Raw genomic sequence first — 215,591 nt, forward strand, 5'->3', positions numbered from 1 at the left:
GTTAGCTCCGTGATGCTACAGCGGCTCAGCGCATGAGGAGAACACTACTTGAACTCGGCCGTGTTTGTTGTGTTGGTTCCTGGTGGACTATTCGTCCTGCAAATATAGGATTTATCTGCGGTTGAAACAGACCGTCCATGAATGCAGTTTCTTCGGTAAGTCAACCCTGCGTACTTTATGTTATGTTACTGGTGTTTTTATTAAGCTAACGTTAATGAATGTTTAGAGTTGGGTTAGCATTTGAGCAATCGTAGCTCCATCTGTGCTAACGATGCTATGCGTAGCATCCAAGAGTGTAAAACATTAAGTGGGATGCTACTGTATACCAAAAGGCTTCTGTGCGAGGTTGCTAAAATAAGGTCATCCTTGTACGTTAGATAGTTAGTTTGCTATTTAGGTTACTGTATGCATTGTTAAGGTTCATTTAAATTCGCTATGCTCTACTATAGCATACTAGCTAACTTCAACGTATTGTTGAAGAGAGGCTTAGTGTATATTAAATCAACCTCACAATGAAATGTGTGTATCTTTAAAATATGAACGTCACATTTCAAGATGGTCCAGAAATAACGCTCCCTTAGATATTGTAATATGGTTTGTTGAACTGGAGTTATTTATTGCAGCTAACCGCCTATCCGACGAACGACCCAAACATTGTTGTTTTTAATATTATTACCAATGCTTCTTTTAATTGTATTATCATCACACTTGAGAAATAGCCTCATCGTGGCTGTAGAACAGAACATGTAACTTAATTCCTGCATTTAAGGACGATGAATAGCGGAGTCAATGCTTTAGTGACAAGGAAATGATTTGTTTAAATATGATATATGACGTTATCTGTGACTTCAGTGGAAATGAAGCTTATCCATTGCATTGCATTTGTTCAATAGGTTTGTGTCTTACCCATACGTGTGTGATACATATGAATATGGCATGAAAACAAATTAATTTGACTGACTCATGAAAACCTCATCCAAAGTAACAGTAAAATAAAAAGGACCTACACAATAATACTCAATCAAACTGATACAGTATAAGGACTGTGATATCCAGCCATTTCTTAAGTATAACAATAAGATTATGACCTGTTTTTAAAAGAAGATAACAAGTAGTTTGCATGTAAAGAAGTCTAACCCACGCATGTAACTTTACATCTGTTTGTTCAAAGTCTCCTTAAGGTGATCCAGACAGGCTGGACCAGAGGAGGAGAGACAGATCTGGAGTCCTAGCAGCAGAGAACTTCAGCACGGATTCCAAGGTACACCTTTTTCATGCTTTACAAAGAATGCATAAAGTAATGACTCCAACACACTGATATACATGCCATTAAACATGACTGAGTGAATACTAGATCACCTACACATCAGTGATGTTGAGTGGACTTTCTTAGCAAAAGGTTACATTTACATTTTACCAAGCAACATCACTTTTTTGTTCAACTTTCACATTTCAATGTATTTAAGGCAAATATTATTGAACATAGTGAGAGCTGCGACCCTTTGTCTTTCAGTGAGACAACCGGACAGAGCAAGCTTCTACAGTTGCACTAAGTTTTGATAACAGTTAAATATTATTTTAATAATACATTTATTTCAATGTTGATGAATTTAGAACGGTTTATTCATAATCTGATTATCTTTGTAGTACACTGTTGGATTTAAAAAACACATTCAAATAAAAAAATCATTATATTTATGAATATATTTAACAAACACACCTCTTTCTTAAATAACACACTTGCCCTGCAATAATATGTTTTTTGATATTTCTGTTAGGAAAGGACACGCCTGAGAGACAGGACTGCTTCACCATGTTCTCTTTCTCTGAGGGTCCAGAAGAACATCCAAGAGGGAAAGGAGAAGCTGATGTTATGAGATTTAAGAGCAGTACTGGACATTCACTAAGAGACACTTGTATTGTAACACAAAGACCTGCACACTGAATAGTTTTGTAGTCTAACAAGAACTTCATTTGTGTTGTTTTGTGTTTTACGTTGCACCTCAGAAACAGTGTGATTATTGTCAGGCCTATAAAGTTTGGCAAAAAAAAAAAGTCAGCTGATCAAATGCATTTGCCTCACTTTGAGCTTCACATCACTTGTGCCTTGTGCCGCCGAGTTTGCAACGTCATAAATAAATGGTGCCAATCTTCATTCAGATGTGAATGTGTAATCTAACATTTTCAGCAAGAATAACGGACAAAAGGAGTGCAAATACAATTTATTGAAATGTGAACTAAAAGTTATCAAGCATGAACCATCACCATTTTTTTTAAATAAAAACGAAATAATATACATAAGTTACACTAAATGTTAATCTATTAATTGACAGGCTAGGCCTGTGCAGGTGGTAACAGCTATGCCCAGCATGGGCTAAGTTCTGTAGGTGCAGGTCCTCCTCCATCAGGTCTGGTCCTCCTCCCTCAGGCCTGCAGGGTCTTTCCCTGCGAGGAGGGAAAGACCCTCAGCCCTCTCCGGCCAAAGCAACAGACAGGACGTTCATGAAGCTGAGGTTTCCCCCAAAGTCTCTAATCATCCATCCTGTGAATATGAGAGGGGAACAAATAGTGTAATAGATGCTTTGGACAATAAGAAATATAAAGTTAACCGTTGAGTTGCTCAGTTTTTTAGATTGACAGGGTTTAATAACACAAACAAAAGGAGAGAAATAAAGATTGGTCTTTCAATACATTGTGTTGATTTTGTCTTTTGAATTGTTTGTCTGAAGTCAAGTAGCTAGAACTGTTACTTATAGTTTGAATGATACAGTCTGGTTATAATGTTTGGAGGAGGCATCACAGGTAAGAGCACCATTTGTTGTGTTCCATCCACAACAAATTGATGTGTGTGTATTTATTTATCTACTATTTCTTGAATTATTACTGTCAGTCCAAAACAAGAGATTTTGTTTTGGTAACATTTAAAAAAAAAAACATTATCTCTTTTCCACTACACTATCTTGAATACTTTAGTTTTTACGTCACTACATTTATCCAACAGCTTTAACATTGTAAAGGTGTCACTTCGGACTAATTATGACAGCATGTCCTACTCAGAGCCCTAGAGTCTCTAGGGCTCTGGTCCTACTATTTTGAGAGTTTGAACAAACCAGACCTTCATCTATTAATGTAGAAAATAGTTGGCACATTACACCATTATGAAAGTAATAATTAGTTAGCTCATTGTTCAAATGAGCTCCAACTACAACAGTTAAGTCAACTCGTGCATCGGTAATAACAATACATCAAATGATATAATATAATAGTATAACTTGTGTCTACTTTAACAACACTTTCCTAATTATACTAGCATACTTTTACTAAAGTAACATTAACATGTTAAAATGCAGGGCTTTTGTAAGAGAGTATTTCGTATAGTGTAGCATGGTCTACTTGACTTATCTAACCGAAGTGATCGTTACGTTACTTTGCAAACCGTCACCCCCAACCAACCAACCAACCCACATACACACACACACGTTGTGATTCACTTCAATTAATGGTAACGGAGCTTGCTAACAGCAAGGCACAAGGCTACTTCACTCATTTAGCTAGCTAATGTAAGATACAAATGCTGTCGAGCCCTCACTGCTTGTAAAATAAAGAGCACAAACTGACTACTTACCCGAGCGGCGAGCCCCGCTGTTCTCCGTCATTTTTCTCCCGGGTTGTTGTGATCACATGACTGACAAAGCCGTGCTCTGATAGGCCAGAAGTCGGAGTTGCATTAGGGCTCGATTGCTTATCCTGTCTGCGTAGCCCGGATGATGCTGCATCGAATTTTATACATCGATTTTTTTTTACGTCGAATTTTTGGGATCTGAATTTGAACATTCGAATTTTTTTCACTTGAATTTTTACATTTTTATTTCACATAGGTAAATTCGGAGCAAAAACATTTAGATACATGATTTTCAAAGTAATTATTTTCAATGTTATAAATTCGGTGTCTAATACAATTCAAATACTTCTGTCTCTTGTTTGCTTCCATACTCCTTGCAGTATCAACACTAATTCGGCTGACTTTTATATTTGATCCAATTGGTAGATAGGCTGTATTTACACCATAAAGGTGCACAGCTGATATAAAGGGACACCTAGTGGTTAAAGCATGTTATTGAATTTCATTATTTTTATTATTAGATATGAATAGGATCCCTATAAAGTATATTCATTACTCGTTATTCTCTACTAATAGTTAATTAAAGACTGTATATAATGACTATTTTGCACATCCCTTTCAAGATTTCAAGATTTTCTAAGGTTTATTGACCTATCATATACACACGGTGTAGTTATGCAATGAATGAAAAACTTTGTGTATACCTCTAGCAATGTTAACTATGTTGAAGCACTTATTTTAACTGATATTATACATATGTATTATACTCTTATATAAGATGTATGTAGATAGTATAAGAAATGTGCAGAATACGACAATTTAATGGTGGAGGTACACACATATTGATAGATGTCTTGTAATGCACTGTTGAGGAACCTGCGACCAAAGTTTTTCATCTCCGGCCTTGTCAGGTATTGAACAATCAATAAATAAAGAACACAGAATTATTAAATATAAAACACAGAATTTGTGTGATTATACTAAATGATTTACAAATAAACACCACTGCATATTTACAACTGTTACACATGCTGATGTAACGCAAATGTTTCCAACTTGGGATCAATAAAGTATATCTTATCTTAAGATGATCGATGGCTACTGCCATATTTGCTAAATGTGCCTCTGAACCTTGACAAGTGCATGTTTCAGGCTTATCAATTAACAACAGGAGGGGTCACAGACATAAGACCAGCTGTTAAATAAAGCTCTTCTGACCTTAGCTGGCATGTGGGTATATATTAATGCTGCCCATTATGGGCACAAGCAATTTTCACCCATTTATTAATTATATGTTTTACATTTGAGTGTTTCCTATCCCCTAAACCTCCAGGGATGTACACAGTTTAATACTGGCCACTTCTTATTATGGGAAATACGAAAACGTCTTTTAAAACTACAACTCCCAGTAGAGACATGCCATAGAACATGTTGCGAACATGGTTGCGAAACACAATAGCCAGCATGTGTAGTTCTGGGGACGGGGTGGGGGAGGGGGGGACGGGGCGGACTCGTTCAAATCCAGTTTTGGACAGTCTGCCGTGGTTCCATCCCATTTCAAGTGCTGTTCGACGCTCGGCGTAACCCTCGGAGCACACTCTCCAATCACAGAGCTTGAGGACTATCACGGGGTTTGTCAAGCGAAGCGGAGAGAATACTTACTTCCGGGTGTAATATTCTGTAAAGCAAATGAGCTGCTCCGACCCTCGGTCCTGACGGACTCCAACTTGTGTTTATTAATCAAACAAATAAATAAACACAAGGATAATTATGTGTTATTGTTGAGTAAATGAAGAATTGCACAGGGGAAAATAACGTATCTATGCCACAATTTTAGATGCGGATTTTGTTAAACTAATACGTTTGCGCTGTGGACCAACACTATACATTGACGGGGAAGGGGGTAGCAATAAAGATAACACCATTAAACAGTTACACAACATAACAGAAATAATATCGATAGCAGCATCCCTAGCAACCACCTTGGTGACAATGAAAACGTTGTATACACACAATTTCCTGAAGTAATCTTCGTAATAACTAGCAAACTAAAGATCATGTGCATCCACTGCACAAATGATCTGAAATAACAACTCGTATTTCTCGCATCAAATGACATCAAAACGCATTTTAATGGCCAAACTAACTTTAAAATAGGCATTTTACACCGAGAATAAAACGAAGTTCGGCCATGTTTTTTTTTTCTGCAGAGAGAAATTTGAAGATCACGTGACATAGACGCCAGCAGCCATTGGAATGAATGGTGAAAAAAAATGTAGGGATCTTACAATTTCAGAGGCGTTTTTGTAGAAATACTACGTCCTACGTTGTGGACCAACGTAGTTATTACACGTTTTTTTGTGAGACTGGGTTGGAATCACCAGGCTCCCCACGATACGATACGATACTATGGCGATACTTAATCCACGATGCGATAGTATTGCGATTCTACGCTATGCTAAGTATTGCGATACGATGAATTGCGATATTGCAAATCACATGGGTCATATCCATGTCCGTCTTCCCTTCCTGGTTAAAAATGTATTTGCAATTTGAATAGTTTATGTAAATAACCCATTGTGTGTTCTTTGAACCTGAAAAGGAGATGGCATTATTTGTGTTACTTTCATTGCAATTGTATACATGTCTTAACGTAACTTCCTGTTTTATATACGACCATCTTTCGGAGGGATATGCTACAGTTTATATACAAAAAAGAATAACACGCAAAGTATCGCGATACTATGCTGTATCGATTATGTCCCCCACCCCTAATTTTCAGCAACCGGTAATCCATGGAGCACTTTCAAGATCTGTGTTTCTACAAATCCATGCTGAAATGAATCTGGAGCAGAAGTATTATTGTAACATTGCATGTCAACAGGAGAACATTTAGAGTACAAGTGTGGGTCAGCTATTTGAAAAAGAAATAAGCATAACATAGAGACAGGTTCAAAGGGAATTGTTCAATGTTAGATGCAATATCGTTTGAAAGACTTTTTCTTACCAATCTTTTAACAATGTATCACATAATAAAGAGACCAGGGAGGGAAATATTATTGAATAAAATAAACTGCTGAAAACAAATGGGGTTTTAGATAAAACTATTATTACAATTTTAAATTTTAAATTATTAAAAAAAGGTTTAGATTTGATTCTTTATTTGAAATGCATTTCTTTTTTGAATGCAGTAGGTGAACACCTTATTTATGAAACACAAATACAGTCTATGCTTTTGATGAATGTATTCATCTTAAACAGCGTTTGGAAACTAAACTGTTCCAACATTTTGTTCATGATACTATAAAATATAAAGACCAGCAGAGGGCGCCGCTGCTGAAGAATATAAACTGTTGCTGATTAGTCTCCAATTTCAAGTTCAGTCATTTAGTGAAAATAACCCTTTTTTGATATAATATAGTTTATTTATAGTAATACATAATAGCCAGTCTGTAATCTTGTAGGATTGGCTCTCTGGAAACTGGAATTTTCTCATTATTACTATAATAAACACTTTACACTTTTAATTGACTGTTTTACAATCTGTTCATATCTTTTTGTACGCATGAATATAACTGTTGACTGCATTCCTCTTTACACTTCTGTATGAAGATAACTTTATTCTATAAATGTATTTCTGTTGATATTTTAGGACAATGTTTGCACCGATTCATTTCTGAGATTCTCACTTTTACTTTGGTGGTTTTCTTTGTTTTCACATCGGCTATCTGATGAGCATTGTTGGAGCTTAGGATTCATTATAAGACAGATTCAGAATCAGAATGCCTTCATTCGTCCCACAGAGGGGAAATGTACATGTGTTACAGCGGAGCCAAAGACAGCTTAACATCAACTAAGAAGCAACATTACAATATTTAGTAAATACACATCCTGTAACAGTTCTGAGATATAGCAGCCAGGTTTACATTGAACAGTTATTAACGGCATATATATATATATATATATATATATATATATATATATATATATATATATATATATTGCACATCATTTGTATTTCACAAGAAAGGGTTTTATAGCATATGTGTTGTTATATGTGTAGGGGTCTACCAGGGACCATCATGGTTATATAGTCTGTGTAGAGGTCTACCAGGGACCATGATGGTTATAGAGTCTGTGTAGGGGTCTACCAGGGACCATGATGGTTATAGAGTCTGTGTAGGGGTCTACCAGGGACCATGATGGTTATAGAGTCTGTGTAGGGGTCTACCAGGGACCATGATGGTTATATAGTCTGTGTAGGGTCTACCAGGGACCATGATGGTTATATAGTCTGTGTAGGGGTCTACCAGGGACCATGACGGTTATGTAGTGTGTGTAGGGGTCTACCAGGGACCATGACGGTTATGTAGTCTGTGTAGGGGTCTATCAGGGACCATGATGGTTATGTAGTCTGTGTAGGGGTCTATCAGGGACCATGATGGTTATGTAGTCTGTGTAGGGGTCTACCAGGGACCATGATGGTTATATAGTCTGTGTAGGGGTCTACCAGGGACCATGACGGTTATGTAGTGTGTGTAGGGGTCTACCAGGGACCATGACGGTTATGTAGACTGTGTAGGGGCCTACCAGGGACCATGATGGTTATATAGTCTGTGTAGGGGTCTACCAGGGACCATCATGGTTATATAGTCTGTGTAGAGGTCTACCAGGGACCATGATGGTTATAGAGTCTGTGTAGGGGTCTACCAGGGACCATGATGGTTATAGAGTCTGTGTAGGGGTCTACCAGGGACCATGATGGTTATAGAGTCTGTGTAGGGGTCTACCAGGGACCATGATGGTTATATAGTCTGTGTAGGGGTCTACCAGGGACCATGATGGTTATATAGTCTGTGTAGGGGTCTACCAGGGACCATGACGGTTATGTAGTGTGTGTAGGGGTCTACCAGGGACCATGACGGTTATGTAGTCTGTGTAGGGGTCTATCAGGGACCATGATGGTTATGTAGTCTGTGTAGGGGTCTATCAGGGACCATGATGGTTATGTAGTCTGTGTAGGGGTCTACCAGGGACCATGATGGTTATATAGTCTGTGTAGGGGTCTACCAGGGACCATGACGGTTATGTAGTGTGTGTAGGGGTCTACCAGGGACCATGACGGTTATGTAGACTGTGTAGGGGCCTACCAGGGACCATGATGGTTATATAGTCTGTGTAGGGGTCTACCAGGGACCATGATGGTTATATAGTCTGTGTAGGGGTCTATCAGGGACCATCATGGTTATATAGTCTGTGTAGGGGTCTATCAGGGACTATGATGGTTATATAGTCTGTGTAGGGGTCTACCAGGGACCATGATGGTTATATAGTCTGTGTAGGGGTCTACCAGGGACCATGATGGTTATATAGTCTGTGTAGGGGTCTACCAGGGACCATGATGGTTATGTAGTCTGTGTAGGGGTCTACCAGGGACCATGATGGTTATATAGTCTGTGTAGGGGTCTACCAGGGACCATGATGGTTATATAGTCTGTGTAGGGGTCTACCAGGGACCATGATGGTTATATAGTCTGTGTAGGGGTCTACCAGGGACCATGATGGTTATATAGTCTGTGTAGGGTCTACCAGGGACCATGATGGTTATATAGTCTGTGTAGGGGTCTACCAGGGACCATGATGGTTATGTAGTCTGTGTAGGGGTCTACCAGGGACCATGATGGTTATATAGTCTGTGTAGGGGTCTACCAGGGACCATGATGGTTATATAGTCTGTGTAGGGTCTACCAGGGACCATGATGGTTATATAGTCTGTGTAGGGGTCTACCAGGGACCATGATGGTTATATAGTCTGTGTAGGGGTCTACCAGGGACCATGATGGTTATATAGTCTGTGTAGGGTCTACCAGGGACCATGATGGTTATATAGTCTGTGTAGGGGTCTACCAGGGACCATGATGGTTATATAGTCTGTGTAGGGGTCTACCAGGGACCATGATGGTTATAGAGTCTGTGTAGGTGTCTACCAGGGACCATGATGGTTATGTAGTCTGTGTAGGGGTCTACCAGGGACCATGATGGTTATATAGTCTGTGTAGGGGTCTACCAGGGACCATGATGGTTATAGAGTCTGTGTAGGGGTCTACCAGGGACCATGATGGTTATATAGTCTGTGTAGAGGTCTACCAGGGACCATGATGGTTATAGAGTCTGTGTAGGTGTCTACCAGGGACCATGATGGTTATGTAGTCTGTGTAGGTGTCTACCAGGGACCATGATGGTTATATAGTCTGTGTAGGGGTCTACCAGGGACCATGATGGTTATAGAGTCTGTGTAGGGGTCTACCAGGGACCATGATGGTTATATAGTCTGTGTAGGGGTCTACCAGGGACCATGATGGTTATATAGTCTGTGTAGGGGTCTACCAGGGACCATGATGGTTATATAGTCTGTGTAGGTGTCTACCAGGGACCATGATGGTTATGTAGTCTGTGTAGGGGTCTACCAGGGACCATGATGGTTATATAGTCTGTGTAGGGGTCTACCAGGGACCATGATGGTTATATAGTCTGTGTAGGTGTCTACCAGGGACCATGATGGTTATGTAGTCTGTGTAGGGGTCTACCAGGGACCATGATGGTTATATAGTCTGTGTAGGGGTCTACCAGGGACCATGATGGTTATATAGTCTGTGTAGGTGTCTACCAGGGACCATGATGGTTATGTAGTCTGTGTAGGGGTCTACCAGGGACCATGATGGTTATATAGTCTGTGTAGGTGTCTACCAGGGACCATGATGGTTATGTAGTCTGTGTAGGTGTCTACCAGGGACCATGATGGTTATGTAGTCTGTGTAGGTGTCTACCAGGGACCATGATGGTTATGTAGTCTGTGTAGGGGTCTACCAGGGACCATGATGGTTATATTGTCTGTGTAGGGGTCTACCAGGGACCATGATGGTTATATAGTCTGTGTAGGTGTCTACCAGGGACCATGATGGTTATATAGTCTGTGTAGGGGTCTACCAGGGACCATGATGGTTATAGAGTCTGTGTAGGGGTCTACCAGGGACCATGATGGTTATATAGTCTGTGTAGGGGTCTACCAGGGACCATGATGGTTATATAGTCTGTGTAGGGGTCTACCAGGGACCATGATGGTTATGTAGTCTGTGTAGGGGTCTACCAGGGACCATGATGGTTATATAGTCTGTGTAGGGGTCTACCAGGGACCATGATGGTTATGTAGTCTGTGTAGGTGTCTACCAGGGACCATGATGGTTATATAGTCTGTGTAGGGGTCTACCAGGGACCATGATGGTTATATAGTCTGTGTAGGGGTCTACCAGGGACCATGATGGTTATATAGTCTGTGTAGGGGCTACCAGGGACCATGATGGTTATATTGTCTGTGTAGGGGCTACCAGGGACCATGATGGTTATATAGTCTGTGTAGGGGTCTACCAGGGACCATGATGGTTATATTGTCTGTGTAGGGGTCTACCAGGGACCATGATGGTTATATTGTCTGTGTAGGGGTCTACCAGGGACCATGATGGTTATATAGTCTGTGTAGGGGTCTACCAGGGACCATGACGGTTATATAGTCTGTGTATGGGTCTACCAGGGACCATGATGGTTATATAGTCTGTGTATGGGTCTACCAGGGACCATGATGGTTATATTGTCTGTGTAGGGGTCTACCAGGGACCATGATGGTTATATAGTCTGTGTAGGGGTCTACCAGGGACCATGACGGTTATATAGTCTGTGTATGGGTCTACCAGGGACCATGATGGTTATATAGTCTGTGTATGGGTCTACCAGGGACCATGATGGTTATATTGTCTGTGTAGGGGCTACCAGGGACCATGATGGTTATATAGTCTGTGTAGGGGTCTACCAGGGACCATGATGGTTATGTAGTCTGTGTAGGGGTCTACCAGGGACCATGATGGTTATATTGTCTGTGTAGGGGTCTACCAGGGACCATGATGGTTATGTAGTCTGTGTAGGGGTCTACCAGGGACCATGATGGTTATATAGTCTGAACGCTGCTCAGTATTTATTGGCTAAATGATAAGAAAGTCCTTGAAACATATCCGTAGTATTTCTTTCTGCCATGTAAATCAGTTCCCCAATGTGCAACAATATTCATAACCATGACAGCTACAGATGAAATATGTCAACAGAAAAACAAGCATTGTATATGATTCAAAGACTCTAAAGATCAACTGATCAAATATCATATACATAATATAAAGGATACGGTGTAATGTCATCAACCCTTTGTACGGACATTCTTCTGAAGGGATGTCCTCTATCTGTGATGTCATCCTGAGCTCAGTCAGCTCTCCTCTGCTCAGTGACTCTCTGACTCTGTTGTGAAACACATGCCTCAAGGATTACTCCAAAGGAAGTCTTGGAAACAGCTATTCTTTCCCTGCCAAGGTAAACTGCGACTCAAGGAACAATCTTCAAGAAGTGGAAAAAGTAGCTCCTGTGAAGGTACGCTTGTAACAGTTTCTCAGCATGTAGACTGTGATAGCTGTTGGAACACTCTTATGGTACCCAGAAAGGGGAAGTGTTCATTTGTGAATGTCTTTTTGAACTGTTTATGCTTATGTGGACATAAGTCCTTGATATATATTTGTATCTGACAGGTTGATCTGAAAAAGAGATCGATGATCTCAATGGGACCACCTGGTTAAATAAAGGTTTAATAAAGAAATCTCTAAAACACATTAACAAGTATAACATTCTAATAATATATACCCTTTCAAACATATGAAACAACCAGGTACAGTACAACTGAAAGCTTCCATGTACTCACTTGCTCACAGAGTATCATGGTATATTGCTTTTTGATGTATTTAATGCTAATAAAGCTACAGCAAATCCACATGGCAGCTCCCCTCTTAATAAAAGTGTTTGGCAAGGTGCAGCTCATAATGAAAACATTCCACAATACACCCATAGATTGTGATTGAGAGGGACTTCTATTTCTTAAGTAATTCAATATAATAACATTCAAACCATACCTCTGTCGATTGTTACTGCTTTGAATGCTTTTGGTTATTATTGTGATCTTTTTTTACCACCATTAGAACTGTTCCATCGACTGTCAACACATCAATCGCTTAACATTTGTATTATCATTTAGATAGATGTTCTACTTCTCATGGGGCATGCTTTTACTGCATTTGCCACGGTAATGTCTTTTGGCTAAACCTTGGTTCAACTTGCTCAACGTGCTTAATAAGCATGCAGGAAGGAAGCTGTGGGGAACAGAGGAAGCTAAAGGTCACATCTGTAACCCCTAATTTCCAAAAAGGGGTGACCTGCCTTTAAAAATGAAAGACCCGGGTTTGGATACATAGTTTTACTGACAGTTTTGTTTACATGACTTATGAATTTAAAATAAATGCAACATGTGAAGTTTTGTTTTCTTGTACAGCTCAAGTTATAATATGTTTTGTTTTCTCAGTGACAAACTTTCCTCAGAAAATCCACGATGGAACGAAACTACGTCATGTCTCTCCTGGTCTTTTGCACCCTCAATAAGGTATCTTAACTGCGCCATATGTCACCTGTGCATGCTTGTTTTGCATTCTTTGCAGCTTTACCATTGACTTTTATATAATTCATTCAGTTTTAAAGGTTGAATTAGGAGTGTATTTGATGTATTTGGGCAATGCATTGTTGACATTAGAGGATAGATGATCCCCTGTGGATCCACACCAAGTCAACTGCTTCCATACATTCCATACTTGTCATTTGAAATGCATTATTTGTATTGATTAATATTTAAACCCCCCCTGATGCAGTCATTGATTTTGTATTGCCCTTCCATAAAGTTGAGTAACTTGTGAGAGAAGGATTAAAAGAAAAACGAGCTAAATCACAGCAGTAGAAGCTCAGATATACACACGTTATACTAATAGTAAAAGGTTAACTTTGACCCTACACTTCCCATGATGCAACTCGGGATAGATGTTAGTTTCCCAAGTGGCCTGAAGACATTTTCTCCTACTTGAGAATCTGGACTTGCAATGGAATGATCTTGGGGGTGAGATTAAATAAATTATAATTCTTCTCACTCCTTTTCGAACACTATGTGGGACTGTTGATGTTGCTAATGCTGTTGTTGTTGTTGTTGTTGTTGTAAATGTCACTTTGTTTTGTTTTCTCTTACATGACTATGCACTGCAAAAATGATAGTAATTATTTATTTTACTTAAAAATAAAATGTATCAATCAATACATCTAAATTGTGTATTTTATCCACATAAATCCTCATGTGTTGGTGCTGGCTGGAGCGTTGCACACTAATCTCTACAAGTGTGCATCTGTGTGTGTTTCCAATTGTGTCGACAGCTGCTTGTGATGGCAACCCCTGAAGATGACCTGCTGGAGCATCTGAACCAAATCGCCACGGCCCAGTACGAGTGTTTCCAGAGGATGGTACAAGATTCCCACCGCAGAACCAAATCAATAGGTGAGAGATCAGATCCTAGGACTGATTTAGATCTCCCATATTTATTCACTCTAACTGACATATCAGTGTGTGTCTTTTGTGAGCAGGGCCAGTGTGCAACACCACGTGGGATGGGTGGCTGTGCTGGGATGAAACTGAAGCCGGACCAACAGAGCAGAGCTGTCCGGACTACTATAAAGATTTTGATCCTCATGGTACAGTTATATGACTAACTTAAAAACCTTTTTTTTTGTATAGTTAAAGGTCACCTATTGTGCAAAATGCACTTTTCGATGTCTATTATACATAAATATGTGTCCCCGCCGGTGTGTAAGGAGAGTCCCAAAGTGTCAGAAAATACAATCCTCTCTCACCGCTTGCATGCAGATGCTCCAAAGGGGCGTGGCCAGCAGCAGATTGGTTACATTTAAAGGGCCAGACCCAGAATCAGCACTTTTGTAACAGGGCTGAAATAGAGGGGTATGAGGCATGGCTACAATGGGTGATCTGTTTGGTATTCTGAGCAAAAATACTTCAAAAATATGTTTTTTATATATCTGAGACCTATAATATATCCCTACATTATTATAATAGAAGACCTTTAAGTTGAGGCTGTCGAAAAAGGACGTTTACCTATTAATGGAAAAACAATAAACGTATTCCCATTTTTTAAAAGTGCATTCCCACTGTTTTTAAGAATAATTTCTAGTCTTTAGATGGTGAAGCTCTTCGGCTATCCTTCTGATTTTGGTTGAGAAAATGTGACCTTTACTCCTTTTCTTAGATGAATATCAATGCCACTTTAGCTTATCATAAAACAGACAGGATGGCAGGGGGAAACAGCCAATCTTTACATCTCATCTAATTTCCTATTATATTTAATTTGCTTAATCCGAACACAAACATAAATGTAATTTTGTTGTTGCAAATGTGTTCACAGCAATGGCCTCCAAAGTGTGCTCAGAAACGGGCGAGTGGGGACGCCACCCCGAGAGCAACAGGACGTGGACCAACTTCACAAACTGCCAAGCCAACACCACGCATCACGGGAGAGTAAGGAGGAATAAAGACATTATACTTATTATATAAAGCAGCTTTTACTTTTAAGATGTATTTATTCTTTGTTTTCTTGCAGGCGGCAATGACTCACTTCTACCTTGTTATGATTGGTCACGGCCTGTCGATGGTATCACTGCTCATATCGTTAGGAATATTCTTCAATTTTAAGTAAGTATTATATTGTGCTAATGTTTTAAATTTCACCTATTATGCAAAATCCAATTTGTCATGTCTTTCATTCATAAATATGTGTCCCCTCTGTGTAAAGAGATTCTGAAAGTTTCAGGAAAAACGATTCTCTCTCTTTTTGTCCTGATCCATTTATATATACCTTATCACCTGAATCTCCTCCGAGAGCACCATTAGGCGCTTTCACACAGGAGTACTTTTCCCAGGAATAGTTCCGATAGTTCCTGGGATTTTGCGTTCACACCAAAAAGATCTGGAACTAGAACTTTTTTTTGCGAACCTTTTCACCCCTTTTTAGTCCCTGCTAGAGAGGTGGTACTTTCCTGGGGAGGAAAAGGTTCCAATTTCTGATTGGCTGGGCGAATTGCAAACCACGGCCCGTAAAACAAATGTTTTGTGAAGCCGCCATTTTATTTGCTGGCATTAGCATTATTAGCATTAGCATTAGCCCAGCGCACCAACGCAGAGAGACTAACTTATGGCAACACAAAATAAAACATGGGAGCGGTGGAGATGAGGAGGTGTCGGCGTTCTGGCGATTTACTCGGAAGGCTTCAGTAGAAGCTGCTGGGAGTCCCAGCATCTTCTACTGAAGCCAGTCCCCAACTCCGGGGACTTCCGGCCGGGGACTTTGGGCGGCAGTATACGCCGTGAAGTTGTTTGCGGCCTGCCAGTAAACCCAAAGCAGAAGAAGTGACGTCAGCGGCTTCATTTGCCTAATCCTCGCCCAGGGACTTATTCCGGTGTGAACGCGATCTGCTCTTTAGTTCATCAGAACTCTTTAGTTCATCAGAACTAAAGAGTTCTGATGAACTAAGTACGGCAAAGTACTTGATGTGAAAGCGCCTATTGTGTTATTTTTTACCAAATATCTCCCAGAGGGGCATTGCCAGCAGCAGCTCATTAGCATTTAAAGCTACAGACACAGAATCAGCACTTTTGAAACAGGGCTGAAACAGAGGGGATTATGAGATGCTAAAATGTACAATCTGTTTGGTATTTCGAACCAAACACTTCAGAGACATGTTTTGTGTATAACTGATAACTATAATATATTGATGAGAAAGAGTATAATAGGGGGCCTTTAATGAGATAAATACTGTAACTTATCAAAAGGCAGCCAGGTTTGATTGGACACGATTGCCAGAAAGCATAAAATGTGTAGTCAGCTTTTAGATTCTCCTAAATGTAAGTATCTCTTAACATTTCTTATGGATAATTTATCAACATTTACATCGGCTGCCCTCAGGAGTCTGAGCTGCCAGAGGATAACGCTCCACAAAAACCTCTTCCTCTCATTCGTGCTGAACTCCATCATCACTGTTGTCTGGCTTACAACTGTGGTAAAGAAACAGGGACACACGTACAACGATTCTGTGAGTGATTCCACCTTTCTAAATCCTACCAAAATTGTTTTAAATCATTGAAAACATGAAGACTGATTTTTATTTTCCCTTCTAGGTATGCTGCAAGCTGCTCATGTTCATCCACCTGTACCTGCTGAGCTGTAACTACTTCTGGATGCTGTGTGAGGGCATCTACCTCCACACCCTGATCGTGGTTGCGGTGTTTGCAGAAAAACAACACCTCGTGTGGTACTACCTGCTAGGCTGGGGTATGTAAAAGACACAGAGAGATTTACTCAACCACTCAACTTAAGTACAATTTTGTACTTTGATTCATGATGTGAAATGTAATCAACTCTTAAATCAGACTTTACTTCCACCTGGAGAAATTCACAAGCTGCAGTATACACAGTCATTCAAACTTGCTGCACCATCTTTACCAACTTTGATGCTTTTTAATGCATCAATAATTATAAAAAATATCATATATATTATTCTGGAATGGACCAATCTGCACAATGACTATTTTTGCTTTTGGTACTTTAACTATATTTTGATGATAATACTTTTCTACATTTACTTGAGTAACATTTTGAATGCAGGACCTTTACTTGTAACAGAGTACTCTGTGGTACTTCTACTTTGACTTAAGTTACAGATCTGAATACTTCTACTTTGACTTAAGTACAAGATCTTAGTACTCCTCCCACCTCTGCGTAAAGACATATTTATGCACTGTTACTGTCAAATGGCTCCCTGAACATCTGGTGTTGTGTGCTCATTGAAACTCCCAACCCAGAAGCCTTTTAGCGTTTTTTGGAGCTTACAGGCCTGAGGGGCGGAGCTTTATAGGCTTTAGTGAGGGGAGTGGTCTGTACTTGATTTACAGTCCAGGTGGTGATGCAGGTCAGGAGAATTGCCATAAATGTTCTCGTTGCATTCTGCAGGTTTTCCACTCGTGCCGACATTGATACATTCGATAGCGCGCTACTCCTTCTACAACGACAAGTGAGTCTTTTAAATTATGATGACCATTTCGAAATAAATCATGTGTGTTTTATGATAATGTGATGTATGCTTTTGCAGATGTTGGGTCAGCTCAGATACCTCCTTGCTGTACATTATCCATGGCCCCATCTGTGCAGCATTGGTGGTAAGAAATCCTGATTCACTGACCCACTAAAGACTTACTTCTGCCAAGACTGTTTCACAGGCATTTGGGTTGTAACGACTTTTGGTTTCCAGGTGAATCTTTTCTTCCTGCTGAACATCGTTCGGGTTCTTATCACAAAGCTGAGAGTGACGCATCAGGCCGAGTCCAGCCTCTACATGAGGGCGGTGAGAGCAACGCTCATCCTCATCCCCCTCCTCGGCATCCAGTTCGTGCTGGTCCCCTACAAGCCCCAAGAGCACTGGGTCTCTGAGATCTACCTGTACGTCATGGAGATCCTCATGCACTACCAGGTAATTGTGCCAATAAAAATCACTGGTGCATTATATAACAATCCATGCTCTTGTTGCATAACTGTCCAACGGCAATATCCTCAATAATACTGTTGTTAAAAGTGACCTTTCTAGAATAAGAGCATGAATATGTGGCTTAAGGGATCTTGTGTATCTTTGCAGGGTCTCTTGGTTTCTACAATTTTCTGCTTCTTTAACGGAGAGGTGAGTATTGAGCTTGATTCAGTATTACATTTGTCCGATGCTGTGTAACATTTGTTGTGTTTATATCACATACACAAGCATGAAATGGAATATAAAAGAGGAGATGAGCTCCGTGACCTTCAAGGTCACCTATTATGCTATATTTGAACAATATATTATAGGGCCATATCTTTACAAAACATGTATTTTAAGTGTTTTGCTCAAAATACCAAACAGATCACCCATTGTAGCCATGCGTCATACCCCTCTATTTCAGCCATGTTACTAAAGTGCTGGTTCTGCGTCTGGCCCTTTAAATGTAACCGAGCTGCTGCTGGCCACGCCCCTTTAGAGCATCCAAGCAGTGAGCTCTGTGAAGAGAAGGCTGTCTACTCAGCAGAAACTCAGCTAAACGCTGCCGTGGTTAAACGCCATATTATGTTCCAAACCACATCAAGGATTATTTCTGAATACAGTATGGAGCTCAAACTCTTTCTCTCTCGCGGGTTTACCACAACCTTTTATATCCGGCTTCTTTACACATATTCTCTCCAGTACAGGTTAGCTCTGAGTGTTAGCGATGCTTGCTAATGTAAACGCAGACCATATTACTTCCAAAACACGTTGCACATTGTTTCTGATACAGCGACGTTTCTGATAGGGGACGATAAGGCCGTGGGCGGAACGTTGCCAGGAGTTCAACGTAAAGCCAGCCCACATTTTTTGTAATGTCGTCATGACCGCAGCAAATCTGGATCAGCTCCGTTGTACCCCCGTTTTTAGAGATGTGGGTAAGGAGGAAAAGAGAGAGGGCTGTATTTTCAGACACCTTGTGAGTCTCCTTACACACCGGGGACACATATTTATTTAAAAAGACATCAAAAAGTGCATTTTGCACAATAGGTGACCTTTAATACTGGCTACATGTCTAGATGGACGCTTCAATTATGGATATGAATGCACCAAAAGTGTATTATATATGGTCTTTGCTTAAAGTTTTCCTAAAGATAAAATAGAATATGAATAGTGCAATCTTTGACCACCTTCTTCTCTGCCTCTTCCTGCAGGTTCAGAGCGTTCTGCGGAGGAATTGGAACCAGCAGCGGATGCAGTTTTCTGGCACGTTTGCCAACGCCGACTTCTTCCGCTCGGCCTCCTACGTGGCGTCGTCGCTCACAGAGGTCCACCGCTGCTACAGCATTGAGAGCCACACCGAGCACATGAACGGCAAGAGCTACTCAGACATCTTCAGATCGGACAGCCCTTTCGTGTGAAGGAGACACGTGAGACACCGTTTCTTTGACCTCTACCACGATGTTACCAAGATTGACGTCTTCTTGGAGTGTTACTACTGTTCATGGGAGATGAATACAAACTTTGTGATTATTTTTAAATCTCTCATCCAAAAAAACTAAAAACTAAATTACCCTTTTTCACAAATATTACCAAAACAAAAGGACACCCTACAAATATTCAAAGGACCCATTGCCGGACAAAAGGAAGACCCCCTGAATCTAACGGTGTCACTGTAAAGCATTAACTTAAGGATTTCATGCTTTTTTCCATCGTGTGGATTAACTTGAAGATACCATTTTAAAATGGGTGGTTGGTGCTGTGGAAAGGTGATGCACGAAAACCCTGTTTTCACAACTCATCTCTTGATAGCAAGAGCCAGAGTTAGCAGGAGCTAGCATAATGGCGCACTTGAAATAGCAACAAATAAGTTGGAAAGAAAAACTTAATGCCAATCAGTCAAGAAAAGTAAAATAAGTAGCATGCTTTTTTTTGTTAGACTATACAGAACTACACCAAAAAGTACAAACGTAAAAATAGAGCAAATAATTAGCTTGCTAGCTAAATGTCATTCCTGCTTTTTAACTACTTTTAATTAAATGCATGCAACTCAGAGTTTTCTATTTATGTATGAGGTCTTAGAAGATAAGTCAGGCTCACTGTTCCTGCCTAATATCTGATATTCCAAAATGCTGGGGAGACTAAGATTCACAGAAGAAAATGTCTTGTGTTCTGTATGAATATGACATATGGAGGCACAACATATGAAGCCTTTAGTGAACTATTTATACTTAGTCAGCTAAGAACACATCCTTGTACAGTACTTATGTTACGTTTGTCCACAGACTGCAACTGGTTAATCACTGTAGTAGTATCAACCTTCTAGAGGAATACAAAAAAAAGAATTCAGCAGGAACTGACATGTTGATTGACTGATAAGATAAAGTTAGTCACCTTCAGTAAAATACAATGTTACTTTCCTGTCGAGTGAAGAGCTGCTGGTTTCAGCCTTTCCAAACAGGAAATACACTTTTTCACTTCCTTGACGAGGTTTGGGTGAGAAGATCAAAACCACTCGGTCTGTTCAGTAAGAATGTGCTTAGCTTAGCTTAGCATAAAGAGCGGAAACTAAACCTTTAAATCTGAAGCACTGAATATTTTATAATGCTAAAAAAATAGTTACTATAATGTACTATAATGATTTAGAACAATTTCAAAGCATTGAGGGGTCCGAAAGACTGGAAAAGCACTGTATAAATGACGTCCATTTCACATTTCCCATTGAGTATGCTATGTTAGCTTAGCATAGCATAAAGAGACCGCGATTTCTTCAAAAAAACACACGTAAAAAGAATATAGCTTGGGTTTTCTGCACACAGAATCTCAATAATAATAGGGCTTTGTATTAACACAGGCAACTTTGAAAGGAGAAGGATATATATTATCTAAAATATTCAAAATAAATGGTTTGAATCACAGAAGTGTGTTTTCCCATGCTTTTACACTAGGGTGACCAGACGTCCCCGTTTTCCGGGGACAGTCCCCGTTTGTATTGGCCTGTCCCCGGTTGAAACTGTCCCCGGAAATGTCCCCGTTTTTTAATATACGTTAAAAACACATAGCAAGGTGAAATAAAACGTTTCATGTCAGGAAACACTGGGTAAACAGACTGTGGTCAAGCCAGCCCCCACTTCGGAAAACACAGTCAAGCCAGCCCGCACGTTATATTGCGGTGCGCGAATATCCTATGCATTACGGTAGAGGCCTGTAAAAACTGCCTTCAAAATAAAAGCGTTTACTCGGTCAATAACAAATATACCTAAAAAACACACCAAACATATTCATATATACTGGAGTTTAAATTAAGAAATATGTACTATATAATGTGATCAATACTCATTTAAAACAAAGTATGTATAACTACCACATCATAACTGAGTGAATGTAAAATGTAAGTATACAGTTATGAAGACATATCTGACATTTCCACTGGGTGACTAATTTCAATTGATGTTGACACCATCTCACAACACTCCTAAAATAACATTACTTTCTGAAGCACAATTTAAAATGTATGCTGTTTAAAATCTCAAATTAGATCTATTGTCCATCTATATTTTGATTATTATTTAATGGAAACCGTCCATAAACAAAGAGTCATTCGAAGTCAATCAAATACTTATTTCACTTCAGGGTGATAGCAGGAGACTCCATCTAGTCAATCAGAGAAAATCAGGACAATCTGATGTAGAATTTCAAAATAAAATACTTTTGAAATCTCATATATGGGCTATCGTCCTTCTGTTTTTAGATAAGAATAAAACAAAAACTATCCAGTATTAAGTACTTGTTTCACTTCAGGGTGATAGCAGGACACCCCATCTAATCACTCAGAGAGAATCTGGACAATCTGATGTACAGTTTAAAAATAAAATACCTTTGAAGTCTCATTACATTACATTACATGTCACTTGTTAGACGCTTTTATCCAAAGCGACTTACATACTCAATACTGTGGGCAATCTCCACAGGAGCAATTTGGGGTGAAGTGTCTCAGGGACACAACGACATGCTGACTGCAGTGGGGTTTGAACCTGATCCGAACACCAACGCACTAAACTACTGCGCCACACGCCTCCCAGTCTCATATATGAGCTATCCAACAGTTAACATTTTCAAATTACATTAGAATTGTCCCCCTTTTTTCTTTAACAGTGAAGAAAATTAGATATGTTAATGATATATTGACCGCAAAACTCAAAATGTCCCCGGTTTTAATTTAGAAAATGTGGTCACCTTATGTTACACACAATCATTCTACTCATTTTCATGTTGTATAGTTCTGTCAATAAATGCTTGTTAATACTGGAGAAATAATGCTGTAAATAAAAACAAGCTGTTTTAAACTGAGATTCAGAAACAAAGAGTCACTGCCTTTGTTTTTCCTCCCTTAATGTCTTCGTAGACAAATGAAATAAAAGATCTAACTGTTTTCTCTCCCACATCATTTAATTGAGGGCGGGATTTCCTTGTGTGACCTTAGAAAACATTACCCACTAAAATGAATATTATTTCCAGACAAAGCAGGGCGTGCTGCTGTCTGTTCCTCGTCCAGCATCCTTAATGGACCATGGTGCAATTAGGAAGTCCCAGAGGAAAAGGGCTATATGTATTCTTTCACTGCACCGTTTATCAAATGCAAAAGAGACACTGCAAAAGCACTAAGCGTGCCACTTTCATTGTGTCTGTCTGCGGAGCCACGATGATCAAAAGCATGTGTGTGAGGGTTTGTCACTGTAGGGGATATTTACAAACTATATTGCATGCTTTTCATGATCTCAGTCCCAAAGGATCCCGTGTGCAGAACACTAACATGTGTCATTTTTACAATACAACTTTTAACATGCATCCTGTAACACCATATATGAAAGATGGTGACCTGAGTGGTTTCTAAAGGCACACTCTTCCTTTAGAATGATAGAAATCCACATGTAACAGATCTCAAGATGTTTCTGTTGTTTACCTATCACAACACCACAATCAGAGCAGTGGATGTATTGCAGGCTTCCTGTTTCTAAGAATAAATTGCCATTGAACTGTTGGTCTGTCGGCTCTTGCGTGCTGGTAGCAAACACTTCCTCAGTCTCATGACTAACTTGTTTACTGCTTTCACTTCCGCATGCATCCACTGAATCCTAAAGCCTATAGCCGATGTTTTGGATGTATTTCCATCATGCAGAATTCGAGGTATTTCTCAGGAACATTTCCACAGGAAAGGACTGAATGGAGCCACATGAACATGTAGACAAACCCACACCAAAGCTGCACAAGAAATTGTAGAAAACAACCGCGTAAATCAATTTGCTTTAAGAGTAATCTTCCCTTGAGTATCCAACAAAAAGTGACACAATGTTACATGTACCATTCCTGAGGAGCTCAGTCTGTCCCAAAAGCAGAAATATACACAAGGATTTAGTTTTTGTGTGACAGTGTTAAACATTTCAATTTCACACTTTCTTCTTGGGTTGCAGAACAGAAGGTACAAATCAGTGTGTATTTATAGGGACTTCATTAAAGACTATATTAAAACAAATTATACAGCATAAATATGGGGTTAAGAGCAGATTTTGGGACATTCAAAGGTCCTTTCCACGTTATAATAAAGTATCTTACCAAACACCTTTTAATGATCCTTTTAAGATGTGATTCATTTCACCTTTCCAGCAACAGCAAAAGTGGTATTCTAGGAATGCAAAGAGCCAAAGAACAACCAGTAAACCCTTCAGAAACAGATCATACGTGAGAGAAGGTCAATACATCATGACTTTGATTAAATGGAGATTTATGGGAAGTGCTGCACATCGCTTACAAAAAAAATAAGATTAGCATTAAAGCTTTATTAGTTAATTACAAAGTTAGCTGAGGAAACACAGATCCCTTTCGAAGGAAAAATGACTACACTTTCCAGTAAATCCCTTTAATTCAAACATTTACATTTCAGAAAACAATGCTCTGCCACACACAAGCGCGATGAGGCCACTTGAGCGTGGGGATGTCTCACTCTGGAGAACAATGGAAGGAGTTCTTGGCCGTGGTGGAGGGTGTGGAGGGCGTACAGTACAGGGGTTAGGGTGAGCAATGTGGCCCGGCTGTGTGATGTGACCCGGGTCTGGGTGGGACCGCAGGAAGTCTGCCGCTCGCTGCACGGCCCCTTCAGAGCACCGCGGCGGGGTCAGGACTGATCCGAGTGATGTCAACACTTGGACGTCTGGTAGCTTCACTGCTGTGGTGTTTCTGGAGGGGCGTCATGATCAGAAGAATTCATCGGGTGGATGGTTCAATTCCATAGACCTGGCCATGGGTTTAGTGTTCTTTCATTTTCTTTCTGGCAGCTGTGGGCCAGATGTCACCACCTTTCAAGATGCATTCATATTGAAAGAAACAGAAAGAAGCCTCAGTTTGATGTCATCAGAGATTTGTCTTCTATTTTAGCATCATTTTGATTGTTTGGGCTGCATAACCCTTCCAGATCTCACTTGTTTGCAACATTATTATTGATGAACCAATGAGAAATAGTTTAAATAAATTATTAACATTTAAAGTGTCTCATATTACAGGATCATTTCTGGTGTGCACTGTCTCAGCAATTGACTTTTTTGCAGCTTTTATCGTAGTGCCGGTGGGAAAAAAGTCGGCAAACACATATCAATTTAAGTTTTAATAAAGTATTTTAAAATGTATTCCTTTGTTTGATGTGGGTGTATTAGGTATAATACATACTTATTATCCACAAGGCTAGGTGTGAAAGTGACCAGATAGCCATAGGGAACTGTAAGTATTCTCCTTTCTTTTCTTTTTCCAGGACATCTAAGACATCCCGCCCTTCCACCCTTCTCAAACAATAAACTTATAACAGTGTTAAATAGCCCAGTTCCTACCGCGCAGGGGGGGGGGCTCTGCTCTCGTCTTCAGCAGCCTGATGCCAACAGGAACTCTCGCTCCTCTCCCAGTTTCCTGCCATTGTTCTGCCCCCCCCCCCAGCCACCAGGCACATGCTCCTCCCAGGATCTGGGAAAGGTGGGATGTTAAAGCGGCCCACTTCCCTTATGAGGAGGGGTGTGTGTAAGAATGTGTGTATGTGAATGTGTTCACCCATGTGAAGTGCAAATTAGTGTGTGGGAATCTGATTTAATTTAACTTTTGGATATGGACATTTGTAGAAAAAATACAATCATTTCACATGCAAGTGGCTATGCATTCTTGAGAATTTGACAACACACTCCCACAATGCACTACTTTAATAAAAGATGAACAATCTTAATACTTTTCATTAATTCCATGCTTTCAGCCATTGTAGGCCTCTAGTGCAGTGTTTCTCAAACTTGTTCATACCAAGGACCACTTAACCAATAAAAAAACACTCGCGGACCACCTAACTCCACAAATATCCAAAAACACATCGTTTTTTATAAATCCCCTGAAAATGGTACAAACAAGTGGCAACATGTGTGATGAAGGTGTTTATCTGGGCTATATCATGCAATCGAAAGTGAAACTTAAGCTCGTTCCATTGCGGAGATATTCCCGCGAGAGTGCGGAAAAAACTTAAAATGTATTTATTTCAAATGTGAAATGTTACCAATATACTCACGGACCACTAGAGGGCGCTCACGGACCACCAGTGGTCCGCGGACCACACTTTGAGAAGCACTGCTCTAGTGGGATCCTTTCTCATGATTCTTTAAGTGTTTGGAGGGGCGTCAGGGAGGTGGGGTTGGAGGGGGCACAGGAAGGAAAGGAGTAGCTGGGAAATCTCATGGAGGCTCCTCGGCGAACAAGAGACACCCAGCCAGGATCTGGGCGTCACTGCCAAATCGTATCGGGGTCGTAGACTCCAACGGTCAACGTTTGTGTGAAGCAGAATCACATCACGTTGACTAACGCCGAATCAAACTCCATCAGGCTTTCAAACAGATTTCACGTTTGACATGTTAGAAAGTGAGGGGAGATAGAGGAGTGAGGGGTTCTGGTCTTATCTAACTGGTCACGTCCCTAGAAAATGTGTGCATTCTTCGTCTTGTGACAAATCATTTGCAAAACCAGTGACCGCTTCGCTGCCAAACTAAGATGGCTGCAGTCTCTTATGTATATTGTTTGATGTAAAAAAGCAACATAAATCACACGGTGGCATTATTAATAGGCGAATACAAATTAAGGATGACAAAATCATTAAAGATAAAGATTGTGTGTGTTGGTAGTCTGACCATAAAAGTGACACGAATGCATGAATTACCCTTAAATTATGAATAGTATAAAATAACAGCAGTATGGTTAATCTCAGCCGTGACATTCTGCAGTCACCTGAGACATATTGAAATCATTTAAATGGACTTCCAGTGAAAAGGGTGGTTAAGGTCTGAATTTCAAACAGTTTTCTGTGTGTGTTCATAATGTGCTGAGGGGTTTATTGAAAAGCGCTGTTCAGATTCCTTCAACCTGCTCCACTTCAATCTTTCCTAATGTTCCAGGCTAAAAATGAAAATAGCAGGCCCTGGCTAAAAATGAGCGGCTCACAGAAGTGGAGCGAGGCTGCAGGAAACGGTGAGAGTGTCACGTCTTTCAGCGAGCGCAGAGAGGAGAGGTCGACCCAGGAACATGTGCTGCCTGAACTTTGACTTTCATTCTTCCTGTAAGAACGCCTTCTCTCTCTTTGGCTCTTTTTACCCCTTCTCATTTCACCACACACCCATCTGCATTCCGCCAAGACACCTTTTTAAGCGCCTAGTATGTATTTGTTTTAAATGAGGGTGGATGCAGTTTAAATGTTATCAAAATGTAAGTCAATTTGTTTGAATGTTTCATGAGACAAATGTACTAGTTTCCTTCTTGATGGTTGTTATTTCTCTCCTGGGATGGCCGATCACTGTAAAGAAAAGCTTTGTCGCCCTCTTGTGGTCAAAAGGTTATATTTCTGTCATTTCTGAGTTCATTTAAAGCTAAATGTTCTTCTTCTTTACGGGGAAACAAATGTTTATTCAACTTTTCTGGCTTTGGTTGTGCTGGGAATGTCTTCCAGTCATTCCAAATACATACATTTATTCCACATCCATAGTCAACAACAAACAAATTATTTGTCATTTACAGTCATATGTTGCATTTACAGTTGAAATGTTATAATGAAATATGAAGGTTTAAAGTGTAATAGGTTCCTGCACAGAACTTAATAAATTAGGTTCAAACATGTTGTTCATTGTTTATACTATTAAAATTAATAACTACAGTCACTTCTTTGTTAACTCTTTCCCTTTTCAGACCTCCGGTGTGCACTTACTGGAAAAAAGCCAAGTGAATAAGGTTTTGAACGCTTTTATTTTTGCTATAAACACTTATGCATTCTGCTTTAAACATGTCTTTAATATTGTTGGCTGTTTTTTCCAGTTTATGCACAATTCAATAAAATCTTGTTTTGTTAGCTCCTTTAGACTTCACCTTTCATCTCACATGCATTTCCCTGTAGTACTGGTGCTCTATAGTACATGTATTGACAAGGTGAATAAATTACGTCAGCTTCCTGTCGGTCATAGAGTGAGTACACTGACCTTTAATGGCTTTTGGGAAACGCAGCCATGTGTACAAGAAGCTACCCTTCATCGACGTGTTCGCTCACAGAAAGACAAGTCCTTATTCTTTCATTTTCTGGTGACGTTACTCCTCTAGAAAAAGCCTATTTCTGTCCATCTTGTGTTGTTTTATGAGAAACACACAGGGCCGATGTCCAGGCCGAACTCCTGATCAGGCTTTCCTATGTCCATGGGGGCCACGTCCACAACGGGCAGGTGGGCAGCAGTTAGAGTCCTGAACTCAATCACTGTCTTCCCCCACTGCCCATTTGATTTCTAAGGGAAAAGAAAGACAGGTGATATCAGTGGAAGGCTTCTTGTAATCAGAATACATTGCATCTAGTAATTCTACGTTATTACAAGGCTTAGCAAATGTGTTGTCCCTATCTCCACTTAACATCAATTCAGACATCATGACACAATTCCATCAGATTAATGATAAAAACCTAGAGGACATTATTCAACTTCTGAAATCCTCCTCCTGCTGCCTTGATATTATTCCAACAGGATTTTTCAAAGATGTTTTGCCTTGCATGGCCTCAGATCTACTTCATATAGTAAACAAATCTCTTCACTCAGGTATTTTTCCACAGGCCCTGAAAACTGCAGTCATTAAACCGCTCTTAAAAAAGAATAATCTAGATGCTTCAGTAATGAACAATTACAGGCCCATATCAAACCTGCCATTTCTAGGTAAAATCATTGAAAAAGTTGTTTTTCAACAGTTGAGTCATTTCTTGCATTTAAATAACTGTTTCGATGTGTTCCAGTCAGGCTTTCGTCCAAACCATAGCACTGAGACTGCTCTTGTAAAGGTCTTTAATGACATCCACTTAAACACAGACAGTGGCAGAACTTCAGTGTTAGTATTATTAGATCTCAGTGCTGCGTTTGACACTGTTGACCACAGCATATTACTAGACCGACTGGAAAACTGGGTGGGACTTTCGGAAACAGTTCTGAATTGGTTTGAATCCTACTTAAAGGACAGAAACAACTTTGTTTCTATCGGTAAATACACATCTGAGTTGACAAATATGACATGTGGGGTTCCTCAAGGCTCCATCTTGGGGCCTCTTCTCTTTAACGTCTACATGCTACTGGCTCAGATAATGAAGAACAACAAAATAAGTTACCATAGCTATGCAGATGACACACAAATGTACGTAACAATTTCACCAGGAGACTATGCTCCAATTCAAACACTGAGTAAGTGCATTGAACAAATCAATGACTGGATGTGTCAGAACTTTCTCCAATTAAACAAAGATAAAACTGAGGTAATGGTTTTTGGAGCCAAGGCAGAACGTTTAAAAGTTAGCACTGAGCTTCAGTGTGCAATGTTCAAAACAACAGATAAAGCCAGAAATCTAGGTGTAGTCATGGACTCTGACCTGAGTTTCAACAGTCACATTAAAACTGTTACTAAATCAGCCTACTATCACCTAAAGAATATATCTAGGATTAAAAGACTAATGTCACAGCAGGATTTGGAAAAACGTGTCCATGCTTTTATCTTCAGTAGACTCGACTACTGCAATGGTGTCTTCACAGGTCTCACTAAAAAATCTATTAAGAAGCTGCAGCTAATTCAGAACGCTGCTGCTCGAGTCCTCACTAACACTAAGAAAGTGGATCACATCACTCCAGTTCTGAAGTCTTTACACTGGCTTCCTGTGTGTCAAAGAATAGATTTCTAAATACTGCTGCTGGTTTATAAAGCACTGAATGGTTTAGGCCCAAAATACATTTCTGACCTCCTGCTAAATTATGAACCATCCAGATCTCTCAGGTCTTCAGGGACTGGTCAGCTTTCTGTCCCCAGAGTCAGAACTAAACATGGTAAAGCAGCGTTCAGTTATTATGCTCCAAATATCTGGAACAAACTCCCAGAAACCTGCAGGTCCGCTGCAACTCTGACTACTTTTAAATCCAGGCTGAAGACTTTTCTTTTTGTCGCTGCTTTTAATTGAACTATTCATATCTTAGACTGCACTGTAACTTTTATCCATGTACTTTTTTCTTTTAATGTTTAATTGACTGCCATGTATTTTTTTCTTTTAATGTTTATTTTATTAGCTTTTCTTTTTAATGACTGATTTTAAATGCCATTTTCTTAATCTCTTTCATTTTTTGGAAAGCACTTTGAATTGCCTTGTGTTGAAAAGTGCTATATAAATAAACTTGCCTTGCCTTGCCTTGCCTTAGTTCAATACATTCTGATTGGTCGATTTGGATATTCAGCAGTCTTCTGTTTTTCAATAGACCACGTGCAGGTATATCAATCTGCAGTAAAAAAGTCTGTTCATTTCAACGTTAGCTAGCTTTCTCCATTTGGGAACACCACGGCGTGTTTTGTGAATATTCATTTTTATATCTGTGGGGAGCTTCAAACTTTGGATTCATGATGGCTGAACTGTTCCAAGAAGTGAAAAGAGAAGAGAACAAGAAAGCCTGAGAAGGAAAGAGGTTCAAAGAAGACAGGAAGTAAACACTAAAGGGAACACGGTATGGGCTCTGGCAGTGTGGTAAAGACAGACTTGGACAGATGATCTCAATCCGTGCTGCCATCATTTCAGGCTATCGCCGCATTTCCAATCGTATACCGGGTAATGTCCGCTGGATGTCTTACCGAGCAGCCGTCCTCGGTGACGGTGTATCGGAGGCGGATGTTTCCCTGCGCCCTCAGCTCCTGGCCGTTGGAGCCTCGGAGGACCAGAGCTTTCTTCAGGTTGGTGGTCTTCTCGTCTTTGTACGCCACGCTGTTCCTGCAGTGGTAGGTGATGCTCTGGTGAGACTCTTTGGACAAAAGCTGCAGCAGCTTCAGCTGAACGGCCACGGCGTTGGGCTTCTCCTCGTTATTTCCGTAGCGGAACTGAAATCAGATGTACATTTGATGATTACAACCAGGGCAACTTAAGGTTTGTATAGTTGATAAGGTTTGGTATGAAACCAACGAACCACATCTCTTAATGTCTTACTCTGGTTCCACTGATGTCAGCTCCAAACCAGACGGGTTTGTTGGTGCTGGGACTGGATTTGGTCCACCAGGCTTTGCGGGGAATCTCAGCAGGATTTGCAGAGATGCAGGTTTCCCCAGTTTCCATATTACAGAAGACCTTGATGGCATCCTTTGTGCTTCCTTGATTTGGATCAATCCAGTACTCACCTGTAGGACACACGAGGTCACAGATATAGGTTTTAGTACATATATGGCATCAATAAAAGAAATAGAAATAGGTAGGAAAAGATTGGAGAGTAAATCGATTTCATGCATGCGTTTATATTGAACACATAGTGAAGCATAGGAACACACGTGCTTTACTCAAAAAGATAAATATACTATTATTTATATTTTTTGTCTTAATCCTGATTGATTCTCTATTTAGGAAACAAAACTCACCCTGGGTGTCCATTTTAAAGCCCAGTGAATATTATGGGCGTAATGTTTTGTATAACACAACTACAGGTCAACACTGAAAATAAGAATGCAAAATGATGTAAGCAGTAAACGGGACCCTCACCGCTGGGCTTCTGGGGGTAGCACTGCTTGATGTCCTGGCAGGTTTTGGCAGGGTTCCCCTCGCTGCCGTCAGGACTACGGAGGTTTTGCAGATGTCCGCTGAGGGTCTTCAGCGAGGCCTGGACCCCGGTGTCTGCGCGCAGGAGGGCTGACTTCTTATTGGGGAGGGCTTCATCTCTATTGATCTCTGGGAGGAGAGGGGCAAAGGCAGCCACGTCGTCCTCCACGAATTCCAGAGCTTCTGGAACACCACCCTTCCCGTCGTAGTCGTAGTGAGCAGCGAAGAGGTCTTCCATAGCTGAGGTGGGGGGCCCTGGTGGTCCTGGGAGGCCAGAAGGTCCACTATCACCAGGAGGACCCTGACAGATAAATATGAAGTTAAGATATTAAGTCAAATGCACTATATTGTCCGCTGTCTTTACTGTTGTAACCTATTGCTGTTTAATCACATTTACTTTTATTATGATCTTACATGTTGCAAGTTTTTTCCCCACAATATTCTAACAAAACAAAGTCTTTTATATTCTTAATATTTTTGGGCCATATCTTCTCTATCTATCCAGTGAATAAGATAGAAGTAATCTGAAAATGTTAAATGTCAAAACACTCCAATAAATGTTCATCTTTGACTAACACCATAACGTTCTCCTCACTGTACCTCTCTAAAGATAATACCAATAGGCTGATATATGGAATATGAAAATGTGTCACCTGGGCCCCGAGTTCTCCACTGGAGCCTCTGCTTCCAGGAGCCCCCATTGGTCCAGGCTGTCCGATGTTTCCTTCTTTTCCTGGAGGCCCTGACACTCCTGGAGGCCCCTAGAGAGAGAATTGAACACTTTCAAATAAGACCTGCACTTGCTCTTGATTGCAAATGTAACTGCATGGTGCCATTAAACACCCACCCTGGGCCCCGTGGGTCCAACAACACCCGTGGATCCAGGCTCCCCTGTAGCGCCCTGAAACAAAAAAGTGAAATGTAATCAACTGAAATCTTTAGTTTGAACTGAAGAGATTCAAAGCTCATCTGGAAACATGTTTGAAGTATCCTGACTGTAACTTTGGTTAATTATAGACCAATTGCTCTAGCCAGTGTGTTATCCAAAGTCCTGGAAATCATTTTGTTAGATAGACTATGTTCTCATTTATGTACCTCAGATAACCAGTTTGGCTTCAAGGCTAAGCATGGTACTGAGCTATGCATCTATGCTTTGAAGGAAATGGTAGAAACATATAGAAGACAGAGTTCCACTGTTCTGATTGGTTTCATTGATGCCTCCAAGGCTTTTGACCGAGTTAACCACCATAAACTGTTTTTCAAATTGAGACAAAGGGGTGTGCCTAACAGCATAATTAGGATCCTGGCTTATTGGTATGCCAACCAGAGCATGCGGATCAAATGGGGGAATGCAGTCTCTGTGCCATTTGGTGTTGGTAATGGAGTCCGCCAGGGGGGGCTCCTCTCACCGTGCCTTTTTAATATCTATATGAATGATCTATCAGATGATTTACGTGTCTCTAAAACAGGGTGTGTGATTGGTAATGTGATTGTAAACCATCTTATGTATGCCGATGATCTGGCAATTGTTTCTCCTAGCAGTGCTGGTTTTCAACAGTTGCTAAATGTTTGTTCTGATTATGGTGTTAAATCTGATGTTAAATACAATGCTAAGAAGAGTGCTGTAATGATCTGCAGAGCAAAAGGGGATAAGAACCTTGGTTTTCCAACATGCTACCTGTCAGGACAGGTGCTGTCTGTTTGCTGTAACACTAAGTATCTGGGACACATCATCACAGATGAAATGGCTGATGATGATGACATGTAGACAGCGGCGTGTCTTATATACACAAGCTAACATGTTGGCTAGAACATTCTCTTGGTGTTCAGATAAGGTTAAGGTGAACCTCGTTAGAGCTTATTGCACTCCTCTCTATACTGCCCCCTTGTGGCTCGAGTTTAAGAAGGCTCCAGAAGAACATGATCTGAGGTTGCCTTCATGATAAACAGGTTGCTTACAGTTGTTCCTGGCAAACCATCGAGCCCGGTGAAGCCTCTGTGTCCTTTCTGTCCCCTCTCTCCATGAAGTCCGGTAACTCCTTTCTCCCCCTGTGGTCCTTGAGGGCCCTTAACCCAGACACATGATCACAATTGTCAATAGAAGGTTTAACACAGGGTTTAAAATGTATGTTTTCTTGGTAGATTCTCATTTCTTACTTACCACTTTTCCCCGTATTCCAGCTGCTCCTTGGGATCCAGGGGGTCCTCTGCCACCCTGAACTCAAAACAAACAAACCAACATGACAGAGCCCACTTTGCAAATGTGATCGGAACACCAGCGCTTTTTATATGTATTTTACACACGTAGCATTGGGGCTGCCACCCTATCAGAGTTTCACTACACCATATTTGTACGATAAGGATATGTATAGCAAAAACGAATTAATCAGACAAATGTTTAACTTTCTGTACTTTGTTCCTTTTTTTGGTAACCTATTCTTTTCTAGGGACATGAAGAGAGAGTCTCCAACTGTTCTAAAACATTTATTAACGCTGGATTATTTAAACAATATTATCATACAGTATGCGTTTTATTAACATGTTTTAAAATATTGTGGTTGTTATCAGTACGTGTATATCGCAACACCCCTGAGTGGCATATTAGATTCTAAGTAGTTCACTTGTGTTTTTGAAACTCACGTTGTTGCCTCTTTGTCCAGGACCGCCCGTCATTCCCACAGGACCCTCGGTTCCTGGAGACCCACCGACTCCTGCCAGACCCTCTTGACCAAGATTACCCCGATCTCCCTGAAAACACACACACACACACACACACACACACACACACACACACACACACACACACACACACACACACACACACACACACACACACACACACACACACACACACACACACACACACACACACACACACACACACACACACACACACACACACACACACACACACACACACACACACACACACACACACACACACACACACACACACCAGTGGTTAGTACACGCAGCTGTATGGTACCATACGCTCCTCTAGTCCAAAAACACAAAAACACAGACACTGAATGTCATCTTACCCTCTCCCCTAAAAGACCGTCCTTCCCTGGAGGCCCCTCTGCTCCAGAGATACCCTGAAGAACACATATAATGACATGATAAACTCTCTGGAACATTTCAAGTGAAGAAGTTTGATATAAAAGCTAAATTGTCAGCAAAAAACCGAATATATTGGGGCATTACAAAACTGAATCAATCCAGCCATTGAAACATGTCTTAGTTTAGCTATTATCAAAATAATCAGTTTTTTCACTATTATTTGCTGGTTTTGGTTGCTGCCATTTTAGACATTGGCTTACGTTATTAACAATCTGATATGTGTTACAGTTATTGAGATTCTTTGGCTTGGATTTTTGGAGAAATATAAATACCAAATAATCAAAAGGTCATTATTAGTGCTAACATTGAGAAACTTTAAAAAGAGGACAGATGGATGGACCAACCTCGGGGCCAGCGTCTCCTTGCGCCCCGTTGGCTCCTCGCAAACCGACTCCACCTGAGGGCCCCTTGCCGCCCTGAACTCCAGAAGCTCCAGCTTTTCCAGGTGGACCCTGAGCAGAACATAATAATGAATCAAAAACACCAAGCGCACCAGACTCCTGTGTATTTCATTTATCATGATCTCCTTTTCCTTGCATTTGAACTCACACCAACTCACATTGCATTATCTTGCATATTACAATAAAGCCATCGAATCTCAAATTGGAACATGTCATGGACACATTTCAAAGCCAGACATACTTTATTTGTGTAAAACTCTGTCAGAAGCAACACTTACAGCAGGACCGGGGAGTCCCAGCATGCCTGCCTCTCCTCTCAGTCCGGGCTGACCCACAATGCCTCGCTGTCCTGAGGCCCCAGCAGGTCCTGGAGGCCCATCCGGCCCCTGAGAGATAATCATAAGAACAGACAAGCAGTTGAAACATCTCAGGATTTATTTCTGTACAGCGCAGCCTGAACTATGAGCTGAAAGATCCTCTCACCCCAGGGCCGTCCTCTCCGGAGTCTCCTTTCTCTCCTGCACTGCCGGGGGCCCCTGTAGTCCCCCTCTCCCCTTGACGTCCTTTTGCTCCGTTATCCCCGATGATCCCAGAAGGACCCTGCTTTCCTGTAGCACCTATAGGCCCGTCTGCCCCGACAGCACCCTGAAACACACGTGTTCTTTGCTCAATGCACATTTGGATTTAAAGGCCCTTAGTTTGAATGTATTCATTCTTTCTACATCTGTCATTTATAATACTGGCAGCATGATTTAACACAAATATTGATTTGAAGTGATAATTGTTTATATCATTATCACTTATTAACTCACAGCAGAGCCAGCTGTTCCAATTCCTCCGGCCAGTCCAGGAAAACCAGAAGAGCCCTGCGGGAAGAAAACACTTGAAATAAGATCTACTTCAATGATCATAACAGAATGTTGGCATATCGGAACATTCTCTGAAACAAAGACATCTTGAAGGTGTTGTTCCACTGAAGGCTGTGAATGGATGAAAACAAGGAGAGGCTCACTTACAGTTTGACCTTGCGTTCCTCGGCCACCTTTCAGTCCAGTCACACCAACAGGTCCCTGAAACACGCGTAGCAGTGTGAAGGGAGTGGTTCAATCTTTATTTCTATTTTATTTACACAGTTAAATGTGTGTACCTGTCCTCCAGATTTCCCAGCCATCCCCTGTGGTCCAGGTGAACCTCCCTCTCCCTTCAGACCAGGCTCTCCTGTCTCACCTTTGACCCCTGGCTGACCATCAACGCCCTGGGACAGAAACAGGAAATGTATCTTTATGGGTTTCTTTTTGTATCGGTATATTTTGGAGGAAACTGCCGTCTTTTAGCGGCCACTTACGGAAGTACCGGGGAAGCCAACAGCACCAGCTGGACCATGATCACCAGTAGAACCCTGTTAGTATAACAACACACACATATTGTCAAGAAGAAGAAAAAACACACCTTTCAATAAATGTTTCATTGATTTAATCAAAAAGTGTTCCACTGACAGGGATTCCTCTGGTGCCTCTGCGCCCTCCGGGTCCTGGGGGGCCGGTTTCACCCTGACATTAAAGAAATATACATTTAGTGAAATAGAAAAAACAAAGTTATTAAAACCTGAGGATAATTTTCCTACATTTACTTTTCTTTAATGTATGTTTTACAGATTGGAGCTTTTAAGGAGATATCTTTAAGTTCATATTCAGGCCACACACATGTACCTGTGTGGATTAGCCTGTCTTTAAATGGGCATTTGAATTACAGAACCGATGCATGGATGCTCACAGAACTGGAATTTAAATACTAGTTTGATTTTTTACCCTCATACTGATTTGATTCCTAATCAGTTCTCTACAAACTATGAGTTATAAAGGAGAACATACAAAATATGAACAATATTTTGTAATCACTTTTGGGATTTTGTAGTTTATTTTTAACACAACCAAATGTTTGAGTTTAAATAATACGAGAATGTAGGATTCGGAGCTCACCTTCTCTCCGTTGGGTCCGCCGGAACCAGGAGGTCCAACAGGACCAGGAAGCCCCTTTTGATCAAATGAAAACATACATTACCCAAACTACAACTCAACTGATGATGGTGCATGGTCTGATGTTCTTAGTTTCATCAGGTTCAATATTTGGCCACAAAGTAGTGGCTTCTTATGGTTTTCATCCTGACATCATGCAGAGACGACTCACCCGTCCACCGTCAGCTCCGGCTTTACCTTCCAGTCCTGCCTCTCCATTAGAGCCCTGTAAGGAGAGCCTCATCAGTGCCTCAGATTCTAAATGCTTTTAGGAGACGCTTCCTCTCCTTAGTCCCACATTTCCCAAACAACATTTGACCACCCCACCACGAACTTGTTCAGACTCAGAGAAATGGTGACATTAGAAGCCGATATGTGTACTCCACTTCAGTAGTCTACTTACTGCATCTCCCTTCGGGCCTGAAGGTCCGTTTAAGCCTCTCTCTCCGGGCATGCCCTGAAGTCCTGGTCCTCCTGCCTCTCCAACAGCGCCCTTTGAACCAATGCTACCCTAAAATGTGACACTTATTAAAAACACCATTCACAAACACAGAACATATAGATGTAGAGTTTCAGTCCGTGGTTTTCACCTTTGGCCCATCTGATCCCGGTCCACCTGGACCTCCTTTGGGTCCGTTCAGCCCGTTGGGCCCGACTTCACCTCTCTCTCCTGGAGAGCCTCTTTCTCCCTGCATGGGCAAACAGGGGATTACAGTATGCAACACTTGTTTGACTCAACCTGTAATCAGTGGGAGCAGAAATGGACTTACCCTTGTACCTGTAGGTCCACTAGCACCAACCTCTCCAGTCATACCCTGGAACAAACACGAAATGTTTAGAGTGATACGGAACTACATATATGTTTACAGAGGACACATCAATGTTGATCAGATCATTTTAGGGGTCAATGAACATTTTTTGAAAAGTTAGCACTGAAAAGCTGTTTAGTTTTGTCGTACCTCAGCGCCTGGTTTCCCAGACTCTCCAGGTGATCCTGGCCCTCCAGGCAAACCCTAAAAAACATCCAACCAAATCATTATGTAATGCATCATAAAAAACTGTTACAAACTCAAAAATACATTTATTTTTTGGGAATGCAGTGTACCTGGAAACCGTGCAGTCCCTGTGAGCCATGCTCTCCTCTCGTTCCTGTGACACCCTGGAGAAAAGCAAGTATGATGTAAAATAAGTAAAACCTCATGTTATCAAATCACTGATGATGGGTTGTTAGACGCTTACAGCAGGGCCAGCTGGACCAGCAGCGCCTTCCTCTCCGTCTTTCCCATTCACCCCCTAGAAGAAAGATGATAATTAGTATATTTCTTCAGATTTAATATAAATGGTATTATATGAAGTGAAGGTAACTTGCCCTTTGACCTGGAGCCCCGGCGCTGCCAGCCTCGCCAATCTTTCCAGCATCACCCTAAAATCAGGATTAACAGAAATCAGAAACCGTCTCATCAACCTATCGGATTACATACAGTATATTAAAGTGGAGCATAAACCAACACTGACAGCAAAGCCTTTGGGTCCGGGCAGGCCCATTGGTCCAGATCCACCTCGGTTTCCAACAGAACCAGTTGGGCCCGGTTTACCATCATCTCCTACTAAGCCCTGGGGAAAACAGAAGACATTTTAGTACTTGGCATAGTTTTGGTCATTGGTTCGGTTTGTAGTGAATCTTTAATACGATTAAAATAAAAACACTTGCATACCATTGGTCCTTGTTTTCCCTCTGAACCCTGGGCGCCAATAAGTCCTGTCAGACCCTGTGAAATCAGACACACAGTTACAGATGAACCTAAAAAACAGCATTTTATTCTCAGGAATACATTTTCTATAAATACACAGTCATATCTAGACAGAGAACAGGGTTCCTGGGATTTATTATTACATTTGATGTACATTTATTTTGCGGTTTAAGATCTGTTTTCTCCATTTTCGAAATATACATTTTAGGGGACAAAAACATAAGAAAAAACCCCATTTCAGACCGTCGCTTCCTCTTCACTGTAGCAAGGTGAAAAGTAAAACTACTCAAGGCCAGCAAACAGAAAGTGCTCCGACTGCTAGTCTGTACAAATATCTATACAATAACTAAATATTTCTGCTTTACCCGAGCTCCTGTTAAACCTGGCTCTCCATTACGTCCGACATCTCCGTCTGAACCTTTGGCTCCGAGCGACCCTGGCAGTCCTCTCTCGCCCGTTGCTCCCTGTTTGGTTCAAATTCACGGTTATTAAATAGTAGAAGTAAATCCGGCCATTATTTGCATTTTGATCTAAAATAAAACTCACCTTTTGGCCAGCTAAACCATCTGACCCTGGGAAACCTCGACTTCCTGGAGTTCCCTAGAACAAATTGTTTCAAGATTGAACCTTCAAATATATTTCACACCTTGAGATCATGAAACTTGATCTTAAATAAAAGATCTCTAAATAAAGTAAAGGTTAACTCACTGCTTCTCCTGTAGGTCCGATAGGCCCGAGGCCTCCAGCATCACCTCGGGATCCACGCTTTCCTTCATCTCCCATCGGGCCGATTGGACCTGGAATACCATGGTAACCCTAACCCAGAAAATCAATAATCAGTCAGTACCATCAACTGTTATGCTCTTTTTTTTAAGGTCGGTATAGTGTCTTTCAGGTTACCCTTTCTCCCTTGGCTCCAAAGTCTCCTTTGAATCCCGGAAGTCCACCTTCGCCCTTTAAAAGAGGATCAAAAAACATTCAGACTCCCTGTGTGTTTACTTGAAGCTACAAAGTTACAAACAGACATGGACATGGATAGAGAAGAAGGCTTCCAAGATACCAATTGGCCCTTTGGTCCTTCTGCTCCTGTAGTTCCCTGGGGGCCGGGGGGGCCAGGCTGCCCATTCAGCCCTGGTGGACCCTGCACACCTCCCAGACCCTGAGGGGGAGAAGGATCAGATACAGATTTAATGAAGAAACAGCAGATTCACAGACTGCCCTCATTGGCTAAAGTTGGTATCTAGTGTTAAAAATGGCCCCTCTAGAACTTGTGCACTTACTGCTTGGCCGCGGCTACCTTCACCTCCATCAGTTCCTGCGGCACCCTGTTAAAACAAGAACTCAGAATGAATGACCTCATCATTCGGGTTTTAAAGAGGAGAAACACGGGTTGTTATTCTTTGACTTGTAGATATCACCATGAAACTTCTCCAGTTGATTACTTACATTTATAAAGACAATTATTCTTATACTATGTTTTCTAAATCGTCTTGATAAAATGTGTGAATGAGATATTATCTTGGTCATTTGGTTAAAGCTCAGTTACACACCTGTTCTCCTGAAGGCCCGGTAGGTCCGACGTGGCCGGATTCCCCTCTGGGACCCTGCTGCCCCGAGGTTCCTCTGACGCCCGTCGGCCCCTGCTTCGCCCTGCAGCAATAGACAGATTCAGATCAAATTGATGAACTATTTAAATGAAATTCAAAGCTCTTTTTGAAATGCAGAGCTCAGATTTTCGCCCGATTGAGGTTTAACGGGATAAAACAGAACATTCATTCTGTACTTCTTATACTGTCAAGTGCAGCAGCCGCATATCAGCGGATCCTTTGAACAGAATTTATGGTAAATGTGTTTTTGTAATATATAACAGTGAGTCCAATTTTGCCAACTTAACAGTGTAATATTTTCCAACAAGCCAAAAACTATTTCAAATACAAATGGATTTATCTAATAGAAAACTTTCCAAATCCTAAAAGACAATATTTGACAATCTTACCTTCATTCCTGGATTTCCGGGAAATCCTAGAACACCAACGATACCCAGTGGACCCTGTATTAATAGAACATGTTATTAAATATTCAAAACAGGTTTGTTCACAGTCTTCGCATTATCTTGCTTTATTTTGTCCAAAGAACTAACAAAGCATTAAAGTTGCTTCAGTGCGGGAGAATTGGAAATAACTTTTTTTTCTTCTGGCAGAGACAGCGCCAATAACTTTGTTACACAAATATTAGGCTTTACAAAACATGTATACCGTAGATATAACTGCTTACCAGAGGACCAGGTTTGCCAACATGGCCGGCGGCACCACGTTTTCCCTAAAAGAGAAAGAAAATGTCTCAACCTTGCAAAACAAATGTTTGCTAATTTCCCCAAAAAATCCAGATGCTGTGCTTTTCTTACCAGAGGTCCAGATGGCCCGGCCCGGCCTCTCTCTCCCTGCAGGCCTGCTGGTCCCTGAAACAGAACAGTGGCTCAGCATCTGGATGACTTACACCTCACTCTGTATACAATGCTCTGCTGAGGAGTTGTCGTATGTGTTGCCTACCTGCGGGCCTAGAGCACCCATTCCACCAGGAGTGCCAGATTTACCCTGCGAAACACAAAGAAACAGATATAAGAAAGGTTTGAAATGTGCACGTTTTTATTTGATATTATAAAAGATGTTTTCAAACCAGTAGTGTAAATGTAACATATGTTCTTCATTTTTGTAATAGTCCACCTTGAGAAGCACAATATTAGATAGGATCAAAATATCAGATTCACACCTTTGTTCCAACCGAACCAGTCTCGCCTTTTGACCCAAGAAGACCGAGGTGTCCCTGTTGGAGACGTTTGAATTCACAGGAATGTCATGAGTTCTGGATGTTTCTGACATATACAGTAAGCAGGTCAAATGACCATGAAAAGTGAACACTCATGGCTCGGTGATGAGGGAGGTATAAGAGACACGGCCTGTGGACCTTACCTTCAGCCCTTTCAGTCCTGGATGACCTGGAAGTCCTGCGAATCCTCTTCCACCCTGCGTTGAAACAAAAAGGTAACACACACACACACACACACACACACACACACACACACACACACACACACACACACACACACACACAGGTTAAGAAGTCTATCGAGCATAATCAGTGCTTGTTTTATATTAAACTTCGCAAATAAAGATGCAGACTGAAATACATCTCCCCTGTTTTGATCACAGAAGAATGATATTATAATGCATGCATTTAGTCAGAATTGAGGGAGACTGGGTTACCACGGATCCTGGATATCCTGGTTCTCCTGTAGCACCTGAAGGTCCACTTTCACCCTAAAAAAAGCGGAAATAGTTCTTAAAAAACGGACTAATACGAACAGTATATTCTTGATTTACAAGAGGATGCGTGTAGGTTCCACTCACATCAGGTCCAGATTTTCCCAGAGGCCCGTCTTGTCCTCGCTGACCCAGCTCACCCTGTGAACACACACATAAGTTGATTTAGATCTGGTCAGAAACACGTTTCAAATGGCTCCTCATAGACATATGAGCATCAAATAGAAGATATCATGTAGATAATGGCCCTACCATCGGTCCTGGATCTCCACCATCTCCTGGCATTCCCTGACCTCCAGTTGGGCCCTGAACAGAGGAGGTGATACAAGTCACTTCAAATGTTCCTACATCATTTCTTATCATTATAATAACATAGAAAATGTAATTTAAGCGCCAAGAAGCCAGAACGTACTAGGTGTCCAGGCATCCCAGAAGGTCCTCGAGGTCCGGCTTCTCCCTGAAATGGCAACATTTTAACTAACTGTGGTTTAAATGCTACATCATAGCATACTTTGTAACAGTGTGTAAAATACATCTCCTTCACTACTGTGCACCACTCACCCTGGATCCTGATACCATCCCAGCGTGACTTGACTTCTCTCCGAAACCTGAAGCCATCTGTGACAATAGGTTGCCCTTCAGAGAACAAAGTGAAAGGCAGAATGTTTAGAAAACGACTTTGATGTATTTTTCCACCCACAAAAGTGATTTAAATTCAACGTGATCAAAGAAATGATCTCACCATACAGCACATGTAAACCAATGTAGAAGACAGTTGTTCTTTTTCTATGAAACATGCACATTCGTTAAAGAGAAATAAACTCACCCCAGGGTGGGAGGTCTGGCCTGGGGGTCCGGACCCTCCTGGATTTCCTGGCACACCAGGCTCTCCATCAAATCCTTGCGGCCCTTCAAATCCCTGCAGGGTGAAATATCATTAATGAAGTTCTTAAAGTAACATCTGACAGCCATACGGGAAGGAGCTATGTGAAAGGGCACTGTAGTGGTGTACACAATACAGGTGTTCATTCAGACTTACTTTTCTGCCGTTAAAGCCTCTGGGTCCAGTTCGTCCCTGACTTCCTGGAGGACCCTGAACACAAGAGAGAGATACAAATATTTAACACATGATTTATAAACCATAAAAGCCATAAAATGTAAACATTACAGTGTTGATAACTACCATTCATCTATTGACTGAAAAGTGTATATATATATATAAGTGTGTTCCTTTTTTCTGGCCTTCCTAGAAAGCAGGTAAACAAACCCTCATGGAGTCATTGAACTATAACATCATTCAGTCTTGAGTTTGTCCAATCATAAGCACTATAATGACACTCTGGTGCCCTCTAGTGTCGCAATGACTGTATGGCTAATTTTGTATCATATCAATCAATTCCAATACATTTATATAACCCTACACATTATACATATATTGTACAGTTATATAAACTGTATGGTTTAGTGGAGAGTAAAAACAGGAAAAACCCACCGAGGGTCCTGAAGGTCCAGGAAGCCCTACCACCTGTTAGTACAAAAACATAAGAAAATGTTAAGAGCAACACACACAAATAAAACCTTATTTCATCTGAAAAAAGCTTTTATATGTATTAAAAAAACACTTAATGAGGAACTTTTTCAAATTGCATGCAGTGACTCACATATGGGATATCACCAGGTTCTCCTTTTTGTCCCTATAAAGAAATCATTAACATCATTTCATCAACTGCAATATCTATTTTAATCATTTGCATTAATCATTTTTAGAATGAATGATGACTTACCTTGTAGCCCATCAGTTCTAGGGACGGAACATACAAAGAGAAAGTTAATTGAATGTACATTTCAACCTAATCTTAACAGTCTCAATTATTTATGCAGTTGACTCATGGTCTACGGCTTTTAACTACTGCAATCATTATTTTGAATAAAAGATTAAATCAATGATTGTCAACATTTTAAGAGTTATTTCACACCCAGTTAGAATCTGGTTTTTCCTGACCTTTATGAGCATTACACAAAAAATGTGAAAGGCTAGTTATAATAAACTGAACTTGTACATCCCTTGTAAGGAGAATCATTTGCACATTGCACAACATTATAAAACAGATATTATTATGTATTGTATATCTTATTGTAAATGCCCTGATTATTGTTATACAAAAGGTCTTTATACTTCCACACTGTTTATGTTATGCACCAACTTGTGCAAAACTAAGACCAAATTGTTTCTGCCTCAGCTCACCTATCCTCCGGCCGGCACTGGCGAAGTTTTCACACAGGGGGCAGCACTCCCCCTCAGGCGTGACCACCTTCTCACAGTTGGCGAGCAGCTCACACTGCACCTCGTCGCAGATGGCCACCCCGTTGTCACAAACACACACACGACAAGGCGCTGGTTTCCAGATCTCGTTGTGCCTGTAGACGTCCTCTTTGAACGTGCAGCTATCTCCTTCCTTCTCATCTGCAACTGAAGAGAAAACAGATGATTTGGGAAGGATCACTGACTAATCCCTCATTATCATGACAGGAGATTCTGTTTACCTGTTGAGGGGTCCGCACTTGGAGACGATGCCGACGTTGCAGGCACACACACGGGGCAACACTCGCCCTCGACGGTCATAGCTTTCTGACAGTCGCTGAGGTCCTCACACACCACGGCTTCACACACAGCGGTCCCCATGTCGCACACACAGATCCGACACGGCTCCGGGTTCCACATGTCATTGTGGGCGTAGACTTTTCCATTTTCTGTGCAGGTATCTTTAGGAATCAAAAACATGCATTAAGTGTCTGCTGGGATGGTGTAAAACTGACCAATGCACCTTCGAGACATTCAAAAGAAGTTCAACATTTGACTCTTTCTTGCTTTCTTGCCAAGAGTTAAGAAGTGTACTCATGTTTGTATGATACATATGAAGTCACCAGGAAGGCTGCAGGAGCTCAGATGACCTCCTGCTGGCTGTTGCTTCATATTGAGCATACTGACGTTCAAATGGGTATTTCTTCATCTAATTCTTAACAAATAAGTCTTGGAGCTTCATTTACAATATGTTGAACTGTTTTCTTTCAATCTTAAATTGTACCAGCAATGCTTACTTTCATGCCAACCATTTTGAAAGGGTAAACATAGTTTTTTAAAGCCCCTATTGTTAGAGAAATATTTCTGTCTTACTCCTAAGTGTCAAAGAATAATTCTCCCTTTCCCCTAAGATATTTAACCTTTCGGCCTGTTGACATTTACGAGGAACCCTAAGTCTGTTATCTGTCTTAAGGAATGGGAAGTCTTAGCTATTGCTGACATTACCAGTTTTATGACCGGTAAACTCTCAGTCACAGAGCCATAGAGTCAGATAAGTGATTCAGTGTCTCCAGGTGTTCACGGATACCTTCCCCCAATATGTGGATTTGACTCTCTGTAAACTAGTTAAAACTAAAAGGTCTACTAAGATGCGAGGCTGATCAGAATTGACATGGCAACCCACCCGTGCAGTCAGAACCTTTGACTGTGTGACTTGTGATGTGAATTTCTCCTGCCGATGCTTGTATTAAATCTCAGTGTTTGACATCAGAACTCCTGCTCGTCCCGTGTCTCCTTCATGAGTCGGTGACTCCCACTGCATTGCTACACAGAAGTTTCCTCCACACCTATGGCCTATGTGTTCATTTTTGTGTGACTATCAAACTCCAAATTATTTTGATAGCAAAAAGGGACAGTCCTGTTGCGCACCACTAATCTCAGTAAGTTTTCATGGAGTCTCCAAAGTCACAAAAAAACGAAACTTAAGGACTTTAAACATTGCATCTCTTAAAGATACGTACAATTTTCTTTATTAAATTGTATCCAAATACTTAAAGCCTTATTTAAAGCATCTTACAACAAGCACAAAGACCAAAATGTGTGACAATACAAATGATCAAAAGTGCATTTAAAGTAAAACAATATGTGAACAACATGGCGAAGGAGGTGATCATTTCCCAGAGGAATACACCTTATTTGGTAAAGAAGTTCCTTGCTCAACTTCATTTTGTGCAGCAATACATCTCTGGATGCATATGCTGCACATAAGTAGGTTGAGAAGGGATCTTATCGGTCAACAAGTCAATGTATACCTTTTGCAATTGCAAAGGGAAACTCCAAAACAGAGTTGTAGATTTAAAAAAAGCATAATTCAGGATGGAGCCTGAAGAGCAATGCTTCAGTGGGAGGCTGCTGAAGAGAGCAACCAGGATGCATCAGCAGAACGTAGTTTGGCAGGCAGCTGTGCAGTTGACCAGTTCCAGTGTGTGCTGAGGGCGAGCACACGGGGCAGCACTCGCCCTCAGGGGTCTCTGTGGCGTCACAGTCACCTAGATCCTCCTCACACACCAGCTCCTCACAAAACACAGACCCCATTTCACATATGCACACATGACACAGGTCTGAGTTCCAGATCTGATTGTTGGAGTAGACTCTGCCATCCTCTGGACAGGAATCTTTGTGAAAAAAACAGCAACTGCCATCAGTAACATGTAGGCCTATGCAGTGGACTTTTTCCTTCCTCTTCAGCAAAACCCAAAGGTAAAATCACACACTACCCATCACTAAACTTGTCTCATGTGACTGTGCGTGAGGGCTTTAAAGGATTAGACGCAATACTCTAAACTTCAGATGTATTGCTAGCTTAGCTTGTTGTGAGTTCGGTGCCATTGTTATGTGATTGAAGCATTGTGGGTATCACTTTTATGAGCATCTGTGAAGAAAACATGGTTGACACATTGGTTGAAATGTCCAGCCAAAGGTTCTAAATGAGTCCATGTCATGTTCGGACTAAAGGGACAGCAGATAACAAGCAAGTCTTTTAAATGAACAATGGGTTTAGCCTGATTTCAGAACCTACAAATGTGTGCAAAACACACTAAACTTGTATCATCTTTGTTATTTAAACACCAAGACCTAAATAAAGGAATGTAAGAAACAAATGCAACTTTTAATCATGAAGACATTGGTGGACTTTTGGCTGAGAAGTGATGGCAAGCTGAAAGACAAGCAATGAATCCCCCAATAAAAGATGTCATTGTGATTCATCCTCATTTCAAAGTAAAAAGAAGCAGAAGATCAACTCTTACTCAGATCATTTGAGAAAATGTTATTTTCTATTTTTAAAAACACATACAATTCCACGTGAATACACCCAGTACACATGGATATTTATGGAACATGCCGACCCACATTTATATCAAAATGGTTTTAAATATGTATGAGCACTTGTATTGTCCACGATAGAAGGATGTGGGGCTGCAGTGGAGCTCAAAGGACTCGCCCACTAGGACAGTGATTCAGCTCTTCACACACGGCCAACTCACACACACACATTAGCAGTTTCACACACACAGATCCAACACGGCTGCTGTGGGCTTCGTTTCTGAAAGTGGGAGTACACCTTCACATTTGCTTTGCAGGAATCTTCATGAGAGACCAGCAATAAGTATGGCAGATGATTCCTGTTCACATTGTGCACATCATTATGATGTCAATCATGTGTGCACATTTCCTAAACAAGAACAATCTCTTTGAAACTCCCAAAGATAAACTCTTCTTGCTCTTTCATCACTATTATATACAGAGGTGGAAGAGACTCAGATAGTGTACTGTAAAGTACCAGAGTGTAGGAATACTCTGTTTGAGTTAAAGTCCTGCATTCAAAATGTTCCTCAACTAAAAGTAGAAAAGTATTCTCATCAAAATATAGTGAAAGTAGCAAAAGTAGTCGTTGTGCAGATTGGTCCGTTTCAGAATAATATATATGATATGTTTTAGAATGATTGATCATTAAAGTGTTCTCAAAGCTGGTAAAGGTGGAAATACTGGTTAGCTTGTGAATTGACTCCATGTGCTGATCATAATGTTTTATATCATTAATCCATATCAGCAAAGTCACTTTGTTAATGTAGCGGAGTAAGAATACAATATTTAACTCTAAATATAGTGGAGTAAAAGTAAAATGTAGCATACAATGGAAATACTCAAGTACAAGTACCTCAAAATTCGACTTAGTACCTGAGTAAATGTGCTTCTCACCACTGCTTATATATTTAAAGTCCCAGTAATAGCTGGTCTATTTGAGCTCTGTCTAAACGCCTGCTTCAGTGGAGCTCATCCAGACTCCTCCCGAGGTTTAAAGCAGAAACACTCAGGATTCCTGTGGCTTTGTAATTGCTCAAACCAGTAAATACAATGAGAGGAAAACTGGTTTTCTCAGCTTGACTTTTGGAGCTTGTGGTGACAACCAGTGTCACCTTGCCCGAACTGGACCACAAGACACAGGCTACATGTGGAGGCCTGCAGCATGGCACGGTCTGTTGATAACACCAACTGTCTAGAGCAGTGGTGGAATTTAACTACATTTACTCAAGTACAATTGTGAGCTACTTTAAACTCTTACTTTACTACATATTTTTACTTTTTACTCCGCTACATTAATTTAACAAAATTAGCTACTTTGCAAGTATGGATTTAATATACGTAATAAAAGGTGCTGTTTACACGAGAACGCAAACGGTTGTATCCGCTACTTTTCTTATTCGTATAGCCCGTTCGTTCACACGAGGCCGTAACGGAAACGCGGAAACGGACCCCGCAAATGATAACGGGTCCCAAGGTGGACAGATCTGCAAACGGACCGCTCTGGGGGGCCAAACGGCTCAGTGTGTACGTCCTATACGATAATTTCCTGATAACGATGAAGCCATAGCCCCACCTCTCCCCACCTCTGCTGCTCACTGCTGTAGCATGGTCAGTAGCTACTGCTACTGCTACTGACCATGCTACAGATGTTAGTGCAAAATCTACAGCTCCTCTACCACAACCATCAGCAACAAGTGGACATGGAGAACAACATGAACTACATGTTGCTAAATCTACCGTGGAGAATAAACAGAAGGGCAACCAGGCAACAATGGCAACCATGCTTGGGGGTCTTCTTTGCTGCTTTTGTATTTTGTGGCAGAAGTACAGCGCCACTTACAGGCCCGGCATATGTACTATAGAGTCTCCAGCGCTCACGAGCGGTCTCGTGTGAACGGAAGACTTTTTTGATATCGAATTCGGTTCGTTTGCGTTTCATTTGCGTGTAGATGGGGTCTAAATCACCGAATGAATCACTATTAGCTTAAACTACCCAGAAGAAGAGCAAGCCATTTCAATAATCCCCACCTTAACCGAGTGAACATTGACATTATTGCATTATTAATAACTATAAAACTAAAATGTTATATGTGTCAATCTGATATGGGCCATACTGGAAAATAAGTACTTTTACTTTTTGTACTTTAAGTTATTTCGATGCTAATACTTGTGTACTTTTACTTGAGTACAATTTTGAATGCAGGACTTTTACTTATAACAGAGTATGTTTACAATGTAAAAGTAAAAGATGCAGAAAGTATCTTTATAGGTCAGGTAAAGTTCAGAAGAAAAGAACATTGTTTTTATAAGTATGTGAACTACAATGACACGAGGCGGGACATTTGAACTGCCAGGTGTTTCCACTTGGCTGCTAATGAGCTCGTCTGAGCTGTAATGGAGCTGAACCTCTCCAACCTAATACAGCCTGTTCCAAAGAACACACTTCAACAAAAACTGATAAATAAATGTCACATGTTTTCACTTTCTGTCAACACTTAAAAGATGAGGAGATTCAATTAAAGTTTATCTCCACCGCACGCGCCGCTGCTGATTGAACGTGTAACTGCAGTCTGAACACTGACCAATCAGATCGAGTGATCGTTTCTACAGGATCCGGACGGGGACAAAAGAGTTGCAAATAATAAAGGGCAGTATATATTTGTAATAGTTTTTATTTAAAGATAATATTTCTACCCTTTTGCAATTGCCGTAAAAGAAATATTGGTCTTCTTGGTAAAAAGGGATTCATTTTATTGAGCTTTTCAGATAGAAGACTATAAGTCATAACTATTTCTTTAAGCAATTGAAATGTGATTATTTTAAGTGGTAACTGCCAATGCAGCTCTCTGTAATTGTAGTTTGCAAACTTATTTTGTATGCTCTCATTCCATCACTGCAGTTTAGAATTACATTAGGCGACATTGTGATGATACTTGAAATGAAAGCTACACTCTTTTAAAAGAAAATGATTTTTGTGATTGTCAAAACTCTCAAATGATGTGTTGCGCCAACTGAAAGGAAAGTGAAGGTGGTGAGTAGAAATGTTCCCTGTAGAAGGGAACTTGGACTAAAGCAAGGTCTATACCAATATTGTTAAAAATGATACATTAAAAAACATAGGGTGCTCTTGACGGAAACATAGCAGTTGGGCACATGTTAGCAAAGTGTTCCCAATGAAGACAACCTTAATCTCGTCTTTGACGGTCTTGTATTGTTTCCCATTGTAAAATGAATCACAACAATCTTAAAGAACAACAATTCATCAGTGCAAACCGACCAAGAAATCATTGCGTTACCACAAACCACAGTAACTGTACTTTCCACCCTTGTCCAGCAGGTTGCACCCATTACTAAGCAATGCAATGACAATCTGATCACATGCATTGATTGATTCATGACACAGGCATAGAAAGAGACATCAACTACACTGTAGTCCAATTAACTACAGTATATAACGTTCAAACATAATTATGCCCATCTAACCTCAAAGGGAAATTCCACTGATTATAGCAGTCAGTTTATAGGCATGCAATAGTTCTACTTTCTAAAGAAAGCTTTTTTCCCCAAGCAACAAGTCAATTGCAAATCAATCACGTGCAACTGTCTCAAAAAGGATGTTTTCATTTCTCACGTACACCCTAATAATAAATAGTTTTGATATGAAGTAAATGAGTTAAGTCAGACCTTTTTAAATATGAAGTTTGACATCAGGGGAAGGAATACAGTTTATGAATTTGTATGGAAACTAAAAATAGATAACAGACACTTTTGGGCAAATTGCCGCTGATTGCCACTTTGACTAGACTGTGGTGGGATGTGACAGCTCCTGGCTGTAAATGTGTCCGTATGCAAGTATGTAATCATCTTTGCACCAACAGCAATGTTTTCAACTGTAAACACAAAACAAGATGAGACCTATAGATGTGTGCAGGCAAGGTAAGGTAGGTTGTGAAATGTGACTTTAATTGTTTGCGTAGGAATACAATTATATAGAAGAAAATGTAAAACATAAATGAAATGGCACCAGTTTCAGCTGATCAACACACTTCCAAAGTGTTTAAGGAATTTTCTACAAAAAAAATCTATATCAATCAATAACTCAAACTTAAAATACACTTTTCTTGTCACTATCATTTTTCAACACATCCAGAAAAACGGACAGAAAGGGGTTTATAATTAAATGTATTTTTGGACAGTTTGTGTACATTGCTGGTTATGGGCCAAAATCCTGATCCCTCTTCTGTGCAGCTGTTTTTTTTTAAAGTTAAAAGAAGAGGGGGAAAAGGGGAATATGGCCACCTGCTACGAGCTCAGTGAGCATATTTTAATCCTGCCAGTTTAGGGACGTCCTAAGTACTAATTATGTGGTGGAGCCTCTCCCCGCGAGAGACGCAGCTTTTCAAAAGCTGGAGTTATTTCAGGGAAACCACAGCGGCTGTATTATACGTTGGGTTTGGGTAGAACTTGTGGCTTTCACTATTTGGGAGAGCAGAGCGGTGCCACACCCGGAGGACCCTCCTGCAGAGCAGCATGCACCAGACAGCAGCTACAAAGTTGATGAGTTGGGGATTTGAGTCTACAGAGGGCTTCAACGAAAAAGTCCTTGTGCAAAAGAAAGGCGTTCATTTAATTGAGCTTTGCAATAAAATATAACATTTCTGCTGATGCTTTAGAAAGAGTTTGTAAAAGTGAGCGAAATCTATGTTTTTAAGCCATATAAAAGTGATTATAGTGGCTATACAGCATGAGAGCAATTATGATGACTAAGTGTTGGTTTCTTCCCTAAGAGGAAACTCTCTGACATAGTGGTTTGCCTAAACCTCCTCAACTCAGGTTTATTATTAAACCGTATTCAGTCCACATACGGCACCTTAAGCCAGTGGCTCCAAAGCTGGGGGTTGGGACTCCTCAAGGGTTCACGTAATGAAGTAAAAGGGTCACAAGATTAATATCAGTATTTTTTGGGTCTTAATTGTTTGTGTCTTTAAGAGTTTTCAACCAAGGGAAGACAGTGACGCTCCTGTTTAAACCAACCATGTTTAAATCAAGAATAAAAACTGTCACACACGTTGCTTCAATACAAAACATCTCTAAATGATTTAGCCAGAAAATGGACGAGAACCACTGCCTTAGGTGTACACTGCAGTTAGTGCCCAATGAATAGCCAATTCAATCTAACAACTGAAGTCTTCAAATGTACATTGAAACCAGTGAAGGAATATGTGACCACAAGCATGCACACACACACACACACACACACACACACACACACACACACACACACACACACACACACACACACACACACACACACACACACACCGTTCACACCCACTGGGCCAAGAACAGCACTCTAAAATGTTAAATACTCAGTAGACATTTTAACATGCCAGTATCATAAATCTCAGACTGTTTAACTATTTTCTCAGAACAACAACAACAACAACAACAACAGCTGCTAAACCTGTCTGTAACACAACCAGAGCATCTGAATACAGCTACACTTGGTTTCTAAATTCCTTAAATGTGTATCGTGCTGAAGAGGAATCAGTATTAACGTCACTCCCATTCCCATGGTGTTGCAAGGTGGGTATACAGGACCCCCACATAAAGTGGAAAAAAAGCTTTTTTCCTATTCCTCTGAAATGTTGGAAAACATTTCTCTTTCTAGAAGTATTCAAATAAAACATTGCTTAATTAACTATTATGTTAAACCGGTTATACAGTATACATGTTACATGTAATGATAGATGCATTTTCAGTGGCAACAAAAATCATATTTTAAACATATATAATATGGCTATCATATTAAAGGAATGGACCTGGATCCTCTCTCATTCCATCATAAATAATATTATACTTTTTTCAAACTTCATGGTATGTTAAATAGTTATATTGTAATTGTTCTATATATATATACATATTTCTTGCAGTACTCCCTGCTTCAAACACTAGGATAGTAGGCTTTGGTTAGCCTTATTCTAATTCGAGTTTTCAGATGCTAATTGACTTCAGAGAGCTGAATAGGTAGATCATTCATGTTTGTACTGTCAATATAAAGCCAGCAGCCTAACATAAAGAAAGGAAACAGCTAGCAAGTACAAAAAGGGCCTGATAACAGCCTGTAACTGTAATTAAACACAACAACTAAACTTTTGTAGTGGATCACCCTAAATCAGGTTTTGTCCACCTGTCAGTCCTTAGCTGGAGAAAATGCTGGAATTGCTCTGAAAGACCCCAACAGAGCTTATCTTTGAAGCATAAACTCAGATGTACAATTACTTTCAACTTTCTCAGCTTCAGCTGAGGTGAACTTGGATGGAAGTGAGCGAGGCATATTTCAGATCCAGCATCCTCTCACTCTGGGTGTGTCCTGTCTGCCTCTGGCTCGGAGTCTGACCAAAATGAGTGGCCTGCTTTTGTCCATCCCATCTGCAAGGCCACATCATTATAGCTGTGGTGCAGAGAACCCCATCATTCAGCCTCCTCCTCGCACTGAAATAGCCCAGTGCTGCAGCCTGTAGGCGGTGGGAGATATTTCGGACCCAGGATCAACATCCACTGGGACATTTTATTCTAGATTTATAATTGTTTAAAGGAGTTTATTTGCCTAGCAGTGTAAAGCTGATTCAGCCTCACTTTGATGCCACTTCACCAAAGAGATCTCTTTCACTTTCTCCATTTCTAATGAATTCCTGAAAGGTTAACAATATATTTTCATCTTAATCATCAATAAGTGGTTTAACAGGAAAAAGGTGTCTGATTAGGGTATTAAAAGACATTCTGGTTTGGGTTTTGGGTGTTCCGTTTCTGAACCACCAGGCCAGTGTGGTCCGGTTTCTGGGAGGCAGAGCAGCCCTATGTTTAAGACTTCAACAGATGAGAAAACTTCCCATCCCACTTCCTTAACTCTGAAAAATAAACCAAGAGCATCATGGGAAAGACAAACAGTACTGTCACTTGCATTAGAAAAACAGAGGTAAATGTTTTCACAGGGCTCGGTTAGACGATCATGAATCACTGAAGACAGCAAAGCAGAAGGAAATATATATTCGTTGACAAGTTAGACCAAAAGTGATTTTATGACCTTACCCTTCTTATATTTGCATGGAAACAATGTTTGTTGTCAACACAAATGCAATTTCAGGACCTTTTTGTTTGATTCTGCATCATCCTGTCAGTAACTTACACATGTCATTGAGGAAAACTAATTTAGGAAGAGGTGGCTGTCACTCACCGTTCTTGGTATCTTCTTGGCAGGTGACGGTGATCACCTGAGCCAAGGTGAAGATGAGGCAGAGAGTAATCCCAGAGCGAAAATAGGGGCCCATGTCTGGATACCAGACATGCAACGATCCTCACACACAGCCGCTGAGACACACACAAGGAAGTCTGAGAGAAGAGAGAGAGTCTGATCCCGAGCTACAGCATCCAGACTGAGAAAATCCAAATATCCCTGAGTGGAGCGGCTCCTGGATGAGCGATTACTGCAAACTGAAACAAGCTCCCTCTTCACCCCCTCCTCTCACTCTCACTCTCCTCCTCCTCCTGCTTCTCCTCTATCATCATCTTTCCGTGCTTAATTTCAAGGCCAACCTCCTCGGGCTCTTACAAGTTGCCTTGAAAAGATGCAGCTAATTAAAGGCTGCATGAAATGTGTCCATGATGAAAAGAGATGGGCTGAATGATGATGCATCTAAAATACTTTTGGAATCTCACATTGAGTCTTTGCAGTTTTGCCAACCTGCATTGTGGTTCAAAAATAATGATTGAAGGACTTTATTTTGCCAATTGACATAGATTAAAGCTGTATTAATTAACATTTTACGATTAAAAGTGGAACAAATAAGTCATTTGTGCTTCTGCAGCATTTAGTCTTTCGTTTATACTATTTGTTGCGTCCTTAATGACCCTTTTCATTCATCCCCCCATGCCCCATGCATGTTTCATAGATCTTGCTTAAAAAAGCAGAAAAACTATTCAGACAAACTTATGTGGGTAGTTTGTGGGAAATAAAGTCAAAAGGTGTATAAAATTACACATTATGCCGTTTTGGTCATGACTTATATTCGAACATGATTGAAGCATGTGTTGTTTGTTTCCAGAAGAACCAAGGTAGAATACATGTATTTATACTCTATCAATGAAATAAAAGCAACCTTAAAACTATAAATAAATAACCTTTTCCGTATGTGTTGCAATCTACCTGACATTTTTGCTGAACTAAATCTGTGCGCACCACTTTAAGCGGTTTACAATGTGCATGTAACATCCATCTGATGTGTTTTCCAGGGCAACGCTCTGCCAAGTCGGTGCTTCGCGCAGACTGTCCGTCCCGGTGGTGGAGAACCAAGCAAACATCATGGCTTATTTACCTTGGTAACCACTAGTGACCCGGACACAGTATTTCTAAATTAGAGTTATCAACGCCTTCCTAAAGTCACATTTCTGTCAGTGTATGAGGAGGATTTCACTTGTTTACTTTGCCTCTGCTACAACTGAGTCAGGAAGAGTTTGAGGTGCTGTGAGGACAGACTGCTTTCCCATTAAAGAGTCACGGGGGACAGAAAGTGAGGCAGATGGGAAGACAGTTCCTCTGTCAGATGAGACGTACATCCAGAGGTTTATTCTTGTGGTGTGATGAAGTGGTGCTGAGAGGAGATTTCCTTTTGTCATGTTGGAGGGCAGCCCCTGAAATAGCTACTTTTTAAAAGGGCTGGTGCTCTAAAGCTGTACGTGCTGTTTGGATTTGACCTTGTTTGACAGTATTTTGCACCTGGTTTAACTCTTCTTATTATCCAACTGCAGACACAATCAGTGATTGACCTTTACCTTGTCTCTGTACAAACTGCACACATATTAGCTGTCAAAATGTATTTCACATAACTCTGTGCCCTCTCCACACTTCTAAATACACTTTTTTATCACCTGCACTTGATACTGATAATTCCCTTAATCTCCCAAGGTTTGGAGAAACTGAAATTCAATCCTGAAATTCCTGGCTGCACGCCTGAATGTAAATTACACTGTGATGATTTTTTTTTATAGCTTCCAAGAAAGACCTCTTTTGGCCAAGACATAAAAAATTACAGGGAGTGCAATGTATAGAAACTAATACTAACCTTGTGGAAGAAGAAAGCCTTTTACATGTGGTGTTTAAAACCTAAAAAAAAACATGGATATTTCGGGCTGTCTAAACTATAGCAGTGTAACCACAGGGTAGATCGGCCCATGATCATGCATGCAGGACACACACACAATGAGAGGCCAGCAGTCTGAAAAGATGGACATTATCCAAACTAAAAAAAGGCAAAGGGGTCAAATGTTCTGTTTAAGATCAGAATTTAAAGGGCTCCTATCATGCAAAATGCACTTTCTGATGTCTTTTATACGTAAACATGTGTTCCCGGTGTGTCAGGGAACCCTCAAAGTGTCTGAAAATACAACCCTCTCTCTTTTCCTCCATACCCACATCTCTAAAAACGGGGGTACAACGGAGTTGATCCAGATTTGCTCCCGATATGACGTTATATCGGAAATGTGGGCGGGCTTTGCGCCCTATCAGAAACGTTGCTATCAGAAACGTTGCTATGTATATTATGCATTTATTTCAAAGAGGACCATGCGTACAAATACATTAATCTCAGAAAAAAGAAAATATGAATTATGCCAGATTATAGCTAATTTTCATCTGCAGTCCTCAATCTATCAGAAACGATGCGTAACGTTTTGGAAGTAATATGGTCTGTGTTTACATTAGCAAGCATCGCTAACACTCAGAGCTAACGCTGTACCGGTGAGAGTATGTATAAAGAAGCAGGATATAAAAAGTTTTTTTTTATATATCTGAGACCTATAATATATGCCTAAAAATAGTACAATAGGTGACCTTTAAAAAAGCTTTAGAATGCAATTCCTAGCCGACAAGAGTCAAATGTGAAAAATGCTCTTATGATGTGCTGTTTCCAACCTTTATTTGTCCCATGACAGGAAGCTGCAGTGACCTATCAAGTTAACACGCTTATTGTCCCGTGTTCCCTTACACACTACCTGCATTATTTAACACCTCACGGGTCTGAAAGAACATTCCCCAGTGAATGGACCCAGCAGTGTGTGCGCCACAGTAGTCTTCGAGGAACAATATTTTTCTGTACCCTGGTTTGATCGTCGACATGTTTGCGGCAGCCACTAAGAACTTTGTGAAGCAGGTGGGAGACACAGGGAGGCTGATCCCCGTCCCCAGCCTGAGCGAGGCCGACCGCTACCAGCCGCTCAGCCTGGTGTCCAGGAAGAGGAAGAGGCATTTCTGGAAGAAGAACAAGCACGCCTCCACCGCTTTCTCACTGAAAGACATCCTGGTCGGGGAGAAAGAGATCACAGCAGGTACAGTGATGAAACACAAGGATACTTTTTGGGGTATTTGTTGGGACCAATGATAAATGTGTCTTCTAACATAAAAAAATCCATATATTTTACCCCGTAAGCAATTTACAGTGCCATAATCTGTATTATCTTATTCCATCTCTACATTGAATTGTATGATTACACTGAGGGTACTTTTTAAATACTCTATACAAATGTATATGGTTGCCTCATTCTTTAAAATGGAAGTAAGATGTCTTCAGCATCCTTTTATGCTAATCTTCCAAGAATTCAATCTGATGTTCGCAGTATCTTTGGAAATCTTGAAATATCAACTGCATTTTAATAAATAACTGTGGGTTTAAACAAGTTTTTTTACCCAGGTTTATTCAACTCAATATTGCACATTTTCTTTGATTGTTTTAAGATGTTGAAGCCCTAACATACGTTTATAATGTTGTCACCTTTTAAATGATTGTCGTGTAGTAAAAAGCAAAATCATTTCCTAATGAGTGGGAAGGAAGTACATCGAAGCAGAAACAATTGCAATATATCCCAGCATAATATGATCACATCCCTTTGATTTATTCTCAAACAGGAGTATCTTCTTATCAGCTCCTCAACTACGAGGATAAATCTGACGTCGCCCTCAACGGTCGGTTAGGAAACCACCTCCTCAACGATGTTGGGTTCAACATCAGCGGGTCGGACTCTGTGGCCGTCAAAGCCTCGTTCGGCATCGTCACCAAACACGAGCTGGAGGTGCCCACGCTACTGCGAGAGCTCAACTCCAGGTAACACAACATATCATCAGCATAGAGTCAGGCTGATTGGATGCAATGCCATCTCTGTAATGTTTTATTAATAAGTGAGGTCAATTATTATTTGTTACCATTCATTATGTATATTTTTCAAAAAAGAGCTGAGGTAGAAGTATCTTAAGAGTCATGCAAATGTTATACAGTAATATCCTTCTTGATACCTTGCATAGACTGCATCATTTTAGACAACTGAATGAGTTTCATTTGATTTCAAACTGAAATTGTTTACATTTCCATATAACCTAAATGAAGTGGGGCCACAATATATAGATTGATCAACCAGCAATGGGCCAAATACCACATCACATCAAACGTGTACAACTCAGTTGATTATATAATGAATATCCAAATGAGAAATATCTGGGCTCATGTTGATCTCTCAAATGTAAACAATGGAGGACACATTCATTGTCCACTATATCTAGATTGAGGTTTTTTCCCCTAACAAAAGCTTTAAGTCAACAGCTGACCTCTGACCTCTTGTGACAGAAGGAATATGAGAGGACGGGTTTCCCAGTAAGGATGAATAAATGATCATGTTATTCTACACTGGCACGCATGGCTGTCTCTACATACAAGAAGACAACACAAGAGTGTTGTTCGATATTAACTGGTGTCAAACTTGTGTTGGAGATATTGGTTTTAGCCAAATGAATACCCGACCAAACGTCAGATGTTTTATTCTCCTGTGTCAGGAAAGTGGACCTGGATCACTGCCTGGTCCGGCAGTCTAAGGAGAGCGGACGCACGGCTCTCTGCGTCGTTGTGGAGAGCATCCGGACCACCCGTCAGTGCTCTTTGACCGTGCACGCCGGCATGAGAGGGACCACCATGAGGGTAAACACAAATACATTTAGACACACTTTGGGAATGCACCACCACCAACTTGTAGTGAATAAAACTGTATAAGAAAATTCAGACACTAATTCATCCCAAGTTGTTCAAATGTCCTGCATTGAAGTCAGGTACTATACCAATGGCGGGATATTTCAACTCTTAATCTTATATTTAACAATGTCAAATGTATTGGAAAGTTTCCAATTATGCAAAATGCACTTTTTGATGTCTTTTATACATACATATGTGTCCTCTGTGTGTAAGGAGACTCACAAAGTGTCAGAAAATACAGCCCTCTCTCTTTTACTCCTTTTTCACATCTCTGAAAACGGTGGTTCAACGGAGCTGATCCAGATTTGCTGCGGTCATGACGCGTTAATAAAAATGTGGGCTGGCTTTACGTTGATCTCCTGGCAACGTTCCGCCCACGGCCTTATCGTCCGCTATCAGAAACAATGCGCAACGTTTTGGAAGTAATATGGTCTGTGTTTACATTAGCAAGCATCGCTAACATTCAGAGCTAACGCTGTACTGGTGAGAATATGTGTAAAAAAGCTGGATATAAAAGGTACTCACCTTGTGGTAAACCTGCGAGAGAGAAAGCGTTTCAGCTCCATACTGTTTTAGAAATAATCCTTGTTTGGAACATAATATGGCGTTTAACCACGACAGCGTTTAGCTGAGTTTCTGCTGAGTAGATACTCTTCTCTCTGCAGCTCACTGCTTGCATGGTCCAAAGGGGCGTGGCCAGCAGCAGCTCGGTTACATTTAAAGGGCCAGACCCGGAATCAGCACTTTTGTAACAGGGCTGAAATAGAGGGGCATGAGGCATGGCGACAATGGGTGATCTGTTTGGTATTTTGAGCAAAACGCTTCATAGACATGTTTTTTTATAGATCTGAGACCTATAATATATGCCTACAAATTGTATAATAGGAGACCTTTAAATAAACGTTAATAAAATGGCTAGTAAAAGACACGAAACATTTCAATTTTTGAAAGAAAAAAACTACAAGATCTTCAAAACCTTTTTGTCTTTTTCTTCCCAAAAAGTCACCTGGCTGATAAACAGGTGTGCCACTCAGCTTTCTGTTGTGATGTAGTTTCAGATCGACGACGGCAGGAATCCTAAAGGTCGAGACAAGGCCATCGTCATCCCGGCTCACACTACCATCGCCTTCAGCATCTGCGAGCTGTTTGTCCGACTGGACGGGCGACTGGGTAAAATAAACACCTACTCTAACTCAACACTAAACACACACAAAATGCTCCTTATCTTTATGAAAATGATTGTTGAAACAACTTCTTGGGTACAGTGTAGAATATTGAATAAAACATTGAAAAAAGTTTGAAAACCAAACATATTCTTCAGTTCTGTTACAGTGCTGAAATTAGTAACCACTCCCTTGAATGAAATAGTTTTTCTTTCCAGTGTTTTTCTATCACCGGCTCTAATCTACTAATGACATTGACATGAAAGTCAACAGAGCATTTAAAGGATAAGGAGTAGTTTGTGCGTAAATTGAAGGTTTGCATCCCTTCATGGGAGCATCAGCACCTGAGGCTCCTCTACAGTCTTCATGCTTCACATTCTTATAAAACTATAACAATGTCTTCACTTAGAAACATGAAAAGGATCTGTTCCGCCTCTAGAGTTACGGTGTCATTATGACTTATGACCAAGCAATAGTGGCACCTGAAATTACACCCTTTACACAACGTAATACTGCAGATAGTGTATTGAGTTTTAAAGGATAATGGGCCTAATGGGTAAGGTGTCTGACTTCTAATCAGGAGATTGAGGGTTTAAGTCCAAATTTCCCTTTGTGGTTAAAGGTTCCAACCTTATTTGAATCAAAAGCAACGAAAAACGGTTGCTTCCATGTTGAGCACAGCTGCTAAAACAGCTGCTATTAAAACACTCACAAGCTAAAGCAATGATCAAACATTCGAACAAAACCTAAAAGGAGTTAACATATTCGAATAAATATTCGAAATGGATCCAAGGTTTTTGTTCTTGACCCCAATCTATATTCATTTTTTTCTTCTTGGTCAGATATTTGTGTAGCCCCGGAGTCTCAGGGTGGGTTTGAGCGGGAGCAGATCCGGGAGCAGCTCGGTGGTTACATTGGTCACTTCTCGATGGGTCGTCTTCGCCGCTTCCTGTCTGGAATAATCTATGGAAGCCCTTTTAGAGCAGGTATATTTATTGCCTTTTTACAAAATAAAACAAAAGTATTTTACTGCATGTTTGCCATTTTGCTTTATCCATCCATTGTGTAGATAACCAAACGTTTGAGGAGCTAACCCACTCTGACACATACATGGATGACATGGTTACAGACTACTATGAGAAATCTGCCAGCATGACGGACGTGTCCACTGCCTACCTGAGAGAAAGCAACCACACACGGGTCAACCTCCTCAAACACAACATCCCCAAGGGGCCCTGCGCGCTCTGCGGCATGGGACCCCAGCGGCGGGAAACTGTGTACGGCTGTCTGGAGTGCACGACCGGTGGACAGAAATACGTCCGGCTGCACGTGGTGCCCTGTTTCGATCTGTGGCACAAAACGCTGAGGTGAAGAAGAGATTGTTCATCCTCTGGGGGTGCAAGATGAGTGCAACTGTTTACAGTTTTGAAATGTTTGTTCTTGTAAACTTTAAAATAAAAGTCACGGAAACTTTCCTTGGGCTTGACTCTTTCTTTAACAACAACATATTTACTACGAGGACCACGCCACGACAGTATGGTGTTTGTAGGTTTAATGGAAGAAGTAACAATTCATTAATATGGAGGGGGTGATGAGATGAGACACTTCAAATACGCACAAGTTAAATACGAAGGTAGAAGAGATGTAGTGATGAAGGGATGGAGGGTTGTAGGGATGGAGGGATGGAAGGATGAAGGGATGGAGGGTTGTAGGGATGGAGGGATGGAAGGATGAAGGGATGGAGGGATGAAGGGATGAACAGATGTAGGGATAAGCTATATAGGGCTGAAGGGATAAGGGATGAGGGAAAGGAGGGATGAAGGGATAAGGGATCAGGGAAAGGAGGGGTGAAGGGATAAGGGATGTCAGCATGAAGGGATAGAGGGCTGTACGGATGGAGAGATGTAGGGATGAAGGGATGTAGGGATGAACGGATGTAGGGATGTAGGGATGAAGGGATGAAGGGATGTAGGGATGAAGGGATGAACGGATGTAGGGATGAAGGGATGTAGGGATGAAGGGATGAAGGGATGTAGGGATGAAGGGATGAAGGGATGTAGGGATGAAGGGATGAACGGATGTAGGGATGAAGGGATGAAGGGATGTAGGGATGAAGGGATGTAGGGATGTAGGGATGAAGGGATGGAGGGATGGAGGGATGGAGGGATGAAGGGATGTAGGGATGAAGGGATGAAGGGATGAAGGGATGTAGGGATGTAGGGATGAAGGGATGTAGGGATGAACGGATGAAGGGATGAAGGGATGGAGGGATGAAGGGATGTAGGGATGTAGGGATGAACGGATGAAGGGATGTAGGGATGAAGGGATGAACGGATGTAGGGATAAGCTATATAGGACTGAAGGGATAAGGGATGTCAGCATGAAGGGATAGAGGGTTGTACGGATGAAGGGATGTAGGGCTGAAGGGATAAGGGATGTCAGCATGAAGGGATGAGGGAAAGGAGGGATGAAGGGATACGCTATATAGGGCTGAAGGGATGAAGGGATGTAGGGATATAGGGATGGAGGGTTGTAGGGATGGAGGGATGGAAGGATGAAGGGATGGAGGGTTGTAGGGATGGAGGGATGGAAGGATGAAGGGATGGAGGGATGAAGGGATGAACAGATGTAGGGATAAGCTATATAGGGCTGAAGGGATAAGGGATGAGGGAAAGGAGGGATGAAGGGATCAGGGAAAGGAGGGGTGAAGGGATAAGGGATGTCAGCATGAAGGGATAGAGGGCTGTACGGATGGAGAGATGTAGGGATGAAGGGATGTAGGGATGAAGGGATGTAGGGATGAACGGATGTAGGGATGTAGGGATGAAGGGATGAAGGGATGTAGGGATGAAGGGATGAACGGATGTAGGGATGAAGGGATGTAGGGATGAAGGGATGAAGGGATGTAGGGATGAAGAGATGAAGGGATGTAGGGATGAACGGATGTAGAGATGAAGGGATGTAGGGATGAAGGGATGAAGGGATGTAGGGATGTAGGGATGAAGGGATGAAGGGATGAAGGGATGGAGGGATGGAGGGATGAAGGGATGTAGGGATGAAGGGATGGAGGGATGAAGGGGATGGGGGGATGAAGGGATGTAGGGATGAAGGGATGAAGGGATGGAGGGATGAAGGGATGTAGGGATGTAGGGATGAACGGATGAAGGGATGTAGGGATGAAGGGATGAACGGATGTAGGGATAAGCTATATAGGACTGAAGGGATAAGGGATGTCAGCATGAAGGGATAGAGGGTTGTACGGATGAAGGGATGTAGGGCTGAAGGGATAAGGGATGTCAGCATGAAGGGATGAGGGAAAGGAGGGATGAAGGGATGAAGGGATACGCTATATAGGGCTGAAGGGATAAGGGATGTAGGGATGTAGGGATGTAGGGATGAAGGGATGAAGCGATGGAGGGATGAAGGGATGTAGGGATGAAGGGATGAAGCGATGGAGGGATGAAGGGATGGAGGGATGAAGGGATATAGGGATGAAGGGATGAAGGGATGAAGGGATGTAGGGATGTAGGGATGAAGGGATGTATGGATGAACGGATAAGCTATATAGGGCTGAAGGGATAAGGGATGTCAGCATGAAGGGATAGAGGGTTGTACGGATGAAGGGATGTAGGGCTGAAGGGATAAGGGATGTCAGCATGAAGGGATGAGGGAAAGGGGGGATGAAGGGATGAAGGGATATGCTATATAGGGCTGAAGGGATAAGGGATGTCAGCATGAAGGGATGAGGGAAAGGAGGGATGAAGGGATTAAGGGATAAGCTATATAGGGCTGAAGGGATAAGGGATGTCAGCATGAAGGGATGAGGAAAAGGAGGGATGAAGGGATGAAGGGATAAGCTATATAGGGCTGAAGGGATAAGGGATGTCAACATGAAGGGATGAGGGAAAGCAGGGATGAAGGGATTAGTGGATGATGGGATGTAAGGCTTGAGGGCTGTATGGATGTGGGGATGAATCGATGAAGGGGCGTCGATGGGTGGAGGGAGGAAGGGGTTTGGCTAAGTATGAGGTAGGAAGGGAAATGTATGAGTAGAAGGGAGAGGGAGGGCTGGTTGAGAGAATGGAGACAAGCGATGGCTGGATGTTTGGGTATAGACTAAGCCATGATTAGAGATGGGGTTGAGGCCTGCTCCTGAAGCTAAGTTAACAAATTAGCTTAATTCAAGTTGTTACTTCAGTATCATTTTGCATTGTAAAATGCACAGTATGGATGTTGTTGTATCATTGACATCAACCAATTTCTACCTGTGCTGTGTGTTTACTGTTGCTGCCAGATGCTAAATTATTTAGTGGGAGTTTCAGGTTGAACTGGACAGGAGGGATCGTGTGAAGAGCACCTGCCTGGTATTGTACTGTTCCAAGTGTTTCATTTCTTTTGAGCAGGACTTTGTGCTTCCACTGTGTCTAATAATGTTTTATGTTGTACATCAAAACTAATGGTTATTTCCACTGAAGTGAAGTTACTTGCAGTGGGGTAAATAACAGTACAATTCTGAGATACTTGTACTTTACTTGAGTATTTCCATTTGATGCTACTTTGTTCTTTTACTCCACTACGTTTATTTATTTTAGTTACTTTAGTTACTTTACAGATGTGGATAAATGACGTGAAATATAATCAATACTTAAATCAGACTTTAGATCCACCTGGAGTACAAGCTACCCTGCAGTATACAAAGTCATTCAAACTAGCCGCACCTTTACCAGCTTTGAGAACACTTTAAAGCATCACTAATTATATTAAAAACATATCATAGATATCATTCTGAAATTGATCAATCTGCTTAATGAGTACTTTTTAGAATATTTCCATGTTAATACTTTTGTACTTTTATTCGAGAAACATTTTGGTTGCAGGACTTTTACTTGTAAGAGTATTCCTAAGTCTGGTATAGGTACACGATCTGAGTACTTCTCCCACCTCTGGTTATTTGCAAAGGAAACATTTATAATATCTCTTCTTCAAATGGAAATGTGCAATTGTTTCCTTAGGGTACTGTGGTTCATTTTAAATGACTTTTATATGTTAATATGCGTTAGTTCATTAAATATACTTAACAACGTTTTTGAGACAAGCATTGTTGACACTACACAACTTGTTAGGCAAGACACTATAATTAGGGTCTATCTCAATGTATTGTAATACTGTACTAAACAATACATAGATATACCCTATAACCTGTTAAGCACTGAGCCTGTTTTTCAGGTCTCAGGCTCGAAAATGACATTCCCAGAACAAATGACCATATCTTCCCTTCTAAAAGTTACATTAATAATCTTTTTTCTCAAAGTAATGATAATGTCACGGTAGAGCGAAGGAAGCAGGACCCAAATGCAGATAAACTGATAATACCTTTATTTCAAGGATAGTGAAATAGAACTTTGGACAGACAGAACACTCACCGGTGAACACAGTCAACAACAAAAGACGAACCGACAAAGACAGACAGAAAAACCAGAACTTAAATACACACAAGACTAATCACACAAACAAGACACAGGTGAGGAGGTAGGAGAAAACACAGAGGCACCAGGTGAACACAATCGGGTAATCAGGGAGGGAAAACAGACAGAAAGCAACAGGCAGGAAACGGGGGTGAACAATTTACAAAATAAAACAGGAAACCCAAAGATAGAAAAAGACAAGACAAAACAACAACACAGACAGATCGTGACAGTACCCCCCCCTCAAGGGACGGATCCCAGACGTCCCAAAACAAAACTAAAAAAGTCCAAAACCTTAAGCAGGGTGGGTGGAGGGGGTCCGGAGGAGGGACGCATCACTAAGCCACCAGGGTGGGTGGAGGGGGTCTGGAGGACGGGCTTGGGCTGACAGCCCAGGGGCACGGCAGAGGACCAGGAAGGGGTCTCGGGCGGACGGCCCGGGAGCAAGACAGAGGACCAGGAAGGGGTCTCGGGCGGACGGCCCGGGGGCAAGGCAGAGTCCAAAATGGGGACCATGGAGGGGTGAAGGCAGCGGCAGGAAGAGTCAGGGGGCCGGGCCCGAGGGCGAAGGCAACGGCAGGAAGAGTCAGGGGGCCGGGCTAGAGGACGAGGGCAGCGGCAGGAAGAGTCAGGGGGCCGGGCTAGAGGACGAGGGCAGCGGCAGGAAGAGTCAGGGGGCCGGGCTAGAGGACGAGGGCAGCGGCAGGAAGAGTCAGGGGGCCGGGCTCGAGGGCGAAGACCACGGCTCACAGAGGGCTGGGCCCGTGGGCGAAGACCGCGGCTCTCAGGGGGCCGGGCTCGAGGGCGAAGACTGCGGCAGGAAGAGTCAGGGGGCCGGGATCGCGGGCGAAGACCGCGGCTCTCAGGGGCCCGGGCTCGAGGGCGAAGACCAGAGAGCTCCGGAGGCCAGGCAGGAAGGCGCTGACGGGACAGTGCCGGGGACCGGGCAGGACCCGGTGTCGGAGCTGATGGGACAGGCCTCTGCAGGATCCCCCACGGAAGAGGACCAGGACACGGGATTTGCAGGACCCCCGGCAGGAGAGCAGTCGGCGGGGCCTCCAACGGCACAGGACATAGGATTGGCAGGACCCCCGGCAGGAGAGTAGACGGCGGGACCTCCAACGAGACAGGACAAAGGGTTGGCAGGACCCCCGGCAGGAGAGTAGTCGGTGGGGCCTCCAACAGCACAGGACAAAGGGTTGGCAGGACCCCCGGCAGGAGAGTAGTCGGTGGGACCTCCAACGAGACAGGACAAGGAGCTGGCAGGACCCCCGGCAGGAGAGTAGTCGGCGGGGCCTCCAACGGCACAGGACAAAGGGTTGGCAGGACCCCCGGCAGGAGAGTAGACGGCGGGACCTCCAACGGGACAGGACAAGGGGTTGGCAGGACCCCCGGCAGGAGAGTAGACGGCGGGCCCTCCAACGGGACAGGACAAAGGGTTGGCAGGACCCCCGGCAGGAGAGTAGTCGGCGGGGCCTCCAACGAGACAGGACAAAGGGTTGGCAGGACCCCCGGCAGGAGAGTAGTCGGCGGGGCCTCCAACGGCACAGGACTTAGGATTGGCAGGACCCCCGGCAGGAGAGTAGTCGGCGGGGCCTCCAACGGCACAGGACAAAGGGTTGGCAGGACCCCCGGCAGGAGAGTAGTCGGCGGGGCCTCCAACGGTACAGGACAAAGGGTTGGCAGGACCCCCGGCAGGAGAGTAGTCGGCGGGGCCTCCAACGGCACAGGACAAAGGATTGGCAGGACCCCCGGCAGGAGAGTAGTCGGCGGGGCCTCCAACAGCACAGGACAAAGGGTTGGCAGGACCCCCGGCAGGAGAGTAGTCGGCGGGGCCTCCAACGGCACAGGACAAAGGATTGGCAGGACCCCCGGCAGGAGAGTAGACGGCGGGACCTCCAACGGGACAGGACAAGGAGCTGGCGTCGTCTGGGGAGCCAGCAGGAGACGAGGTGCTGGAGTCGGCCGGTACGCCGACAAGACTCGGGGAGCTGGCTTCGGCTGGGGAGCCAGCAGAAGACGAGGTGCTGGAGTCGGCCGGTACGCCGACAAGACTCGGGGAGCTGGCGTCGGCTGAGGAGCCAGCCCTGTAGCCGAAACTGGAGTCGAGCCCATGGCTTCCGGGGACGGTACTGTAGCCGGAACCATGGCTGCTGGGGCCGGAACCATGGCTGCGGGGGTCGGAATTGAAGCCAGAATCATGGCTGTAAGGTCCGGTTCTGGAGCCGGAAACATGGCTGTAAGGTTCAGTTCTGGAGCCGGAAACATGGCTGTAAGGTCCAGTTCTGGAGCCGGAAACATGGCTGTAAGGTCCGGTTCTGGAGCCGGAACCATGGCTGCTGGGGCCGGAACCATGGCTGCGGGGGTCGGAATTGAAGCCAGAATCATGGCTGTAAGGTCCGGTTCTGGAGCCGGAAACATGGCTGTAAGGTCCGGTTCTGGAGCCGGAAACATGGCTGTAAGGTCCGGTTCTGGAGCCGGAATCATGGCTGTAAAGTCCGGAGCTGAAGCCTGGATCATTGCTGTGTGGGCCGGTACTGAAGCCGGAACCTCCAACGGCACTTCAGTAGGGACTGGAGAGGGAACTCGAGAGGGGACTCGAGAGGGAACTTGAGATGGGACTAGAGTTGGGATTTGAGAAGGGACTAGGGAAGGGACTAAAGGAGGGACTGGAGATGGGACTAGAGATGGGACTAGAGGAGAGACTTGAGAAAGGACTTGAGAAAGGACTAGAGAAGGGACTAGAGAAGTGATCTGAGGAGGGACTTGGGAAGGGACTAGAGAAGTGATCTGAGGAGGGACTTGGGAAGGGACTAGAGAAGGGACTATGGCAGCTGGGCAAGAGCTGGGTCTGGAACCATGGCCGCTGGGGCCAGAACCATGGCCGCTGGGGCCAGAACCATGGCCGCTGGGGCCAGAACTGGGACCGGAATCATGGCTCTTGGGGCTCGGGCTGCTAGCCTGGACTTGCGACTCCTTCTCCTAGAAGCCGCCTGAAGGCTCCGTGGACCTCCAAAAGCCAAACGAGTTCCAGAAAACGACTCCTGGACAGGAGCAGGAACTGGGGCAGAAGCACTGGTTGACTCCAGACGGAACACACAGAGACGGTTGTATTCAGCAGGCTGGAAATCACACACCCAGAGGAAGTCCAAAATCCAGCCAGGTAAGAACTTCACCAAGTCTGGTTTCTCCATAGCCAACCGGTGCGCCTCTACCAGAGCGGCCTCCCTCTGCCGAACACTGGACGCTCCCTTCCACCAATCATAGCAGCAAGCCAAATAAAAGGAAAAATGTTGTAGTTCCACCTCAAATGGATCATCTGCTGGGTCCATTTCTTGGTCGGTTCGTTCTGTCACGGTAGAGCGAAGGAAGCAGGACCCAAATGCAGATAAACTGATAATACCTTTATTTCAAGGATAGTGAAATAGAACTTTGGACAGACAGAACACTCACCGGTGAACACAGTCAACAACAAAAGACGAACCGACAAAGACAGACAGAAAAACCAGAACTTAAATACACACAAGACTAATCACACAAACAAGACACAGGTGAGGAGGTAGGAGAAAACACAGAGGCACCAGGTGAACACAATCGGGTAATCAGGGAGGGAAAACAGACAGAAAGCAACAGGCAGGAAACGGGGGTGAACAATTTACAAAATAAAACAGGAAACCCAAAGATAGAAAAAGACAAGACAAAACAACAACACAGACAGATCGTGACAGATAAACCTGTGAGTTGGATGTAGAAAAATCAGAATCAATATAGATGCTTTTTATTTTAAAGAAAATTGTTTCCTTATGGTACTGTGGTTCATTTGAAATGACTTGTATATGTTAATATGCGTTAGTTCATTAAATATACTTAACAACGTTTTTGAGACAAGCATTTTTGACACTACACAACTTGTTAGACCCTACATATAGTGTCTTGCCTATCTCAATGTATTGTAATACTGTACTAAACAATACATAGATATACCCTATAATGTATGTTTATTTAATGAAATATATCTATAATACATCGGAGGAGTATTATTACTGATATAGTTTATTTCCACTCGTTTCCCCTCCCTGCCGCTAGAGGGCGCAGTGGTTGAAATGTAACTCGCCTCAGACCGGATGTGTCAAGTGTCAACAAAATGCTCACACGTGTGGAGTGGTAGAGGAAGAAGCATGTGTAACATTAGCCCTACATTTACCATAATACGGAGAAATACAAAGAATTAAACATAAGTGCGTGAACAGTTACCAAAATGAAGTTTGCTTATAGGGTAAGTACGCGACTGCTTGCTTGTAGCATCTTTCTGCAGCTAACCTTACTTTCCGGGAGAAAACGTCACACCAGACTTCACTCAAAATGTGTGCAATTGAATATGTTATTGTATATATGTTAAGGAAAAGAGTGAGAACTACATAAACAAATGTAGGATATATTGTGTTAGTATTCACACTTATATTCGGCTGACGGATATTATAGAAAACCGCATTTTATTGTTTTTAAAAACACTTTTCTCTAACCGTTTTCACTAATAGACGTTGCTAACTTCCCACATGTGTGAATTGAGTTCGGGATGAAGTTCAATTCATACCAGCGAATGTGAATTTTAAGTGATTTCTAAAAGAAAAACACTGTTTTTATTGTAGTTTTCCAATCTGCTCGGAGCGGTCTATCGTCAGGGAAATTTGAGTTTCTCTAAAGATGGCAACGCTGTGATCAGTCCGGTTGGAAACAGAATCTCTGTCTTCGACTTGAAAAAGTAAGTAATGGTTAAAAACAGACGTGGTTCTGTGAAGCCCTGCCTGCAAATCTATGTTCAAGACGAGACACATTTAAATGATGCATGAACTAACTGGTGTCACAATTTCTCCTTTAGCAACACATCTGAGACATTACCCATCTCCACTGTCAAAAACATCACATGTGTGGGTCTCTCCCCTGATGGGAACATAGCAATCGTTGTGGATGAAGGTATGACTTTCTGTCTCTTTCTTATGTTTGAACTCCAGTCGATGTGCTGTTGCAGGGGGAAACATGTCTCTATGTTTGTGTCACACAGATGGAGCAGCAGTGTTGGTCAGTCTCATCACCCGAGCCATCCTTCATCATTTCCACTTCCACAAGCGCGTCAGCAGCATCCGCTTCTCGCCTGATGGCAGGTCAGGATGAACTTCATTCATGAAATATATTTTAAAATGTTTCTTCCCAGGTCCTAAAGAGAAATCTTCACGTTACTTTTCCTTGACCACCAGTGCAAAATCTAAAAGATATTTAATGTACTGTAAGATAACATTTAATGTCAGCTATTATTGGTGAGAGAATCACAAAAATAGTAATTCAAGTTTTTATAATATTAATTGTTGCACCAAACACGTGAATGGACTTAAAATGTCTCATTTGTTGCACTGTTATCAGTAAATGTTGGAATCAGATATGTGATCAGTGCCAGAATCGGTAGAAATGTTCCAAAAGATACCGGATATGTTTAAAGCTTTTTTACATTATGGACTATCTAGTTCCTAAGTTACTGGTTACTTAAAATGTATTTCTGCAATATTGTTTTGATACAGTCACCTAAAGTCAAACATAAATAATGCTGAGTTTGAATGTGTTTGTTCCCTTGCAGGAAGTTTGTTGTCACAAAGGAAAACGTAGCTCTGATGTACCACGCTCCTGGAAAGCAGCGTGAGTTTAATGCCTTTGTGTTGGACAAGAGTTACTACGGTCCCTACGATGAAACCACCTGCATCGACTGGACGGACGACTCCAAGTGAGTCAACGTTTATTGGCCTTAAAGTATTCAAAAAGCTGCGAAAAACAAAATGTCTCATTGTTGTAACATTTCCCTTTAGGTGTTTTGTAGTGGGCAGCAAAGACATGTCCACGTGGGTGTTCGGTGCAGAGCGCTGGGCCAACCTCATCTACTACTCCCTCGGGGGACATAAGGACGTCATCGTGGGATGTTTCTTTGAGAAGGACAGCCTGGATGTGAGTTTATGTTCACTCTTGTCCTTTGTGACTTCAGCTGTAAGGACATGTTGTTTTGCATGATGAAAAGACCTTAAAAGTGTCCCTTTGTTGTCAGCTGTACACGGTGAGCCAGGACGGGACACTGTGTGTGTGGGAGAGTGACACGGAGCTGGACGGCCTTGTCCTCACAAAGAAACAGGACAAACCCAAGCCTCCAAAGGAAGGGGAGGAAGAGGAGGACGAGGAGGAGGACAGGGTGGAGGGACAGGAAGGAGAGGTCATCAGAGGGAAAGCTGAGGCTCGAAAAGACAAGGGGGAGACCAAAAACGTTCGATTCAGGCAGATGAGCAAGTAAGACGCTTCTTGTTTTCCTTTTATTATTTTGATGGGAAATAGCCTACAAAAACACTGTAAGGTTCATACTGTGCCAACCATCCTGCTCTCCATTAGGCGTCTGGCTCTGTGCAAAGAGCCGGTTCATCTGCTCTAAGCTATAGTAGCAGCATCACCCATTTACATGAACATGTGCTGTAGCTTAGAGCTAATGTATTCGAGTCCTTTTTTCTCCTCGTTAAATGCTTTTCAAAGTTCTCAAACTGCACTTTTTCCTCTTGTAGGCACTTTTTCAACAAGGAGGGGGATTTTAACAACTTGACGGCTGCCACCTATCACAAGCAGACCCACATCCTGGTCACAGGTTTCGCCTCCGGGATTTTCCACCTGCACGAGCTTCCAGAGTTCAACCTTATCCACTCCCTGAGGTGAGAGACAAGTTGTTTTTGTATGTCTGCAGCAACGACAAATCCCAGAAAAAAGATGTCTACATTCATGTGATATATTTTGTTTAGTGGTCCGATATTAGGAATTATGATGTCATCCCATAAACCCGATAAAAGTATTAATAGCCCCGATAATATACAATATATTTTTTGGGTAAAAAAAAAGAAAACAATACTGCGGTGTGGGTGGATTGGGATGAGGGGCGCTTGTTTTTCACTCGGCTCCTTCCGTTTTGCCAGTACTGTGGTATTAGTGGTTTAGGAAGAGGGGAGTTCTTCACAAATCCAGCGCTCCCTAACTCGTGCCTGGCTGTGACGTAAATGGTGTGCGGCCGTGAAGCCAGGACAGTAAACAAACATGTCGCCGGTAGTATGGGACTATTTCAAATTTCAGAGTTAGATAGTTCGCTTGCTATTTGTATTAACAAATGCAGAAGTTCCACGAGGAGGGAAAAAGGCAACGAGCTATAATACTTCCAACCTGATTTGTCACCTGAAACATCGCCATCACTACGATGGTGTGTTAAAAGCGTACGAAAACGCCTGCGCTGCTAAACTAGCGGCGAATCCAAAGCCAGCTGCACAGTCAAAACTGTTCTTGGCTTTGTTTTGTTCATAGTAGTAATGCTCATGTCATTTGCTCACTACTAGTCTTTTTTTTACCACCAGGTGTGCAAAAACTACAGGTACATTTAATATATATATATTAGGGCCGGGACTTTAACGCGTTAATTAAGATTAATTAATTACACAAAAATTAACGCGTTAAAAAAATTAACGCATTTTAATCGCACTTATTTTTGCACCGCGGAACGTTTCTCACTGGATGAGTTTCAGGCGTACCGATTATACTGGAGCACCAACTAACGTTCATGACTTCAGACAACAACAAACCACAGTGAACAACAGTGGGAAATGTTGTTTTAAAAAACGGACGGATGGAAGCGTCGATAAGAGCACGGTTGTGTGCAAATTATGCAAAAAGGAATTCGCATATCACCGCAGCACATCAAGCCTCAAGTATCACCTCAATGCAAAACATATAGCAGCTAGCGTGGAAGCTAGCGTGGACGTTAGCCTCTTTTATCGCGTTCACACCAAAAAGAGCCGGTACTAAAATTAGTTCATGAGAACCTTTTTACCCCCACGAAAGTCCCTGCTAGAGAGCAGAGAGCTGCTAGAGAGCAGGGACTTTCGTACGGCTCTCTTGTGAGAAAAGAGCTATATTTCTGATTGGCTGGGCGGATTGCAAACCACGCCCCGTAAAACTCCCAAAAAGTTTTGTGAAGCTGCCATTTTATTATCCTCGCAATAGCATTATTAGCATTAGCCCAGCGCAGAAACGCAGAGACACTAACTTATGGCAACACAAAATAAAACATGGGAGCGGTGGAGATGAGGAGGTGTCGGCGTTCTGGCGATTTACTCGGAAGGCTTCAGTAGAAGCTGCTGGGACTCCCAGCAGCTTCTACTGAAGCCAGTCCCCAACTCCGGGGACTTCCGGCCGGGGACTTTGGGCGGCAGTATACGCCGTGAAGTGGTTTGCGGCCTGCCAGTAAACCCAAAGCAGAAGAAGAAGAAGTGACGTCAGCGGCTTCATTTGCCTAATCCTCCCCCAGGTTCAAAGAGTTCTCATGAACTAAATTCTCATGAACCTTTGTGGGAAAAGTACTGCGGTGTGAATGCGCCTAATGGTATACTAAAATCCATGTGAAAAAAATTGCTTCTCACTGTTCTAAGGTCAAATATGTATATGTGATTAAAAATGCCATTAATTTCGATTAATTAATTACAAAGCCTCTAATTAATTAGATTAATTTTTTTAATCGAGTCCCGGCCCTAATATATATATATTATATTATTATCGGTTATCGGTCTTGAGAAGCAGGAAGGTATCGGTTTAAAAAAACCAATATCGTGCATCCCTAATTTTGTTACGCTTCTTCTTGCAGTATTTCCGACCAGAGAATCGCCTCAGTGTCTATAAACAGCTCTGGAGACTGGATCGGCTTCGGTTGCTCGGGTAAGAACCTCTTTCTTTGAATATTTTCTTAACTCAAAAAGTACCTGACTTCTAAAAAGACAAGGTTTGTTGTTTCAGGGATGGGTCAGCTGCTGGTGTGGGAGTGGCAGAGCGAGTCGTACGTCTTCAAGCAGCAGGGACACTTCAACAACATGTCCTCGCTGGCCTACTCTCCAGACGGACAGTACATCGCTACAGGAGGAGACGACGGAAAAGTGAGTCCTTCTTACTTTAAAGGTCTCCTATCATGCAAAGTACACTTTTTCATGTCTTTTATACATAAATATGTGTCCCCGGTGTGTCAGGGAACTCACAAAGTGTCAGAAAACACAACCCTCTCTTTTCCTCCGTACCCAAATCTCTAAAAACGGGGGAACAACGGATCTGATCCAGATTTTCTGCCGATATGACGTAATATCTGAAATGTGGGCTGGCTTTATGCCCACAGCCCTATCAGAAACAATGCACAATGTGTTTTGGACTTAATATGGTCTGTGTTTACATTAGCAAGCATCGCTAACTCAGAGCTAACCTGTACTGGAGAGAGTATGTATACAAAAGCAGGAAATAATAAAAGGAACTCACCTTGTGGTAAACCCGCAAGAGAAGAAGCATTTGAGCTCCATACTGTTTCAGAAATAATCCTTGATGTGGTTTGGAACATGATATGGCGTTTAAGCTGCATTTAGCATTTAGCTGTATCTGGGTAGAATTCATCTGCATGTGTTTTTTTTTTGTTTTTTTTTGAAGCTACGGACCCAGAATCAGCACTTTAATAACAGGGCTGAAATAGAGGGGTATGAGGCATGGCTACAATGGGTGATCTGTTTGATATTTTGAGCAAAACACATAACCTATAATATAATAGACCTTTTAATTTTATTTATTTTACCGTGGATTACATAAGGGATTCTGATCATGTCATCACGGTGTTCTCTTCTCCCCAGGTCAAAGTGTGGAACACAAACAGCGGCCTTTGCTTCGTCACCTTCACAGAGCACACCAGCAGCGTCACTAAAGTCACCTTCACCTCCAGCGGCTTCGTCATCGTCAGCGCTTCTCTGGACGGGACGGTGCGAGCGTTCGACCTGCACAGGTGACCCACGGCAACGCTGGTCCCCTTCCAACTCCTAATGGAGACACACTGACAGCAGAAACGTCTCTGTGTCTAAAGGGAAACGACTTTTAAATGTCAGTGTGTACTTTTGTGATTACAGGTACAGAAACTTCCGGACGTTCACGTCTCCGCGGCCTGCGCAGTTCTCCTCCCTCGCTGTAGACGTCAGCGGAGAGCTGGTGAGCGCCGGCGCTCAGGATTCATTTGAGATCTTTCTGTGGTCCATGCAGACAGGCAGACTGCTGGAGGTACGCACACATTCATATATATATATATATATATATATATATATATTCATATATATATATATATATATATATATATATATATATATATACCTGGGTTCTACCACATTTCCTTTTTAAAGTTTAAAGTTTTTCATATTTTATGATATCATATCAAAATCTCATCTCCCTGTGACGGTGCTGGAAATGTTGTTTTTGAAACACTCAATGCAACACATATGAAACTTTGATCTGTAGAAAAGAAGACTTTTTGAATAAAGGCTTTGGAGTTATTGTAAATGTTTGGATCACACAAGTCTGACACAGTGCTGATAATCTCCCACTAGAATCTGACCCTACTAATAATACATTTAGTCAACATTAAGCTGTCTTTGGCTCTTTTCTGCTGTAATAAATGTAAATGTCCCCCTCTGTGGGACGAATAAAGTTTTCTGAATATAATACTAATATTATTGGTGCAGTTTAATCAGAAATACCAGCTTTAAACACAATGCTTAGTCATGCAAGAAAACAAAAACCTGCACAGAATGTAAACGTTGCTTCCAAACTCTTCAGCACATTTATTAATTATATTCTCACATGGCTCATGTTTAAAAATATTCATATTTTTCCATCCCTGTTATTGATAGGTCCTTGGGGGCCACGAGGGCCCGGTCAGCTGTCTGTGCTTCAGTCCGGTCCACTCCATCCTGGCCAGTGTCTCCTGGGACCGCACTGTCCGGCTGTGGGACATGTTGGACAGCTGGCAGGTCAAAGAGACACTATCCCTCACCTCTGATGGTAAATACACACGCTGAATATTTCATTATACATACAATATGCATTATCTTAATATCTATTATTACTGCACATATTTTATATTTTATTTCAATGTAAATACTGCTATATTTTTACTGTATTCTTTAAATATTTTGTAATGTTATTATAGTTTTCTATCTGTGTTTTCTGATTCTGAATATAAGGAACCTATGTTATTTCTGGAGTGTTAAGGGACTTTATTGTATGATTGTTCCAGGTTATAAATAAAGTCCTACGACAGGTGAAGTAGGTTCTGATGGTTCAAAAATAGAACATAGCGATTTTGATCAAATTCTGCTTCATAGTGGATAACAAGTCATTTCAAGGCCCTAAACATGTTGGAATAACACAAGAAACAACGTTTGTCTTTTGCGATGGATAATGTAGAGCAGTGGTCACCAACCTTTTTAAGCCCAAGATCACCGACCTCGGCCTAGGTGAAAGGCAAGATCTACCTATTGCAGAATCGAGTGATAAAGACGGCCCAGACAGTGCTTCCAATTTGAGGCCTTTTTTTATAGGCTAATTGCATCTGAATTACTGTTACAATGAAGGCTCCATAATCAGCTCACGGCATATAGGCAGGGGTAAAGTGCTATTTCTTTTGAGTGGGGGGCGGATCTCACCTCCTCTAGGGGGGTCCTCACCTCCTCTAGGTCCTATCCTCCTCTAGGGGGGTCCGGGGGGATGCTCCCGTACAGACATATTGAAGTTGAAAGCATCAATCTGGTGCACTTTGAGAGCAACATGAAGAGATCTAGGGATACATCTCTCAGCACCCATATGAAACAGAACTGTCAACAGATTTTCTTTTTCTTTATGGATATTTTACAAATCACTCTCCTTTTAAACTGTATTCTTGTTTTACTGCTATATAGTATTTCATACCTGTTTTTCATTTATTCTCTTATTGTTTGTATAACTATAATGATCATATGAAGGTGTGCCGCGGAAATAATCTTTTGAATAATTTGTGACACAACCGTTTTAAACACTCAGAGTCCTTTAGCTCACCTGAGCCCCTCAGTCTGACAGGGGGAGGACTCTCCTCCAGCTTGTTGTGGAAACAGCTCCTTATGTCCGTTAGTGCAGCTAGCTAACCAGATGCTAACATCACGGTCCCCGCTAGCACCGGTCTCTCTCTCTCTCTTTCTCTCTCTCTCTCTCTCTCTCTCTCTCTCTCTCTCTCTCTCTCTCTCTCTCTCTCACACACTAAATGCGCTATTGCCACACACACACAGCCCCGAGCTTGAATGATACAAGCACACGTGTATTTCCCATAGGTATTTCCATGCAACTCTCTGATTGGTCTGGTGACTTGCCTCTGTTGCATTCACTGAACACGGGAAATTGCAGTCCTCTCTTGTGTTATGATGAGGTTCACGTAAAGCACGGTTAATGTATTATATTATTGAGGTGTCTCAAATATACGTCAATCAAGTGGCACCTGCTAACGGGGTGGTGGATGATAAGGTTTACATCTAAAAACCTATTTTTCAAACATTATTATTATTTTTATTTTATTTTTATTTATTTTGTTATGTTTTTTTTAACGGTCCGCGATCTACCCGCACCACACTACTCGACTGGTTGGCGACCACTGATCTACAGTATCACTGCTATCATATGTGATGTCATATTCTGCTGTATATTTTCCTCTCAGGTTTGGCAGTGACGTACCGCCCTGACGGTCAGGAGCTGGCTGTAGCCACTCTGAACGGGGAGGTTTCTTTCTGGAACCCACAAACGGCGACACAAACCGGCTCCGTGTCCGGACGCCACGACCTGGAGACGGGCCGCAAAGAGACGGATAAAATCACAGCAAAGCAGTCCGCTAAGGGGAAGTGAGTGAGAGCTGAACTCATTTCCTTTGGTCCAATCAAAGCGGATAAGGCTTTGTGTGGAATATAAGATTCAGGATGCGCTTCCTCGCCTTTGTTCATCCAGGTCCTTCACGTCACTGTGCTACTCTGCGGACGGGGAGTCGGTTTTGGCGGGAGGACAGTCCAAGTTTGTCTGCATCTACAACGTGAAGGAGCAGATGCTCATGAAGAAGTTTGAGATCTCCTGCAACCTGTCCTTCGATGCCATGGAGGTACGACTTTCAGAGCAACATCACACACTTCAAGGAATCTTTCATGTTCCACAGAAGGATCCAGTGATCACCAATATGCTTACTCGGTTCTTGAACTTGTTTTCCCATGCTGCCTTCAGGAGTTCCTGGACAGGCGGAAGATGACGGAGTTCGGCAGCCTGGCTCTGGTGGACGAGGGAGCTGGAGACGGGGAGGGAGTCAACATCAGCCTGCCTGGAGTCAGGAAAGGTATGCCATCACTTAAAAGAGCTGTTATGAAGAATGATAATCCACAAAAGGGTTGGCATCATTGCTGTCCAGCTGATGATCCAAAATGGTGGTCTATTTTTTACGCCGTGCTCTGTATTCGCTTGTGTTTTTACTCATATTTTCTGTATGGTTTTTTCTTTAAAGGGGATATGAGTTCTCGACACTTCAAGCCTGAGATCAGAGTGAGCTCGCTGCGGTTCTCTCCTACTGGTAGGTTGTCGTTAAGTATTGAGCGTGCTAGGAATGTCTGATAAAGAGGATAGAAAGGGTGCTTATGAAATGACAGTTTTGGAAATATAATCATTTAATTATCTAAACACTCTAAAGTTATCGTTTTTTTTTGTCCATCCGTCAATTAACACATCAAATGGAATGTCCTCTATCATACTTTGTTATGCAGCTGGCAACAAGTTGAGAAGGAATTGAGTTTAAATGTCGATGGGGGAGTATAACATCTGTAAACACGGAGAGAGCAATGGTCACCTTACATACTCTGAATTGTATTTGTTGTCATATTTTTTATTTAAGTCAATCTAATGGGAAACTGCGGTCTTAAAGGTTTATTAAGTGTTTCCATGTTTTCTCAGGTCGTAGCTGGGCGGCCACCACCACCGAGGGTCTGCTGGTCTACTCCCTCGACGGCTCTCTGGTCTTTGACCCCTACGACCTTGACATGGACGTGACGCCGGCCAGCATCCGTAAGCAGCTGCGGCTCCAGGAGTGGGCGCCGGCCATCGTGCTTGCGTTCAGACTCAACGAAAAAGCCCTGAAGCAGGAAGTGCTGGAAAAAGTGCCTCATGAGCAGAGTGAGTCCATCTCAAATGATAATGAAATGATCTGCTCCCTCTGAACGTGATCAATGATATTTATTTATTTGATCTTCCAGTCCCAGTGGTTTGCAGCTCTCTTCCTGAGATCTACGTGGAGAAGCTTCTGGGCTTCGTGGCGGCGAGTTTGGAGAAGTCGGGTCACCTGCAGTTCTACATGACCTGGGCCCAGAGCCTGCTCATGCTGCACGGACAGAAGCTGAAGAACAGGTACGCTCCCAGGCCCTTATTGATTTCCCTTCCCGTCTTCATATGATTATGGGTGACTGATTATCTCTATCTGCTGTGCAGGTCGGGAGCCATACTGCCCACGCTGCAGGCGCTGCAGAAAAGCATCCAGAGACACTTTGACAATCTGTCCAAACTGTAAGTATTAACGTTTTTGGCCACATCAATCCCTACCGTCTTATATCGAGCTTTAATCAACACAACTCTGAAGCCACAAATGAGTTTCCATGTCATTTCCTGTTTTTGTAATGCAAGAAATCCTCCTGAGCCCTGACACTCTTACCTCTGTTCCTACTGTACAGGTGTGACTTTAACATGTATAACATTCGCTACGCCGTGGCCCTGTCGAAGCAGAGGGGCGTAAAGAGAACCGCGGAGGAGGAGGAGGAGGAGGAGGAAGAGGAGGATGAAGAGATGTCCGAGAAGATGAGCGTGGCCTCCATCGAGGAGGCAGAGTTGATGCTGTAGATCTAAAGCCAGGACACATCATTCCAACAAAATGGCTGACATCACTGCAAAGAGCAACATATTATTGGACTGTAAAAGCAAACCGATGTTGTCTACTTCAGAAAACATGATTGTAAACTGTTTTTTTTATTAAATGCATTTTAATGTCTTTGAAAAAGAACTAAGCTGTAAGAGTGCATATCTTAGGTGTCTACACGGTTGATCGTTTTGGAGATGAACGTTCTAAAAACAGTATTTATAAAATGTTTTAATTGTTCAAAATGTTGCCAAGAGCATATTTTGGTAGATTGGTGATGCAAAGGCTGGAAGTATAGGATTACATACATTAGTATAAAGCTTTAACTAGTTTAATTGCCTCCTTTTTTTATTCACTTTCCCAAATAAAGACCTCAACATACAGCGAAGGATGAATCATTTATACAAGAGATATTTCAAGAAAAGAGTATCAGACCATACCACAGAACTATTTGTAATATTATTGCCTCCACCCCCCAAAGTGGATAGAGAACAAAAATATATAACACTTTGTTTTCATATGAAAAAGGCAAGTCCAACCAGAAAATGCACACACTGTAGCCAATTTACTAACTATTTGTAAAGAAAGACATATCAAAAGAAAACAACTTCTTCCGTCAGTAAGTAGGAAAACGTCAGATCTATAAACTAAGTAGTTTTAAAAGTAATCTAATTTAGCTAAAATATGTTTGGTCCCTGCATAATATCGTGATTTTACACTCCAGTCCACTAGGCGGCGGTATTGCACCTCAGAGCTGGTTTGCCAACAACCAATACACATCAAAGAAGAAGAAAGAAAGCCGGCAACTTTTCCGGTAGTGGCGCGGAAAAGGCGGAGTTTGAGCCAAAATGAGGGAAAATAAGAACATGTCCGAGACCCCCTCTCAAGCGGGAAAAGAAATACCGGCGAAAAAACAAAAACTAAGCAGTGACGAGAACAGTAACCCCGATTTATCAGGAGACGAGAATGTAAGCAGTTCAACTCTGTTGTTTCTTCTGCGACCAATTATCCATCAGTGCTTCTAGCAAGTTAGCATCGTGCTAAAATAGCCAACCGGCTAAAGTGTTTAGCTAGGAGCTTTGTTGATTCTTACCTGCGATATGTAACTCGGCTGTGATGATAAAAGCTGCCAATCCATCCAAAAAGGTTACACATGGGTAGCTTCATTGTCGTTTATGTACATACACATTTGTTTGCTGTGTAGACAGTCACAGAATGTCCAACCCAAGGCAATTGTTAGCACTAGAAGCTAATATAAGTTAATCAGGGAGAGAAAGAAACAACTGTGGATGATGGAGGACAAACATTCATAGGGCCGTTATTGTCTTTTTGCAAACGTTAACCTCCTGTCAGCAATACATTTCTTGTGCAGAATAAAGTTATTCAGGCAGATTCCACTGGACGTGATCATGTAAATGCAGCAACAGTTTGATGAACCAGAGTTAATTCATAGTTACACGCTTGCAGAACACTATCCGTATTAAAATGGTAGTGGTAGGTTTTTAGCTGGTTGAAGATTATGATCTGTTCTTTGCTTCCTTGCACAGTCATCACCAACAATGGTTATATCTGCAGGAGAAATATGAAGTCACCCGTATATGTCTTTGCTTTTGCAGGATGATGCTGTCAGTGTTGAAAGTGGGACCCACGCAGAGCGCCCGGACACCCCCACCAACACGGCCAACGCCCCAGGCAGAAAGAGCTGGGGCAAGGGCAAGTGGAAGTCCAAGAAGTGCAGATATTCTTTTAAATGTGTCAACAGCCTGAGGGTACGTACAGACAAGCGCCCAAACAGTGTATTCATCCCAGCTTCTCACATGCTAAACAACCACTATTTGTCCCGTGACTTGGGTTAATAATGACATCAGGATTTCCACAGGAAGACCATGGACAGCCGCTGTTTGGCGTCCAGTTTAACTGGCACAGCAAGGAGGGAGACCCGCTGGTGTTTGCCACAGTAGGGGAGTAACAGGGTAAGTTACTATAATAAGCCATAATTGTTGTTCTATGTTGGATTTCACTTAATGTTTTATTCCATTCTTAACCAGTGCTTTCTTTTCTTCACCAGGTAACTCTTTATGAATGTCACTCTCAGGGAGAAATAAGACTATTGCAGTCTTACGTGGATGCAGATGTATCCTTTCAACAGTTTAAGATGCTTTTAAAAGTCCTCATTGTCGCTCAATTTCAAATCTAATTGTCACCGTTTAGGTATGAGTTCTTTTATTTGAATGTCCTTAATTAAATGTGTTTAAAGACAGATGAGAACTTCTATACGTGTGCCTGGACCTACAACACCAACACAAACCATCCTCTGCTGGCCGTGGCCGGGTCCCGCGGAATCATCCGGGTGATCAACCACATCACAATGCAGTGTATCAAGGTACAGCTCGTCGGGGTTTGCAGTAGTTTGGGTCACCTAGCACACATCTCTGTCTGAACACACATATAATACTCCATATAAATGTCTCTTAGAAACATAGCACAGCAAGTAAGGACATTTGTGTTTGGTAGATTATTTCTTTGTAACAATGCTTCTTGGCATTAAATCAGTATTGTCTGAATAACACTCCCATTATGTGCAATGTCCATACTGATCGCGTTGCCTCTTTTAACTGCACTGTTAGTGTACAGTTGTATTAGCCTGCTGTTTTATTGTATCTTTGTAACTCTGGCACAACAATTTCCTTCGGGATAAACAATGTCCTATCTTATACTGTGGGAAAGCCTGTTTATTTACCTTTCAAATGGTGCCACATTTGTGGGATAAGCAGCAGAGCTGAGTATGTGGGTTGCGTCCATGAAAAATGTGACAAATCTCCTCTGTCAATGCCAACCGGCTTTTGTGTTGCTGTTGACTCTTGTTTGGTGGATTGGATGGTTGAAGCCTGATGAAATAAGACATATTGGCAGTTTAACAATGTATTCATTTAACAAGCAGCCTCAGTAGCGTGTTGAAGATCCATACACAGCCACAGCAGCCTCTCCTCCTCATGCTGCTCACACACTACTGTGGGATGGTCCATTCTTCAACCAGCATTTCTCAGCCAACGTGGTTGTGTTGGTAACTCTGGCAGGTGTGCCTGATTGGAAGCACCCGGGGGACCAGCAGCAGCTCAAAAAAGACTCAATAGCAACACCCAACAAGAGTCGACAGCAAAAAAAAGCTGTTTGACACGAGACACATGCTCAGCTCTGCTGCTCATCCCACAAATGCACGTTCCAATTTAAAAGGGACATGAACAGGCTTTCCAACGGTATAAGATTGAATCAAGCATTGTCGCAACAAAGAAATGATCTGCCCATTTCATTACTTGTGCATTGTTTAGTTGTAGAACTCAAACTGAAAGTATTCTTCTGCACAGTTCAATGTTCAAGGCATGTTTTATATTCTATATGATTCATTTGAGGAACCATTTAACACAGCTAGTTATTTATGATGAGATCATTTATTTAGACACATGTCATAAAGCATTAACCATAAAACAGTTCCCTGTACATCGTTCCAGTCCAAAGATATGATGTATTTCATTCTCATTGAGAATGAAAAATTCATGTCTAAAATGTCTTCTTATTTTCAATCCCAGCATTATGTAGGTCACGGAAATGCCATCAATGAGCTCAAGTTTCATCCAAGGGATCCAAATCTCCTCCTGTCGGTCAGCAAAGGTAAAGACCCTCCAGACCAGGGGTCGGCAACCCCTGGCACGCGGCACCGTAACCAGTGGCACACTAGGAATAAGTGGAATAAGTGTGCAAAATATTTAAATTGTATTTTCGGATCCTGAACGAGACCGCCGCTAGAGCGCGTCTCCCCATTACCTGCAGAAGGAAGCCATGCACGCAACGCAGCCCCGCTCTGTTTATCTCCAGGTGACTTTCTGCCGCTTTCCTCCGTGGTGCTGATCGTTTCACCACAGAGGAAAGCACTTCACTAATTGCAGTACCCATAAGGAGCTGTACAAATGCCGCAGTTTTTGCGTGGCTGTGTCTTTAGTTGAAAGCCCGGTGCTGCTCATCTCTCATCGAAATAATATGCTACAAAAAGCGCTATAGAAATATAATTTATTATTATTATTATTACAAAGGGGCGGACTGGCCATCTGCTGAACTTTCCTGTCGGCTCCCAGACCGTAGTCGAGGAGGGCAGAAGCAAAAGCTTCAGGTTCAATAACCCACTTTAGCTTAAATGACTGGAGAGAGGCGAGCTCTTCTTGGGAGGCCGTTGCATTTATTTAGCTGTTCTTCTGTTTCACAAAATACATCACAGACCTCTGTTTTTCTGCTTCCTCGTTTCACTTCCAGAAACATACACATGCTCCCTCACTGTCGCTCTACCATCCACAAACACACATGCACAAGCCACACCCCTCTCTCTCTCTCTTAAAGGGACAGCGATCTCATCTCACTCTGCGTGACCCTAATATCATAACATGTGTGCTCTGGAGAATCACAGAACGGACGATCGTCCTTATTATTATGCCGTTTAAACCAATTATTTAAATGTGTTTGTTAAATTTGGCATCATGTAAGTTGCGCTGACAGGTCCACACACTGCTTCCCCGCAGCGAGGCTCCCCCGCCCTCCTGCTGATAGTTCACGAGCGTCAACCCCCAGCTAATACTTTTTATTATTTCCTCATGCAGCAGTTATGGAGCCTCATAATCAATATTACATTACATTACATTGCATTTAGCTGACGCTTTTATCCAAAGCGACTTACAATAAGTGCGTTCGACCAACAAAATACAAACTTGAAGAAAACAGAATCATATAAGTACATCAGGCTTCATAGAGCAAAAACATTTCAAGTGCTACTCAACTGGCTTTAGAAAAGCCAGTCCTTTATTGGTATATAAGTGCTTTGTTAATAGTTCTATCGCTCGAAGTGGAGTCGAAAGAGATGAGTTTTCAGTCTGCGCCAGAAGGTGTGTAAGCTATCTGCTGTCCTGATGTCAATGGGGAGCTCATTCCACCATTTTGGAGCCAGGATAGCAAACCCACGTGTTTTTGCTGATGGGAACTTGGGTCCCCTTCGCAGCGAGGGTGCAGCGAGCCGTTTGGTTGATGCAGAGCGGAGTGCACGTGCTGGGGTGTACAGTTTAACCATGTCCTGGATGTAGGAAGGGCCAGATCCATTCGCAGCATGGTACGCAAGTACCAGTGTCTTGAAGTGGATTCTAGCAGTTATCGGAAGCCAGTGAAGGGAGCGGAGGAGCAGAGTGGTGTGGGAGAATTTAGGAAGGTTGAAGACCAGGCGAGCAGCTGCATTCTGGATGAGCTGTAGAGGTCGGATGGCACATGCAGGTAGACCAGCCAGGAGGGAGTTGCAGTAGTCTAGGCGTGAGATGACAAGAGCCTGGACCAGAACCTGCGTGGCTTTCTGGGTCAGCTGGGGACGTATCCTCCTGATGTTGTAAAGCGTGTATCTGCAACAGCGGGTTGTAGCAGCGATGTTTGCAGTGAAGGACAGGTTGTTATCTAGGGTCACACCCAGATTCCTTGCAGTCTGAGTCGGGGAAACAACAGAGGTGCCAATGTTGATTGTTAGGTCAAGAGTGGGACAATCTTTTCCCGGAAGGAAAAGCAGTTCAGTCTTGTCAAGGTTGAGCTTGAGGTGATGATCAGACATCCACTGAGAGATGTCAGCTAGACAAGCAGAGATGCGTGCGACGACCTGGGTCTCTGAGCGGGGAAAGGACAGAATTAATTGGGTGTCGTCAGCGTAGCGGTGGTATGAAAAACCATGCGGGATAATGACTGATCCGAGCGAGTTTATGTACAAGGAGAAGAGGAGGGGACCGAGAACAGAGCCCTGAGGGACCCCTGATATTGTATGTCATGTGTCCAACTGATGAACATATGTCCTTTAGCTGTGCAATTCAGAATGAATATGTTATTGTAGTACAGCACTGAATTAACAGTGAAATAGATTGTAGTGAGATGTTCACCTTCTTTGATTATATTCCGTTATATCAATGTTTTGACTCCTAACTTCCTATTCTGTTGTAGCAACGGAAATGATCTAAATCAAGTATTCTGATTGACTGAGTTGGAAATGTGTTGCATTGATTGTATTAACTTGTGATTGTCCATTTCAGATCATGCCCTCCGTCTATGGAACATACAGACGGATACGTTAGTGGCGATATTTGGCGGCGTGGAAGGGCATCGAGATGAAGTCCTGAGTGCTGTGAGTCTAGAATGAATTCAGCTCACGTGGGAATACAAATTCAACCTGGATTACAATGTTTTTTGTATTCTCCCTGCAGGATTTTGATCTACTTGGCGAAAAGATAATGTCTTGTGGGATGGACCACTCCTTAAAACTTTGGCGAATCAATTCAGAGAGGATGCAGATAGCCATCCGAGGGTCTTATGAGTACAACCCCTCCAAGACCAACAGGTAGATATGGTCACTGTTCAGTGGTGTGGTCTTGTAGCAACTCAAATCTTCTCTTTTTTTAATGATTTCATTTTTTGGGTGTGTTTTTTTTCTTTTTCTTCAGGCCTTTCGTTTCACAGAAAATTCACTTCCCGGATTTCTCAACACGAGACATCCACAGGAACTACGTGGACTGTGTGCGGTGGCTCGGGGATCTCATTCTCTCCAAGGCAAGTTAGGAATAATTAGGACAAAACAGAAACCTTAAAACAATACCTTTTTTGAAGACAAATCAATCAAACTTTATTCGTATAAAACCTTTAATAAAATCACACAAATTGCTTCTCACAATACATGAGTAACACATGCGTCACTTCTGGGCAAGAATTACGACTCCGCCCACTTTTGGGGGAAACCACCGCTGTCATTTGAATGGCGGTCGATACAAATTCTGAAGTTTTTGCCAATCCGATCAGAAATGTAAGAAAACCGTGGATTTTTGGATCTTCAAAGAGCCATCCAATTATTTTCCGCCTCGCTTATGAGAGTAACAGCTGGCGAAATGACGGCCTCGCCTACTGATTTTAATATATAACAACCATAATAACCATATATCGAGCCCGACAGTCGATTTCCACTGATTTCATGTTATTACATTACATTGCATTTAGCTGACGCTTTTATCCAAAGCGACTTACAATAAGTACATTCGACCAGGAAGACACAACCTTGAAGAAAACAGAATCATATAAGTACATCAGGTTTCATAGAGCCAAACATTTCAAGTGCTACTCAACTGGCTATAGATAAGCCAGTCCTTTATTAGTATATAAGTGCTTTGTTAATAATTCTATCGCTCGAAGTGGAGTCGAAAGAGATGAGTTTTCAGTCTGCGCCGGAAGATGTGCAAGCTATCTGCTGTCCTGATGTCAATGGGGAGCTCATTCCACCATCTTGGAGCCAGGATAGCAAACCCACGTGTTTTTGCTGATGGGAACTTGGGTCCCCTTCGCAGCGAGTCGTTTGGCTGATGCAGAGCGTAGTGCACGCGCTGGGGTGTACAGTTTAACCATGTCCTGGATGTACGAAGGGCCAGATCCATTCGCAGCATGGTAAGCAAGTACCAGTGTCTTGAAGTGGATTCTAGCAGTTACCGGAAGCCAGTGAAGGGAGCGGAAGAGCGGAGTGGTGTGGGAAAATGTAGGAAGGTTGAAGACCAGACGAGCCGCTGCATTTTGGGTGAGCTGCAGAGGTCGGATGGCACATGCAGGTAGACCAGCCAGGAGGGAGTTGCAGTAGTCTAGGCGTGAGATGACGAGAGCCTGGACCAGAACCTGCGTCGCTTTCTGTGTCAGCTGGGGACGTATCTTCCTGATGTTGTAAAGCGTGTATCTGCAGCAACGGGTTGTAGCAGCGATGTTTTCAGTGAAGGACAGGTTGTTATCTAGGATCACACCCAGATTCCTTGCAGTCTGAGTCGGGGAAACAACACAGGTGCCGATGTTGATAGTCAGGTCAAGAGTGGGACAATCTTTTCCCGGAAGGAAAAGCAGCTCAGTCTTGTCAAGGTTGAGCTTGAGGTGATGAGACATCCACTGAGAGATGTCAGCTAGACAAGCAGAGATGCGTGCGACGACCTGGGTCTCTGAGCGGGGAAAGGACAGAATTAATTGGGTGTCGTCAGCGTAGCAGTGGTATGAAAAACCATGCGGGCTAATGATTGATCCGAGTGAGTTTGTGTACAGGGAGAAGAGGAGGGGACCAAGAACAGAGCCCTGAGGGACCCCTGTAGTTAATTGACAAGGGTCGGACTCAGACCCTCTCCAAGTTACCTTGTAGGTACGGTCTTTGAGGTATGAGGTGAGGAGGGAAAGTGCAGAGCCTGAAACTCCAAGTTCTTGGAGAGTGCGAAGGAGGATCTGATGATTCACCGTGTCGAATGCAGCAGACGGGTCCAAAAGGATGATGACAGAGGAGAGGAAGGCTGCTTTAGCCGTGTGCAGTTCCTCAGTGACAGCAATGAGAGCAGTTTCTGTGGAGTGACCTGCCTTGAAACCAGACTGGTGCGGATCCAGAAGGTTGTTCTGATGGAGATAACAGGAGAGTTGTTTAAAGACAGCGCGTTCAAGTGTTTTAGACAGGAACGGGAGTAGAGAGACAGGCCTGTAGTTTATAACATCAGACGGGTTGAGAGTGGGTTTCTTTAGGAGAGGGTTTACTCTTGCCTCCTTGAGACTGTTTGGAAAGTGACCAGAAGTTAGAGAAGTGTTGATGAAATGGGAGAGAAACGGTAGAATATCAGGAGCGATAGTCTGAAGGAGGTTTGAAGGGATAGGGTCCAGAGGACAGGTGGTAGGGCGGGCAGAGGTAATGAGGGTAAGAACCTCACTTGGAGCGAGAGGGGAAAAGGAGGTTAGTGTGTGGGTGGAAGGAGGGTCTGGTGAGTAAAGGTGAGTCAGAAAAAGAAGAGCGAATATCATCAACCTTTTTTTCAAAGTGGATAACAAAGTCGCTTGACAGAAGTGAGGAGGGGGGAGGAGCTTTGGGAGGGTCCAAGAGGGTGGAGAAGATGGAAAATAGTTTTTTGGGATTGGAATAGGAAGATTGGATCTTATCTTGAAAGAAAGTGCTTTTTGCCTGAGAGATCGAAGCAGAGAAAGAGGAGAGGACAGCCTGATATGTTAGGAGGTCGTCATGGTGTTTGGTTTTCCACCGTTTCCGCTCTGCTGACCTAAGGACGGTTCTATTAGCATGCAGTGTGTCATTTAGCCAGGGAGCAGGAGGGGACTGACGAGCCTGCCGAGATGTGAGAGGACAGAGAGGATGAGAGAGTAGAGAGAGTAGAGAGGAGAGTTTCTGCAGCAGAGTTTGGAGGCAGGAGTTGGAACGAGTCAGATGAAGGGAGGGCTGAGAGCACCGATGAGGCAAAGGTAGAGGGGGAGAGGGAACGAAGGTTACGGCGGACAGGTGCAGGATGAGAAGAGATTAGTTTGTTATGTTTGGAAAGGGGTAGAGAGAATGAAATGAAGAAGTGATCGGATGTGTGGAGCGGGTTTACAGAGAGGTTAGAAGTAGCGCAGTTCCTTGAGAATATGAGATCAAGGACATTGCCAGCTTTATGAGTTGGTGGGGAAGGAGACAGTGAGAAAGCAAAGGCAGTTAACAGAGATGTTAGTTCGTCTATCTTCCCTGTCTGGAGGTTGAAGTCTCCGAGAAGTACAGCGGGAGGGCCAGTTTCAGGGATGTGTGAGAGGAGATTATCTAATTCCTCCAAGAAGTCTCCCAAGGCGCCTGGTGGACGGTAGAGAACAACAATGGTTAATTGTATTAGGATGGGTTACTGTGACGGCATGGAATTCAAAGGTGGAAGGAGTGAAGTTAGGTAGCTTAAAGAGGGAAAAGCTCCATTTGGGAGAGAGCAGGAGACCAGTGCCACCTCCTCTGCCAGTGGGTCTGGGTGTATGGGAGAAGGAATATGCTGTGGAGAGAGCTGCTGGGGTGGATGTGTTGAATGGAGTAATCCAGGTCTCAGTGAGAGCAAGGAAATCCAGGGACTGCAGGGAGGCGTAGCCAGAGATGAAGTCAGCCTTAGGAACAGCTGACTGGCAGTTCCACAGGCCACCTGAAACTAGATGTTGGATCTCAGTGGAGCATGTGGGACAGACGAGAGCAGGCCGGTTATAGCGATTAGGAGATACACGGGGCCAGTGATAATTGCGAGAAGACACATGAACAGGAATGGAGAAAATACACATGATTATAGCATGAGGGGCTAGAAAACTAAAGAAAAGAAAAATAAGACACCAGCGGTAATTAGCTGAATCAGAGTAGGATTTGCCTCCCTCGTGACTCCCGCAGGACTCCAATGTCTTTGTCAGTCTAAAGGCCCTGACACACCAAGCAGTCACCAGAGGACTCGCCGACGTCGGCTGTTGCGTCGCGGTGTTCTCCTGCGTCTTGGCCATGTGTCGCACGGGAACACAACGCAAAGACTTCAGTGCGTGAGTGGCAATAACTCTCCTTACCAGCAGGCGGCGGTAGTGTGTATTCGTCATTAAAAATAGGCAACAACCGGAAGACAGAGAAGAAGAACAGACTGCGTGATATAAACAACAACAAATAGCGTGTGCAAACTGCAGCCTGGTTATGATCCACTGCTGTCTGCCCGTCTTTGGTGCTCCACAACTACCCGAAGGGGCAAGTCTCCTGTACCGGGTGTACTGGGTTCGCAGAGAATCCCACTTCTTCCTCAGCTCTTTCTCTGAAGCACACAAATAAACGATGTAACCATTGTGGCTAGTTAGCATGTCCAATTCATATCTATATGCAGTGCCAAACTGCACAGCTAGCAACAAGATAACAACAAAACACAATGTTGAAATAACAAATTACATTTCACGTTAACGTCACTGTACACTGGCAAACAATAAAAAGCCAACAATATCTGCTAAAGAGCTCAATTGATGAAAAAGATAATCTTACCCAAGAAACCAAGTTGCGTTTCAATCTCTCGCCAGAGTCCGGTTTTCACTACTCGGTTCGAGTACCTTTTCTCTGTGATGTCGTACAGAGCTGGCCTCTCCTGGATCAATGTGATGAGCAGGTCTTTGTTTGCGTCATTCCAGATCGCCATGATGAGATGAAAATGAATATCAGTCTGTGTGTGCCTTCTTAAATCGTTTGTTTACGTCCCTCACTTCCGTTTCGCTTCTCATGCACTGATTCGCTAGCTGAACAGCCAATCAGAGTGATTGTTTGGTCCGACTGCCAGACCCGATGCATGGCCGATTCAACATGTTGAATCGGCCATGCATCGGGACAGGCAGTCCAAATAAGGCGTGTCACGGTCGATGGTGCGGGACACACCAAATTGAGTTTGGGCGACAGGACACGCTTCGTCTCCCGACTTACGAGAACAGCCGATATCGGCCTGGTGTGTCAGGGCCTTTACTCCCGCAGGACTCCAATGTCTTTGTCAGTCTTCGGCTGTCTGACGCTAAAGCTGACGCTCCAGGAAAGAGCTACCTAAAATGGACGCCTGATTGCTGAGTTTTCACAGCTGTGGGGCCACGCCCCTCTAATTAGTTAACTCTCTACAGCTGATGGGCGACAGCAGACTGGCCCTGCCTATATTGTAATGCAGGCTTGAGTGCCCACTGTGACCTGTGTAACAGGTTCCCTTGAGCAGATCTGAGATTTAAAATCTCTCAAAAGCGCCGTTTTAGCTACAATAACTACAGAACAATTATACAGAGTAGAATAAATGAAACAGAGAAGTCTAATTAAACAAGAATATAACTTACAGTGGTTGCTGCGTCAATAGGTAGTGTCGTCACCCGGTCGAGATGCACACTGAGTTCATCAGATTTTAAATGCGGTATTTGAGTGCTTTTTAGCTGGAAGATGACTAATTCACGCTGTTGTACTTCACGCAATCAGCAGACTGGCCCTGCCTATATTGTAATGCAGGCTGGAGTGCCCACTGCGACCTGTGTAACAGGTTCACTTGAGCAGATCTGAGATTTAAAATCTCTCAAAAGCGCCGTATTAGCTACAATAACTACAGAACAATTATACAGAGTAGAATAAATGAAACAGAGAAGTCTAATTAAACATGTAATTGTTTGCCTGACTGGCTAACCGGGCTCTTTGAAGATCCACGGTTTTCAAACATTTCTGATCGGATTGGCAAAAACTTGAGAATGTGTATTGACCACCATTCAAATGACAGCGTTGTTTTCCCCAAAAGTGGGCATGGCCGTAATTTTTGCCCGGAAATGACGTAGGTGTTGCTCTCATCTATACCACCTAACTGGGTTTTGTTTTCAATAAAGGGATCTATCTTGAATAAAAAAAAAATGGACATAAGTCCAAATAGTGGTCTTTTTAATACTAGTTGAACATGACATTTTGACATTTCTATACGTTTTTATATGTTTCTAGTTATTGTGCTTTTTTATCTTGTTTTTAATTATTATTCTATTCCTGTTGTGTTATTCTATACTAGTGTATGTGTTCCTGTACAGCACTTTGGTCAACAGAGGTTGTTTTAAATGTGCTATATATATATATACATATATATATATATACATATACATATACTTTAAGGCCACTGCTGATGTTCTTTTCTGAATTTCTTAAAAAAGTTTAATAGCATGCTCTTTATCATATTTCCTGTCCCTCTGCAGTCCTGTGAGAATGCCATTGTCTGCTGGAAACCAGGAAAGATGGAGGACGACCTCGATCACATTAAACCCAACGAGTCAAACGTGACGATTCTGGGACGCTTCGACTACAGCCAGTGTGACATCTGGTACATGCGCTTCTCCATGGACTTCTGGCAGAAGGTGAAGCCGTCCTGTCTGATAATCTAACACGCAAATCATTGACACTTGGAAAATGGTGCTTACATTTTGCACTTTTGGGTCGGTGTTTACACAAGAACAAAACGGGTTGTATCTGCTACTTCTCTCTCGCGTATAGCCCGTTCGTTCACACGAGGCCGTAACGGAACCGCGGAAACGGATCCCGCGAACGATAATGGGTCCCAAGGTGGATAGATCTGCAAACGGACCGCTCTGGGGGGCCAAACGGCTCAGTGTGTACGCCCTATACGATCATTTCCTGATAACGATGAAGCCATAGCCCCGCCTCTCCCCACCTCTGCTGCTCACTGCTGTAGCATGGTCAGTAGCTACTGTGGTGGAAACTTCTGTGTAGCAATGCAGTGGGAGTCACCGACTCATGAAGGAGACACGGGACGAGCAGGAGTTCTGATGGCAAACACTGAGATTGAATACAAGCATCGGCCGGAGAAATTCACATCACAAGTCACACAGTCAAAGGTTCTGACTGCACGGGTGGTTTGCCATGTCAAATCTGATCAGCCTCGCATCTTGGTAGACCTTTTAACTAGTTTACAGAGAGTCAAATCCACATATTGGGGATGGGCGTAAACATCTGCAGACACAGGAGATGTCTCTCCCATCTCTGGAGCTTAGAAGCTAGCGTTCTCACACTCGCAAAACCTCCCTATGCCCTGTAGGTCAAGCTGTAAAACCTAGTATCAACACATTCCTTACGGGAGATTAGAAGCAGGGATGGTCGTACATGTCAACACACAAAATAAGGTTAAATGTCTAAGGAGTAAAGACAAAATGAATCCCTAACAGCTACTGTCACTGCTACTGACCATGCTACAGACGTTAGTGTAAAACCTGCAGCTCCTCTACCACAACCATCAGCAACAAGTGGACATGGAGAACTACATGTTGCTAAATCTACTGCGGGGCATAAACAGAAGTGCAGCCATGCTCGGGGGTCTTCTTCGCTGCTTTTGGTGTAGTTTGTGGCGGAAGTACAGCGCCACTTACAGGCCCGGCATATGTACTACAGCGTCTCCAGTGGTCTCGTGTGAACGGACATGCGTGTGAACGGAAGAGACTTATTTGATAACGAATTCGGTCCGTTTGCGCTCCCGTGTAAATGGGGTCTCAGTCTGTTGCTGATATTTACTCCCTTGTGGTTTGCAGATGCTGGCTCTGGGGAACCAGGTGGGGAAACTCTATGTGTGGGACCTGGAAGTGGAAGACCCTCACAAAGCAAAGTAAGAACAGGAATGATTTTTAGCGTTATCATGACACGTGGGCATTTGAATCCTCACCGACAGCCAGGACACTCAATGATGATACATCCACAAGAATGTGAATGAGCTGCTCATGTTTGCTACCTAACTGGCACCATAGTGTCAGTATACTTGTATCTACATGTCATTACTCTATTATCTATTTATTATATCATTTATTTTCAATCTGGCGTAATATTTGTTCCTGGGGATTCATAAAGTAATTTTGTATCTACTTGACCGCTACATGAAAAAGCTAGAATAACTTAGCTAAAGGTTATTTATTTACTTTAGCTAAGCTTTTACAGAAGAACATTATTCATCATTTTGTTTAATTTCCACCTAAAGAATATATTCATTCATTTTGTCTCTTTTTCTAAACTCATCAAAGTTGGAAAACGGTGGCATTGATTTAAATAATGAATGGACTTTTTCAGGTCAGACAAAACCTTTTCTGGGGATTCATACATTTTATTTTTCAGCTAATCAAAAATCATTTCAAAATCAGTTAGTTTGAAGACCCTGTGAGGTTGAAAACTTGTCAGACATTTCATAAAATAAAGGGATCAATAACACATCTATTATTAAAATAACCATAGTCCTAATTTAAAACATTGCAAATCATTAAGAGCTCCACTTAACGGTTTCATCTGGTCCAAAAGCACCAATCCCTAACCCTCCCCCCCCCCCCTCTGTTCTGCAGGTGCATCACACTGACCCTCCCCAAATGCACCTCGGCCATCCGGCAGACCAGCTTCAGCCGCGACAGCAGCATTTTGATCGCCGTGTGTGACGACGCCTCCATCTGGCGCTGGGATCGACAGCGCTGAACAGATTCACCCGAAGAAATTATTTGTAGTTCTTGTTGCTCCCACATGTCCTAAATGTTAGCCCTGCTGTACCAAAATACAGCATTTCTTTTCAAATGGGAGATAAATCATGCCGAGGCCAGATGAGATGATTCTGCTGGTTTGCATTTCCTGTTTGTCTCCTGCCGGATGTTTGAGAACAGGGAAGATTTTCTAACCAGCAAAACACCAGTGTTACTCGCTTTTCCTTTTTGAAGAGAACATTGTTGTGTAAAAGAAAAGAGAAGGACTTTGTTCCAAACCATAGAGGAATATTTTAGATAGGACAAGGTTAAGGATGAGCATGTTGGTGAAATATTCAACTGTGCCTTCTTCATTTCTATGCAGTCTTTGAAGTGAAATCATCTCATTCAACTGGCTGATTTTTGTTTTAGGAAATGCTTTTATTGGCACCAAAGATAGACGTTCTTTACAGCGTGCCACAATTTGAATTCCCCAGTTCAGACAAAAAGAAATGAAGATTTTTGTCCTATAGTTTTTACATTCCTTTGCATCTTCTTTTCAAAAACCTCCTGGTTTGCTTTGATGTCCCCTTTTCCCCACAAACGTACACTTTGACTGTTGTTGCATCATTTACAGTGATACTAGAGGCTTTGAGTAAATAAAATGTATTTTGTAAATATATACTCGTTTGTGCAATTATTACGGATTAAAAAATACAATTGATTTATTGTGTTTTGAGTTGTGGTAATCGTAAGTCTGCTGATTGAAACAAATATACATGAGAATAGATAATGGATATGAAAAATCCATCAATAAGCAAACTGGCTTTTATTTTGAGACCTCATCACCCTATAATAAAAGTGGTGAGAATTGTGGATGTTTTGCCATTTTATCATTGTTGAAATTGAAGGTACTGTCGGTTATCTGTTTCCACTTTTTAATTTAAACCTAACCTCGAGTGCGTATTTAGAGAGTCGGGAAAAAAGTGGCGACAGATAACCCACAAGTACCAAATTGAATTTACTTGGACTTAGAACTTAGTTGTAAAAACTTCACACGTTTATAAATTGCACTTTAAGGCCTTAAGGTGTTCCCGAAGTGTGAAACCGTTTCAACCCGTGTATATGTTCTCTCAGTAGGAGTCGTGCTTTCCCCACAATTTTTCTAACTCCCTCTGATCAAAAACCTCCTACTCAAAGCTGACCACCAAAAAAACGAGGTTTTTTAAGGAGTGCGCGCGGGCTCTGCGCTGCGCTCTTATCTCGCGGCCCGGAGCGCGCGCGTTGCGGACTTTTGCCCTGCGACATTGATTGGTGAAGATAAGGTAAACGGAATTAAAGCTGCCCGAACATGTTTTCACCAAAGTCGCCTAAAAGCCTCTCCAAGTATGTCTTCAAGGCATCACAGGGCGCGGGGGAGCAGCTCTGTATGGTGGAGTGTAAACCGGACTGCACCTGTAGTGTCCACGCGGCCGGCAGCACGAGACACTGCGCGCCTCTGTGCAAGGTAGGCCTCCGCGAGCGGATATATATCTATAGCTGATGTTCAGATTTATGAGGAAAGTGTTGTTTTTAAAGTGTTGTCAGGACAGAGAACCCTCCGCTGTAGTTTAGGTTAACTTAGTTTCTATGGCAATAGAATGTAAGGGCACTATGGACTGGAGACCCTATCCACTGATGATTCTGTGATGTATGCAAAAGGTCAGAGCTGCACTCACAGCTGTGAAAGGGACTGTAACTAACGTTACACGTGTTGTGTACATTACTTTTCAATTCTAATAATTTGCCTTTTACTCATTTATATGACGGAACTGAGAAAAATTCAGATTTACATTTTGTTAGATTAAACTTGAATAAACTAAGTTAAAATCCTATTTACATATGCATCAGTAATAATCCAGTAACGTAATATATAGCTCTGGAAAAAATGAAGAGACCACTACAAAATGATCAGTTTATCTGGTTTGACTTTTTATAGGTATTAGTTTGAGTAAATTTATTTTTTATTTGATTCTATAAACTACTGAAAACATGTCTCTGTGTTGTAATTCAACACACACTGGAATGGAATTGCTGGCATATATGTAGAGATGCGGTATGTTGTTACATATGGGGCCATTTTTCAGCATTAAAATGCTTTGTTTGCAATGCAGTATTTATTTATTCCGGTACATGCTTCTAATGGCTACTAAAGGGGCGCCTGTGGCTCAGCGAGTTAGTGCGCTCATCTTCAGATCAGGGGAGCACCGGTTCAATCACATGTTAGTCTCATGTGATAAAAAGCTTATGAGCACCAGGAGAATTGCTATATAAATACCATGTATTATTATTATTACAAAAGGATCTTCATGTTTCTCTTACCATTTCTTGATTAATCAATTGACAGAAAAGTAGTACATTTTTGGAGTACAGTATTTCCCCTCTGAAAAGTGGCATTGGCAAAACGTGGACATCCTCAAGTAAAGTAGAAATACCTCAACATTTTACTGAAGTATAATCACTCATTCTTAAATGTATCTACAGTATTTCTGCTTCACCAGACTATGTTCACTTTTTTTCAAATATTTTGTATTAGTTTAATCTCTCATTTGGGTTCAAAAGGGAAATGCCTTGTACACACTCTGTGTCGTCATGTCAAACAGCTCGCAGCTAGAAACTGCCTAAATCGAATCGGTTACAAACACCTGTGTGTCGCTTCATTTGAGCGTTCTCCACCCATCCTGCATTGGACAAAAGTTGTATTGTGAGGAAGTGAAATGAGAGATTATACTCATGTATCATCTGGAACATCCCGCTCAAGTTGCTGTGGATGAATACACTTATTGTGTGTGTTTTGGACAAAGGCCAGATGAAAGTCATGTAATCATAACTCATCTCAGAACGATTCATGAAGACATAATCAGGTTCTCCAAAAATACAACCAGACAAAAACAAATGACAAATTAAATAAAAGAGAAGACAAGTGCCTAAACTGTATTTAGAAGATCAATGAAAGAAGATTTATAAAAGTCAGAGGTCCTTTTTACTCCAAATCGAACCACAGTCCATCTGTTGTTTAACGCACATGAACTGCAATTCTTTGAATCCAATTGAGTTTTGGGGAAAAACGTAGTTGCAATTGAATATGAGTTCCTACTTCAACTCATGGCTGATCAACAAACCATAATATGCAGTAATGGCACTAGGACAAAGTTTACAGTGTGGTAAAGATAACACCCCTCACTGCTGCAGAGGCATTCGTAATGGAGTTAGATTCTTTATCCGCTGCCTCGTATCACAGAAAGGAGCACATGTGGACAGATGTGTAGTCACTGCCGTATTCACCATGTTTGGGATTGAGGGGAGAACATCTGGACAATTTAAAAAGTACACACACACCTCGAGGAATAATTGCTCTTCAGGATTAAGTGCTTTTATATCAATTCAAGAATTAGCACTTTCAATCTTAATACAAATAAATACTACTACTAATAATAATAATACATTTGATTTGTAAAGCACCTTTCATTACTAAAAGCAATCCCAAAGTGCTACAAGGGGCATACAATATATACTTAAAAACACATGTTTAATAAAAGGTTTTTTAAAGAAAGGTTTTTAGGTCCTTCTTAAAGGAGTGCTAAATGCAATGTAAATGGTTAGAATGCTCTTGTACGTCTTAAAGGAACATGTGTGGTAGTATACTTTCAGGAAACATGACTTTCAATTCAGAAATAAGTTCTCTTATATTCCGATTCTTTCAGACCCTTACTGCCAACAGTATTGCTTTCAATACACATCACCATTATGTTCTAAAACAAAACTGTCTTTCTTCTTTAACTAACAAATCAAGACTTCTGACGGGTCATTGCTAAACGTTATGAGAGGCATTTATTCAGAAAGGTTAAGCAGCAACATGAGAGGGAAATTCCATACAAAAATGTACATTTGCTGTTTTCAGTACAGCTGTTAATTTCTCTCTTCAGTCCTGTGAGGTGCGTGAATACTGACTTTAAGCAGAGTCACGTTGGGAGGCTTATTCATGTCATGTGACATCAGCGGCACCTTCTTCTGTTGGACCCCCATTGCAGATTATAACCTATTGGAGCAAGTGGTTTTCTAACCATTTGAATTGAATTTAGCACCTAATCTGGCCCCCTCATTTAAAGTAGATTTGGGGATCTCCTTCAGTATGTAACGGCATGCATACTCAGGTACTCGGAAGCCTTAAAGAAAGATTCCAGTGCCAGAGAGTGTCCTTGCTCAGTCGATTCACAGGGAGATTACAACTCTTGGTATGACAAATTGTGGTTTTACCCACGAAGCTTAACTCACATTTTATAACTTCTTAGGCACATCAACTCCTAAAGGTGTTAAACGTTTAGCTCACAATGCAAAACAAGTAGTACGTTGTGGTGAATCCTGAATGCCAGTTCAAATAAAGAATCTATGTTTTTGTATTTATTCATTTTTGCCAGATTTGGCAGATCATTTCATAATTTCTAGGCATAAAATGTGTTAAAAAAGTCAACCATAATAACAGAATGGAAAAAAAGCAATTCAGTAGGCTGTCATATTTGATTCAATATTAAGAAATAAATCCAGGTGATGAAGCCATATACAGAATTGGGTCTGATGCGATCTAAGACTCCAAAATAAGTTGATAGTAATTACAAACCTGTTTTCCTTTCCTTTCTTTTTCAAATACTTAATCCCCAACCAGCTCAACAATATAAAGGGCGTGACACCAGTTGTTAATCAACATTGGATTTTTTTCTTATTGAGAGCAGGTATTTGAAGTTGGAGGTTTTAAACAAGGTATTTTGACACATTCCCTAAGATGTGAAACATGTTCAGGCCACCTATTATGCAAAATCCACTTTTTCATGTCTTTTATACACAAACATGTGTCCCCTCTGTGTTCAGAGACTTTGAAAGTTTCAGGAAACTGATCCATTTCTATAAAAACCTGTCAGAAAATGAGCTGATCAGATTTTGGCCACTTTGTGATGTCATAATGTTTTTGTGGCTTGTGTAACCATTAGCCAATCACCAACCAAGGTAACCCCCGCCCCCCTTATCACCTGAATCTCCTCCGAGAGCACCATTGTGTTCTTTTTAACCAAATATCTTGTGGGGAGTAGCACCTTATTTTAATTTAAAGCTACAGACCCAGAATCAGCACTTTTGAACCAGGGCTGAAACAGAGAGGATTATGGGACGCTGCAATGATCTGTTTGGTATTTCCAGCCAAACACTTCAGAGACATGTTTTGTATATATCTGAGAACTATAATATATTGATGAAAAAGAGTGATATAGGGCACCTTTAATTTGTTTCTTATTTTCCAGGAGAATGGCGCTCCCATCGAACAACAAGGCCTTGATAACTTGGCCTATGAATACGGGAGTCAGAGTGAGCTCTACCAACCGCCCAAAACTGCCTCCAGAGCCACTCTTAAACTCCAGGGACTTTCCCCGGAGAGCCAGACCCAGACCATCGAGAGCAGGATCTGCAGCCTGGATGGAGTTCTTGCTGCCAGCTTGTCTTTAAACAGCGGCTTAGCCAAAGTGGACTATGATGCCTCCGTTATCACAACCAAAGAGATGGCTCTGGAGCTGCAGAGCATGGGATTGAGTGCTGAGTCAGCGGTGCACATTAGGGTGGAGGGGATGCACTGCCAGTCCTGTGTCCAGTCCATCGAGGGACGGATTGGTCCTCTACCTGGGGTCGGACACATCCAGGTGTCCCTTCAAGACGCCACAGCGCTGATTGTGCATCAACCTATTGTAGTTACACAAGCACAGCTGAGAGGCTGCATTGAGGAGATGGGATTTGGTGCCTCTTTAATATCCCATGATGCATCTGGATATGATACGGGCTGCTGGCAGAGAGACACGCTGACTGTAGACATCTGGATTGTAGGGATGACTTGCAGCTCATGCGTGCAATCCATAGAAGGGAGGATCTCTGGGGTGACGGGGGTGCGCTCCATCGCCGTGTCACTGAAGGAGGAAAAGGGAACGATAACCTTTGACCCCAGCCTGACGGAGCCGGAGCAGCTCAGGGCCGCTATCGAGGACATGGGCTTTGACGCGTCACTTGAAGGTAGGAGAAATGTCGATTTGTATTTACATTTTGTGGGTTAACCCTAAAGGCTGTTAATACAACTGAATGCTGCCTGATTTTAGTGTGAGTACGGAGGTTTGATTTGTAAAAGAAACGCCTGTCCACGTGTTCAGATCAGGACCATTACATTGTTATTCACATTTGTTTCATAGTTACACGTTTATGCCAATATCTTGAAATTGGCAACTTGAATTGATTCATTGTTTGATTATAAAGAGGAAAAAAGGTTTTAAAAAGTCTTCCTTTGTCCAATTTACACAAACCCTGAGATGTTAATGTTACTATCCCAGAAAGAAAGAAACAAATATATATATTTTTAACGTTAAATAAATTGTTTTTTAAATAAACAATACTGAGTCACATCGTTTTTTTTTTTTAAATGTAAACTTTTTGAAACAAATAATAATAACAACAGTAACATATACGTATAAGATAACATCTAAGTCAAACTAAAAACTGATTTATTTATACACAAAAGCCTTTTCTTTTTAATCATTAGAAACAAACTTCTCGTGTAACCCAGTCTTTAGGAATAGTTGGAAATGGTTTTGGAAAGAGTTTTATTTCCTTTCATGCCAGGGTGAGATGAGGAGATGTTTCTATCATTACCAAATATAATCCAGTTTCGGATCTCACTTATGTTTATCTGAAAGAGAGTTGTTTTTTGAAACTCAGGTCACATTGAACTCAGCTCAGAAAAGCTCCATAAAAGCACTCTTGTTCTTGTGTTCTTGTCATTGAAGCTATTGAATCCAGCCAGACCACGACGTCTTGTGCATGATCATTTCTTTATTCATAACCTCTGATAACCTCTTCATTAAACCTGTAAGTGTAAAGCTTCTGAAAGAAAAGCTAGTAGTAGCATCTGTATGTGTGTGCCAATGTATTCCAGTACACCTTACCTCAGTTTCCCACTGATTACCGTGGAAACCAGACAAGTATGCTCTTGAGTTCTGACATGGAGGGCTCTTACACCAGCCGGGGCTTTCTTGTTGGATTTAATCAAAAAGCTTGCCAAGACGGGGAATGAACTCGGCTGATTACGAGCAGATTCTTTAATGCTCCTTTCTCATTTCCCGTCAAGGTCGAGTTGGGTTACACGCTTTAGCTCAAAATCAGTGATAGGTGCAACTAACTAAAAGATAACTAAGATAAGTTATCTATTATGTCTTGGTTGGTAATCCTTATTTAGAATAACAAGTTTTCTTACATTTCTCTAACATTGAAAAGTGCTTTTATTTAACAATTTTACTGTTAAATCTGAAACTGGAAGCAACTACATCTGTCGAATGAGTGAAGTGAAGGAAAAAGTGCAAGGCATCAAATATATGGGTGTAGAAATATAGAGAATCAAAAACATGGAAATAATCCTGCAATTTGTTAAAGGTCCCCCATTATCCAAAATACACTTCTTCATGTCTTTTCTACATCTCTCTGTGTTAATAGACTCTGAACGAGTCAGGAACAAATAACTATTTTTGTCCTGATCCATTTCTATAAAAACCTGTCTGACAATCAGCTGATCAGATTTTGGCAACTTTGTGATGTCACAATGTTTATTGGGTTGTGTAACCATTAGCCAATAGCCAACCAAGGTAACCCCCCCCCCCCCCCCCCCCCCCCCCCCACCTTATCACCTGAATCTCCTCCTAGAGCACCATGTTTGTTTTTAACCAATCACTTCTCAGAGGGGCGTGGCCAGCAGCAGCTCATTAGCATTTAAAGCTACAGACACAGAATCAGCACTTTGGAAACAGGGCTGAAACAGAGGGGATTATGGGATGCTACAATGATCTGTTTGGTGTTTCAACCAAACACTTCAGAGACATGTTTGTATATATCTGAGACCTGTAATATATTGATGAAAAACTGTATAATAGGAGACCTTTAAGGATACTGAACCACTAAATGGTAAATATCTGTCTATCTACCCTCAAACATATATCTGCCTCTGATTTTGTTCCTTTCCTGCAGACTCTGCTTCTGCAAAGAGCATCCAGGGTCAGGAAAAGTCCAGGCCAGTTTTCTTTGGACTTTCTCACCTCTCTGACTTAAAAACAACCAATAAGGCTGGAGTCAGCAATGGCGCCGGATCACAGATGACCCCCAGAAGCGAGATTAAAGTGCAAAAATGCTTCATCTGCGTAATTGGAATGACCTGTGCTTCCTGTGTGGCCAACATTGAGAGGAACCTGCTCAAACAAAAGGGTAAAGACATCAAAGGTGATAAACAACATGCGTTTTTATGTATCTAATGTAATGCTTGACTTGTAGGAATCGTCACGGTGTTGGTGTCACTAATGGCTGGAAAGGCGGAGGTGAAATATGATTCAGAAATCATGAACGCTGCTGCTGTAACTCAGCTCATAGAAGACTTAGGATTTGGTGCCAAGCTGATAGAGGACAATGCAGTAACACATGGGAAACTGGACCTCACTGTGAGTCAACTGAGGAGAGTATCATACAGATCTTACTGAAATATCACAAAAAAGTCACGTATTTCAAAACATTTTTACTCATAGATAACAGGAATGACATGTGCATCATGTGTGCACAACATTGAGTCCAAGCTCACCTCAACCAAAGGGATCCTCGGGGCCTCCGTGGCCCTCGCAACCAAAAAAGCCCAGATCCAGTTTGACCCGGAAGTGCTCGGAGCCCGAGATATTATCAAGATCATTCAGGTAATTATCTCTTTCAATTTTAAACCTCCTCTCATGTAAATGTATGATGTAACAGATTATATTTCTTATTCCAGAGTCTCGGTTTCGAGGCCAGTCTGGTGAAAGCGGGTTACAAAAACAACCTCGATCACACGGAAGAAATTCGACAGCAAGTATCTGGTTTTAAGTCATTGTCATAACAAGTTGAAATTGCCCAAACCTCTATTAGATGATAAAACTGTCTAGCACCTGAACACCAAATCAGTTGCTTAGGAACAGCTAAACACTTTCCCAATTGTCTCCACTCAAAAAATAAATGCACTGTTAGCGAGGTATTTTAGTGGCACCTTGTGTACAAACATATACATATATACCAATACCAATCAATACATCAGATAACTTGGAAAGCGTCATGTGAGATGAATAACTTGACCATGTAACAAACATAGTTTATTTTTGTTAATCCCTCAATTAGCATCACATTATTTAACATATTTCAGGTTGGCAAATCATTTTGATTAGGAAAGGGGTTCTTAACCTTTTGTAACTCAAAGTCCACCCTCTCTCTTTTCCTCCGTACCCAAATCTCTAAAAACGGGGGTAAAACAGAGCTGATCCAGATTTGTTGCCGATGTGACGTAATATCGGAAATATTCGGCCCTATCTGAAACGTATCTGAAATGCGCAACGTTTTGCAAGTAATATGGTCTTTGTTTACATTAGAAAGCAACGCTAACACTCAGAGCTAACCTGTACTGGAGAGAGTATGTGTAAAAAAGCTGGAAATAAAAAGGTAAACTAAAATTTGAGCTCCATACTGTTTCAGAAATAATCCTTGATGTGGTTTTGAACATGATATGGCGTTTCATCACGGCAGCATTTAGCTGAGTATCTGCCGGTAGAATTCTGAGCAGGCCTAACTTTTTTTTTAAAGCTACGGACCCAGAATCAGCACTTTAGTAACAGGGCTGAAATAGAGGGGTATGAGGCATGGCTTCAATGGGTTATCTGTTTGGTATTTTGAGCAAAACACTTCATAGATGTTTTTTTATATATCTGAGACCTATAATATATGCCAAAAAATAGTTTAATAGGTAACCTTTAAAAAAATGGTAAATATGTAACTCAACAGAAATCAGGGCACAGGAAGCAGATAATACACGAGGAAAAGGATTTATCTTCTCTCCACAAGTGACTAATTTCTCTGCAGGTGGAAGAGCTCCTTCCTGCTCAGCATGGTGTTCGGCCTGCCTGTGATGGGGCTGATGATCTACATGATGGTGATGGACAGCCAGCACCAGGAGCACGGAGGCTCCATGCCCGAGGAGCAGAACCTGCTGCCTGGCCTCTCCCTGCTCAACCTGGCCTTCTTCCTGCTCTGCACTCCTGTACAGGTTAGGATCTGTTCAAGAGCTTTGGGTTGTATTCTTAGGTGCTTCTTTTCTGCATTAATGACATTGTGATCTCTCACTAATCAAAGACTACGACACCACTGTTGTGCAATAACACTAATGGGCAATATAGTTCAAATGATTATTATAACTGGCTGCCTTCTTAATCAAGAATGTGTAAGAAATTCTGTGCAATATAAGATAAGGTAAGATATACTTTATTGATCCCAAATTTGGAAATGTTTTCGTTGCAGCAATATGTAAAAGATAATACATAATATAAAAGTGGGACATTATTTACATTTAGCTTGCAAGAATGGCATATTAAATTAAATATAAATGTGAAATGTACAGTGAGAAGTTATAAGTCCAGTTGGGTGTGGGTGGGGCCATCCATGATTGTTTAGTGTCCTCTATAATCCCATATATACTTTAACCTCTATTACCTAGCTTCCACCACACTACATTTTACATGTTACACTTCATTTATTTTATACTTACTGCTGCTGTTCCTACTTTTCTACCATATGTGAACTTTGTAATTAAAATATATATTATTTTAATGTTAATTCGTACATGCATGCCCATTGTCTGAAAGTGTTTTATTTTACGTCTATCTCCACTTTTGCTGTAACAACGTTGAAACATTTGTAAATCTATTTAATGTGTGTTTTCCCCTGCAGATCTTTGGAGGCAGATACTTCTACATCCAGGCGTATCGCTCGTTAAAACACCGCACAGCCAACATGGACGTGCTAATCGTGTTAGCCACCTCCATCGCCTACCTGTACTCCTGTGTGGTGCTCGTTGTCGCCATGGCTGAGCGAGCAGGCCAGAGCCCCGTCACATTCTTCGACACCCCCCCTATGCTGTTTGTCTTCATCGCTCTGGGCCGATGGCTAGAAAACGTTGCAAAAGTAAAAATCATATATATATTTGGTTTTTTTAATTCTCCATTTTCTTTTAGTTTGAACTTAAATGTATTTTTCAAAGGCATACTTCAATGTAAAAGGGTCAGCTAAATGCTATGCAATGTAATGTAAAGGTTTTTTGTCAGTGTAGAATATTGTAATTTAGTATTATATCGTAAAAATATGAACCCAAGAAAATATTCTTAAAAATCTGTCATTTATTGTTGATAAAACTGCTGCGTGTTGAAAGATTTTAAAACTTCAGTATAATTCTGCAACCATACATACCAGATACAGAAAGAGTTTCTAAGACCAAATTTCCCACAAACCCTTGCTGTTTTATCTGACATTTGCTTGACATGTTGTTTCTCCATTTTTAGAGTAAAACCTCAGAAGCTTTGGCGAAATTAATGTCCCTTCAAGCCACTGATGCTACTGTGGTCACTTTGGGACGGGACCACTCCATCATCAGGTGGGACACTTAAGAGGAAATAAATGAAAATGTAGTCTTAATGCATTTGAACTGTAAGTTAGTGTTTGTGCCTCAGCGAGGAGCAGGTGCCGGTGGAGCTGGTCCAGCGTGGGGACATCGTGAAAGTGGCCCCTGGAGGAAAGTTCCCCGTTGATGGGAGAGTGATCGAGGGAAGTTCCATGGCAGATGAGTCCCTGATCACAGGTACGGGGTGGTAGGTTTATGTTCTGATGGTGGAGGAATGTATTTACATATCGCTGCATGTGTGTAGCTTTTAGGAATGGATGCAAGCCTTAATTATCAAGTTTATTATATCGTTTTATTATAAACTCGTAAAAGCAATGCTTTCAACTTGTTAAAGTGTTGGTTTCAGCTTCCTGGTGGTTACTTATGTCAAACAAATGCAGGATTACTTTAGTTGTTGTCATTGTTTGTTTGTGTGTGTTTTTTGTAAATGAAAAAATACATTTGTACATACAATCAGTACATACCACTGTCTCATTTGTATGCATATATTTAGCTTTCCATTTCTAAATGACAAACACTGGTTATGCATAGTCGAAACGCAATAAAAAGATTTTTGATCTGAAACACATGCAGCAAACATTTTAGCAAAATGAATAGCTTTTGGAGCTTTCTTTTCATGTATAAATACATATGTATAGCAATCCTGCTCCTTTTGTTTTAATGTACTGTCAAATCAATAATTGCATTTAAAAATGAACTAATAGTATTTGAATGGATGCATTAGCTGACCACATTTACCTCCAAAGCCATTAGGGACATAAAGTTGGATTCAAAAAAGATTTCATAATAAAGTAAGAAGTTCTGAATTTTTAATGAGGATGTTTGCCCCTTGTCTCTCTATCAGGGGAGCCGATGCCGGTCAGTAAGAAGGTCGGCAGTTTGGTGATCGCCGGCTCCATCAATGCTCACGGAGCTCTGCTGGTGGAGGCCACACACGTCGGAGCAGACACAACCCTGTCTCAAATCGTTAAACTGGTGGAAGAGGCCCAAACCTCAAAGGTTAGAGGCAACTATATTTCCAGATGTTCATCAATTCAACTACCAATGAAGTTATTCCAGCTTTTAAAGTGAGTTTTCTTTCAATTCAACCAATTTTACAAAGGAAAACAAAGCACTTGTTGCTTTAACTGCATACATCCTTCACATGAGTCCTTAAAGAGCAACTTGCAGGTTAGAGACCCCAGTGAATACATGTGTAGGAAAATGATGTATACACTACATTTTCCCAAAAATATACACTACAGTGACATCTGGCGTCGTTTTTGTAAGACATTTTTACTTCCGCATAAAAAAAGACCACACGCGTGTGACGTCACATCAGGGAGAGCGGCCGGTCTAACGTATTAATAAACATGGATCACAATGCTAGTTTTGACAAAGAAGAGGTTGAAAATGTATATTCGAATGCATATGACGGACCACAACCTTATAATTATGAGCCTGCTAGGCCAAGGATTAGAAGAAATAACGGCCATCGGAGAGAAATGGAGCTGTGGTGTGAGGACGGACATCCCGGGGCAAAGCAGAAGCCGAGAAGGGGGACTCGGGCAGACGGCCCGGGGGCAAGGCAGAGGCCGAGAAGGGGGACTCGGGCGGACGGCCCGGGGGCAAGGTAGAGGCCGAGAAGGGGGACTCGTGCGGACGTCCCGGGGGAACAGCAACAGAGCAGGGAATTCCGCGGCGGGGAAACTCAGGGGGCCGAAGACAGGGGTGAAGGCCTTGTCGGGGTAAATTAGGGGGCCGGACTCGAGGGAGAAGGTATCGGCTGGGAATGTCAGGGGGCCGGGCTCGAGGACGAAGGCATCGACTGGGAAAGTCAGGGGCTGGTGTCGACTGGACCCCAGACCGAACAAGGGCTGGTGTCGACGGGACCGCCATCAGAACAGGACACGGTGTCGGCGGAAGAGGTGTCAGCAGGACCCCCAACAGAACTGGACATGTTGTAGGCGGGACCCCCGGCGGGTCAGGATCTGGTGGCAGTGGGACCTCTGACTGAACAGGATTCGGAGCTGGCTGGACCTCCGACGGAACAGGTGTTGGCGGGACCCCCGGCGGGACAGGTGTCGGCGGGACCCCCAACAGGTCAGGGCACGGAGTTGGCAGGACTCCCAGCGGAACCCCCAACGAAACTGCCACAGCAGCCAATCGTGGAACTGCCCCCCAAGACCAGAAAGATCTCATGTGCTTTATACATGTAAAACACACACAAACATACACTTGAAACAGCATACGTGGCAGAGATGTTCCAACCTTATACAGTCATATATGTTGCATCCTCTGAGTTCTACATGATCCCAGATTTCAGGACCTTATTTAGCAGCTACCACACATGCCAATGTATACAACTACTGGTGAAGAGTTTCAGCTGATTGCCTATAGATGGGCCTCCTTCCAGCAAACCAAATGAACAACACACCGTCCACTATACTGTAGCTTATACCATGTGACATTAATGAATATACCAGAAATACGCTGTAATAAACATTCTGCTATAACACTCCCTCCTTTTATTAATTAAGGTCACACAATCAAAAATAATAATGATTACAAATAACCTACTGAGTTCCGCCCTCGAAAGCCCAAAATGACTTTCTGAAAAACATTTATCAATGGGTAATCATTTTATTCAAGGCAGAAGTCACAGATCACCTGTACTGTACCTACTCAGAAATAGCCAAAAAAAACACCTTTTTGATAACACAAAAAGTGGAAGAAAAGACAATTGCGCTAATCTACTCTACTTAAATGGAAAATCATTTAAAAAAAACCCAGTATGCTTAAGAGGAAAAAATCTATTTAATAATAATAAATGTAATTTGTTAGCGCTTTTACAGGTGCTCAAAGACGCTTTACAGATATAGTGAAGAGAAAAGAAAAGGAAGGAACAACAAATAAATATATAGTTAAAGTCAAATAATACAAAAACAATCACACATTAAAAGCCAGATTGAAGAGGTCAGTGTTTGTGAGTTTTTTGAAGGTGGTGAGGTCAGTGCAGTCTCTGATGGGTTGTGGGAGTGAGTTCCAGAGGGAGGGGGCAGCGACGGAGAAGGCTCTGTCCCCCCAGGTCTGGTGATTGGTGCGGGTGGGGATGGATAGGAGGTTGGCTTCTGATGAGCGGAGGTAGCGGGAAGGGGCGGTGGTGCAGCAGGTCTGTGAGGTAGGGGGGGGGGGCTGATTGTTGAGGGCTTTGTGAGTAATGAGGAGGACTTTGAAGTATTTGTCCCATTGAAGTTTAACAAACTTACATACATAACCTAATAACATACAATTTAATACTCGATTATACATAATAAAACATCTTCCAAAACACTTATAGCAAGATGTAACTGGCGTCCACCCGTTCTGCTTCTGTTATATTGTCCAGTAAACACTTCTTCAGGGTGTGCACGTTCCGATCTCCATGCGTAGCTATTAGATGGAATATCTATCTTAGCCTTCATGCTGTAATGAAGTGTAAGCTCCTCTGTCTTGGAATAGTCTGCAAATTAAATGGAAACTGAACAATCTGGTGCCACTAAATGTTTTTAAAGCTCGGTTGGATGCTAGTCAATCGGAAGCTATTGGTACCTGTTTATGTGGATAATTATGTAAATGATGCTGTATGATGTCCTTTTGTTGTTCTATTTATGTTTTTATGTTTCATGTGGAACTACTTGAGCAGGTCTCCCTTGAAAAAGAGATCAATGATCTCAATGGGATTTATCTGTATAAATAAAGGTTTGAAATGAAATGAAATGTAATGTCCCATCTCATAGCAAAATCCCTTGATGACATCTGAAGCAACATCATTACCATTTGAATTTGATGGAACTGTAGTCAGAAACTGAGGCTTCTGTAAAAGAACAGTTAACGGTAGTTCAATCATGAGAGACGTGATGTATGAAATACATGTTTAATACCGGACACGTGGTATAGAAAATTATGATTGACAGATTACAACAATGAATCAACTGATGTTTGGAGATTAGGCCCCGGTTTGTAGGATATCATTCAGGAGGGGAAAACCGCTCCGATGAACCCCCCGGGGTCTAGACACTGGTGGTGGTGATAATGGTTCGGTCTGGTTTGGAGGAAGAAGGATTAGCTTGGCCCTGAATTAGGAGACAGGAGGCGAAGGGGTGGAGGCGGGTTGTGCGTTGACACCTGAAATGACAACTGACAGAGAGGGAAGAGCAGATTTAAAGGGTTTAGCAGGTGCAATGATTGCTAGCTGGGGAGTACCGCCCCTGATTACTTAATGGGAGAAGAGCTTGCAGTGACGTGTAACACCAGGGGGTATGGTCTTCCTTCTTGAACTTGCGCTAAGCTTCATATCTTCTATATGTTCTCTAGAGTGTTGAGATTACTAATATACTTGGCTTTAAATCATATCAGAAGTTTTGGGTTTTGTTCTTCGTGTTGACCCAAATCCATAATATAATAGCAGTGGAAGAATAGCTGGAAGTCATCCAGCTGCCTTCATTGATACTCCAGTCTGCCTCAGAATGATCCATCTTCCCTCCTCAAGATTGGAAGGGGAAAACCAGCTTTGACCTGGGTAGAAAATGGCACTTGCATTCTGGGTTAACAGCCTACAGTCGACCACAAGGTCTTAGAGTCTTATCTATCATTTTTAAACTTCTTAAAACCATGAAATGTTGTTTGTGTTGTGTTTTTACTTACCCACAATTTCCTAAACACACAACAAACATCTCCTGCAACATTGTTCAGCCATGGTGCTGAAACCAATCAGATCCCAACCTTGAACAATACATTTAATCATACGTCTTAGCAGAACCCAATCGAAGCTTGACCATGTAGGAAAAAGGTTTTTTAGGCGAAAAGTAGTTTCATTTACCCTCTGGATCATGTGAGGGTTAAAAGATTCACGTGACAAGAATTAAAAGAAATCAGAAACCAATGTGTCACAGAAGAAATAATGAAAGATTTCACCTGGGATGGAAACAAAATATTATCAAATACATCTTAAAATTAAATTACTAAATTGAACAATAAACCCATTATACCCCTCCTGGAAACATTGTCCTCCAAACCACAGAGACCATGTTTCCCAAATAAGATACTTCAGAGTACCCATCTTCTCATACAATGTCATTTCAAAGTCCTATGACCCATCATCATCATCTGTGTAGCAATCATAGACTGTATATATAGCAATGCAGTGGGAGTCACCGACTCAGGAAGGAGACACGGGATGAGCAGGAGCTTTGATGTCAAACACTGATGGTTCATTTAGGAGTTTCGGCCGGAGGATTCACATCACAAGTCACACAGTCACGATCTGACTGCACGGGAGAGTTGCCACATTAATTCTGGAGCGCCTCTCTCTAGTTAGACCTTTTAACTGGTTTCACAGAGAGTAATCAACATATTTTGAGAAGATAGCCTAAACAGCTGGGAACACTGAGTTACTTGCGTCTGACACTTATGGCCTCGAAGATTTCACACCTTGGAGTCCACAAACACGGGAAGGAAGTGTCCCAGTGTACCCACAACAATAAACCATCTGTGACCTAGAGTTGCCCGGTCATAGAAATGGGAACAAAAACAAATGGCTGAATCAGCCCATTTCCTTAAGGGAGTATAATAGACGTCAGGGTTGGTCATACACGTCAAAGGGCAAAAAGGTTAGATATCTAGGAGAATTATTCCCTAACAATCAGGAACACCTAAAACAAAGGGAAAAATGCAACAGCAATGTTAAAAATCAAGTTACAGAGTCATCAAGCCATGCAGGGATCATGCAGAGTCAGACAAAGTTCATGTGCCATGTCTCACAATGGTTCAACTAATATGGCATAGTCAGAAAACCATTGCCAAAAGCATTGTGTGCATCCCAAAATAAAATCTCCTTTTGTCGGTGGGTCAGTGTAACAGTCAGCAATTGACAAATCAATTCACATTCATTCAGTCTTTGCAAAGTGTAAGTCAGTCTCGAGATCTCATGTCCTATAGTGCACTCTGATATTCTACCAGCTGGAGTTTTTACTAGTGACATCATTGTGTTGATGTCAAACAATGCAACAAAGTTTTCCCTGTGTTCGCAGCACAATCTTCTTCAGATGTTAAACAAACAAATTATCAATAAACTTTATTAATGTACTGCCCCCAGGAAACACAAAGCCTGACAAATGTTCTTGCAAGGCATTCCTAATTGAACCTGCAGTGTCCCTGATCAGGCAGCTACATAGAAAGCTGTGGTAAGGAATTGAGAAACCAGATTTGAGACTTCCACAGAAGAAATACCGACTCACAGTAAGCAAAACGTATTTGGAATGAAATTGACTTTTGAAGTTGTATTGGTTATTTTCAAAATGTAAGAAAAAAAAGCAGAGGAGTGGAGTTAAGGCATAGCTATAGCTGAAATCTGTTTGTTGATTGTTCTGTTTGATGGTAGTTTATTTAGTTTGTTGGTCTTGTTTTATGTTGATATGTTGGAGAGATCACGTGTATTCTGCTCGTAGTCTGCCTGAGAAGCTTAAGGTTGGCTGAGGGGATATGATCTTTGCTAGCCGTAAGGACATGTTATGCTGGAGGAATCACTGTATTTGCTCGTAGTCTTGAATACTGCCTGAGAAGGTCCTAATGATTGTTTTAAGGTTCAGATATTTATTGGCTGAGGAATATGATTTGCTTCGAGCCAAGTGCACAAAAAACAGGGTGGAAGGTCCGTAGTTAAGAGATTAATAAGCCCGATCTGAGTTCAGGGAGTTCAGGGAAGAAACAATGATTTGTTGCTGAACATAGTCTTTGAGAACTGATTTTTACCATTGCATTGCATTGTGAATTTCATGGTATTTGTCATTTGACAAATACCATGAAATTCACAATGCAATGCAATGGTAAAAATTAGTCATTTGACTAAGAATTGTACTTAATTATATTTCAAAGGAACTTAATTACATACCGTAACGTTAAGGCAAAGTAAAAAGAGGTTTACTGAGTGTATGAAGTACATTAAGGTAAAGGTTTTATTCAAATTAAATATAATAGTGGATTATTCCACCTAGTATAAGACATCGAAAGAGGAGAATTTGTTAAACATTAAAATAACAAACTCACTGTAAGAAATACATATTGTAATATTATTTAGGAGTTGTATTTATCATACAATAGTGACTCTCATTTGGTGGTTGTTTAAAGTAGATAGGAAACTGAAATACGCTGTAATAAACATTCTGCTATAACAGGACTAGAGGAGGGATTAGAGAAGGGACTTGAGAAGGGACTTGAGTAGGGACTAGAGGGGGGACCATGGCTGCTGGGGTCGGAACCAGGGCCTGAACCATGGCTGCTGGGGCCGGGACCATTGCTGCTGGGGCCGGTACTGGAACCGGAACCATGGCTTCTGGGGCTGGGACCATGGCTTCTGGGGCTGGGACCATGGCTGCTGGGGCACGGGCTGGAATCCTGGCCTTGCGTTTCCTTCTATGCTGCCTTGAAGCCTTTTGGAGGCTCAGAAGTCCTCCAAAGGCCAGACGAGACCCAGCGAAAGGGTCCTTGAAAGGAGCCTTGTTGGGAACTGTTGCCGGCAGGGGGCTAGCAGGCCGGGAAAGAGGTTTGACCTCAAAGCTACCAAAAAAGTCCACCACCCACTCGGGTAGTAACTCCCTTAACCAGGGCCTTGAGGTTACTTCTTGGCGTGCCGTAGAGATAATAGACTGCCTCTCTTCTCTACTGGGGGCATATCGACAGTCATTTTTTAAGCACATTAAATGCTGCTGGGTCCATTTTTGGTTAGATCCTTCTTCTCCGAAGCAGGCGGGACCCAAATGCAGGTTTAACACATAATACCTTTATTTCAAGGCTAAACGTAACATACAGAACTCTCCCCCGTGTACACAGTCAACAACAACAAGGATCTCACAAAGACAGACAGAAAAACCAGAACGTTGAGCGAAGCAGGCGGGACCCAAATGCAGGTTTAACACATAATACCTTTATTTCAAGGCTAAACGTAACATACAGAACTCTCCCCCGTGTACACAGTCAACAACAACAAGGATCTCACAAAGACAGACAGAAAAACCAGAACTTAAATACACACAAGACTAATCACACAAACAAGACACAGGTGAGGAGGGAGGAGAAAACACAGGGGCACAAGGTGAATACAATCGGGTAATCAGGCAGGAGGGAACACAGAGACAGAAAGCAACAGGCAAGACGGGGGGGGGGGGGGGGTGAACAGTTTTCAAAATAAAACAGGAAACCAAAGACAGATCAAGACAAGACAAAACACAACACAGACAGATCGTGACAAACGTTACTGGCAGGACTGTTGATACTGATCCATAACAGAAACTAATGCGCAAGTATCAGCCGTATCTCGCGTTACCTAATGCAACTCCACACTACGGTGCTGTGTACCGGAGGGGAGACGCGAGATACGGCTGATACTTGACGATCTGGCGGAGAAAGGTTGTGGAGCCTCCGTTGATATGCCGTTGTAAATGGCTTGATGGAAAGCAGGTGTGTAGTCGGGGAGGGTGCACAGCTGATTGCAGCAGGTGAGTGGAGGTTGAGCCGGGAGCCAGGAGTGACACAAACAACACAGACAGGGGGAAACAAACAAACACAAAGGAGACGGCTGGAGCAGTACATCCACCACAGCGTTACCTAATGCAACTCCACACTACGTCTTACGGTGCTGTACCGGAGAGGAGAGAGAGAGGAGCGAAGGGGGGAGAGAGAGAGGGGCGAAGGGGGGGGAGAGAGATGTAACGGTTTCCTGATAAACGTTTTGTTTGATAGGTGCTTGTGTGGGAAATGCCAGCCCATGGCCTCTGGAGAGAGTATGTGCTGCAGGGAGGTGGATGCACCTCGCACAACGCACCCAGGAACTAAAGCTAGCTCCGGTACTTTTCCTGTTAGGGAAACTGTGGACTCGATGTCCTGACAGGCTGGAGTTTGTGTAACCTGCACAAACTCCAGCTCACCATGATTACAAATGGTGAAATGCAATGTAGAATTACCGAAAAAATACCAGCTCACTAAATCACAACCGCTCAAACCAACTGCCAACTACTTCCGTGAATTGGGCAGAGAAGGAGTCCAACAAAGTTGCTCCCCTATGTGACGTAATATGATGCATTTGACATATGACTTTTTTAAAAAAACAGTTTTTAGTAGCAGAGCTCAAAACGGCTACTTTCCCCTCTGATTTCCTGCCCTTATGTCTCGTAAAACATATGAAATCCTGCATTAACTTTTTTAATTGTAATTTTCAGGCAAGGTTAAAGGTGGGGTGGGTAATTTTGGAGAAACCAGCTCGAGTGCGCTAGAATTTGAAAACACACACGAACGTGCACATGACCAATGAGGGCACGAGATAAGTTTGTGCACAGAAAGAAGGCTGACAGGCAGGTAGGCCATCCAGTTATTTTAGCCGGGCCTGCTAAAATGATTGGTCGTGCTTTTTACAGTACTACGTCTTCCACAGATGACATTTTTTTGATGGATTTTTTGTCAAAGCACTTTGATATTCATTGCTATCGGGATGTTAAGAACATTCCATGGAATATAACAAAAAGTGTATCTCGAGCCCGTTTCTCAAACTTACCTACCCCACCTTTAAGCATAAATGTAGTAAAAAAAAAAAACTGCAAGTTGCTCTTTAAAGGTCTCCTATTATAATAATTGTAGGCATATATTATAGGTCTCAGATTTATAAAAAACATGTCTTTGAAATGTTTTGCTCAAAATACCAAACATGCTAGCCATGCCTCATACCCCTCTATTTCAGCCCTGTTAGAGAGGTGCTGATTCTGGGTACGTAGCTTTAAAAAAAAAAGGGGAGCTTATGCAGGGGAATTCTACCCAGATACTCAGCTAAACGCTGCCGTGATGAAACGCCATATTATGTTCAAAACCACATCAAGGATTATTTCTGAAAAAGTATGGAGCTCAAATGCTTTCTCTCTTGCCGGTTTACCACAAGGTGAGTACCTTTTTATATCCTGCTTTTTTACACAGACTCTCTCCAGTACAGGTTAGCTCTGAGTGTTAGCGATGCTTGCTAATGTAAACAAAGACCATATAACTTCCAAAACACGTCGTGCATTGTTTCTGATAGCAACGTTTCTGATAGGGCCGTGCTGCCGATATGATATCGGCAGCAAATCTGGATCAGCTCCGTTGAACCTCTGTTTTTAGAGTTTTGGGTACATAGGAAAAGAGAGAGGGTTTATTTTCGGACACTTTGTGAGTTCCCTTACACACCGGGGACATATATTTATGAATAAAATACATCAAAAAGTGCATTTTGCATGATAGGGGACCTTTAAATATAATTTATATTCTTGGTTCAAACCAGCGTTCCCTTGTGTGTGCTCAGGCCCCCATCCAGCAGTTTGCAGACCGGCTCAGTGGATACTTCGTTCCCTTCATAGTCATCGTTTCTCTGCTGACGCTAGTGGCCTGGCTGGCCATCGGGTTTGTCGACTTCGACATTGTGAAGGAGAACTTCCCGGTAGGTGCGCTCACTCAACTTTTCACATGCAAACAAGAGCAGCTTCCATAAAGATGCAAAATGAAATGTTACACCACATTAACACATTCTCCTCTTCACAGGGTTACAACCAGAACATCTCCAAGGCGGAGGTCATAGTGCGCTTTGCCTTCCAGGCCTCCATCACTGTTCTGTCCATCGCCTGCCCCTGCTCTCTGGGGCTGGCAACCCCGACTGCTGTCATGGTGGGCACGGGGGTCGGGGCTCAGAACGGGATCCTCATTAAAGGAGGCGAGCCGCTGGAGATGGCCCACAAGGCAATGACCATACCATCCTATTTTATAAGAGTTTATTATGGCTTTCTTGTAACGAAAAGTTAAAAACCCTCCCCCAATCATACCACACCCCAATCATTTCAAAGTATGGGTGAATAATTTCTCCTGACTTCTCCCTCAGATCAACGTGGTGATGTTTGATAAGACCGGTACGATCACTAACGGCGTGCCGCGGGTCACTCGTGTGTTGGTGCTGTGGGAAATGGCCCGCATGCCCCTGAGGAAGATCCTGGCTCTAGTGGGCACAGCAGAGGCCAGCAGCGAGCACCCGCTGGGCATGGCCGTCACCAAACACTGCAAAAAGGTGAGAGAGGCTTCTATTTGTTTGTAAGTATTAGGTTCAAAGCTATTCCTCCCCTCTGCTTCCATTACGAGTGTAACCGGTGTCGATTAGCGGTGTCTGCGTTGTGTTTCTTTTGTTGAAGGATGAGACCTGAGTCAGCATAGCGTTGATCCGTTTATTTACCTTACAACAGATATATAACAAATCAGTCGTTAACATTTTGGTTTCCCTCACACGTCGACTCCTCTCCCGTGGAACACATTGATAAAAAGGGAAGAGGAAAATGTGAGGGACACAATATAAAGGGGGGAAGTCCCCATATAATAATAGTCTGTGTACAGCGACTTCATTTTGGAGGTTCCGCCCACCGATTTGAGACCTAGTGAGGTATTTAACGTTTAGTAAAGGAATTATTAAATAGAGAACACAGAATTTTGGATTATAATAAATGAATTACAACAAAACACCACTGCATATTTACAGTTGTTTCACGAGATTGTCCAGTTTTATTCCAACTACAGAGCTAGAAGTCCTTACAATTTGTGCTCAGTCAATTTCTTGACAATGTGTCTGTGTGCACGCTGCAGGAGCTGGGCTGTGACTTGCTGGGCTACTGTAAGGACTTCCAGGCCGTGCCCGGCTGTGGGATCAGCTGCCGGGTTTCCAACGTGGAACATCTCCTGCAGCAGCAGAGCGAAGAGTGTTTCCTGCTGCCCGGAGCCACCACCGACGAAAGCAGCCTGCTCCCTGCTGCCGAAGAGACATCTGCAGGTGCCTCAGAAATGTTATTTCACCACTAATATCTATAGATGTTCAACCTTTAAATCCTCTTTGGTTATATGATGTCTCTTTCTTGTTTGTATAATCATATTTTTACTGATTGAGTAGGGGTTTGAATACGCTACATTACAAATGTCAACATGACACAAAAGTGTAATTCCTCCAAAAAAAGAAATGACATAATACAAAAAAATTAATGCAAATAAAAATCATATATAATAATAATAACACACAGGATTTGTATAGCACTTTTCCTTTCATTTTACATGATTTTCATCAAATATTATTGCATCCCAATTCGAAACAAACAAACAAATCTCTCTCACACACACACACACACACACACACACACACACAGTTGTTATTTTCTTTTCTTATTTTATTGTATGGTCTTGTAAAGCGTCTTTGAGCACTGGGAAAAGCGTTATAATATGTATTATTATTATTTTCACAAACTGACACACACTCACAGCTGATGCACAAACACTCACAGCTGATGTACACACACTAACACAATTATATGGCTATATGATACCTACATTTTAAAAATACAACCCCGATCAGCTATTAAGGCATTAATTACAATCTTCTAAATCATCTATTTTACATAAACAAACAAACATAACATCTCTTTGTCCTCTTTGCTTCTGACTACACTTGTTTTTGTACTTCTTCTTTGCTTTCAGGTGAGCCTCTGTCTTACTCTGTCCTGATTGGGAACAGAGAGTGGATGAGGAGGAACGGTCACCACATTGGAGCAGACGTAGACGCCGCCATGTCCAGCCACGAGACCAAAGGCCAGACTGCTATCCTGGTAGCTATAGAAGGTGAGGATAAAACATGCAGACTAAAACAAGATATCTTTTTTCATGTGCTATCTCTCACCTCATGGTATGTTGTGTGTCCTGTGCAGGTGTGCTGTGTGCCATGTTGGCCATTGCAGACACGGTGAAGGCAGAGTCAGCGTTAGCCGTGCACACGCTCAAAAGCATGGGCATCGACGTAGTGATGATAACAGGAGACAACCGGCGCACAGCTAAAGCCATCGCTGCACAGGTAACACACATTAGAGAGAAACACTGTACCCACAGAACCAGGGGTGGGAGAAGTACTCAGATATTGTACTTGAGTAAAAGTAGAAGTACCAGAGTGTAGGAATACTCTGTTACAGTAAAAGTCCTGTATTCAAAATGTTCCTCAAGTAAAAGTAGAAAAGTATTCTCATCAAAATATAGTGAAAGTAGCGACAGTAAAAGTAGTCGTTGTGCAGATTGGACCATTTCAGAATAATATATATGATATGATTGATCATGAAAGTGTTCTCAAAGCTGGTGAAGGTGCAGCTAGTTTGAATGACTTTGTATACTGCAGGGTAGCTGGTGGATTTACTCCAGGTGGAACTAAAGTCTGATTCAACACTTGATTATATTTCACATCATTCATCCACATCTGTAAAGTAACTAAAGGTATTAAATACATGTAGTGGAGTAAAAGTACACCATTTACCTCTGAACTGTAGTGGAGTAGAAGTACAAATTAGCATAATATGGAAATACTTAAGTAAAGTACAAGTATCTCAAAATGGTACTTAAGTACAGTACTTGAGTACATTTACTTAGTTACTTCCAGTTAATTGAAACAGAGTGTTCCTACACTCTGGTACTTCTACTTTTACTCAAGTACCAGATCTGAGTACTTCTCCCACCTCTGAAAATATGTCTCTATGTGCTATAATCAGTGTTGTGCTAGTTACTGAAAACCAGTAACTAGTTACCATTACTAGTTACTGCATTTCAAAAGTAACGCAGTTACTTTACTAGTTACTTACACCAAAAAGTAATGCGTTACTGTGAAAAGTAACGTTTTCGTTACTTGAAAAAATGTCTCCCATTAATGCCCTTATAGCCTTCATTTCAGTACTGTTATTGCATTGGAGAATAATAACATCTGTTGATCAACTTGACATGCATTATATGCAATCTGGATTGCATCGATATTAGCTGGCTTTCCATTTTTGTATATTCTTTCTCCAGGTAGTTGGAAAAAGTTTTCCGTCCCATATGCCGTGTGCCGCCCGGACATGCTATCATGCTAACTGAAAGCGGGTGACTCCACTGTAGCAATAGCCTGCATGTGTTCTACAACATACCGTGCAATAGCTTTATCGACTTTTCCCTGGCCAGCAGTCCCTTGGTTAAAATCCAGCCGCTGTTGCTTAGGTGGAGGTGGAGTGGCGTCGGCTGAGTCTCTGTGGTCTTAGCTACTAGCTTCGTCCCAGCATGTTGTTTTTGCAGATGTTTTAAGAGATTTGAATGACTGGTTTGGGCAGTAGATAGGATCTTTGACCCGCCAAGACACAACTTACATTTAACTAAAACGTTCTTTTCTTTGTGCTCGACAAAAGTGAAATAGTGAGAATATCTCCAGGTGGAGAAACTAGACTTTGTAACGCGTTAGTCCCAACACTGGCTATAATTGCTGTCTTGAAACGTTTGCATGATGGACTGAAGTGCTCACGTTAATTGAAGTGCCCCTTCCGATGCAAACAAATTCAAAATACATATTATAGTATGGAATAAAATGTTTTGTTTGCGCTCAGGTGGGGATCCGGAAGGTGTTTGCAGAGGTGCTGCCGTCACATAAGGTGGCGAAAGTGCAAGAGCTGCAGGAAAAAGGTCTGCGAGTGGCCATGGTGGGGGACGGGGTCAACGACTCCCCCGCCCTCGCTCGGGCAGACGTCGGCATCGCCATCGGCACCGGCACAGACGTGGCTATAGAGGCGGCCGACATCGTCCTGATCCGGGTAGGTGACTGACAGTGGGTGTAAAGTAGGAGTGACTTCTTTAAAGGTCCCCTATTATACTGTTTTTCATCAATATATTATAGGTCTCAAATATAAAAAACATGTCTCTGAAGTGTTTGGCTGAAACACCAAACAGATCATCCATTGTAACATCCCATAATCCCCTCTGTTTCAGCCCTGTTTCCAAAGTGCTGATTCTCTGTCTGTTACTTTAGATGAAAAATAAGGAGCCCCTCCCCACGCCCCTCTGAGAGACATTTGGTTACAAAGAACAAAGAACTCAATGGTGCTCTAGGAGGAGATTCAGGTGATAAGGGGGGGGGGGGGGGGGGGGGGGGGGGGTGACCTTGGTTGCTGATTGGCTAATGGGTACACAAGACAAAACATCGTTATGACATCATAAAGTGGCCAAAATCTGATCAGCTCATTTTCAGACAGGTTTTTATAGAAATGGATCAAAAAGAGAGATAATCTTTGTTCCTGAAACTTTCAGAATGTCTTTACACAGAGGGGACACATGTTGATGTAGAAGAGACATGAAGAAGAGAGGACACATGTTGATGTAGAAGAGACATGGAGAAGAGGGGACACATGTTGATGTAGAAGAGACATGGAGAAGAGGGGACACATGTTGATGTAGAAGAGACATGGAGAAGAGGGGACACATGTTGATGTAGAAGAGACGTGAAGAAGAGGGGACACATGTTGATGTAGAAGAGACATGAAGAAGAGGGGACACATGTTGAGGTAGAAGAGACATGAAGAAGAGGGGACACATGTTGATGTAGAAGAGACATGAAGAAGAGGGGACACATGTTGATGTAGAAGAGACATGAAGAAGAGGGGACACATGTTGATGTAGAAGAGACATGAAGAAGAGGGGACACATGTTGATGTAGAAGAGACATGAAGAAGAGGGGACACATGTTGATGTAGAAGAGACATGAAGAAGAGGGGGACACATGTTGATGTAGAAGAGACAGGGAGAAGAGGGGGACACATGTTGATGTAGAAGAGACATGAAGAAGAGGGGACACATGTTGATGTAGAAGAGACATGAAGAAGAGGGGACACATGTTGATGTAGAAGAGACATGAAGAAGAGGGGACACATGTTGATGTAGAAGAGACATGAAGAAGAGGGGACACATGTTGATGTAGAAGAGACATGAAGAAGAGGGGACACATGTTGATGTAGAAGAGACAGGGAGAAGAGGGGACACATGTTGATGTAGAAGAGACATGAAGAAGAGGGGACACATGTTGATGTAGAAGAGACAGGGAGAAGAGGGGACACATGTTGATGGAGAAGAGACATGAAGAAGAGGGGACACATGTTGATGGAAAGAGACATGAAGAAGAGGGGACACATGTTGATGTAGAAGAGACATGAAGAAGAGGGGACACATGTTGATGTAGAAGAGACATGAAGAAGAGGGGACACATGTTGATGTAGAAGAGACATGAAGAAGAGGGGACACATGTTGATGTAGAAGAGACATGAAGAAGAGGGGACACATATTGATGTAGAAGAGACATGAAGAAGAGGGCACACATGTTGATGTAGAAGAGACATGAAGAAGAGGGGACACATGTTGATGTAGAAGAGACATGGAGAAGAGGGGACACATGTTGATGTAGAAGAGACATGAAGAAGAGGGGACACATGTTGATGTAGAAGAGACGTGAAGAAGAGGGGACATATGTTGATGTAGAAGAGACATGAAGAAGAGGGGACACATGTTGATGTAGAAGAGACATGAGGAAGAGGGGACACATGTTGATGTAGAAGAGACATGGAGAAGAGGGGACACATGTTGATGTAGAAGAGACATGAAGAAGAGGGGACACATGTTGATGTAGAAGAGACATGGAGAAGAGGGGACACATGTTGATGTAGAAGAGACATGAAGAAGAGGGGACACATGTTGATGTAGAAGAGACATGGAGAAGAGGGGACACATGTTGATGTAGAAGAGACATGAAGAAGAGGGGACACATGTTGATGTAGAAGAGACATGAAGAAGAGGGGACACATGTTGATGTAGAAGAGACATGAAGAAGAGGGGACACATGTTGATGTAGAAGAGACATGAAGAAGAGGGGACACATGTTGATGTAGAAGAGACATGAAGAAGAGGGGACACATGTTGATGTAGAAGAGACATGAAGAAGAGGGCACACATGTTGATGTAGAAGAGACATAAAGAAGAGGGGACACATGTTGATGAAGAAGAGACATGAAGAAGAGGGGACATATGTTGATGAAGAAGAGACATGAAGAAGAGGGGACACATGTTGATGTAGAAGAGACGTGAAGAAGAGGATTTTGCATAATAGGTGACCTTTAAACTGAAGTGCTTCACTCTGCAGAACGACCTGCTGGATGTGGTGGCCAGCATCGAGCTCTCGAAGAAGACGGTGTACAGGATAAGAACCAACTTTGTCTTCGCACTCATCTACAACCTGCTGGGAATACCCATCGCTGCAGGTAATCCTCAAACATCTTCAATATGTGATAAGGAAAAATCCAATAGCACAGAAATATGTATTAATCAGGCAAGGAAATACAACTCAAAAGGTTGACTCTATAGCCCAGAAATGCTGATGTTTTTAATCCGAATTTCAGAACCAAGAAAACAAATCAAAAAGTACTTATTTCTACTTATTCATTTAAGTGGAGGAATATTGTATAATATTTGTGTCATTCTCTTCCCTAAACGCTACTTATATATTTTAGATTACTACTCAAAAGAGTCAGCCTTTAAACATGGCGTCTGGATCTATAGGTGTTAAAGGCTCCACATTCCCAATAGTATGAGTAGATGAGGTTACGTTGTTACTGGTGAATTGGTTACCAAATGACCCAAGAAGCATAAGAAGACAGTTATGTTGGACAAACGTCAAGAGAAACTGAGAATGAGAGAAAATGGATTGACATTTCGTTTATACTGGCACCTTGTGGCGTTAAAGGCAAGATCAGATTCTAAATCCACACACAATAAATAAAGCTTTGAGCGCTTCTTGGTGAGCGTTACCTGTGTTTTCTCTCACTATATGAATTGTCCTCTGGTGTGGGTGCAGGAGTGTTCATGCCTCTGGGTCTGGTGCTGCAGCCGTGGATGGGTTCTGCAGCGATGGCCGCCTCCTCAGTTTCTGTGGTACTGTCTTCTTTACTGCTGAGAATGTGAGTCCATTTATGATGAATGGATGGTGTTGTTTGTTGGTATAATTTACTATATTTTCTTTATTTGTACTTGTATTGAGTTTCATGTTTTTTATGTTTTTATTACATTAGTAAATGTACTTCTTGTTTTTTTATTTGTTGTTGTTTTTTTCTCAATAATGTTAGCTGAGTTTACTTTTTGTTGTTGTTTTATCCTAAAGTAGAAAAGGCTTTTTGACCTCGCCTTTCACATTTATTTTTTACAGTCCTTTAGTGTGTGTTTAGAAAAATCTGTGATTAGTTCTGTATACTGTTGGGAGTCCCTGTTTGCTTATTATAGTAGACTTTTATAGACATCCCCAAATGTATGCCTGTAAGTAAATCCATACTTTGAGGTCAAGTAGCCCAAATCCAATTAGTACACATGATTTCCTCCTTTCTTTTTACAGTATAAATTAAGACATATTTCATTCAACTGCAATATATGCATATTACCTTTTGATTCCTTCCCTGAGAAATCCAATGAATTTAGTTTGCTAAGGCCTCTCTTCATAAGAATTGATTCCATCTTTTTCATAATTTTGTATCTGACCTGGGATCAGAGGTGAATATATGAATCTGTTTCCTGCAGGTACAAGAAGACGTCGGCGGAGCTCTATGAGGTGCGAGCGCTGGGCCAGATGAGGAGCCTGCGCTCATCTCAGATCAGCACACATCTGGGTCTGGACGGCCCGCGGCGCAGCCCCTCGCTCCCCCCTACAGCCCGGGAGCCATTGAGCCAAAGCCCCACCGACCCCCCACACAGCCAGGGAGCGTCCATTAACTCCGTGCAGCAGCGGGACCTGCGTGTGTTGTGACGGGAAAAGGGAAGAAGGACTGAGATGAGTTTCTGGTTCTCATGTTTACGCTTTGTGTCCATGTATTTATGTAAATAGATAAGGCTAATTGTACACAGAAACTCAATAAGTGCTCTTATTTTAGCGGGCACGTTAACTTTTCACATGAATCTACAACTTTCTTAGTGAAATGTCTGAAAATCAAGCTGCTATTACTGAAGCATTGTTTTTATTTTATTCACTATGTGACACGAGTTAATATGAAATATGTTTGCCCGTGTGTAACAGCTGTACAAATGCACTTTTACGATAGACTCAAAGTAAAGCTACAGTGTTTGGATCAGACTGTGTGAGTCTCAGGTTTGAATACTGCATGAGTAGATTACACTTTCTCGAACGTGATGGAGGGCGGACTTTCTGGACTTTTCCTTCAAATGTATTTTTAGCTGTGCCGAGGATAATTCATATAAATGTAATGATTCATGCTCTCTATAACCAGAGGGAAACAGTTTCACAAAAGATACAGAGCCTTCGGGGGTATAAATATGTTTTATTGTTTGTTTTTGTGTTAATAGTTTCTTTTTTATTTTGAAATATTTTCCCTTTTTTTAAATTATTATTCATCTATTCAATATCATACATGAACATCATACATTACATACATTTATTAAAGTCCAGGGGCAAACATGCAAAGCCACAAAACACGACATAAAGAAAAAAAAGGAAAGACAAATACATGTTGATACTTCAAATTAAATATTTTTTAAATACCTTATTATTCCTAATGTTTTTAATAGTGCTAATGTATTGTTTAAGTTCTTGATAGAAATATTCCAAATTTGGTTTGGAGTCAGCCCATTTATTTTTATGGATGTGACATTTCCCTAAAAATAAAATGAACTGCACAAAAAAGACTAAATCTGCGTCCATACCATCGGCCCTGAAGTACTTATGAATGTCTCTATCCTGGAGTATAAATATGACATCTACTACAGTGGACATTTAGACAGACGAGAGCAGGAAAAGCTAAGGTGTAATTAACAACATTAACGATGTAATGAATCACACCTGGGCCTTTCCTGCAAAGCCAAAAGTTCTTGAAAATAGTTTCTTGTAATACTGACTGTAGACAAAATAATCTGCTGTTCACACACATGGGATATAGGTAAATACTAGAGGATAATTTCACTCTAATTGTGACAGTTTGCAATCCTATTACTAATTAGGAGCATAGACTGTATAAATGGACGTAGTGTCCGTGACGTCACTCACTAGGTATCTGCAGAGTTGCTGTGAAGCCCGAAGAAGGCGAGGTCGGGCCACTGCCATCTCGACAGTGACGTCATCGTCTAACTCCGGCCTGCTCCAGCTGAATCCAAATAAGGGCAAAGAGGCGGGACCTGCTACCACCGAGCTGGAAGCTCCTGAGCTAGCTGAGGCTAACATGCTAAGCAGTGCTGGCTGCTCTGCGATGCTAGCCCGCTAATCTACGTCTGTTGCTCCCGGGTTGTACACAGCTGTCACATTTTACGTTGCTTAAGGTAAGCAGACATGAAACTATTGTAACGTTCGACAATAGGAGTCGGAAACAGGCTTCAAGTTATTTGGTTTAATAACTCCTTTGATCGCATACAGATATAGGTTACACAGGTTACAGATCGCAGGTTCAACATCACTCAGTACTCCACTCCCAAAAGCAGGGTCAACGTCACAACTCCCCAGCCCTCCCCCTCTGCTCCCCCAACCACAGGCCCGCACACCGACCAGCGTTACTGTGCAGCTCTGTGATTGGCAGAGAGACGGGGGATGCTTGAGTGACACACCCAGCACCCTATACAGGGTCGCTACACTACCCCCCTACTACAAAGTTACTCGCCCATGAGGAACAAATAAAACCTAGAACAAAACCTGCAACTAAACACAAACCCACAGCAGCGAGAACGTGTAACACATTTCTTAGTTGAACTAGGAAGGTCTGGGTGGACTACCATCACTTCCAGTGAGACCAGGGCACATTCTTGCCCTCTACAGGAACCGAGGGGTCTCACTACTAACTTTATCTACCACACAAAGTCTCTGAACCGACTCGGGGGTCGTGTCTGCCTTCTCGGCAGGGGGGTTGGGGACAGGGGGTGCCGGTTCTGGTCCAGGCGGGGGAAAGAGGAAGAAAGTGGGGGGGGGGACTCAGTCCCTTCTCCTGGTTGCTGTCTTTCACCAGTCCCTCCCTCTTCTGCTGCCCATCTACTTTACCCACCACCGCCACCACCTCTTTGGCCCGCCCCTTCCTCCTCATCCCCTCGGTCTTTGGCCTTTTGCTGTCTCCAACCTGTGTGCAGTCCCCATTGTCTGCTGAAACCTCTGTTCCGAAAGCCTGCGATCCTTTTCGTGCCCCAGGCTTGACACCCACTTCGCCTTCTACAGGTGAGTCTTTATTTTCCGCGAGGCCTTGGCCCACGCTGTCAGTCCCCGGGCCGCCACCTGGCCCCTACTCCACTGTCGCGGTCTCCACTGGAAGCATAGCAGCCCGCTGGTCCTGAAAAATCCCCTCCAGGAGGTCCTCGAGCGCAGTTTCCCTCTGGTTGTTGGCCCCGGCTACTTCTGCAAACGTCCTCCTACGCCCAGGACAGCTACGGTAGAGGTGATCGGTCCCACCACAGCCATGGCAGGCCTTGGGCACAGTGCAGTTTTTAGCTTCATGACCCCCTTGGCCACAAAACCGGCAGCTGGTGCCAGTGCACCCTCCCTCCGTGTGGCCTGATTGCCTGCACCGCCGGCAGGAAGCTGGCTGACGCGGGTAAAAGAGGTACCCTCGATCTCCTTCAAGATTAAAAGAGGCAGGCGGGTGCTTGAGGCCGCCAACACCCTCTGGCTCAGATTTAAGCAGCACCTGGAACTGCCTTCGACCTGTCCAGAACCCCATTGTGTCCTTGACGTGTCTTGCTGCAGTCACTACTTATGAGGTTACATTGTTAACATAGGAGCATGGCCACGCCTAAAACTCTGCCTCGAACCATGGCCACCCCTATTTATATCCGGCAAAACTTCCGGCCACTGCTTGTCTCCATCCTTTCAAAGACTGACAGGCAGACCGTGATTCACGCCGCGCGCCGTCACGATTCAAACAAGATAAACGCTACCACGAGACCATTCAACTCACCATGGATCCCGAACTGCTGATCAACTCGCCGGAGTCAGATGAAGACCTCTTCGACATCGGCTACCCGCCATCCGCGGTTCAGCAATCGGATCTAAGCCAAGCATCCGAACGGAGCCGCGTGCGCTCGGCAATCAGTGTCCCACACACCAGCCGCCACCGCTCTCACTCAAGCTCCCCCGAACGAGATACCTCCAACTCCAGACAGGTCCCAGGCTTCGTCTACTCCGCCAGTGAGGGCAAACAACCGGGGCCACAACAGGCACAGCCAGCGGCAATCTCTCCACCACCGGCAGCCTGCCTCATTCGCAGCCCCCGGCCACTTGCAGCGGCGCACTCGACACGACTGTGGGACGGAGCCGCGATCCGAAACGGCGCTCGAACTCAGGAGGTGGACAGTCATTCAACTCCAACATTTCCCGAAAGAAAACGGCATCCACTTTAATCGAAATGACAACAAGGCTAGACTGTTCAACCTCTACAAAGCCTACAGCAGCACAACGGCAAGAACAACGAGACACACAGCTCTTCCTGCTCCAGTGCCAACCACCGCGCGACGCGCGCGCACCACGGGTCGTGACGTCACAGGCCTCCGTCCTCCTTCACGGACTCTTTCTAGCTGCCGCCTCATGCACATCTGCTCTTTCTGCGGTGGTGCTCAAGCCAGCAGCACCTGCCCTCACACCCCAACTACACCAGCAGATTGACCAGCACAGCACCTCAGCACACCCGTCAAGGTAAGCAACTTGGCTACCGCCTTAGTAAATCATCCAGATAGACAGTTTGTTTAGTTTCTCACCAATGGCTTCTCCCATGGTTTCCACCCAGGCATAGCAATACTTCCTGACACATCTCACATCTGCCACAACCTTCAGTCCGCTTTAACAGAACCTCACACCGTCGACACCTTACTGGCCAAAGAAGTCAAAGAAGGATTCATGATAGGCCCATTCGATAGTCCCCCCTTTCCAGTGTTCCGCATCAGTCCAATAGGCATAGCTACTAGGAAATACTCCGGGAAAAAGAGGCTCATAATAGACCTGTCTTCTCCACACGGCTCAGCCATCCCGAGCATTAACAGCGTCATTCCAAGCCCAGACTTTTCGATGCAATACGCAAACATCGACCACGCCATCACCCTCATCCGCTCAGCAGGCTGCGGAGCATGGCTCTCTAAGGCAGACATCACCAGTGCATTCAAGATCTTGCCTATTCACCCAGACTTCTGGCGTTTCTTCGGAGTGTACTGGAAGGGAGCCTATTACTTCTCAGTACGCCTCATATTCGGCTGCAGAAGCAGTCCCAAAATCTTTGATTCCCTTTCAGAAGCTCTGTGCTGGATCTTGACAAACAACCACAGACTCCCCTATGTGCTCCATCTTCTTGACGACTTTCTCATCGTCACTCCACCATCCTCACCCTCCTGCCACGGGCTGAGCACACTCATACAAAAATGTTCAGACCTTGGCATCCCTCTGTCTGAAGAGAAAACCTCAGGGCCTAAAACCTCTATTGAGTTTCTAGGCATCACCCTGGACTCAATGTCTTTCCAGGCTTCTCTACACTCAGAAAAAGTACAGCACATCACTCTCCTCACGAAACGGCAGCTGTTAGCCCTCCTCAGCCACCTAAATTACGCCATCCGCATAATACCTCAAGCAAAACCCTTCTTGTCCAACCTGCTGAAAAGAGCGGCGTCAGTTCCCTCCATCAACTATCGACTAGTTCTCGACGACACATGCAAAATGGAAATGCACCTTTGGCAGGATTTCTTGTCCTCGTGGAACGGCATCTTTCTTTTATGATGACTTCATTACCAAACCCGAGGATATCCAACTCTTCACTGACGCAGCCCCCTCCATAGGCTTCGGCGGCTACTATGCAGGGAGATGGTTCTCATCCACCTGTCCCCCAGAGTTCACAGCTCTCAATTCACAGACGCTTTCTCCTTCATCCGCACTTCACGAACTATATCCCATCATCATAGCTGCCATTCTTTGGGGGCATGAATGGTCTAGGAAAGCTATACTCATCCACACCGATAACAGCGCAGTCGTAGAGATCCTTAACAAAGGCCGATCTCGCTCCCTAGCCATCATGCAGTTCCTCCGCAGACTCACCTTAATCTCTGCCCAACACCAGTTCATCCTCAAAGCAGCACACATCCCAGGTCATGAGAATGGCATCGCTGACTCTTTGTCTCGTTTCCAATTTCAGAAATTCAGATACTTGGCCCCAGAGGCGGATCTCCATCCCATACCAGTCCCACCGTTTTCAGCCACCACCTTCAACTAAACCCACAACTGGAACTACTCTCACACGCTTCACGGGAAGCCATCCTCAACAGCCTTGCCCCAAGCACCTTGTCAGCCTATCTCACCGGCTGGAATTGCTTTAAGGCATATCACGGCGCATACCAGCTACCATTCCCCACTCTGGACGTCATATCCGTCTGCAATTTCATTACTCACGCTCATTCCATCCGTAAGTGCCGGACATCCACCATTCAGACATACTTAATAATAATAATAATATATTTTATTTATAAGCGCACTTTTCATTTGCGTAAACAAAACTCAAAGTGCTACAAAATTAAAAATTAAAAAGTGTTGGAGTCAGAGTGGTTTTAAAACCCACCTCGGCTCCGCGTGTTCGTTTGGTGAGCATCTTGTAAAATCATAAAGGAAGGAATTCAAAGCACCAGATACAGGGTTAAACAATAATCTGTTTTAATGATAAAAGGTAAGAATACATTACACTTCTCAAAGGGGTAGGCCCACCCCCTGCTCTGGTCCAAATGCCGGGAGAACCTCATCGTCTTGACGGCAGGAGGAAAGAGACCGGACACAAGGACTCAACAGGAGATATTGTAAAAACAAGGGAGGAGCTGTATGGATGCTACCCCCATACAGGTAATCTATTGGCCCATATATAAACGATGGGCTTTCGTAGCGTATCAGCGCGCACATACCGCACATCTGGTATTTCTGCAGCTTTCACACACACACATTCTTCAGACTTCCCTCTCTGCTCCCCTCCCCCATCTAGTCTCCTGTCCTGCACAACTGCATCTTATTTCACATAGAGTAATTTAAGCACATTTAAGCCTACTTCTTCACAATGTTGTGGCAATTTAGTACTCACAACATGAAAGAATCAAACAGAGAAGTCAATAGAATGCAAACACCAGTATAATTGAGCAGTTATTATACTGCAACGCACACACATTCTACCCTCTGCTGTCTATAGCATATGTCTATATAAGGATATTTAGTTTTCACTCCTCATGTCTCCAGCTTCTTGTTCATATAAACTGCTACTATTAAATACAAAGTACTTAAGTACTGTAGAGTTATATTTGTATTTATTCATGTTAGCAAACTATGGATAAGCTTAAAATGAAAATAATTTGGGTAAAACTGTGAGCTGCATTTGGGGCCTGTTGACATGTGTTTTTGAGGACAAAGGAAGATGGGGGAAGGTGAGAGCATGTCCTGATTTGCATTCAACTTAGAACGAGCTACAGTGGTTGTGATGTTAAGAGAGGTCCCTTGGGTTTCTCTGGTGGTTATCAACAGTAGCAGTTAAGTGAATACTGTTCAAACAATACCTGTGTTTGTGTTTTATATTGATTTCTCTGTTTTATCCTTTCATAAATGTAAGGACTACAAATGGCTATAAACATTCTGGGCTGGTTGGAGTAAACAGGGTTTTATTGCTCTGTGGGGGAGGTGTAGGTATGCAGGCCTTGAGACTTTTGGTTGTAAGGTGAGCCTGTTTGGTTTCCTGCTGGCCAGCGTTGCGTCTCCCAATGAGATGACCTGAAAAGATGACCAGCTGACCTAACACCAAACCCCTCCTTCTTACTCTGGTATATATCCGGTGGATCCCTGGCGTTCGGGCTCTTCTTCACATGCTGCCCTCGGGTGAAAGTAGCTCTGCAGTATGCGAACCAGTGCAGGAGTAAGCCGGCATTACTCCTTAAGCATTACAATATAACTGTAATATATCATGTTGTATTGTAATGATTGTATTGCATTGTCATATTGCCATTAAAGTAGATTATTGTTAACGGTTACTTTGTAGATATGGATTCCTTCCTGTATTATAAACAGCTTCATAGGAACGCGCGGAGATTTGAAAAGCGGATCAGCTATCCCTTTAAATCTCCAACAAAATGGTGACCCGACGTCTAGATATAACGAAGCTGAGGAAGAATTCAGACGCTTTCAAACATCTCAGACAATCAGCAGGACTCTGCAACTTTGCAAATAAGGTAAGCAGACGATGAAAGTCGCCTGTCTGTAATTGGATACGCTAAAACTTTAGGATTGTCTGTAGGCGTTTCACAATGTTTTTATAGTTTAAATGGAATATACAATGCATATTTTACTATGTTAGGAAAGTTATATACAAAACGTAAACGTTGATCGACAGGTAGACGAAAGTCCTGCGTGACGTAAAATAGAGCAGTTTGGCGCGGATCTGCAGGTAGATTATTCCTGAGTGGCGTGGAGATGGTGCAGTTTGTTTGAATGCGAGGTTTGATTCCTGCACGACAAAACCTGGAAACTCGATATATCAGATCGAGTCGCCGTTTAAAACTGGGGTTTAAATAACAGACCAATGCTAAAAGCTTAAAGCCAGAGGTCTGTTATATATTAAATCGAGGGAGAACGTTTCCCTTTGTCTGGAAACTTCTGCTGCTGCCATCTAGTGGCTGAAAGGGGGTATCACACCCTTGAAACTTCTGCTGCTGCCATCTAGTGGCTGAAAGGGGTTATCACACCCTTGAAACTTCTGCGAGCTTAGAGTTTAATCATTACATTGCTGGCCGGTATTGAAGACGGGAAGCACGTTCCCAGTATATAAACAAAACAATAAGGGATTGAACATTTTTTACAACGACAGCACCAAGAGATGAGTAAACTCAAGAATCTGTAGAGTGTAAATACATTGTGCAAAACACATTTTACACTCGAACTGTTTGCAAATTTAGACCATATAAATAAATGTTCAGAAAGAAGACATAGGCCTACACTTGATTCAAATTTCATTACTGTGATCCGATTGGTGTGCCCTGCAGGTTTACTATTGTTCGAAGTAACAGTGGGATTTAAAATGAGAGAAGATATGGAGATGTTCTTTCATAGTGTGTGGAATATGTGATGCTGGAAACATGTAAGTATTTCGGAGTTGTGTTGGGTAAATATGTAACAATGGATGAAACAATTTTTGGAGTGAGTTTTTGTAATTACATGGCATTTAACAACTAAGACAGATAGTATGATTAGAAAGAGACAGAGTGGAAAGGGTTGGATTTATTTAACATCAGTGGGCTAGAGTTCTTATAGGTAATGTGTACCGGGACCTGGACTCCCCCTCTGAGTTAGAAAGGCTTTGATCCCGACCCTCCAAGCAGACAACGAGACCTAACCCAACAGGAGACTCCTCCTTCTCCATCGTACAGACAGAGAACCAGAGCTGAACCAACAACGACCTGAGGCATCCAGAACCAAACCAGCATGCTGACAAAGAGGCAAACTCTCATCGGTCCCTCAAACAGGACATGAAGTTCCAAACTGCGCCGCGAGATTTGGCACAATAGACATGAGAGCAGAATCCGCCCTCCATAAAAACAGCAGAGAGACTGTAAAGGAGGAGTGCAACAACAGTGGCATGATGGGGCTGCAGATGTGACTGGGCCAATGGCTGCCTACAAAAGTTACAGTGGATGGATTCAACAGCTGATGGACTGAAGAGAAGACAGAATCAGAGGAGTTGGCATGGTCGATTAGAAGTGAGGAGGCCGGGGTCACGGCTTGAGAAAACCAGGGGAGGAGGAAAGGAGAACGGGAATGAGTGAGTTACACATAAACACACTTATTCACGAAACGCACATTTAAATAACTTGAATTAACTTCATAAATACGTAAAGACAGAAAGATTTATTAATCATTTGGTAAATTAAAAATAGCAGTAAAGAGGAAACTATTAAAGTGAAATGATAATCATCCTAAAACACACTGACAGAGTAGAACCATATTCTTCAATATTTTCATCATGTTAACAAATCATTCTTTAAGACATTTTTATTCACGTGTGAATAAAGTAGTGATCTCATTGGTTACAATATTGATCACCATTAAAAGGATAGTTTTAGGAACCACTCTATAGGACAAATCTTTGTTTGTATTAATGGCTAGTGCCAAGCCACATATTAAATTCCAATCTAAAGTGTTGATTTCACCATTGTGGCATAGTTATTACCAGACTTCGGTTTTAAATCCTTGATAAAGGAGGGAGTAATTGTGGCATGTTCGGACACCCAAGGTTCCACACACTGCTAAAGAGTTTAACATCGTTTTTTAAGTAGACCAGAATTATAATGAGCTATGAAATGCAGAGCGACACAGATCCTAGTAATGTTTTGACTCAAGATAATAGTTATGTACACAAGTTTCTGAAATAGATCATTAGACATTTTAATACTAATTAGGTGTAATTGGATTGCAGTAGTAGTGGTACTCGAAGGAAGTGAGTTTTGTACCAAGTTTCAGGAAAAGTGGGAGGCAGAAGTCCCAATGACAAGTGAGAATCATCTTGAAAATTATAGTTGAAATCGTGACATATTTTTGTAGACAAAGGATACTGGCCTATGCTGAAATGTCAAAGTCTCTGCAGAGCACGACACATGGCCAAAAAAGACGGAGACCAACTGACCTTTGACCCTGACCGACAGTGTAACTTGACAAGGCACTGTGGATGACTGACTCTGGGGTGGACCTGACCAAACTTGACATGACAACCAGACAGTGTGAGTGTGAATGAATGCCAGCATGTGATCAGTGTAACTGCATGATTCTAAAACAATAACTAACCAAGCATGTTTTTGGACTAACATATTATTTTGGAGCTCCAAGGGAAACGAGAGGTTTCCTAAAAATCCCACAAAAAGGGGAAACCGCACATGTGATATTTTACTCTCACATGAGTTGGCGGTTTGCAAATGTAAAACTAAAAGCTGAAGATTCTGTTTCTTTTAGGCCTGAAGGACGGAGAGGAACACTTCTTTTCACTGAAGTGTTCACTGTGGAAATAATGATAATGATGTCAAATTGAAAATAATGTTCGTTATGTCCCTAACCAATTACCTGACAGTTTTTGTTCCCCTCCCATTACAGGCTTTTGTTACACATGATTTCATGTGTAAAAGGGGGGAGTGAGTATAATGTATAAATGTCAACATGGCTGTAAAATTCACAATTTAAATTTTTCTTTTAAGGATTGACAGAAACCTTCCGCCCCAACCCAGATGTTCAAACTGAGCATTGAATGTAATTAACCTGCTCCATATCTGGGGATAAGATACTGTTTGATGAATGTTGAGATGTTTCTAAATATTGATTTGAATTATAACAGGTAATGCAGAAGCAGTGGCCAAGGGGCTACTGTGAAACCGAAGAAGTTGACCTGTGATAGTTAAACAGTTTTGTAATATTTTAACAGACATTAGAGTAACTGAGGTTTGAAATGTAGAAAGAACATATTACAGTTAAGTTAAGCTAAAACATAGTAATGTAATGAGACAGAATTTAATTTAGACAACATCATGTAACTAGCCTGGTAAAGGAGTAAAAGCCATAGACTTTATTGTTTAGGTCATTATGGGGATATACATTTCATCTAAATTTATAATAGAAAGACATTTGATGACAGTTTGTTGGAATTCTGTATTCATTTTTTCAGCGTGATAATATCTAAGCACTGACAGGTAGAAGCAGTATCACCAGGAAATCATTCACTTTGTTAGCATCGTGATTTTGGTTGTTTTTGAATCCATAACATTAGTGTGTTTCTTTACCAGAAACATTAGCAGTTCATATTATATTTGGATTTTAAATAGGATTTCATTTAAAAATAAACACGGATGCTTGTCAGAAATTCAGAGCTATTGAAATATGTTATTTAGTTTACCTAAAGATGTTGAGGTTCTTATTTAGTTGGCACAATCCAAGTATTAAGATTCTGAAGCTGCACTGGCAGATAGGAGGTCTACAATTAATTTGGAAAACCTGTTCACAGACGGCTGTTGTTTCAAGACACCCCACCAAGAGGCTCCAAGTGGGTCAAAACAGCTGAGCGTAGGCTTGAGGGAGTTGTATCAGATTTCTCCACACAGGTCGCTGGCGCCAAAAGGGGGACCCGAGAAGCACGAGGCCGACAGCAGAGTTCGAGTGGCTGAAAGTCATCAGGACAAAGTGGCTCAACCCCAGGCTCTCCGGCCCCGACCGAGTGACCCAGCGGACCTCTTATGCCGTCTGCCTGGGAGAAAAGGGGGACAGCTCGTACCACGGGAGCCAGTGTGCGGCGGGGAAACCACCTACTAGGACCAGGGGACGACATCAGGACGGACGTGGCCCTGGCAGACGTGGACTACTCGGAAGCAGCAGACTGGAGGAGCAGGACCCTGGAGACATCCTTACAGCAGACGACCCGGGAGGCATCATCAGCGGGCCGGAGAAGGAGGATCGGGAAGACATCTCTACAGCATCGACCCGGAAGCCGCCATCAGCGGGCCGGAGGACGAGGAGGAGGAAGACATCTCTCTAGCAGGCAGCCCAGAAGCTGCTGTCAGCGGATTGGGGGGACAAAGACACAACAAGCCAGGACGGCACAGGGGACTTTTCGAGGCAGCAGAGGAGTCTACTTCGCTCTGATCAGTTCTACCCGTGAAGGGAAAGCTGCATCTCCCCCTCCCTATTAGCTGTCCTTGTGGGCTATTCCTCCGAGGGGGGGGGGGGGCTGATGATTCTAGCACTCAGCTACCCCCTCATGGTTCCTTCACTGCCATGGAAAGTGGTGTTCTGTCTCCATGAAGGTTTCAAGTACTCTAAATACCAGCTTCGGATGGATTTACGGACACAGTAGAAAAGAATGACAGTGGGTATATTTCAAAATGCCTTGTCTAAGTTTATCTCTGGAGAAGGAGATAAAAAGGGGGATTTGTAGAGTTATATTTGTATTTATTCATGTTAGCAAACTATGGATAAGCTTAAAATGAGAATAATTTGGATAAAACTGTGAGCTGCATTTGGGGCCTGTTGACATGTGTTTTTGAGGACAAAGGAAGATGGGGGAAGGTGAGAGCATGTCCTGATTTTCATTCAACTTAGAACGAGCTACAGTGGTTGTGATGTTAAGAGAGGTCCCTTGGGTTTCTCTGGTGGTTATCAACAGTAGCAGTTAAGTGAATACTGTTCAAACAATACCTGTGTTTGTGTTTTATATTGATTTCTCTGTTTTATCCTTTCATAAATGTAAGGACTACAAATTGCTATAAACATTCTGGGCTGGTTGGAGTAAACAGGGTTTTATTGCTCTGGGGGAGGTGTAGGTATGCAGGCCTTGAGACCTTTTGTTGTAAAGTGAGCCTGTTTGGTTTCCTGCTGGCCAGCGTTGCGTCTCCCAATGAGATGACCTGAAAAGATGACCAGCTGACCTAACACCAAACCCCTCCTTCTTACTCTGGTATATATCCGGTGGATCCCTGGCGTTCGGGCTCTTCTTCACATGCTGCCCTCGGGTGAAAGTAGCTCTGCAGTATGCGAACCAGTGCAGGAGTAAGCCGGCATTACTCCTTAAGCATTACAATATAACTGTAATATATCATGTTGTATTGTAATGATTGTATTGCATTGTCATATTGCCATTAAAGTAGATTATTGTTAACGGTTACTTTGTAGATATGGATTCCTTCCTGTATTATAAACAGCTTCATAGGAACGCGCGGAGATTTGAAAAGCGGATCAGCTATCCCTTTAAATCTCCAACAGTACACACATGAATATATAAAAACACACTTCTTATATATCAGGGGACATTAAAATGAATATACCAACAATTACACTGATTAAACTTCCTGCTATAATGTGTTAATTTAATTCTCTTCATTTCCCCCTTTTTATCTCTTTCTCCAGAGAGAAACTTACACAAGGCATTTTGAAACATAACTACTGTCATTCTTTTCTACTGTGTCTGTCCCAACATTGTATAAATCTATCAGAAACTGAGACCCAAAGTACATGAACTCTTTGGGAACAGAACACCACTTTCCATGGCAGTGAAGGAACCATGAGAGGGCAACCTGAGTGCTAGAAAGCAGTCTCCTTGTGTGGTGAATCATCAGCCCCCCCCCCCTCAGAGGAATACGCCAACACAAGTACACACATGAATATATAAAAACACACTACTTATATATCAGGGGACATTAAAATGAATATACCAAAAATGACACTGTATTAAACTTCCTGCTATAATGTGTTAATTTAATTCTCTTCATTAGGGTGAAACAAATAAACAAAAACAATAAAAAACAATAAAAAAACAATTAAAACAACATAATAAAAGCTGTGACATTCATGCCGGCATGGCATAATGTGGGGGATTTAAAAATCTAGTTAAAGGCTATTCTAAAAAGATGCGTTTTTAGGCCTTTTTTGAAAGCCTCCACAGTCTGTGGTGTCCTCAGCTGGTTTGGGAGGGCATTCCACAGTCTTACCTTACATCTTACATTGCATTTAGCTGACGCTTTTATCCAAAGCGACTTACAATAAGTGCGTTCGACCAACAAAATACAACTTGAAGAAAACAGAATCATATAAGTACATCAGGCTTCATAGAGCAAAAACATTTCAAGTGCTACTCAACTGGCTTTAGATAAGCCAGTCCTTTATTAGTATAAAAGTCTCGGAGCAGAAGGCTCGGTCTCCTATGGTCTTCAGTTTTGTCCTTGGTGGGATGAGGAGGTTTTCCTTTACTGAACGTAGGTTCCTCGTGGAGGTTTGTGGGATGAGCAATTCCTTGATGTAGGAGGGAGCATTTCCATATATGCACTGATGAGTGAAGAGGGTGATTTTGTAGTCAATCCTGAGTGAGACCGGGAGCCAGTGCAGTGATTTGAGGATGGGTGTGATGTGTTCGTACTTGGCCGGAATTAACTTCTTCATTAAAATAGCCAGTGGCCAACCATGTCCTTCCACGTCCCATAGCCACGTCACAATGCTTATCAAAGGCTTACGTAAGCAGGAACCCTCCCTCACAGCCAAACGACTGCCACTCACTTCCGACCTTCTCAGCCTCTGCATCCGTTCCCTACGCTCAGGATACTTATCACCAATGGTCGACCTTACCCTAGAATGCATGTTCCTGCTAGCATTCTTCAGCTTCCTGCGAAGCTCCGAATTCGCACCCACTTCATCCGCCTACAACCCTCACCACCACCCCAGACTATCCGACATATCCCTCCACACAAACAACTCTCTCATATTCAAACTCCGAAGGAGCAAAACAGATCAGCTGGGAATTTCTTTCCCCATCCACATCTTCCGCCTGAACTCGTATCTCAGCCCATACGAGCCACTAACCAAAAACCTCAGCGCAAGGTACGCTGCACACGCAACGCCTCAACACCCACTCTTTCTCACCGAAACAGGGAAAATGGCCACACGTTTTTGGTTCCAGAAACACTTCCACAATGTCTTGCTTTTTTCGGGGATATGCTCAGAACACTATTCGAGCCATTCCTTCCGCATTGGCGCAGCGTAATCAGCCCACACAGATCATGCCGGAGACGGAACCCCCACTCTGAGTCTCCCACTGCACGGACCACAGCTCGTCCTCCCAGACCATCCCATCTCTGCTGTGGAGAGACGAGCTGCTCTCTCTGGTCTGATTGGTCTAAAGAACATGCAGGGAAAAAACACAAAATACTGTATAAAACAAGAGAAGCAACCTCACTTTTACTTAACTGGAAGTTCTGAGTACTTCTTCCACCTCTGCTTGATAGGAATCAGGATTTATTTTTAAAAATCATTAAAAATTGGCAAGGAGGAACGCTTCACGAATTTGCGTGTCATCCTTGCGTCACCAGCGAACTGTTCTTCTCTGTTCCAATGTTCCAATTTCTGGATCAATGGCTGTCCAGGATTTGTTCCAATTTGTTCACCAATGGGAGGCCGGATAATATATACATTTTTATTTTAATACCGGGAATTTCTGGCACCAATATAATTTCTCTGTACTTATAGAGTCAATGAATTGAATATTATTAATTAGAAGGGCACACATATGAATGTGTGCCCTTCTAATTAATAATATTCAATTCATTAAGATGTATGCTACAGCCCTAGGGAATAGTAATGTGGACTGTAATTAATGTTGAGACCGTTTGACAGGAGAGAGGTCGAGCTTTACAGACTAAGGTCAGCGTTAGATATTCAAGAAAATATTTTGAGTGGCGGCTCAAAGAGATGGGCCACAATGGGCCACTGAACCATCGGATTATTGAACAGCAAACTCATTGGAATTGTTTTAATTGAATTATAGATCTATCTTTTTCATTTGGCCTCAGCACCCCCCCTCCCGCGTCCATTCGCGCTATCTCGCTGTCTCCCAGCAAGCAGGAAACCACACCAGTAAGCTAGCTCACACTGTCAGCTCCTCGCAGCAGCGTGCCAGTGGGCGAGCTGACCAATCAGAGCACACTGGGCTCACAGGGAGGGGGGGGGGGGGGGAGCTCCAACAAGCCGTTTAGGACAGAGTGAAATTCAGTGAATACACATACTATACAGAGATGCTGTATGAGAAACCAATGTGAGTTTGGAAAATTGCACAATATCAATCTATTCTAGTAGACCTCAACAATGGAATTATGATCACTAGAAATGGCCATGTCATGGGACCTTTACATTACATGTTATAACTCAAAAAACTAATACAGGACCAAAAATAAAACACTGAAAACTCTAATAAAAATTGATGGATTGAAGATATGGACGAATTCATTTCAATAAAAATGGGCAAACTAAATCACAGGTTTGAAGGGATTTATTTGGAGTAAAGTCCAGTGACAAGTGATAGACAGTGCACACGCAGTAAAGGGCATCGTTTAAAAGTGACGCTGGAGTGAACAAGGACATCCCAACTCATACCTGAGGACTCCTCTGTCCTCGCTTCTCTTCCTCCCGTCTCTCACTCATCTTCGTAACGAGGAGGCCAAATAAGCAATTAGGATGAACCTTTTGTCTTTTACCATCTTCTTTTCCTTGATCTCAATGGAAAAGTTCAATGGTTAAAGGTCAAATTTGCCAAGGAGAATGCATGAGAAAAAAAGACAACCATTGTGCTACATGGGGATTATACAAAGCAAGAGTGGATGGTTTTCAAACATAATAATAATAAGTAGAAAATGTGACACAATGCTATCAAATGAAATGTTGGATTCCTGTCTGGGACTCAATTACTTATTATCTCCTTTCAAGGATGTTTTTTATTTGATCCATTGTGTATGATTAAACTGCAAAGGCAGAGGTTATTGATATCTGAATGGTCAGTTTAAATGCTGCAGCCACAAATAATTGACCCAGTGTACTCAATACTGAAGGACATAAGAAAGGAAGCATTAAAGCACCCTAAGTTATTTGACTTCTGGGGTAATTTTACTCCGTAAGAAACCATCCTATGTAAAGACGACTCAATTGCAGCTTCTGATTCACCAAAAGGTTCAAGGCCTGTCGAATAAGGGTCCACTTTGCATGAGCAGCTTTCTAATGGAAAATATTCAACGGAGGCTTTTTACCTCTATGTAAAAAATCATGTTTCTTTTCCCCTGTCTCTGACCCTGTCTCAGCGGGAGCTCGTTGAGCCGCAGCGTGAGATGTGTAGCTCTCTCCTCCAAAATTGTACCAGCAGCAGGATAAAGGCAGTCACCCAGGAACGCTCACATTTGCAAAGAAAACGCTGAGCTTGTTTGTCTCCACAATTCAGTGTGAGCAGACTTATTTGATCCCCAACTGTTTTATAAGTTAAAAAGCAAGTAATGCATTTTGCTGGCTGTCACTATTGAAAAAATGGAACTTCACAAATGTTGACATTTTGAATATTATTAGCTCATCGGTGGTTGTGATTTGCATGCGAATGTGACACAAATGAATGGCTGTTTAAAGCAGGTTTATAGTTCACGAAAATCCATTTAAAAGGAATGTGTTTGCGCCTTTTCAAGAAAAGAACATTTTTATTTTACAGAAAATGTGTATGAGACCTGAAATGAATGGATCCTGTCGTGTCTTCCTAAATCAGCAGCCTCCCAAAATGCCTTGCTCATTAGATATATGGGTTTGAACTGTTAGTCAGATGAGACTATTTTTGGGTTGCAGGATGCTTATTAATATCCTGCCTCATCCAGATCTATGCAGATGAAGATATACGAGTTCCATATTTGGAGATGAGCCTATTTATCAATGTAATCTTAAGGAAAAAATAACAGGATGTTATTGTGAGGCTGCACAGGAGGAAAAGATTATGTGAAAAGTTGTAAAGTTGTGTAAATGTGCAGTGTATTTACTTAAAGGTCCCATGTCATGCTTTTCCGGTTATTACCCGTCCCCTTGTGTCTTATGAAGATTTGTATGCATGTAAACGGTCTGCAGAGTCAAAAACCCTCAAAGTACACCCTGTAGGGAGTAAAACTCTAACACAGAAAAGACCTCCCCAAAACGCCTCGTTGGAGATTTCTCATTTTCCAATGTTTTCTTCCTGGGTGTGGCTACGTAGGGATACCCAGTAGCCACGCCCAGAGCTATGACCGCACCCTCTGCCAGCCTTTCACGAAACAAAGCTTCCCAAACCTTTCAGCGATGCATGCCGGATATGTACAGCGTAGGGCACTGAAGAACGATGCTGTTCCTACTTTGTTTGGACCAGCGGGAGATTCGGGTACACAACCTGTAAGTATTCATTGTTGTTTGTGTATTTATGATGTTTAAAACAAACAAGGTATCTACGACTGTTTAAATGGGTAAACGTTTTTCGGGCTACTACGTTGGGATCGCGGAGAAATGCTCTCCGCCAGTGGCGACTGGTCGTTAGGGGCAGGTGGGGCACAGCCCCACCTAGTGTCAGCAGAAAGCATTAAAATAATGATTACAACAAAATGCAAAAAATAAATTAAAATATATATAAAATATATTTTAAGATCATGTTTAATCATCTGATTCGTCTGTACATTGCACAGTGTTCTTTTAATTAGCGTCTACAGTGTGTGCCTATTGAGCTGTTTAGAGCCATGTGGGACAAAACCCGATCCTGCCCCTCCCTCTCTCTGTCTAAGTGAACGGTGAAAACTACACTGCGCATGCTCAGAGTATTGTCCTATTTAATGTGTGTGGCAAAACATAATGACCATAGAGCTGCCATCCCCACCATACGTCATCTCACATAATTCAGAGCTGATTGGCTGTAAGTACTTGTGCCGCGAAAAGTGTGGTGTGTGAAGAGCAGGTGAAGAGGAGGAGAGAGACGTGTCCTAAAACCAAGAAGTAAGCTGCGCATGGCTTCCCTCCACAAAAAAGCAATGACATTTCTCCATAGGATTTTAGAAAATAGCTCAAAATAAGATCTGTGGGAAACGTACTTGTTAGATAAATGCACGTTTTGTTCAGCCGGATAATATCCACATGTCTACCCTACTTTTATAATTTTCGAATCATAAATCCATCATTTAGATTTATGATAGACTTTTGAAACTACAAGAAGATAAGGAGGACTTTTACATTACATTGCAAAAAAGTAATAGAGATTTTTGTCCAGAAGGATAGGCAAATGGACTTCATCTTCAAGTCAAGGTAAGACCACAATTTTATTGAAAATGGGATCTTACCTTAGTAAGATCCCATTTTCAATATTTAAATGATAAAATTACATTTTTTGGGTATCCTTCTGTTGAACTGTTTGTTTAAAATTAATTGAAGCATCAGACTAAAGAGGTTTTTGAAAATAATATTATATTTTGATTTTCACTTTTGTACATATAGAAACGCCACTGCTCTCCGCAGATCCATTCTCACAGCGTTATAAACCTTTTTCTTACTCAATATCAAGCCACACTTATTGTTTTTACTTCGGCTGTGAGTGTTTGTGTGTGTTCAGGATGAGTTTTGCTTGTTCTCGCTGTATCTGTATCGCCAACACGGAACCCTCTCTGCTCCTCACAGCAATGAGCCGCAGCTGTTGCAGCAACGAGCCTTTCACGTTGCGTGACCAATCAGAGCAAACTGGGCTCACAGGGAGGGCAGGAGCTTCAATAAGCCGTTTAGGACAGAGAGTGAATACCGGTGAATACACATACTTTACAGAGATGCTGTATGAGAAACCAATGTGAGTTTGGAAAATTGCACAATATAAATCTATTTTAGTAGGCCTATACCTCAACAATGGAATTATGATCAGTAGAAATGGCCATGACATGGGATCTTTAAAACAACATAAATCTCTTTCCAATTTAATGAACACAGATTCCTCATTTTACTGAGGGCTACCACGTCTTCTTTTCCTCAAGGCAAGAAGGAGCAGTATTCTGATAAATGTTGCATTTATTGTCTATTGGGGAAAGAGAAACACAAATGCAGCACTGTGTTGTAATAAGAAGTATTGGAGGCAGCTTTGCTGTATGTGACTTATTGAACTGTGAGTTATGTGGCATAACTCACAGACCCATAAAGGGCTGCAGCTCCAAGATACAAGCCTTACTTGAATTAAGAAAGCTTCAGTAATGAAGATATTAATTAGTTAAACAGCTTTTCAACTTTATTAGTCAGCTGTTTTCCTACTCTTCACTGATTTCAGGTTAATTTTTAAGAAGCGTGATTTATCTTGGTTTTCTTTTGTGGCTTTAAAGACTCTACTTTTAGCTTGTACTTGATGATTTTAAAACCTCTTCCTATGTCCTTGTGCATTGTATATCCCAGAGCGCAGTTGTATCACTCTTTTATGCTGTGAACACATTCATTGATCCATCCTTTCTCACTAAAATATGCTGCTGGCTGTGTCGTAGTCCTTGCTGACGTGAGAAGTGCTGGGCAGGGACTTGAGGTACTCCATGTGCCTCCTGGCATCCTCCTGGTTGTGTTTGATGTAGTAAACTATGTATGCCGTGACCATGGAGAACCACCAGAACATGGCCACAAACATGGCCACGTCTGTTGTCTTGTGGTGGAAGTTGCAAAAGTTGATGCCAGAGTCCAGGACCTGGATCACCGGCCGCCCCACGTACTCCTCCTGCACCGAGGTGGAGCAGCTGACCTCGTTCACCGTCTCCGGGTCGAGCCTCAGCTCCCTCAGCACCTCCTGCAGAGAGCACTCGCAGTGCCAGGGGTTGTGGGACAACCGAACACGGGCGTGGAGCTTTGCGAAGGTGTCCTTGGGGAGGCTGCTGAGGTGGTTGTTTGAAAGATCCAAAGTCCGCAGGCTATCCGATATCCCTTGAAAGGCTCCGACCTCCACGCTCTCGATGGCGTTGTGAGATAAGTCCAGTTCCCTGAGGCGGTGCAGCTCAGTGAAGGTCTCCTTTGGGATGTGTCTGATCCGGTTGGATGAAAGCAGGAGAACAACGGTGTCCTTGGGCAAGTTCAGCGGGATGTTCTCCAAGTTTCGTGAAGTGCACTGCACCACCACCCCGTTCCTATCTGTGCAGTGGCAGATTTTAGGGCAAGCGTATGCAGTCATAATCCCAGAGAGGAGCCACAACGTTCCCACAAACGATCGAGAGCTACAGGAATCAGGTTTTATGGATGACCTGCATCTGTGAGAGGCCCCCATTGGAGGACGGGAATCAACCAACAACGCAGGGGGTTTACGTTTTTTTCTTTGCTTGAGACATGAAATATAATCCAGAAAGTCCAGTTTGAGTAATTAATCTGTGAATTTAACGATTTATTAGATGCCAAAACAGAGTGGTTTATGACACTCAAAGATGCTATTTGACAGAATGACGTGGCGTTGCAGCAGAAGTTGAGCCAGGTTCAACTTTCTCTCCAGATGACCCTGAAGTTTTTGGCTCGCTCTCCTAACATTGGCATTCCAACTTTTTTAGATGCAACCCTATCCAAACATGGCCTTGGTCTGGGCGTTAATGGCTGACATCCTTGGACAACTTTTCAACTCTCACCCCGGCATTACCTTTCATTATTTATCTCAGTTTTCTGAAAACAAAGCCCTGTTTAACACAAAACGGCTAATATCCCAAAGTTTGCATTCTAGCTAAATGAGATGTCGGAAGAGAAAGGGGGAAGTCACGACTGTTTTTTCCAGGGAGGGAGGGGGCATGTCTTCTTGGTTGATTGGACAAAATCTGAAATAGAAAAAGACAGAAAGATATAAAAAGATATAGATGCAACAAGGTGATATCGAGAACATTTCAAGTCATGCCAGGAATGTCTCCGTTTTATATTTAGCTACCTATCAAGTCTAAAAATACTTCAAAATGTTTGGTTTTAGACAGCTATTTATATGCTTTTGATCATGTTTATGCTCATTTCATCTAACACTCAGTTAGCTCTCACCAGTTTCCCTTTCAGACACCTTCCTCCTCAGAAGAGAAGTTAAACATTATCATAATATAAGCTTGTTTCTTTCAAGTATGGCTCCTTTTTCTCACTTTTAACAAAATGCCAAGCAAGCTGAGAGTGAAACAAACTCATCAATATGCAGGAGATAACCTTTCAAACTGTAATATGGGATTAGAAAATAACTGTAGTCTATAAATTAAACATGTGAGAGCAGTGTAGGTCAGAAAATAAATAAAAACAAGAAAATGCACAATGTAAGATAACACAAAGGGCAGTTTATTGACAAAATGATGAATGTCACACATTTTTCTGAAATATTTGTTGTCCATCCAGGAGTCATAGGATGATATATAAAAAATATGTTTTGAGAATATATTGATTAGATAAAACTGTGGTATGTATAACCTTCTTTAGGTTAAATTGCAGCAATATAAATAAGTGTTAGAAAGTGAGTTTAATGTTATTTGAGGACACTCACCTGATAGCTCCTCTGTCCCGTGCACATCACTGTGCAGTCACGAGGGACTATTTTCTTTGATGAGAAATCCAGAAATAAATCAATACACCGAGGAAAAATGCAAAATATCCTTTACAAAAAAAACACACGTCAACCAGAGAGAATACAGAGTCCGGAGCCAGCCGTTAGATCCAGTTCACTTCCTCCTGACTGACAGTGCAGCGCAGCAGCTGTGTGTGTGTGTGTGTGTGTGTGTGTGTGTGTGTGTGTGTGTGTGTGTGTGTGTGTGTGTGTGTGTGTGTGTGGTGTGTGTGTGGTGTGTGTGTGTGTGTGTGTGTGTGGTGTGTGTGTGTGTGTGTGTGTGTGTGTGTGTGTGTGTGTGTGTGTATGTGTGTGTGTGGATATATGCGCAGAGGCGCAGCAGTTGCACCGCTGTGGTTCATCTTCTCACTCGGGATCCCCACCCCATTCATTAGAAGTGGGGAGTAACTAAGTACAAGTTTGAGATACTTCTACTCCACTACAACTCAGAGGTAAATTGTGTACTTTTACTCCGCTATATTTTTTTAATACCTTACAGATTTGGATGAATGATATGAAATATAATCAAGTGATAAATCAGACTTTAGTTCCACCTGGAGTAAATCCACAAGCTACCCTGCAGTATACAGAGTCATTCAAACTAGCTGCACCTTTACCAGCTTTGAGAACACTTTCATGATCAATCATTATAAAACATATCATATATATTATTCTGAAATGGACCAATCTGCATAATGATTACTTTGGTACTTTAACTATATTTTGATGCTAATACTTTTCTACTTTTACTTGAGTAACATTTTGAATGCAGTACTTTTACTGTAACAGAGTATTCCTACACTCTGGTACTTCTACTTTTACTTAAGTACAAGATCTGAGTACTTCTTCCACCTCTGCTATTAGTCACTCAAAGTTTAATGACAGGATATCATTTCGGCAGATTATCATTGTCATTAAATGTTACTTAAGTAAAAGACGAAAGTAGTAATGGAATCAAAATATACTCAAAGTATAAGAACCCATTCAGCAGAACATACCTTTTCAGAATCATTTATAGGCTTTAACATTGTAGGATTATGTATATCGAGGCATTACGGAGTTTCTCACTTTAAAGTTACAGCTGGTATGACTGGAGATTATTTAACCTATTAAACCCGGAGCCCCCACCCCCGGGGGCTAAAAACAACAATATTCACGAAACTGTGTCTCAGGGCTTCTTAACATTTAACAACCTATTAATGTGTCATACCCACTTAACGGGAAGAAACTCAGCTACCTGAAAATACGAACCATTTTTACCTAAACAAAACACGCAGAGTGTCTGAATTAGCACTAAGCGAAAGGCTGCTAACGCACTTAGCACATAACTCACGGTAGTGATCTTTTATACTTCATGTAATCTGCACAAACAAATATAATATGAAAGCTGAGATTCCACAGATTCCAATGGTATAAGTATCATCACTGTGCGACCAAAACTCACGGCAGCGAAGGCAAACCGTTGCTTGCCTTCGCTGCCGTGAGTTCTGGTCGCACAGTGATGATACTTACAACACACAACTTCACTTTACGGGCCAAAACGGCAAATACGTCGTACCTTTGCTGTTTTCTGGTCAAAAGTTGGGTTCAATGGCATTAAAACGCATATCAACGTTGCTGAAGGTTAATCCAATGTCTCTGTGTCACTTTGAAATGATTACTGATAAACCATCACCATATTTATGGCAATAATCGGAGTATGAGTAGGAGAGCTTCCGGTTTTGGGCATGCTGGCCCAAATGGTAATGTTTAGATGTCAAAATCCAGTATTACCCGTTGGCCTTTACACAACTCTGACGAGGGGGGGAGAGAGAGAGCATGCTAGTGAACTGTCAACTGGGGGGGGGGGGGGGCGCACGCTCGTGAACTGTTAGCGCCGTGTTTTGCATGTCCACTGCACCTCGCGGGAGCGCGCACAGCGTAGAGCAAAAACTTGCAGACATTTCAATGATTTGTACGGCAAAGTTAGGTTTGGAAACGGTATCATTTCCTTTTTGGCGGGCATGCATAACACGGCATAACACCGGAGGCTCGCTGCAGGGGAAATTTGGCGCTGTTCCGAGTTTGTTCTAATCTGTCAAAATGACGGACTCCTTTCAGATTTTTCTGTCATTGTTAAAAAAATATTCGGTTAACGCGACCTCTATTTTCACTATAAGTAATGGGTTTTTTTTGGACGGAAACTATAATTTACATTGTTTTACTATGTTCAATCTGAATTTACTATAAAATAAAAACATCTATATTGATTCTGACTTTTCTACATCCAACTCACAGGTTTATCCTTGCTTTGAGAAAAAAGATTATTAATTTACCCCTTTTAGAAGGGAAGATATGGTCATTTCAATCAGGAGAGACGGTTTTGAGTGATGCATATTTATTGCACGGATGAACAAATTAATGTAGTGGTAATTTTGGCGATTTAGGCCCCGTTGTGGAGGAAGTATCATTCGGAGGGTAGAACCGATCCGATGAAACCCCCCAAAAAGAAATAGTATTAAGTAATGAAATGTACAGGTTTCTTACCATGTGGGCTGGATGCAGAGATCTATCGTTTAAAGAAATGTTTCCCGTCTGAAGCCAGGAAGAGAATTGTGCAGAGTTCCTTTCTGTCTGTATTAGACTATGGCGATGTGATCTATATGCATGCTCCTTCCTCCCTGCTTAAAAAGCTGGATTCTGCGTACCATACTGCTATACGTTTTGTAACGGGTGCAGGCTCTCGCACCCACCACTGCACTTTGTATCAATCCCTAGGATGGTCCTCTCTGTACCAAAGAAGACAATCACACATGTTGATTTTTATCCTTAAGTCATTGCTAGGTAAGCTGCCCTTATATATCTCCAGACTTCTGTCCTTTTATACTTGCTTTTTTAATACCAGACGAGCAGCAAATGGGATGCTTTTAAATGTTCCTTTGATGCAGTCAGAGCTTGGTAAAACTGCATTCTCCCACTATGCTCCCTTTTTATGGAATACGCTGCAAGTAAAACTTTGTCGAGAGGCACTTCCTACTGTAAATGCTTTTAAAGGTATGCTACGATTAGCCCTTCATGAAACATGTAACTGTTTTACCTGATGCTATTGCTGATGTGATTATGCTTCTTGCCACTGCACAAATGGCCTTCTGTATTGAATTGTATGTTTTTTTGTAATGCCCTTGTTTTATGTTGGAACTTGTTGTGTGCCGTGTTGGTCAGGACTCCCTGGAAGAAGAGATCTTGTATCTCAATGGGACATTCCTGGATAAATAAAGGATAAAAAAATAAAAATAAAAAAATAAAAAATATGGGAAATGATGAGTTATACAGGGGGAGGCACATGAATGTATAAGACCAGGGGTGCCCAACCAGTCGATCGCGATCGACCGGTCGATCGCGGGGAGATTCCCAGTCGATCGCGAGATGTGTCTAAAAATAGAACAACAATATTCTGTTTTATCGTTAATGTCCTGTAACATAATCTTCCTGTGCCAGAATAATGCACTTGAACGCATCAAAGCTTTGTGATTGGCCGGCGTGACCCCATGTTGTGGGGCGTGGCTGGTGAGCAGTGGGCAGTGTGCACTAGTTCGCTAACGTTGTCCGTGTCAACAGGAGTGACAGTCCGCACACACACAAGACCGCAATTATGGCAGAAGCAAAACATATATAATTCTCACTCCGAGTGGGAGGATGATTATTTTTGTATCTATTCCAATTCAAAGTCCATCTGTCTCATCTGCAATGCGAGCGTGGCTTTATCGAAGAAGGGTCATTTAGGAGCGGCATTTCAAAACAGTGCACAAACGCTACGAGACGGAATTCCCTCCAAATTTTGCCCTACGCTCCCAACAGGGGAGGGGCCTGAAAGGACAGCTAAATGCACAGCAGTCCATTTTCACCAGGCCCAACAACAAGAGCAAGGCTGCTACCAGAGCATCGTGTCAGTCACGTTCTTGCGAAACACATGAAGTTGTGAAAGAAGCATTCCTGGAGGCTGCCGATGCGTAATAAAATAACAGTAGCATTTCAACAGGTTTTTGATATGATTAAAAACTCAAGTTAGATACCGTTATTAATCAGCTGTAAGTTTGAGTTTGTTTGAACTTATTCATTATAATTATTGTACAAAATGGTATAAGAATGCAAACTTAAATTGATTATAGTCTATCATCAATTCAGGTTAAGAAACTAGTGTTGCTTGCATCCTATTTTAAAAGGCATTTCTTTTTATAATCTACTAAAATGCAACAACAAAAAAGGTTTGATTCTATTAATTTTGTCTTTTTTATTGCACTGTTGCAGCAGATTCCTGTGTAGCTTCAGATCTGAGTTGTCTTATTAGTAAGCCTAATTTATACTTTTGTAGCAACACTATTTTTATATAATGGCAAAGAAAGGGTTCAGAGTATTTTCTTTTTCCCTGTGTCATATGTGGCAGCACTGTTCAATGCTTCTTGAAAACATTACCCACTGTAGTGACGTGTGAATAAACTCCAACTCTGTATCAACAACACTGTTGTGTAACTTCAGTTAAATACTTGTATGTGTGTAGATTAGAAAGAGGTAAGATAAAGGATCTGCAGTATTTTATGAAGTATTAATCGTACAAAGGTCAGTTTTATACAAGTAGAAGTGTGTATTTACCTGGTAGTAGGCTGTCAGTAATGGCTACGCCTCTCTATTTGGACTGGTAGATCTCGGCAGACTGGCAACTTTAAAAGTAGCTCTCGGTTAAAAAAAGGTTGGGCACCCCTGTATAAGACGCTGCGGTGCCTAAAATGCACGTAGGGGTTTTACAGGGAAAGGAGGCTCGACGTGCATGACATGGGATGCACCAGGGTTTTTAACAGGGAAGGAGATTCGACATGCGTGACATGGGATGCACCGGGGTTTTTAACGGGGAAGGAGACTCGACGTGCATGGCATGGGATGCACCAGGGGTTTTAACAGGGAAGGAGACTCGACGTGCATGACATGGGATGCACCGGGTTTTTAACAGGGAAGGAGACTCGGCATGCATGACATGGGATGCACTGGGGTTTTTAGCGGGGAAGGAGACTCGGCGTGCATGACGTGGGATGCACCGGGGTTTTTAACGGGGAAGGAGACTCGGCATGCATAACATGGGATGCACCGGGGGTTTAACAGGGAAGGAGATGATGACATGATTAGGATTGAAATGCACATGATTGTGAGCATGGTTATACGACATGAAATGTCACGCATGTTTATGAAGAGGCAGTGATATGATGAGTGATATTAAAACACCACCACCAGTTATATGCATATTTACCCAATTAAGGCTTGAGAGATTTTTGAATTGCCAGAACGGAGTTGATGTCGGGGCGGATGTAGGATGTGAAGGCAGCGGAGGACCACCGCCCGAGTCTTTGCAGGGATGAGGATGATATGCCTTGATTAGCCGCAGAAGTAGCTGCGCCTATTCTAAAAGAGTGCCCTGAATAAAATTGGGGTGATAATCCACTTTTGATAACTACTTGCTTTAAGTAGTATTAAAACCGGGATTGTGACAGGGGAATATTCCCTGAAATTAGGAATAATGGTGAGAGGGGGCTCGAGGAAGATCTGAAGCGCAGGTAATTGATCATAGATTTGTGGGGGCAAAACGGGGAATCGATGCGAGCCGCAATAATAATAATAATGCATTTTATTTATATAGCACTTTTCACAACTCAAAGACGCTTTACAGTATGAGGGAGGGTAGACAAACAAGGACAGGCAAACAAGTACAAAATAAAAAGGCAGTCAAGAGGAAGTTGATTGAGAGGGGGGTGGGGCTTATGGGTAGACAGAGTTGAAAAGATGTGTTTTGAGGCGGGACTGAAAGACTGTGAGGGACTCAGAGTCACAGAGATCTTGGGGGAGGGAATTCCAGAGCCTAGGAGCTGCCACTGAGAAGGCTCTGTCCCCAAAGCTGCAGAGTGTGGATGTGGGAATGGATAGGAGTCCGGCTGCGGTGGATCTGAGGGACTGTGGGGGTTGATAAGGAGTGAGAAGGTTTGTGAGATAAGGGGGGGGGGCAGATGGTGGAGTGCTTTGTAGGTGAGGACCAGAATTTTGTAGTTGATGCGATGGGAGACAGGAAGCCAGTGGAGGTCTTTGAGGACTGGGGTGATGTGATGCCATGATTTGGTATGCGTGAGGAGACGTGCAGCTGCATTTTGAACCCGTTGGAGTCTGTTGAGGGATGTAGTGCTGATGCCGTAAAGAAGTGAGTTGCAGTAGTCAAGGCGAGAGGAAATGAAGGCATGGATTAGTCGTTCGGCTGCGGGGCGGGTGAGAGAGGGTAGGATTTTTGCAATATTGCGGAGGTGGAAAAATGAGGTTTTGACTGTTTGGCGGATGTGAGGTTCGAGGGAGAGGGTGGGGTCAAAGATTACGCCAAGGTTGCGTGCCTGATTGGAGGGCGAAACAATGGTGCCATCGATGGTGAGAGTTATGTTAGTGACCTTGCTGAGGGTGGATTTGGAGCCGATTAGGAGGAGTTCTGTTTTGTTGCTGTTCAGTTTGAGGAGGTTATGTTGCATCCAAGTTTTAATAGCTGTCAGACAGGAATCGATATGGGTAAGGGGTGGGTTATGGAGGGATTTGGTGTTGAGGTAGATCTGAGTGTCATCAGCATAGCAGTGGAAGTCGAGGTTGAAGTGGCGGAGTATCTGACCGAGGGGGAGGATGTAAATGATGAAGAGGAGGGGGCCAAGTACTGATCCTTGAGGAACGCCTTGGGTGACTGAAGCTGTGGCAGAGGAGTGGTTTGGGAGGGAGATGAAGTGGGATCGTTCAGTGAGGTAGGACTGGAGCCATCTGAGTGCAATACCTTCAATACCAATGTCCCTGAGTCGGGTGAGCAGGATGTTGTGGCTCACGGTATCGAAGGCTGCACTCAGGTCGAGGAGGATGAGAATATTGAGGGAACCAGTGTCAGCAGAGGTGAGGAGGTCATTGAGGACTTTGACGAGTGCAGTTTCTGTACTGTGGTGAGGACGAAATCCAGACTGAAGGGGTTCATAAAGCTGGTTGGTTTGGAGATGGCAGTGAATTTGTTTGGCTACAATGCGTTCAAGAGTTTTTGAGAGGAATGGTAGGTTGGAGATAGGGCGGTAATTAGTGAGGGAGGAGGGATCAAGACCAGGTTTTTTGAGGATTGGAGTAACAGCAGAAGTTTTGAAAGCAGAGGGGACGGTTCCATGGGACAGCGAGGAGTTGAAAAGGTTAGCAAGATAGGGGCAGAGGACGGGGAGGCAGGACTTCAGGAGAGGAGTGGGTAGAGGGTCAAGGGAGCAGGTTGTGGGATTTGAGGAACCGATCAGATGGAGTATTTCAAGTGGGGTAACCAGGTTGAACTGGGAGAGGCGGCGCTGGGGAGGAGGAGTCAGGAGGTCAAGGGAGATGGGGGGAGAAATGGTAGTGGTGGAGGTTGGGGGAGATGCTTGTATATCAGATGGAGCTGAGAAGGAGTTGTTAATGGCGTTAATTTTGTCTGCGAAAAACTGGAGGAATGAGCTGCAAGTAGCGGAAGTAGAAGTAGGGAGGTTATCAGCACGGGGTTTGAAGAGCTTGTTAACTGTGGAGAAGAGGGTCCTGGGGTTTCGGGAGGGGTCAGTGAAGATGTTGGAGAGGTAGGCAGATTTAGCGGCAATAAGAGCATCTTTGTATGCATTGAGATGGAGTTTGTAGCTTATGTAATGGACTGTGAGGGATGATTTCTTTGAAAGACGTTCAAGTTGGCGGCCTCGCTGCTTCATTTTATGCAGTGCGGGTGTGAACCAGGGTGAGGAGGTCTTGAAAGTAACACTTTTATTTTTGAGGGGGGCTAAAGTAGGAGGTCAATCACTGGGAGGTTGGTAGAGCAGACGAGATCAAGAATGTGTCCTTTGTCATGGGTGGGGAAGGTGAGATGTTGGGTGATAGAGAAATTGTCCAGTAGGGTTGTGAATTCGGATGCCAGCTTGCAGGTGGGTGAGTCAATGTGAATGTTGAGGTCACCAAGTAGTAACAGACGTTGAGAGAGGGATGAGGCAAGTGTGAGGAATTCAGTGAAATCGGAGAGGAAGGAGGGATGAGGTTTAGGAGGCCGGTAGATGAGGATGACTGTCAGTGAGGGAGGGGCTTTGAAGGCAATGAATTCAAAGGATGATACTGAGGGGAGGGTTAGTTCTGTGATCTGGATGTTCTGATTGTGGATTACAGCAAGGCCGCCACCATGGCGGGAGGGGCGGGGTTTAGTGATGTATTTAAAGCCAGGGGGGGATGTTTGGTTGAGGGAGAAGAAGTCATCGGGCTGTTGCCAGGTTTCGGTGAGCAGAAGGAAATCAAGGGATTTTTCCAAGATTAGTTCATGGAGGATGAGGGCTTTCTTGTTGAGTGATCGGATGTTAAGGAGGGCAATGTTAGTTGAGTGGGAGGGGCGTGGTGTGGTCACAGGCTGAAGAGGTAAGAGGTTGTCCAGGTTGACAGTGCGGGGAGGAATGTGAGATGGGGGGGAGGAGCGGAGAGGAGGTGGAAGGAAGTGTGTTATTATCAGTTTTTGGTGGTTGAGGGCGGTGGAATCCACTCCAGGAATTTGGGCCAGCTCTGAGCAGAGGGTAGTGGGATCTACTCCAGGAATTTGGACCAGCTCTGGGAAGAGGGCAGTGGAATCCACTCCAGGTTTTCGGTACAGCTGGGATTGTAACGGACCAGTGGTGGGTGTATAATATGGAGTAATAAGTGCGCTCAGATGACATGACAGTTGTGGGACATGGCGGTTAGTCGACCAGATAGATGTTATGGATGATTTTCCGGACTGGGAGTAAACAAATCTGCGTTTGGAACCTCTATGGACATACCTCGGTCTGCGTAGAAGTCCGAGGCAATTGATGACAGACAAGCTTAGAGGAAGCGCAGAAAAGTTATTGAGATTAAAAAGTTGGGAGATAGAGTATCGTAACATCGTAGTGCCGCGGTAGGATGTTAGCGTTAGCACAGCGCTGGCTATGGTTGTAGACCAGCGGCGCTGAAAGTGGAGCTGTTGGCAGCCGTCAGACAGGATGAGAGGTCAGTTGCAGGCTGTCCTTTACAGCAGATGGGGGGACCGGCAGGAGCGGGAGGTTTAAAGAACCAGAGTCAGGGCCCACGGGGAGGGGCAGGACGAAGAATGGGGCTGGTTATTTGATGGATGGAGCAGCGTTAGCAGGTGGGCTACATTGGCAGGGTAGAAAACCAAAGCGTCCGTCAAAAATGGCAATCGGGTGTAAAAAATATGTCCAGATCAGAACACAAAAGCCACAGAATAGTTAGAAAACTATAGCAGTAGAAAGTGGTCAGAAACTCTTAGATTAACAAAAAGAAAGACGAGATTTTCGGACAGAGAAGCGGCGAACAGTCAGCGCCAGCGTCCTCTCACGCCGTGAGACGGAGACGCAATGACGGAGCAAGCGCCTCCACACTTGGAGTGCTTAAGGCTTAGGCTGTGGTGACTGGCGTAGAAAGACAAGTCGGAAAAGCAAATGTCTCGGTGGGGGTCGAACGAGAGGGAAGCTGTGGAGAATTCGCAGGGCCTGAGGAAAGCGTAAAAAGCTAAAAGAAATAGTGCATCGAGTAGTGAGTCTATATATGGAGAAAATATCCCTTCTCTAAATTTAGAAAGCATGAGGCGCAGAATGGAGAGGGTAATGGGTCGTCTGCAGTCTGGAGCAGGAGGAGAAGCTTTAGTTAGTCCTTTGAAAATGAGCTTGACTGCCTGGTTAGAGAATAAACTAGGAAAACTGGGATCATAGCAACGAACGTTAAACTGGACCCCGGCTACCAAGCCCCGAATATATTGGGGTTTAAGGTGCTGGTCGGTGAAGCAGTAGCTCATGAAGGCACACACGGTGTGGATGAGAACAGGTTTGAGGGGAATGCCTAGCGAAAAGCAAAACATGGCGAAGGTTCTCCAGGCGAAATCATAGGTTTTGAGCAACCTGATCTCACCAGAATGCGTGACTCCACCACGACTCCTTAACACCACATTGCGTGGTGGAGTCACTGACTTTGTTACATTTACGTGTCGGCACCACGCAAACAACCCCAATGTAAAGTGAATGAGGCTCCTTTGTCCAACCTGATCTCACCAGAATGCGTGACACACAATGCACTGTTTTTTGAGAACAAAAATTGGTAACTAATGCACCATAATAGGCCTACATTCTGACGAAAAATACAAATGATTATGAATACAAATAAAATAAAAGAAGCCTCCCGTGAGTTACTACAAGCTATAAAGTAGATTTTAAAAATGTTTTATAGAATACAAAGCTCACTGCAGGACGTTGTAGAAATGCGTGTGTGCACCACGAGGAACCTCATTCACTTTACATTGGGGTTGTTTGCGTGGTGCCGACACGTAAATGTAACAAAGTTAGTGGCTCCACCACGCAATGTGGTGTTAAGGACAGTGCTGGAATTGGGCCGGTACTCACCGGTACGCAGTACCGGCACTTCTGGTTCTGACCCATGGAGTACCGGCACTTCTTGCTCAGTACCGGCATGCTGGCGGTACTCCGGTACTCATGCACCGTGCCAGTACTCAACACTCTCCCGCCGTTCTTATTATACATCCATATATATATATATACAGCCGCCCGGTACTCAGTAGATGCGTCATGAGGTGCCGAACGGACATTCTCATCGCTCTAACCGCTGGAGTTTCACAGCGGCTGTCAGCTGTTTACTCCTGTCATTCAAACAGAACGTGCTGGAGAGGGGGCGGGGCTTATCTTCTCCATGTAAATACTGTGGTGGAAACGACTGTCAAAATTAACCTATTTGACCGTGATTTAATAGTAATACACGTTTCAAAATAATAATAATAATAATAATGCCGAAGTAACAACATACTGAAAACTGTTAGTAAAACCATGTTTTAATGCTTTACAATTTACATACCTAGATGCACGTGTGTTGTGTTTATGCAGTGCAACTCCCACCCAGTGGGTGGCTATGTAGAGTGATAGAACAGAGCAGGCACGCCCCCGAGAGAAGGAAAGCAAGTCACGTCACAAATTAGCATTTCTAAAATGTTAGCGTGGATTAATAAAAGTGCAAAAAGACAGCGGTTGTCGCCGGAAGAAACTTCAAATACAGAGAATGCTGTGCCTGTGTTGGAAATTGTGTCTGATGGGGAGCTTTCTTTGGTTGATCCTCCTGCTCCAAGTTCTAGTGCATTAGCATTAGCACTAGCTCCGCCGCCTCCTCCAGAGCCTCTAACGTTAGCTGCTGCTGGCGCAACTGCCACCACCAACACCGGGCAAAGCGATGCACCTGACTGCTGGACAACGGACCAGGTGCAATATTTTTGCAAGACCAATGCATGGCTCCTTCTTAAAGATAAGAAGCTAGGATGTCGGATATGCAGAGATGTCAAATCTTTGGGAATACACACTGGACAAGGACTGAAACTGTCAACTGAATGGGGTGAGTGTGCAGTGTCTCATTTCGGTGTTGACAAGGGCAAACAACAAGTTAGCCTGAGAAAAAAAATCAAAGAACATAAAGAATCACAAGCCCATGTAAAAGCTGCTGACATCCTTACATCTGCTTCACGTGAAACTATTCAACATCAAGTGCAGTCTATGCATAAATCTGAATTAGACACCACTATCAGAGTTTTTCGAACGGCATATAAAATTGGCAAACATAGCCGGCCATTCACAGACATGCCAATTGATTTGAATGTACAGAAACTGAATGGGCTGAACGTGGGCAGGGTTTTGCACTCCAATAAAACCTGTGGCGAAATCATCGACCACATAGCTCATGAGCTGAAGAAAAAAATGGCAAAAGACATTACAGAAAACCAAAGAAAACTGTGTTTTGGTCGATGAATCTACCACTATTAGTGGTAAAACGGTGCTTGTTGTGTGTCTACGCTCAGCATTAGCTGATGCTGAGCCCGAAACGTTTTTTTGGGAGCTGATCGAGTTGGATGGAACAACGGCTGATGACATCACAAAGGCGTTAATGGAGTGTTTTGGAAGAGATTTTAACGAGGACTTTTTAGGTCAGTGTTTCGTTTCTTTTGCATGTGATGGGGCTTCAGTCATGCTAGGGAAGAGAACAGGCGTTGCTACCCAGTTGTGTAGTAAATTCCCAAGCCTGTTTGTGTGGCACTGCTCCAATCATCGTCTAGAGCTGGCAGTTGGGGATGTGGTCAAGGAGGTCTCAGGGCTCAATCATTTCCAGATCTTTTTTGACAAACTCTATTCCTTGTTCCATGCCTCCCCCAAAAATCAGAGGCAGTTAGCGCAGTGTGCGCAAGCAGTCGGACAGCGTCTCCTGGTGATAGGGCGTGTTTTGTCCATCCGCTGGGTGGCTTCAAGTGAAAGGAGCGTCAGAGCAGTCTGGGAAAACTACCGAGTGCTTCATGATCACTTCACAAATGCTGCAAACGACACGAGCAGGGATTCCAGAGACAGAGCAAAGTACAAGGGCCTGGATGATGTGCTCACATCTGCAACGTTTGTCAGCAATCTGGGACTGATGTACGATGCGCTCACAGAGCTCAGCGACCTCTCTCGGCAACTCCAAAAAAGAGAGATGGCACTGCCTACAGCAGATAGGCTCTTAACTCGAGAAATACGAGTTTTTGAATCCATGGTCACCATGCCTGGCCCACACATGACTACAGTTCATACAGCTCTAGCTGAGAAGTCCTTCAAGGGTGTTGCCCTGCGTGAGAATGGCAGGCTTGTACAGATTCATGCAGGTCAGTTTTTCCGCAGTATGGTAGAGAATCTGAGACACAGAATGACTTCCACAACCTCCTCTCATGTCAGCACAAGAGAAATCCCATTACATGGCCGGGAGGCCCGGGACAATCAGCTAATCCAGGACATGAAAGTTATCCATCCTGGAAGTTGGCCTGAAGAGGAGTTAGACGTACAGTATGGGGACGTAGAGGTGCTACGTTTGTGCGAAGTGCTGAAAGTGGACAGAAGAGAGACTGTTCAGGGCTTTCGCGAATACAAGGAAACCAGGGCATCCCGTACACCTGCTGCCATGGAGCCTCTACTGAAAGCAGTCCGAACCATCGCTGTCTCCACTAGTGAGTGTGAGCGGGCATTCAGCTGCATGAACGATATCCTTACTGCAAAAAGGAATGCTCTCTCTGTCAGCCGACTGTCCAGCCTGGTTTTCATTAAATGTAATGGACCATCACTAGGACAGTTCAATCCGGAACAGTATGTGAGGTCCTGGCTGGCAAAGGGAAGGAGAAGTGCTGATGAAAGAGCCTGTCCAGCTCCAGCCCCTGATACTGATGTCCCCAAGGCCTTCTGGAGCCTTTTCTAACAATGTGAAGTATATTGCAAAGCAGCTCACCCAGTGAGAAGACTTTTGGCATAATGTGCCGATTTGTACAGATCCTGGAGATAGAAGGACTTCAGACCAACCAGGGAGTTATCTGATCAGCTTGGTGTTCAATGTAACTCTTTACCATGGCTCAGACTTTGTTACTTGCAGTTACAGTTTCTCATTTTAGATTGTGCAAATTTTGCATTTGTTTTTACATGTTCTTTGTTCATGCTCTTTATCATTTTTCTGAGTTGGAAAGTTAGATTGCATCATAGTTTACTTTATACATATTTGTATTCTTCAGTGGTGAAGTATATTGCAAAGCAGCTCAGCCATGTGAGAAGACTTTTGGCACTTTTTCGTTTTTCGTTTTCTGAGTTGGAAAGTTAGATTGCATTCAAAATGTACAGAAATACTTAATTTTGTTAAAGCTTTTTATAAAAAATGCTTCTGACCAGAGCTTTGTTTCCTTGTCATTAATGTTGAACACCACCAGAGGGGCTCTCACCTGAAAGGTCTCTGCTTCATGTGTCTTCAGCAGAAGATCTAGACTTTGATTGTTATATTTTCAGTTAATATTGACCTTACTGAGCTTTAGCCATATCCGCTGCCTATCATAAAAAATGTTAAGTACAGTGAACCTTTCTAAAATATACAGTAGTAAAGAGACAAACCCACCAGCATTATAGTAGCCAAATTCTTGTTTGTGGGCTGTATATATATAAAATTGACTTGAAAAAGTTGCTGATTTTAGAGTACTGGCACCTTTTTCATTCCAATTCAAGCACTGGTTAAGGAGTCGTGGTGGAGTCACGCAATCTGGTGAGATCAGGTTGGTTTTGAGAGTGGAAGCGGCTAAGCCATTCCTCATGAATAACCTGGCGGACTCGAGGTGCCTAACTAAGGGGCTCGTGCTTAGAAGAGGGAGAGGAGATGGAGAGGGGGAATCCCGACTGGTTGCGGCCTGGCTTCTGGGCAGAGGTTCCGGAACGTCTGACAGTGAAAGCGAGAGAGGGAGTCAGCGATTACGTTGAGGTGGCCGGGAACGTGACGGGCTGAGATTATGAAGTTGTGGGTGATGGAGGACCATGTGATGCTTCTCATGAATGGCATGATATCGGGGCATGGAGAGCGCGCTTTATTAATGATACCGACAACTGCTTGGTTATCGCATAACACTGATATGCGTTTCCGGAGCCAGAGGTGGCCCCACACGTAGCAAGCTACTGCGATTGGGTAGATCTCGTGCAGGGCAGAGGATGTGGCATGATTAGGGAAGGAGAGGGGCCAGGGACCTGCGAACCACTCTCCCTGAAAGAAACCCCCAAAACCAGCGGATGGGGCGGCATCCGTGAAAAGGCTCATTGAGTCTGAGGAGTGTACTATGTCATTATAGAAGAAGGTGACGCCGTTCCATTGGTCGAGCAGAAGGGACCAGAAGCGCAGGTCTGAGCGGCATCCTTCGTCTAGGGGGACATGATCATGGAGGTTTTTAACAGCTGATGCTGCGTCCAGGAGGCGGGAGATGAATGAGCGTCCCTGTGGGATGACTCGCATAGCGAAATTGAGGTGCCCGAGGAGGGAGAGCAGCTGCTGTTTAGTAATGATGTGTTGTACGCAATAGGACTTGGTGATGTCGCGTATGCGCTGCAGTTTGTTATTTGGGAGAGACGCTTTCATCTCTTTGGAGTTGAGTGTGATGCCCAGGAACTCCAGACTTGTGTCGGAGCCTATGGTGTTCTCCTGGGATAGGGGGACGCCTAGCTCCTGGAAACAGTTTCTCAATTTAAGCAATGAAGCGCCTGAGTTATCCCGTGGGGGGTCTATGAGAAGGAAATCATCCAGCAGGTGAAGGACGGATGGGATTCTGACAACGTTCAGCAGGAACCAGCAGAGTGCCTCGGAGAAGGAATTGAAGATGCATGGGCTGCTCCTGCACCCGAAAGTGAGGCGGACGGCGAAGTAGAGCTTGGACTCCCACATGATGCCGAACATGTTCCACTGGGACGGATGAATGGGAATGATTTTGAAAGCATCAGTGATGTCTGCTTTGGAGAGCCATGCTCCTTGGCCTGCGAATTTAATGAGCTTAATTGCATTGTCAACCGAGGCGTAGTGAAGGGAGAATGGTTCTGAGGGGATGAGGCTATTGACACTAGCAAAAGGGCCTGAGCGGGGTGCAGACAGATCATAAATTAGCCTTTTCTTCTCTGAGTACTTGCGAGTGGCTACTCCTATTGGGCTAGTGCGAAACACTGAGAATGGGGATGAGTGAAAAGGGCCGATGATGTACCCTTTGCTGAGTTCTTTCTCTATAAGCTGAGAAACAACTGCGGGTTCTTTAATGGCAGACTGTACGTTTTTTGCAATGAAAGTCACGGTGGGGGAAGAGAGGACGCCTACCCTGAAGCCTTGGGAAAGCCCTGAGAGTAGATAGTCTACAAACACGGGATCTGGGTGAGTAGAAAGGACGGCTGCTAAATGTGTAATGTTAATGGGAGTGGAGGGGTGGATGTTCAGAAGGTTTTCCCGCCAGGAGGTATCTGAAGTAGGGCAGGGATCTTGGGACGGCCGGTGCGCCCGGGGCACACCGACCTCGGGTGCGAGGCCTTGCAGAAGCTGCAGATGTGGAGGAAAGAACAACTTTGGTAATTGCAGACACTCTCATTGAAATTATTGCAGATCTGCCTGTCTTGCCAGCGCTGCACCTGACGGCCTTGTCTGTCGTGTGGGGCTTGGAACGCAGATGGGGCCTGGAATGCAGAAGGGGCTTTAAAGCCGGAGAGAGGCACTGAAGGGCAGAAGGGGGAGAGGTGGCCCGGGGTCCCGCAGCTGCTGCATGAGATGACTTGGTGGCCGCCTGTAGTCATCACAAGCAGCTCGGTGTCCAGCATGGACCAGTCCAGACGGATGTTTGAGTGAGCTATGTGAAGGGCGGCTTTGCTTGAAAAGCCCTTATGGTAAGCATAGAACAGACTTTTCCCGTATTTAAGATTGAGATCGCCTATCAGACCCAGATAGGCGTCTAATTCTTTCCTCCTTTCCGGGTAGACTGAGCATATAACTTCTCGGTATATGCCGAAAGTAACCAGAAACTGCCCTATAGAAAGGTCTCTGTTGAGACGGGGGTCTGATGTTTTGAACACAGCTGTGATGTTTCCCCCGGTGGCGATGGCTTTGTCGCACTCAGGGGAAGGCAGAATGAGGCTAACCAGTTTAATGTCCTGCCCTTGGAGTATTTTTGACCTGAGCCTGGGGGAAATGTTAGCGGCTTGGAGGGGCTGGGATGGCAGAAGCCAGAGAATGAGGGGAGGCATCGGTGTGTGGGACAGGAAGGGCCTGACCCGGCATGAACCCTGGCAGCGCCATGGCAGAAAGTACAGCCCTGGTGGTTGCTGAAGTGGAGGCTTCAGCTGAAACACTTTCCAGGGACTGGAGGCGAGTGTCGATTCTCTGCATGGAGCTGGCCAGGGATTGCAGGGTATTGGCCAAGCTGTTATCCATGTAGGGCTGGTTGAATGAGTTTACGGCCTGGTCAGCGATGGGGCGAGGCTGGGAAGGAGTTGTCTTCTTTGGCGGAGGAGCAGATGGAGGCGTCGACTTCCTTGTTCTTTTACCCCCGCGCCCACGCCCTGGTCTGTCAGAGGGGCCGGCTGGAGCTGCTGGCATGGGCTGGGGAGCGACGAATTGGACTTGGTCCGATAGCTCGCGAAGCTGGGAGAGAGGGAGACCTGGGGCTGGAGAGATGCCCTGCTGCTGTAGTTGGGATGTGAGAAGATCTGCCTCTGTTCGTGCGGCGCTGCGGGCAAGCAGGCGGCTGCTCATGCGCCGTTGGTTTGAGGAAGTAGAAGCTGCCGAGTCAGTCGGCACGTCAGGGCCGGGATCGGGATCGGGATCCTCCTGAAAGAGATCATTCTCAGAGAAGTCCGAACTGGACATGTTGAGGATATCTAACGGCCCGTCTACACTACAGGCATCGAAAAAGCTTGAAGCTGGGCGTGTCTGAAGGTTGGCGATTTTTTGCGAGCAACGCGACCAACAACCAATCACATGAATCTCCCGCCCCCGACATACAAAGCAATAGCAATGTTAAAACGAAGTAAACTGGATATAAAATCCCCAAACAGGCAAAAACCTACCAGTTTCACCCACTGTCTCTGCCACCTCCCTCCATGCCTGGTTCCTCCGGTTTGTATCCCGGTAAATAGTTCTGGTCGGAAAGAACCGGGTGATTTGCTACCGTAATTTCTCGTTTTGAATATGAGGAAATGAACTGCAGTCTGGTTCTCCCAGCTTGCACGCGGTTTGATTGGCTAGCGCTTGTACTGGCGGGAATTGCAAAAACGGGATTTGATTGGCTGACGCCAGCTTCGAGCAAGCATCGAGCCTCACTTTTGACGCCGATAGACGCTCGCGATGCTTGCAACGCCTTGCCATGCTACCCACAATGCAGTTCGGCGAAGTTTGAAAATATCCTACGTCACCCCATTCAAATGAATGGGTGAAGCGTTGAAAGCATTTTTTGACGCCTGTAGTGTAGACGGGTCGTTAGAGTGCTATTACTGCAGGTTTAGTTTGCGACTACCGTTGTGTCGAGTCACCTGAAATGACAGCTGTCAGAGGGGGAAAGAGCAGATTAAAAAGGTTTGACAGAGCGCTATGATAGGCTCTTGGAAATAGAGCGAAGTGATTGGTTAGACTGAAGAGTGACGCCCCCTGTCACTTATTGAGAGGAGAGAGAGTAATAACGTATACATGAATGAGAAAGACGGTCTTCCTGGTTGAACTTGCGCTAAGCTTAATTTGTTCTGGGAATGTCATTTTCGAGCCTGAGGCCTGAAAAACAGGCTCAGGGGTTAACTGGTTAATGACCTAATATAGCTTAGCCTTACAGCATGACTTATTGGTTGAGTTGTGTTATAATAACTGCAAATGAGCAAAAGTGATACAATAGTTAACTTGTATAGTGTATCAAGTTGCAGCAATTGTAAATACACAAGTAATAGTATTTGTGAATTAAACTGTCAAATATTTATGGTTAGTGTTATTTGCTCTATCCTGTTTTATATAATTATACTTTTTCATTGATGCTGGGCAGAATAAGTGAGAAAAGTTAAGTTTGAGCTTTTTGTAAATCATGAACTCGGTGTTTACTAGACTAAATCATTGGCTGACTTCTGGAAAAAAAATATTTGATTGGATTAAAAATGAATTTCTGGTAGTGCACTATTGTACAGGGTATTGCTCATACCACTGTACCCACTGATGTATTACATTTTGAATTTCATGCTCACTTGCACCTTTAAATTACACCTAAAACTCTATTTATGCTTGGAGGTCTCCTCTGCCTGCTTTGCTTTGCACATTTAATTAAATTCAGATTCTGTTCTGTACTTGTTGTATGCAAAAGCTAACTGTAATGTGGAGTGCAACAAAAAAAACACCAACCAATGAGCATGGACAAGGTAAATTAAAAGGGCAGCATAATAACCTCTTGAAGCATGCATACTGTTAATAAGAAGTTTGTATTCAATGAATGCAGACGGAATAACTAAATATAGTGCAGATTAGGGTACAGTCTTTACTTGTTTTGCTGATTTAAATTGTCAGAAAATGTTAAATGTTGTTTTGTCTACAAAAATAGTAAATTCACCAGGAATGTTGAAATTGTAGAAGCTGGAACTGGACAATTTTGACTTTCCATGAACAAGTATTGTCATCAATAATTGACTTGATGTGAATCCTTGCATATTTTTTCTGTACAGAACTTCATTTTATATTCTGGTTATCTTATTGTATCTCATATGTATATGTTTTTCTTGTTCCTGCAACTTACTTGCACTGTTATGTCCGTTGCACAATTTTATTGCAATTTTCTTTGTGACTTAATTTGTGGCACTCCATAAATATTGATGTATTCACAGTGATCAGTGACAGCAGACCTGCACCTGCATGATTAAATGTGCAGAGTTCAGCCCTGTCAATTTAGTAGAAAGGCAGAAACTGTAATTATATTGACTACTGAAGCATTTCAGCATGGATGAGTCTGCTTTAATGTCGACAATAACCAAAACCCTGCTTGTAAATGTGTTCTCTTGCTCTTAGTTGAAATATTTATGCCACTCTCTCCCATGTTTAAGATACTCGAGAGTTGCCAGGCCATTTGTTTAACATCCTTACCCGTCTTATCCTGGCAGATCTCCAGCCCCATCTAAGATACAATCCCACTTCTCTACAGAGTGATATGGAGCTGAGCCAATTAAAGAATGCTTTGTCGGGTAAGCATTACAGACTGTCATAACTCTTGAGACATACAGTATATATCATCAGCAGACTTATTTCCTCTGAACAAAGCCCCAGTTACCACATTATTCTGTGCCATCTGACATTGGGAAGTCACTCTGAAAGCGGCACTGTGCTGCCCTACAGTATATATCGACCTCTTCAAAGCCACGCTTGGTACATTTGATAATGTCCCCCGCTGTCGAGGCTATCTGACATTGGATTTTGTTCACTCAGCTCACAATTGCTTTTACTCACAACGAGGACACAGCATGCTTTAGCACTGTGACCCCCATGACCAAACTCAGAGTGGAGATGGAAAAAAGTCGGGAATATCCTCACACTTCAAGACATTTGCACAGACTTTACATGCACTCCCTCTACCCTTTGACATAAGTCCTTTGCTTTAGAGAGAAGGTTGTTTGTAAGCAGCTTAAAGTAATGCTGAGTGATGGCATGGACCCACTCCAACTTTGATTTGAGCCGGGCCAGAGAATGCCTTTATGTTTTGGGACAGAACTTAAAGGCATCATTAGAAGTAAATTGACTGAGGCGCTGCATATTCGCTTAATGCATTTTTTATAGCTCGAGCTTCAGATTGTTCTGGTTTATACTTTTATAATAGAAACCATTTTATTTTTACTTGAAAATCTGGCTTTGTGACAAATTGTGACTTGCCCTAGATGTCTTTTCAGATGCGTTGTTAGCCATCCAGGAGCGGTCCATTTTATTAATTAATCCATTTTATTAATTTATTAACTGGCTCCAATTGTGAAGTTGTTTTTGGCAGTGCTGTTATTTTCTGCAGAGAGTACAGTACAAGGTGACTGGCAGCTGGAGCACTTCCAAGGTATAGTGTGTCTGCCATAATAACACTCTTTCTCTTACCAAACACATAGATACAGTTGAACATGATAATTTTTTTAATATTAGCATTAGGCGTTTAAAAACATTGTCACTAAATCAAGGGTTTTGTAGAATCTTGCAGAAGTCTTGACTGGTGATATGGTTGACCAAAAAGCATGTCCGGCATATAATTCTGCCGCATTAACCGCTAATAACAAGTAAAGGACTGGACAGCATAAATCAGTTTAAAGCTGTTTTCTCTTATGGCGTTAAATGATGTAACAGTCTTTATGGTTTGTTTTCATGCTACTCAATGTACATATGTTAGTTTTTTTAATGAACACAAACCTTTAATGATGTAATATTTGACCTTTTGAGTTATCCCTCTCATCCGTTTTACAGACATCCATAACATTTCTTAAAGCTCACCTATTATGCTATATTTTAACAGTATATTGTAGGGCCATATCTATACAAAACATGTCCCTAAAGTGTTATGCTCAAAATACCAAACAGATCACCCATTGTAGCCATATTATGTTCCAAATCACATCAAGCATTATTTCTGAAACAATATGGAGATCAACGCTTTTTCTCTCGCGGGTTTACCACAACAACAGTACCTTTTTTTACACATACTCTCTCCAGTACAGCGTTAGCTTTGGGTGTTAGTGATGTAACAACGGGGTGCCAGAGCAGAATAGCAAATATAATCAATAATTGCAACATTGTCACACAGTTACATTATATTCATAGGTAAGGAAAAACACACAGGAAATATTTATAAATGTATTTATTGATAACTGGTTTGGTTTTCTGATGTTTAGCTTTCACAGCGCGGACGCTGGGCCTATCCATCTCGCTGTTCGCCTGAGTGGTAGATAAATACGGATGAGTGGTCCGCACTCACTACCTGCCAAAATCCACTCGCCTTTTATAAAGCTTGATTTTTTTTTCCCCAAAAGTATTCTGTGAAGACCCGCCCCTACTCTGATTGGTAGGTTTTAGCACAAGGAGTGACATGGGGTGGGTCTTAACGGAATACGAGCGAGAGAGATAAGTCATCACAAGTGGTACAGGACAGGTAACGGAGTGTTTTTCGGATGGAAAGTCAGCCAAATGCAAAAACGCAGCAGCATTTGGATGCACTTCAACCAAAACCCAGGCAGTGATAAAGCACACCATTTGTAAAGGCAACATATCCTTTAACGCAGGGTCAACAAATAATTTCCATCGCCACTTAAAAACACGGTATCTAATATTAAGAGTTGCGTGAATTTCATTCAAGGCAAGGCAACTTTATTTACTTTAAGGTGGGGTAGGTACGTTTGAGAAACCGGCTTGAGATACACTTTTTGTTATATTCCATGGAATTGTTACGATTATTGTGTTATGTCACGTTTTCTATGTCGTGTTTTGGGTGTTTTGCTGTTCTCCCTGTCATGTTTTCCTCGTTATATTGTCTGGTCCTTTTCCCTGTGTTTTTCCTCCCGTCGTTAGTTTCCCTGGTGTGTCTAGTGTCTGATTGTTTTCACCTGTGGCCCTTGTGTTTCTCCTCTCCTGCCCGGCTGTGTCTCGTCTTGTGATTACCCCTCCCTGTATTTAGTCTTGTCTCTTCCTGTGTTCAGTGTCGGTTCGTCTTGTGTCATGACTAGTTCGTCGGTGAGTGTTCTGTTTTGTCTTTGTTTATCACCTAGCCTTGAAAAAAGATTGTCCAACTCTTGACCTGACAATCAACATCGGCACCTCAGTTGTTTCCCCGACTCAGACTGCAAGGAATCTGGGTGTGACCCTAGATAACAACCTGTCCTTCACTGCAAACATCGCTGCTACAACCCGCTGCTGCAGATACTCGCTTTACAACATCAGGAAGATACGTCCCCAGCTGACTCAGAAAGCGACTCAGGTTCTGGTCCAGGCTCTCGTCATCTCACGCCTAGACTACTGCAACTCCCTCCTGGCTGGTCTACCTGCATGTGCCATCCGACCTCTGCAGCTCATCCAGAATGCAGCGGCTCGTCTGGTTTTCAACCTTCCTAAATTCTCCCACACCACTCCGCTCCTCCGCTCCCTTCACTGGCTTCCGGTAACTGCTAGAATCCACTTCAAGACACTGGTACTTGCTTACCGTGCTGCGAATGGATCTGGCCCTTCCTACATCCAGGACATGGTTAAACCGTACACCCCAGCGCGTGCACTACGCTCTGCATCAGCCAAACGACTCGTTGCGCCCTCGCTGCGAGGGGGACCCAAGTTCCCATCGGTGAAAACACGTGGGTTTGCTATCCTGGCTCCAAGATGGTGGAATGAGCTCCCCATTGACATCAGGACGGCAGATAGCTTGCACATCTTCCGGCGCAAACTGAAAACTCATCTCTTTCGACTCCACTTCGAGCGTTAGAACGATTAACGAAGCACTTTTATACCAATAAAGGACTGGATTACCTAAAGCCAGTTGAGTAGCACTTGAAATGTTTGGCTCTATGAAACCTGATATACTTATATGATTCTGTTTTCTTCAAGGTTGTGTCTTCCTGGTCGAATGTACTTATTGTAAGTCGCTTTGGACAAAAGCGTCAGCTAAATGCAATGTAATGTAATGTAATGTAATGTAAATAAAGGAATTTTCACTTTAATCTGCATTTGGGTCCTGCCTGCTTCACACACCGTAACAGGAATGCTCTTAACATCCCACCTTACATTTTCCGCCACAGATTTGATGAAATTGGTCTGTGCGCAAAGCATTGTGGGGATTTTAAGACCGGAGTCTACACATGTGCAGCCTCGAAATTTCTTCAAACGAAGTACGCCGGGCTCGGGTATGAAAAATGTTCGTCAACTACCTTTTTTACATGACTAAGACGAGACGATGATGAGCTAAAAATAGATTCTTGATAACGAAAACTATGACGAAATGTATATTTAGTTTTCGTTGACGAGACGAGACGGGACTAAGGTGTTAATGGTGGACTATCGGACATTCAAAATGCAGCATATTTTCCCCCAAGTGTCCATCTTGTCTGTCAAAATGCATCTTAGGTTTCTAACTTGCAATATCATTATTTCCGCTCTCTTCACTCCAGAAGAGCGATCTCCCTGTGTCTCTCTGTGTGCTGGGGGCGGGGCCTAACAGACATGCTGCAGCGGACACAGAGGCCGTTTCTCAATCTCGAGGATGCTGGTTTGGTAGTCGCGTACTTCCAAGTCACTTCCTTCAGAAACGAATCAAGTTTGCTTCCAAGCCATGGCTTCGGAAAACGAAGAAGAATGGAACAGCCTAACAAGTGTGCCACTCTCTCTAACGGTTTCAACATAAACTGTACCGAAAATAAATACCTCACAATGTCTATCTAATTATGAACTTGCTTTACTTTCACGGAACACATTTTTGGTGATAACAAACAAATGTAACAAAGTAACATATTTACCAACACATGTTCTACGCCACTACATACTTACATTTAAATGTGTGCTGCGTCGGTTCAGCCATTCTCCGCAAGGGTTTTTGAAATTGGTCCGTGCGCAAAGCATGGTGGGGATTTTAAGGACGCTAAGTCTACCCATGTGCAGCCTCGAAATTTCCCCCAAACCAAGGACGCGGCCTCGGTGGAATTCCAAGTATGCTGGAGATTGGAACAGTCCTTCGACGGCACTCGATGACGTAGCATCCTTTAAATATTGGCTTGGAAGCCAGTATCCTCGAGATTGAGAAACCGCCAGAGATCTGCCGGGGACGGAGCATTCAGAGAGTTTAGAGACACTCTACAAGGCTCGATGTGGGAAAAGCTTGTTTGCCATTAGTGTTATGGCGTAAGCGCGTTGACACGAGTAGAGTAGTCTGTCCAAACAGCCGGCCAAAAGGCGTCATATTCAATCGGAGAAATGCACAATGTTCGACTTCCTTAACTCGTAGCTCTGTTGCCCCAATTACGGGTGACATTATCACATCAGGTGCGCAGAGGTGGGAGAAGTACTCAGATCTTGTAGTTAAGTAAAAAAATACCATAGTGTAGGTAGTAAGAGAGGCTCTGTTTATTATTCTATTATTATATAGATTCGTTATCAATTTGTTTTAAAGCTCAATAAATAACAAAGACCTCTGACCGGCACTTTTCTCATTTTGTCCGGAAGATTTCAACTTTAACGGACATGTTGACTGGCGGAAAAAAATGTTAACGGAAACTCTGCCGCACGGTTCCCTCGTCCCTTGGAAGAGGCGGAGAGGTGGGTGTTTTTCATCTGCTGGTGGACTACCAGTAGGGTGACCAGATGTCCCGCTTTGCGCGGGACTGCACAGCATTTTCACGACTTTTGGTGCGTCCCGCAAATTGAGACGATGTCCCGCATATTTCATTTTGATTGGCTAAAACGCTTTTCTTTAAAATCAGATTCATCCAATGGCTGTTGAGAAAGCAGGGAAGGCTATCATCACGGGGCTCTGTTTGCTGTCAATCAAACTGTAACACACGGCGGGTGCTGGTCAAGCGTTAACCAATGAGAGTAACTCACTCACACACAACCCCCCCCCCGGCCCTGCCGAACAACAACAACGAACGCAGGCGACGCAGCAGGTTAGGGAAAATGGAGGAAACTGAAACTACAGCTAAGAAGAAAAGAAGATGCACATACAACAAAGACTGGGAAGACACTTGAAGCCAGTGCAGGGCGACAGTCAGAGAGTTTTTTGAAATCTTTGCAAGAGTAATTTTTAAATTTCACATGGCGGTGAATACAACGTCAAAAGACACCGAGAATGCGATTCTCACAAGAAACGTGTTGCTCAAAAAGAGACATCCCACTCTATGGAGACATTCCTACTCAAACCAAAAAATGATGGCCACTCAGACAAGGTAACAGCAGCAGAAATAACCAGTGTTTACCATACAGTGCAACACTCCCAATCATACCGGTCAAATGACTGTGTGGTAACAAGCTAGTGCCGACCATTTTTCCAGACTCTGAGATAGTAAAGAAAATGTCATGTGGTCGTACAAAAGCAGCGTCCATAACAGATGTGCTTGCCCCTGCCTCTGTGGAGAGTTGTTTGACAGAGTCAAAATGCGCATTCACACCGCAGTACTTTTCCCACAAAGGTGTACTTAGTTCTCGCGTTCACACCGGAATAAGTCCCTGGGGGAGGGTTAGGCAAATGAAGCCGCAGACGTCACTTCTTCTTCTTCTGCTTTGGGTTTACTGGCAGGCCGCAAACCACTTCACGGCGTATACTGCCACCCGGAGTCCCCGGCCGGAAGTCCCCGGAGTTGGGGACTGGCTTCAGTAGAAGATGCTGGGACTCCCAGCAGCTTCTACTGAAGCCTTCCGATCAAATCGCCAGAACGCCGACACCTCCTCATCTCCACCGCTCCCATGTTTTATTTAGTGTTGCCATAAGTTAGTCTCTCTGTGTTGGTGCGCTGGGCTAATGCTAATGCTAATCATGCTAATGCAAGGATAATAAAATGGCGGCTTCACAAAACTTTTTGGGAGTTTTACGGGGCGTGGTTTGCAATCCGCCCAGCCAATCAGAAATAGGAACCTTTTTCTCCCACGAAAGTCCCTGCTCTCTAGCAGGGACAGAAAAGGGGGTGAAAAGGTTCTCATGAACTAATTTTAGTTCCGGCTCTTTTTGGTGTGAACGCAACTTTTCGGAACTAAAGTGGGAAAAGTACTGCGGTGTGAACGCGCCTAAAGACACCAGTGGTTCTAGGTGACAAAATAGCCCACACACTGCTGTTGCTGTGATGGCCATTTTATTTTATGTATTATTATGTTTTTGTTCCCTCCTGATTTGTATTTATGGTTTTATTTGATCTATTAATTTATGTTGTGCCTACTTGTACAGGTAATACACTAGTTGAATTAAGAAGATGCATTTCTAGCACACGCCGTCCACCGCGGAGAATAAACAGAAGGGCAACCATGCTCCGGGGTCTTCTTCGCTGCTTTTGGTGTATTTTGAGGCGGCAGCAGCGCCACTTACAGGCCCGGCATATGTACTACAGCGGGTCGAGCGCTCTCGTGTAAACGCACACGTTAATTGAGCAAACGTTCCCGTGTAAATGGGGTCTAAGTGTAATATAAGCCTCTGAATGGTACAACCCAGCCAATGAAGGTCGGAGCCGAGGCTTCTAAAAAAGGGGACCATTCCATGTTGGTGAGGCGTGTTGTGTTGTTGAGGCCAGCCATGTTTTGGGGAAAGACAATACAAATATTTTCTATTTGAAACACCCTTTGGACTCATTTTCTTCTCTTTGCCTCCATGGCCGCTCGGGTATCGTTACAGCGATGTTTGTAAACACAGACCATATTACTTCCATAACACGTTGCGCATTGTTTCTGATACAGCAACGTTTCTGATAGGGGACGATAGGTTGGGGCGGAACGTTGCCAGGAGTTTAACGTAAAGCCAGCCCACATTTGAGTAATGTCATCATCTGGATCTGCAGCAAATCTGGATCAGCTCCGTTGCTCCCCCGTTTTTAGAGATAATAATAACAAATAATAATAATAATTTCAATTTTTATAGCGCCTTTCAAGAGACCCAAGGACGCTTTACAATGGGAAACAAAACACCAAAAGAATAATAGTCACACAGATACACAGGTTGATGAGATGTGGGTATAAGGAGGAGAAGAGAGGGTTTTATTTTCTGACACTTTGTGATTCTCCTTACACACCGGGCGGGGACACATATTTATGTATAAAATACATCAAAAAGGGCATTTTGCATGATAGGTGACCTTTAATTTGTTTTGTGAGGATTTGTTCACGCATTCTGAAGTTACTATATATCTTATTCTATACAGCAATAGCTGTTGAGGAATATGGCTCTTAGTAATGATATACCAATCAAATCTGGTACTTAAAAGATATATAATTGCAATAACTTATTAGTGTCAGTAATTCAATCTGCGGCTGCTTCTATATAGCTGCTTTTCACTTTTGTTAAAAGCTTTGAATTCCATGCTTAAATGCTGACAGATATTTAGTTTACTACAAATGAATACACCTTCTTTGCAGAGCACTGTGACTTTCTGTTAGTTATGTGAAAACACTTGTAATTACTTTTGTGTGGCAGGACTTGATGCCTGAGTCGGGCTCTTGTTAAGCTTTGGGGGGGGGGGGGCCTCAGACTCTGATCCACACTGCAAAGCTCTGTGCTGGATCTCTGCCAATCATTACCGCCTACATCAACTTCTCAGACAGCTTCCTGGCTCACAACCATAGCTCACAACACATTCTTAATCTAACCTTGACACCCATTGTTAGAATGAAACGGTGAGCATCACCATCTTAAATATGTGAAATATGTTTCCTGGCGTGATCTTACTCTCTGTAATAAGGTGCAGAGTTATCTTAAAATAACCTAAATGTCATTCTGGCCAACACTTATAGTTTCACTGCTCTGTTCCACACTATATAACAAGACCGGCTTTCTGCCCTCGAGGCCCTGACACACCAGGCTGAAATCGGCCGTTTTCGTTAGTCGGACGACGAAGCGTGCCCTGTCGCCCAAACTCAATTTGGTGTGTCCCGCACCGCCGGCCGTGACACACCTTATTTGGCCTTTCATGGCCGACGCACGGCCGATTCAACATGCGTCGGCCACAAGCAGTCGGACAAAGAAATCACTCTGATTGGCTGTTCAGCTAGCGAATCAGTGCATGAGAAGCGAAACGGTTGCTTGAGAATGTCTTCCACAAGCAACACTCAAATGGCTCCAGTAAACAATGAACGAAACATGTTTTTGATGGACGAGAGTGAAAATGGAACGCACACGCTATTTGTTGTTTGTTTATATCACGTAGTCTGTTCTTCTTCTCTGTTTTCCGGTTGTTGCCTCTTTTGAATGATGAATACACACTACCGCCGCCTGCTGGTAAGGAGAGTTATTGCCGCTCACGCATGCGCAGTTCGTACGTGCTCGGCTGAAGTCTTTGCGGTGTGTTCCAGTGCGACACATGGCCAAGACGCAGGAGAACACGCCGACGCAACAGTCGGCGTCAGCGAGTTCTCTGGTGACTGCTTGATGTGTCAGGGCCTTTAGAATAAATCCAGACACAGCAATTTATCGTCCCAAACTTCTCCTGAGGTCAAGATGAAAACATCACAAAGTCCTGGCGTGGACCTATAGAAAGTTTGTTTTCTCTTTTATTACTTTTAAAGAACTTCTTTTTTAGTTGTCCTTTTTAAAAATGTACCAAATTGCCTTGGTGCTCTTAGGCTAATTGTTCACATTTATGGTTATTTGTTAATGTGTTAGACCAAATAGGAATAACAGAAGATGCGCGTAATTCCTATTGTATGTATACAGAGGCGTGTGGCGCAGTGGGTTGGGCATTGGTGGTCACAGGTTCAAACCTCACTGCAGTCAGCATGTCGTTATGTCCCCGAGACACTTCACCCCAAATTGCTCCTATGGGGATTGCCCACAGTATTTAGTATGTAAGTTGCTTTGGATAAAAGCGTCTAACAAGTGACATGTAATGTAATGGAATGTAGTACACAGGGATCGTATAGAAATGTTTTAAAGGGGCCCTATTATGCTCATTTTCAGGTTCATATTTTAACCTTATGATTGGTCAACGTCTTAGAGATGAAGACCGTTTACTTGCACAAAACCCTGTAGAACACACTACAGGAAAGGGAGCACCCCAAAATGCATAATGGGGCCCCTTTAATTTTCCGTGCGAGGCAGCAAAGAGAAACGAGAGAAACTGGTCACAGAAAGAAAAAATGAAACTTTATTAGTTTTTATACTTACCAACACTTTGAAATGAAAACCTATGTAATTACTCACAACTAATATAGATCTGCACAGAGCAAATGAATCAATCAAAAATAGTTACGAAGTTCTATCACTTTTTTCCCAAACTGCAATACACACAAATAAAAGCTGAAAAAAAATCAAAAAATGTCAAGTCATTCTTTTTTTCTTGCTGTTGCTGCCACATGTAAAGTGAATACAAATAAAAAGTGTTTAGACGAGCTACACAGCTCTCCTGTGTCTATGCGAATAAATAATTGCACATCGCACCCTATTATTGCATTAGTTGCAGTTTGTTTCAAAATTGTAGAATACTCAGGCATATAGACAAATGTAAGTACAGTTTCAAACAATGAATATTGATGTTATTGAAATCACACTACCATGGCGATCAAATTCATATCTTTGTCAAATGCACATGCCGACTGTGCTAATAAGCCTTATCAATCCTTGATTTTTATGTTTTTCAATGCTTTTACATGTGTACTTATTTGAAGCAAACGCCTCAGTACACGCGCACTGATAACAGTTGAATAAAAGCCATAATACCCTTGAGGATTTTCTATACCTTTACAGTAATGTTGGGAAAGAAAACCCTCTTAGATATAAGCCAACTGTCTTCGTAAAGCAAATTTGCCCCCAAAAATATTTAATTTACTCATTTGACAAACATTCCCATTGAAGAACCAGCTATGACAACTCATAATAGAAAGAAACACAAATTCATAATTTCAATGCTAGCACTACTACTTGAGTTCACATCAAAATGTAAGAATTATTGCAGAATAATCATTGACTATGTTCAGTATAGCGATACAGCATTTGTCCTTTTACATAATCACATGTATATTACCAAAGCGCTTAAGACCCTTAAGAAGTTACAGGAAAAGTTAAACATGTTGGTAATGTCAAACTTTTCCTTTAAGCTCAGCATAGGCTACTGAAAAATAAAAACAGAAAAAGTTTAAGTGAAGTAATTGAGACAATTAAAATGCAGAAAGTTCCTGTTTTGGACAGTAAATAATGAGATTCGACAATAACATTCAACAGCTGTTTGTATTATGTCAAAACTTAATAGAGCTCAGCTGATCAGAAATGAGATGACTCAAGCTGTCCAATATTTGAAGCATCATCCACACCTCCCTCTCAAATAAAACACGATACGACAAAACTAACTTAGCTTCATGATCAACAAAGAAAAAAAGTCACATGTGCATCACCACACCATAAATAAATACATGCTGGTTCAAAAACCAGTGAAGCCGGAATCGTCATCCAACCTGTCCTTTGTCAATGACATAGTCGTGACAATAAAAAGACATTCAAACCTAAAGCGTCAAAAAGAAAAGACAAGATGAACAATCTTGAAAAAGAGACTTCCATGGGTTCCCCCCAATGAACCCCTGAACATTCCTCGGCCCAAAAAATACCGTTTGGCTTCGTCCAAACATTTAGGCCTCTTTGCCGTAAAAGTCGTCTTCTTTCCTTTGTTTTTTTTACTTTCAAAGGAACCACATTTATTTTAATAAAAGGCCGAAAAGTTTGGACGCAACACTTTGGCTTTAAAGACCAACAAATTCCTCCCACATCAGAGGCAGTCCAGAGTAAAGTGTTGAATAGTCTATTGCATGAGCGCCGCGTAGTCGACTAATGTGCTAAACCACAAAAGTCCTTGTACAAAACAAATACAGTATAATAATAATAAGTTAGCAAACAATCATTACAATTTTCAGTTTGTGTTTTTTTAGCAACTGATTTTTCACTAATTCCCATTCATGCATCTATATACTAATCGGTGTTGATAGAAGGAGGCTCTGTCGGAAAGCTTTTCATTTGGGCGGGGAGCAGGACTAGATGTGAATGGCCAAAAATGCTGAAAATGTTTGCGGAAAAGAATGGGACATATAATAATAACATTTGAAGGAACACGTAGACTGAACAGGTTTACTGAAATGCACAACGATACGACACTGAAACATGCAATATAAGCAATAATGTAAATATAGGAAACTAACATGAGAAGGGAGGCTCTAGGAGTGATACCATTGGCTTAAAAGGGTCATGTGATGCAGCAACAAGTCATGGGTAGAGATTGGATTTAGACAAAGATGCAATTTAGGACAAAACCAGAACAGTCCAATTTTTTTTCTTTCCAAAAATATATTATCAAAAAAGGTCAATTTGGCTACATCCCACCACACACTCCGCCGATAGCATCACTGCGCAGCTGGAATATGCGAATAACTTCGTTCTACAAAATAAAACTTAATCTTTTACAAGTTTATACTTTTGAATGATGTTCTATGACGCAGCACAGACAGAGAGAAAAATAACGCAAGAGATAGAGAGAAGAAAGATTAACACAAGTTATTCCTAATAAACATTCAACATGCTTCAACAGTTTTCTAAAAAAAAGCCTAATCAACAGAGAATCTCTTTTTTGTAATTCTTTTTTTTTTGTATTTAATTTGGCTCTCTGAAATAAAAGCGAGCGCACATCCCTCCCCGATGTATAAATAACTTTTCAACCAGGGCGGGAAGGCGGACAGGTTTTCAGGGAGCCAGAGCCAGAGTCCGGGGGGCTTCATCAGGGTTGTCTGCGGTGGTCAATCGCTGGAAAGGGCCAAACGGAGGAGCCAGTCAGGGATTCAGGACGTGGTCATGGAAGATGGGTCGTTCCACATGGCCGCCACGTCTCTGAACCTGTGGGAGGACCATTGGTAATTGAGAAATAATGTCCTTAAAGTAACCTGCTGCTTTACATTACATAGCTTTTCTTTTAGCTGAAGCTTTCACCCAAAGTGACCTAGTGCATTCAACTGTGAAGAACTCGGAATAGTATGAAAGATGCACTACATTCTCCTCAAATCAGCCAAAAGGTTTTAAGTGCATTGGTTGCAAATGAGCCAAATCTTTATGTACTTGATTTGAGCAATGATCAATCTGAATACGTTATGTATCCTGAGGGAATTGGATTTTGTGACAGGTGCTTCATTTAAGAATAAAATAACATTTAATAAACAGCGAAATGCAATTTAAAACGTGCACATATTACTACAATATTGGTCAAAGAAAATATTTCCAAATGGGTGTATAACAAATTAATATGAATTATTATATGAATTGCTGAAAAGCAGATTATTGCTAAAAATGTACAGTAATAATTCTAGGTGAACATTGCACAGTAGAATATTAACTAGAGAATGCAATTCCTGAAGAAATTGCTGTCTGACGCAAATGAACTAATGTGTAAGAAGAAAGTGAAGAAGCAGGAATATTTGGATAACAGCGAAAGGGTTCCATATGAATGGACGTCAGAGAAAAAGTTATACACATTCATGAAACTCCCAATGTATACAAAATGTAAAAGATTTAAGGTTTCAACACATCACCGAATACAAATGTGGGACATTTAAGTGTTTAACTCATCAGGGAGGAAGTCCAGGTGCCTGTCTTTTAACTACTGACTTGTAAGGCCTGACTCTCTGAATAAACGTTGTCTCTGACCTTGCATTGATGAGGTACTGGGCCAGGCTGATGTTGGCGGGGGTCCCTGTGATGGTGATCTGGCGCTCCGATGACCCTTCCATGGCGTTAGCAATTTTGATCTGTGCCCCAGACATCTGACGGATCTCGTTGATTTTGGTTCCCTGGCGTCCGATTATGCAGCCTATTAGCTGGGAAGAAAATGGGGACGGGACTTAGGATGGCCAGAACAAATCAAAGACACACATTTTTATCTGACGCCATATTACACTGCACTCGATGTGATGCAATACTACGGGTCATTGTCAGCCTTTCAACCATAACTCTTATATTCCTTTCATTGGGGCAGCAAGTCTTTTCCATTAAGGCCATTCACTTTACAAAGCCAACTGCCTTTGGCTGCACTATATCTCTGCTGTGGTCCTCTATAGCTGCAGCTGTCAGATTGTATTGCTAGAAGCTAAAACGGGAAGCCATATTAAGAGATAATAAACCAGTTTTTTTTACTCTGTGGTCGAACAACATTTTTGAATTTGTGCTTTGACAGATGACTAATGCCTTGCTTTGTTCCTGTGCAGATTTTTCAGGAATTGAACGTATAGTTTTAACACTCTTTTGTATTAGTTGTTGTAATCTTTATGTAAACAGCCTGGCATCATTGTTGTGACTAGCTTTGGTTCCAATGTCTCATTGACCTTTATTTTCCGAATGTTTTGGTTTCAAATAAGTGTTTTAGTTAAGGGTATAGTGTATTGAAAGTGTAACAGAAGACTTATGGACATACATTATAAAATATGTGACTTTTGTTATAGTGTCGTCAGATCACGGCAAATCTGTTGTGGAAAATTAAACAAAAAAGCACTCACGAGAAGACATGTCACACATTAAGACACATGTACTCACATCATTGGGAATGGTGAGTTCATGAGTACTGGCCTGGTTATTGGCATCCAGACCTGCTGCTGCAACACAGGAAAAGGAAATACAATAGAGTTTGGCACATTGAGGGAGTGAACAGCATTGATGAGATGTAGTCCATGGTGTTATTTAACTCCCTGACCAGTAGAAAGTCTGGCTCTGTACAACTCCTATCACCTGACACTTGATTTCTACTAAAAAAACATGAGGCAATTGCATCATTACAGAAAGATACGAAGGGGACACCAAAGAACAAAAGAAACCTCAACATCAACAAGAGCAAACCACCAGCAGGCCATGTCAATGGCAGTGCACGACAGAGACCATTAGGACAATGACGAGAAGAAGAAGAAGAAGAAGAAGAAGAAGAGTAAAGACAGGAAGAGAAAGAGAAAAAAAGGAGGTAGAGAACGTGTTTGTCTCTACAGGTAAAAACGAGAGAAGGAGCTTTGGTAAAGAGGGGCGTCGTGTAGGTGGGTACGTACCGGGGAAGGCAGGGGTGGTCTGTCCGAGGGGGTTAAAGGGGGTTTGCTGCATAGCCAACTGGTGGAGCTTGCTCAACTGCTGAGGGGGGGAGGAGGAGGACAGCAGTGCTATGAGGTCATCGTTAAAAAAACACACTCTCGAACACACACACTCACACGCACAGACACACACAAACAGGTCTGTCCGAAATGCTACAAGAGTAGAGAGGATCTGAGGAGTAGTAACAACACAGACAGGTGAAGGACAAAGACTAAGAGATACAAAGAAAGAGAGCAGAGAAGAAGAAGCTCATGGAGGACTTGGCCTGAGACTGTGGTGATGGAGTCATCCTAAACCGGTGACTACCATTTTAGGATGATGTCAGATTTACCATGCCATTTTTTCAGCAATGGTCCACTTGCACTATTTGTGTCACAGGTTCATTGTATTTGACATGCCTGGGACTTCCATTGCCAACAACTGTAGCTTTTGCAGATAAAGCCTTTGAATCTTGAATTGAATCTTGACTCTTGATTTCCAAATTGGCTACACGTTCATACTCTCAAATAGTTAGATGCAGATGCTTGGTTAGACACCCCTTGACTTGACTGTTCTCACTTTTAGTGTCATTTTTCAATCTGCAGGATAGTCTTATAGACTTCAACAAGTGGTTAACATGTCCCAATGTATGTGACATAAGATACAGTAACATGTTACTTTTTATACACTTTGCTACCTGACTGTTTCCTTTACTCTAGTCCAAATGAATATGCTCACTGGCTATAGGCAGATTTGTGCACCAACGCAGGTTCATTAACCAAGCCAAAATTAGACAAGTTTGGTGTGAGAAAAGGCTGATTATCTCGTCTTCCATTTTCTATTTTGTTGTTCATTTTGGAAAGGGGGAGTTTCAAATATATTTAAAGAAAACTCAATCATAAGTCACAGCCACAAAATCTGCTTTTCATACTATTTTTTCATTCTTTTTTTTCTTGGTTCTGATTTTGATTGCATTATTTTCAACTGGCAAATAAGTCTTCAACAATTTCACAATGGCTCCGGTTACTATAAAGCGCCAACCCTATTTTATGCATGTTCTAGTTGATTTGATATAACCGTAAAACCACCAGCCATCAGGCCAAGCTCCACAAGGTTGAATGCCCAACAGAGGGCAGGGAGGAAATAGTCAGAAAAGTTAGAAGATAAAGGAATTACATATCAGAAATAAAGCTGTATTAATATTAGCAATTAATATTAATATGAGTGGAAAGAGAGTAAAGAGCCTGCAGATTTGGATGCAGTGACAGAATAATGGAGCGTGCAGTGTGCACTGCCTCGTGGGGTTCGCACTCACGTCAGGATGAGGGATGGCGTACTGTCCTTGAATGGTATAACCCTGGAAACAAGAGAAGAGCTTATTGTTATCTCATTACACCAGTGGAACAAATACCAAAACATACAGCCTATTATAGAAATATATTTTTGACAAGGGAAAACTAATCACTCTACAACAAACTATACGTGATGTAAAAACTGTTGACTACCACACTCTACAGACATATTTTTATTTTATTTTGTATCACTACAAATTCATGCACTATTCATACATCAGATCCAGTTGAACTCAATCAATAGGGGACAACACAGACAGTGGGGGGGGTGAGGGGAGGCGTGAGGGAAACCAGGTGAGCGGCCCTAAAGCGAGTGATGAGATTGAGCTTTTAGGTGGTGGTGGGCCACAGGGGTCAGAACTGAGCTAAATTCATTTCATCAGCCAAGAGAGCGAGCAGTGGTAGACCGTCACCAGAGAAATAACACGTCTAGTCTCTGCATTTGGTCAGTAAAGTAGAAATTGGAAGATTTTGTATTAATAAATAAATAACCGACATCTAAATGTAGGTATGTTTTGCTTTCCTAATTTCCATGAGAATATTTGAATCAAACACAATTCAACTTCATATTTTACTGGCTACAACACTTAACCTGTCATTATTCATCGAGTATTAAAAGCCACATTAAGCATGCTAATGGGAGTCTTATATAGAACTTAATTAGCCACTTTTGTAATTATGAATTCATTGATCAATTTAATTAATTGGTTGTTACATTTAGATTTGCTGATTTTCCTTATCCTATGATACAGCAAACTGAATATTTGGGGGATTTTCCAACCTTAAAGCTACTTACTTTGTTTATATAATAGCTTCAACTCTAGCGTTTCATACGGATGTGATTGCAATGGTTAATTTATTTTCTTCAATTGAATTAAATGTTTATCTGTTTTTATCAACCATGCAAATGATCCTCAGTGTTTTCACATTCATCTCCTGTAATTCACACCCTGTCCAGTAGGTGTCTCTACGGAGTTTCCCTTCCTTTGTGTACACCTGATGCTCCCCTGCATGGGTCGCTTCGAATGATCTTCCTAAGTAAGTAAATGTAAGTGTCTCTTACAGTAGGTTCTATGTTTGACTTCCTTTCATTCAAGCTCACCAAGTTATTTTTGCTCAATCACTATAGGATGTTGTTGGTGCTTTCTTTATTTTAATTTGAGTTAGCTTGATGGCATAATTTTTTAGCACATTTTTACACTTTCTTTAAAATATTTGTATCATTGGCTGCTACTTCAAGACTTAAGACTGTAACATCACTTTTGTGAATTAACCCTCTGCAAAATATACATTTACATGTGTTTATCTTAATGTTATTACTAGAAGCTATTTCCACTACGGTTTATGTTAACTTACATTTATAATTCAGCTATGTTTTTACCATGAATGTCTTTATTTAATGTGTTAGTCTTTGACCTTGGATTTGAACTCTCCCCTTTGCTCTAACAAAGTACGTTTTAAATAAGGATTTCTGATTCTTGTGGCAGTGTTTTGTTCATTGTTTTCTGTTAATGTCTTTATCCAAGTTCTGGTTTGCGTGGCTGCAGGTCATGGAGGACAGTGAGGGCACAGTAGACAGCAGTGATATGTCATGCTTGTCAGGGGGGCTCAGGGGGAGTGAGGGAGGGAGGATAAGTGAGAAAAACCTGGTGCAACACTAACAGGCAGTGGCTGGTGCTGCAGTAAGAGGCTGAGGTTGGCCGTGGACGCCCCCAGTGGGTCTGCTCTTACCTGGCCACCTGAAAAAATGACAGGGGTGGAGGCAGGCTTGGGGCGGTAGGGGATAGTGGCACCTTTCGGTGGGGACTGAGGAGAGCAAAGGAGGAGAGAGTGGGGGGAAGAAGAAGAAGGAGTGAGATGTGGAGAGAGTGTTAGAACAGAGAGAAAGAAAGAAGTTGCATAAAGTGAAACCAAGAGGGACAGTGCCTTGGGGAGGACGACCTGTGACACAAAGTGCTCTTCAGTGTGTTCATGCCCACAGAAAATGTCCAAATCGTGGTTCAGTGCACAACTAAACTTGGATTTACCTGGAACATCACTTTCAACTGGATAATGATGAGTCTACATACTGTGTTTGTAATGTCTAAAGTCCATGTTTGAGAGACTTACAGTCATGTCACATATCTCCTAGTATCCATGGCTGGTGCCATCATGAAGGCCCAATGGAGAACTGGCTGTGCAGATAGTTCAAATGAATGGTGACGGAGAGACAGTGTGTAGCCCTTTGATTTAAAGCATTATGAATTGTTGAGGACAGTAACAGACAGTTTAAGTATTTTCTACCCTGCAAAATACAGTCCTAATTGTTTGATACGTACTTAATTTCTGCTTTTTTGTGACTGGAGCAAGCTGGCTAAACTGTCTATATAAGATTTTAACAAAAATATTTAGACTGCACAATGAGATTTTTGATAAATAATTTTCAGTAATTTAGATATAATTACAATGTATGTAGTACACTTTTCTGTAATTGATCATATCAATTCAGGAAAAGAGACTACATTTCTAGTCTCATATCTCTATATCAATATAGCCCAGACCTACTTTCAAAATGTACAAACCAAGACGTCAGAGCACAAAAAAACAATCAAATGCATTGGTTATGAAATAGTAGTAAATAACACAGTAATTAACATTTTGTAATCAGAGAGATGCAGATCATCCTTAAAATACTCTAGTATGTGCTAGTATTTATAGTTTTCATTGTTAGTGGCAGAGAATTCAACACATATGCACAAAGGATTTTCAGAAAATGAAGCCGAATGTAATGTAAACTATTCTATTTATCAATTGTGTTTTGTATTTAATTGACTGGCTTACATCTTAAAGATTGAAAACAACCATCTTTCATATTCCATATCATGCATTTGAATGAAATGATTCAGATTGTGGTTCAGTGTGAATCATGTGAACTTGATATTTCCCTCTCTGTGGTACTGTACCTCCAGCATCACCACACAGATCTGTTTGACACACTGGATGATGGCTTCAGGCGCTCCGGAGATCGTCACTGCTCTCTCCGTGGAGTTGGGCAGCATGTCACCTGCAACCTGGACCTGAGCTCCTGTGGACTAATATTGAAATAATCTGAATGAATGCATTGACATGTATGTAAACTTGTAAAGGGATACTAGAGCAAAAAACACTACACATGGGGGAATATAAAGGACAACAATCTTAAATCAATGTTTTAATCCCATACAATTTACAAGGAACTACAGTTGAATAGAGTTAATAAATAATAAATGACGCCATGAAGTAAATAACAGCTTAATATGTATTTAGTCTAAGAGAAGACATGGTATAAAAACATGAATAGCAATGTCTTTGCTGTAGTTTTGCCTTCAAACAAAGTATTCTAGTTAGTTCAATGAAATAGAAATAATAGACTACCTCTCTCATTTCTTTGATTTTGGAGCCTCCTTTCCCGATGAGAGAGCCGCACTGGCTGGCTGGGACGACGAGCCTGAGGGTGACCGGGGGTTTACTGGTGGCCGGACTGTTGCTCATAGAGTTTATTATATCCTGAGGGAGGAACCAATGCTGTTATCAGACCAATATACCATGTATTTACAGAGGTAGCAAGTTTACTGCACCACAAAGTAAACTCTTTTAGATATGTGCACATTGTATTTTTTCCTTAGTTGTTATATTTATATATATCTGAAAATACTTGACATTAATAAACCTTATGTGTTATTAAGAATCATTTATAATATACACCTTCTACCTGATGAATAAAACGGTTAAAGGGCATTTCCTCTGTATGTGTACATCTGGAAAGTCCTCTTATTTTCCACCTACAAACTGATGTTGTTTTGGTTTCGCCCTGCTTTGATACCCAGATCTAAACCTCAATACTGTGCCTTTTCCAAAGGGTGCTGCAAGGTTAGATCAGCATATTTCTGTCCTACATAACAGAGCGAGCCTGCTTTGTATTCATTAGGAGACGCAACAGTACTGACAGTAAAGCAAAGCCAGGGGTGGGAACTGAGTACTTTACTTAAATCAACTCTGAGGTACTTACATGTAGCATTTTTATTTGAATGCCACTTTCTACTGTCTATATATTTGTATTTATACACTTTCATGTACAAATGTCAAATATAATTCAAGCTTCTCAGATGTGAGGATATGCAGCTTTCCCCCTTAAATAATTGTGTTCTTTTAGTTTGAAAACATAATCGAATCCATGTTATTGGGAAAGTAATCAGCAGAATATTGCACAAGGAAAATATAAAAAAACAATATTCAAAACAAATGAACTACATCAATTAAAAGATCCCATGTCATGCTTTTCCGGTTATTACCCGTCCCCTTGTGTTATGAAGGTTGTTCTGCATGTAAACGGTCTGCAGAGTCACAAACCCTCAAAGTGCACCCTGTAGCGAGTAAAACTCTAACACAGAAAAGACCTGTCTATGCTGCACCATAGACAGGTCTCTTTTTCCATTGTTTTCTTCCTGGGTACAGTGACGTGCCCATACCCAAATGGACCCATTGGTCCAAATGGACCAATCCGTGGAGCCGTTACGTTCGCGGAGCCGTTACGTTAAATTTGTGGATTGGTCCAAATTGACTTCCTCACACACACACTCAATCTTTTCTCAGCTGCAGCTCCTCCGATTTCTCCCCCCAGAGACGGCGGGACGCGGCGAGGCTGTGAGTCGGTGTGTGAGCACACATACAAACTCCCAGCCAGGCTACGGGTGTGTGTGTGTGTGTGTGTGTTCGGGCTGGGTTTCGCTGTGTCTCGCAGGCGGCCACTGAGCTCATAGGGAGGGGGGGCAGGAGCTCCAACAAGCCGTTTAGGACAGAGAGTGAATACACATACTTTACAGAGATGCTGAATGAGAAACCAATGTGAGTTTGGAACATTGTACAATATAAATCTATTGTAGTAGACCTCAACAATGGAATTATGATCAGTAGAAATGGCTAAGTCATGGGACCTTTAATAGATACAATTGAATAACAGTACGTTCTGTAAAACGTTTTGCATTTCTCTACAATAAGTATTTTTAATTGTTTTCTGAATATGCTTATATTCTTTTATTTCACTTATTTAAATCTAAGAGTACTTAAAGGAGCAAAGGATCTGAATACTTCCTGTACCGCTGTGGCAAATGTAGTGCTTTGATTTAGTATAGTGCTGTACTTTAAAGTGCTAAAATGGTGAATGTGTTACCTCCTCAAACTTGTATGCTATCATGGCGAAGGCCTTGAAAATAGCATCTGTGGGCCCAGTGATGGTGACTATCCTCTCAGGGCAGTTCCCCTCTGAGATGTTGATACGTGCACCGCTCTATAGGCCAACAAACAATTACAGGATTAGGAAAATAAGCATATGTTAAAAGCGGTAACAATACTTTTCTAAAAAGTCCTTCTTACATCTTCACGCATTTTCTTCACCGTTTCTCCTTTCTGGAAGTAAAAAATAAATAAAGATATAATTGCTGTAGGCGATATGACATTGTACATGGTGTGCTGTGTGTGATATACCTTTCCAATGATGCTTCCAACCTCCTGCAGACACACAAACAAACAATGTTAAGTGTATAAGGGCTTGACGTCACCAGGCAGATTTTAGGAAATATAAACAAGTAGCCGCGTGTCTCGGTACCTTGCCGTGCATCAGCAGCCTGATAGTAAGGGTCACGTTCAGGCCTCCTTCTGATTGGACCTTGATGGGCTCCATGTCGGGATTGGATGTAAAGGAAGGGGCGTGGTCACGTGAGAGAGGAGTTCAAGGGCCAACGCGAGTGTGATGGTGGAGTCAGCCAAGCGGTCACCTGCCAGAAAAAAGAATACAAGACAACTGTTTCAAATATTTTCCTCTGCGTCTCCTTGCTTTAAGGTAGGGTTTACTTATGTACAAATCCGCAAAAACAGTATAGTTAAGTGCTTAATTTAGGTAGGGAAATGTTAATATTCATGCAAAAGGTGAAAAAAAGACAGATACAGCCTGCGACTCTAACGATAGTCTCATGTGTCATACTTTAAAGTCATTGCTCTTTAACCAGTGGCGTTTTCTCCTGGAGGCCAAGGGAAGCCAGGCTTCCCCTGTTTTTTCGGATTGTAGTTATAATTTTAATAAATAAATAAAAACACTTTGTTTGGTTTCGGTAATTTTTCTGTGCTGTGTGTTGCTGCCGGTGTCAGTACCAGATATGTTCGGGCTACCAGATATGTTCGGGTGTATTTCCGTCGCATCCGTCATCCGTCATATCCGTCATATACTCACCTCCCTCTGCTCCCAGCGCTCTGCTGCCACACACTGGCCGTCTGCGGAACTGCAGCCGGAGGAACTCGGGACAGCTTGTTATGTGTGGGGTGCTATGGTGGGGTCCCATGTACTTGTGCACATAAATAATGTTTCTAATTATTTACAATTCAAAAATATATATATTCTGCATTACTTTAGCCAACACTTTTATAAGGCCACTAGATTAGATAATTACGAAATGTGTAGATAGAATACATATCTTTCAGGTTGTTATTTTGTCATTATGTTTAATGTTTTATTTACCTTTTAGTATTTTTATATAGTATCTGAACTTTGGAGAGCAGTTGGGAGACACACGACACATCAAATCACATCTACAGATCAAGACGAAGCGAATGGAAGTACTCCCATACTCCTAGCGTGAAAATGTTTGTGAAAACGTGTGCAAAGTCTCCGAAAATCCTAAAAATAAGCTCATATTTGAATTCCCCATAAAAAAACACATCATTCAGTAAAAAGAAGGCCCCACTGATCATCTACTCTCTGAGACGATTCCAGGGATGTCTGGCTTGAGTTTCTACCACCAGGGAAAGTGGACAAAAGTGCCCGAGATCAGCCTCTTAATTTACCCAGGGCCTAGTGCTTGGCTTTTGGCATGAACATTCAGGAAACTCCCCTGAGTATTTTATTAAATATCTGAACTTTGGAGAGGAGTTGGGGGACACACGACGCATCAAATCACATCTACAGATCAAGACGAAGCGAATGGAAGTACTCATAGCGTGTGAACATGTTTGTGAAAAACGTGTGCAAAGTCTCTGAAAACGGAGCAGTGGCTGTGATGCTAGCTTTGCGGCTAGCGGTTAGTTGTTATTGTTTGAAGTTGTTGCTATGGAAACAACATGACGGAGAACAAATTAATATCTTCTACATATAATAACGGACAAAGTAAAGAATGAAGTGTAGGCTATGCCTGTTTGAAGTTGTTGCTCAGGAAACAACATGACGGAGAAAAAGTATAATCTTCTACATATAATAACGGACAAAATAAAGAATGAAGTGTCGGCTATGTTTAAATGTTCGGAATTTGACAGTGATGGCCCTCTTGAGTTGCCGTAAAATATGACGAATATGACGGATGACGGATGCGACGGAAATACACCCGAACATATCTGGTAGCCCGAACATATCTGGTACTGACACCGGCCCGTCTCTCCCCCATTCTCATTGAGTATTTTACAAATAGTGAAACAGCGCCCCTCTACATGTTATGGTGAAACAGTAGATTGCACTCTCTGTTGCGAGAGGAGGCCAGCATAAATTGGCTTCCCTTGGTGAAAAACAATCGAGGGATTGACCAATCAGACAAGGCTCACGTCATGCCCCTGTCAACCTGTGTTTAGTCAGGGCCAGAGCATGGATGTATAAGAGCCAGAGGCGGCTGGCTTCCCTTGCCTCACAATCCAATCAAATCGCATCAATTTAGTGTGGCAGTGACGCATCCTAAAACCCGGAAGTAAGCTGCGCTCGGTTTCCCTCGACAAAAAGGCAATGGGATTTCTCCATAGGATTTTGGAAAATAGCTCAAAATAAGGTCAGTGAATAACGAACCTGTTAGATAAATGCATGTTTTGTTCAGTCGGATAATATCCACATGTCTACCCTACTTTTATAATTTTCGAATCATAAATCTAATCGATAGAAGATAGATAGCGTCTCTGCACCACTCTCACCGCCGTTAGAAAGTAGCAAGCACCTGAAGCAAGTTCAATTATGGAGGGTGGAGATTTGGAGTATTTAATCAAAAATAATTGTACTAAACTTCCGCTACAGCAGCAACAACAAATACAATCTGATGACAGGCCGATGCCCAAACTGGAGCTGTGTACAGCGAGGAAAAAAGGAGCGAATCGGACGTAAAACGTTAAAGGTCTCCTGATTTAGTTTGTGAATTAATTCTTATTAGAGTTTGGGCTGGAGAGTGCGTGCGGACCTGTTGGTTAGATAACAGGCGTGTGTAAGTCCTGCATCTGTATGATACAAATGTGTGTAAAATGATACCGGGTGCTGTAATCACTCATCTGGTTACGTTATTACATTGACCACCACACCCCCGGCCCAAAAGAAAGGACGTATTATTGGCTTCCCCTCATTTTTTCCCCACGCCACTGTCTTTAACAGGATAGTTTAATGTTATGTAAATAATTGAAACGGGCCAAAAAGCTCCTGGTTTACTGCAGTTTGTGCTAAATGCAATCACCTCGTATAAAAAAACTGGATAATTGTAGTTATATTCTACCAAAAATATAACAATGGGTTACTAGTCCATCTCTTAGTACGTTCTGACTACTCTGTCTATGTCGCTCAACCCCATGCCTATTAGTTCGTATGGATTTTTTTTTTTCATTGTAGTTTTTAGCAAATATTTATCAAAGAATACAAATCGTTATGGATTGCTGCGAATGAATAAACATGTCATTCAGTAAAACAATGTAGTTTTAAAAATGTTTTTAGCCAATAATTATAGAAAAAATACTTATCAGTAGATACATTTACTGTTGTCTTTCATAGAAAATACACAGAATATCACCAAAATTAGCCTTTATGTTCAGTCGTATTTCATTGGCTGGATCGAGGTCTTATAGAGGGTCCTAACTGTTGTTGTTCGTCTTTATTATTTCAGTTTTGCGCTTGCATATTGCTTATGTCTCAATTTATACTACCACATAACAAACCTGCAGCCTTGTTGTATTTAAATGCATTAAGCACTGCCTGAAACAGGGAGAAAATGGACTAACTGGAGCCCAGCATCTAGTTTTGGCCCCGGGGGAACAAATAAACCAACATGTAAATTGTTGGATGTAAATATGCTCCAATAATCTTTGTTGCATGAAAATAAATGGTGCTAAAAAGCCTAATGTCGTGCAATAGTTTGCAATAAAAGCGATTGAAAAGTAGGTCAGCATATGTCTCTTCAGTCACGAGATGAGCCATGGAACGTTGAGCGCCATATTTATTTGTATCAAACCTATTTCAGCTGGAATCCATCTAATTCTGCCTGACATATGATGTAATGACTCAAACAAGACGTGATTGAGCAGAGCGACCACAAGAGGGCGCTGCAGCCTGACACTAGAACTGCCATGCAATTATTTTATTCTCGGACGCATTTAAATCCACGTTCAAAACTTTTTCCTAAAAACCGTAATCAGAATAGTCCTTTAACTTATCAGGCATGTTTATTGTGAGCTTTAATAGGATATCAGTTTATCCAGCTTAAGTGAGTGCCTCCAAATGATGTAAACATAACTACATTGAAATGAAAGCTTCCAAATTGAATATATTATCAAGAAAAAACACATTTATTGTGTATTTTTCGTTGAAATAGTGTTTGTTTATCATTAGCTTGACTTCAAAAATGATAACAAAAGTAAATGAAGAATAAACTAAATTGAATACGACCAGGTAGATTCTGAGGCAAAGAAATAAATAAATATTTCCTATTTATGTTCCGGTACAATGAAACATTGCATGCAATCACGTGTCACACCATAAACCTCCACGTCTAATGCTACACTTTGCCACATATTGATATTGATAGACACTTAGAGGGAAACTTCTACAGCATATAGAATGAGTTGAATCATAGTTGTTGCCGACGGCTACATGAGTATATGTTGAAAAGAAAAGCAGCTGACCTTGACTGAAGACACGTAATGTCACTGTCTGCCAATCAGAGGCAATGTTGCTGTGAGGAAATGGAAATGTCTTTCTTTCCTACCTCCCTTGTCTTATCTCTTATTATTTGATTGAGACACAGTTATGGTTTAGGAGAAAATAAATAGGGGAATTGGACATTAGTGCATAAAAATGACACAGTTTTGAAAATGTAGCTGTTCAGTCCTCTCTGTCAGCTTTCATCGCCAACACAATTTAACATCTTAACTCCCCTGAATGCAGCTCGGATTGACTACAGATTCATCTCTTTACACATATCTATGTCTATAGGGGAACTATGAGACAGGTGGTGACACCGTCAAATCACTGCTGACACATTGCATAGCAAAACAACTTCCCCTAAATGTTTTTATTAAACATAAAACAAGATGCTTAATATGTTGAGGTTCAGTAATATAGTCTATTTGTTATTGTTGTGTTAATGACATGGACCATGCAGAACAAAACGATAAAGCTGTAGCTTCTAATCTGAAAGCAGCTACAAGTATCAGTGTCTGCACAGATAAGACACTTAAGATAACCAAACAAGGATTGCTACAACAAAAAACAATCAAGGAATATAATATTTATCTTCAATTTATAGTAACATAACTTTATTTCAATATCATGTACACTTGCAGTATTTTTTATACTTTCCCTGGGATAAAATCTCTCTTATGTAACCGGCTGTTTTTATGTGTACAACCTGGATCTGTAATTATGTTTGGAGTGATTATTACTAAATACTTGTATTATTGTATTGTGTATTCCTGGCAATTTAAACCCTGTTAAACTGATGGAATAACTTAGTCTTATATCAAGTTTGATTTATAGCTAAGTACAATGAAACCATACCTGTTGGGTTGGGACAGTCTAAAAGGGGCTAAATGAAAAGTGAATGTCAGGACTGCAGTTATTCAAACAGTTCTTTTTTTTTGCAACATACTGCAAGTTGTATTTATAGATTCAAATCAAACCCACGGATTGTTAAAAAAAGGCAATTTCTTTTCCAAGAGAAATCCAGAAATCATTGCTCCTCTAATCTAGCTTCATGTGGAGGGATGTTGGCGGGAGGCCAGGGGGGATAAGGGACAGGGATTCTGCTGCCAGCTGTCTCTCCAATCTCCCAGAGGAGACCAGATTACATAAAAAGCCTTAATCTGGGTTTAAGACCCAAGCCAGCGGTGCAGGTCCTCTCCAGGGGCAGGGGGGGAATACAAAAACTCAAAGATCGACGACGGGATTCAAGCTAACAGACTCATCCCCTTTCAAGGCTACACATTGGGTTTTGGAGTGCTTATGCTCCAAAATGTATTTTAAAAGTTGATGACTCATAGCTTTCTCTTTGATACTCCTGAGACTATTTTAGCACAATAATAAAAATGTCTTCACTGCAAATAAAACTCAGTAACTTCCATAGATTAAGGTCAACAAAAACGATTCTGTTGGACCTCAGAGACGAACAGGGTCAGCGTTAAGAGCTGCGTTTGAATAGTGCACCCAGTCTGTGTTTTGCTCTTGTAGCATAATAGAATTAGGTCAAGGCCCTGTGAATCATTTGCCCCAATGGTCTAAAACCTTCCAGCAAATCGGCAGTTGTTTGAAATGATTCCTGCATTTTAAAAGCGAACAAATATCCACATAAAAGCTCATATTTGCTCCTGCTCGGCGCCCCCTTCGGATCATTTGAAACATATTGCACATCCATTCATTTTCTTGTCTCTTTGTTAATCAGGCAGGAAGTTGGCGGGGGGAGATGAGAACCACAAAGGGATGGCAGGGAATTTGTCATGACATCTGACGGGGAAAGTGGGTCATGCTCGGTGTTGCAGTGCTGCTAGCCTCCTCCTCTCTGGCGGCTATTGAATTAATCACGCTTTACGCTCGGCTGGACAGCGCAGTGCACAAAATGGCTCCCCCTCCACTCGCCTCCCATCTCTCCCTGCGTCTGCTCGCCACAGAAAAGACTTATATCTAAGGTCTCCTCTCTTTTTATCTCTTTATGCACTCCCAACAATAAGGAGATGTTGCTCTTATGCAGAGCCGTTGATGTGTAAATGATGCAAAAACACTTAATGCAAGGTCGAGAGGAGGAATCTGCAATGTGAAAGTGCATTTCAAGATGTTTCAGAGAGGATGAAAGATGGCAAGGGCTAGAATTATTGATCATTAATGAATATTGTTGGTTTAAAGTGGTTTAAAGACATAATATACTGAGGTCTATCTGCCTCCTTGACTGAAGAAGGCAAGTATTGCTACAGATATGGACGTATCTCATTACAGCACTCACTGCGTATATAAGATCCCTCTTGCTCAACTTGCGTTGGCCTTTTGTCCATAGTCGATTCAGTTCAGAAAGTGAATGATGAATAAAACAGAAGGATATATCCCAACATATTTAATATAATGTAGTTTCTCCTACAGCACATTTCTTTGTCATTTATGGTCATTCATGTGGACAGGAAACAAATCAAGCTATTGCTGCTTGCACTTCAATTATGAATGATGTCACTGTAGGTAGGTAATGCAGTCCAAATAGCCTGTATGAAACTTGTGTATTTTTAACAAAATGTAACACTTTATAAATATGTTCTCTGCTCAAGCTAGGCACTGATCATTATTAAACATGGATTAAATCATCCACATTGTTTGATAGAATTGTCATTGATTCCGATCCTAATTAGAGTAATTTTAGACTTAACTTATCAACAAAAACACTGAAAATCCACAATGAAAAATAAATAAATGATATGAAAATACATTAATGTTATAGACATCTGTGCAATATGTACACTAAATGTTTTCAGTCGTACGAGAAGAGTTTGGCAACATATCAGACGTTTTAATACACAGAGATGCAGTCAGTTGTCAATATAATGGAGGGCAGAGAGACACATCTGAAATCCTGTAGGAAAATCATTAAATGGACGGCCGGCAGTGTAATCTAGGCCAAAGCCGCCGTCATCTGTTCCACCCTAATCCACATATCTACAGATATGTCATTATGATGTTTTGCTATAAACCCCCTGACTTTACGGCAGAGCCTGAGCTGCGAGGCCGAGGTTAAAAAAATGAATCTGTAGCCTAAGAGCAATATTTCTCATTCGTAGCCAGATTGAGCAATACATTTTAAATGAGATAAACATTGTTTATCAATGTTTATTTAACATTGTTTTATTATTGCAAGGAAAAATGAAAAAGCTGCATGAAATTAATGAAAGATTACATAATGCATTTTTTAGGAGCGTATCTGGGAACTTTTCTTTACTTACTACATTTGGTATTTCAAATGTTTTTGTGCGTGTGACGATTCAGTATTGCTAAGAAGACTTGCCCAGAAACTTATCCGAAAAAAAGTCGATCTGTACCATTCACAAGCTACAAAAACACGTCTGACATTTAACAGCTAACTTTTTTAAGGCTTTATTATTATACTGTTGATAAACAATCAACGCAACATCATACTGAACATTTTATATTACTTTTACGTAAGCTCAGGTTCAAGTCCAGTTTGGCAAGCAGCTGTTTTTCAGTGAAGGATGGTGAGTGGGAAAATGTTGGCTGAGAGAGAAGGTTGTTTTCAGGGTAAAAGGATATGGACAAACTGCGCACAGTTGTCAAATGATGAAGCTTTTACTTCTATTCTCCTACCTTTCTGACGGTTTTCGTTATATTTGAAGGTCCAGACTTTATTACAGAGTTCTTAATATCCTCATCGCAGTTTCACTTCAAATACAAGCACCTTTTCAAAAAATGTAACAATGAAAACCATGTGTTGGTAAATAAAGACTAAATGCGCACAAATATAGGTGGCTCTATAGGACAAGTCACCATATTTTACCATTGTTTTCTGACGGTTTAGATACTGTATTAAAATAGTTTTACTGTGTTTTTCATGTTGAAAATTATCATAAATGTACAGTTGGTCAGAATGATTTGTTACCCTTCTTTTTTTTTTAAATCATTTATTATTAAAGAGTCGCTCAGGCAGATAATGAAATGGACCAAAAGAGGAGGTTTTGTAATGTAGCCAATATGTTCGACCCACGTCCGGGGAGATCTCCTAACGTACATGTTTGTGCTCCAATTAAGGCTGAACAAAAGGGAAATTAGAGCGCATGTAGGGCAGCAGAGGGGGAGTGCAAAGGGTGACCTAGTCGTCGATCCATATGTTTTCACGGGATCTGCTCAAAGCACCTCACTTCTGCATGAAGGAACCTCTCACTTTCAGACCTCTTTTGAACAACCCCTAAGTTTGTGACTGGCAAAGCAACAGGGGTGAGGACTGACAGGAGCAATGAAACAAAGGAAGATACATAATTGGTCGCTCCTGTCAGAAACAGTAACTGAGGGAGATCTAGAAGAGGAGTTCCACTGAGGATTGGGCCCTCAGTTTGCTGGGATATGAGCAGCTCTTGTCTCGTCTGGCACAGGCTTTTGTTGAATGCGGTGCTGTGCAGCAAAGTAGGGGGGGGGGGGGTTAGTCTACCCCACTGGCCTTCCTATACGCCACTATGACAGTGCTCTCAAGAGCTGTCAGCCCACATCAGCAGCGCAGCATCCTGATAGCTCAGCCTGAATCACAATCAAAACCACATCCTCACCACTACCAGTCAAATCAGAGAACGCAACGAGGAAGGAAGGCCAACTTTAGCCAAGTTAAAAGTACCTCGTGTTGGCTTCAGATAGCCCAAGTGAGATCGGTGGGGGGGGGGGGGGGGGGGGGCGCTGTTTAAGTGAGTCGGCAGTGGCACAGCTTAAAGGGCTTTACAATGTGGGTACACCATGTTGTGCTGTGAATGCGGTGCTAAGAGCAGAGCGTTAAAGTCGGCCATTTTAGATTTGCCACAATTTGTAATGTGAGATCACTGCTTGTCACAAAGTCATGGCTTCCATACGGCAAGCTTTTCGACGAGCAGTCATGCAGAATGGCTCCAATGCCCTTTTCTGAAGAGATTCCTCCAAAACCCCTTTGGCTCTATTTGAGTAATGCTAACAATAGTAAGAACATAGATTTTTGACTGCGTTATTACCAAACAAAGGAGTTATTCATTGCCGTATTTCAAGTCGATTACAGCATTCGAGGTAACGACGGATGTCATTTTTGGTCTTTGACTGGCCGTGAATGAGGCCATCAGCATCACTAATATCAGTCTGACGGTAATTGGAATAACGAGCTTTGGGGGGGCTAATACATATATTTTCTAGTGACCGTCATGTTACCAATCCTGCAGTGAAAATGGTCAGCCGGCTTCATTGTTAAACCGCGGATTTCCACTTGTTCATGTTTCACTAATTCTTCAACAATAAATTCCCTTATTCTTGAATCTGAACAAAGACAATGACTGATCAAGCAAACCCAATAGCAAAAACCGACAGTCCATAAAATGTGCTATTCTCTTGGGGAAACCCAAAATATTTTCAGACTTCATGCAGTGCGCCTCGAGGATAACTTCGGAATTTTTTTTAACTTAATCTGCTTCAAATAACCAAATTATATAACGCGTCAATAAGTCGATCTGTGTCACAGCTCATTATCAGGATAACCATTATGCCTGACCGTGGGTAAGTTATCAAGTTAATTAATTATTGATAGCATTACCCGGCTCAACATGATCCTGTATTTCATGCAAGTTTTTAGCAGTTGGATGCTTTTTAAAGTCCCCATGGAATGTGTTGTAAAAAAAAAAACGTCTACTACCATCCTTGTAATAAAGACCAATGCTTACCTTTACCTAAGCTTTACCAAAAAGAATCTTTAAAAGGCCGTAAAAAGAGAGTTTACCTTTCTGTAGCGCAGGATACAGTAGATGACGACCACCTTCAGCGTTGCAAGATTAAAAATCGCAAAGAGAAAAGGTTTTTTTCCCCCCTCTGCCTTTCGCTTTGCCCAGGACAAACCGTGCCACCCTATTGGTCCAAACCACGGGGTCACATGAGCAACCACAGAAACACGTGACTGTTCTCGAAATGATATGAAGAAATGAAACCGACTGGCATCCTCAATGAGCACAGTCTTGGTTGCGGCGGTACGATACTCTGTTTGCCGTATTGTTAGGTGTCAAGTATAAATAGGCCGAATTATGAGGTGTAATCTGGGTGACCATCACCCACCGCCCTTGTTTGACGCCCCCCTTCTCGGCTGCAACAAAAGGGGGGCATGCCCAGTGAGGCACGTGGGCATTGAAGGGGCACGTCTGGGGACGAGGTGAATCAGAAGTGTAGCTCTGGGGCAATCGTTCATCCTGAGGGAGGGTCGAGCACCCCTGAAATTCAGCAAGCTACCGTCCTTGCCATTGTTGATCACAATCGACACACAAATAACCCAGCTATGTTCAAATAATCTTAAATTCAACCCCCCCAAAAGTGCTTTCTGTGCAACTTTTTGGTGAACCTCAAAGAAGTAGAGTTTAAACCAAACAAAAACACGCACACAGCCCCAACCGTGCACAAACACACCACTGTTGCATGCGTACCCTCTCTAGCCTCTCTGCTTTTTAATCTGTTTCTATCCGTGAATGTGTGTGCATAGAATTACAGAGCTTTGGAGGCATCCCATCCAGATTTTCCAATCCAACACAAATCCAGCCCCCATGTCAGATGGACAGTTGTGCGCAGGGCTTAATCGGACATTATTAGGCTGCAGAACGTTTAAGGAAGCTGCCAGGGAAAAGCAAACAGTACAGTGTTGCTTTCTGGATTAGGGGCAATGCAGAACAATAAAGAACGTGTTTCACCTCATGGTCAATTGTTATTTAGAACAGATGCACTCCATGCAAAACCCAGTCCTATATCTAACAAAATAAAAGGATTTGTAATGAGGCTCCAAATATGCATGTGCTCTTAATTTGTTGTACGTATACAATGCACACTAGCCATGCCTTTACCTACCCAGCCAACTGTAAAATAGCCCATGGGATTAACTACAAATAGAGCATTAGATTTGCTCCACATTGAGGCAGAGAAAGAGTGTGGTTAAAAAGAGCGACACGTCAGAGGAGATTTGCTTTACATTTGAACTCATCTCCAAAACACAAAAACAAAACAGGTGGCAATACTTAGAAAAAAAACAATAATTTAACTAACATTTTTGTATATTTGAGTAAATCCTTGTAAGTGCTATATGTAATCTGATATTAATTTCTGAGAAGTGCCATTTAATCTGTTTGAAAAGTGTTACGATGGTATTAAACCTAAAATTAAAAGGAAAATATATAGTTCTCCATAGTATTTCCAAACCAGGCCAAAATGTAAAAATAGATCTTATTTGATGGCTATACACTCTCATTCAGGCCCTTTTTAATAAATCACTGCTTTAGGTCAATGGTCAAACTGTTTACCGGTTAAGATGAAGGGAAGCTCCTTATCAGGGGAAAGAGGTGCAGTCTGGGAGTTTAGGACCAAGATGGCAGACTATGGGCACACTAAAGTCCAGACAGCTACCACCGCCCTATAAATTGAATAACCCCCCGCCCATGGCCTCCAGCAAGGTGATGAACCCAGCCTGGTCCAGCATGCTTCCCCCCCATTACCAAAGCGTGTCCTCATAGCCACCCATGTCCTATCAGCGTGCCAGGGTCCTAATGGAGGCAGAAGGGCGTGAAGGAGAGGGCGAGGTAGATCAGTGACAGTCAATTCAACTGATTGTTGGATGCAGGAGAGGGGTGACAAAAAGGGGCAGAGTTGACCTTGTTACTACCCATGCAGTGTGAAAAAATGTGTGCGAGTGAATGAAGATTTCCAAGATTCTTGAATTTTTTATCATTTTTAAAACTGTATTCCATAGATTTGGTAATTCAAGTAGAATTTGAACATTTGACCAATGAGTACTTTTTCTAGAAAGTCATTGAAAGTCCCGTGTGAGGCAAAGTAGGAGAGTCACGGGTCGTGTTGTCTTTGAGCTATTTCTACCAGACTTTTCAATAAAATCAATGTTCATGTTCCAGCATCATGTAACCATCGGCTGCCATCAAACTGGACCATAGCCAGCCGAAATGGGTATCAGTCCAACAGCTGTTTATATAAATTGCTTTCAATTGAGTTTTAGATCTTTTCATTCTGCATAAATCATACATTGGATCAAAGACATCCTGGTTACTGTTTTGTCTCATTACTGATCTGGCAAATAAGCTATTGAAAATGTATATCACAAAACATATTTTGGTCCTGTTTTTGGAGGAAATATGTCAGAAAATCATAGCTTAACTTTAAAGTCTGTAGTATAAACGTTGGTGTACCACTAGGCACTGTTCTGGGCCTGCTGCTTTTCTATATCCACATTATTTGGCATACAACTTCCTATTTATGCGGATGATACTCAACATTATATGTCTGATCCTTAAAGGTGGGGTAGGTAAGTTTGAGAAACCGGCTCGAGATACACTCTTTGTTATATTCCATGGAATGCTCTTAACATCCCGATAGTAATTAATATCTGAAGTGCTTTGACAAAAGATCCATAAAAAAATGTCATCTGTGGAAGCCGTAGTACTGTAAAAAGCACGACCAATCATCTGAGCCGGCCCGGCTAAAGTAACTGGATGGCCTACCTGCCTGTCAGCCTTCCATCTGTGCACAAACTTATCTCGTGCCCTCATTGGTCATGTGGTGTGTGTGTGTGTTGGAGGAGGGGCTCTGTAAGGAAGTGTCAGATTTTTTCCGGCTGTGTATTTTCAAATGCTAGCGCACTCGAGCTGGTTTCTCCAAAATTACCTACCCCACCTTTAATCTCAATGGTATCCATATCAATTATATACAAATATTAGAAAGACTCACACAAAAGAGGATCCAATATTAAACAAAAACAAGTGTATTTGTTTCTTCTTTATACTCAGAATCAGAATGCCTTTATTCGTCCCACAGAGGGAACATTTACATTTGTTACCGCAGAAAAGAGCCAAAGACAGCTTAATGGTACTAATGGTAACTGAGAAGCATGCATACAAAAAATATTAAAGATAACAAATTACACAATTTACCAAAATACACATCCTGTGACAGTATTATTAAGAATTATATTTTTTTTCCCAATGGGATTTTGGTTTGGATGTTTCCATTTTCCTTTTTAGACTAAAGTGTACAGTGGTGGAATGTATTGTTTTATAATGTGGCTATAGTGATTGCTCTGTCGGTGTAAAGGGCAGATGAAACACACAATATTTGAGCCACAGTCAGTGATAATTTGTACTTAATGTGGCTGTCATCTTCATGAGCGTGGTGGCAAACACTGTAATACATCAATATTGGAGCACTTCAACCACTGTGCTGTATCATGACTTCAATGTCTGCGTATTTGAAATCCGAAGATTTCAAAAGCATAAAATCTTCTAATTCATATTAGTTATCTAGTTCTTCCATTATTTTAACTTTCACATTTCGGCAAAGATTGCTTTTGTTATCATACCAAAGCTGCGCGTCATTCCATATTTAACAGATAAGCAATTGAATAAAAGTTGATTGAAGAGCAGTCAGATAAATAAAATAGGTAACAGACAAGAACATTCAAACTTTGGAGGAACCTTTAAGGTATAATTTAGGTCTTCAAAAAAACTCTTCCTTGTCTTATAGTGCAGGACTTCTGCTAAGATGTGAAACTATAAAGATTTTTCAAATCACATTTAAACGAAAAATTCCATAAGGCTCTGCATGAAAGAAGATTATTCAGATGCACTTAGTATTGTGGATAAAGGCAATACACACAGTGAAAGGAAGCTCTACTTAAACATAAATAAATATAATCTAAAAAAGAAAGACGAAAGCCCTTTTGAACCCTTTTCTGTTTGATAATTATCCAACCATATTCTTTTATGTTGACGGTTTATCCCCGATAGCCATAACTGCAGCACTCTTGTGTCGTGGGGACAATAAACCTCCTGCAAGTGTTCGACATGCTCTTAAAGTCCCCCCGCTCTTAACTCTAAAGCTGGACCACACAAAGCAACTCTGTGCCTAATGGAAAATATCGCCTGACCCTCTACACTGATGTGGTCAATGCAGCCAGTAATGGGTACACTGCCTCCTGGCAAAACCCCATGATGAATGGACTTCTGTTTGATGAGGAACTTTGACTCTCCTGCTTTGTTTGTGTACAAATAACTAGATGCAGATACAGGATACAACATTCATTTGTTAGGAAGTTAAGTTTTTGCAAAGAAAACACATCACACCCACAAGGGCAAAGGTATTACACATTGATGAACAACAACACTGCGTCACGAAGGGATGTTGTATTCCCATAATCAACAAGCTGTCTTCTGAGGGGCGATGCATTAAATATTAACCTCGGTTTTCTGTAGAGAGTTTGAAAATAACAGAGAAAATGGGTCAAACAAAGTTATTAATTTCACTTGTTTGTACCACTAGAAACCTTTACTTGACCCTGATGCTGCCAAACACTATTTGACCTCTCTCTGATCAACAGACATTGGTTCATTTGTCTCTTAAAATGAGGGAAGTCGAACCCAAAACTACCGTGGAAAGAAATGCAAGAAACCTTTCCAAAGCTCATATGAAAATGGAGGAAAATAAAATTACAGGAGCACCTCAAAGAAAATCCAGTTCCTCTTTTAATTTGACCGTGTTCCCAACAATAGAAGATAATCATTACTTTAATTTAGGAAAACCGAAATACTCAACCCTTTTGTTTATCCTACACTTTTCTGTTTTGTAGCAGTTTTATTCCGTAGTCCTGCTGACGAAAAGACAAACAAACCAAACGCAAAAAATGACCTCCTTGGTGGAAGGAATAACGACCAACTAAACGTCTTTATTTAGCTTTTAGCAATGGTTAGCTAATCATAGTTATGGTGTCATGGCTCCAAACAAACCTTATCCCATTTAAGAAGATAGTTATATATAAGTTTTGCCATTTCTTGTGGACAACTCAAACAGAATATTTTCAAAGAAATGGCACTAGTTTTGAAATTGAAGCAGATTACATTTCCCTCAGTTGACTTGCTCAGCAGATATAACAACAATAGGTTTTGCGGATGTTGTTTCCTTAATGTTTATTGTGTTTGCCCCTTTATACAGTAGATACAGCTAGGTGTTAAAAGTTATCCAACATTCCTTTGGGTGTCTGCTTAGATCCCAGGATTACCCTGGTGGTAATACAGGTCAGAACATTGGTATTGAGTCATAACAATTTCTGCACAACGGAAATCTATTTTTATCAACACAATGCATCGACACGTGTGCTCCTCGAACAATCCCAACAGGATTTAGACTTGTACCATCGGATGGGATCTGACATGTTAAGATGCCGAGCACATACAGCTGGGAAATCAGATGATGAGCAGGGCAACATGTGCTGAACTATGGTGATATGAGCCAGGGGATTATGGGTACGGTAACCGGCCGTGCAAGAATACACATCTGGGATGGAGATGATTTACAAACAAAGGGATCTGATGATGGATACATTGATGCAGATGGATGTATGAGTGGGAAGACGTACAAACTCATGGACGACTGGTGCATTGCAGGGGCAGAGCAAACCATTTTTCTTAGCCCGTCTAAAGAGCGCAGTGATAGAAATGGGACCTGACCATGCCAGAGGCTGGAGACGAGAGACACACACACACACACACACACACACACACACACACACACACACACACACACACACACACACACACACACACAGAGGAACATCACTGAAGGACGCTTGTTTTTGACGCTAGCAAAGTTAGAGGGCCCACGAAACACACACACATTCGAGACAACCTCAGGGGCCTCAAGTGGCAGTGGAGTCGACTGAAACATCCAGATTGCTTTAATTAAATATTCATGGTCTGCAGAAATACTGTAAATGCAAGAAGTACACACAGTTTATCAGGTGTTAATAATTGAATGATATAGGAAAAGGTGGTGCTATAAATAAATAAACAAGGGTTTTTGGTGAATAGTTGGGCATGAGTCTGTGCTTATTATAATAAAATAATTATTTTATATATTTAGACATGATATTTAGGCTGAAGGGCTACAACTGTTGATCCATCAATCTTCTTATTTTCTCAGTTACTTTTTTCCCCTGTTTTGTTATACGATACGATACGATATACTTTATTGTCCCCGTAAGGACATTTGTTCTGGACTCCGTCCTGCAGTTCCGCATACATATACATGTACATAAAGTATTCTTAGGTAAAATGTTAGATATTGCACATGTATAGCAAAATGGAAACCACTAGAACAATTACCCAAGTAGTGACTCCCATACTTCAAAAACAAAGCATCTCTTTAAATCAAAGGACAAAGTAGCTGAAAATACAATACAAATGAATAAAATACAAGTTTAGTAAGCCAGAATTGCTACCATGGTCCATTGGGTTTTTTAATAAATAAATCTGGAGTTTTCAGGGTTTTTTGACTGCAGTTCCTGCTGAGAAAATGCTCCTTTTATGATGAAAGATGAAGAGATGATACATCCTCGTATGTCCTTGTTGCTAAGCACTTGTTGCCATGCTGTTGCTAGCGATCACCTGTCAATCAAACAGTTTGAGGGTGACTATAAGTGCTTTTGGATCTTTATGTAGAGGGAGCTTTTTATAGGTGTCACTGCAGCATGGCCCCCCATCGTGATTAATTATGCATGCACGTACGAATATTTCTCTTTCTCCCTCTTTCATACTCATAGCTCTGAATATAGCGCCACACACACACACACACACACACACACACACACACACACACACACACACACACACACACACACACACACACACACACACACACGCACACACAGTTGCACAGTCACACACACTTCCCCGGCTGCCTCCTAGCCGAAGCTGCCAGTGTGGCAGAACCAGTTGCTTTGACAAAGGACACAAGTTCCCCTGGGTGTCAGTAGGATGAGGCCTTGATGCCCTGAATACACTGGAAGTGTCAATGTTTGCATGTGTGTGTTTGTATGTGTGTGTATGCAAAAGGCCTGGGTGAGCTTCTTATTCTATTCTTGTGAGGATCCAATGTAATCACAATAAGGATAAGGCGATAAGGAGGGATACGAAAATGGTTAATTTAAAGGGGACCTATCATGCAAAATGCACTTTTGTACGTCTTTTTTACATGAACATGTGTCCCCGGTGTGTCAGGGAACTCACCAAGTGTCAGAAAACACAACCCTCTCTCTTTTCCTCCATACCCAAATCTCTAAAAACAGGGCTGCAACGGAGCTGATACAGATTTGAATTTTTCTGACATCAGAAAAGTGGTGCTCCGCCTATATGGGCAAGTCTCCACCTATCAGGGGAATGGGGGGTTGGGCCTCGGCCGGCCATTGCCGCTCGAAAGCGCTGGAGACGCTGTAGTACATATGCCAGGCCTGTAAGTGGAGCTGTAGTCTGCCACAAAAGCAGTGAAGAAGACTTCCCGTGCATGGTTGCCATGGTTGCCCTTCTGTTTATTCTCCGCTGTGGCTCTTTTTCTCCCTCCCCGAGGCAAGCGCTTGCTCCTGCTGCTGTAATTCAAGGCAAATCCCTCCCCGAGGCAAGCGCTGTAATTCTCACCGGTAGTCCACCAGCAGATGACAAACACCACCTCTTCCAAGGGACGAGGGGACCGTGCGGCAGAGTTTCAGTTAGATTTTTTTTCGCCGGTCAACATGTCCGTTAAAGTTTAAATCTTCCGGACAAAATTAGAAAAGTGCCGGTCAAAGGTCTTCTTTGTTATTTATTGAGCTTTAAAACAAATTGATAACGAGTCGATATAATAATATAAGAATAATACACGGAGGACGGAGCCTCTCTGTTTCTCCCCCTCTTCTGAGAGCCCAGCAGCTGATCTCAAAGCACGCCCCCCTCTCCTGCATGGTCAACAGCAGCTCATTTGCATTAAAGCTACGTCACAGATTCAGCCCTTGCAAAAACAAGGCTGGAAAGAGAAAATAGAGCGAAATGAGGCATGGCTAAAATGCATGATCTGTTTGGTATTTTGAAAAAAGAACTTCACAGACATGTTTTATATAGGTATGGCCCTACAATATATTATTCAAATATAGCATGATAGGTCCACTTCAAGTTATCGTTTAATGAGAGTTTAAGGTAACATAATATGAAGTAACTTTTAAGCGAACACATTTATAGATGTTCAAATGGGAATTTATTTGCATGCTCAGGCAGATTTAAGGATCTATATAATCAAAACGGAAGTATAACATCCCAGATGAGAAACACAGATTTAGGAAAACCAATCTTATATATGAAGGGTGTGTGGAGTGTCAAAAAATGTACAGTATAGTTTAGTTTCATGGAGAGCCTGAGTCACTTTAGTGAAGTGGTTTAGCTTAATGAAGTTCAGTGGAGCTAATGAGTGGGTGCTCAAAGTCTTTGCAATTTAATTTTACAACTTTGTTGATCAGGCTTGCAAAAAAAATGGTATACTGCCATGTAACACTTTGTAAAGGTCATTGGAGTTAATTGTACCCAGCTACTACAACATCTGCACCTTACAGCTGCACCTCAAGCACTATCTTCTCCACTGTCATTGTTCTACAGCCATTGGATTTTAGAATTATCATTCACTTCACATAGCTTATGCAAACTTTAACAACCTCCCCAATAAATAAACAACTTAATATATAGTGGAAGGCTTTATTTTACAGCATTATGTAGTCTCAAATATAATCTCTTTAAACTTGATCAAAGTCTAAAATTAAGGAAAGATGAAAAATGACAAAGCTATGGAAATCCTGTCTAAAATGTGCCTCGAATCACAGGAAACATAGAAGAAACCAATTGAAATGCAAGAAACGTTTCCGCAAGTTCGTCTCTGTATGAAATATAATGGGGTGTTCCATGCTTTAATAAACCTGAACATTGAGATGAAACCCTTGGTGTGTTTTCCTTTTATCAGGCATTGAACTACCAACCGCATTGTGTCAAATCTGCGTGGTGTCCTGCGGGATGGACGCGGCTGCAGCACCATATGTGGAGCTGCTCTCTTAGCTTCTGCATGGCTGGATTTCATCATTAAAAAATACATTTTAATGAGGCCTTATATTTTCAACTGTTCCCCCTCGAGTAAAGAACCAGCGCTTTTCACAGCTGCGTAAATGTGTGCAATACAACAAAAATACAACTCAGGAAGCTAAAGTCCTGCCAGGATAGTCTTTGATTTAAAATAAAATAAATTACACCTCAGCAGGGAGTGATCGTAATTCGTAATTATTGCTGTCATCATCATTACGTGTTGTAATTTGCATACACATCTCTGAGGGTTACTGTAAGGTTTCAGAAAAGCACTCGGCCGTGGATAATAGGTACAGTATGAACCCTGCAGCTTAGTGCAACGAACAACGACATGTTTTCATAATTTGTTATTTACATTTAATTGTTACAGAATGCCCCCCGCGTTTGTTTAATACAGATGGTCTTGTACTGTAGATATAATAATGTGAATACTCGTAATTCATGTTAAAGGGTCCTATTGTTCTCATTTGCAGGTTCTTATTTGTATTTACTGTCTCTACTGGGACATGTCTCCATGCTTTAATGTTCAAAAAGCTCTAAACAAGTAAACAAGTAGTCCAATGGAGGCGTTTCAGGCAGGGGGAGAAACTCCCTCTGCAGGGAACACAGGGATATTTGCCTTTGCAAACCATTTACATGCACTAACACCTAACACACTTCAGGAAGCAGAATAGGGCCTCTTAGATCATGGCATATTTGGCGGAACATTATTATTTTTTATCATTTTCCTCAGAGGATATATTCATTACAGCGTGGGTGATCTCCAAATGTGCCACCATGAGGTTAACATTCATGGTTTTGAATTGCCTTCCTTTTTGTCGCTGCTTTTAATTGAAACTGAGCCCTTGTGTTCATCAGTAAAGTGGAACTTCTGTGTGAACTATTCATATCTTAAACTGCACTGTAACTTTTTATTCATGTACTTTTTATTCATGTGTGTTTTTTTTCTTTTAATGTTGCTTTTATTATCTTTTCTTTTAATGACTGTTTTTAAATGTCTTTGTCTGAATGTCTTTCATTTTTGTAAAGCACCTTGAATTGCCTTGTGTTGAAAGGTGCTATATAAATAATAATAAAAAATAAACTTGCTTGACAAATATGAAAAGGATTTCCATGACATTTACTTTACACATTTAGTGATCCATTAACTATTCCTCTGATACTAAAACATCCAATGGCTCCCATCAGCTTTACCCGTTATTTACGTTTATAATGTGCAATAATTGGTGAAGTGAGCATGTGTATCATATATATGATGCAGAGGCTGTAATGTCCCCTCTCATTGAATATATCTTGTGCTGTGAGGGGTAGGATGATGTGTCAGGAGCTGCTGATGCACATTAAAGAGTCACATTCATCATGTGAGATGTAGTGGTGTGTTAGGCCAATGCCTATAGAACTATTGTGCCACTGATGCAGGGTATGTCTTATGGTAGATCATTTGCAGACCTTCTTGCTGGTTGGGCTTTATGACATATCAAACATGAAACAGAAATAATAAAGATTCTGCAAAAAGTGTGCATTTTCTATTTCCTGTTAAATATGTTTGACTGCAGCTGCTTGCCATATTGAACCTGATATGTTGCTTGTGTTTCGTAGACAGCAGCCCAGAATAATCTTACTGTATATCTGCACAGTGATGTGCTTTGGCCTCGTTTCCCTGGGCTTCTTCTGGAGACGTGTGCTCTGCTGGAGGGAGACGTGATCTGAAGTTAGTTGACTCATAATCTTGGTATTGCCAAAGGACAACATGATATTCTGCAGGCTGCTAGCTCCCCTTGGTGGAGAGAGTTGGAGCGTGTGAGTAAACCAGACTCATGTTCAGGACTAATGAGGAGAAACAGAACTCACACTGACATTTGGCGTCACATTTACAGACGTTACATGATCAGTAAAGGCAAGTATAATAGGTAAAATGACCTATTATCTTATTTGATCATATAATAGGACTAAGATCAGTCTAAATGAATAAAACATCCTTTAAAAATGATTAATCAGCTTTAATTAGAAAAAATATAGTTTGTATTCACCTTTAGACCTTGAGATAAAATTGTACAAATGTATTACCATCTTCATTTCTAATGCACTGTCTGTTATTCAAAATCAGAGGCAGGCTTTAATCCTTTGGCGCTGTGTCATAACTTTAGGGTTTGTTCCTTCTGACTAGTACACAGCAGAAATACATTAGCATAATAAACAAGGAAGCAAAACTCGATGTTATGCCTACAAGTCCGCCTGGGAGCGGACGCAGGAAGCAGTAAAGTGAAACTTGAACAACAATAAAGCAGCTACAGATCAATTATATATTGCTTTAGTGCTTAAAGGCATCAATTTGGATCTTGGGTAAAGTTAGGAATTCATATGAGCACAATGTGTGACATCCAGGCTGGAAATCCTCTGGGAAGTTATTAAAGGTTAAAGGTCAATCAAATTACATTTCTGATATCATTTTTAAATGCTAATCCAATCATAGCAGAGTAAGCAAACCCCTGCTAACATCTGTAAACACCACCTTTCTCAATTAATGCAATTTGATGTGGTTAAGTGTATATAATCCTAATTACGTTTATTTTCTAAATGATTTAAAATGGACAATATAGCTGGAAAATAATGGTTATAAAAAATATATATTTATAGAAAACAGTGCTCAATAAGAAAAACAAAAGACTGCAATGAGGCCAAAATAATCTGACAAAATAGAATAAAATAACTAACAATAATAGAAAATATGAACAATTAGAAAACAGATAAGATATGGGAGGAAAAACTAGATTGTAGAACAATGTTTTATGTTATCTTTACCTTTTATATTGGTTTCAAATGTTGCTTGCGAGCTTCAAACTTCCCTTTCTTAACTTCTGTTTCTTTTCTTCTCTCTGCCTTTGTGGAGCTCCATAGTATTTTCCTCCTGCAGATGATTCAGATGTGTCCAGGGGGATCCCGAGGCGTTCCTTCATCAGATGGGATATTTAAACCCTGCAGCATATTCTTCTGTTGTTATGCTGTGCATTGATTATTTATGACATGTTTGGGATCTGTGAGCCCATAGACATTCAAACACCACTGCCTTGGTATTCTTATTCATATTTATAAGGCCTTTCCATATGTAGTTAGTGTAAGGTAAACTTCTGCCGCAATGGAGAGTCAGGACTCAGAGAGACACGAGGAGAGTTGGAGTTTTGATGTCAAACGCTGGTAGTTTATTTAGAGAGAATACGGCCGGAGAGATAGCTAAGCTTCCCATTTAAGAAGAAACCTCGCCAGCTCTGACACAAAGAAGCGGCACACTGCAAGATACATGGAAAGGGAGGGACCTTACAAAAGCGCGGGCTTTTCGGACCTATCATGCAAAATGCACCTTTGGACGTCTTTTATACATGAATATGTGTCCCCGGTGTTCCAGGGAACTCACCAAGTGTCAGAAAACACAACCCTCTCTATTTTCCTCCTTCGCCAAATCTCTAAAAAAGTGGCTGAAACGGATCTGAAAAAAACGGATCCAGATTTCAACACTTTCCTACGTCACAAAGAGACGTGCTCCGCTTATTGGTCAACTCTCCACCTATCAGGGGAATGAGCCACGGCCACGTGCATTGCCGGGATCAATACCAACCATCCGGGAGCAGGCCAGTGAGGACACATCCAATTTTGAAGCTGTAAGTTTTTATTTAGCGGTGTTTTTCCTGATAAAGCTATCTCTAGCTTGTAGTATGTAGCATGTAGCATGTAGCTTCGCCGTATCAATGTCGCCTCAAACCCAAATAGTAATCGGTTAGGTGTTTATATGTTTTTATAACATTTTATATTGTACGCTCCGCAGTCTTTGCTTTGTCTTTTATTTTAATTATCAGGCATTTGCTAACATGTTCAGACATACTGCCGTAATGGCGATCTGTGTGAAGGCTGTAAAGCCACGCCCTAGCCGATAACACAAGTATTTATTCTCCTATTTATTAGTATTTTGTATCCTCTAAAATCATATTGAGTAAGTTATAATAACAAACGTAATCTTCTGTAGGTAAGTGCCGTTTTTTCCAGCGTTATATGTAAAAGCTTTTGTGATTGTAGTCTGTAAGAACGATCAGATATCATCGATCTGTAAGCTACGCTACGCTAATGAGACATGCCGTTTTTTGCAGCGTTATATGTAAAAGCTTTTGTGTGTTTACTTGTTTGCGCACATGAATATAAATGGGGGTGTGTGAGGATACAACACTGTGTATGTATGCGAGGGGGGACACACACCACGAGTAAAACGGAGCTAAAGCCCCGTTGGTATGTTGTTGACAAGGCCTTACCTAGCAACAGGCTAATTAGTGGCTAGCACTCATTACAGTCAGTCTACTGAGCTCAGCCCCTCTCCAACACATCATCTGTATTGAGTCAGAAACACAGCATGCACGTTACGGTTCAAAACTAACTCAGATTGGAAAAGGCTAAGCAAAGAGCTTTGCTAAATAGAGAGTTTTAAGCCCCATCTTTTGGGATTTCAGACTATATTTATCCAAATAGTATTTTCTCATCCTGAATACTAAATTGAGATGATTTTGTTCTAACTATGTTTTCTTCTTTACAGGCCAGCACCTCACATACTTACTAATTAGTGACAATTTGTACATCCTTTGCTATTATTTACATTTTTTTTTATCATGGCGGAAATGAAAGACTGTACCTGGCAGCCCTGCACTACAATGAAAACGCTGAGCGTGCACAAGCCAACATCCACTGGAAACCCTCTGTATAAACTGCAGTTCCCAAAGGCCAGGAAGGGAGAATGCAGAGCAAAACCAGTAAAGACTGACCCCACATTCCGTAAGTGTTTAAAATATTTATTATACAACTATTTACAAATATAAAATTAGAAAGAACTTTCAGTTTTTTACATGCATATACTAATCTAAACCACATTTTTTGTTGTGCTTTTTTTTTAACATTGCACAGGCTACGTGGCCAACTTGATGGACCTCATCTTCGACCAAGTCTTTGTGGACCCTGCACCATTATGAGCGACCTGACAGGGACGAGGTCATCGCCGGGTATGCTACACGGTTCAATTTGGCTGCTGTCTGAACCCAACATCGACATTTTGCGGATCAGGAAACTCCTGCCTCCTTGAGGACAACGCAGGCCGGAATCACCACTCTGATCCTGCGTCCAAGGAAGCCCCAGCACCAGCTCACAAAGCTTCTGTAGGCTAGATACCTGTGACGCCTGAAATCATTAAAAAAAATATTTAGTGTAATTTATACAAAATACAAGTACATTTCGTTTTTTTTGTATGGGTTCAAAGAACCGTTGATTTTGACAATAAAGTTCCGAGTTGATATCAAATGTGTCGTGATTATTCATGTTTGGATGGGTAAAGAATATTCTGATTTCAAAAGCATAAGGTTGTGTGTGGACTTTTTTTGTCGTACACATGGGTGTGTTATGCCATTGCTGTGTAATAATATATATATATATGTGTAATAATATATATATATATATAATAGTACATGTACAATGAAAGATTGCATAAAGCCATATACACCAGTATTTATTTCCATGAACAATATTAGCATTCGTTTTACAATTTCAGTCAAAAGAAACAAACCACTCACTGCTCTATTTGCCTCAACTGTAGTCCACCATGTTCAGCTCTGTAAATATTCAATGCATTCTGCAGGGAGAACACATTCAGGCACACAGGCTCCAATCCAGGATGGTCCACCATACAGGTTACAGAGTCCTCAAGTTCCTGCATCCGTCTTGACACCTAGTGTGATAAACATATTGAATGACATGTTAAAAATGCATTCTCTAAACAGACAACTTAGTGAAGCTATCAAAAATGTTACCTGTGGTATCGCCATGCAGCACACATTCTCCGGTTCAGAAGGCATCGTGGCGCAATTTGCACATGTACACCTGTAGAAAGAAGTCAATAACTGAGCTTTTAAAAACACATGAAACTACACACACTGCTGACAACTGAGGTGTTGTTGGAGTTATACTTTTTATCACCCTAAGTTATTGAACTTTCCAACGGTTGTTGCACGATGTTGGAAGAAAAGGGCTGTAAACTATTAATAAACGCAATGAGGCCATTGTATATATGCTGAAAATATGAATGTCTCCCTTTATAAATATATATATGTATCGCTGTTTTTGCGTTACAAGCTCTAAGTTATAAACTGTACACATAGCATTCTTGCTAATTAGCCAAAATATGAACGGAATAAGTAGCAATCATCGTAACGGAGTAAAATAAATAGGAACAACAGCTTGTCAACTAACCATTCAGAAACGTCCTGCTGCAACCGAGATCTTTGCACCTCCACCAAAACCTCCGCTGCTTCAGGGTCAGTCTCTGGATCAAATTGATAATACGCTTGAACACATGCATTGCTCTGAGATGACATGTTTATTCCACACTCGTAATCACAGCAAGCATGTTAACGTGACTCTCACCGGCTCATGCCCCGCTCTTCTGCAGGGGGGCGTGGTCAGCTGCTGCTCAGAATTTTCAAAGACAGGCTTGGAAAAGAGCGAAAATGAGCGAAACGAGGCATGGCTAAAAAATAATCTGTTTGGTATTTTGAAAAATAAAATGTATAAATATACCTTATATAGGTATGGTCATACACTATATCATTTAAATATAGCATGATAGGTCTCCTTTAAGTTCTGGTTTTTCTGTCTGTCTTTGTCGGTTCGTCTTTTGTCATGACTAGTTCGTCGGTGAGTGTTCTGTTTTGTCTTTGTTGTTCACCTAGCCTTGAAATAAAGGAATTTGCACTTTAATCTGCATTTGGGTCCTACCTGCTTCACACACCGTGACAAATCTGTTGAGAGTCAAGATGTCAACTAAAGATTACATTAAGCATTAGTTGATGATCAACAGATAAGCAACTTTAGAGTTTAGTTGACTATCTGTTGATCGTCAACTAATCTAGAGTTGACTTATCAGTATACATTACAGTAGGCATTCTCCACTAAGCGTTTGTAGGCATGTGTTAGGACTATCCAATTAAAGTGAAAAACAGTTGAGAACAGTAGAAAGTCTATAACCTATCAACAGAACACATACATTCATCCACTAATTATATGCAACAGACATGGGAATAAAGTGAAATGTTTTGCAAAACTGATCACAAACTTTATGTATTCATTATGTATGTAATGTTTGAGTTAGAAACACCTGTTCCTGTTTTATTTGACTAATATATAAGATAAATACAGAAGCCTAATGCATTCACTTGAGAAAAAAAGGTTTTTCACAAGAACTCACAATCTACAGATAGTAAGGTTGAATATCGGTTAATAACCTGTTGCAAAAAACATGTTGACAGTCAACAGACACTTTTTGTAAAAATCTATATGTAGATCAACAATTGAGATGTACCTTATATTCTACTGGCAGTTAGTTAAATGCATGTTACTTGTCTGTTGAAACAGTGTTGTTGAATGTCAACTGATGACTTGTAGAGTGTTAA

At 42.2% G+C, this 215,591-nt stretch overlaps 9 protein-coding genes across 15 annotated transcripts; 6 read left to right on the forward strand and 3 right to left on the reverse strand.

Annotated features, from left to right (window-relative positions):
• Window positions 1-11,939: 11,939 nt before the first annotated feature.
• LOC117537031 (calcitonin gene-related peptide type 1 receptor-like) lies at window positions 11,940-21,303 on the forward strand. Of its 2 annotated transcripts, none has more exons than XM_034202207.1 (13): window positions 11,940-12,034; window positions 13,071-13,148; window positions 13,961-14,081; window positions 14,168-14,275; window positions 15,001-15,113; window positions 15,196-15,287; window positions 16,558-16,684; window positions 16,770-16,923; window positions 17,602-17,662; window positions 17,741-17,807; window positions 17,900-18,118; window positions 18,281-18,322; window positions 19,369-21,303. In XM_034202207.1, exons 2-13 carry the CDS (start codon window positions 13,098-13,100, stop codon window positions 19,573-19,575), a joined length of 1,362 nt encoding a protein of 453 aa, XP_034058098.1. In that variant the 5' UTR covers window positions 11,940-12,034; window positions 13,071-13,097; the 3' UTR covers window positions 19,576-21,303. The 2 variants fall into 2 exon arrangements, with proteins under 2 accessions (XP_034058098.1, XP_034058097.1); XM_034202206.1 differs by having other exon boundaries at window positions 11,956-12,091.
• A 6,141-nt stretch (window positions 21,304-27,444) lies between these two features.
• Window positions 27,445-54,638, reverse strand: LOC117537059 (collagen alpha-1(II) chain-like). Its single transcript, XM_034202237.1, has 51 exons — window positions 54,599-54,638; window positions 54,307-54,402; window positions 46,178-46,378; window positions 44,447-44,665; window positions 44,148-44,372; window positions 43,687-43,703; window positions 43,564-43,596; window positions 43,395-43,420; window positions 42,942-42,995; window positions 42,729-42,821; window positions 42,155-42,208; window positions 41,990-42,043; window positions 41,846-41,899; window positions 40,987-41,040; window positions 40,857-40,901; window positions 40,133-40,232; window positions 39,863-39,907; window positions 39,643-39,741; window positions 39,483-39,536; window positions 39,291-39,398; window positions 39,129-39,182; window positions 38,948-39,046; window positions 38,547-38,600; window positions 38,347-38,445; window positions 38,201-38,254; window positions 38,071-38,124; window positions 37,937-37,990; window positions 37,791-37,844; window positions 37,602-37,646; window positions 37,422-37,520; window positions 37,235-37,342; window positions 37,004-37,057; window positions 36,796-36,849; window positions 36,313-36,366; window positions 36,162-36,215; window positions 35,964-36,071; window positions 35,833-35,886; window positions 35,629-35,682; window positions 35,300-35,461; window positions 35,095-35,202; window positions 34,760-34,867; window positions 34,337-34,390; window positions 33,936-34,043; window positions 33,457-33,510; window positions 33,255-33,362; window positions 32,143-32,196; window positions 31,949-32,056; window positions 31,239-31,596; window positions 30,696-30,883; window positions 30,347-30,589; window positions 27,445-27,990 (listed from the first exon to the last, which is right to left on the reverse strand). Exons 1-51 carry the CDS (start codon window positions 54,636-54,638, stop codon window positions 27,844-27,846), a joined length of 4,677 nt encoding a protein of 1,558 aa, XP_034058128.1. The 3' UTR covers window positions 27,445-27,843.
• A 2,603-nt stretch (window positions 54,639-57,241) lies between these two features.
• On the forward strand, window positions 57,242-61,674 carry pjvk (pejvakin). Of its 2 annotated transcripts, XM_034202211.1 has the most exons (6): window positions 57,242-57,452; window positions 58,030-58,225; window positions 58,948-59,089; window positions 60,193-60,310; window positions 61,146-61,289; window positions 61,373-61,674. In XM_034202211.1, exons 1-6 carry the CDS (start codon window positions 57,242-57,244, stop codon window positions 61,672-61,674), a joined length of 1,113 nt encoding a protein of 370 aa, XP_034058102.1. The 2 variants fall into 2 exon arrangements, with proteins under 2 accessions (XP_034058102.1, XP_034058103.1); XM_034202212.1 differs by lacking the exon at window positions 61,146-61,289.
• An 8,212-nt stretch (window positions 61,675-69,886) lies between these two features.
• On the forward strand, window positions 69,887-80,730 carry pwp2h (PWP2 small subunit processome component). Its single transcript, XM_034202179.1, has 21 exons — window positions 69,887-70,044; window positions 70,418-70,530; window positions 70,648-70,742; window positions 70,831-70,930; window positions 71,398-71,541; window positions 71,624-71,759; window positions 71,857-72,092; window positions 72,359-72,502; window positions 74,473-74,543; window positions 74,622-74,758; window positions 75,491-75,639; window positions 75,761-75,908; window positions 76,535-76,685; window positions 78,367-78,547; window positions 78,651-78,798; window positions 78,918-79,026; window positions 79,192-79,257; window positions 79,635-79,853; window positions 79,934-80,084; window positions 80,166-80,240; window positions 80,405-80,730. Exons 1-21 carry the CDS (start codon window positions 70,027-70,029, stop codon window positions 80,568-80,570), a joined length of 2,757 nt encoding a protein of 918 aa, XP_034058070.1. The 5' UTR covers window positions 69,887-70,026; the 3' UTR covers window positions 80,571-80,730.
• A 686-nt stretch (window positions 80,731-81,416) lies between these two features.
• On the forward strand, window positions 81,417-96,086 carry eed (embryonic ectoderm development). Its single transcript, XM_034202220.1, is given in 12 exon segments — window positions 81,417-81,554; window positions 82,203-82,355; window positions 82,466-82,559; window positions 82,635-82,720; window positions 82,844-82,969; window positions 84,174-84,255; window positions 86,688-86,779; window positions 86,859-86,992; window positions 87,096-87,201; window positions 93,160-93,318; window positions 94,504-94,577; window positions 95,299-96,086. Coding segments are annotated over 12 exon segments (1,353 nt in total). The 5' UTR covers window positions 81,417-81,434; the 3' UTR covers window positions 95,426-96,086.
• Window positions 96,087-96,717: 631 nt separating this feature from the next.
• On the forward strand, window positions 96,718-126,552 carry atp7b (ATPase copper transporting beta). Of its 2 annotated transcripts, XM_034202177.1 has the most exons (21): window positions 96,718-96,913; window positions 100,737-101,493; window positions 103,489-103,722; window positions 103,789-103,952; window positions 104,037-104,198; window positions 104,273-104,346; window positions 105,388-105,571; window positions 106,252-106,485; window positions 106,860-106,951; window positions 107,028-107,155; window positions 107,823-107,977; window positions 117,318-117,452; window positions 117,554-117,748; window positions 117,888-118,070; window positions 118,637-118,820; window positions 119,516-119,656; window positions 119,743-119,885; window positions 121,429-121,632; window positions 124,005-124,122; window positions 124,716-124,818; window positions 125,429-126,552. In XM_034202177.1, the coding sequence occupies exons 1-21, from the start codon at window positions 96,758-96,760 to the stop codon at window positions 125,652-125,654; spliced, it is 3,972 nt and encodes a 1,323-aa protein (XP_034058068.1). In that variant the 5' UTR covers window positions 96,718-96,757; the 3' UTR covers window positions 125,655-126,552. The 2 variants fall into 2 exon arrangements, with proteins under 2 accessions (XP_034058068.1, XP_034058069.1); XM_034202178.1 differs by lacking the exons at window positions 124,005-124,122; window positions 124,716-124,818; window positions 125,429-126,552 and adding an exon at window positions 121,848-121,903.
• A 2,897-nt stretch (window positions 126,553-129,449) lies between these two features.
• On the forward strand, window positions 129,450-132,077 carry LOC117537032. Its single transcript, XM_034202208.1, is given in 2 exon segments — window positions 129,450-130,576; window positions 130,578-132,077. Coding segments are annotated over 2 exon segments (1,356 nt in total). The 5' UTR covers window positions 129,450-129,725; the 3' UTR covers window positions 131,083-132,077.
• A 13,573-nt stretch (window positions 132,078-145,650) lies between these two features.
• LOC117537040 (leucine-rich repeat-containing protein 3-like) lies at window positions 145,651-146,442 on the reverse strand. The gene has a single exon (XM_034202217.1). The coding sequence runs from the start codon at window positions 146,440-146,442 to the stop codon at window positions 145,651-145,653; it is 792 nt and encodes a 263-aa protein (XP_034058108.1).
• A 33,043-nt stretch (window positions 146,443-179,485) lies between these two features.
• pcbp3 (poly(rC) binding protein 3) lies at window positions 179,486-188,933 on the reverse strand. 4 transcript variants are annotated; one of them, XM_034202216.1, is made up of 12 exons: window positions 188,828-188,933; window positions 188,707-188,730; window positions 188,596-188,628; window positions 188,393-188,509; window positions 186,598-186,729; window positions 186,147-186,275; window positions 184,936-185,010; window positions 183,168-183,209; window positions 181,834-181,912; window positions 181,334-181,386; window positions 180,452-180,621; window positions 179,486-179,647 (listed from the first exon to the last, which is right to left on the reverse strand). In XM_034202216.1, the coding sequence occupies exons 1-12, from the start codon at window positions 188,900-188,902 to the stop codon at window positions 179,593-179,595; spliced, it is 984 nt and encodes a 327-aa protein (XP_034058107.1). In that variant the 5' UTR covers window positions 188,903-188,933; the 3' UTR covers window positions 179,486-179,592. The 4 variants fall into 4 exon arrangements, with proteins under 4 accessions (XP_034058107.1, XP_034058106.1, XP_034058104.1 ...); XM_034202215.1 differs by having other exon boundaries at window positions 181,334-181,389; XM_034202213.1 differs by having other exon boundaries at window positions 181,834-181,909; window positions 184,867-185,010.
• Window positions 188,934-215,591: the final 26,658 nt, after the last annotated feature.

This window comes from Gymnodraco acuticeps, unplaced genomic scaffold, assembly GCF_902827175.1.
Source record: "Gymnodraco acuticeps unplaced genomic scaffold, fGymAcu1.1, whole genome shotgun sequence".
In the NCBI taxonomy this organism is placed as follows: Eukaryota; Metazoa; Chordata; class Actinopteri; order Perciformes; family Bathydraconidae; genus Gymnodraco; species Gymnodraco acuticeps.

Coding starts and splice junctions, on each gene's coding strand:
- LOC117537031 (XM_034202207.1), top strand. CDS start 13,098: ATGGAACGAAACTACGTCATGTCTCTCCTGGTCTTTTGCACCCTCAAT. Junction 14,276..15,000: donor TAAAGATTTTGATCCTCATG/GTACAGTTATAT, acceptor ATGTGTTCACAG/CAATGGCCTCCAAAGTGTGC. Junction 16,924..17,601: donor GTACTACCTGCTAGGCTGGG/GTATGTAAAAGA, acceptor TGCATTCTGCAG/GTTTTCCACTCGTGCCGACA.
- LOC117537059 (XM_034202237.1), bottom strand. CDS start 54,638: ATGATGATAGAGGAGAAGCAGGAGGAGGAGGAGAGTGAGA. Junction 44,666..46,177: donor CTCAGCACACACTGGAACTG/GTCAACTGCACA, acceptor TGATTCCTAAAG/ATACCTGCACAGAAAATGGA. Junction 42,044..42,154: donor GTGGAGATCCAGGACCGATG/GTAGGGCCATTA, acceptor GTGTGTTCACAG/GGTGAGCTGGGTCAGCGAGG.
- pjvk (XM_034202211.1), top strand. CDS start 57,242: ATGTTTGCGGCAGCCACTAAGAACTTTGTGAAGCAGGTGGGAGACACA. Junction 58,226..58,947: donor CTGCGAGAGCTCAACTCCAG/GTAACACAACAT, acceptor CTCCTGTGTCAG/GAAAGTGGACCTGGATCACT. Junction 60,311..61,145: donor CCGACTGGACGGGCGACTGG/GTAAAATAAACA, acceptor CTTCTTGGTCAG/ATATTTGTGTAGCCCCGGAG.
- pwp2h (XM_034202179.1), top strand. Junction 75,640..75,760: donor CGAGCGTTCGACCTGCACAG/GTGACCCACGGC, acceptor TTGTGATTACAG/GTACAGAAACTTCCGGACGT. Junction 78,548..78,650: donor AAGCAGTCCGCTAAGGGGAA/GTGAGTGAGAGC, acceptor TTGTTCATCCAG/GTCCTTCACGTCACTGTGCT.
- atp7b (XM_034202177.1), top strand. CDS start 96,758: ATGTTTTCACCAAAGTCGCCTAAAAGCCTCTCCAAGTATGTCTTCAAG. Junction 118,071..118,636: donor TCACCAAACACTGCAAAAAG/GTGAGAGAGGCT, acceptor TGCACGCTGCAG/GAGCTGGGCTGTGACTTGCT. Junction 118,821..119,515: donor TGCCGAAGAGACATCTGCAG/GTGCCTCAGAAA, acceptor CTTTGCTTTCAG/GTGAGCCTCTGTCTTACTCT.
- LOC117537040 (XM_034202217.1), bottom strand. CDS start 146,442: ATGGGGGCCTCTCACAGATGCAGGTCATCCATAAAACCTGATTCCTGT.
- pcbp3 (XM_034202214.1), bottom strand. CDS start 188,902: ATGGAGCCCATCAAGGTCCAATCAGAAGGAGGCCTGAACGTGACCCTT. Junction 188,510..188,595: donor TGAAGAAAATGCGTGAAGAT/GTAAGAAGGACT, acceptor GTTGGCCTATAG/AGCGGTGCACGTATCAACAT. Junction 186,730..188,392: donor TAGCATACAAGTTTGAGGAG/GTAACACATTCA, acceptor TTCCTCCCTCAG/GATATAATAAACTCTATGAG.